This window comes from Gasterosteus aculeatus, chromosome 7 (genome assembly GCF_964276395.1).
Source record: "Gasterosteus aculeatus chromosome 7, fGasAcu3.hap1.1, whole genome shotgun sequence".
NCBI lineage: Eukaryota > Metazoa > Chordata > Actinopteri > Perciformes > Gasterosteidae > Gasterosteus > Gasterosteus aculeatus.
In genome coordinates this window covers 8697074-8914344 of record NC_135694.1, presented here as the reverse complement: position 1 = coordinate 8914344, position 217271 = coordinate 8697074, and the positions used below count along the sequence as shown (strand labels likewise).

General features: G+C 43.4%; 16 protein-coding genes and 11 non-coding genes across 88 annotated transcripts in view; 22 read left to right on the top strand and 5 right to left on the bottom strand.

Annotated features, from left to right (window-relative positions):
- The first annotated feature begins 4678 nt into the window (after positions 1-4678).
- trnal-aag (transfer RNA leucine (anticodon AAG)) lies at positions 4679-4760 on the top strand. Its single transcript has one exon. It is a non-coding gene; the product is annotated as a tRNA-Leu (tRNA).
- Positions 4761-5387: 627 nt separating this feature from the next.
- On the top strand, positions 5388-13075 carry naa40 (N-alpha-acetyltransferase 40, NatD catalytic subunit). The gene is made up of 8 exons (XM_040181804.2): positions 5388-5802; positions 7394-7489; positions 8479-8531; positions 8719-8814; positions 9205-9363; positions 9463-9546; positions 9851-9928; positions 10044-13075. The coding sequence occupies exons 1-8, from the start codon at positions 5797-5799 to the stop codon at positions 10189-10191; spliced, it is 720 nt and encodes a 239-aa protein (XP_040037738.2). The 5' UTR covers positions 5388-5796; the 3' UTR covers positions 10192-13075.
- A 389-nt stretch (positions 13076-13464) lies between these two features.
- b3gat3 (beta-1,3-glucuronyltransferase 3 (glucuronosyltransferase I)) lies at positions 13465-18012 on the top strand. Of its 2 annotated transcripts, none has more exons than XR_013468294.1 (8): positions 13465-13621; positions 13966-14073; positions 14691-14862; positions 14984-15167; positions 15279-15440; positions 15570-15656; positions 15787-16399; positions 16565-18012. XR_013468294.1 is itself a non-coding variant. In XM_040182671.2 (8 exons), exons 2-8 carry the CDS (start codon positions 13980-13982, stop codon positions 16661-16663), a joined length of 1002 nt encoding a protein of 333 aa, XP_040038605.1. In that variant the 5' UTR covers positions 13465-13621; positions 13966-13979; the 3' UTR covers positions 16664-18012. The 2 variants fall into 2 exon arrangements, 1 of the variants encoding a protein (XP_040038605.1); XM_040182671.2 differs by having other exon boundaries at positions 16196-16399.
- A 1846-nt stretch (positions 18013-19858) lies between these two features.
- LOC120821640 (uncharacterized) lies at positions 19859-24018 on the top strand. The gene is made up of 3 exons (XM_040180462.2): positions 19859-19996; positions 21052-21760; positions 22759-24018. Exons 2-3 carry the CDS (start codon positions 21110-21112, stop codon positions 22912-22914), a joined length of 807 nt encoding a protein of 268 aa, XP_040036396.2. The 5' UTR covers positions 19859-19996; positions 21052-21109; the 3' UTR covers positions 22915-24018.
- Positions 24019-24704: 686 nt separating this feature from the next.
- On the top strand, positions 24705-46999 carry LOC144410327 (uncharacterized). Of its 39 annotated transcripts, XR_013468315.1 has the most exons (26): positions 24705-24808; positions 25378-25412; positions 25623-25657; positions 25846-25895; positions 26070-26119; positions 26305-26353; positions 26550-26573; positions 26750-26794; positions 27102-27135; positions 27757-27830; positions 28062-28085; positions 28253-28295; positions 42642-42676; positions 43294-43367; positions 43599-43622; positions 43790-43835; positions 43951-43985; positions 44306-44353; positions 44584-44639; positions 44895-44944; positions 45125-45173; positions 45399-45439; positions 45611-45651; positions 46334-46389; positions 46526-46550; positions 46710-46999. XR_013468315.1 is itself a non-coding variant. In XM_078106466.1 (15 exons), exons 6-14 carry the CDS (start codon positions 26333-26335, stop codon positions 29107-29109), a joined length of 309 nt encoding a protein of 102 aa, XP_077962592.1. In that variant the 5' UTR covers positions 24705-24808; positions 25378-25412; positions 25623-25657; positions 25846-25895; positions 26070-26119; positions 26305-26332; the 3' UTR covers positions 29110-29156; positions 29646-29692. The 39 variants fall into 39 exon arrangements, 1 of the variants encoding a protein (XP_077962592.1); XR_013468314.1 differs by having other exon boundaries at positions 46526-46999; XR_013468303.1 differs by lacking the exons at positions 46526-46550; positions 46710-46999 and adding an exon at positions 42997-43049 and having other exon boundaries at positions 46334-46474.
- Positions 26833-26959, top strand: LOC120823176 (small nucleolar RNA SNORD22). The gene has a single exon (XR_005712814.1). It is a non-coding gene; the product is annotated as a small nucleolar RNA SNORD22 (small nucleolar RNA).
- LOC120823172 (small nucleolar RNA SNORD31) lies at positions 27623-27689 on the top strand. The gene has a single exon (XR_005712811.2). It is a non-coding gene; the product is annotated as a small nucleolar RNA SNORD31 (small nucleolar RNA).
- On the top strand, positions 27896-27959 carry LOC120823167 (small nucleolar RNA SNORD29). The gene has a single exon (XR_005712806.1). It is a non-coding gene; the product is annotated as a small nucleolar RNA SNORD29 (small nucleolar RNA).
- On the top strand, positions 28969-29035 carry LOC120823169 (small nucleolar RNA SNORD31). The gene has a single exon (XR_005712808.1). It is a non-coding gene; the product is annotated as a small nucleolar RNA SNORD31 (small nucleolar RNA).
- Positions 30215-30281, top strand: LOC120823170 (small nucleolar RNA SNORD31). The gene has a single exon (XR_005712809.1). It is a non-coding gene; the product is annotated as a small nucleolar RNA SNORD31 (small nucleolar RNA).
- LOC120823177 (small nucleolar RNA SNORD22) lies at positions 42368-42494 on the top strand. The gene has a single exon (XR_005712815.2). It is a non-coding gene; the product is annotated as a small nucleolar RNA SNORD22 (small nucleolar RNA).
- On the top strand, positions 43160-43226 carry LOC120823171 (small nucleolar RNA SNORD31). Its single transcript, XR_005712810.1, has one exon. It is a non-coding gene; the product is annotated as a small nucleolar RNA SNORD31 (small nucleolar RNA).
- LOC120823168 (small nucleolar RNA SNORD29) lies at positions 43433-43496 on the top strand. Its single transcript, XR_005712807.2, has one exon. It is a non-coding gene; the product is annotated as a small nucleolar RNA SNORD29 (small nucleolar RNA).
- On the top strand, positions 45239-45302 carry LOC120823166 (small nucleolar RNA SNORD29). Its single transcript, XR_005712805.1, has one exon. It is a non-coding gene; the product is annotated as a small nucleolar RNA SNORD29 (small nucleolar RNA).
- On the top strand, positions 46190-46261 carry LOC120823174 (small nucleolar RNA SNORD31). Its single transcript, XR_005712813.1, has one exon. It is a non-coding gene; the product is annotated as a small nucleolar RNA SNORD31 (small nucleolar RNA).
- A 2897-nt stretch (positions 47000-49896) lies between the features above and the next one.
- On the bottom strand, positions 49897-51691 carry arl2 (ADP-ribosylation factor-like 2). The gene is made up of 5 exons (XM_040180463.2): positions 51471-51691; positions 51091-51201; positions 50708-50870; positions 50450-50530; positions 49897-50345 (listed from the first exon to the last, which is right to left on the bottom strand). Exons 1-5 carry the CDS (start codon positions 51533-51535, stop codon positions 50211-50213), a joined length of 555 nt encoding a protein of 184 aa, XP_040036397.1. The 5' UTR covers positions 51536-51691; the 3' UTR covers positions 49897-50210.
- Positions 51692-52588: 897 nt separating this feature from the next.
- batf2 (basic leucine zipper ATF-like transcription factor 2) lies at positions 52589-58594 on the top strand. Its single transcript, XM_040182441.2, has 3 exons — positions 52589-53071; positions 54217-54336; positions 55990-58594. Exons 1-3 carry the CDS (start codon positions 52928-52930, stop codon positions 57055-57057), a joined length of 1332 nt encoding a protein of 443 aa, XP_040038375.2. The 5' UTR covers positions 52589-52927; the 3' UTR covers positions 57058-58594.
- A 2437-nt stretch (positions 58595-61031) lies between these two features.
- Positions 61032-88429, top strand: ppp2r5b (protein phosphatase 2, regulatory subunit B', beta). Its single transcript, XM_040179777.2, has 13 exons — positions 61032-62581; positions 75684-75880; positions 76986-77087; positions 77701-77793; positions 78271-78401; positions 79278-79337; positions 80847-80955; positions 83784-83837; positions 84730-84780; positions 84910-85029; positions 85269-85396; positions 85851-85952; positions 86683-88429. Exons 1-13 carry the CDS (start codon positions 62389-62391, stop codon positions 86918-86920), a joined length of 1578 nt encoding a protein of 525 aa, XP_040035711.1. The 5' UTR covers positions 61032-62388; the 3' UTR covers positions 86921-88429.
- Positions 88430-91451: 3022 nt separating this feature from the next.
- On the top strand, positions 91452-93587 carry LOC120821355 (glycoprotein hormone beta-5). The gene is made up of 3 exons (XM_040179796.2): positions 91452-91839; positions 92649-92856; positions 93289-93587. The coding sequence occupies exons 2-3, from the start codon at positions 92650-92652 to the stop codon at positions 93475-93477; spliced, it is 396 nt and encodes a 131-aa protein (XP_040035730.1). The 5' UTR covers positions 91452-91839; position 92649; the 3' UTR covers positions 93478-93587.
- A 1398-nt stretch (positions 93588-94985) lies between these two features.
- Positions 94986-95995, bottom strand: gpha2 (glycoprotein hormone subunit alpha 2). Its single transcript, XM_040182434.2, has 3 exons — positions 95746-95995; positions 95322-95506; positions 94986-95226 (listed from the first exon to the last, which is right to left on the bottom strand). The coding sequence occupies exons 1-3, from the start codon at positions 95864-95866 to the stop codon at positions 95122-95124; spliced, it is 411 nt and encodes a 136-aa protein (XP_040038368.2). The 5' UTR covers positions 95867-95995; the 3' UTR covers positions 94986-95121.
- Positions 95996-101231: 5236 nt separating this feature from the next.
- majin (membrane anchored junction protein) lies at positions 101232-106992 on the bottom strand. Of its 18 annotated transcripts, none has more exons than XM_040179789.2 (10): positions 106751-106992; positions 106456-106558; positions 105488-105530; positions 105319-105394; positions 105118-105222; positions 104711-104745; positions 104345-104484; positions 103351-103417; positions 102039-102394; positions 101232-101566 (listed from the first exon to the last, which is right to left on the bottom strand). In XM_040179789.2, the coding sequence occupies exons 2-10, from the start codon at positions 106554-106556 to the stop codon at positions 101527-101529; spliced, it is 963 nt and encodes a 320-aa protein (XP_040035723.2). In that variant the 5' UTR covers positions 106557-106558; positions 106751-106992; the 3' UTR covers positions 101232-101526. The 18 variants fall into 18 exon arrangements, with proteins under 18 accessions (XP_040035723.2, XP_077962540.1, XP_077962539.1 ...); XM_078106414.1 differs by having other exon boundaries at positions 104345-104481; positions 106670-106959; XM_078106413.1 differs by having other exon boundaries at positions 104345-104481; positions 106751-106930.
- Positions 106883-110208, top strand: LOC120821350 (glyoxal reductase-like). 2 transcript variants are annotated; one of them, XM_078106426.1, is made up of 6 exons: positions 106883-107077; positions 108616-108894; positions 109133-109278; positions 109418-109557; positions 109628-109786; positions 109854-110208. In XM_078106426.1, exons 2-6 carry the CDS (start codon positions 108644-108646, stop codon positions 110031-110033), a joined length of 876 nt encoding a protein of 291 aa, XP_077962552.1. In that variant the 5' UTR covers positions 106883-107077; positions 108616-108643; the 3' UTR covers positions 110034-110208. The 2 variants fall into 2 exon arrangements, with proteins under 2 accessions (XP_077962552.1, XP_077962550.1); XM_078106424.1 differs by lacking the exon at positions 106883-107077 and adding an exon at positions 107972-108150.
- A 2664-nt stretch (positions 110209-112872) lies between these two features.
- LOC120821351 (putative oxidoreductase YtbE) lies at positions 112873-115532 on the top strand. The gene is made up of 6 exons (XM_040179780.2): positions 112873-113097; positions 113344-113632; positions 113925-114070; positions 114323-114462; positions 114597-114755; positions 114840-115532. Exons 2-6 carry the CDS (start codon positions 113394-113396, stop codon positions 115017-115019), a joined length of 864 nt encoding a protein of 287 aa, XP_040035714.2. The 5' UTR covers positions 112873-113097; positions 113344-113393; the 3' UTR covers positions 115020-115532.
- A 301-nt stretch (positions 115533-115833) lies between these two features.
- Positions 115834-120262, top strand: LOC120821349 (glyoxal reductase). Its single transcript, XM_040179779.2, has 6 exons — positions 115834-116004; positions 116968-117246; positions 117364-117509; positions 117701-117840; positions 117922-118080; positions 118148-120262. Exons 2-6 carry the CDS (start codon positions 116996-116998, stop codon positions 118325-118327), a joined length of 876 nt encoding a protein of 291 aa, XP_040035713.2. The 5' UTR covers positions 115834-116004; positions 116968-116995; the 3' UTR covers positions 118328-120262.
- On the bottom strand, positions 119271-124547 carry badb (BCL2 associated agonist of cell death b). 2 transcript variants are annotated; one of them, XM_040179794.2, is made up of 4 exons: positions 124435-124547; positions 122644-122796; positions 121867-122078; positions 119271-121767 (listed from the first exon to the last, which is right to left on the bottom strand). In XM_040179794.2, the coding sequence occupies exons 2-4, from the start codon at positions 122786-122788 to the stop codon at positions 121630-121632; spliced, it is 495 nt and encodes a 164-aa protein (XP_040035728.2). In that variant the 5' UTR covers positions 122789-122796; positions 124435-124547; the 3' UTR covers positions 119271-121629. The 2 variants fall into 2 exon arrangements, with proteins under 2 accessions (XP_040035728.2, XP_040035726.2); XM_040179792.2 differs by lacking the exon at positions 124435-124547 and adding an exon at positions 123509-123697.
- A 10075-nt stretch (positions 124548-134622) lies between these two features.
- On the top strand, positions 134623-202819 carry LOC120822178 (sodium/calcium exchanger 1). 4 transcript variants are annotated; one of them, XM_078106409.1, is made up of 18 exons: positions 134623-134780; positions 154513-154557; positions 165824-166069; positions 167185-167324; positions 167757-167909; positions 167995-168222; positions 168324-168737; positions 170660-170770; positions 170858-171010; positions 172377-172473; positions 172696-172887; positions 173069-173261; positions 190928-191034; positions 192582-192706; positions 193279-193314; positions 193905-194004; positions 194597-194869; positions 197484-202819. In XM_078106409.1, the coding sequence occupies exons 3-18, from the start codon at positions 165901-165903 to the stop codon at positions 197861-197863; spliced, it is 2871 nt and encodes a 956-aa protein (XP_077962535.1). In that variant the 5' UTR covers positions 134623-134780; positions 154513-154557; positions 165824-165900; the 3' UTR covers positions 197864-202819. The 4 variants fall into 4 exon arrangements, with proteins under 4 accessions (XP_077962535.1, XP_077962534.1, XP_040037556.2 ...); XM_078106408.1 differs by lacking the exon at positions 154513-154557; XM_078106410.1 differs by lacking the exons at positions 134623-134780; positions 154513-154557 and adding an exon at positions 135073-135219.
- A 3197-nt stretch (positions 202820-206016) lies between these two features.
- The window catches only part of plcb3 (phospholipase C, beta 3 (phosphatidylinositol-specific)), a 38696-nt gene continuing 27441 nt past the window's right edge, over positions 206017-217271 (bottom strand). Inside the window, exons 12-34 of the mRNA XM_040181449.2 lie at positions 216810-216892; positions 216566-216650; positions 216230-216377; positions 215982-216083; positions 215820-215893; positions 215634-215730; positions 215338-215422; positions 214965-215089; positions 214622-214776; positions 214369-214530; positions 214159-214258; positions 213856-213960; positions 213555-213649; positions 213342-213471; positions 212547-212588; positions 212280-212389; positions 212003-212112; positions 211711-211870; positions 211183-211259; positions 210927-211016; positions 210754-210811; positions 210444-210530; positions 206017-210360 (exon numbers count right to left, since the gene is read on the bottom strand). Coding sequence (XP_040037383.2) covers positions 210031-210360; positions 210444-210530; positions 210754-210811; positions 210927-211016; positions 211183-211259; positions 211711-211870; positions 212003-212112; positions 212280-212389; positions 212547-212588; positions 213342-213471; positions 213555-213649; positions 213856-213960; positions 214159-214258; positions 214369-214530; positions 214622-214776; positions 214965-215089; positions 215338-215422; positions 215634-215730; positions 215820-215893; positions 215982-216083; positions 216230-216377; positions 216566-216650; positions 216810-216892 — 2610 coding nt within the window. The 3' untranslated portion in view covers positions 206017-210030. The remainder of the gene's footprint in view (positions 210361-210443; positions 210531-210753; positions 210812-210926; positions 211017-211182; positions 211260-211710; positions 211871-212002; positions 212113-212279; positions 212390-212546; positions 212589-213341; positions 213472-213554; positions 213650-213855; positions 213961-214158; positions 214259-214368; positions 214531-214621; positions 214777-214964; positions 215090-215337; positions 215423-215633; positions 215731-215819; positions 215894-215981; positions 216084-216229; positions 216378-216565; positions 216651-216809; positions 216893-217271) is intronic.

The window sequence follows — 217271 nt, the reverse complement described above, 5'->3', positions numbered from 1 at the left end:
TACTTTATCCCGCCTCCTCCCCTTTCAACCCTTCAAAATTAATATCTGCCCTAATTCTCCCCCTCCTTCCCTTCTGACTGCTGTGACCCCTGATTTTTTTGTTGTTGTTTTCTCTTTCTCCTCATATTTATTCTACCAGCCCGGCTCTCCTCCTCTCCTCAGTGTCTCTCGCCCTCCCTCCTCTGCTCCCCATACTTACTCTCTCTCTCTCTCTCTCTCCCGTGATGACTATATTTCCTTCCTGCCTCTCTCCTCTCATTCCTCCTCTTCATCTCCTTCCTCGCCCCTCCTCTTCCTCCCCTCTCTTGCTATCTCCCTCTCTAATGTCGCTTGCCGTTTCAACAGTGTGTGTGTATGTGTGTGCGTGTGTGTGTGTGTGCGTGTGCGTACGTGCAAATTCTTCCCCTCCCCCCATGGTGATACACTAGGCTAAAGCAGTTTCGCTTCGCTCACCTCCACCCCTCTACTCTTCCTCCCTGCAGAGTCCTATTTTCACCCCTGCCACCTCGTTCCCTGTCTCCTTCTTCCCTTCCTTCCTTCCTTCTTTCCTTCCTTCCTCTCCTCATTAGTCAGCGTCCATGAAACTCACCATTCCACTATCTCTCGTCTCTCGCTCAGTCCTCCAGTGCTGAACTCATCCTCACTAATGAACAACTGCGAGTTTTCTCCCCTCCCTCCCTGCACCTCTCAGCTCTCCTTTTCTCCTTCTCTCCTATTTCCTCCACACCTCACTTTCTCTCTCTCCTTTCCTTCCCTCCTCTCCCCGCTCGGTTTCTCTTCGATCTCTCGGAACTGTCCCACCCACTCTCCCTCTCCAGGTCACTCCAGCTTTCCAATCCCCTCCCCTCTCCCTCCCCCACTCCCCGTCGCCCACCTCCTCCCTTCGCTCTCCACCTGTCTCCATCCTCTTCCTCCTCCTCCTCCTCCCCATGTCTATCCGTTGGCTCTTCTCACTTTTCGTCGGAAGTGGTAGACGCAACTTGTCCTGCTGTGTTCGTCGAGTAGCTGCTGTCCTGGTGGACACACAACACACACACACACACACACACACACACATACAGTGAATGAGGCCTCTCTTACAAAGCCGACTCGTTATTGTGTGATTTTTTTTTTTGTGCCCCGGTTGCTAATGAATCACCGCCGATGTCGCCCACCATGACGCATCCAGCTGAGTCAACCTGTTATGACGTATGTAGATCGCAGGACGGCGATTGAAGCGAAATAACGTAGAACGCAAAGGTAACGCGCGTCTGCAGCCTGTGGCCGTGTGCAGGGCCTGAAGACACCCTGCAGCCATGGAGATTGTCCTTCCTGATGCTCCACCCATTCAGTTGGAGGCATGCTGAGGTGGAGGTGTCGGTTGGAGCTGCTCTGGCTGCAGCTGTGCAATAATGACTCTCGATTCCACGTGACCCGCTAAGTGGAGTCTACCAGTTGGCTTACAAGGTATTTAGTCATATGTTGTTTCAACAAGAGGAAGACGGGGACTTTTACGCAAGCTCACAATGTGAAATAATAATTTTAAATAATCCATGCCTGAAAACTGCATGATAATCCATCTTTTAAATCACTTCAAATGACTGCATCTGTTAGTAGCGCTAGTACTGTGTGCAAGGGGGAGATACCACGTGGTGACACTGTGCAACCATCTCTTCTCAATTGAATAAACACGCAGGATGAATGCCCAGTCTGTGTGCTGTAATTCAGTGCTGCTGGGCTCGCTGTGTGGAGAGAGGCCTCATCCTCATCCACCATCCTCTGGTCCTTTCCACGCCACATCTGTTGCTTCCCTCTCTCATCCTCCTCCCCCTTCCTATATCGCTTGTCTCTCTTCCCCATCCTCATGTCTATCCGTCTGTCTATCTTTGGTCTGGGAGAGAATACCACACACCGCATGGCTGAAGAAAAGAGAGGGATCTAAACTGGCATGTGTGTGTGTGTGTGCGTGTGTGTGTTGGGGGGTGGCCTTGAATGTTATTATACAGTCCTGCGAGCAAACACACACACACGCCAGATAGAGAATGTACAGAAAGTCTTTAAATCCTTGCAAAATGAGTTGATGTCCGTCAGTGTGTTTCATCTGTGTGCAAAAGCAGAGCGAGCATCAGGCCTTCATACGGAGCGTCCTCGCGCCTCCTACTGGCACATGAAATAAATAGTTTTAGAGAGACAGACTCCCTGAAGACAAAAGGCTGTAGGCGGGGTTTAGAGAGTGGACCATCTGCGTGCCGGGGAGGGCTGATGTCTGTGTGTGTGTGTGTGTGTGTGTGTGTGGGAGAAAGAAAGAACCCCCCACACAAGGCCTTTATTTGCATTATGAAGAAGTGGGTCTTGCGAGAGCATCTCATATCCTACCAAGCTCCAGTCAGCGATCATGGAACTATTTAGTTTGGGTTCAACAAACACCACTGTGTAATAATAGATACGAAATAAATCCTTTGCTTTTGACCTAATTACAGTGAAATCCAACACTTTTGAAATAATGCTTTTGTATGTCCCAACTGGGCTTAGCTTAGCGGTCGCATAAAGACGTGACGATAGAGGTAAATGGTTACACCATAACAACGCCCCATTTCGTGAAATATATTGCCTATCATGAAAGAATAATTATTTTGTTAGACAAAAGATGTTTCAAATTATTCATTGAAAAATCTAGGAGTATAAAAGTGATTTCAAAAAGTTAAGCATATCTTTCTAAACTATTGAAGAAGAGAGAAACTCCAGGTTATGTATAAGATAATTAACAACTAGTCCTAAAATAATCTGAAATATTTAAAACTATCCTAATCAGTAATGGAGGATATTAGAAATAAACTGACGACCCGGTTCATAAAATTAATAAAATGCATATAGTGAACACCAGAATACAGCCATGATTCTGAAACTGTGTAATCAATAAAGTAATGACAATATTGTAAAACCACTGTAATTCTGCAACTGTAATAGAATAACATCAATGTACAGTTATGATTGTATTTAATGTAATCAACTGGAATGCATGCATGTAATACTTGCACAACAACTGATATTGACTGAGGGTCATTCGAAATCCGAGTCACATTGAACTCACCAGAAGACCACTCCCAGAGGTGTGGACACTAACTTTCACACCTTTACGCATTCGTATAAATACCTGTAGGAACCATTGTTTTCGAGTTGGCTGGTGGAGACAACAGACGGGCACTAGGGATGGTCAAAGGACTGACCTGGGGCCTGTTGGTTGCAAAGACCAGCGGCTCCTCAGTTGAGATGTTCTTTTTACCACAACACCATCTCTTTTATTAAATACATTTGATCTAACCTTTTGATCTGCGATGACCTCTGTCCGTCCGGCGTTTCTTAATTTTTGAATACAACAGTAACTATTTCAATTTTGGGGGGAATTATCTGCTTTCTTTGTTGCGGATTTTTATATCTTTTTGGATTTGTGACAATTTGTCGGCCACATCAAGTAAACGTTTTCACTTTAGTTGCAACTCTAGAGCAGATAACATGTGTACATAGCAGCAAAGGAACGTTACTGGATGTGCATGGTAAAGATGTGGTGGTTGTGATGTTATCAACATCCTTCAGGCACATCACAACATGCCATAACGTTCCTTCAGGGTCAACAGCGTTTAGGCTGATTGTTCCTATTATGTTCGCTGAGGGGACTGATGGTTTGACTTAATATTCCATTCAATTCAAATTCCTTGTATTTTTGACATATTTTGGCAATAAATGTTTCCTGATTCCTGATTTTTACAGTTGTATTAATCAAAGTGTATTTTTATGTTTCACCAGACAATTGGAGTTTGTTTATTTTAAGGGTAAAATTGCCTTCAAAGAGAAAGCCGAGGCCGCGAAGGTTTTAATAAAGCTCTTTCGTTCCTAAAGCATAGGCTTGCTTCTTGCTTCTGTTGTCTGGAGCCATGTTTGGAAGAAGTAAAGGGCTTTTGCTCCCACGTGAATTGAGTGTTTCAGACTCTACGTTACCACCTAGTGGCCAATGTGACAAACTGCTTCTCTGATAACAAGATCATTGATTTTATTCAATTAATTGATTAATAGATTAAAAGTAATTTTCTTCAGACATTAATGAGGCAGACTCACCTACTTTTTAAATATGAATTTGGACATTTCTTTTTCTTCTTTCTTCCATGTTTTTTGTGAAATATTGTTTTATACATGAAAGGTTACGGAGAATCAAAAAGAAGTCAGGAATTGGGCATCTATGCAGCACGGTAAACTACATGCAAATTGTACTGTAGTTGCAGGGTCAATAGAGAGAATACACATTTTGTTTTGATATAAGAAAGCATAACATCTAAAATAAATTATTTTTAGGTTGATTATATAGATCATTGGATTATAGAATTAAGTCACCCTTTTCAAGCCAACTTGTTCTGTGTCAATATATAACACTCAACTGCTATAATTGCTATTAGTTATTATAATAAGGTCGTTTTCATTATATGGTTATAAATAATATTTTGGAATTGGCATATCATTTCGGAAAAGACAGTTATGGTCGAAGTGGAAATACACTTCAACCACTGGCAGCATGATATGTGCTTCTCGACTGGTCCACCCGCCTGTCGTCACTTTCTAAACAGGGGAACCGTATTCGCGCTAAAGTGATGCTGCTTTCAGGATCAGTGGGAAAATTGATAAACATCATGTTTCATGATGTTTGCACGGTAGCGTGGCCGAGCGGTCTAAGGCGCTGGATTAAGGCTCCAGTCTCTCAGGAGGCGTGGGTTCAAATCCCACCGCTGCCAGTAGTTTTCTAAAGTTCTACAATATCTAGAGTCAGGTAACATTACTGATTAGCTGGCTTTAAAGTTCTAACACTGAATACTGATGGTGAAAGTGGTAGCTGATCATTCTTAACTGGTGGAAATAAGTAATGTGCCATGAACTTTATAAAAAAACTCTCTATATCCAATGACGTTAGTTAACAGCCTAAATTATTAACTAAGTAACATTTTGAATACAGGACTTGTAATAGAATTAACTGGTACTTTGTAATATCACTAATTTCAGCAAAAACATATATACATTACCTGAATACCGCCTGAACCACCGCTTTAAGGCAACATTTATGAAACCCGTCTTAACCGTAACGTAAAAGTGTGAATTTCTCAATTTTGTGCACAATTTGTGCACTTTATTTGTAACTTTTATTTGTTTTCCTTCTTATCCTTTTTTAAATTGTCTGTTCTATTTCCCCCTAGCCCATAGCCTTCTATTTTATTCCGTAGAGTTAGATTGTAAATTTGAATCGGTCTTGTTGTCCATTGTCTTACTATCTGATGTTATGCACCCACCGCCATGTCAAATTCCTCGTATGTCTCACATATATTTGGGCAAAAACTTTTCCGGATTCCTGATTATTTCAAGTGTTCGATGGGGTCCGCTGTCGACTCGCCAAACACTCAGAAGTCGGACCTATCGAAGAGGCCGTGAACGTAGCACAGTTGGACGCGTCGGAGAGGAGAGGAAAGAAAGGGGCAGGGAAGGGACCTGCGATCAATTCAGCCTCGCACTCTTGGCGCCAATCCGATTGAAAGAGAAAAAAACATCGAACATTTCCTTTATGTTTTAACCAAATTTGCGCTTAACTGCTGGATTTGCCCCAGCCATCAGTCGGTGCTACAGCCACCTAGCCTCGTTAGCACACTCTCTATCATTGTCATATTAGTCTGGCCCCTCGTCTCTGCCCGCGGCGGCGATACTAATAACTCGATAACAGTAACGCACGAGGACAATAGGTGCGTTTCTCTCGCCGGGGGATCGACGAGGCACGGCTGCGAAATGGGGGTGAGTTTTTACGTGTTTCGCTTAAAGTCCCGATGCGAGGTGATACGACGAAAGGTGGGTGTTTTTAGCTCGTAACGCATGATGGTGAGAGGAAAGAAGAAGAAGAAGAAGGAGGGAGGAAGGGGACGGAAGAGAGAGAGACCATGGTGGATGTTTGCAGGCGAAGGTGTCGGTGGGCACCGGGCATGTTCGGCTGCCGTTAACGTCAGCTCGCTGCCGTTAGCTTGGTTAGCATCGCGGCGTTAGCTCTACATGTTCAGCACCATTACCGCCGTCATGCACAGTTAACTTCTCCCCGACGTGTGCTGTGCCATTGTTAGCCTGCTAGCTGCGTTAGCCACTTAGGAATGCCACATTAATGACGCGTGCTTCGCTAGTGGTTCCTGCGAGTCACTCCTGTGTATTATGGATTATTTTTCTTCTTTAAACCAACATGTCCGAACTCTCGCGCCTCAGCCTGCCTATTATTAATAATACTACATTTCAGATATGTTTGGTGGGGGATTGTGTACTTTGCACCACTCAGGCCTTATCTTGTGCTTTACAGCAGAGTTTAGTTTCCATAACGTGATCTAACGGCGGACTTTAGGTTCGTCCTCCACTTTCCCCCCCGGTAAACCGATCCACGTGTTCCCGCTGCTCAGTCTGCAGCCCCTCGGTTCTTGGTACGGAGTTAATGCTCTGAGCGATAGTTGGCAATGCAACGCATTCCTGACCTGATTGTCACCTCTTTTGTTCGGGTCTGGATCTAATGAACTAATTCCCACTTGTTGTGCTCCATCACCCGCCTTTTTGTTTTGGTCGTGGACCGTCGACCACGATGTGCAATTAAACGCGGGCTTCCCAGTGTGGGTGGCGAATTTTTAGACACAATATTCAGCTGTCAGTGTAGTAATGCAAGAGATGATAATTCTTCTCAATGGATCAATCAATAAATGTATGTAAAAATCGCGATTACGATGAGTCCATGTGCTGAGACCCCTTCTCCTGCCTGCCTGCCTGTCCAAAACCCATCTTTCAGTCTGCATTTCAGGTGCCAATATAAGCAAAGAGGCTTATGATTGGCATTTACGAAAGTGCACCAACCACAGACCCATTTTTATAGCAGCTTTGCGAGTGCTGTATGTGTGTTGTTGGCATCGATAATAATGTGTGTGAGTTACGGTTGCACCATTGCTGATACTAACATCAGACGTCCGGCCAACGCAGGCTGAAATGGAGTATCTCCATAGTGCAGCATCTTAACTTTACTTGCTACTATAATCTTTCTCTTTTAGACCTGTCTGTTTATTCTGCATGGGTGCCCATTGTTTTTTGGCTTATATTTACTTTTTGTTAATGCACGTGTTACAATTTCGCTGTAAATGAGGCATCCTCGAAACAACTCCGTGATCTAGGTCTCGCCGTGATCAGAAAGTGGTTAAATAAGCTTGTAATTTGTATAAAAAAAAGTTTCTGACTCGTGTTCTAATATAATTTTCCTTTTTAGTATCTTTCACCTCTCGTTCTCACCTTCTTCCATTTTTTCGTTCCCCTCCCTCTCTCCTTTTGTCCCGGCTTCTCTCCTTCGCTACGCGTTTCCTGTGTCCAGAGGAAGTCCAACCGAGCAAAGGAGAAGAAGGCCCGGCGTCTGGAAGAGAGGGCGGCCATGGATGCCGTCTGTGCCAAGGTGGAAGCAGCCAACAAGGTGATTGTCTTTGAGTTGCCGCATTATTCAATCCTAGCCATGTAGAAGACGACACAGCTGAAAGATACGGTAGCTTGGCAGTCGCCTCGAGGTGAACCTCATCGAAGCTCTCTTCGAGGTGCAGGTGGCTGCACTTAATACTTTTTTATGTGTCACTCTCTCCTGCCTCTTTCCACTGTTGATGATGTGCCAACGGAGAAGGAATGCAAGACATTCAAGTAACTTTTATGCTTGTTTGTGCTCTGGCAAACAGCAATGAATCGCTACTTCAAAGAAACAAATGTTGTATTCACTGCTTAGAGAACATTTTCTGGTAGATTTAGCTAGTTTCTCCTCGGGCCTTTTTTAAATGGAGAAGCGGTCTGGCTGGATTACTGAACACGCCCAGGGTGTCAGGGCTCCTAAAAAAGAGCTTCTGTTCTAATTCAATGGCGTAACATTTGAACGAGCCATTTGATCTTTCAAAGATTTTTCCCAGAACAAAACGGCATCGGTCACACGTCTGTGCCAGGGACTCAAATTTATCTTTCTTCTGTCAAAGGAGGTGTTTTCTTAATCTGATATTGAGTAGTCTCTCCGGTCCACGGAGTAGATGACTTTGTGGGTGCTCATAATGATTGAATAATGGGGGCTATAACCTTAGTAGCCCTGTGCTTGGCCTGTCTGTGTGGGCCCGAGGGATGCTGGGATGTCTTTTTCAGTCTATTGGGGGGAATTTAAAAACAATAATAATCTGCTTTTTAATTTTAATTTTAATTTATCAATTGTTTTGCCCACATAATGTCCTGGGGACGTCCTGAAATATCTTGATTTGTCCATCCAACAGACCCAAAGGCACTTAGGTCGCCAGTATTTAATACACACAAATGGCTAATAATTGGACTTGGAAGCAAAAAACCTCTGTCCTTTAAACTGAAACGCTTCAATGTTTTTGAAGCGCTGTGTTCTGTTCAGTGTGTTTCAGCTAATTTTGCCTCTTCTCGTCACAGCTTGATGACCCACTGGCTGCCTTCCCAGCCTTCAAAAAATACGACAGAAATGCGTAAGCAACGCTTTACAAAGGACCTATTGAGTATTTTGTGAAATACACACTTGTTTTATTTCGGTTCCTCTGCTTTTGGTCATTTTGTCTGTTGTTCTATTAGTCTTTATATTGCTCTTTTTTTTTTTTCAGCACAGACTCGCACCTGATGTAATTATTCCCCATGTTTTCTCGTCCTTCCGTCTAGGCTGAACCTGCAGATTGAGTGTAAGCGAGTGACCTCCCTCAACCCGCTGTCTGTGGAGTGGGCCTTCGAACTCACCAGAGCCAACATGCAAGCACTGTAAGACCTTTGGCCACAAAGTGACTCCTATTTAACAGGGATGAACAGGCTGCTGCAAATAGGTAGAGGAAGTAGTGCAGATAAGCCAGATGTTTTTTGTGTGTAAGAGGTTTGGAGCGTGACCTCAAACCTAGAAATGAGTATGAATGTAATCATCCTCATTGTGGCGCCAGTGGAAAGGTGAGCAGATTTCAGAGAAATTACAATCATTTAATGTCCTACTAAGCCAGAATTTGAATTGAATTGATTTAGCCATTGGCATCCAGTCAGCTGAAAACTGAATTGGTTTCCATTTAGAAAGATGTGTCATTCCGGGGAACGCCGGTGAAGAATGAGAGGGTAAAATTAGCATGCCCGGTTTGCGGTGACCCGTTTTCCTCCTCGCTGTAGGTATGAGCAGAGCGAGTGGGGGTGGAAGGAGAGGGAAAAGCGGGAGGAAATGAATGACGAGAGGGCCTGGTACCTGCTGGCCCGCGACGGCGACTCCGCCCCCGTGGCCTTCTCTCACTTCCGATTTGACGTGGAGTGCGGGGAGGAGGTTTTATATTGGTAAGTTTGAGGAGTTCCATTTGTGGCTTTCATTGCTGAAAGACGAACGTCTTTACCCTCGTTGATATGATCAACTGATGCGCTGGCTTGACTTTATAGCTATGAGGTCCAGTTAGAGAGCAGAGTGAGGAGGAAAGGACTCGGAAAGTTCCTCATCCAGATTCTACAGCTCATCGCCAACAGGTAAGACCAACGGCTGTCGTGGTGGTGATCGCCATGCGTACGTGAGTGACTGGATGAATTGTTTTATTCTGTGCCAGTAGCTGTAAAACAGTTGTATAGAAAATTCCAGATTTGTTTTGTGTGTTAATCTGTCGGATCTCAAGGATACTTAAAATGTATTTAGAATGGGGAAACGCTGAATGCACTCAACTTAATTTTGTTTCCAGGGAAAGTCTCCTGGGCACAGTTAAGGGAAGTACGCATCACATCGCCCAGCCATGTGAAACTAAGGTGCTTTTCTTTTTTTGTGTTCTCTTTTCTCCAGTACGCAGATGAAGAAAGTCATGTTGACAGTTTTCAAACACAACCACGGGGCTTACCAGTTCTTCAGAGAAGCTTTACAGTAAGTATGCCGGCATGAGAAGGTTTTTTTATATTTAGCACTAAAAGAAAGACATCTTGACCCTCAAGTAACCCCTTTTTCTCTCTCTCTCTCTCTCTCTCTATCCATCTATTAGGTTTGAGATCGATGAGACCTCGCCAAGCATGTCCGGTTGCTGCGGCGACGACTGCTCTTACGAGATCCTCAGCCGGCGGACCAAACACGGCGAGGCCTCAGCGGGACACACCCACGGGGGCGGGCACTGCGGGGGCTGCTGCCACTGATCCGCTTCGGTTTCCAACCTTTTTTTGTGATTTTGGTTAAAAGCCAGCAACTTTCATGGCTGTGTGTGAAAGCTTGAGCTGCCTGCAACCCCCGCAAGCGTTTTGAGTTTGCCCAGCTGTAGGGTGCCGTTAAAAGTGAATTCCATTGCGGAATACCTGGCTGCAGATGTTTGTGTTGCATTATGGATGGAGATTTATGTGGGTTATTTTTGTGTGTGTAGTCCTGCTCCGAAAGCAGTGTGCAGTGTGAGCTTTCACACATAGCTCCTGTTCATTCTTTGTTCCTTTTCATTGGTTTAACGTCCCAGCCTTCTTTCTTCCTTCTCTTGTCCCGGCTAACGATGACGATTAGTAGTTCCCCGCCGAGCATTGCTGACATTCTCCACCCCGGCAATGCACCTCATCTCTCAAGGTGCCACACTGTATTTAATCATTCTGCAGCGCTTCTTAAACAACGGCTCGGGACCCGGCCTGCGGCTGTATTATAGAAACTTACTACCTCAAGTCAAGGTGTCACAGTCCATTTTTCTAAATAAACATAAGTACATTCAGTCGGTTTCTGTATTACAGCCCCGGATTTCCTTGGGCCTTCACACCGAGACGACCGAGGCTCGTTTCACTGATCCAGGATTAGGCTTAAAGTAGTCCCAATTGTGTCCCAGGAAAACCGTCTGAGAAACCCTGCAGTGCAGTAATACCACCTGTTGTATCTAAATATGGCTTGTAAGTGGTTTTGTGACAGAGTGCCGCTAGCAGCAACTCCACACGGGGCCCCTTTATACTACAGTCCTCTATTAGCGCCTCATCTTCTCAGTTTGCCTAAATCTAGCAGGCATCTCCGCTGCGTTTTAATTTGAATAACTTGAGAAAATGTTCCCTTCTCTAGATAACACTTTGTGTTCTTCTCCAGTGAGTAAAAATCTGTTCCTGTCAAGCAGCGTTCAACTAGAACAAAATCCCAGTACGGCTCTTTGGCAGATTTACACGCTTTTTATTCCCACCATCTCTTTTCCACCCTCACAGATTGGAAGAGCCAAAATCCCATGATCCACATCTGTACAGTTGTAGCCTCCATGTCCTAGAGTACGATCGCCCCACTCCTGCTCGCCTCTTTGTTCTCTTTCGCTTCCAAGAGGTACTAATGATAAACAAGTTGATGTTGACGCTACCTTTTTAAGTTGTGTTTATGGAAAGAAAAAAAACTAAACCACCCCTTCCCTTATGTAGTTTGTTAGCATGAGCAAATCATATTGATTTAAGATGGATGAAGATCGGTTGAAGTCACCGCTTCACGTTGGCTGTCTGAAGCCGAGGTTGCGGAGAACCCCCGAGGAGGATGGACGGTAGAAGTGTTTTTACTCATCGTTATTCCTCTCCTCCTAATTAGCACCGGTTTGTCATCAGTTCACGTGACCACGTTTAGAAAACGCTGCAAAGTCCAACGCATGTTTGAACAAATCCCCCATAATTCACTGCATGTCAGAATTGCGGGACGACTGAGTGGATGCCGATTTGGCGTTCCCGCCGGCGGTTAAAGACTCGTTGCGTACACGTGACGCCCCTTCACATGGAGCAGGTCCTGAATACTTTGAATTAAAAATGCAACATTGCTGTTGATCTAGCGAGGCGTCGATCTGGTATCTGGGACCCGTCCCCATAACACCCTTTCATTCCAGGCCTGTAGTTGGTTTGTGCAGATTGTGGGCTGGAGGTTTGATTTTACTTTTATTCTGTGGATGTAAAGTTTCTTCTGTCTAGTGTGGCTGGAAAGGGCTTTAATTTGGTTTGTTTTTAAATGTGTCTCTTTTTTTTTTAAACGGTCATATCAAGGCTCAGCTTGAGATTTCTCAGATTCATGCCTGGCCAAAGTATGTGAAGCAGGGCAGACTGAAATGTGAATATAATGAAATAATGTTAGAAAATGTCAATTTTCTGTTTTACACCCCCCCACCCCCCCAAAAAAAAACAACCTTTTTGGATGACAGTCCAGATGCAGGGGTGACGTTTCGTTTTGCTTCTAGACTGGGTGGAGACTCTAAAATATTCAACACCTCAAGATCGCATATTGGTGTCTCATGCTTGTTTGATCAGAAACCATGAAACAACACCTTGCTTGTTTTAGTAGTAGACTACCTTCTGATAAGTACAGTAAGTCATTTTTGCACTGCATAAGCTACAATATCAAAGGGGATGTTGTACATAGTGGCAGTTAATCAACCGACTGACAGTCTCTCTCTCTCAGGTTAATCGAACATAATCAAACCTCATCTGTTTAATTTAACAGCCGGATTAGATTGGCCACAGCGCTGACCTAGAGTCAGTTTTTTTTTTTATGTGTCACGCTGTAGTATTTTGAAGATGTTACAGTGAAAGTAAAAGCTCCTCTATGCCTTGGAAATGTGAAGTTGCATGAACGTGATGATTACACAAAGTTGGAACTGCCTCTAGATCAGTGCTAAATTGTTTATATTCAATTCTGATTGGTTGGCGGTCTTTAAAGAAATAAATAAAAGGTTCACTAAAAGTAAAGATCAGTTTGAAAATATCCTATATTTGAAAATGAGCCTAAACCTAACTAGTTTATTTTAAGTCATTTTTATTTTGCAAAATGGTCACATACAGTCACAAAATCACCAAACCTCCTCTTGGTCTTTTCTCTGTGTATGCGTGTAAATATATATAAGCTGTTGTGGATCCATCTTCATTACTTGGCCTTTTACAGGTAAAACACTTATTAAACATGTTGAAAGTAAAACTCCATGTTTGAGAGTGAGTGTTATAGTCCCATTCACAAACGACAATGAAAGGGAAAACTAAGTCATTCTGCCTTGTCAGTGTTTTATTTGTATGTTACAAATAAAGGAAAGTTGTTTTGACTTTTCAAGAGATGTCTTTTGTCATTTGTGATCCTTTTCTCTTTCCAAGGTACTAAACTGTGTAACTATACAGAGGACCATTGCTGTCAGGAATGGGACCATTGATATCTAGTTATGAATTATTGAATCCTAATTTGACCTTAAAGCCCAATTTTGATTTACCCTAAGTTTCATTTTATATCATGCCAAACTAAAAAATAGAAGTAGAAGTGGTAGGAATGGACTTCCAATAATAACTCTTCAGTCTTTATAGTATGTTTACTAGCTGCTTTTCACCCTTTACACGGCGTGAATGATCCAGCAGTCCTCTTTTATTAAACTGACAACTTGGCGGTATCACGTGGAACTGTCTGGACTACGTGCTTGTGCGCGTTCCGAGGGGACTCCTTACTGTGTTGCACTGAAACCGGAAGTTGTTGGTACATGGCCGGAGCGAATGAATGGACGTTGTGATGCACTGAGGTGCCTTTGCTCGTTTTGGTCAAAGATGACGTGAACCTTTCAGCTGGTAAATCAGCCGCACCGCGTCTGTCTTCTACGGTTTCCCGCCTGTGGTGAGTGCATCATTATCACACTTTGAGCTATTTTCTGTTAAAACAAATAATGAAGCTAACGCAGCTTATTGTTAGCTAACGCTGATTTATCATCAAACGTGAGCACCAGCCGACCTTGTCGGGAACAGCGTAGGCGAACACATTCTCAGGTTCAATGTTTTACAGTAAGCCTCCAGTAAAGTAGAGCTAAAATTATATATAAATGCTATCTATCCCGCATAGCTAACGTTCGTTAGCTAAATGTGGAGTTGTGGCCCATTTAAAGTCAACATGGAGGGATGAAAAAACACACCAGCCTTTGTGAATAGTAACGTTTGTCCCGTATCGTCTTGTCCTCCTTTCAGCTGGTCCGGGTACCATGGCAACGAGGATGAAGCTGAAGCTGAAGACCGTGTTCGTGCTCTACTTCATGGTCTCCCTCATGGGCCTCATCTATGCACTGATGCAGCTCGGTGAGTGTTCACCGCACAATCACAACGGCCCTTTCTCCCAGTTTTACAATTTACTTCAAAGATGCCTCATTCCATCAATAAGTGCCCTACAGAGCTGTTGCAGTGAGCCAACGTGGACAATACCAGGGCCCTCACTAAGTGGAATGCAGCGTCATTAATGTTATTAAATACAAATCTGCTTATCCTTCTATTACGTGTCAAAATGTCTGCTTAGACAAAAACGTATATCAAGTCTTGATCCATCTGTATAGAAGTGTCCTTAGCTATTTCAGTATTTAACTCCCCCCTCATTTTTTTACTGATCAATACTCTGTCACAGTCCTTTTTTCCTTTTCTTGCCGTAAATATTCAAAAAATGTGTACAGTGAATTAAGTTGAAAAAAGCTTTCAAAATCCACAGCACTGAACGGCACCTTACAAGTAATTTACCAAAAGTGTAATAGCATGTGGACATGTCTCGTCCCATTTGTCCATTGATGTTAAACAACACTGTTATTTGCCTCGTTCTCACGGTTAACTCTAAGGTATAATTTATAATTTTATAAGGTTGATGAGAGATTTAGCTTTTGTACTTAAACGTAAACGTTCCTGTCTTGTGTCTCCTGAACACTTTGCAGGTCAGCGCTGCGACTGCACAGAGCACAACATGCCCAAAGACCGTACAATATCTCGGCTGCGGGGGGAACTGCATCGTTTTCAGGAGCAGTTAAGGAAATCCGAGGCTACAAAGCAACCACAGAAACAGCCAGCTAAGCCAACCATCTTTGTCATCACCCCAACATATGCAAGGTATGGAGGCTGGTTTCCTTACCTCCTTTCCTACTCATTGGCCTACTTCTCTATTACTGTCCTTTTTCTCCTACACACACAAACACACCGTTGCTCTGATTTCTTCCTCTCCTTTCTCCAGGCTGGTGCAGAAGGCCGAGTTGACTCGTCTGTCCCAGACCTTCCTCAACGTTCCTCAGCTCCACTGGATCGTCGTGGAAGACTCACCACACAAGACGCCGCTGGTAACTGACCTCCTGGTGAAGAGTGGCCTGACCCACACGCACCTACACATGCCCACTGCCAAGGACCGCAAACTACAGGAGGTGGGTAGTGACATGGCAGCCGTTTGGCACCAAATGCGGCCTCATTAAAGAATGTAGAAAAGAGCGGGGGTTTTTTAGACTTCTTGTCTGAATGCCGATGCTCTACCTCAGGGGGACCCCAGCTGGCTGAAGCCTCGCGGAGTTGAGCAGCGAAATGAGGGTCTCCGGTGGCTCAGAGAGGACCGAAGGGCTCAGCCGGGAGGAGACAACCAGCAGGGAGTAGTTTACTTCGCCGACGACGACAACACATACAGCCTGCAGATATTTGAGGAGGTGGGTGTTGGAGTGGGGACGAGTTTTTATTTTCATGATCCTCCACAGGGACAGGCTTAGTTTGTTACTGAAGTCCGCCAGTCTTCGGATGAATGTTTTAAATGCAACGTTGCCCGTGTCTTGCCTCAGATGAGGAGCACCGAGCGGGTGTCGGTGTGGCCGGTGGGGCTGGTCGGAGGGATGAAATACGAGAGGCCCGTGGTCGAAGGAGGAAAGGTATGTGCTTTTTCATATTGCAGTGGGACAACTGGGACTGGAAAAACAAGTGTAAGATGCATACGGCTGCAGAGTCTGTGTTTTAAGAACATCCATCCATCCATCGTCAAACCGCTTATCCTGCACACAGGGTCGCGGGGGGGGCTGGAGTCTATCCCAGCCAACTTCGGGCGAGAGACGGGGTACACCTTGGATTGGTCGCCAGCCAATCGCAGGGCTACACAGAGACATACAACCATTCACACACCTATGGGCAATTTAAAGTCCCCAATTAACCTGATCCCCAGAGCATGTCTTTGGACTGTGGGAGGAAGCCGGAGAACCCGGAGAGAACCCACGCAGACACAGGGAGAACATGCAGACTCCACACAGAAAGGCCACTGGGCGGAGTTGAACCCAGGACCTTCTTGCTGTGAGGCGACAGTGCTAACCACTACGCCACTGTGACGCTCTTGTTTTAAGAACAGTTGGGTCACACAAAAAAATGCTACTTTGCTAAGAGTTTTGCTGTGATTTTATTATTATCATTTTTCTCTCAGGTGGTTCGCTTCCATACCGGCTGGCGTCCCAGTCGCCCTTTCCCGATGGACATGGCCGGCTTTGCCGTCTCCCTCAAACTGATCCTTGCCAATCAGGAGGCCTGTTTCGACGGAGATGCGCCAATGGGCTTCCTGGAGAGCAGCTTGCTGCAGGGATTGGTCACCATGGACGAACTGGAGCCCAAAGCAGACAACTGCTCTAAAGTACGAGCTAGAACTTGAATTAAAGATGTCTTTCTGGTATCGGCGTCCTAGTTTAGATAATTCATTATTTCAAATGTAGCAGCAATAGAAATAAATCAATGTTTGCACTTCATTTGAAGACAACAGTTTGTGTTTTATTTCTGTGTCCGCTTTGTGTTTTTGTAGGTTCTGGTGTGGCACACACGGACAGAGAAACCCAAGATGAAGAGGGAGGAGGCTCTGCAGGCTCAGGGACTTGGCTCAGACCGTGCGGTTGAGGTCTAAAGAACACACAAACAAATACAAACACACACACACACACACACACACACACACAATGTAAAGCGTAGTCCAATGCTGCATATTTAACTCTCATGTTGTAAATACTGTAAAACAGATATATCTGTTGTACGTGTATATATATATATTGAGTGAGTGTTACAACGTGGTATGTTGTATGTATCCACTGTGTGTATGCAGGTTTTCTTTGGTTTTTAGTGAGTCCGGCGTCCGGCATTTGCCTGACGGGGGCGCCAGTTTTACATTTCGTATCGGCATGAGGTTACACCACCGATGCATCATTCCTTACAGCTTGAAGAACACTGTATCTTAGTTCATACTCCATTGTTGCATCATTCGTAGTGTTCCACATGCTTACTTGTGCTCAATTTAATTCCCGAAATTCATTCCTTTGATATTTTTCATGGCTGAGTCTGATAAGTGTCCGTAAACATCCATAGAGAAGCGTTTTGAGTCAAAGAAGGTCGCCATCATTGCATGATAATACGTTTTATACAACCTGTCTAATCAAAATGTGTGCATTCGCTTCCAACGTAATACTATTGTGGAGGAAAAGGTGCATTTTATTTCAGTAAACAGTATTCAACACACACAACAACATATAGGCTTACAAATCTCACAAATGAATTAAGAACAAAGCTTTGGGGTGGTCGCCTTGTATTTGTTATGCTCTTACACATCTGTGTTCCGGACGCAAGTGGTGCAATGTGGCGACACAACACAACAACAAATATTACAACGCAATGGTTCCACGCCCAGTGCAGCGTCAATGTGACAGCTCAAGGCTGGTTTTCTGTAGTTTCATAACGAGAAAGCGGATAAATATGTATATATTTTAGTGATGCTTTCTAAAAACGTAACGGCTTGTGAAATTAATTTAGACGCCCATAATAAGGGAACCACACTACTGAAGCCCACGTCATTTAATTATGCAATAAACACGCCCTGCCTATGACGCTGCCTATGATCCCTTTTAATGACAAGTAAAAGATCTGAATTATTCTCACTAGGACATCCCCGGGATTTACAGTAGTAGTCGTTCAATAGCACATTTCAGAAATAAGCTTAAAATTTTACCACTTGAGCTGTGCTTGATTATTTTCCATGACATCCTCAGACGTTGGATGAATAAAGAGCAAAATACCATTTAAAGCTCAGAAGTGTTGCCCGGCTACCGTTGTGTGATACTGTAAAAAACGCTAGTGTCTGCTTGAGTGTAATTAGTGCCTGTAAGTCATTCTCTACTGGTGTATTAAGTATTTATTACTGTAATATTGTCCTTGAAATTAAACAACATGATAATGTGTCTTCAAAATAAACCGAGATGATGAAAATAATTTGTCCTTGTATTTTGCCCTTCAGTCAATTTATGCCTTTTTAAAAATGTTCCTCTGGAATTGGTCTTAAGTCTTATATTTACTGTAGGTGCTAATGTGTGATGAGGGGGGATTTGCTGAGTCCTAATACAGCACGATTTTCACATTTTGTAAGAAAAAAGAAAAGCTGACTGAAGCCGAGTGTCTTATTAGTGACTTGAAGCTCAGCGAGCAGGACATCTGTTCTCTGGGCGAGTCGGGTGATGCTTGATTGAGTCATACTTCACCGACCTGCCACACCGTGTGCCTGAGGCCTTTCTGGGCCTCATAATGTGCCCACCAACATCTGTAATTCCTTTATATTTTAGCAGCGAAACCCTAACATGTCGCTGCTTGAAGGTGACCATGGCAACCCGCTTCCAGCTTCTCATGCTCTCAGAGAAGATTAGTCACGTGGGCGCGGATTCTCTGACCTCAGAGCTCAGGTTCTCTCAGCCCTGTGTGATTGACCGATGTATGGGGCCCTCCGTTCAGGGAAGTTGCCCGCTTGTGGCCCATGTACGGGGTGGTCTGTAGGCATGAGTCCACTTCAACACACACACACACACACGCACACACAGGGTACAGAAGAGGACGGTGAATTGGGGGGGGGGGGGTCTTCAGTCATCTGAAGTCACACACTGCTGAGCAGCTCCCACCCAGACATAGTGTTTATCATCCAAACATTACTTTCAGTGACCGAAGCCGCACGTACTTTCCATTCAGGGCAAATTTTCGGATTCCATTGGTATCCATTTTCAACTTGGGTCACACTTGTCTGAAACCAAAACAAATGTTTTAAGTCTCTCTCTCTCTCTCTCTCTCTCTCTCTCTCTCTGTCTCTCATATATATATATATATATATATATATATATATATATATTAAAAAGAAAAATAAATTGTATGAGGTGATGAACATTTCTCATACTATTTATGGCTGTTATAAACACTTCATGATGGATTTTTCATGATATAATTTCCATAAGTCCATAAAATTACCTGTGAATAGTTTGACAGATAAAAAGTACCAACTGCTTTAAAGGATTAGTTTCATATGGATGTAAACCGAGAAGAATGGATTAGTGTGGCAGGTATTGAGGACATATCTTCAGTTAGCTAAAATCAGTGTACATAATAGTTTATTTGACTTTACATCAAATAAAGTCTTAAAATGTACATTTTTAGCAACACATGTCGGAGCAATTTTTTAGCAAAACGGTAATTAGACATAAGCAGATGTTCTCCTTTATATGAATCCCTTCAGGGGGTTTGACATTGAACAAAGAGAAGCAAATCAATTCATGCTTCATACAGCTACTGGTGGAAAACTTCCTCACATATGGACACCAGGTACAGTCACAGTAGATATTATCACATTGATTTATTCATGTGTTACTGAGTGATGGTGCTGGATGGAACGTTGAAGGGGATCGAACTTAATATCTGTGCACTCTGCAGGTTTACCTTCAGCGTTAATGATTGATACCGGCTGGTATCAGAGTAGGATGTTTGCTTCTGGTGGTGGGAAGTTTCTTGTGTGCGTGTGCGCGCGTGTGTGTGTGTGTGTGTGTGTGTGTGTGTGTGTGTGTGTGTGTGTGTGTTTGTGTGTGTGTAGGTATACGCAAGTTCTGACTCTTCAGAACTTTATCTTCAACTCAATGATTTTCTTAAGCCGTATGGAGGAGTTGTGTGTCGTTCAATAGCTCGTCAGGGGAAGTGAGACAAAGAGTCCTTTAGAAGCAGAGTGCTCTGCTGTGCGTGTCATTTTTGCATGTGTGTATTTGCTTTACTTACGACAGAGGCGCAGGTTCGGGCAGAGTGGGTGTGTGACGCTGTGTGGGTGTGAGGGGAGGTTCCTCAGCTCCAAGCTCTCCGTCATTAATACACTCAGGAGGTCCAAACACACACACAAACGCACACAAACACACACCGGGGGAGAGAGGAGACAACGGCAAGAGATCAGGTAAGACGGCCACCTCTTTCCCATCCGATAGTCTCTGTGTTTTGCTCATTGCTACTCCAGTTGAGACTGAATACTATAAAGTAAAGTAAAGAAAGCTACTCAGAGCTGTTTTATTTCCTCTGACAATAAATGTTAAACTAATTATTATTATCAATCATATTTGCTGCTTTGGTTTCATTCTCAATATTGTGTCAAGTTGAACCTTTATTGTGATCTGGGCGACTGGTGGGAAATGTTACCTGACATATCTGTAGACGCTTGGCACACAATACCTAAAAGGGTCACTGCACAGAGCAGATTAACACCGCTCTCTGACAATAGAGTGGGAAATAAAGGAATGTAAGGCCACGCAATCATTTACAATGTGGGGTAAAAGATTAAAAGTGCACTTGGATAAGGGTGGAATTTGTGTGGACTTCTTCATGATGGACGGTGTAAATGATAATATTTTTTCAGGAAAACTACAGTTCTTTCTGTTGGTTTTTCACTTTTAAAATCTGTGATGTGACAGAAGGTACGGCTGGAAAGTAACCTGTATGACATCATCTGTTGGTTACGTGTCAGAGTCCGTCCATCTGATCCTTCCCCTTTTTTGGACATTACCGAGAACTGGAGACAGTCAACATGAAGCCATTGGCTGCTGGAAAAGTGATGTCAATTTGGTGTCAAAGTCTGAGCCCGTGTTATAAGAACATTATTTTTACTTTATCTTTGACATCCAGTTATCATCACGGCCATGAGAACACGGAGCCCACACGCACACACAGACACACACAGAGACACACACAGAGATACACACAGAGATAAGTCCACAACAGAACTAATGCAAAACCACAAAGTGTACTTTCTGTTATTTGGTTTCATAAACAAGGAGACAGATACTATGCTGTACAGAGCATTTTACACAGATAAAACATGCAGATGGTCACACATGTCGCCCGCGACACTGACGCTCTCTGCCATCTATGGTCTCCTTTCACGAGTGAGGGTTATGTAACAACGCTAATGCCTGATCCCTCTTGCCCCCCCACCCAACCCTCCTTTTTGTCCTCCAGCTGCTGAAGCACGAGGAGAAAAAGAGTGGGAGAAAAAGGAAAACGAGGAAGTGAAAAGATGACAATTGGCAAGAACTCCGGGAGAAGCTCCGTCCGGGCGCCAAAGTTCCTCGACAAATCCACCGGCTTCTACGGTCGCCTCGATGAGCCCGAGGCCGCCGGACAAGGAGAGGAGGCGAGGGGAGGAGAAGGCGTAGAGGAGGCGTGCAACAGGACGGGGGACAGCGGCCGGGACGGGAGTGTGGTGCACGTCTCCGGGGCAGGTGAGAGGGAGGAAGTCGAGGCATTTGACCTCGAGGAAGGGATGATGGAGGACGACGGGGAAACTCTCCTCCAGAGGAAGCCCAGCCGCCGCAGCAGCAGGTGGAGAAGGAGCTCCAGGAGGAAGCAGAAGGTGGGGAGAGGCGAGGAAGGCGAGAGCCCGGTCGACCCGGTCGACCCGCCCGCCCCGGAGGACACCAGGGGGATGGTCCCAGATGAGATGGGGGAAGTGAAGGAGACGGAGGAAGAGGAGGAGGAGAAGGCCGGCCGGGGGAAGGAGCCCGAGGTCGTTCACTTCCCGATTCGGGAGGATACCGATGACCAGGTCCTGATCCGAGACAAGAAGAGGGGGCGAGAAGAGGAAGGAGAGGAGGAGAGGAGGATGAAGAGGGAACAAGAGGAGGGAATGAGGGTGGTGAAGAGGAACTCTGTGAGGAATTACCGCAAGGTGAGAGAAAATCTACACGGAGCTTTCTGTTTTTTCTCTCAACGAGAGCTGTTGTTTTTATTCTGTCATTTCGCAAAACAAATTCCATCTTCAGCTCCACATCACAGAGTTGAACTTTAAGCGCTCAGCGTTACATAACCCCGAGTCCTCGGAGTTAGTGGAACAGAGGGGGCAAAGTTCTCCCTCAGCATCCACATACTGCACACTGGGCTATTAATCACCATGGAAACTATCAGCTAATGATAGACTGCCAACAGGGTCAAAGTACAGCCGCCACCGCTGCACGTTACCGACTCATTAGGTCACTTCCTCTCATGGGGCTTTTTCCTCGACGTCACATTCGGGCGGCGTGAACGCAACAAAATAATGGCGGAACGGAGGTTTAGCTAACTTAGCTAGAGTTAAGCCGTACCGGCCGGCGGGTACACGGCCGTGTCCCCTCCACTCAGTCATTTTCAGCTACAATGGAGACGCGGACATTCCTGGGCCTCTCGTATCATGTCCTTTGATCAGTGGTATAGCGCTGTTTACCCGCCTGCTAGGCCCACATCATAAAACGCATTCCACTGCTGCTAGCCAATCAGCTCCACCCTCGAGCCTCCCGGGGTGACCTCCGAGTCTCTGTCTGCTGAGCAAAAAGGAAAGTTAAATTCCCGTTTGTTCAATGTTGAAGAGTGTTGTTCTATAGCCAACACAGAAATAACCTTTGTGGTTCCCATCCAAAATAAATGATTGGCTTTTTGCTTATGATACTGGATCACTGACCTATATTCTCAGGTCATAGTGAGACTACTAATTAGTACTGACCCAGGTATTCGAAAAATAACTTTTGGAAATACGTTGGAAAAATACAGAACTATAAAATGCAATAAAGAGACCACGCAAACCCTAAAACTAAACTAGTAACACATAAACATGTGATAATGTAGCTGTCGTTTTTCCACCTTTTTCTGATCACGCGCACGGATCGCTAACCTCTACCTTCCCGTCTCCGCCAGGCCTTGGACCGAGCCTTCCGTCGGGGGTGGGAGGCCTTCATCGCCAACCTCTACAGCGTCACGCTCACACCTGTGACCTCATCATCACCTCCGTCTTCTTCGCCATCGCTGAAGAAGAAAGTGCAACACAACTCTGTGTTGGCTGAGTTTCAGTAGATCCAGCGACCTTCATGGACATAAAATGCACCCTTTCTTGATATTGAGTTTTTCGATGAGGATGCGCGTCACACGTTAGAGCTCAGAAACCTCAATTAGTTGTGTAAGTTACTTGTCATCATGACGTTTTACTGCCTTGTCTCATTGTGGTGCACATTAGTTTAAACTGCAGGGATTCACGGTTGCTTCTATGGTGAAGTTCTTTTTTTCGTGACTGAGTTCAGCTGCTTCTCGCTTCTCGTGTCCACCTTCGGATTAAGTCTTAACATCTGAGTTCCTCAAATTTTTTCCACTACCAAGAGTTTAGAGTGCAAATAATCTTTGCATCTTTGGTTTAGCGCTGTGAAACTTCAACGGTGTTGATGTGCAACCAAAAAGAACAAAAAGGTTTGACTGCATGAGCAATGGCTGATTAGTGGAGTTTAGTGAAGGAGATTTCTTGCTGCCTGACAGCTAATCAGTAACAAGAGTAGAAAAAACACCCCCATGTCATCTGCATTTTCTTATGGTAGAATTGTTGGAGAAAATCTGTTTAAATCTCTTAACGTTGGTAAAAAACATAAGTTTCCCAGGAACACACATGAGCATACAGTTGGCCAGTGTTTGACTTCTTCACTGTGTTCTGATGAAGGTTATTTAACCTGAAGGGACATTCCAGCAGAGTTTCTGCATGTACGTGTGTGTGTGTGTGTGTGCCAATGAGAAAGAGATATTGGATATTTCCGGGGTTTGTAAATCAGAGTGTGTTTCGATTGTTACCGTTGAAGATGCGCATCTTGCTTGTTAGAGAAGTTTTACTTGCCTAAAACATCAATACAATACATACAATTGTGCAAAGAAGACATTATATAAGTGATTTAATATATTAATTATTTTCCCTTGTTACCATGAACCTATAATGTTTACAAGAGTCCTGCTGTAATTACCTTTCATCCACTTTATACACCTTTTGCAAACCAGACTGAATATTGTGGTTGTATATAATGATTATTTAAAAATGTCCCTTTTTAATAAAAATCCCTTTCTTTCTTAATCAAAGCATCCTCTGTCATGAGACAGTCAAAGAAAGACTTTTATGAATGAATAAAGACTTAATTTATTGTACTGGTCGTATTTTCTGGTATGGCGTTTAATGCAGTATGAATGGATCTCTCTGTATTTTAATTTGCTGATGTCTGTTATTTGGATGAGTTAGAATAAATAAGATGTAAAAGACAGAACCACATCATCATGACGCCAAGCAGCTTGAACAGGTGAAACGTTGCTGTTTTTTGTGCATTTGGCCCATGATAATAGAGAAAAGATATGAGTACAGACTTATACATATGGGTCATAAAAGTACTTAAGGTGTATTCATTTGTGTTCATCTTATAAATATATAGGTATGTTTTGTCCATGCAATTTATTTTAAAAAGAAATATTCCAAAGAAAAAGCACAAAGATCTTCTGTTGAAAAAATAAAAATAAAACATACCTCCTATTCTCTATCATAACGTCAATAGCAAAAATAAACTTTTCGCTTTTTTGTCTTGGTATGAATTTACAGTGTATTGTGATATAAAATAGATGAATTACGAAGAAAATGTCGCTTTGCCGACACCATGTGGATGTAAACCAATATTTTTTCTTAACGGAAATGACGCAATAAAATAAACTGCTGTTTTTCTTCTGCGCATCAGCCGTAACTCCAAACAGTGGCCTTGAGTTAATCAAAAAAATAACACATTTTGTCTTTGTTTCGTTTCGTTTTATGTTCTTCCCCAATGCAAAGCCCGTGTAAAAGCCAGACGGAGGTTTCCCGGTAGAAGCTCCCCGGGTGGGAGGAGCCTTTCCCGGGGAGATAAAAGGTGGCGGACCGCTACGCTCGGTCACTTCCTTCTGGCTCCTGGTCGAGGTAAGACTGAAAACACTGGGGCTTAATGATGCTTCGGCTTAACTTGCACATTGCAATAGATACTTGATACTAGATACTTTGACTAACCGCGTCTTTACTCACTGGTGTTCCTCATTAATTACAACACGTATTGGTGTCTTCAAGCTGCTAGTGCGCAGGGCTTCAGTGACTCAACGCGTTCACCACAATCTGGAACCATCCGGCACTAAAACGTGTTAGTTTTACCGGAGGAGTTTCATGAGCATGAACGGCAACATGTTTAATTAGTATTGTTTTTAGTATTTAACGTCCAAACTCATTTTAACACACGTTGGTGCAAGCTACGTCCCCCGCAGGCTCGTTATGGCTGCTAGCGGTGTCTCTCAATGATGAAAATTACAGACCTGTACTGAATGACTGTGACTGTCACTTAATTATTCTGATGCGAGACACTGCTAACCAGCAACGTCGTTACACCGTAAGACCTCTACATGGTCACGACTGACACATGGCGGCCGCCACGTGCTTTGGGAGCTAGCTTCCCAGCTAGCGTCCCAGCATGCTAACGCTGTGTCTCCTTTGGTCAACAGATGGCAAACAAACCTCCCAGAGACTGTTTTCCCAGGTGAGGTTTCACAAGACTGGTTTCTTTTTCATGATTTAGGTTAACCGATGTGTTTTCCGCTGAACGTGCTACAGTGATGTGTTCTAGTTGAACTCTCTCACCTATATTCTTTGAGGATGATAAATCAAATTCTGAGTAGCATCAACTAGTTTTCTCGAGTGCTCTTGTGAAGTAATTTCAAAACTAATCATTTTTTTCTCAAATCCTCAGGCTTAACGACAATGTGCCTGAACTCTTTACATGGGGTAATTATAGAAATTATTTTTGCCCGTCCAGATCAATTGAAGCTTCAATGATTTTTTTGAATTCTCTCTTACTGAATCAGTCTTTGAAGAAAACACTTTACCAGATTATGAGAAGCATGAAGAATCACGTATTGAAGGCTTATTCCAAATCCAATGGACCCCCTCTAAACCAGATCTCTTCCCTGCAGATGTTCATGGCTGATCAAATGTGAGGATCCAGAATGAAAGACTACGGCAGGTGAGCTTAACTGACACTAGAATTAACTCCTTCACCAAGGGACACAACTGATGATTCAAGAAGACAAGCATATACCTGATATCAGTGATGCCAAGTTGTAATCTGATCAGTCCTTGGAAACCGTGGATCTCGGGTGTAGGTCTCAGTTTATGGCTAACTGGGATGTCTCTTCAGGTGGTCCTGCAATGTTCCCATAATGAACTCTTCCAATGAAGAACACAATGGTGAGTAAACCCTCGTTCATTCATTCACACACTGGTTTGGGGTTAAACATGATGAGTATACTTATTGACAAGCATATGCCTGATTTCTGTGATGTCAGCCTTCTATCTGATTGCCCTTATTTAAATAAATGGCTGTCATTTTTTATTAATGGGATTTATAGAACTGGATTTTCTTTTTCCTGTAGGTTGGTGTCAACCAGTGTTTGAAAAAGGATGTCACCAAGAAGCAATCCTGTAAGTCCAGATTGTGTTGACAGTGGATGCTTCCCATCACAACATGCCAGTTAAATGCTGCTTCAATGATGATACTTCTAGCTCACTTTGATACTGCACTGTAGTGTTTTCTAAACCGGGTTAATCAAACCACAATAAAAGTCATCCTAGGAAACTTTCTTTTGATGTGCAGTAAACTTATTTGTTTCTCCTACAGATGATGGATGTTGTCTGGGAAACGGTGAGTTACACTTTTAGAGGAATGCCTCCAATGGCGCTTTGTTTTGCTGAGAATGATGAAATATTTTGTCTCGTTCGTCTGAACTACTGTTGACAAACCAAATCGCTGACATCAATAAACATCAACCGACAATAGTGGAAGTCTTTGTGCTCGGATCTGACAGTTGTCTGTTGCAGGTACTGACTTTGAAAGATGATGCCAGCTTCTTAACCTTTGTCCAGGTGAGTGATCTAAAAGTCTTGAACCTCAGATTTAGTTTCCTTTGTGATGACATCCGCACACGTCTTACGCCTCTGTTTAACGCCAGAACCTGTAAAGGTGGACCCACTGGTGTTGCCTTGGCAATAAGGGGAAGGAAAGTTGGTGTCGCCAACAGTCTGAATGGAAACTTTAAACCCGCATGTGACTAAATCCAGTTGTGACTGTGCTGCTAGTAGATCTGAATGCATTGAACTTGGACCTTCTGATGCTGCTTGATTAACTCTGTAGTGGAAGTGACCAAACATTTCCTGTCTTTACTCTTTCTAGGATCGAGCTGCTGACAAGCAAAATATGGATCATGGTACGTTTGGATCTCAACCACCAGTGAGAATACTATTGCTTGTGGTGTGATGACCTCGAGTGCCTTTACAGTCATCCTCCCCCTCCCGGTAACACACTCTCTGCCTACCCATCAGACGCCCCGTTGGCCCGGTAAGACACTGAGAACCCTGAAACAAGCTTTCAGGTGTAAGGTGATCTCCGGCTCCCTGAAGGGCTCTGATGGTGGATAGTTTGTTACTTTGATGTAATGACTGAAAAAGTTTGCTGACTACATTCCTTAACAAAAGTTCTCTGCACAAAGATAATTGAAAGAGAATCATTTTTTTTATTTTCTTTTTCTAGATATCAATCTTTATGCTGAACTGAGTCAGAATTGCAGTGACTTGTAAGTTGTCTTGTGATTACTTGTTAATCTTGACTCGGCAAATAAACATGTGTTGCTTTAACTTCATAGCCAGTGAGCGTAGTTTGTTAATATAAGGAAACTAATTTCGTCACTATGCTCATTTTGATGTGATGAGTATTACCGCCCCAGTCTGATAATTCATGACTGATTGGTTACTCTGATCAAATTAGAAGTGTGACTTACTTGCACCACCTTCCATAGACTGTATTGTTTAAATCGTGTTTCTTGTTGCAGGAATGGTGATTGTTACTCTGCATAGTGGAGACACAAACGAGTCTTTAAAAAGGATGTCACCAAGAAGCAATCATGTAAGTCCAGATTGTGTTGACAGTGGATGCTTCCCATCACAACATACCAGTTAATTTAAATGCAGTTTCAATGATGATACTTCTAGCTCACTTTGATACAACGTGAAACGACATGAACTTCTGAGCGACTGCACTGTAATGTTTTCTAAACCCGGTTAAACAAACTACAATAAAAGTCCTCCTAGGAAACTTCCTTTTGATGTGCAGTAAACTTATTTGTTTCTCCTACAGATGATGGATGTTTTCTGGGAAACGGTGAGTTACACTTTTAGAGGAATGGCGCTTTGTTTTGCGGAGAATGATGAGATTTAATCTCGTTCGTCTGAACTACTGTTGACAATCCAAATCACTGACATCGATAAACGTCAACCGACAATAGTGGAAGTCTCTTTGTTCTCTGATCTGACTGTCTTCTGTTGCAGGTGACTGACTTTGAAAGATGCCAGCTTCTTAACCTTTGTCCAGGTGAGTGATCTAAAGTCTCGCGCCTCAGAATGAGTTCATTGAACTGGACTTTCTGATGCTCCTTGATGAACTCTGTAGTGAAAGTGACCAAACATTCCCTGTCTTTACTCTTTAGGATCGAGCTGCCTGACGAGCAAAATATGGATCATGGTACGTTTGGATCTCAACCACCAGTGAAAATACTATTGCTTGTGGTGTGATAGACCTCGGTGACACCAGTCATGCTCACCCTCCCGGTAACACACTATCTCCACCTACCCATCAGGCGCCCTGTTGGCCCGGTAAGACACTGAGAACCCTGAAACAAGCTTTCAGGTGTAAGGTGATCTCCGGCTCCCTGAAGGGCTCTGATGGTGGATAGTTTGTTACTTGGACGGAATAACTGAAAAAGTTTGCTGACCACAACAAGTACTACTTAGCAAAAGTTCTCTGCACAAAGGTTATTGAAAGAGGATGATTGAGGATGATTTTTTTCTTTTCTTTCTAGAGGTCAACTTTTATGCTGAACTGAGTTAGTCGTCAGGATTGCAGTGACTTGTAAGTTGTCTTGTGAATCTTAACTCTGCAAATAAACATGTGGCGTTTAACTTCATAGCCAGTGAGTAGTTTAATAAAAGGACACAAATTTCATCATAGTGCTTCTTCTTGGACACCCAACTTTACACTCTGCTCCTTTTGATGTGATGATTATTACCGCCCCAGTCTGATAATTCATGACTGATTGGTTACTCTGATCAAATTAGAAGTGTGACTTACTTGCACCACCTTCCATAAACAAGATTGTTAAAATCTTTTCTTGTTGCAGGGATGGTGATTGTTACTCTGCATAGTGGAGACACGAACAAGTCTCAATTGCTGCAGGTAAACGAGAACCTACAGAAACATTGACTCGCTTCAAACACTGTTTGACAGCAACCCAATTCATGAAAAACAAGTAAAGACTTTGTTTACACTACAATAAACAGTCATTAACCAAGGGGCAGAACTGATGATTCTAGAAGACAAGCATATGCCTGATTTCTGTGATGTCAGCCTTCTATCTGATTGCCCGTAGTTAAATAAATGGCTGTCTTTTTTGTTAATGGGATTTATAGAACTGGATTTTCTTGTAGGTCGTGTCAACCACTGTTTGAAAAAGGATATCACCAAGAAGCAGTCCAGATTGTGTTTAGTGGATGCTTTCCATCACACCAGTTAATTTAAATGCTGTTCCAATGATACTTCTAGCTCACTTTGATACAACGCGAAATGACATGAACTTCTGAGCAACTGTAGTGTTAATAAAACCACAAAAGTCATCCTAGGAAACGTTCTTTGGATGTGCAGTTAATGTGTTAGTTTCTCGTTCAGATGATGGACTCCTCACCATGATGGGTGTTGTCTGGGAAACGGTGAGTTATTCTTTTGGAGGAATGCCTCCAATGGTGCTTTGTTCTGCTGAGAATGATGAGATTTAATCTCGTTCGTCTGAACTACTGTTGACAATCCAAATCACTGACCTCAGTAAACATCAACTAACTTTAGTGGAAGTCTTTTTGTGCTTGGATCTGACTGTAGTCTGTTGCAGGTGACTAAAAGATAACTGTCAAGCTGATGACCTTTGTCCAGGTGAGTGATCTGAAGTCTTTCACCTCAGAATTAGCGAGTTTGCTAGTTTCCTTTGATATCCGCACACGTCTTACGCCTCTGGTCAACGGCAGAACCTGTAAAGGTGGATGCACTGGTGTTGCCTTGGCAATAAGGGGAAGGAAAGTTTGTGTCGCCAACAGTCTGAATGGCAACTTTATGCATGTGTCTGTGCTGCTAGTGAAATGTGGGGCTCTGAATGCATTGAACTAGGGAGTGTAGAGTTTGAAAAAAATGGAAACTAATTTCCTCATAGTGCTGCTTCTTGGACACCCAATTCTACACTCTGCTCCTTTTGATGTGATGATTATTACCGCCCCAGTCTGAAAATTCATGACTGATTGGTTACTCTGATCAAATTAGATGTGACTTACTTGCACCACCTTCCATAGACTGGATTGTTTAAATCGTGTTTCTTGTTGCAGGGATGGTGATTGTTACTCTGCATAGTGGAGATGGGAACAAGTCAATTGCTGCAGGTAAACAATAACCTCCAGAAACATTGACTTGCTTCCAAACACTGACGGCAACCCAATTCATGAAAAACAAGTAAAGACTTTGTTTACACTACAATAAACAGTCATTCACCAAGGGGCAGAACTGATGATTCTAGAAGACAAGCATATGCCTGATTTCTGTGATGTCAGCCTTCTATCTGATTGCCCGTAGTTAAATAAATGGCTGTCTTTTTTTTGTTAATGGGATTCATAGAACTGGATTTTCTTCTTGTAGGTTAGTGTCAACCAGTGTTTGACGGGTGTCACCTAGAAGCGATCATGCAAGTAAGGACGTTGTTTACACTAAAAAAAAAAACTCACATTCACGCCATGTTATCTGATCAGCCGTTAAATAGTAAGAGATGTAGGTCTCAGTTTATGGCTGACTGGGATATGTGTCTTCAGGTGGTCCTGCACTGTTGCCTTGCTGAACTCTTCCAATGGACACAATGGTGGGTTAACAGTCACTCAGTGGTTTGGGGTTTTGTTTCATGTTCATGCATCTAATTACTAAAATGTTTTTTGTTTTTTTGCAGGTGTGGTCAGATCTTGGACTGTTGTTGGTCATGATGCTGCTTGAAAAGTTTTTAAGTGAATATTTAATTTGTGTAGATTAAATATTTTGCAGAGGCTGCTGTGTTTGACTTGTGTGGTGTCTGTGACGAATGATTTCTTGACTTTCATTTATCAAGCACGCGTATGTTCTTTCTATAGCTATTCTAAAGATAGGAATAAGTTATAGTTGGAGCTGTTTTAATAAAAAAAATCTTGACTTGACAATTATAACTGTCATTGGGTAACCTCAATGCACATTTCAGACTTCCTAAATTCACTATAAGATTATAGTCAACTGAATAGAAGTAACAGTCCTTAACTGTTGACCATTATTTGCAATCACTAACTTTGCTGCACTATTAGGAAGTGACAATTAGATTGTTAAAGCATTTAGGAATTTGGCACATAGTCTATTTCTGGTCTTGCTACATTATGAGAAGCCTTTACATGCTAATTTGCTTTCTGTTGACCAGTTTTCAATACGATGTAATGACTCAACTGCTCCACTAAATTGTAGAGCAGGCAGTGAAAAGGTTACGCAGAATTGATCAGACCACTATGTGAACTTTGGAATAGGTATGGAAATGGAACAGTGTTAGGCATCATACTTGGTGTCAATTGCCTTTGTCGAAGTTACATTTCATAAATTCTGTTTTGGTCTGTCTTAATCAGGTGGAAATAGCAAGTTTTGTACAAATCAGGTTTAATACAGAGCATTCATGTTTGTCTTGAACACATTTGTGCTCATTGAATCAAATATTCAGTTTAAACCTGAGTGGAGAACATCTGTGGAGTCCTACATCCCAAAACCTCAATCCATGAATGCCTGGGTAAAAAGTGTTTAGGTACTTAGTGAGGTTTGAGTCACTTTGCTGTGAGGCATCTTTTTTATAACTGACTCAGAAATCATGTCTTGAATTGAAGGCCCATTCTCTAAGACTGCTATTCGACTTCAATATCAGGTGGGCCAAATATGAACATCACTGGGTGTTTGTGGGCCACACCAATTTTGGTGAATAATTGCTATAAATTTGTATGTTAATGATGTACTGTATTACACTACATGGAATAAACCAGTCATGCATCCTTTTGATCACTTTGATGTCATGCAGAAAAAAAATCAAAGTGCTTGTAGAACGTCCATATATTTTTAAATCAGTACAAAAGTATCCAGACGAGTAACTTTAAAGAGTACAATACAGTCTTTACATTTCACTAAACTGGCATCACGTGCCTAAAAGTGCATTTTAAACCTGCTCAGTCAGTGAGAAATTACTGACTTGATTTTGCCATTTCAACATCTTTCAAAAAAAATGACAGGCAAAGTGCTTATAGCAAGTCCATATTTTTAAAGGTGAAATCAGTACAACTGTCCAGACTAATGTTACTATAAAGCTGGCCTGTTTGAATCATAATACATACTGTATTTACATTTCACTAAACTTGCATTACATGCCTCAAACCATTGTGAACCTGCTGACTCAGAGAAATTTCAGACTTGATTTTTCTATTTCAACAAAGTTTGGCTCGTAAGTAGTCAGGGCAATCCTAAAACACTAGGAAAAATAACAAAAAATTAGAATGTTGTGCAAAAGCTCATTACTTTCAGTAATTCAACTTAAAAGGTGAAACTAATATATAGACTCATTACAAGCAAAGTAAGATATTTCAAGCCTTTATTTGATATAATTTTGGATGATTCTGGCATACAGCTTATGAAAACCCCAAATTCAAAATCTCAGAATATTAGAATATTACATGAAATCAATTAAAAAAAAAAGGATTTTAAATACAGAAATGTCAGCCCTCTGAAAAGTATAATCATGCATATGTACCCAGTACTTTTGGGCCCCTTTTGCATTAATTACTGCCTCAGTGCGGCGTGGCATGGATGCTATCTGCCTGTGGCACTGCTGAGGTGTTATGGAAGACCAAGATGCTTCAATAGCAGCCTTCAGCTCTTCTGCATTGTTTGGTCTCAAGTCGCTCATCTTTCTCTTGGCAATCCCCCATAGAGTTTGCTGGCCAATCAAGCACAGTAATACCATGGTCATTGAACCAGGTTTTGGTACTTTTGGCAGTGTGGGCAGGTGCCAAGTCCTGGAAAATGAAGTCAGCATCTCCATAAAGCTTGTCTGCTGAAGGAAGCATGAAGTGCTCTAAAATGTCCTGGTAGACGGCTGCGTTGACTCTGGACTTAATAAAGCACAGTGGACCAACACCAGCCGAGGACATGGCTCCCCAAACCAACACAGGCTGTGGAGACTTCACACTGGACTTCAAGAATCTTTGCGTGTCTCTCTTCCTCCAGACTCTGGGACCTTGGTTTCCAAATGAGACGCAACATTTGCTCTCATCAGAAAAGAGGACTTTGGACCACTGAGCAACAGACCAGTTATTTTTGTCTTTAGCCCAGGTAAGACGCTTCTGACGTTGTTTGTTGTTCCGGAGCGGCTTGACAAGAGGAATGCAACATTTGAAGCCGATGTCCAGGACCCGTCTGTGTGTGGTGGCTCTTGATGCAGTAACTCCAGACTCAGTCCACTCCTTGTGAAGCTCCCCCACACATTTGAATGGCCTTTTCCTGACAATCCTCTCCAGGCTACGGTCATCCCTGCTGCTTGTGCACCTTTTTCTTCCACACGTTTCCCTTCCACTTAACTTTCTATTAATGTGCTTTGATACAGCACTTTGAGAAGATCCAACTTCTTTTGCAATTACCTTTTGAGGCTTTCCCTCCTTGTGGAGGATGTCAATGATGGGTTTTCTGCACAACTGTCAGGTCAGCAGTCTTCCCCATGATTGTGAATTCAACTGAACCAGACTGAGAGACCATTTAAAGGCTCAGCAACCCTTTGCAGGTGTTTTGGATTAATTAGCTGATTAGAGTGTGACACTTTGAGCCTACAATACTGAACCTTTTCACAATATTCTCTTTTTCTGAGATTTTGAATCAAAAGCTCTAAGCCATAATCATCAAAATGATATCAAATAAAGGTTTGAAATATCTCACTTTGCATGTAATGAGCCTATATAATATATTTGTTTCACCCTTTAAGTTGAATTACTGAAATAAATGAACTTTTGCACAATATTCTAATTTTTCGAGTTTCACCTATAAGCTCCTAAAGATAAGAGGGCACTGGACCGGCAAGTGCCTTTTAGTTGAGGAGAAGTACCTTAAATTCTATTATTGATTTAACAGGGAGCCAGTGCAGAGATGCTAAAACAGGAGTAATATGATCCCTTTTCTTAGTTCTTGTTAGTACACAAGCTGCATCATTCTCTATCACAGTTGATGGCAGAAGTAGGACCCAATCGCAGACTTTACGAACAAAAAATAGTTTATTTAGGAGTACGACACATCTCACAAACAGCGACATAGAAAAGTCAATGAACCGACAAGAGACACACATGGTTCAACACAAAGGTGGGTCGTCGGGCCACACAGAGGGATAACCTAAACACACTATGGGGTGGGAGGGAGAGGACGGTCCGGGGGACCACAGTCGAGTGACCTCTGGAGGACGGTCTGGAAGACGGCTTGGAGGAGGGTCTGAAGGAGTGCCTGGAGGACGATCTGGAGGACGGCCTGGAGGAGGGTCTGAAGGACGGTCTGGAGGATGGTCTGGAGGAGGGTCTGGAGGACGGCCTGGAGGACGATCTGGAGGAGGGTCTGGAGGAGGGTCTGGAGGACGGCCTGGAGGACGATCTGGAGGACGGCCTGGAGGAGGGTCTGGAGGAGGGTCTGGAGGAGGGTCCGGCGGGACTGCCGGCGTTGAGAGACTGGTCCGTGGTCTCAGGAGTTCTGCCGACGGGAGACAAGGAGCAGGAATTGCTGCCTGCGGCGACAGGAAACATGAAGCTGGACTTGGGGCCAGGAGGCTGGTTGACGGACTCGGGGGTGCCGGCTGGACTCGGGCTGGACTCGGGCCGGAATCGGGCCGGAATCGGCAGTTACGGTGTCAGGCGTCGAGGGGCCCAGATCGGCGGTTCCGGGGTCAGAAGTCGAAGGGCCGGAATCCGGGGTCAGGACTCGAGAGATGTACCTACAATGTATCTACTTTTCCCTTTTTCTCGTGTAATAAAATCTATTTTATACTTATAACTCTTTAGTAATAATCAATTACAGTTAGTTACAGGTCAGATACGCTGCCGGTTTAAACAACAAGAGTTTGGTGTGAGTGTCTTACAACAGCATCCTACATCGGACACACAAGAAGCCTGAAGCAGAGGCAGACTCTGAGGCAGACTGGCACGCAGACTTCCTGTCTCCTTGTAGCATTGAAGACTGACCGATCATCTTTGCACGATGCTTACAGCAGCCACTCAAGCTCCAGAGGAAACAGTTCTCCAGAGGGGAAAAAAGGAAAAGCAGTAAATAAGAGAAACGGGGGATGGGTTGTAGGGCCTGAGCTCAGTGAACTGGCAATGAGCTGCTCACCATGGATAGGTGAATGGCCAGTGCTCAGTAACTTCTCTGTTTTCTCCTCCGCCGGTCCCCCCCATCCCTCACCCCATTGGTCTAGTTTCCCTCTCCCCCTTTATCCACAGGCTTCTGCTTGTGGAAAATAAAGAAAAGACATTCAGGACTGTTGCAGGCTGCCTCCTCCGACCCCCAAGCCTCAGATTTCTTCCTGGTCATTGCAAATCAGGATTTTCCGGTAAAACCATAAAAGGGAGATCGACATGGCTTACCATAGCTTTGGAAAGTTAAAACTAGTAAAACAGGAAGATGAGGACCCCAAAGGAAGAAAGAGCAACAAAACTGACACTCTTTGAGGACATATGTTATCTCCACACACCTCAAGTTCTATATTTAAAAAAATCTGAAAAAAGGTGTCAAACTGAGAAAAGAGGGCAGAAAACACAGATGCATAAAACATGTGCTTGCTCAAACGTTTAGTTTAAAAAATGATGACTTCAATGTAGTGGCAGCTGGTGGAAAATGTTTCAGGGCAATTAAATTCATTTCAGCAAACATCCCAGATTAATTTAATGCAAATCAATAAAAGCAGCAAATAACACTTTTTGTATTTTTGACAAGACAATTGTATTTTTGTCATCCTAACAGGCAATTCATTATTATATAATATATATATATTATTTTAAATAATGTTCAGTATGATATAATCTACACTGATATATAATCAGTCGTCTCAAACAACCATGTTGCCCCTTGGCTCAGTCTATATCAGGACGCTGATTGGCTAAATTGAATGTCACACATTTGTTTGTTTAATCAGCAATTGGCTAAAGTGCTTCTTAGACCTGCCTTCTGTGGGCATTATTGAGATGGAGGATGTGCGTTTGACAGGCAGGGACGTGCAGGAAAAGCATATAGTTTGTGCAGCCTTTTCTATTTTTTGGGGGGGGTCAAGGAGGCTCGCTCCATTGACCTCTATTTGCCAGCCGCCACTGTGACATGGGGCCCATACAAACACTGTTATCGCAGTGGCAGTAACACCCATAAAGATATCATGCCAACGGATATACACCGCCTTCAGAAATGCACCTGAGCCAGTCAATGGACAAATAAGACCGACGAATAAGTACAGGTAACACAGAAAACACCCGGGAAATTGTTGACAGCCAAGTCTACCCACACACTGACACAATGCCACATCTTGTGGAGCGCAGCCACAAAAACACACACAGTCACAGTAGTTAACCATCAACTGGTGAATCCTGGGCACACAAGTACACACTACTCTCTGTTCTTCCATCGCTGTGTGGTTTGGATTGGCCACCAAACAAGACCACAGACTACAACGGAATCATCAGGTCCGCAGAGAGAATGATTGCCACAAGACTCCCCATCCTGGACTTGTACATCTGAAGGGCGAGGAAACAGGCAGGAAAGATTACTGCAGATCCTACGGACTAGGGAGAATACTTGTTAAATACAAGGTCAAATAAATGTATTATTTTTAATATATATTTTATATTGCATAGTTGTTAAATCATTATTTCAAATTAAATTTTATTTTAATTAAAATATTTTATATATTCCTGTTTATTGAATGAACTGTGTGTTTTGAGACCTGACATGTAAATTTGTACATATACGCATTCATAAAAAACTGATTCTGTTCTTATTTCTGAGTGACACAGTTATTCCAACAATGCCCCCTCCATGCAGGAAAGGGACACTGTGACTGAAGACCCCATCAAATGTGATGTATCAGTCTAATTTAGAACCTGCATTTTCATGAGGTCAAAAGGGGGAATACACTGATATGGATCCTAGTTGGTGGAAAATTGTTGAGGATTGAATCAGACTGACCTAACGTTCATGAGTGGTAGATGCAATCACAGAGATTGACAGGCCGTGCACATGACCAGAACAGACTGAGGTCGTTCATTACATTAGCTGACACTTTTATCCAAAGCAACTAAGGTTACAATAAGTGCATTTCAAACATAAGGATACACACTCAACAGAAAAAGTGCAATTTCATCATGGGAAGGTGGCGACGGTTCATGTGACCTTGCGATCACAGCGTAGGACGGTGGCAATAATCAAAGAGGCATGCCAACGCTAAAACAATAAAGGGACATATGTATCGACCGCGCACGCTAAATAACCCATTTCTAGTGGTCGAGTGAACGGTTTGGCCGGGGTGCGGAGGGGGGTGCTGTCAGTCCACTGGTGCTCTCTCCCCACTGGCTGCGGTCGGTTAACAAAACATTGCCCAAATGACCCTTTTCAGACTTTATGAATGAATACAGACTCACTTTGTGTTCATTTCTAAAGCATAGCATTAGGATACACATCACTTTAGTATTTAAGACGCTGCGCAACTTGCAGGTCGCTGTGTTGTGCCTGATTCTCAATAAAGTTAGAAACAATGATTTACGGCGAACCCGTGGCCGTGAAGATACTCATTAACATGTAATTTGCATGAGGAGGAGGAGGCGGGTCCATGTCTCCACTGAAAAAGGATCCTTCCAACGACCACCGGAAGAACCGACCACCGACCAATGCAACCTGCCGCTCCGAAAAGGGAACCTGCCACCGACCAATGCAACCTGCCGCTCCGAAAAGGGAACCTGCCACCGACCACCGGAACCTGCCGCTCCGAAAGGGGAACCTGCCACCGACCACCGGAACCTACTGTCCGGACAAAGGAACCTTCCACCGACCACTTTTCGCACTCGGCCCTACTGCTAAAACCTTTCCTTTCCTGAGCCATCGGACATCGTTATGGACGAGTAAGTTGGTGTGTTCAGCAAACGTGTCAGCAAGCAGCTGACGGAAAAGGCATTTTTGCAGGCTGGAGGTTGAGCGGATGAAATTTAAAATGTTCATGACAGTGCCCGTGGTGCTCTTTAGCTCGCCACTGAGCTTTGCGCACAACACGGACTGATGAATTATACCGTGTAAAAACTGCATCTGTGGAGCAACAGCTGACAGTCTTGCCACCAGCCCTTGCACTCTACCGATCATGGCTGGAGCGCCATCAGTAACCAACAGGCAAACTTTTTGTGAATCCAGTTCATGCACGTTAAAAAAAGCAGCAATCTTTTGAAATATCACTTCACCTGTGGTATGTCCCTCTAATGGAAGAAGCCCCAGAAGCTCCTCTCGAAAACGCTCTCCATCAAAAAACCTGATGTAAATACATAACTGGGCCACGTCGGTACAATCTGTTGATTCGTCCACAGCTATACCCATAACATCTGCATCCCGAAGATTTTCCAAAAGCTTTCTTGAAACATCCCTTGCAAGTACTTCCACTTTACGAAGAGTTGATGTGTCCAATAGAGGCACCTTTTTAATGGAAGAAGTGACGCTTTGCTTAACTTTTGCGTTAGTAACCATTTCATCAATGACCTCAAGCATGCAATTTTTAACGCTTTCTGCCTCGGTAAAAGGGCGCTTATGTCTGACCAGCGTCCAAGCTACATGGCTCTCTTGTTCCGTACAAAGGCGAGCGAGGACCACTTGACCCCTTTGAAAAGATGCTAGCAATCCTTGCGCTTTTCTTCTCCGTTCCTCCGAGCCCTCAGGAAAATTGTTGGACGTTGCATAATAAACACACGGGTGAAACGTTATTGCTTTTTGCGGCTGGCAAAGTGAATAAATTCTTATCGGTCCATTTGCTCTGGAACTGGCGATTTTCACCATTTTTTTGGCTTGGAGAGAGACATATTGAGGCTTGTTATTTGCTTGTTAACTAGCAGAAGTTTCGCTGTGGCCCCCCAACAGGACAATAAAGCTAATGTGTGATTGGCAGCCAATCACAGCAATATGTCTTAAAAAGGACGAATCACAGAGTATGCCTGAGTCAGATCAAAGATCCAATATATTTTATGGGATGTTTTTTGTTTTTGTTTTTTGGTGTGAGGGACTGTTTTCCCCATATCATACACATCTCTCGTGGGCCACTAAAACTTTCAGGAGGGCCTTATCCGGCCCACGGGCCGCTAGTTGAATAGGCCCGGTCTAAGACAAGTACAACACACAACAAATATGTTCAAGCCAAATGTGTCTTTTCCCAGCAGGCATCTTGACAATGGCTCTCTTCAGGTGTCCAATAGAAGTGATCATTCATTAGCTGAACGTCATTGAAATGTGACCATGATGAAGACCTGCGAAAAGTGTTGATGAAATAAAGAGCCATTCCAATCTCCACCCTGACCCCTGACCCCTGGAGGACTCAAGTGCCGTCAGTGGTTGGGTGTGGCAGTCAGAGCTTTTAATGATGTATATATGAATGGGACAGCACTTTGCTGCCACATGTCATGTCACCGTGACAACGTCAAACAATTTGATTTGCAATTGAGGGTATTTATGTCATGCTCTAAACTGATTTGAACTGCTTTCAGGATTTTTCATTAGACGAGAGGTCATTTTAGATGTTTTAGTTTTTTGTCAAAATTGCTTCAATAACAAAGTTGAATATTAATAAATTGATACATTTCATCTAATTTCATGTGTATTTTTCTCTAATACTCAACATTTTCGATACAAAATTTGGAGAGAGGAAACAGTAATATCAAAGGTTATATTTGGGCACACTATCCTTAACAGTATCCTAAAAAATAGGTAAACATGAAACAGTAATATGTGATTAGTGTGACCAACAGGAGCCAATTGAACATGTCATTTTCCAATATCAGAAATATGAGCAGGAAAGAGGGCGGCTGATTAGACCTCGGCAAGATGACGGTTGGACATAGTAGAGATTATGCAAAATAAATTTAAAAAGTGACTGTTAGCGATTATAATTTCAATATCATGGATTCATTAATATTATCAAGACAATTTGATTCTGTGTTCTTTTGTTTTTATTGGTAATTGGCATGTACAAACTACGCGATCCACCCTCCATACCCGTTGGTGGCGGTAATGCGCAAAGTGAGGGTTTGCCAAACACCAATAAAAGCCTATAAAAAAAAGAGGGCAAAGAGGAAGAAGAAGAAGAAGAAGAAGAAGAAGAAGAAGAAGAAGAAGCAGCAGCAGCAGCAGCAGCAGCAGAAGAAGAAGAAGCGGCTGCAGCAGCCGAAGCCGCCGCCGCCCCGCGTTGGGGAGATGGTGCTGACGTCTTCTCCGTTGAACTGCAGCAGGATGGCCGTCTTCCGGACGTCTGTACGACTCAGGTTAAATAAGAAACACGAGCGCACGCACGCGCCTCATAAATGTCCTGATTAATTTGATCAAGCATTTACTGCTGCAAATTCACTCGGATTCCGTTAGCCACCAGGGGGTTGAGCGCTAGCGGCGCAGCGTTAGCATGAAGCAGCACGCGGTGTGGAAAACAACTCGCGTGCACCGAACCGTCGTCATCAAACCCACGCGCCGACGTGACTTGCGGCTCTCGTGCTATTGAGACATATGAAGTTAAAATACGCTTCCAGTTAGCGGGAAGCTGGTAAACTTACAAACCGGATCCAACATCCGCAATTCTCTCCCGCTCGTTCTGCGTCATCTTCTTTAAAATGATCACACTGATAGTGACCGTGTTGTGCTCAACATACATTTTACGTTCGAGCTTATATATTTAATAATATATCTTCCTGACCTCGTGCTAAAGTCTAAAAGGTGCGGCCACGTGTTTTTGGAATTAGCCTCCAGCTAACGTTTGACCATGCTAACGCTGCGTCTTCTTCCGTCAACCGGTAACTAACAAACATCCGGAAACGTGTTTTTCTTTACCACGTGTCTCTAAAAATTTATAAAGACAGACTTATTGGGAGCTTTGTGCTGCTATGATGTGTTCTTGTTGTACTCTCTCACTGATCATCTTTGAGGATAATTAATCAATTTCTGAGTAGCATCGACCCATTTCCATGTGAAGTCATTGACACTAATGAGATTTCATTCTCCTTGGCGTAAAGACAATGCGACATAACTCTGCAAAATCAATCAACTCTCCTCTAAACCCGATCTCTTCCCTGCAGATGTTCATGGCTGATCAAATGTGAGGATCCAGAATGAAAGACTACGGCAGGTGAGCTTAACTGACACTAGAATTAACTCCTTCACCAAGGGACACAACTGATGATTCAAGAAGACAAGCATATACCTGATATCAGTGATGCCAAGTTGTAATCTGATCAGTCCTTGGAAACCCGTCAATCTCGGGTGTAGGTCTCAGTTTATGGCTAACTGGGACGTGTCTCTTCAGGTGGTCCTGCAATGTTCCCATAATGAACTCTTCCAATGAAGAACACAATGGTGGGTAAACCCTCGTTCATTCATTCACACTGGTTTGGGGTTAAACATGATGAGTATACTTATTGACAAGCATATGCCTGATTTCTGTGATGTCAGCCTTCTATCTGATTGCCCGTAGTTAAATAAATGGCTGTCATTTTTATTAATGGGATTTATAGAACTGGATTTTCTTTTTCCTGTAGGTTGGTGTCAACCAGTGTTTGAAAAAGGATGTCACCAAGAAGCAATCCTGTAAGTCCAGATTGTGTTGACAGTGGATGCTTCCCATCACAACATGCCAGTTAAATGCTGCTTCAATGATACTTCTAGCTCACTTTGATACTGCACTGTAGTGTTTTCTAAACCGGGTTAATCAAACCACAATAAAAGTCATCCTAGGAAACTTTCTTTTGATGTGCAGTAAACTTATTTGTTTCTCCTACAGATGATGGATGTTGTCTGGGAAACGGTGAGTTACACTTTTAGAGGAATGCCTCCAATGGCGCTTTGTTTTGCTGAGAATGATGAAATATTTTGTCTCGTTCGTCTGAACTACTGTTGACAAACCAAATCACTGACATCAGTAAACATCAACCAACAATAGTGGAAGTCTCTTTGTGCTCGGATCTGACAGTTGTCTGTTGCAGGTGACTGACTTTAAAAGATGATGCCAGCTTCTTAACGTTTGTCCAGGTGAGTGATCTAAAAGTCTTGCGCCTCAGATTTAGTTTCCTTTGTGATGACATCCGCACAAGTCTTACGCCTCTGTTTAACGCCAGAACCTGTAAAGGTGGACCCACTGGTGTTGCCTTGGCAATAAGGGGAAGGAAAGTTGGTGTCGCCAACAGTCTGAATGGAAACTTTAAACCCGCATGTAACTCAATCCAATTGTAACTGTGCTGCTAGTAGATATGGGGATCTGAATGCATTGAACTGGACCTTCTGATGCTGCTTGATGAACTCTGTAGTGAAAGTGACCAAACATTCCCTGTCTTTACTCTTTAGGATCGAGCTGCCTGACGAGCAAAATATGGATCATGGTATGTTTGGATCTCAACCACCAGTGAAAATACTATTGCTTGTGGTGTGATGACCTCGAGTGCCTTTACAGTCATCCTCCCCCTCCCGGTAACACACTATCTCCGCCTACCCATCAGGCGCCCTGTTGGCCCGGTAAGACGGAGAACCCTGAAACAAGCTTTCAGGTGTAAGGTGATCTCCGGCTCCCTGAAGGGCTCTGATGGTGGATAGTTTGTTACTTGGATGGAATGACTGAAAAAGTTTGCTGACTACATTCCTTAACAAAAGTTCCCTGCACAAAGATAATTGAAAGAGAATCATTTTTTTCTTCTTTTTCTAGATATCAATCTTTATGCTGAACTGAGTTAGAAGTCATCAGGATTGCAGTGACTTGTGATTTACTTGATAATCTTGACTCGGCAAATAAACATGTGTTGCTTTAACTTCATAGCCAGTGAGCGTAGTTTGTTAATATAAGGAAACTAATTTCGTCACTGTGCTCATTTTGATGTGATGAGTATTACCGCCCCAGTCTGAGAATTCATGACTGATTGGTTACTCTGATCAAATTAGATGTATGACTTACTTGCACCACCTTCCATAGACTGTATTGTTTAAATCGTGTTTCTTGTTGCAGGAATGGTGATTGTTAGTCTGCATAGTGGAGACACAAACAAGTCTTTAAAAAGGATGTCACCAAGAAGCAATCATGTAAGTCCAGATTGTGTTGACAGTGGATGCTTCCCATCACAACATACCAGTTAATTTAAATGCAGTTTCAATGATGATACTTCTAGCTCACTTTGATACAACGTGAAACGACATGAACTTCTGAGCGACTGCACTGTAATGTTTTCTAAACCCGGTTAAACAAACCACAATAAAAGTCCTCCTAGGAAACTTCCTTTTGATGTGCAGTAAACTTATTTGTTTCTCCTACAGATGATGGATGTTTTCTGGGAAACGGTGAGTTACACTTTTAGAGGAATGGCGCTTTGTTTTGCTGAGAATGATGAGATTTAATCTCGTTCGTCTGAACTACTGTTGACAATCCAAATCACTGACATCAGTAAATATCAACCGACAATAGTGGAAGTCTCTTTGTTCTCTGATCTGACTGTCTTCTGTTGCAGGTGACTGACTTTGAAAGATGATGCCAGCTTCTTAACCTTTGTCCAGGTGAGTGATCTAAAGTCTTGCGCCTCAGAATGAGTTCATTGAACTGGACTTTCTGATGCTCCTTGATGAACTCTGTAGTGAAAGTGACCAAACATTCCCTGTCTTTACTCTTTAGGATCGAGCTGCCTGACGAGCAAAATATGGATCATGGTACGTTTGGATCTCAACCACCAGTGAAAATACTATTGCTTGTGGTGTGATGGACCTCGGTGACACCAGTCAGCCTCCCCCTCCCGGTAACACACTCTCTGCCTACCCATCAGGCGCCCTGTTGGCCCGGTAAGACACTGAGAACCCTGAAACAAGCTTTCAGGTGTAAGGTGATCTCCGGCTCCCTGAAGGGCTCTGATGGTGGATAGTTTGTTACTTGGACGGAATGACTGAAAAAGTTTGCTGACCACAACAAGTACTACTTAGCAAAAGTTCTCAGCACAAAGGTTGTTGAAAGAAGATTTTTTTTTTCTTTCTAGATGTCAACCTTTTATGCTGAACTGAGTTCATCAGGATTGCAGTGACTTGTAAGTTGTCTTGTGAATCTTAACTCTGCAAATAAACATGTGGCGTTTAACTTCATAGCCAGTGAGCGTAGTTTATAATAAAAGGAAACTAATTTCCTCACATTGTGCTTCCTCTTGGACACCCAACTTTACACTCTGCTCCTTTTTGATGTAATCTGATCAAACTAGAAGTGACCTGCTTGCACCACCTTCCATAGACTGTATTGTTTAAATCTTGTTTCTTTTTGCAGGGATGGTGATTGTTACTCTGCATAGTGGAGACACAAACGAGTGGTAATTGCTGCAGGTAAATGAGAACATTGACTTGTTTTTTCATGAATTTGGTTGCTGTCAACTAGTGTTTGAAGCAATCATGCAAGTAAAGACTTTGTTTACACTACAATAAACTGTCACATTCACCAAGGGACAGAACTGATGATTCAAGAAGACAAGCATATACCTGATATCAGTGATGCCAAGTTGTAATCTGATCAGTCCTTGGAAACCCGTCAATCTCGGGTGTAGGTCTCAGTTTATGGCTAACTGGGATGTGTCTCTTCAGGTGGTCCTGCAATGTTCCCATAATGAACTCTTCCAATGAAGAACACAATGGTGAGTAAACCCTCGTTTATTCATTCACACACTGGTTTGGGGTTAAACATGATGAGTATACTTATTGACAAGCATATGCCTGATTTCTGTGATGTCAGCCTTCTGATTGCCCGTAGTTAAATAAATGGCTGTCATTTTTATTAATGGGATTTATAGAACTGGATTTTCTTTTTCCTGTAGGTTGGTGTCAACCAGTGTTTGAAAAAGGATGTCACCAAGAAGCAATCCTGTAAGTCCAGATTGTGTTGACAGTGGATGCTTCCCATCACAACATGCCAGTTAATTTAAATGCAGTTTCAATGATGATACTTCTAGCTCACTTTGATACAACGTGAAACGACATGAACTTCTGAGCGACTGCACTGTAGTCTGTTTTCTAAACCGGGTTAATCAAACAAGTCATCCTAGGAAACGTTCTTTGGATGTGCAGTAAATGTGTTTGTTTCTCGTACAGATGATGGACTCATCACCATGATGGATGTTGTCTGGGAAACGGTGAGTTACACTTTTAGAGGAATGCCTCCAATGGCGCTTTGTTCTGCTGCGAATGATGACATTTTGTCTCGTTCGTCTGAACTACTGTTGACAAACCAATCACTGACTTCGGTAAACATCAACCGACAATAGTGGAAGTCTTTGCTCGGATCTGACAGTTGTCTGTTGCAGGTGACTAAAAGATAACGGTTAAGCTGATGGCCTTTGTCCAGGTGAGTGATCTAAATCTTTCACTGGAGCATTAGTTTCCTTTGTGATGACATGAGAACCTGTAAAGGTGGACTCACTGGTGTTGCCCTGGCAATAAGGGGAAGGAAAGTTGGTGTCGCCAACAGTCTGAATGGAAACTTCAAACATGCATGTGACTAAATCCAGTTGTGACTGTGCTGCTAGTAGATGTGGGGATCTGACTCCATGATGTAGACATTCAGTCGTGTCGACGGGCACCGCGTTGTCCTCCAGTCAGCCTCCCATACTATTGACTCTGTCACCGAGAACCCTGACAACCTCCTTCAGGTCACGGAATATACAACTATTACAGATGTTTGTATAGCTTGATGTTAATACTTACATAGAACTGTGTATAGCTAGATAGATGCATGTATAGTAAGATTATGAGTATTTAAATGTTTTAGGTAGACGGATAGATGTGTATTCCTTGTGTTGGGTGTAAAGTGACCGAGTCCCATGGAGGTGGAGCGCTGACCGTGAAGGCAAGACTGAGAAACCGAATCCTGCATTGTAGTACAGTTCTCAAGTGATGAGTTATTTATTACCGCCCCAGTCTGAGAATTCATGACTGATTGGTTCACTCTGATTGAGCTGGTTAACTCTGATTGAGCTATGTGTTTTAACCGCCTTGTCATAAACTGGATTGTTTAAATCTTGTTGCAGGGATGGGGATTCTTACTCTGGATGGTGGAGACAGGAACAAGTCTCAATTGCTGCAGGTAAACGAGAGACATTGAATTAAATGTTTCTTCATGAATTTGAGTTTCTTGTGATTACCAATAAAACGATGGCACGCAAACTAAACTGGCTTTTATTTGTGTTCATTTTTCTGACTCTTGTGTTTCAACTTTTCAGAGGTTGATCTGTTTTGGGGTTGAAGGTAAACGTTTACCACTTAATGTATGGAAGTATTTCCATCAGAAGTGATTAATTGCCCCCCCAGTCTGAGATTTCATGACTGATTGGTACCTCTCTGATCAAAACGATGGCTTAAGATTTGATTATGCTCATACTTCGTTTCTAAAATGTTGTTTTGCAGCGTGGCTCAAACCGTGGACTTTGTCAGCAGTTGTGATGCTGCTGAAAGATTTTTAAAATCTCAATGGATTTTTCAGAAGTTTATACATGGAATATTAACTATTATGCAGAGGCTTTTGTGTTTGACTTCATATAAACTTTCAATCTATTCTCGACGTCTGTTGCCTAAAAATCTTGAAATGTCTTTGGTTACTTTGTGTGGCACTACAAAGTGATTAAACCTGAATGTGAACTTAAATTTCACTAATTGGGTAGACAGTGGTCTCAATAAAACCAAATAACCCTTATAAATGCTTATTTTGTATGTGATAGATGTGTCATGTCTTGATATCACTAAAAAGGCTCAAATAAGTTTGACCATATCCCCTTTTTAACTAAACTATGTTAAATGGGCTCAACATGCTTTTGACAGATGGCTGTGTTGACTCCAATCTCCCCACTTGTGTTTTTGGGGTGTTAATGACAATTGAACAATCCAGTTATTCAAATGTAGCTCTAGCAAACTGGTGAACAATACCCAAACTGCAGGATGATGTAAAGTTCTAGCTCCCGATTTCAAAAATACTTGACACTTAAGCTGCTTTGTAATGTAATTTCTTAAACAGTACATAACATTTTCTGAAATGTTTCACATAATAAATTGGGCAACAATTAACAGCGGTGCATATTATGTATCTGCTTAAACTTTAAAAACGTTTCAGTGGTCAGTAAAACCTTAACCCATGTTATGTTTAGGGTCAATTTGACCCATTTCAATTTTTGTGTTGACCAAAGTGCAGGTTATCCTTACTTTTTTTCCACGAAATTTTCTGACTTTTCCTCATCTAGGGTCATGAACTGCTGTGTAAAATCTGGACACTTTGATGTGTCGTGGAGTGTCTGCACACAGTTTGTATACAAAGATGATGTTGCGGGTCATTTAGACCCAGACACAAAGTGGCTGTTCAAATCCCAAATAAACATGTCTCTTTGATGTACTTTATTATGATTGCCTCTGAATAGCCAATCAGAACCAGGTGTTTATGGAAGAGAGACTTTCTCTCCCCTGTCCTTCTCACTGTTTCAATGCCCTTTCTCTGAGAAATACACCAAAAATGAGCTCCAGACGATTTTCAGCTGAAGTATCGCAGCTTATGAACTGGGATAGTGATGAAGAGGAAGAGATTTCAGAGACAGAGGATCCTTCAGAGCCAGAGGACAATGCTATTGATGATCCAGATTATCAATTTTCCCACGATGAGGATTCAGAGGACGAGTCTGCCAGTGTCCCTTCATCAGATGAAAAACGAGAAACGTCATCCACAGAGGGGACATGGACATCTAAAGATGGTAACGTAAAATGGTCAACATCATCACACCAAAGCCGAGGCAGATTGTCATCATCAAATGTCATCAAAATGACTCCTGGTCCGACAAGATTTGCTGTCACAAGAGTTGATGATATTGAATCAGCATTTCAGCTCTTCATATCCCCACCCATAGAAAAGATAATCCTCAACATGACCAACTTGGAGGGGAGGCGTGTCTTTCAAGAAAAATGGAAGCCACTAGATCCAACTGACTTGCATGCTTACATTGGAATTCTGGTGTTAGCTGGAGTATACAGGTCAAAGGGTGAAGCAACTGCAAGTTTATGGGATGAAGAGAATGGAAGGCCAATCTTCCGAGCAACAATGTCTTTGGAGACATTTCACATGATCTCTCGTGTGATCCGATTTGACAACCGTGACACCAGACCTGGTCGACGCGAGAGAGACAAACTTGCAGCGATCAGAGATGTCTGGGATAAATGGGTCGAAATCCTGCCTTTACTGTATAATCCTGGCCCCCATGTTACTGTCAATGAGCGCCTTGTTCCATTCAGAGGACGCTGTCCTTTCCGACAGTATATGCCAAGCAAGCCTGCGAAATATGGCATCAAAATATGGGCAGCCTGTGATGCAAAATCCAGTTATGCGTGGAACCTGCAGGTATATACTGGAAAGCCACCTGGAGGAGCACCTGAGAAGAATCAGGGAATGCGTGTGGTATTGGAGATGACTGAAGGGCTGCAAGGTCACAACATCACATGTGACAACTTCTTTACATCCTACCGTCTTGGAGATGAACTTCAGGAGAGAAAGCTGACTATGTTGGGAACAGTCAGAAAAAATAAACCAGAACTTCCCAGTGAGATTTTGAAGATGCAAGGAAGACCTCTGCATTCCTCAAAATTTGCTTTCACGGAGAAAACAACACTTGTTTCTTACTGCCCAAAGAGAAACAAGAATGTTCTTGTGATGAGCACAATGCACAAAGATGCTTCTCTGAGCACAAGAGAGGACATGAAGCCACAAATGATCCTGGATTACAACGCCACCAAAGGAGGAGTTGACAATCTTGACAAAGTCACAGCCACATATAGCTGCCAGCGCAAGACTGCCCGTTGGCCCTTGGTGGTTTTCTACAACATTGTGGATGTGTCTGCTTACAATGCCTATGTGCTGTGGATTGAGATCAACCAGCAGTGGAATGCCAGCAAACTGTACCGACGTCGACTTTTCCTGGAAGAACTAGGCAAAGCACTTGTCACTCCCAAGATCCAGAACCGGGCCAGGCCAGCTCGAACCCCAGCAGCTGCAGCTGTCATCACAAAGGTCCAGGGCAGGGCATCTGACCAACCCACAATGGATCCTTCGGATACAGGTGCAAAGAAACGCAAAAGATGCCAAGTCTGTCCCTCCCGAGATGACAGTAAAACAAGTACCTGTTGTGTGAGGTGCAAGAAGTACATCTGCAGAAAGCACACCGTCACATTCTGTCCATCATGTGGGGAACACTGAAAATGTTGAACATTGAAAACCCCAGGAGAATGGGGCAAGTTAAATGAAAGTGTTAAATTAAGTGTTTGTGACGAAGAAAAACATGATATCAGGAGTTCTTTAATATAGTGTTTGAATTGTATATCTCTTCTTCTCATCTCTTCTTAATGTTTGTTTAATCTAAAATAAAGTTATTATTGGTTTAACTTCATTTTTGACTGTTTTGTGTGCTTTTAGACAATACGGGTCAAAATGACCCGCAACATAATAAACGTATTTTTTTCTCAACATAATACAAGGGTTAAGAGATGGCTCAATTAGGCTAAGACAAGGTCAATACGATAGTGGCTCAAATTCCAGAAAAGTCAAAGAATTTGACAAGACTAGTTTGCTAATGCAAAAATCATATGGGATATTAAATTCCCATGGGTTCCATAATGACAGTGATCTTTATTGAAATGTAGAACATGGTGGCAGAGATCACACATTTAGCCTCAATTAGGCCTCTTACATTTTGCAAATAATCTCCACTCTGTTGAGCATCCTAAGTGGCAATATTAAACGAAAGAAAAAAATGGTATAAACCCGGTTTAATACACACAGCTCATTCATGTTTGACTTTGACCAGCTGATTGAATAAATACATTTGCGCTCTGGATCAGAACAGTCCGCTGAGCCGGGAGTCGTGTCTGCTCAAACATTCAGTCAGTGGTGAAGATCCTTGCAGCGATATCATCCAACAGCCAGTCCACTCCAGCTAACAAATTCTCTCCTGTGACAGCGCTGCAACCAATGATGCACCAGTGATGACTTTTGATCCCATCCAGGTCCAGTGCCTACAAGGAACCCAACGACAACACTGTCATGTGCAGCTTCTGCATGATTCAAGAAGGACAGGACTGTATCGCAGCAATGAAGAAAATAACGTGTTAAACCTTACCTCTCGTATAGCCTCTTTCGACAGGGCTCCTGGTAAATCCTGTTTGTTGGCAAATACCAGCAGTGTCGCGCCGGCTAACCTCTGCATGGAGGAGAGGACACTCAACTTTAGAGATTTATGTAGCCTAAAGATCAAACCACACAGCATCATAGATACCTGCTTCAAACAATGTAGGATGATTCATCAGTGATGGCTAGCAGAGTCTTTGACTGACTACACCCAACATGTGCCTCTGTGTGTGTGTGTGCGCGCATGTACCTCCTCCAGCAGCAGTGCACTGAGCTCCCGTCTGCAGTCCTCCACCCGGAGTCTGTCTGCGCTGTCCACCACCCACACCAGCCCGTCTGTGCTCTCAAAGTAGTTCCTCCAGTAGGAGCGCAGTGACTTCTGACCCCCAACGTCCCAGATATTCAACTTAAACCTTGAAAAACAAGAGTGGAGAACATCAGTGTGGAGGAAGCCTGGGGGAACTACATCCTGGAACATTAGAAGAATACACGAATGCCTCAATGTGGGGGGGTGGTGCTTAATAGCAGAAAGCCACACTCTTCTCTTCCGGCTGACCGTCATGATTGAAATTTGACCATGAAGAAATGAAGGGTTGTGCACGTTGCGTCACAGCAGCGCGTCCCCGCACTCACCCCTTGTGCTCCAGCGTTTTGATGTTGAAGCCCAGCGTCGGGGAGATGGTGCTCACGTCTTCTCCGTTGAACTTCTTCAGGATGGTCGTCTTCCCCGCATTGTCCAGACCTCTGCACGTCTCGGGTTAAAGAAGATACAGACACACACACACTCCTCACTTTTAAATGTCCTGATCTGACTCGGACTTTACTAATGTACCCAGATTCAGTTTACCACCAACCATCTCTGTCGTTATCGAACCCCGCGCGCTGACGGCGATTGCGACGTGCATCTCTCACGTTATGGACGCGGGTGAAAGTTAAAATAACGTTGGTAGATGAACGCTAACGTGCATTTGTTTCCAGCTAGCATTAAGCTAGTAAAATTACAAGCAGGATACAACATCAGCAGCCTCATCTCCCGCTCCTTCTGCTTCATCTTCTTTAAAATTGTCAGCAAACCCATTGTCACAGTATGGCTTTCAACTGCGGCTATAATAGAGAAGTTCTTTTTACGGATTTGTAGTGTTGTTATGAATGATGTTTAGCATCCATGAAGAGCATGTCGTATCCGGAAGAGGTTGCAATGCTAATCCCGCCCCACGCAGCCAACCATTGGACTTCATGTCGAGGAGCGAACGCTGATTGGTTGTTGGAGACGTTCGAAGCTGTTTCATTGGTCGTTGTGCAATCCATAGTGTGACGCGCTGTTCGTTTGGGTTTAGTGCCCCCGTGTGTCTGTTGTGGGAATTACATGTGTTTGATGTAAGTAATCTTGGTATTTCCTCCCGCAACCACATGGATACGCAACCACATGCGTATCCAAACACATATGAGCTGGAACTATATTTAACAGTCCCCCAACTTCCTAAAATCCTATGCCTTTTACATGTTTTTCTGGATCTTAATTGTATGTCTAATCAAGTCAATCATATTCCTGAGCTATGCTACTTATAGTGTAAGCACTGGCACACAATACCATATTAACATAATTGTGTAGTACATTTATATAGATTTTTTAAGGATATATATGATGTACCTGGTGTTATCAAGTTTCTAGTTTGAATACACAAATACTCACAACTTTTAGAGTGGTCGAAAAGAGAGCCATGTGTGATGAACTTTGAGTCACATCACATCCTGCAAAGAAGCGGACCTGTAGACCGCTGCCTGAGGGCTTGACCATTCACTTCCTGGCAAAAGCGTTTGAAAAATCCCCTGCACGTGAATGGGGCCCAACATTCTTCGTGTGCCAACTTTTCATTTTCATTTGTCATGATGCCTTCATGTGCTATCGGAAATATTACTATTCTGAACTCAGATACTAGTTTAAAATTGGGACCCACTTATATGTGGATATTTGACACAGTATCCAAGTTATTAAATCCAAACCAACATTAGACGGAACAATACAAACAATTACCTTCAAGTGCAATGCGCTTATATTTGGCTTATATAATATTGATTATTCTTGCTTTATGTTCTATTCTTCTTGAGAAAACCAAACAGGAGATCAGTCATCCACCTCGTTTAGGCGCCTCCTTTACCAGTAAAGATGTCGACACCGGAACTAACACACTACCCGTGAAGGCAGCACTGCCCCCCCACCTCCCGCAGTCCTTTGCCTTGCAACAGGTCAGTTTAAAATAAAGAGAAACTGAAAGCAGTCGCAGCATCATGTTGCATCATTGGCTGTCTGATACCAAAGGGCTCATAGGAGTAATCCCACCGTCCGGATGTCCACGCGCCCACGGAAGCGTCTCTGCGCGTTTAACCCCGAGCTGCAGAGGAGCGCTTGTTATGCGTCACCTTCAACCGGTCTCGCGTCACCGGTCTCGCATGTGATCGCGCAGCACGGATGACCCGATCTCGCAGTAGGTGCATCCTGTCGGTCGACTCTCAGTCAGAAAGGGGGCAAGAGATGCCCCCGTTATTCATGGAGTCCGGGTTGGACCTCAACAGCCCCGGCTCGGTGTCAGGTGCCAGCAACACCGCTGGATCGGTGAGTAAACTCCTCGTTCCCCTTGTTGGTCAATACCAGACAATAATCACTTTATTTGTTATAGAAAGTATATTGCCCTCATAGCTGTAGCTCCGTTTTAAGTATGGCTTGTTGTGTGTTATGTGTAGCAAATCATTTGAAATTGGGCTACAAATAAATTCACGTTATTACAATCAGAACACACCTTTAGATAAACATAAAATCTCTATTAGTAATATTAGAGAATTTCTTTTCTATTTCTTGTGGCTCAAGAGGACTGTCGTATGCTGCGTCTGCCAAAAGCCCAGTTTAACTCTGAATAATTGTATTTATGTCATCTAATAAAGGCACGAAAGGTCCAACAATACTTAAAATATCAAACTCCTAAAAACGGTCTAAAAAAGCATAAAATGCATTGTATCTCAGAGTTCCCAACATTACCATTCTGTTCTAATACATGGGGCGTTTGAATAGTTAGAATAGTTAACAGTTATTATACTGTGCTGATAACGATTGTCGCTTCAGCTAGAACACTAAAAGACTATTTCTGTATGCACAGAAGTCTCTGCGCTAACAGTAGAGATAAAGCTTTCCTTGGATTTTTATTACTTAAGTCATTATTTATTTTAATTCAATGAATACGGTTTTAGTTGTTTAGCTGAGAGGGGCGCACCTCCATTTGACACAGCTCCTGTTGAGTTTGCATGCAGTCACTGTGCATCGCTCCGAACTCGTGTGAAAATACCAAATAGATGCAAAGTGATACCGTTTTCAGCACAGGCGACGGGGAATTTTGGATAAACATTTCATTTAGACCGTCCTTTGGAGTCACACACGTGCAATAACTAGTTGGATGCCACCTGAAGAGCTTGGTAAGCTTAATGCCGCTTCACTTTTATTTTAACATCCATATACTGCAACGCAACAACTTTCCGCTTTAATTAAGAGATCACATGCAATTTCATGTGATCGGTTTATCTCATGACCTTATGGACTATGGGCCCTCTAAAAAACATCATGCAATATGAAAACATTAAACAAGTTTCCACTGTGAAAAGAGATTCCTTAAAAGGCAGTAGGGGATGCCACCAGACAAGTGGGCACAAAATCCCATACAGACTAATAAATCCCAGATGCGTCTGTGTCTCCTGCATTCCTCCCTAAAGGAGAGAGAAAAGGGGGGACGACGGGCGGGTGGAAGAGGGAGAATAAGACAAGAGAACAACAAGACCGCTGCGAGGAAGAGCCGCAGGAAGCAAACGGAGAGAGCCGACGAACTTCACGAGGTCAGAGAAAGTCCCTCCTTCCGGGCCCCCCTCGCCTCACCCTCCTTTTCTCACACCATCACCCGCTTACTCAGTTTTCCGTTTCAACCCCCCCCCCCTGAAAGGCGACGGGACCAGTAGTGCGTGTATCTTGTGTAATCTGCCAATGCGCCCGCAGGCGTTTCTTGTAAACACTCTGCTTTAGGAGAAGCGCTTCCACTCCCTCTGGTATGCCTCCCTCCCATTCACCCTCCCTTCCTAGTCAGAAAACACACACACACACACACTCACACACACACTCACACAACTGGGTCTGTTTTTTATTTGCGCCAGGGACAACTTTTACTGTCCTGATTTTAAAATGTATTTATTGCTTAATAATTCCATCCTATATAAATTCAGTCATTCCTCTGAATGGCGTTTTGTACCAATGTGGTGTTTGATAATAGTTAGTACTTTTGGGGTGATATGAAGGTTTGTGTTAACATTTGTTTCGCTGTTGTTGATGATATTCACCACAAAAATGACACTATAGCTGGGGTTATTAATGTTGACAATCCAACAAGTTGTATGTTAGATTAAAAAGTAAATGAATTCAACATGACTATTGTTAACACTAAAATTTGAACAATTGCCAAATGAAATTACTTTTGCAGACTAATAAAACCCTGGCTTCAAAGGATTAGTTTAACATTTAGCAGACTGCTCTTATTTGCTGTCTTGCTGAGCGTTGGAAGCGACAATTGTTTCTCCTCCATAGCCATGAGTGGGTGCGTGTCCTCTCAGTTGGAAGGATTCCAGACTTTCGCTTTCTCTCTCTCTCTCTCTCTCTCTCTCTCTCTTCTCTTTCAGTTCTGCTCCTTCGGGTTCATTCTGAAGGAGCGGCGTGGCCGTGTATCACTGAAAAACGGAGTCAGCGGTTCACGGTTTAAAGCAGGGGTGTCAAACATACGGCCTGCGGGCCAGATCCCGCCCGCCGTGGGGGGGGGGGGGGGGGTTCCAGCTCGGCGACAAAAGACATAAATTGCATTGACAACCCGGGTTTAAAGGGTCAGTGCGCGTTACTCACAGCTCCGTAGTGCCGCGTCTTTGGCTGTGACCTCTCTGACCTTGGGGGAATTTTGCAGAAATGTAATCTCTCAGAAGGGAGACGGCGTTCTTCTGAGCGTTGTTCAAGCCCGGGCCTGCAGTCGCTGGGGCTCGATGGAGATGAACAGCCGAGCGTAACAAAGCCATAAAAGTGAGACTTTATATTGATAAACCAGGAGAAACTCATTCTAGAAACTCTGAAGAGGAACGGTTTCATCAATTTGATTGTACGAATAGAAGTTTTTAACTCCCTCCACCACCTGCTCTCCCCTGTTGTGCTGAACTTGCAGTACCGTCACATTAGCGCAATATTTCAGTTCTCCCTTGAGGTTCCGACTTTGGCCGCGCAGATTCAACTCCCTGGTTGTTCTTTCTATTACAGAAGCGTCCTAAAGTCGTCATGAGTATTGCTTGGCTGTAGTGTGTGCGGGAGGTCTTCTGATGTATGTCTGTTATCATTTTTTATGGCTTAGATGTTCTGGTCTTTGTGATAATAAAGATAGACATTGCACAGCTAACAGTTTTTCTCCCTCCTTTTCTTGTGTTGCCCTTTATCCCTGTTCCCCGCCGCCCTCTTGTCATTAGGAGCTCCAGTGCATGGAGCGAGCCAATTCGGCCATCAAAAAGGAGATAGCGGCCTTGAAGAAAGACCTCCACCTCTACACCACAGCTCTGGAGCGCCACAAGCCTTTCTGCTGCCTCAGAGACTCGGCGTCAAACCCGACAGGCCGCCCCGCGGTCTCCCCCTCCAGCCCCCCCAGGGGCCCTTCCGGGGCCCCGCGCTCCGCGGTCACCCCTGCCCCCTCACTCTCTCACTCCTTGACCTCCCGCCTGGGTGTCCAAACCCGTGACTGCGTTGAAAGCACACAGCTCCCCTTTGTAAATCCCCCTCCGCCAACCAGCGCAGCTCTGGACTTGCGTCACGGCGCGTCCGCCGAACCCTTCACCTCCGCCGAACCCTTCACCTCCTCCGAACCCTTCACCTCCGCCGAACCCTTCACCTCCTCCGAACCCTTCACCTCCTCCGGCTCTGTGGCGGCTTCCAGCTCCGCCCCTTTCTCTGAAGGTTCTCTGTTTAGCAGCGATCCCCCTCCCATCGTCTCATCCAGGCCGACGAACGGTTCGCCCTCGAGGTCCGGCGGCGTCCACGCGAGCTCTTTCACGCCGGCGAATGCTCACTTCAGCCCCCTTCACCCCGGGGCGCTGGACGAATTTCTATCGACTCAAGCATCTTTCCTTTATGCTCCCTCTCCTGGAGTTCCCCTCGACCCGCACTATCCGCCGGTTGCGTCCCAGCTTTGTCCCGGTCCGTTCAGCAAAGTCTCGCGGACTTCCGGCGTGTCGTGTTCTCTTTTACCGCCAACTCTTCAAGATCCTTCTCCTCAGTCTCGCTCAGGGACGCCCCCCCTCTCTTTTTTGGCCTCGGAGCCAAGTTATGGACAACAAGCCACGCTGAGTTGTGGCCCTCTGCTTTCCATGCTCACTGTTCCGAGCGCCCTTTACATGTCTCAGACTACCTCCAGCAGCTTTGATGAACCAGTCCCGCAGAACCCCCCCTCACTGCCACCGTTGGGGGACACCTCGAGAGATCTCTCCCTTTCTGAGCTCCTGGAGGTCAATGATTGGATACTGAGTGGGTCCATTCACCAGTAGCACTACATGTCGACGAGACAAAGGAAGACCAGTTTCCTTGAGCCCAAATAGTTTTTAATTTGTATATTTCTACATCTAATTAATCAAACTTAAAGAACAAAAAAAGCCACTGAAAGATTCAACCTGATGGATTCATGCCTCTGTTGGGATGTATGTGAGCCGTGGGTGGGCTTTAACCAAGTTAAGGAGCAAATGGTCACAGCTCAGGCAGAAATATCTCAACGTTTAGGGGTCAGGTTCCAATAACCCTGGATTCCCACAATGCAACATATGACCTCTTTAAATCAGATGCTTGTAAGAGGCCGTGGCCTTCAAGCTCCTCCAAGTCTGTAACGTAGGTTTCCTCTTCTAAATTTGACACCTCACGTTTCCCTTTAGACAGGGAGGCTCCAACACATTCTGTACAGTGAGCATTTAATGAATCCCTTGAACTATGCTATAAAATCCATCGTCATGCAGTCTTTCAGTTTGAGATCACTCAGCACTATTCGTTCCTTAATCTGTAAACCAAACACAATTTCAAGTTATGCGTACGTTTTTAGAGCGGATGGAGTGCTCACTTCCTTGCAACTTCAAGGAAATGCCATAAGGCGAAATTTGCCAAATGTCACCAGAACTGCACAATGTAATATATGTACAGTATGTGTGAACACGTAAATGTGAAGTAAGTAAAAGATTATCGATTCAAGGCCAGGAAATTTTCTATTATTTTCACATTCTATTTAACATACTTTGCTGCTACTGACATTTGATGCAAGTCAATTTTCTGATTGCTGTTTTTGTGAAGCTACAATTATTCATTTGTCTATAAATCTGATTCATTATTATCATGATTATTAAATGGTTTAGGTATTTTAAAAGCCCCCAGCTGGAATGAGTTTCCTGAGGTTTGTGGATTCAATGAATTTCAAACAGTTTGGCTATCTATGTTATTTATGTGTCTACATCAAAGTCAATTTTCACAAACATTTGAGTACTAAACCGTGTTAAAAAGTGCTCATGGCTCATTTTTCTTCGCTGGTGACCCGATAATGGTTGATCCACAAATAAAGGGAGAATATATGTGACACCTTGTGGCCCACACACCCATAAACATCCCTCCCCTCGGTGGTTCTGAACCATGTAATTAATAATTCCCTTATTGTGTTAAGTTAGAGTGAGGCAAGTGAGAGAAATAACGTCATTTCTCTCTGTAACTGAGAATGCAGAACATTGGGCGGCTCAACTCTTTTGTACGCAGGAAGTATGCAGCTGTAGAGAAATGAATCGTGGATTGTATCTCATTTCTAAATATAATTTATATCGGGACTTTTGCACTGTAATTATATTCACACAAAGACCTTGATGTTTTTTGTGCCTTATTTTGCTTTATTTACACTCTGAGTGTGTACTCCACACAGAAGTTTTTTTTCCCCATGTGATGCTGTGTGAGTGTGTGAGTTTTGGGACTGTTTGGTATCATAAGCATTTAATTATTATATTTATGATATACTATTGTTTTCAATAGAAATTACAAATAAAACACATTCTGAAACACTCTATTGATGCTATTTTTATTTTGCTGTCGTAGGCCATTTTAATCTTCTAATGTACCATATTTAACTAATATTGTGAAGCTTTGGTAACATTTCAAAGAACAAAAAACACATGGCTATTCTTACTAAAAAAGGGTTGAACTAATTAGCAGTAGAACACACTTTTCATCAATGGTGCTACTGGTTTCTTACGTGTGCAAACACCGGATTTGCAGCCATCACGGATGTGTTCTATTCCGATTGGAATGTCCCACCGCCCTTTGGTTTCATGGTCTCCAGAAGACGTGCGTTGTGACGTAGGTGGTCCCCTGATCTATCAGCGCCACCGCCAGGTTGGGGAGGGCTTTGCACTGAAATGCAACGTCGATTACCGAGACATTTGATGCAAACACCCATGCCACCCCCCCCCCCCCCCGGAAGGAAGCCTAATAACTTTATTGATGCTCCAGAAGAAGTTGCTAGGAAGTAGTCTACAACAGAATAGCGGATGGCTGTTAACCAGAGTGAGTCTAAATGTCGGAGTGCAGCATTAACAGCCTCTGGTGGCGATGTGACGAGCAGACCAGAAGCGCTCCCAGACACTTACCGGAGCGCCGGTCCCCCGGGTGTCTTTTTCCCCAAGAGGCAATTCCAGCTGAGCTCATCTGCGACACAGCGCGCAGGAGGAGGAGGAGGAGGAGGAGGAGGAGGAGGAGGAGGAGGAGGAGGAGGAGGATGGAGATGTGGCGCAGGCGCGCGGTATTACGCACGCCCTTGTGCTGAATATAAAATGATAAGCCCGGGATGGGATGTGGTTGTTCTGAGAACCCCAAATAGGAAGCGAGGGAAATGGGTGAAAGGGAGAGGGAGGAATGGGGTGTCGGAGACAGAAAGGCTGGTGAGCGACGCGCTGCCGGGGAGAAGAAGGGTGATATTTCATAATCGGATGAGACCGAAGCCAGAGGTTACGCGTTGGAGGCTTTTGATGATGCATATTCATATTGCACTGGGTTTAACATGCTTCAGGCCACTTGGATAAAGGCGAACAAATAAATAAATAAATCCATCCTATAGCGTCATCCGCATTAAGGAGCCTCATTCCTCTCCCTCCTTGCACCACCGTTTGGGCTGAGGAACCAGCGGCAAGGCTGTCGCAGTAGGAGCAGTTGGCATCCGGTCACCGCTTTCAAAATAAAACATGGAGGTGCTTCAAAGACATTTCTGCACCGACACAAGGATGGCACAGCTGATATTTATTCCGATGTGATGGGGATTGAAGATGGTGTATTCTATTCCCTGAACAAGTTCTTGGAAGGGTACTCTGATGTGATTATATCAGCTGTGTGGAGGAAATAACTATAATTCAGGACTGTATGAAAATACGTTTTTGTTTTCTTAAACAAAGATTTTTTGCATAATACCAGGGAAATTCCGATCAAAAGACAAGTATCTGTCAAATATAAACAATAGCTTCTCTGACATAGGTAAAGCGAACATTTTGATAGCAAAAACGGAAATCAACTTGATCCAGCGTTTCAATTTTTTTTAACTCACTTTTTGTTTTGTTTTCAACAACATGACAACGTATTTTTACAGTTACTTTCTTTGTCCATTTTCAGATCAACGGTTTTAACAGATGATCTCGACTCCTTCTCTTTTATTACTGAGGGGCGCAAGTCTTACCTTCTATAACTCTCTAAAATAACTGCATAACATTTCTCTTACTTGACTTTTCAAATATATACTTACACAGCCTATTGAAGGATTGATAGAGAGATACTTTATTGATCCCTCAAGAGAGAAATTTTGTTATCGCAGCATGTACAGAGAATTAAGAGTAGAATAAAAAGATACACATTATATACAAATAATAAGCTAAAAAATATTACATTAAATTAAGTAAACTAAACTGAAACAAAAGAATAACCTTCAAAATAGACAATAATAATTTGTAAAAGGAGAAGAGGAGGAGGAAGAGCAGCAACATCACAGCAGTACAGGGTTGTTATTGTCATTATTTAGCCAGAGATGATTTATTGTAAAGTGTTATTGCACTGCATTGAATACAATTATGAGAATGCCCAGACCAACTTATACAATTTGAATTCTCTGTTGGTGGAAAGAAGGTAACAACTGAGTTTTTTTTAACTGTTCGTGTTTTTTAATAAACCCATTCAATGCAGGATTAGCAGCAATGCAGGCGACAGTGGTAAATGTATTACTCCTCCTTTGACGGGGCCCTTCGATTAACTGCCACGATTAAAGCCATCGCATCCATTTTGAGGTGAAAGGACCAGAACACCTTTTACGAACAATGCTTGATTTGTGCACACGCTTGATTCTACTGTACGAGCACCGACACCCCCCCTCTTTTTTCTATCACTTGTTTTATTTTGAAGGCAGCGATGCTTAACTTCCTGTCTGTCCGTGACTCACCTCGCGCACCTTTACGTGGCTCGCTCAGGCGCTGTAGGACAACCGGATAACGGGCACCGAGAAGGGGGAAGAGGAGCAAAACGCGTCAGTCCGACAGACGTTGACGGGGTGCTATTGTATAACGCGGCCCTGCAGTCTTTCTGAAAAAAAACAAAACCAAAAATAATAATAATCTACCCAGCTTCTGGTGTCTGTCTCGCCGCGGAGGTGGAGACGCAGCGCGGCTCGGCGCGGCTCGGCGCGGCGGAGGACCCGCACATGTCTGCGCGGTGAGGGAGCGTTTGTTTCCCTCCGCCCTGACGCGGACTCGGAGGAGGAGGGTTTGTCTTGGAGGGGTTCACAGCGCGGAGAAAAATAAACAACGTTTTCTACCTCTGAGGGAGTAGAAGAAGAAGAAGAAGAAGAAGAAGAAGAAGAAGAAGAAGAAGAAGAAGAAGAAGAAGAAGAAAGAAGCAGGTGCGGTCGAGAGACGCGTCCGTTTAAAAAAAATAAAAAATAAAAGAAGCGAGAAGGACAACAGTGATGCGGCAGCCGAGGTGGGCCCAGATTGATGATTTTATGATATCATCATCCACCGCCAGGACCGATCACTGATCGCATTGATAAGGAGCATTTGGGAGAAGAAATACGCTATAAACTGACCTGGGTGCCGTTTTTTTTTTTTTGTTGAGCGTGGATAAACAAGAGGAGGTTAATCTGTGTTTGATCGCGGTGCTTTTTTTGCCGGAGGAGCACAATTTCTAGCAGCACATCTCCAAATATAGGCCGATGACTTAGTCCGTGTACAGCAGCAGACGCCAATACAGCAGCAGCAGCAGCAGAGAGGCGCGCGCGCGCGCGTGTGTGTGTGTGAGAGCGAAAGAGGGGGAGACGCGCCTGTCTGAGCATCCCCTGGTAGCTGCACGGGCTACTCCTCCACGGGGATGATACGCACGCGATTTTTTTGTCTGTGCGTGAAATAAACAGAAGAGTCGGGGATGATGATGATGATGCTGATGCTGATGCTGCCATTTCCTGTCCGGCTCTGATAGAGACAGCGAGGCGCACAGCACGGGACTGGACATCTCGAAAATCCCTCTCCTCCGCCTCTGCACCTTCTACCCCCTCCGCACCTTCCCTCCCTCGCCCCTTTACCCCCCCCCCCCTCCCCCATCCTCCTCACCCCCCCTGCCCCTCCTCCGCCTCCTGCTCTTCCTCCACAACTCCGGAGTTTTGGTTCATTCTGATAAATTGATAATCCGCCTGTGATTCAGAAAAAAACCCACCCACTCCTTCACCCGTTCCGGCGTCCTCTCATCCATTTGCCCATATATCCTCTCAAGCACCCCCCTCTGCGCACGCACGCACAGGCACCGCATCACCACCACCACCTCCAGCCATCATGGAGACGACCAAGCTGCCTCCGACCAGCCCGTCCTCGCCGACGACCAGCTTCTCGGTGCCGTCCGCGGAGAAGGTGGACGGCTTCCCGAGGAGGTCGATGCGCCGAGCCCGGCAGAGGAGGTCCCACAGCTCGTCCCAGTTCCGCTACCAGAGCTCCCAGGTGGAGCTCACTCCGCTGCCCCTGCTCAAAGGTGAGAGACTGTAGCCTGTGGGTCACTACATCACGGGGGGGGGGGGGGGGGGGGGGGAGTGTCCCAGAAGGCTGCCATCAAGTCACTGTGCTCACCGGACGTGGTAGGCGTCCAGCTGTTGTCCTCATCCTTTCTAAGTGACCGAGGTGATAGCGATGGCTTTGATTTAAGGCCTGATTGGAGCAGATTTTTTAAAAGGTTAATTGTTGGAATAATCTTTTTTAGGGTTGCAAAATTCACTTTCATGAATGATTAACCATTTCTCAATAGAATGACAGAAAAGTGGAAAAGAAGTATATTTCCAAGTCTCCAAATGTCCAAGGGGACTTTATCTGTCTTTTTGATTTGTCCGACCAACAGGCCTAAAACAAATTTAAAACAGAGAAATCAAATAATAGTTTCACATAGACCTACATTTTCTTTCACTCAACCACTCTGTTAATCAAATAATATTATGTACCCGCGAACATTTAGATAATATTGAGATTTGATTTCTGCGGAAGCGGATGAAGATCATAAGAAATCAATCAAAAATATGATTATTTGTGGGTTGACAAAGTTAGAGCGTTTTTCGAATAAAATATTTTAATATTTATTCTGGTGTATATTCTCATTCAGTAGGAAAAGTCACTGTTTAACGTGGACCAAAAATCAGCTCGTCTCCGAGTAGCATCTCACCATGACGAGGCCATTTGCTTGTCTAAATTGCCTCATTAGATCGAACTAAGTCGCACAGAGGACACACTGATCGGTGGATGTCTGGATCTTGACGTCCCTCACGAAGGCGGTGGAAGGTGCACTATTTGAAGGCCTGTTGTTGCCGTAGCTCTGATCCCGGAGCTGCTGTTACCGCACAGAGACCCCTTTGATCTATGTGGGCTCGTTCAATAACCTCTCACAATGACGGCATGAGGCCGCAAAGACGTGGAGCCCATTTGCTTTCAAATAAACCACAGCGGTGTCTCCTCCATGAAATGGTGCGCATTGCAGACAGAGTTACCTAAATATTCATACATTAAAAATACATTATTTGATTTCTGAATGGAGAAATAACACATAATTCCTCTCAAAAATCCAAAGTTAAATTCTTGTGAACTACACCCGTACTTGGTTGAATACACCCGGAGGTTGGTCTGGTGTGACCGGAAGCTTCTAGAGGATAAACATTAGCAAACCTCATGTTGTTGTGTGTCCAACAGGTCTTCTGTTTGTGTCCCTCTCCCTTCCATTTTTTACTGCACAGGTGCTTTAGCCTTTGAACGATACTTGTATCAGACAAATGCAATCCATATTTTTGCACCTTTTCTCGTGGTTCACACCAAAACGTATCCCCTCACACGACTCTGTGTCTATTGTAAGTCTTCACGCATGCCTCCGACCACTCTTTATAAGGTCACCTCCCCTTTCGTACAGCCTGCAATCACTTCCCGTTAGCCCTCCACAAAGAGAAAGACCTCTCTGCTTTTAGAAGGCCGTGCCTGTTATGTTTTAACACCTTATTTCACCATCTGCGACTTCCTCCCCGGGTTCCCGTGAGCTGGTGGGTGTGCGCAGCATGGTGATGGAGGCTTTCTGTCTCGCTCTTACAAACCCCCCCCCCCGGGTCCAGGCCTCCGCCTTGCGTTCGCGCTGTGGCCTTTCGTAGGCCGGAGCCCCAGTTATCACGCGGCTGCGGCATTTGTTTTCTGGATCCCCAGAGGGGAACCGAAAGTAAGACCCTGCAGCACCGGTGCAGGATAAGGAAAGCCGGGTGTGGGGAAGTCTGTGACGGACGCTATATAGGCAGACTTGTGTGAGTTTTGCCCTCAAGGGAATCACATTCCCATTGTTAATTTGAACTTCTCCTGCTTTAACATAGACATAGAAAGACATAGAAAGACGCCCTCTTTTCTAAACCTGAAAAGTCTCATTGGAAAAGCAGGGTGTTACGTACGTGACATCATTTAATAATTGCATTATAGTTAATCTAGCTGGTGCCTGATGTAACAGATTCAGTCGCCTCAATTGAGCAGAGTGCGATGCACTCGCGGCTTGCATCTTCTCAGTCCTGTTGCCCGTAGATCAGCAAGCGAGACAAGGCTCAGTCGACATTTTGGTAGGACGAGCACATGAGTCAGTTTTGTCGAAAGTTTTGAACACCAGTCGATTTATCGGTCAGATTTCCCAGCTCAATGCAGTTGGACCACTGAAGCAACCGATAAAAGAGCAGCATGGTCACGGCAGCCATCAGATCCTCAGACGATGGAGGAAGGAAGCCGGGTCGCTCCACAGGCCTGCAGAATATATACTCGTTTCAAACGTGGTGGGTTTTGATGTGGGTTTTAATAAAGCACAGCACCCTTCCGGTAAAAGCCAACCCGTTGCCTCCTCGTCTTTCAGTAGGCACTTCTGTTGTTTGTTCTCAAGAGATTGATCACTTCCGCTTTACCGCTACCAGCAGTCGCTCTGTTTGAATTATTTTACCCGCTGTCTAAATGGAGCTTTAATGTAAGTACTGCTGAACATTTTCAGACAGGGTCCCACATGAGACGATGATTGAGTCACACAGAGGCAGCAGTACTTGGGACACTTAGTGTTTCTCTGGGAAAATTAAAATATGTAATATCTGCTATCACACACATCTTTCCCATCCCCTGATACCAAGTGTCGCATTAAAGTGAAGAAAAAATGACGAATTCACTTTTAACAACTCTCAATATATGGAAATATGTATTTGAAATGAATTTCGGTGTTTAAAAAAAAATCAAAATCCTTCTCTCCTTAAAACAAAATAGGACCCGAGCTTTCCAAAAGTAGTACCAACCAATTTCAACCAATCATTTTGTGTCTTTAGTCTTGAGCTCCACTGCAGTCCTGTCGTCTAACAGGCTGTTCGCCCGCGGCTGCTCCCCAACTGCGATGCGTTTCCCCCGGGACCACAAACGCCGTCACAGTCAGGCCTCCCGGTCACGGATGTCGTGCCGTTGCTGGCAGGCCCACCAAGACAAAGGTCGCTGCTACCCAACATCGACTCGGCAGATGAACCAACTCGTGATTGAGATGTACGAGTACACCAGAGACAATTTGCACAAACGCGTCGATGCCATTTTAAAAAGAGAATAATCCAGCGTTCCTCCTCCCAACCGTAGCAGAGGATCCCGGAGGCGGCGAGTTATCGCTGCGCTCTCTGCTTTTGACCTTGAGTTACTGCACGCTTGGTTCTCAAATCCTAGTCAATTTGTAGACTTTTCCACCTCTCCGTCTGACGCCCTCTCCACACCCCGTGGGTCGAAATGACCAACAGCATATGAGTCCTATCATCTGTGTGATGAATAAACACAAGTTGCATATGCACCATAACCAGAACGTGATCTAGGCTCGACCACTGGGGTTGCATTTTGATTTGACTTACACAATGAGTCATCCGGGTAAAAATACACTCTGCGCAGTGTGAATGTATCTGTGAAAAAAGTATTCAATAGAGAACATCAGCAAGGACAGAGGCGTCATCATTTGTGGCAGAAACATGTTGACAGGTATTGTAGAAGCATCATAACTGTATAGAAATATTACGTAGAAACGTATGTCACTGCAGATAGAGACGTCAGCACTGGGAATAAAAACGCCGGAGGTCGAAAGATAACAGATGTGCACATAAATGTCACTTTAGAATCACAGAAATAGGATTTGCACAGCATATAGCCCTGATTACGGATGCAGGTCAGTGAGGAAACGGTTTAGCATTCGTGTTTGCAGCAGGTCAGGGTTTCTAATCTGACCCGCGTCAGGGTGAAATCTCACAAAGTATTTGTTAAGGCCCGATTGTGTGACAAAGCTTGCGTGTACGCAGGCCGATCATGGGACGCTTTCTGCTGGCGTTGCTGCCAGCCGCGATGCCTCAGCAGGGGCTCGGAGAGAAAACACAACACAGACTTTCTGCTCATCTCGGCCGGCTGTGCCAGCCGTCGCTACCGAACACTTTTTACTCAGCTCACATTGCGTTGGTGAACGGCGAAGGCCGAAACGGACATAACAAAAAAAAAGAAAAACCCGTCACGCCTGCTCTATTCCCAAAAATAAGAGCGATGTGGTTTGAAGTCACAAGATAATCATACTAAAGCTATGAACTGTCACGAGAGGCTCTAGTTTCTTTTCTACCTACCCAGGCAATATCTTCTGATCTTGCAACCAGTAGAAGACCCCCCCCCCCCCCCCCGCACCCTCAACGGTCCAATATTTTACCATTTTACCACAACCTATTCTTGCAGTCAGTAGTTAGATTTCTTCTCGTCAAAAATGTAAATCTAGCTGTTTGTTATTATCTCCCAGGCCCATGTGAAAGCAGGGGAGCCGCGGGCCGAATCGATGAACATGCGTTCATCTGGGTGCTGAACCCTCAAAAAACGCTCTGCAGAAGAAAAAAAATCATTAATAGGAAAGCACTCACATCAAGTAGTTGATACATAGATGGATGTTTCGTGCGGACACCCTTCAACGTGCAAACCAACAGCAGCATTTCTAATTGATATTTCAACCGTGCGAAAGAAGCATCCATGAAGGAGAACAGCCACGCGTGATGGTTTCTGTCCTTGAGGTTCCCATTAGCGGCAACGGGCAGAATTGGCTTTTCAGGCGGCCGCTGAGTGGCTTCAAATAACCATGTGAGGCCTTAAGGGATGTTATGTGAGCTTACAAAGTGTTAAATCTGCCATACCTGCAGAAAAACCCACCCCGTTGGTTGGTGCATTAAAGCCGCACGGCACCCTGCAGATACGAGGCGAGCGCCACAGACAATGTGATTGATTGAATCAGGCTTTGTTGTAACGAGTAACAGATGGTGAGTTGAACCAGAGTGAGATAACAAGATAACAGATAACACAAGATTTAAATGTTCTTCTCGTGACATTTTGAAGTTATGTTCTAATGTGAAGCAGCAGGTTTTGTGCTCATACACCCTGTTAGAAGCAGAAAGATTGATCACTATCGACGACCAGTCAATCTTTGGATGAGGCTATCGGCCCACTTGATGCTGTTTCGCGAGCATTCGGCTTCTATGGAATGAGGGAAATGCATTTGAAATGCTCCCACTAATGTCTGCGGCAAAGAAAATAGATAAACTGCAGTTTGTGTTTCATAATCTACTCAAAAACGAGCCATTTTCACCGCTAACAATGAAGGGATTAGAAGGAAAACGTCACAGATGCCGTTATAAAATCTTCAAGAACAAGAACATCTCGTGAAATACAGCAGGGAAGAGTATTGTTTTAAAGATTGATGGAGGAATTTACATTTCAAAAAGGAGACTATACTAATAAAGCTTGCACGTCATTTCCAAAACAGTTGTTTAATTGAATGATAATTTATATAAATTTGAAAATAAATTCCGTTACATTTCCTCTGTGCTGAATTTTTCGAATACACCTCTTCTATAAACTGTGTTGCCATGTTGTCCTTAGTAACACATCACTAGGCTTTAGCTAGCTAATTAGCTCAGCGCTATTGTGTCCGCTGCCAGATTTTCCCCACCTGTTTTCCGCGCAGATTACATAACAGGTTAAGATACTGTAAACAAAAATTCAAACAGTACATGCATAAACTATTTACACATGTATTTTCAATAAGTATATTATCAAGATTTTATGATGTTTCAGCTGAATAATGCATTGCATTAAGTACAGTAAATTCAAATGATACAGAGCGTTCACGTAGCACAGGGAGGTGAACGAGGCAAAAGGGAATTGCAAGCAGAAACAACAAGGCAAGCAGGTTAGTTGTGTGCCTACAAAGTGCAATACTTTGTGAAAGAACCTTTTGGGGAATATTACTTGCGCTGGCATATTAAAATATTTGTTACTTTGCAAAAATAACAATAGACCTGGCATGCTGTTGGACTGGGCAGCGTATGTGGTTGGGCACAGGCATAGTTTGGGCTCCGGTTTTGACCCGGCAGCGCTGGACTAAATTTTTTTTAGCGGTTAGCATCGGCTAGCAGTCCACCGACTGACCGTGCCAGTGGTCACGTCCCCAAGCCTGTAGACCACACACATTTCGCGAGGTGCCAGGAAGAAATAATTCTACTGTAGGACCAGTATTTAGTTTTAGAAAAAACAAAGAAAACTGGTAGTGTACCGTATGCTACAACCGAATTATACTACAGGCATAATGAGTCACAGAAGGGCCACTGGTAGCTGCCTCTGATAAGTAGCCCAGCCTCTTTCTTTGGATATTTCCCTCCTTAGACGTCGTTGCGGTTGTTTCTTCAGGCCATAATGTGATACAGTACTTGTCAAAAATAACATATTGCCCATGCAACATGCCACCTAACCTCACATGATTTTGGTCAAATGTAAATGATATGTCAATGTGAGCTTTCCTTTTTTCTTTGACCGGCACGTGTATTTGTCCACATCTTAATAATGACTGTACGGCAGGTTCTGTTATACGTGTGCTATTTACTGTAAAACGGTCACCTTCTAACACAGGCTGCTTGTGGGAGATTGAATGTGTGTGTGTGTGTGTGTGTGTTAGGCAGAGGCCAGCTGGATGGGCCTCGTATTGGGTTACAGAAGGCATGGAGTAGTTTTCGCTCTGTGATGGTCTGAGATCAATTAAGAGGGAGAGTGAGGGAGAAAGTGAGGGTGGCGGGGGGGAGATGATAGAAGTGGAGGGGATGAGCAAAGAGGAAATGACTGAACATTAAGTTGACAGGTGGAGAAGGAGTAGTGGGAGGAGAAGAGACGGTCAGATCAAAAATAAAAGAAAGGCGGAGGATATTGCGGGGGGGGTGTACGGATGTAATGAAGCGGCTAGCGATGCAATAACCACAACAGCTGAAGAATAAGTCAATGATGCCGGGGCAAATAGGCGCTTTGGCCGTTCACTATTAAATATGCTGTTGTGGTTTGAAGCCACGTCAACAAAGAAAATAAATCCGCATTAAAGGAAATGATTGTGTAGGATTAGCAATTAATCCCAGGCAGCTTTAAAGAAGTCACACTCAGATTTGTTCGAGGACGAGATAATGTGAGATTTATTTTTTCATCGCCGCAGTGTGAAAAGCACTGTTCCTTATGTGTATGCTGAAAACCAACACATTATTATTCAACACGTGAAGGTTGCAAAGCGACTAATCAAATGTTGAAGAAGTCTCCTGCTGGGATAACCGGCTCCCATATTTGTCTCTAACTGTCTCCTATTTGTGTTTACATTTTGCACAGAAAATATTACTTTCAATATCTCAGATCCCCCAATCAAGGACATTTTGGTTAAACTAGGTTAAGCATTAGCATAACATTTGCTGTAGGTAATGCAATGAAATATTTCAATTAATGGAGGTTCAGGTATTCATGTGAAGAGTCAGCGACGACAACTCCGTTGTGAGCGCACACACATGAGCCACAGCACGTGACACACAGCGGCTCTCACTTCGTTACGCTGTGTGGTGCAAACTCGTATTTTTAGTTGGATTATTTAAAGATGGGTTTAGCGCACCCATCAATCTTTTGACATGACTTGATGTCTCTCAGTGGCTTTTGTTAAAGAGAGAATGGGACTTTTCTGTTCATGTGCTCTATATAAAGAACATATTTTGGAATCCACACCGTTGAAATGATTCGCTTTGGCTAAGCAAACCGGGAGCAAAAGTTTCCTGTTAATCAGCAATGAGTTTTACATCTTTTTCGCAAGGTAATTTGGAATGAAACTCAATTTGTGAAGCTACTCACAGGAAGGATCAAAAAGCCTGGAGGCTGTCATCATGCTTATGGCTTACTTTATATTTTAAAAACTGTAAAGTATAGAAAAAAACAACAACACAAAACCTCCATCATCAGGACATCATTATCGTAATTTGAGCTAAAATCTATTTTGACCTTCCAAGCTTCTAAAAGCTTTCAGAAATCCGCCTTCCTCTTGTCAATGCAAGTAAAAACGTTCCTCTGCGTTCGACCACATCCTACCGTTTTATTAGCTAATTGGAGTCAGTTCAGCTCATAGTTTGATCAGTCCAAGTATATACTAACTTCGACTGACTAAGACAGTGAGACACTGTTGACGGTATTAAAAAATTTGCTGCGACCTCAGACAGGCTAAGGAGAGGAAGATAAAAATCTGCTGCAAAGACCACAAACACCTCAAGAAATGTGCCCATCCTTTCCTATTTCTGTCCCCGGTTCCGGCTTGCAGATGTACAACTTTATTTACACCTTATATGCTAATGCCCAGCCAGTCTCATTACCCATTCCCAGTACCATCACCTGGTGACAACTTCCTCCTACTCTCATTTAAAGCAGCAGGGTGATTTTCCCCGTTCTTTCTGGCCAGTCAAATTGTTGTTGTGCTCTTCAGTGTTCTTGAAAATAAATGAAGCGGTGCGACGGCGTAGTGGGGGTGCAGTCAATCAAACGTGATAACATCCCGCCTCACTTTTCTTTTTCTAATCAGGCTTTTCATAAGCAGAATGGTGAGCGCTACGTGCTGCCCAGACACTTTGTGATGAAGTGGCCGTGTTATTAGGAGGATTAGATCTTTAGCGAGGGACTTTAAGCGTCACTTAAACCCCTTAAGGTGATATTTATACTGCCCTGACTTCTACATATAGCTGCTGTAGCTCCCATATACCATCCCTGTGTCTCTCTCCCTCTGGCTCTTTATCCGCCTCTGTCCTCTTCTATTGCTTTCTCCCCCTTCCCTTTCCATCCTCTCTGCGTCACTGTGTCTGTGCGTTGAGAAGGAGTGTGTCTGTGTGTGTCAAAGCTAAATGACAGCGGTGCAGAGGCGGCTTGGATAGTGGCTAAAACAGAAGCTGTCCTCTTTTTCCCTGTCTGACACACACACACACACACACACGCACACACGCACACACGCTCAGGCTCAGCCCCAAACAGAATAACTGTTATTTAAAGACTAGAGCTGTACTTGCTCATTTGAGAAAAAAAGAGAAATGAAGCCACGGGGAGATTGATGGGTGGAGCAGACGAAGGGGAAAGATGGTGGAAGTAAAGAGAGGAAAAGATGGGAGGCACCCTGGTGATGGAAAGATGAGAGAGGCAGGAGGAGGACGAGGGGGATGATGTCATCTTTTAACCCTGTACAGCTCCCTTCTCCTCCCTCCTGTTTCCTCCCCAGATTCTTCCTGCTCCTCTCTCTCTCTCTGTCTCTCTCTCTCCAGCAGGACTATATTTAGATTGGTGCTGCTGTGAATGTGTGTGTTTTCTGATGCGGTTGCAGGGGGCTCGGCACTGCTCATTCTTACATACGTGCTCCCCCCTCCTTGCTCCCACCATCTTTTGAGCCATCTTTTGTCTTCTCGCTTAAATCTTTATCAGCATCTTCCTCCTCTGTTTATTTAAAGGATACGTCTGGAGACATGGCTTCGTTTCCTTCTTGTTATCGGGCTCCACGAAAAGACCAAAAAGCAGCAACTAATTAATGCCGCAAACAAGTATCGCCCGTGCGGCCAAAGATCTGTCTTCCCCCCCCCGAAACCGTTGCAGATGCTTGTGCACCAAAAGTGTATTCATCCGCCACTGAAAATAGTTCCAAGAAATGCGCTCGTTTCCTACCAACCTACAGTGCCACTGGCTATTTTGGGATATTAATTACACCTTACAAAAACACTTTATGTCTTCAGGGGCTTACGGGTCTTTGAAGTATATTTCATCCGAGATAGTTTATTTTGTGCAGTGAAGCTAAGATTCACAGGCACGTGGGGAGGTGGGAACGTGGCTGAAAGGTAGGGCAGAGAGGCAGAATGGGCAAAAATAACTCATGTAGATGTTTCGAAAAGTGGGGAGCATTTCTCATTAGACCACTGAATGTTGTGCAATTTAAGGTTTTATTAGCTTGTGCTACAATACAGCCGACTACATGTCTCACTTTGGATGGCTACTGCTGTAGGACTTTGTGCTTTGTCGGATGTAGTATGTGTGAATTGGACTGTTACAGTGTCTGTACTTTCTTATTGTCACAACAATCATTTTTTTATTTTTTAGCAGCTTTTATGCAGCCGCAGCCATCTGTGGAGAGAGAGAGTCTCACGTTGAGTTTCCTCTCCAGAGGTTTGGCACTTCCTCATGCACCTAATAATTCTTTTCATTTTTTTCAAATATAATTAATTATTCTTTGTGCATGAGGACTATGAAAAGGGGCTTTTTTATCAATAATAACAGAGGAATAAAAGAAGAGTCGATGCACTTTGTGCACTGAAAGCATACTCTAGAAGGAAAAGGAGAATGACAGTGTAATTGCTTTTTTTACTGTTTTAATATGCTTTTATAATTAGGGAAATTTAACTCTAATGTTAATAGTGGTGTGTCATGTTGATAATATGGGTTTTAATCCTCAAGGCTTTTTGAGTTCACAAATCAAATTGAACTTCATGCATTTGATTTTTTGAATTGTCTCTGCAAAGCCTGTTACCCATAGAAAAAAAACCTTTGGATTGTCACAAGCATGAATGTAGTTCAATGACTCACTTGCTGCGATTAAGATCTTATAGTGAGACCTCTAATCACTGCCCTGACATCATATTAAAAGCTGCCTTGAATGAATGGGTGAGCAGCTTGTGTTGACCGAATAACAGCCCAGCAAAGTGCTCAACTAAAATCCACCTCACTCAGTATTACCCCAGTTCAGTTTCTGCGCTGCCTCATCGTTTCTACCAAACACGATAACAGACATCGTGGTGAGAGTTCAGAAAACTAGTAGTGGTAGTAGTATTTGGTTCGCCTTGCCTTAAAATACGCTCTACTTTGTCAGTCCCTGTTTGTTTTTTTATATCTTTCGTTTTATTCCTCTCTCTTCCACAAATCCCCTTTATTTTCTCTATTTTTCTCTCTATTTTTCACACCTCACATCTCACTGTCTGTGTCCCAAACCCACATTCATGCTTTTCTCTTTCTCTCCATCTTCTCACTTCGCTCTCTGTACCAGGCAGGCGCATCTTCATACAATTACTCCCCATAAAAAATGGATTTTGATTTCACCTTCACAGTCTGTCTGAAGGGAGAGAACGGGGAGGGAGTGGACGGCGTAGATGTGGGACGCGATGAAGGATGAAGGCATATAGAACGGTTGGGAAGGGGCACATTTGGGAAGCTAAAAAGAAAAAAACGAGCAGTGGAGAAACCGAGGGAGGTGGAGGAGAGACGCAGGAGGAGAAAAATCTGATGAAGCAGCCACCTCAATCCAGGCAAGAGATACAGAGGTGGTCGTATTGTAGATTAACACTGATTTGTTTGTTCTCCAAGCACAGTCAGAATAAAAAGCTCTTCCTCTTAAGCTTTTCACACTTCTCTGTTTCGTGCCCGATAGTCAGAACATTGTGTAAAGTTGTCTGTCACACGTTGGCCCAGTCACTGAGAAATGGCTGTAAATCAAGAACAAGTCCATCAGTGCAGCTCAATGAGCAGTCTAACACTCAATGTAAGACGGGCAAAAAGAAATTGTGAAAGAAAGTCACAAAGAAACCACGTCATGAATTTTTAGTGGACAAAAAAGTCTTTATCACAAACAACACACATCGTCTACATATATAACAATGACAAATATGTAAATACAGACATAGACATATATGACAAAGAAAATTTCAGAGAACTTGCCTGAAGGACAATCTTGTACATTTAAATGTAATTCAACCTTAAGTTGCAAGTCAGAAAGTCTGATTCCCCAACAATAACTTAGTAGGTTTGTTAAGTATTCAACTTAAAATAAGTCCTGTTGAAGTGCAGCTACTCTGTCCCATCACCATCTAAATTATGGAAGGCATATTCGGTCCTAATTTATAGAACAAAGACCCCTTTCAATGGTCTCCAAAGAGTGCGTGTCCTGTGCCTGGACGCATCAAGCCGAGGGCAGGTCTCGTCTATCGCTGTGCAGCTTTGTGCCAAAGGGAGCAGATGGCCTTGGTGTACCCACAAGTGGTCAGGGGGTCCGGGGCTGGAAAAGCTCCAGTATGCCCCCCTTACCCTGACTGTGAGTTTCCCTTGTGGGGGTTAAGAAGGGTTAAATCTAATCTGCTCCTGCTGTGTGTGTGTGTGTGTGTGTGTGTGTGTGTGTGTGTGTGTGCGCACGTGTGTGTGTGTGTGTGTGAGTTTTGGATCATCCTCAGATAGTCTAGACTGCTTCCCAGTCATCTTAATGCTTAATTCTGTTCCTATGACAGCGGGATTATTTGTTGAGGATTGTAAGTACACTGAGTAACCAGCACATTCAATACACCAGTTGAGTTTCTAATGTTGTCAGAAATGACAACCAGGAATAAGTTTAATATTTTTAATATTATGTACATGTATATATATTATGTTTCTAAAATATTATTTATGTTACGTATATACTCAATCTCTTATTGTTCCTACTAAACTTCACTACAATCACTATGTAGGAATCTCCACTGCCTCCCATTGTTTGCTGTCGTCAATCACCATCATCAGTGACAAAAAGAACCAAGCATTCCCATTTGGTCGCTGACAAAGCCAGCAACGCTCTACATTGCTTCTTTTTATTTTTACTTTTAGCATGATGCTTTTCAGGCTGAGCTACTAAGTTCTCATACCCCCCCCAGGCCCAACGAATCAATTTAAAACTCCCTGCGTGTGCGCAGTAATCCGTGGGTATCAGACACTTTCTCCACATCTGAGAAAAGTGGTGTTTCTTTTTTTCTTTTTTGGGAGGGCGAGCTTTTAATCCGGCGGCCGGCGGCAGGTTGTTTCATTGTGATGAACAGGTCTGGAGAACACATCTGACAGGTAATAGGGACTGAGATGCAACACGGCCCTCTGGAGGAACGTGTGCGTGGACATGAATGTGTGTCTGTGTGTGTGTGTGTGTGTGGGGGGTACAGACACAAGGTACAAATGTGTTTGTAGAGTAATAGCCTGTTTCCCCCCCTCATTACGTTGGAGAGAAGATCTAGCCTGCAGAATATATCTCTGTGTACTCAAACTCTCAGTCAAATGATTCTTTCCCGTACCCAAAGCGAGGTCCAGTAACGCCGTTGGACACCCGTCGGGTGAGCCGCGGCAGCCATTTAAAAAAAAAAAAGCATTATTGCCGTTGAACTCATTTGTCCAACATGTCTCCTTTTCTCTGTCTCTTTGCCCCTTCCTACCTGTCAATCATCCAGATGCCCCGGTGGCAGAGTTGCACGACCTGTTCTGCAAGAAGCTGCAGCAGTGCTGCGTTCTGTTCGATTTCCTGGACTGCGTGGCTGACCTGAAGGGGAAGGAGATCAAACGCGCCGCCCTCAACGAGCTGGTGGAGAGCGTGGCCACGAGCAGAGGGGTCCTCATAGAGCCGCTGTACCCAGAGGCCATAAAGATGGTAGGTTTGGTTTAGAATGAAAGAATAGAAATAAAATCAATTGGGCACAGACAGTGACAAACAATCATCAATGCAGCCGTGCAAATTAAACAGGTCACCAGAGCCTTTTAACAACGGAAGCGAGGGAAGTATTAAGGAATTGAGAGGCACACAGTTAATGGGAGGAAAGGAAAGGAGAGATAAGTAGCAATTGGCTGCACAGAAGGAGAGCAAGTGATGGATGGAGAGTAAAGAGTGTGGAATCCAACACACGGATCCAGGGGTCCCCGATGATGTAAAAAGGAAGAAAGGTCAAGGGGATTGGGAGAGATGCTAAAGTTACAGATTCACTGAACCCAGAAGATATGAAAATGCAAGACAGGAGGTAATTTGAGGAATGTGGGCAAAGGTTTAAAAAAAAAAAAAGCTTAAATATTTCCGGCAAAGTTTCTTTTAGTGAATGAGTTACAGTCAGAGTGCAATGAGTGAATACATGTAATACAGGAGTAGGGTACCAGATGACCCAAATTATGTTTCCCAAAACAAATTGTTATCAAAGTTTAGTCTAATTCTAAATACAAGTTTAAGTCTGAGGTTTACATGGTCATGTGGAATGGGCCTACATCCTCCTGCATTAAGGAGCACTGCAAACAGTAGTGCGCAGAGAGGAAGAACGAAAAGAGGATACAGCATAATTTGGGAGTTGGGGTTTACCACATTTGCTTTTTACAGTGCAGTTAATTCACTTAATGGGGTGTGGAAATGCTTGTGTTGAATAAATCATGACTGTGCGAGCAGCGAGGTTGCATATCTTACCAGTGGAAAGCATCAAACATGTTGTGTTCTAACACTGGCAATTTAATAGGTATATCCATCAAGGTTACATTTGATCTATTACAACATTAATGTACTGTAATTGGTCTCTTTCTAATTTTTCTCTCAACCTCTCTTTTCGCTTCCCTTTCCCCTCTGATCTGCTCTTCTGGCCTCTCCCATTATCCCCATCCTCCTTACCTCTCGTCATAATCTCTTTTTCATCTTTTCCTCTTGCCACTTCCTTTCCCACATTCTTCCACTGGTCCCCGTTACTTTCCTTCACCACTGCTCCTCCTTCGCGGTTCTCCAGATCTCGGTAAATATCTTCCGTACTCTCCCACCGAGCGAGAATCCAGAGTTTGACCCTGAGGAAGATGAGCCAACACTCGAAGCCTCCTGGCCGCATCTGCAGGTACATAATTACATGCATTTTACCCGTCTCTCGCAATGGATATTCAGCAAAATATTTGGACTTTGGCCCTTTTCTTGCTTTAAACAGTTCTGGAATTGTTGCAAAGCTATTGCTTTGTTCTTACAGTTAAATCGAAACACAATACATGTGTCCCAGCTACGTATTATATGCTATCTTTATGAGGGTGGACAATGTCATGATGCACATGACTCCCTCCAGGTGTTGCTTTTAATGCAACGTTCAGCATTTATCTGCATATATCACATCTTCATCATTAGACTAGTGGTGTTTGTCCAGTATTAAAGAAAATTACTATGCTGTGTCACACAGAGCTGCTTTATTAAAGAAATTATGAAAAAAAAACACTCCCTGCAGCCTTTTAGCTTAGCATTAAGAATCGGAACAGTGCAAAATGCTAACTTGATTTGGTCTTAAGGGTTAAAAAAAACGTTATTTTATCACTTAGCTAACTGCTGCTGGCATTAGCGCACAAAGAGTACATGTTTTATCTCCAAACTCTTGCCAATTCGGAAATCCCAAAATATTCATTGCTTTCCAAAAAAACCCACGGCCACTAGTCTGCTACTCATCGCTTGCTCTGTGCCTCCATCAGCTGGTGTACGAGTTCTTTCTGCGTTTCCTGGAGAGCCCGGACTTCCAGCCCTCCATGGCCAAACGCTACGTTGACCAGAAGTTTGTCCTGCAGGTAATCCTCTCCTCTCCTCTCCTCGCGTTTTGTAAAATGAAAAGCTTTTAAGATGGTCATAAAATCATGATAAATGGAAAGCTATAAATAAACGAATCCCTTCCTTGAAGCAGTGCTGGTCTTTCAGTGTATGATCTAAGTTGGGGCACGTATAAAACAAAATTGACTAAAAGACAGTTCTTGTTGCACAACTTTTATGTTTAATATTCTGCTATATTTTTAAGGAGTTTTATAAATATCAGAATGTTTTTTCACAGAAATATGAAAAACGCTGTAGAGATTGATGGTCCTTGTTTCCGGGTGTACTGAAAAATCAGAGATTCGTTTTGTATTGAAGAATACATCTTTTGACATTGAGGTTTGGGTTTAGGTGCAGAAGCGAGGAGAACAGAGAATGAATGCACTTGGAAAATGTCCCCAGAAGAGCCATGAAATGCACCTTCTGTATGTGTGTCTGTAACTGTCTTATGTGTGCAGCTCCTGGAGCTGTTTGACAGCGAGGACCCCAGAGAGAGGGAGTACCTGAAGACCATCCTGCACCGTGTCTATGGAAAACTACTGGGCCTCCGGGCCTACATCCGCAAACAGATCAACAACATCTTCCTCAGGTACGGGCTCCCCCCCACCAGTCCGTTGCGACGGATTTAACAGTGCTCGCTATTTATAGCATTTGGACATTAATGAATCAAACATCCGCCCACAAAGACCATCAGCGGGGAGAAAAGCTGTGTTTATCACCTCTGTGATGCAACGCTTCCGCTTGGTGCGTCATGATTTTAAAGCATTTTTTTACCGAGTTACCATGATTAGAAGAGTGTAAAAGCCTTGTATATTGTGAGGTCGCCCCTTTTTCACATTGATAAAAAGGTTACAAAGAAATTTAAGAGCGTAGACTAGTGTTCTACCACAGACGCACACAAAGGCTGACGGCATGACTGTGCACATCTGCACGCGCTGGCTGGTCGATGCAGCCTCATCCTGCAGTGATCTTGAGAGTTAAATCCTTGCGTGGTGACTCCTCAAATAACTTGCTTGCTGTGATGTACAATCATGTCTCATCGTTGCCCTTCGCCAAGCGGAGCTGTATTGTTGTGTTTGCAATGAAGTTCGAACACAGAAGCGCGGTGATGCTGCGACGCTCTCTATTTCTGTCTCCGTTAACTGCTTTCAGCATCATCGTTTGTACATTTCGACAGCGAAAAGGTGCAGAACAAGCCTGAACGTGGTTCACTGATATTGTAATTACAAAGGCATCCGAGTTGTATTACATAAATCATGTTAATTATACATTTACTTCATGAAATTTCAGGAATGGGAATTACATTAACTTGTAATTAATGTGAACAGATTATTTCTTTTACTATTTAAAGAATTGCCGTCCTCCTTTTAGTCCCTTTCACTTTAGTTTAACTAGAATGGCTGCTCATTTTGCTGAGGCGTCATTACACGTCACTCTATGTGTGTATGTTGTGTCTGATCTTCAGGTTCATATACGAAACTGAGCACTTCAACGGCGTAGCGGAGCTTCTGGAAATCCTTGGCAGGTTCGTGTCCAATCACACAGACACACTTAAAGGAAAACTGTGGCCCTCTGGAGGGAAGGATGCTTTGTTCTATGTCACGTCTTAATGGATGCATTTGGAGACGGACACACACAGATACTGTACTTGTGCCAGCTGCTCCTATTCACAAGACAGCTGGTAACCAAGCGATTTAAGGGACTGCGGGGAATGGTGACACAAAAACAATTTATTAGGCATTTTATTTTAGATGTACTGTCGTTCCATCGTTCCCTATCAGGCAAACAACTGTGTGTGCAAAGAATGAAGCGGTAAGAAGTAAAGCTGGGCGATGGCAGGAAGCAACAGCGAGTATAAATACATAAATGACAAATGAGTCAGGGGTTTGTATGGCTGCTTGCTTAGTCTCTGAGGCCAGTAAGAGGCATGTGAGGAAGTAGGAATGGGAGAGCAAAGGGAGCAAGCCGACCCGATGAACAAACATGTCTTGCTCTCTACTCAAATAGATAAATTGTATAAAGGATGGAGAGATAACGCTAATAAAGACAAATACAGGGAGAGTGAGAATGGTGGATGGACATAAACATCTGTTATATCTATCATATCTATTCTGCTCTTGGTCTCCCTCCCTCCTAATGCAGAATGATGTTAAAGGATATTTATATATATATATATATATATATATATATATATATATATATATATATATATATATATCAGTATATGTAAACAAAGTTAGGCAGGTAGCATTGGGCCCTGTTAAACTAAATACATGATAGGTTACTGGATCTTTGCATGTTTTTTCTAATCTCTATCATTTAACACTCTTAAATATTTCTTATTGAAGTCATGCAACAGATTAACGAGATTTAAATAGAGAAATCAGTTAGCAAACAAACAAATGGACTGAATCTATCTATGGCTTGTGCCTTTGATCCTTGTTTTTTATTATTAGATACTAATAAGAACAAAATGTTTTTTGAAATTTTGATTTATTTAAAGACCTAGAATTTTTAGCAAAAATAACTTTAGGATAACATTACTTCCATCCCATGACTACCCGATTGAACAAGTGAATTATAAGACTGTCGGTGACGTTTGAGGAGGTAATGAAGAGAAGGTAGAGAGAGTAGAGAGATAATTTGAGGTGAGGAAAGATAATAGGGTGAGGGATGGAGAGCGGATGAGTGAGTGAACCATGAGTCAGAAGAGGAGGAAGAAGCAGCGAGAATAGCAGAAGAGAGAGAGGTTTGTATTCATGTTGGTGGTAACAGAGGTATTTATAGCTCCTCCCACACATAGCGAGAATGAGAGAATGAGAGAGAGAGAGAGAGAGAGAGAGAGAGAGACATGGGCGAGAGAGGATTCCTTGTACAGGGAGGGAGAGGGGGGAAAAATGAAGAAGAATTGAAGAAATGTCCCATTTAACCAAGAGGCTGCAAGGCAGCAATCTCACAGGTAGACTGACTGATACAGAGACACTGAGACAGTATGTGGATGCAGAGTTTTACCGCAACTGTCCTTTTTCCGCAGCATCATAAACGGCTTCGCCCTGCCGCTGAAGGCTGAACACAAGCAGTTCCTGGTCCGGGTCCTCATCCCGTTACACACGGCAAAGTCCCTTTCCATCTTCCACGCACAGGTCAGCGACACCGCCTCCGCACAGTCGTTGTTTTTTAGTCGTTTTGTTGTTCAAAACCTTTGATGCTCCATGTGACACCACCAATTCCGTTGACAATACTGTACTTGAATGTTTGTTTCCCATGTTGACGTCCACGTGCAGAGAAAGATGTTAATCCGCCTGCTGCACAGTGTTTTTCCATCTGTGTTCACATGTAAATGTTTGCTTGTATTTCGTGCCAGATATCATCTTCACCATTGACCAGCAACAAAAAAAAGGAAACGTAACTGAATAATTTAGAATATGTGGTGGTTTTGCATTTCTTCTCCTTGACTGAGGCATCCTTTATCGTGGATTTGGAGACTCTTCTCCTCTGACCATCATAATATAAATCAGGCCTGTAGCTAAGCTTCTGGCTTCTCTACTACGAGGAGATCCACCTCTCTTCCTCACCCTCGACAAATCAGTGACAAGTGAATGTCTCTCAAATAGTTATGGTTATTCCTGCAATGTGTGAAATGTACCACTGAGAGGCAGAGTTGGGCCACAGATAATAACCGCAGAGGATGCGCTCACTGTTGAAATACACTGTGTGTGTGTGTGTGATGGTAATATTTAACGACACAGATGGCGGCCGGTCTATTGTGTGTGTGTGTGTGTGTGTGTGTGTGTGTGTGTGTGCATTTGGTCTGTGCCACACGTTATTTAGATATGCAGCAGGTGCAGAGAGGTATGTGTGTGTGAGTGTGTGTGTGTATTCCAGGTTTCATCATCACCGTGCCCTACATTTCTCCTCCCTGTCATCCTCCCTGCGGTTCGCACGCATACATTATTCAACACTCAAACACACACACACACACACTCGGGTTGACAGGGTCACAGGGGACACATGCGAGCAGACAGAAGTTTTGTTCTCAGTAGGTGTGGCTGCGTAAAAGTGAGTGACCCAGATTTGGATCTAAATATCAAATTATGAAATTACGGCAGCATTTAATCATCTTAAATGTTTTTCTCCGCACATTGAAATACATTTCAGTTATCCGTACGGTATCTTATGAAGGGATTGTTGCTTATGAACATTTTCACGCGATATGTTTAAGCAGAAAGTAAAGGCAACGTTTTCCCTTTTTAAGCTCAAATCACACTTCATGTACACACTTTAAATGAAAACTTGCTTTAGCTAAGAAACCAGTATACTAATTGTTTGTTTTGTGTTATGTACCTATTTGGTCTCTACCTTTACTGTAGTTATTTGTAAAAATTTGCCCAGTGTAAATATCTTTTTTGCAACCGGATGAATGAAATATCAGAAGTCCACAGAAACACTGGTGGATAAACAGCTGTGGTCCGTCATTGTCAGACACGGCTTCACTTCTGCTACTTGCTCCACTTGCTCCACAGTCAACTAAAGGACTAAGTGAATGAATCGACATGATTCATGTGTCAAGCTGGTTTCTGTTCATGTTTCACATGGTAATTTAAAGCAGTAAACAGGGCACCACTTGATGTACAAGTTTGAACAAATTTGCAGGCAAAAAAACCCAACAATAGTTCTTTCTAGTGACTTCATCCCCAAAACTAGACCCAAACTTGAACTGTAACCTTGACAGATCAACATTAGTATAGTCTCAGCCTAAAAAGACAACAATCTCAATAATCTTTAGCCTAACAACGGCCTCCATTCCCCACTTATCCTGGCCTATCATCATATTTACCCCGAGCAGCAACTCTAATGTCTCACTAATACTTTAAATACTTTCCCCGACCAGCACCTTCATTTTAATCCTCTTTTTCCTGCTTTTTTTCTAAATTTCAAACTTGACATCCCTGCTTTCACCAGCCCCCTATTCTTATGCGCCACTCCCTCTTTCTGCTTCACTACATGCTGCAGTGCGAGGGTGAGGGAGAGGAAAGTTAGGGATGGAGGCAAACAAGGAAGGTGCACAGTAAGAAGGAAAAGGGATTAGAGGATGAAGGATGTGGATGATGTGAAAGCCAAACAGGCAGAGAGATACACAATGGAGCTACTGGACAGAAACTACAATAAAAAGAAGAAATAAACGAGAGTAAATGTGATTGTTCTACAGAAATATTGAGAACAACCATCATAATTCGAGAGTACACCACGTTTACTGTCTGTAAGTGTAACAATACACGCACTAAATGTTGTGTATACTTTCACATCGATGCCTCTTGAACTTCCTTATCTAAAAGTAATAAAAAAAAGACCAGTACAGTAATCTATTGAACAGAGCAGAGGTATAAATAGAACAGAAGAGGACAGACGGAGGCAGAGACAAGAGGTCTAAACTCTATCTCACGTTGCCCTTAAGGGACTTTGCGTGTGTGACATCACTCCTTCCGAAGTAAACACACGCACACACAGTCTCCGTCGCCACGGTGCCCACTCGCCACGGCAACCGGCCCGGGGTGGAGGGGGCAACCACAAAACACAATCATGCACGTACACACACACACACACACACACACACACACACACACACACACACACACACACACACACACACACACACTTATTCACACCCACTGAATAATAGGAAATGATTGCAGATCATATAGTAGGAGACAAGAGGTGATGTAGGGTAGACAGACACACACACACACACACACACACACACACACACACACACACACACACACACACACACACACTTGTGACACATCTCCCCTTGGAAAACTTGTCTTTCCGATCTTTTGCAGAGTGTAATCCTGTGGGATAAGTGCTAAGATCCCCCTTGTCTCCTTGACAGCTTCAGGGAACGTGTGTGTGTGTGTGTGTGTGAGTGTGTTTTGCGTGTGTTCTAACCACGTCTCCTCTGTCCTTACAGCTGGCCTACTGTGTGGTGCAATTTATGGAGAAAGATGCTACAGTGACTGAATATGTAAGACCGCGTTTCATTACATCGTTGTACTTACACCAACACACTTGCTAATTAATTTCATTTCAAGGATAACGGGATTCCGAGACTATGACTTTAGACCGTGGTGACATCGCTCGAAACACGTCAGATGCTGAAAGAAAGAAATAGAACATAGTATGTAATTTAGCTAAACTAAACAGCCAGATGTGGTGGAGACGAAAGCAGAGCTAAAAGTACTAAGTACCCTGAACGTGACTCCTAATGGAGAGAAACGCGTTTCTCTGTGTCTGCAGCGGTCTGCTGGCGTGTTTGCTGGAGGACAGTTGGTCAATGTGTTTGTTTCTTGTGTTGCCTCCAAGTGACAAACAGATCTACGGTCCGTGCTTTTAATGAACATAAGGAACATACAGGTCAGCCAGCGTTGTTTTGAAAGGAAACCACATGGAAAAGAAAGGTCCAACAGCACAATTCTTTCCCCAACTGTCTGTCAGTTAATTGACTCACCCCCTAATTCAACCTTTCCTCTGCGTTAATGGGTTTTCTAACACTTAACATTTAGTTTTCAGCATTTACGTGCTGCGATGTTATCATAACTGATAAAACAACAAAATAATGCTCAAAATAATGCTCACTGTTAGCAATCATATGACCATCAAACATTAACTTCAAGATTCAAGATATTTATTGTCATGTGTACAAATGAATTTTGATGATCTGGTTGAACCAGATCATTTAATCAAACCTACTTCTGCATTCACCAACAAGACAAAGTAAACAACCTATTTTGAATGCATAGTACAGTATGAATATAAGTCAAAGGAGACGGCACAGATTGGTTGTTCTTCAGCTTACCCTGCTGAGCTGATGCCTGCAGTGTTTATTCATATCAATGTGTCTCACCCTTTCTCTGCAGATCATCAGAGGGCTGCTCAAGTACTGGCCAAAGACCTGCACGCAGAAAGAGGTGAGACAACATTAGCTGCTGTTTCTTGTATGTATCGACAGGTATTCCTTGAGTCGCACGTTAATTCCCACCTGGAAATGTCGGGTCTTTGCCTTTAAACGTGTTGGTTCGGGGTGTCTGCGTATTCAGGTGATGTTCCTGGGGGAGATCGAGGAGATCCTGGATGTGATCGAGCCGTCTCAGTTCATCCGGGTGCAGGAGCCGCTCTTCAAGCAGATCGCAGCCTGCATCTCCAGCCCTCACTTCCAGGTAGCCGCAGCCGCTCATTTAGACCGTGCTGGAAGTCTTTTGTTGAAACAGTTTTGAGTAATAAGGCTTATAGCGGTTCCTTAATTGCCTGCAGATTTATTACGTGACTACAGCAAAACAAACCTCTGAACGTCAGCCCTCATGACAACTTCTAAAACACTGCAAACAGCAGTCTGATGAAACAAATCCCGCTGCAACTTTGATGAATAAAAGTCGACGCCTCTGTCCCTGTGTTTCAGGTAGCGGAGCGGGCTCTTTACTTCTGGAACAACGAATACATCCTCAGCCTGATTGAGGAGAACTGTCAGGTCATCCTGCCGCTGGTGTTCGCCACCCTCTACAGAGTCTCCAAAGAGCACTGGAACCAGTCAGTGGCCCACACAGACACACACAAATTAATTCAACTTTTGATTATATACGGGAGTCAATGCGGATGAAACCTTCAGCTCTGCCAGCTGCTGTTTTTTTGGTGGTCAAAGTGAAGAATACCATCATGCAAAAATAATGCAATTTAGGCACAAGTTTAGAAATATTGAATAAATGTTGTGGGATTATAAAATAAAAATCAACAATCACCATTTCCTTCTGATGATAAACAGTTCTAAATTTGCATTTAGAAAAGGTTCCACCACGACATAAGAAGATCCCAACTCTGAACGAAATGTACTAGCTCAAAAGTTAGCATCAAAGCTATTGATCTACCAGAGACACATGAATGACTCGCATGCCGTGACCCAGGCAACACATACGGTTGAGTGTGTTCATATCTCCCCAAAACCAAAGTTCTTAACCCTCTAACCCAGGTTCATTATCCTCCACAGGACCATCGTGTCTCTGATCTACAACGTGCTGAAGACCTTCATGGAGATGAACAGCAAGTTGTTTGATGACCTCACTGCCTCCTACAAAGTGGAGAAACAGAAGTGAGCATGACTCACTCTCTTTGTGCGCGTACAAGCGTTTGTGTGTGTGTGTGGATTTGTGTCACTGGACCACGAGAGGAAGAACAAGACGTCTCTTAACTCATGTTTGAGTCGCTATGTGTTTCATTATCCATCACATCATATTTCACGCTGTACTGTAAGTATGTGTCGCTTCAGTCATCTTTTCTACACGGGTCATGATTACACTCGGTGTAATGCCTTTTTTAAAACCCGATACTTTTGGGAAAAAAAACATTTCGGCTTTCTTTCCAAAATGAAAGGATCATGATCATCAGATCATCATCTCGAGAGTTCGGGAGTTGGAGTCAGGGAAGGTTCATTTTAGCCAGGCAGGAGACGCAGCTCGCTGGGCTCGACTCATTGTTAATAATTAGCAGAAAAAATAAGTAAAAATACACAACCTATAAAGGACGACAGATTTACACCTTCCTTTAACCTGTTAAATGACGTTAAGTACGTCATTTTCTTTGGAGTTGGTGGTTTATACTGTACAATTCCAACAAAAGGACATTAAACACGTCCACAGGGATTTCACTTTGTTCACACTGAACACCTTACTGTTAACAATTGCCCTAGTTGGCCTAGTTTTTCTCCCCGAGTCCCGTTGGTACCTCGGCTTGTCTAAATTGTTTTTCCAAATGCTCATTTCTCCTCCTTTGCTTCTCTCTTTGCATCCCTGTCTTTTTTTTTTCCTCTCCCCCCCCTTCAGGGAGCTGAAGCGAGACAGGGAGCGTGCAGACCTCTGGCGAGGCCTGGAGGAGCACCAGGACCGCCGGATGCAGATGCTCACCGAGGCGGCCAGGAACCAGCGCAACCTGCAGGAGCGAGGCGAGAGAGGGGACCCGCCGACCCCTTCGTCCCCGCAGACCTCCATCTCCGACCACAACGAGCCCAAGCCCAGCGGGGCCTCCTCTTCCTCCTCCGGAGGCGGGGAGGGCACCACCTAGGTGCTGCAGGGCAAAGATTGGATAGCACAGGGGGGGGGTGTTAGGGGACAGGGAGAAGGCATGAGGTAGATGGTGAAAGCGTTGGGAGAGAAAAGGTACAAAACAAATCCACTGTTCTTTTTTATCCTGGATCATTGAGAGCGCGTTGCTTTTTTGTGGAAAAGCGCACAAACTCGGTGATCCGAGGTAAACACTGCGCCTTTTTATTTCTGACCGACTTGTGTGAAACTGGTTCCCTCTTTGCTGTGCACGCATTACGTTGCAGATGAGAAGATGAATATTGTCCTGAGAGTGCAGACAGTAGTCACAATAAGCGGCTGGTTTACCAAACTGCAGGTCAGTATCCAAAATTTGTAGCTGGCCTGCTTCAAATCAGCCTTAAAATGAGAGAGGAAATTCCTCTTTTGGTGCAACAGCAACCAAGTTGAACACGGGTCGAACTTGATATTCAACCGACCGGGTCAGAGTCTGTACTGTGGCCACGTATTTATCTTTTGGTCAGAGATGCTTATTTCATGCGTGGATAGCACAATGCATTAATAAACAAAAGAAACAATTTCACACAAATGTCCTCCCAAACTATTGTTGAACAGACCAGACAGAAACAAAACCTCACACAGAAACACAAACACACACACACACAGCGGCAGGTACATATTCACTGTAAATATGAGAAGACAGAGTTAAGGGAGAAAGTGTATCCAGGTCAAACAAGTACACGCACAGGCACACACACACACACACACACACACACACACACACAGAGCTGGTTCTGGCGCTAACTTCTCTCCCATTCTGATGGGGTCCCACCAAAGGACGAGTCTAAAGTCTCTCGAGGTTAAAAAAACACTGATGAAGATGATGATAATGATATAAAGTACAATACTGTTCCTTCTTCTTACTTGTTACTCTACTACTACTCTACTCTAAGTACTAGGATGATGATGATGATGATGATGATGATGATGATGATGATGTTTTTATATATATATATATATATATACATATGTCTCTGGATATTTCTGTAGTGTATTATGGGAGAAACACTAGTGTAGCAGATACCATAAAGGGGAAGGCCGGCTTGAATTTTGAATTCACATCACATGTTACCTGTGTGAGGCCATATTGTGAGTACTGAAATTCAGCAGAATTCCCCTTTAACAGACCTTAAAGAGGGGAGGAATGAACTGGATTGGCGGTGGCTGTTTTTCTTTTCTTTTTCACTTTGGGATGTTTGTGGTGCGATAGGTGTATTTTAAAGGGGTATTTCGTAACAAAATCCCAAAACATTCCATGTTCGAAGAATATGTTTCATATTTATTTTGTTTAAAGGTGCCCTGTGGAGCTTTCTTGTAAACAAACAAAGTAATGTTTGCATTCAGTGTTACTCACCAAAACGCACTGTGTGTACCTTTGAGGCTTGAAATCAAATTGAATCGAATGCATTTCCTTCGTGGTGAAACATCTATGAAGTTGACGTAAAATAAAACCCAGACATATTCTAACTCATGCATTGTTTACATACGTGTTTACCTGCTAGCAAGCTCCCTCTTCCCTGTCTTCGTTTGGCATATTGCTGAGTTTCGTTGCACATTTCTGCCACGAACTGCCGATAGATTGCAAACATAATAGCTCATTAAAATATTACTCTGTAGTGCTACTAGATGTCAAAATCTCCACAGGTTACCTTTTATTTAACACGCTGAGATGATTTTTGGGTTAAAAGATTTACAAATGTACTCATTTGCCTAGGTTACGTTTGTCAAAAGTTCACTTCAGAACTCCCTGAATTTGTAACCAAAAATGTAACCATGCCGACTAGTAAACCCCGCCTATCTCAGAGGTTACTGGAGGACAAATAAAGCGCACCACAAGTGTTTCAGACCAAAAGAAAAACACAGTGATCCAGTTGGATTTCTGTTCCTTTAGGATCAGCAGACCTGCTCGATGGCGACCACGACGGCGATAACTTTTTTTTTTGTGTGAACCAAGAAAAATGTGTTTATTCTCGTCTGATCATTTGGCAGAGTGATGGGATGAAGAGAGGAGGGGGGAAAAACGAAAAAAAAATATTTTAGCAATATTTTCATTCTTTCAGGATAATATGTGTGTTCTTAGGGGGTTAAACAGGAAGTGGGTGTTACGCTCAAAAGTTTACCCCCCACTCTTGTTTTGACTCCTGTCGCATCCTTGATATTCACATTGTCTTAAGGTACTTTTTGTGAAAATTGATTTGATGAAAAATAACTTTGCTTTGTAATTATGTTGTTTTTTCTTCTTGGTTTTTGTATGATCTTGTTCATTTGTGGAAAACTGATACTGATGCTATTTATTTTCTATTCGATGATGATGGTCAGGTTGTGTGAGTGTGTGTGTGTGTGTTTGCGTGCGCGCTGGTGTGTATCCGGTGAGTGAATCAGTGAGCAGGAGATGTGCGTAGACAGAGTGATGGAGAATGAGAGAGAAAACCGTTCTCTCTTTCTTTCTTTTTCCCCTCTCTCTCCTTCTCTTTGAATCAGAATGTATCGTAAATCGAATGGATTGATTGTTCTTTTTTTCACACTGGAGACGCAAAGCTACCTGCCGGCTGCTTCACGAGCAAACATTCAAAAACCCTTCGGACCAGCCGTTCCAATCACGCCTGAGTCAACAATGTCCTGAAATCCATTTGACCGACAGTTCTCTGATTGGCATTCGAAGCTTATTTGAGTTGATTTAGCATTTCAACCAATTTCATGCACCTAGCCCACTTTTCACACTTTTTTCTTGGTGCTGTCGTACAATCTGCACTAATCCGTTACTCCAAACACAACTCTGACAAGTTATGAAATATGATATGCAGATTACACCACAAAATGTGCGCTTGTAACGTTTCCCAGGAGAGCGAGGAGTATCATTTATCTCAGACAAACCTCGCCAAATCCACAGCAAAAAAAACAACCGCCGATCATCCAGCATATGTAACATAAATGCCCCTTTGACGTTTTGAACGAAACCACGAAATGAATCCACAAGCGATTTCAGGTTAAAGGGGGCCGGGGTTTTCTGGCTGCCCACTGGCATCGGGCTCATACCCGCCCCTACAAACAAACAACTCGTCGGTACTGTGGACAGAGGGGAAAAAAATGCACATTTAGTTGGATTACAAACATCATTTCGACTCAGGCAAATAACCCTCCAACAACACAAACCGTAACGAGACAAAAATTGACCTTGCTTTCATTCACACTCAGCTTACCTTATGATTTTGGGTTTCTGGTGGCTTACTCACAAACCCTCGTGATTGTAACTGTCAGCCGGTCAGCTGACTGGGGAAACGGATCCCACTGTTCCAAGATTCTCACCTAATGATCAATAGCACTATTCTTCTTCCTAGAATCACGTGGCTTGATTCTAGGCCTGCTCTAGAAGACGAGGCGTGAGAGGAGAGAGTGTCCGTTGAAAGCTCGGCTATCGCCATCAGGCTGTCGCATGTCCTCTCTGTGGCCGTCTCCATGCGGCCAAAAACCGGGAAACAAGCGCTTTGAAATCAGAGGGGCGATGTTGTGAAAGCGGTTAAAGGTTCACAAACAGAGGAGGAGAAAGACAGAGGAAATAAAAAGTCGTAGAGTTAGACACGATAGAATGGCAATAAGTCAGAGCAACAGTAACAGAGTGAGAATATAATGTTACCGAAACCTACAACTGCATTACGTAGCAATTTCACTGAATTTCTAGATTTGCACTGTCTGCCCAATGGTCTGTGTTTGTTGTGTTGAAGAAAAAACTTAGAGATGAGGATTGAGTTGAAGCAGGGGAAGAAGAAGATGTATATTTTGGGGACCAACACAGCGGCGGGGAGGGGGGGTTGGGCGGGAGGGGGGTGGGGGGGGGGTGAATGTAGAGAAGCTTACTACTGTACGTAACATGACAGAGGGGTGTAGAATGGAGGAAAAAAAACTATGTGCTAAAAATGAAACTTCACTTTGAGAAAACACTCTGTTGAGTCTGCTGTTTTTGTGTCACCTCTTTTCAATCAATCAATTACACTCACTTTTGACGATTCTTTTAACAACGGGCACAATGCATGCTTCTTAAATCTTCCATTTCATATTCCCATATAGATAATGTGTTATAGCATACAGACCCACGCAAATATAAACCCAGTGTGCACTGCTGGCCAGGCATCAAACCGCAAAACCAGAGTAACATTTGTCTTATTGGGTGATGCTGTCAATGTTTTTTTGCAAAAAATGTTTTACCTCCAAACATTTTTTACCCTCTTGCTGAGCATTTTCAAATGCTATACAGTTTTGATTTATTTTCCAACTGTTTCAGAAGAACGTTGATTTACGTTAATTTCCATATTGTGGTCAAATAAATTGGAATTCAAACATTAACTTTCAAAACTCGCTTGAGATGAGTAATTCAGCCTAATTAACAAACAATCATTGCATTATATGTTCCAATGAACGGCTATGGAACTCCAAAGAGTTTTAAAGTTCCGTCCTCTGTTTTTATCTCACCAATATCGTCAGTACCGACAATCCTCACATCGTTGAGTGGAGACAAAAGTTGGATAAAGAACTGCACACACGCACACACACACACACACGTGCGCTCATGGCTCAAGCACTCATGCACTCACACAGAGAGATACAGGCTGAGGTTAAGAAAACATAGACAAGCATCAGTTTTTTCCAGGGAGTCTCCATTATTTCTGGCTTAGGGTCTCTAATGGTATTTCATTGTAATTGCTATGATGTCAGAGTGTCCGTTCGCCCTAATGGCCTTCTAAAAACAACAACAAGGACAGATTGGTTCCATTCACCGGTTGTTGTCCGGGCAGAGAGAGACACAGGAGTCCAGCTGCTCAAATCCCCGCAAGATCTTCAGCCGAAAAGGTGTTTTTTTTCTGACATCCATTAAGTATTGGGCAGGTATGTAACATTCATTTTGACTAATACTCATTTTAAATGTACTTTTTACTGCTTTGGGACATTATATATACATAATTATCTTAGCAGGCTGCTTTACCCCACAGTGTAGTTCCATAGCTTATTGGAAGTTACTGCACTCACTGTGTACGAGTGAGTGAATCTCTTCGTCTCTTCATGCAGAAAGTATTTTTATGTCCGTGTTTTATTTCTTAATAAGCATTCTACAGTCTGGCTGAATTGAGGTGATTCCAGTTGTTTAAGTGCAATTAAAGTGGTTTGCTTGAAGATTAATTAAGCAGATGTCTCCAGTAACATTAAATAAATGATTTTGATTCAAACAAGAAATGAAAACTGACATTTTATGCGAGTTGGTGAAATTACTGAACTGTCGCATTTACTTTAAAAGAGAATTTAGAGGTTTTTGTTGTTGTCTTTTGTTAATTGGAAACCTTTATTTTAACTTAAGTAGCAGTTACACATTGAAATAATTACTTATTTGGTTGTTGCAGTGAATAGATTACTTTATTGGCTGCAGTTGCCATAATAAACACTAGAGGAAGCTGCGAGTCACAATACTGCTCTGAAAGTTTTTTTCTTTTTTGGATCATCTTCCCTGTATATTTGAAGTATGTACCTTTAGCGAGTAGATGGTATTCAAAGTAAACATAACAAAAAAATGAAATGATTTATTTTGAAGGTGAAGGGTTTTCCATCCAGGTGGAGAAGGTCACTTGTTGCCAAAGTACATGAGGTATAATGGATGTATTTCCTCAATCAAAGACACTTACTTAGTATTTTTCCGGTACCAGCATGCATCTCCAACCCCTGTCCACCTCCTTCCTGCTCCTCCTCCTCCTGGTTGCCGTGGCAGCGGAGGTACGCCACGGCTTGACGACCACACTTCACGGCTTCCGAGGCTGCGCCGTGCGAGAGTTCTCCTTCGTGGCCCAGAAGCCGGGCTGCAAGGGACTGCGCATCAGCACGGAGGCTTGCTGGGGGCGCTGTCACACCTGGGAGGTAACATTTGTAAAATAAACTAAAAAAAAAGACTCAAAGAGGGCCAGTGACCACTTATCAGCTCAGACTCATATGTTATTGTCGTTGGATGTGCGATGACATTTCAAGCATCGAGAAGAGACAAATCTCTGAATCCGCAAGAAAAGAGCTGCCTCAAGCGCAAAGTCATTATTAGAGTTTAAAGTCCACTTACTATCCTTTTCCAAGGCTTTCAACAGCCCCCCATGGTCCTCCTGCAGCTGGAGGTTGCTTATTGTTGATACAAATCTAAACTGATGCTCATGCGTAAGTGGACGTTAAACAGCATCTTCACCTTTCCCTCCAAAAAAATTAGATGATTGAAAAGCTCAGGGAAGAACTAGGAAATCGACCTTTGTCAAGCTTCAAATTCCAAGCTGTGTGTCTGTGTTTGTGTGTGTGTGAACCTTGCAGAAGCCTGTGCCGGATCCCCCTTACATCCATCGACACCATCGCGTGTGTACCTACAGTCGTATCCGCCACATGACTGCCCGCCTGCCGGGCTGCCAGCCCCACGTCTCCCCTCTCTACCACTATCCCATGGCTCTGCACTGCCACTGTGCCGGCTGCTCCACGCAGGACACAGAGTGTGAGACCTTCTGATGGGCGGGACACTGCCGGCCAACAACAGCTCTGCTGATATGAGGAGCCCTGAATAAAATGATGAAACCAAGGCGTTGGAGCAAGTGTGCTACTTGACATGTGGTGACCTAGAAACACTGAAGATATGTGTGTATTATACATATGCATGTAAGAAAGGAGGTGTAACCAATATACTTAAATCTTGAGGTGGAAAAACGTTTCACAATAATAACTTCTCAATATTCTCTTGGTTGAAGTTTATTATTTAATTGAAGGTGACATGATACATACACATTGTACAGAGACCAATGACAAACTTGTTTCCTACACGTCATATTTAGATGGATGAGATTAGTCATAGACCGCCAAAGTATAATAAGTAACTTTTTTCTTATCACTCCTGTAAGACGATTTTTACTTTATTACATACTTCATTCCATTACTTGGACTGGTATCCAGGGTTTCCAGGGTGCATCATAGCTGATGCTATTTTCCAACTGTGAGACCAGTGACTGGCTGAGAGAATGTTAAAAAAATCACTCACCCACAAATACTGAGGGTGCTCTTGCACCCTGCATGGTAGAACCGGGCTGCTCGAAGTGCAGATGTGCAGTGATGTGTTTTCATTGTTGTCCCCTATCATTCAATTAGAGTGTTGGGGGGACGTGTTGTATGAGCCATATTACAATTAATTAGATGTTTTCTGTGATTCAGTATTTAGTTTTGTGCCAAGTTGAGCACAGAATAAGTCGTGTAACTATATATATATTTTTAAGTAAACATTTAAAATGGAGTTACTGCCTCTGAAGACTCTTTTCGTGTCAGGCTACTTGTCAAATACCCAGACTGGGACAGTAGTGGTAATGATTCCCGCTGCACATGTAGTGGTCACGTTTAAGGTTACGGTAAGTCAGTATACTGTCCCCTCAATGAAGAAAAGTGAGAAGAAAAAAAGACTTCACAGTTGCAGAATAGAAAGTTTATTGAAATTCATCACAAACTATACAGTGCATTCTGTCTCTTTCCATTTCCAACATTATTTGGTTTCATCAATAGATACTATTTACAAAATGTCCTTTAGTTCAAATTCATAAATATAAATAAAAGGTGTACATTCTTTGGTCTCTTGTATGTGTAGTGGTTATTGCAAAGAATGAGCCTGCTTGAATTGACGTTGATTTCAGAGGTTGGCTGTATATTTACTGTTTCGTTGTTGAATTGGGTCAGTGCGAAGTAATGCTTCCATTCATTTTGCCATAATAAACCTCCCTTAGATCACATTTTACAAAAACACACCCACAGAATCTTAACAAACAAAGTGAAGTGAAGTGAATTTCCCATTTTGATCTTATTTGCGAGTCACTGGCTGACCGAACCTGAGCAGACGTCACTCTGCCTGAATGAATTTCACTTGATGTTAGCAGAGCATTTCAGAGTCATGTGCTTAATCTGCAGAGATTATTCCATCACTTATGGACATAAATGGAGGAAACACTTTTTTGGACATTTTCAGTTCAATAAATGGATTTTCTTCAACATTCAAAACAAGTCTAAATAGACAGCAGAAGGGTTGTATTTCAACTATTTACCAGAGTTTGTAGCGTCTAACTGAATTGGGTTCTTATCCTGGGACACACTAGGCATGCATTACGCTCTCCTGCTGGGTCAGTAGCGGGACTTGCGGCACATGTCACAGCGGCACACCTTCGCTGACAGGATCTCTATTTCGTCATGGTGACGACCTCGAGGGCAGTCCAGGCGGACTTTGACCTGCGGGAAGTCGAGCAAACAAGACATGAACAACCGGTAAAAATGCTCATCCCCTGAACACTGCAGTTCGACCCCTTCTTAACGTTTCCTCTCACCTTGACATCCTTGCTGATGGTGCAGCAGCGGGAAGCCGAGGTGATGTTGTGGGTGAAGTTGGAGGCCACCAGCACCGAGTACCTGGACGGGAAGGCGCTGGACTCGCAGTAGCCCACGCAGGCGTAGACCAGGTGGGTGCCTTTACATGTGCCGCGGCGGTCACTGCGGATGGTCACGTTGAAGGCTGGAGCGGGGAGAGAGGGCGGGAGGGATGAGCGAGGGGAAACGGAATCAAGCCTTCTACGCGTGAGAGCGTTTTGGGATTTTGCACTTAAAGAAAGGAGGACAACGTTGCCAAATCTATTGTGAGCCGAAATAAACTGCTGAAACTCGAGACGTATAATCAAGTTAGAAGGAAGTCTTAGACGCTGTTGTTCAACACACTAGAGACACATTTAAAGAACACCGTGTTCTGTTCCTCACGGTGAAGGTAGCACCCTGGGGTGAGGCTGTCGTAGCTCCGACCAATAGGAGAGAAGAGCAGGATGAGTGACATCACCGGTAGGACCAGCAGGCAGAATTGTGAGGTCATGCACAGCAACATCTGGATGGCAGCCTGGAGGAACCAAACAGAGTATTTAGGACGTTGCTGTGACTAAAAACCAGAGGAAAACTGTCTTTTTGACAGCTTTTATGCAGAAATAAATTAAACTCTGACTTCTTTTTGGGCTTTCCTTCAATCTTTGCTTTTGTTCCAGTGAGAAAGTACAAATTAGAACCTTGGTAGACATTTGAAAAAAATCTTCTAGTGTGAGGCTGTGAGGAAGCATTGTTTGGTCATAAAAGGATCTAGGCTACTTAAAATATTTCATCTGAACATGATGTCGGGGCTGAAGAAACTGAAGGGCCGCTTCAAAAAAAGTTTCTATCAACTTTTTTGTGCCCCCCCCCCCTTTCTGAGCTCTTGAATCAAACCATAAATGAAAGCGCCGCCCAGATCCCCCCTCACTCATCTTCCGAGGGGATTCCCCACCCTGCGCGTCTGCCTGGTTGCTGCTTGCTTGAGTGACAGCTAATGTGAATAAAAACAATGCAGTCTTTATTATTTCAACACGCCTCATTGACCAGCTACCCACTGACACATGCGTACACATCTCCCACACGCCGACTCTGTCAGACATCCCATAGCTGCACAGCAACATCGTCCCACACCAGTCACAAATAAATTCTTTAAGAGACAAAAAAAGCCGAGGGATCCTTTGTGACTTTGTTCTCCCCCCACACGCGTTAATGCATAGAGTGCACGTATGTGCATGCGTGCTCTTGAGTCAATGTCCATGCATGCATGTGGTCATTACCCCCCGCCCAGACACACACACACACATACACACACACACACACACACACACACACACGCACAGACAACCACCACGTGTGTAAACAGTAAAGTCATGTTTTCCTGGTAATTTGGGGATCCCGACCTTTGCCCTCTAAATTGGCGGCTCTTTCCAGCTCGGCTTCCCCTGTGACTGGAGCTTTGGGAATTAAGCCTATGTGGTGATGGTGAAACGGCCCCCGGGGACGCCATTAACGCTGCTGGTACGCACAAACCAACGGGTCAGGACTGCGTATGTGTGTTTGTGTGTGTGAGGCAATTAACCCCCCCCCCCCCCCCCCCCGTGTCAGCTGGTGGGGCAGGGGGAAATGCTCAGCATTTAAATACCTCTTATGTGGGGTTTCCACGCCTGAAGGTTTTGGGTTGTCTTTGAGGAAAGTGGGTTGTGATACATTGCACCCCGCTAGAGGGAGGGCCGGTGTTCGAGACCGCCAGAATAGCTGAAGCAATATCTTCCTCAGAAAAGCCACGTAATGTTCTTGTAAAGGTATTCCAAACTATACGCTAAACAATTACAATTTATCTTCAAAACAACCCTCAGAACTGAAGAATCTGATTACTGCCAAAAGGAACTAGATCTGAACATAATTTGAAATTGTGAGGTAGAATTTCAAGGATGTAATTAGTGTATATTTGCAAATAACCTGAAACTTCTTTTTTGTGTTATTCAATACTGCTCAACATAAACTGGAATGTAATAATACATTTTTTCAAAGTAGTATCAAAGGTTTTTGTGCATTATCTTGGTAAGGTAAGTTAGAAATATCAAGAAAAACGACGGACCCAAAAGAGACAAATTGTTTCTCATCTGTCACTGTCTGGTGTTTAAAAAAAAGAAAAAACATTAGTGCTATGTATTAAAAATGTATTATTGTCTTAGTTGTATTATTATAAAGTAAAGTAAGGTTTCAAAATAAAAGCCCCCAAACAGGATAACATGTGTGCATAACAAGAAGTAAAAATGCTTAATATGGACCATTAATACTTATTATTTGCTAAATGGAGTAATACAATTATTGATAAAAATACACATGGTATAAGTCTGAAATACAGAAATCGAATGTAAATAAACATAAAGACAAATAAAAGGGTTAAAGGTGAATTTTCCCAACAGGAACATAGTTCTGCTAAAAAAAACACAACTAAACTCTATAAGAAATGAAGACCACAAGAACAAGCATTTAAAGGTGTATTCCACCAACCAATAGACTATTGCAGCGGACTTCATGGTTGCAGGTGTAAAGAGCAGCAGAGTCTTACCTGAAGACGTGAAGCGGAGAGTGCAGCTTCTGGATTGCAGGGCACGTGTGGCGACCGGCAGGTGTGTGTGAGTGAGTGTGTCTGCTCTGAGCCTCATGCAGGGATGTAAGTAACACAGGTAATACTTATAGCTCTGGACACACCCATAATTAGAGAGCTGAGAGTGTGTGAATCTTTTTTCTTTTTCTCCTTTTCAACAGATCCCTCTGCACGAAAAAAAAAAAAAAGGTGGAATCAACTAAATAATTATGACCAAAATAGCCTCACTTCCCTCTTTCACGTCTTCGTCCCTGCAGTGTGTTACCGTCTCCCCGTCCCCTCCACCCTCCCCTTCCCCGCTCTCTGTTTTTCAACCTTTGGGGGGACCGCTGCTGTGACACAGAGGAAAACTAGATAGGTTTTCCATCAGCGCACCGCCACAATAGTAAGAACTCACAAAGCTTTCACCGAGCACGCATGCATGAAGACTCACGCGTGGGATCCGCACAAAGAAGGGTCCTTGCATGTACGCATGCTAAATCACTACGAAGAAAATCAAAATCTGGGCCTCAGTTGCCAGTTGATACAGGAAACTAATAGATACACTGAATGGGAGACCTCACACACACACACAGTGCGCCTGGGTTTTCCATTTGTGGGCGCAGGAGGAAGGACAGGGTCGGGTCAGAAGATATTGCTGGTTTGGGTCAACCCTGTATGTGTGTGTGTGTGTGTGTGTGTGTGTGCGTGGCACACGATGGGTATATTGTGGGGAATGCCTGGCTCTGCTTGATGTCTTGCACCGAGGAAGCCAGCTTAGCAACCGCCCTGTTCCAACTACAGCGGGTAAAGTCATCCTTTTAATAGACCCTCACGTGATTTGTTGGACATTTGCAGCCATGTCTGGACACTTTGGTGACATGTCACAAAGGTCGCAAACACCACAGGCAACTTTCACAGGGTTGCCAAAGACACGAAATGGATGTCTTTTGTTCTCTTGTGATGAGTTTTCACAATGGAAGTGGGTTTCAGGGTCACAGGAAGAAATGTCCTCCTTAGTAGAACTGCAACAATTAGAATCATTTGAGACTATTTTGATGTTTTTGTTTTTTTCAATGAGTTTTGCCTTGTGTCCATAGAGAATTTGGGTTTTTCTATAGAGCCCAATGAGACACTATAACGTTGTGATATTGGGCCATAAAAATATAGAACTTGATTTTCAAAAACTATCCTTGTTTCAACGAGCTGGATAAACCTTCAGGATAACGGATTCAAAAATTCAAAGAGATTATTATATTATAAAATCACTTGCACAACAGTAGTGGGAGGTGAACATGCGCATATATTTGTAAGTTACTGTGCTTTGATTGGATCCCAGCGGTAATTATCACTGTTTTATTGAATGTCTCCAGCTTCAGTAGCAGCCCCACATCTGCATTTGATCCCGAATCAGTTTCAGAAAGTCATCAGAGCTGGAGGTTATTCCTCCAGAAAATACAAACTGCAGATGCTCGTTATGACTTTCGATTAACTGAAATGACAAAAGCTGAACCCACCAAACATTTCCCGCAAGAAAAGCAATGTTATGAGTAATTCATCCAGGAAACGATAGCTTTTGATGCCTTTAAAATGATTTCTCCACTCCAACAGAAAAGTATAGTCCTTAAATCTAATATTCTTCAAAGAGATAAAAAAGAAAAGGAAAAAAAAAACTTTATTTCTAGAAATGAGTGAGAATAATGAGAATAAGGTATGTCACCGCAGTAGAAATCAACTTAATTTAAATGGATTTGCTGTGCCAGAAAAATATTTCAATATTGTTTTAAGAAAACCAACCCCAAAAAGAAACTCAAGACTTAAAAGACAATTACAGACAAACCCCAGTAAAATAACATACAATACATTTCTCCCATTTAATTATTTTGCCAGTTTTGCCAGAACCTAAATTCACATGGTATTCCTGTACCATCCTGCACTATTATTGCCAAAAAAGCATTAAAAACCATTTTGAAATGACTTTAAGCTGCTTGTTAGAAGCCGGACGGATGTTTCATGACACATTTGAATTTGGAGAATAAAATATTTCAATCTCTTAATACCATTATAGAAAAAAACAGGTTGCAGTGCTCATTTGATTACTGAGTCGGGAGAGATGCCGCGACTTTCCCATTCTCACTCTCACACACTCACACAAACACACCTTCTAAGGAAAACACAATCATCATCTTATGGCCCCTCTACCCCAAACACTCGCAATCTAGTTATGTCAATGGAAAGCGGAACGTGTGACATCATCACCTAAACCCCCTCACCTACACACAAAACTATTAGTGTGTTGACTGTAAGTTGCAGTCTGTTTCTTCTGATTCCATGCCAACCAGAGAGAGAGAGAGAGAGAGAGAGAGAGAGAGACTATACATCTGATTGGCAGACAGCACCTCATCAGGAGAGCATGAGATGAGGAATGAAGTTTGTTACAGGAACAGGAGACCCTCCTGTAGTCAACTTGGACACACACACACAGACAGACACACACACACACTGCTCGAGTGTGACTCAGTGGGGTGACCGATGTTTGTATCGCTCTGTGCCCGTCGCCCTCGGCTGCCGTGGAAACCGTGGCGTCTTGAATAACTATAATATCATTAATGTGTCCGCTTCCACTTCTGCCCTGTTATTTTAATCTGTGTGTGTGTGTGTATGTGTGTGAATGAAAGTACATGATGTATGTGTGTGTGTGTCTGTTATTTCAAGTGCTCCATGTGTGCACATGATTATGTCTGACAGGATATTGTGTGTGTGGTCAGAGTGCGTAAGTAGATGTGAGTTTAAGATGATGTGTGTGTGTTATTTGGGCTCTATGACAATGTAAGGAGATGATTAGGCAAAGTTTTCCTGTTTCTAAGACAATGTTTCTGTCCAGTTGACCCATTTACCCCCACATATAAACACACGCATGGACACGTGCACGCAGGAACACACACACACACACACACACACACACACACACACACACACACACACACAAAGATAGAACACTTTTCTATTTAAGATTGACAGGAGGAAAGTGGAGTTTCCACAAGGTGATACTCGCTGACGAATAAATCAAATGAAAGTAAAGTTAAATGTAGCAGAGTTTAAGACGGAAAGTCAAGAAAATAGGGGGAGAAAACGCTCATGAAAGTAGATCAAGAAGAAATCATTTCCACTGTGAGGTCACTGATTTAGTGGTAAGAAGAGAACTATACACAAAAGAAGAGAAGTCATTCATAGCAGCTAATAGCAAGGTCTCCATACATCTACACCCATGAATGAACAGACAACAACCAATGGAAACAAAGAGTTAACTGTATTTATTGCTTATGGTATCAATAAAGAGCTACAACAAAAAGCTGATGTAAAACAGAACTTCCAGAGATAAGTGAATAAACAGATGAAATCTCAGCCCAAAAAATGAATAAATAAATAATGACACAAGTATAAGAGATGATCAACAAAGGATGAAGGAGAAGAAAAAACATTAGTATCGACGCAAACAAACTTATTTGTTGCTGAACTTTATCCGAACAAACCCCGGTGCGTTTCCACTGCTGCGACCAGTAACATCTGCAGTCCCTCTACCACTGGCCTCAGGGTTCTCTGAAGAGCAAGGAGAAGGGGAAGATACCTCTGCAAAGAGAAAAGGAGAGAGGGAGAAAGAAAGAGTCAGTATTCAAACCAAAATTACCCTTGTGATTAATGCAACTGTGGGCTCATGCCATCAGCCTGCTGCTGCATATCATTATTACCATAAAGAGACCACATTTGTAAGATTGCTTGGCGTGCCTGTCAGTGCGGAAACACTCTTGTCAGTCTTTTATGCGCCTCCGGCGTTTCGGCTTGTCTCAACAGACATTTCACAGGGATATTGTAATTTCCGTGCTTTTAATAGCTGGATTTCCCCAATCCACTTGAATCTTTGTCAACTTTATTCTTTCAGATGAACAGTACCATTTAGTGCCCGGTTCTCCCGCGGGTGCAAAAATCAAACCAACAGCGACCGTCCAACGATATCAACAGATATGACCTGCTGCGGGGTAAATCTATTAGCTTTTGCTTGTAGCATGATAGCGGCTCAGGCTTAATGTGACTGGATACCGACCTGACCAGTCGACTCAACATCCCCGGCCTCACGGGCTCCTGGTCGAGCTCCTGGTCGAGTTCCTGGTCGAGCTCCTGGTCGAGCTCCTGGTCGAGCTCCTGGTCGAGCTCCTGGTCGAGTTCCTGGTCGAGTTCCTGGTCGAGCTCCTGGTCGAGCTCCTGGTCGAGCTCCTGGTCGAGTTCCTGGTCGAGCTCCTGGTCGAGCTCCTGGTCGAGGTCCTGGTCGAGGTCCTGGTCGAGGTCCTCGCCCCCCATGTGCTGCATTGACCCAGAGGGCACTTCATCTGGAGGCCTTCTTCCTCTGATTGTGTTCTCACCGGGTTTCTGCCGGTGTTCATCAAACACCGTGAAAGCCTTCTGTGGTAGAAGGTTAGAATGAATTAAAAGGATTTGTGTTTTTCACAGAACTGGATTCGCTGCCACCTCTCACTGAATTACGGCTTCGCAAGTGTAACTACTGAGGATTTATCCATGTGTTGACGTGGTTTGCATGGGGCTGTAGTAAGAGCAATAACCCATATAAAAAGAGTGTCTTGAGCACTTGAGTATTGGGGAAAACGATGTTCATCTGCTGTAATTTAAGCCGCTAACATTAGCATTCCCTAAGTTAACTCTCTACGCTTTCCGTGGGATATTTCTTTTCTGTATTATTATGAGGCAGGGAGTTAGCCTGATTATTATGTATGTCGTCATCCAAACGATAAACTAAGACTCATTTGCAAGTTGTTATGTTACATTCATATGAATTAACAAAATCATTTAAAAACGTAACGGATTTGTGATAATGTTAAGTTTGTTCGCTGGCTTGTAAATGTTTTAATTTGCCTCAGATTTAAAGGTTCAGTTGAAGGGAATGAATATATCAAAATGCACAGTTAATAACCCACTATATGTCTTGGTCTTTTCTCTAGAATATGTTTGTGCAATCAGAACTTGGTAATCATTCATTTTTCGCACTCAATCGTTTTAAAAGCTCGTAGACCTGTATTGGCACTTCATTTCTCAGAAAACAACTAAGTCACGTACACTGTGGCTGATGTAATGTTATTAATAACCTTAATCGCACTTGTTATCCTACCTGTCTGCGCTAACGTTAGCCTGGGGCGGCGGCACAGACAGAGATGCTACCAGTGAGTGTGTTTATATAGGCGGTAGATAGGAAACGAAAGGGTATTATGGGACTGAAGTTGGAAGAATAGTTGGAATCACTTCTTTCTAAACTGTGGGATGAAATTACTTTCTTATTCATTTGTGACAAATCACTTGAGCAGCTAAATGTGATGGGTAAAAGACTGAAGTAAGTAATAAATCACCTTGTCAGCATGTCCTGGATCCTCTGCGACATGTTTCTGTGCACGTGGGCAATGCAGAGAAAGCCTGCTAAAAGTTGGACACAACCTAGTTTATTCTTACATTATCAGAACAATGACTGTCAATTACATGTTGGTTGGGTTTTGCAGCCCGAATCTACAATGTCCGTTAGATGACCCCTGTGTGAGTGCTCATCAACCTATTGAGAATATTTTCTCTTTTCTGTTCCCATTTCAAGCTGGTTTAACACAAAAACAAACCACCTGTCACTACAGGCATCATAAAGAGACACACACACACACCAATGAATGCCGTCAGTGATGAAGCAGCATTTCGGAAATCTTTGACAACTGAAATGTGTCCTCTACTCGTTTTGCACCTTTCTGTGGACATGTAAGTGTTATGGCCAATGTGCTGAATATAATTCAATAATTCAATGAGAATGATTTAATGGAAGTTGATTTCCTGTGGACTGATGCTCGAGGCCCCAGTGCTTGCAGGATGTTTACACAGTTTGTGCATCGGAGAGCGTGATCCTCTACTTCAAAACGATGACACAATTCTGTTTACATTAGTTGGTGTGTGAGCATTTTAAATCATAATTTCCGCCCCACTGATTTGACAGTCAGTGAGATTGAGGTGGCGCCTGTCAGCCTCCTGTCTGTTTCGTAACTGCAAGAATCACTGGAGTGTGTGTGTGTGTGTGTGTGTGTGTGTGTGTGTCAGCGCAAACAGGGCAGAAGTCAGGATGGATATGTCAGTGAATTCATTTCATAAATGCATTGTATTGTCGCACACTCATTCAAATCCAAAACGTTCAAAAAACTATAGCGCAAATTCAAATGTGACCGTTTTTTGTGGCCACAGCGTAGGTTTCTAGTCACTACGCGCCTTTATTCCCACAGATCTTCCCAACATTTACTTGTGGTTCCTTGAAAGGTTAAAAGTGTTAAAAATGTTCCAGATAAGCTGTACAGTGGTAAAGAGAGCACTCACCCGAGCACAGACACGCTGCTCTGAGCCTCCATGTCGCCGTGTAACTCCTTTAGAATGGCCTCCTCTAGTGGTGAATCCCTCCTACGGCGCTTTGCCGGGGGCTCGGACGCGGAGAGGAAAGGCTTCACGACATCTTTCTGCTGGGAAACAAGCAGTGGTGCGCTGGTCACGGTGAGTGACTGGGGTCGGACTCTAGATAATGTCATTTAAAACAATCCAATTTAGCAGGCCTGTTCCTCAGAGAGGTTTGGTGATGTTCAGCTCTTACTGTGACAGTGTCCATTTAACTACAATGTAATGTCTGGGCTCTTATTAACATGTCATATAAAACTAGATTTTTATTAAAATACTTGAATTCACACTCACTGGGCTTAAATTCTCTGCCCCTGGCTTCGCTCCCTCTGCAAGACATTTGAGAGATTGGCATGTGTGATTAGCATCTTGGTCATCTGTTTTTGTGCAAACAACAAATTGAAAATCTGCATGTAGACGCTCAGCTAACCAGGATGAGCTCATTCTTGTCTACGGACACTGGCCCCAGATATGAGGTGAAGGCTAAACCTTTGTGGACCCCTTCCTGGATTTGTGCCTGTTCGATTTTGGTGCTATTTATTAACCTGTCCTTGTGCTTGAGCACGTCCGGTACCTCTATAGCCATGCAGCCAATAAAGCTCCGAGCATTTGTAATGATCGCATGTAATGTCCTGCGAATGTGTTGTGCCAATACAACAGAGGAAGCTGTAAGCTGTTCGCCCACATGCGTCCATCCTTACCATTCTGTGTGTTTTTCTCCAGGTAGAGGACAAGACTAAACGGGTAAGCTCGCAGCCTCCCCTCACCGCACGTCACCTTCGACGCTCCCTCCCACGGCTTCTTATCTGGTCGGCGCAGTTCAGAAAATACAGTAAACTGCTAGTGAACGAGCATCTTAATGGGGGCGCAAGTGAAGGATCAGCAGCTGTGTTCGAGGATACAAGGGAAGACATTGAAGTGGGCACTAGAGAAAGGTTGGAGGCTGTCCAAGTTGCCAACAATGGTCCTGATGATTTCCTGACAACCCGAGGAGAGAAAGTGAGAGAAAAAGTTCAATGCAATGATTGTGAATGCCGACTAAGCACACGAAGCAACAGTATTCATAATTACCTCCAGTTCCTCATAGAGGTTTTCTCCCACACCCTCCTCTCCTCTGATGAAACACACGATGCATACATTACAGTAGCTTATCAACACACAGTGTATATTGTGTTATACAATCTTAACAGTTCCAGTTTCTGTAACTTTAAAGCTGATAACTGTATAAGGCCTTTCATGCATCAGGGAATGCATTTTGCTGATGCAGCACACGCATTAAGGCTCTGACTGTTGTGCACAAATCCTTGAGTGTCAATAATAATAATAATTTAAAAGAAAATCGTCTCCTTGGGCTTTAACAAATTCCTAGATCGGTTAGGTGTCTTATTATTCAATGTTAGCCATGAATAAAGGCAAAGGGTGTAACAGAAGTGGAGCAAAAACATCAATGCCTTCTCTCTCGCCTCGAGCGCAGTCATCGCCAGCTTTACAGATTAAAGCACTTTGTGCAATACTACTGCAGAATTTAATCTTGAGGAGAAAAGGAAGAGCGAAACACGGCAGTTGCCAGGAGTGGGTTTAACATTGATCAATAGGTAAATGTGTGATTTATGGATTCTGGGCTTGTGTTGTTTTGCTCTGCTGTCAGGAAGAAAACTACTCAGGTCTGTGGTTGTTCTAATCCAGCAAATTGTTAAGGCTTAGGTCTCAAAAGCATTTTATCAAGCTATTTTAGCTCCGGAAGTAATTGCACTTGAGCTCGGCCAAAACTGAATTATTTCATTTCTGGTTCTAAACTAATTTCCAGTGATGCGCTTAATGCTCATCTCAGTTTGGGGACAAATGACTAATGTGCAACTAGAGCTGCCTTAGTGTAAGAACTCAGATACTTCCATTACTTAATCAGTTAATTGCTGTTTTGGGGATTTGTCAGCGGTCTAGTTCTTGCTCTGGTACTATTATTCTGGCTCTCACCAAAGGAATACACAGACATTAAGTATAAAAATAATAATGTGAGGATGTTAAGAACAAGGTCTTGCCTGAAGCTGCTGCCTCCGCTGATCTTGAACTTGTAGATCAAACTATCAGCTTTGAAGAATCGAGTTTCAGGCAAAGGAAAGGAGAAGGGCCGCAGGGGCATGACTGACCTCATATTGTTTGGGCAACACAATAAAACACAATATATTCATTAATGGAGGGCAACCAAAACACAGACTACACATAACAATTACTACAAATGTTGACTTTGTTTACCTAGTTAGCTAACACCAGTGTGCTATAACGGTCTTAATCAGTGTAAAGCTCAGAAATGCTCTGTCGCACTCTTAAAATTACCGTAATATCAAGGTTCAATGGCGAGCATGGATTTGGTGGGTATCCAGCGAGCTAACTTACGAGCCTACAACGGGACATTAACGGTTAACTCCGTGACCGTCAATCAAACTCATGCCTCGCCCTGCGATTGGCTGGACACTCGCCGCTTCCCGCCTTTCAGTTGCTTCTCCTTCAATGATTAGCTGGATCTTCTTCCAATCAACGGCGTCAAAGCAGGTGTCACTGTGGTGACGGAGAAACCCGCTCAAAATATCACATGACTGTCAGCTGACCAGGTGTTGCCGGAAATAGGAGTTGTAACTAGCAACTGGCAACTTGGCCCAAAAGGTGAGATAAAAATGTTTTTTTTTGTGATTTTTTGATTATTTATTTCATTCCATTATATTTCATTATATATACCATGTTACTCCGTAACATGGTATATATAACTGTGACATCATACAACGTGTGTAGCCTGTCACACACCCTGTCCTCCTAAACACAGGGGTTCAGATGCCCATCCTGGGTTTAGGGACCTACAAGTTGGTGGGTTGTGAAGAGGTGTACCAGGCTGTGGACGCAGCGCTGGTTGCTGGTTATCGGTCCTTTGACACCGCAGAAGCTGACCTGAGCCGAGCCTTGAAGGAGCTCTTGCCTAAATATGGCTTAACCAGAGAAGATGAGGGGGTTGTGACAATGGCTAAACTGAAAAAGGCTTGCCTCTGGCTTTGGTATCACACACATATTTATTAATGTGATTAGTATATTTATCGTCACGCAACAGTCACCTAGCCCAAGTCCCTGTATGTGTAACACACGAGTTAATAGACAGATCAGATTATTTCCTACTCAGAGACCACGCAGCGGCAGTTCAGCTCAGTCAAGTTTGAGCCAAAAAAGGTTGGGTATAGATATATATATATATATATATATATATATATATATATATATATATATATGTATGTATATGTGTGTCTATATATGTACAGTATGTCTGTATATATATTTTACTGTGCTACAGAGTGTTTCTATCTGACACATATTTGCACCAAACAGACTCCAAAGGCGTTTATGTTTAATTTTTATACAAACTTTATATCAAATGAAACGATAGCTACGTGTTCGCTTCGTACTTCCAACAGGTGTTGTAACTATGACAACAGACGGTTTTGCTGAAAGTTCCCAGTTAACACGGACACCTGTTAAACAGTAACACGTGGCCTCAGATCCTGTGGTGAGGCCGCTTTTTGCCGTTCCAAAGTACAGACTGAAAAACTATAGCGGGGCGTGCTTTTGCTATCAGGACCCCTCAGTTTTGGAACACTGTCTGAGGAGATAAGGGTCCTAGAAGCAGTGGTCACCTTCATATCAGCTCTGAGGACCCATTTAAAGTTGTCGGTTTACTGCTCTATTTTTATTTGGTGAGTAATTTAGTCGACGAATGTTATTAAATTGTATTTGTTTCTTAGTTTACTTTTATTGTAACAATTTGCTTTATTGGTTTATCTTATGTACTTTTATTTCAAACAGGGTTTAACTCTTCTCTGTTGAACCTTCCGTTTTTATTGTATTGCTGTTGTTGTAATTTTGTAGGGATTCATACAGTATTCATTCTCACATACTGCCGCATCGGGACAGCTACGCCGCAGCACCTTAACACTACAGTTAAGTTAGTCTATTCTAACAATGCAACACTGTAGGGTCATTGGTACTCACTGAATTAAAACACCATGCTTATTCTTTAACAAACCTGGTAGTTCATGGAAATACAGTAGAATTCTGTGTAAACTACACCCCCCAGTATAGTACCAGTCCTGAAACAACCACGTTGATGTTTACTCCCCTTTTATTTCCCTCCCTCAACTCTCTCTCTTTCTCTTCTGCAGTGTCCGCTGGGTCAAACAACAAATTGAGATGTCTTCCCTCGTCTCCAGCATCCCTTCTGTCCTCCTAAACACAGGGGTTCGGATGCCCATACTGGGTTTAGGGACCTACGAGTTGGTGGGCCGTGAAGAGGTGTACCAGGCCGTGGACGCGGCGCTGCTCTTTGGTTATCGGGCCTTTGACAGTGCCGCCATGTACCAGAATGAAGCCGCCTTTGGCCGAGCCTTGAGGGAGCTCCTGCCCAAACATGGCTTAACCAGAGAGGATGTATTCATAACCAGGTGATGTGCATATGCTCGTAGTCCTTCCTAAAGAGCATTTCAGCGTTTTTTAAGTGACCTTTTTATAAATTATAATACATTAGGCTTTTGTTCCACTAGTTTTGTGGATAAGCCTGTCATCTTGATTATTAACTATGTATTGACCCTGAGCAAAATGAGGAACTCATATGGAGGAACTGAAGCTCTGGGAAGTTTTACTCAGAGGTAAAGTAATAAAAAGGCCTCTATTTCCGTGCAGTAAGCTGGACTCCAAGGATCAGGGCGAAAAAGCCATGGAAGGAGCCCTGTACAGCCTGTCTCAGCTGGACCTGGGTTACATTGACCTCTACCTGATCCACTGGCCTGGCACAGATGACCTGGATGAGACTGACCAACGCAACTCAGGTAAACTGTTGAGAATTACTGGAAACATAAAAATGGTGCACATGCAACGAATGAATATCATATTTTTGAGAAACATTTTTCAAACAAATGTTTGATGAATAATTGTTCCATTTTCTTAGATATTAATATTTGATTCCAGACAACCGAGCTCAGAGTTGGGCCACGCTGGAGGAGCTGCATGCTCAGGGGAAGCTGAAGGCCATTGGAGTGTCAAACTACACACCAGCACACATGAGAGAACTGATGCAGAGCTGCAAAGTCCCTCCTGCAGTGCTGCAGGTAGAATACCTTGGAGGGAAAGGAGAATGGTTAATATCATTATGTACATCTGTTATATATATTTCTTTAGGATGAGTTTCACCCCAAGCATATCCAGACGGAGGTGAGGAAAGTGTGCAAGGAGTATGGAGTGTGTTTCCAGGCGTACTCCTCCTTGGGGAAAGGAAATCTGATCACTGACCCCGTGGTCTTGGAGGTGGCAAAGAACTGCGAACGCACCCCTGGACAGGTAAACACAAACATCTGGATTTGTTTTGGGCCAGCCTATAACAATTTCCTTCTTGGTTCCCCGTCAGGTCCTCTTGCGCTGGGCTGTGCAGCAGGGCGTCCCAGTGATCCCAAAGTCGTCAAATCCAGAGCGAATAAAGGACAACGGCAGGATTTTTGACTTCACGCTGAGCGACGCGGACATGGACAAACTGTCAGCTTTGGACTGTGGGCGCAAATACTGTCTGGATGCAGCACTGGTGGTTTGAGAGACGTCCAGGGCTGTAGTGGAGGGTAAACGCACGTAAATGCCGTTTACGCACCTCTGGAATTTTGGAAATAGCGTTTATGCACCTCTAAGTGGCATTTACGCACCTCAAAGGTCCCTGTGCCTTGTATTCTTCCGTTGGAATAATCCGAAATAAACTTGGTGTAATTTTAAAACAGCTAAGACTATGTTTCCTATTGTTGAACATAGAAACGCCGTAGTCTGAATCCTTTTCATCTGCGCTGTAATTCAGTCTGTGAGCATCCAATCAGTGCCTTGCGGCTGCAGCAGCGACCAATCAGGATCCAGGAGGTGTGTAAACACATACACGTTGTGGATCAGCCTGCCTGCCGACCTTTTCTGAATGTGTAATATTTGTGTGCGTGCACTGACATTTAATTGTCTAAGTACGACACGTACCAGTGAGTTTCTTTTAGTCGGCGCTGTATGCGTCCATCTTTATTAGTGCATATTTACTTCTACGCATAAACGCGCACCTTGATGACCTCATCACAACATGACAGACATTTGAACCGGAGGTATCCAAGATACTACAGAATGGATTACCGCCGGTAATTAGCAATGGATATCAGGCGATATTTGTAGAGACCATCGAGTGCTCCCACTCCCACAGATGCCTGCAAAAGGCCTCAAGTACAAAGTAAGACTAAAGAAGATCAATTCACGTTTTTAAACGTTGTTTTGGTTCGCACAACATCGCATTGAGACAGGGACAAACGCTATCAATAACGTGCTTTCAAATACGATGATGCAGGTACACAGCCAGCCTTCCCGGTCCCATCTAAATAGGCCTAATAAAATGAGTAATTATCCTCACTCATATTGCTGCAGATTAGGCTAATTCATTGAAAAATTGTCAACAGATTATGTGCAAACCAGTTAGACATAGCTATGGGGAAATGATAAGTGAAATGTTTTAGTTTAGCTATAGAATCTTCAAATTTCGCGGTCAAAGTCAAATATATATATAATATAATATATGTCATCATGTCCTGCTCTCGCATTGAAAACGTGAGCGGGGAGCAAAGCTGTTGCTTCACTGAATAGGCCTATATGCTTAATCAATTATTTGAAGTCATGAAAGTTGTAGAGTAGCCTGTAAGTGAAATACCCTGTAAACATAGATTATTTGAAAACAAGTCAGTTCTCACTGTGAAAAAAACATGCTGTATAGGCTATTTATGATGACATAGGTAGTACATGAGTGTTCCTTTAACTTATGTTGTCAGTGTAATTGACAGGCTGCTTAACTGGTGTTCTCAGCCCCACAACTCTTAAATTCAACATATTTTTTCAGGCAGTGATAGGACAGGCAATGATGCAGAGAGCACAGGGAGAGGAGAAACACCAGGTCGAAAAGAGAGAGGAGAACAGCTGATGAGAGAACAAAATCATGACAGTGGAGAACCAAAGAGTGGAGAAGAGGAAAGGGGAGGAAATGAAAGAAGACCAACAGAGAATGAAGAAACAGAGAAAGGGGAGACAGAGAAAGATGAAATAGAGGGAGGAGATGAAGAAACAGGTAGTAAGAGAAGAAACAGGGGCAGGAGAGATGGAGAGTTGAGAATCTGAATTAGAATCTGAAGTAGAGGGAGATACAGAGGAAGAAGAATCTGAGACTGAAGACACAGTGAGAGGAGAAATAGAGAGCAGATGCCACCCACATATCTGGACAGAAAACATAATGCAATATAGCCAGGACAGCCTTACAGAGTTGCGACGCTTCGCATCGCGTTGCATCGCATCGCGTTGCATCGCATCGAGGTCTGTATGATCACAAAATTCTGAGTTTACCCACCTCTAATTTTACCACTACAGCACTGGAGACGTCCCAAGGAAATAATGACAAACTTTATTGTGTAGCACCTTTCGTACAAGAGATGTGGGACAAAGTGCTTTGCAGTAAAGGGAGATGGACATAGATCAACATAGAAAACTGTGCAAATAACATTGAAAATAAAGCACACTGTCCTGCCCTAATGCCTCTACCAGGGCTCCCACGCATTATCCCTAGTGATTTTTTTGAAAACTATTCACAATCTTTCCACTTATTTCCAAGGCTTAATCTGCAATAGGTCATAGGCCAAGTTTCATAGAAAGCGCAGTAGGTGGATGGATGTTTTGGGGGTTCAGCAGACTCTGTGTACTGAGATATGTAAAGGTTTGAGTAGATTTCTTTAGACAACATTTACCAGTAACTTAGTTTTTATCCCTATGCCATGAAACCTTGATCCTTTTCAGACAGTAGATGCGTTGCTTACTGAACTCTCTTTTCCATCTCCATTTGTTTCCTGTCAAAGCTGTCAGTGTACCATCTTATTAGGATGGATCCCTTATTTAAAGAAATACTATGACTATCAATTTTCGGTTTCCTCTTGAATTGTCCATTCATTTCTACCAATTTGCAATACTTACTGATCATTTCCAAATAATTAAACAAGAGACTCATTTTAAAAATGATTTATTCAAGACAGTATATACCAGAGGTTTCAAGGCTGTCGATACAATTTAGAAAAGGTCATTGAAAAATGTGAAGGAATCGCCAAAAAGCAAAAAAGTTTACCTAGTTAACTAACACTCAAAAATGTTCTGCCGAACTCTTAAAATTACCGTAATATCAAGGTTCAATGGCGAGCCGGGATTTGGTGGGTATCCAGCGAGCTAATTTACGAGCCTACAACGGGACATTAATGGTTAACTCCGAGACCGTCAATCAAACTCACGCCTCGCCCTGTGATTGGCTAGATACAGGCCGCTTCCCGCCTTTCAGTTGCTTCTCCTTCAATGATTAGCTGGATCTTCTTCCAATCAACGGCGTCAGAGCAGGTGTCGCTATGGTGACGGAGAAACCCGCTCAAAATATCACATGACTGTCAGCTGACCAGCTGTTGCCGGAAATAGGAGTAGTAAATATTCAGCGAGAGAGCGAGGTTAGATGTTTTTTACCTTTTCAAACTCGAGACTTTCTTGATTAATTCTTTGTGAATACGCAACACGTCGTCACTTGTTTTTGTATTGCTCCCTCAGCCAAGAAGGCCCAAAAGGTGAGATAAAAATATGATTATTCATTTCATTCCATTATATTTCATTAAGGAGTTCCTACTCCCCAACATGGCATTTTAAGTTGGATCAAATGTGACATCACACAACGTGTGCAGCCTACTCGCTGTCACACACTTTGTGAGGTCTCTATGTCTTCATTGTGTTCTAACATTTACTGACACCAGAATGAATTTGCCACATCATGATGCTATGCCCTTCTAACGAAAATAATCTCATTTATTTCTCAGTTCACTTTCTCTCAGTCTTTAGGAGTGTTGAGCGGTGCTTCTCAGATCAGATGTCCTCTACACACCCTGTCCTCCTAAACACAGGGGTTCAGATGCCCATCCTGGGTTTAGGGACCTACAAGTTGGTGGGTTGTGAAGAGGTGTACCAGGCTGTGGACGCAGCGCTGGTTGCTGGTTATCGGTCCTTTGACACCGCAGCCGTCTACCGGAATGAAGCTGACCTGAGCCGAGCCTTGAAGGAGCTCTTGCCCAAATATGGCTTAACCAGAGAGGATGTGTTCATAACCAGGTGGTGTATAGGGGTTGTGACAAGGGCTAAACTGAAAAAGGCATGCCTCTGGCTTCGGTATCACACACATGTTCATTACTATGATTAGTATATTTATTGTCACGCAACAATCACCCAGCCCAAGTCCTTGTATGTGTAACACACTTGTTAATAGATCGCTTTCTTTCCTGTACACAGATCAGATTATTTCCTACTCAGTGACCATACAGAGGCAGTGAAGCTCAGTCAAGTTTGTGCCTAAAAAGGTGAGGTCCAAAATTCTGAACAGCCCGCTCTCTTTTTGCCTCCACAGTAAGCTGGGCCCAAAGGATCAGGGCAAGAAAGCCATGGAAGGAGCCCTGTGCAGCCTGTCTCAGCTGGATTTGGGTTACATTGACCTCTACCTGATCCACTGGCCTGGCACGCAGGGTCTGGATGTGGCTGACAAACGCAACCCAGGTAAACAGGCAATGTCTTCCTTTAGGTAGCAAAATGTCACTGGAACATTTTTTTATATACAATTATGTAAACAAATAATGTTAAATTATTTAGAGCATCTATTTGCTTTGGCCAAGAGTATCACAAATGTTTTATGAAGACATGCTCCACTTAAATACACAATTTGAGCTGTCTTCTCACCTTCCCCCTTCTGCAACTTGGTTGTACTTGAGTAACGCTGATGATGAGCTCCTGTTTAACATCTGATTCCAGGGAACCGAGCTCAGAGTTGGGCCACGCTGGAGGAGCTGCATGCTCAGGGGAAGCTGAAGGCCATTGGAGTGTCAAACTACACACCAGCACACATGAGAGAACTGATGCAGAGCTGCAAAGTCCCTCCTGCAGTGCTGCAGGTAGACTACGTTGGAGGGAAAGGAGAATGGTTAATATCATAATACATCATTGAAAACACAAGCTAAATAAAATGTTTTAGGACCTTTGTTTTTGAAAGAGCCAATGCAGACGGTGTTTTGTGTTGTTTCCTCAGGTAGAGTTTCACCCCAAGCTACTCCAGACAGAGCTGAGGAAAGTGTGCGAGGAGTATGGAGTGTGTTTCCAGGCGTACTCCTCCTTAGGAAAAGGAGAGCTGGTAACTGACCCCGTGGTCTTAGAGATCGCAAAGAACTGTGAACGCACCCCTGGACAGGTAAACCCCCAACACATGAGCCAGCCTACAATGACCTTATTTGTGTTCAAAGCACCTTAACAACAGTCTTTTGTTCCCCTTCAGGTCCTCTTGCGCTGGGCTGTGCAGCAGGACGTCCCAGTGCTTCCAAAGTCGTCAAATCCAGAGCGAATAAAGGACAACGGCAGGATTTTTGACTTCACGCTGAGTGACACGGACATGGTCAAGCTGTCAGCTTTGGACTGTGGGCAAAAGTATTGCTGGGATTCATCACAAGTTGCTTGATAGACGTTAATTTGAACACATGTTGCCTTCCAGGATGCTTCTTAAATGGTGCGGTTCTTAAGCTCCGCTGCCAGTAATGCAGTGGTGGGGAATCATCAGCAGAATGATTGGGAAACTAGAGTTGTACCGGTACTCAGTTCCTTAAATACAGTGGGAGAATGCATTGATTTAGATAGATTTAGATTGATGTATAACACATATACAATATCAAGTATTATTTTAAAAAACATTAACAAGTAGATTTTCCTGTTTGTTGTGACCCATTTGCCATAAAACCCCGACCCTTTCCAGACAGTAGATTTATACTAACCTAAGTATTTATTGTGCCAGCATTTCAAGACTACTTCCAGACTACGCTGTTCTTTACTCTTAAGAACAATAATGTGCCTTTCGTGTTTCAGTTGTTCCCATTTGAGTTGTCACTGTATTACAACGTGTTGGAGATTATAAAATAAAGTGTCCTTTTTACCGGAGGGTTAAAAAAGAATCACACAATTAAAAGACTTTAAAATCCCTCTCATCAATTATTGAGGATGTCATGGTAGATGTTTTACAGCTGTAGAGAAAATATATCTTAACCTTACCTAAGAGCTTTGCTGGATGGAGTTCATTGAAAGGGGGGGAAAGGCCTGCAGAAACATGGCTTACTTAAGGTTTGGGCAACAGAATCTCAAAATAGATTAATTTATATACCTATTATATTGACTTATTCAGGACAAATTCCCGACCTCATAACAGTTGAGAAAATTAGCATTTACATGTTTAAAATTGTCGGAAATAACCCTCTGTCTCCGACTCGCAGCTGTTGCTGTCACATGACACTAAGTTTACCACGTGTTACCGGAAAGGGGACGTCTAGTCGTAAACACCCCCCGTTTATCTTGTAGTCTTAGGAGCACGGTCACATTTTCATTCATTCACAGTGTATTCTCACTCAGTTTACGCGCCTCTTCATCAAAGCACTTGAGCCGAAAGTGCACACAAGGTGAGATGCAAATACAAAATAACATTCTAGCAACGTTGACATCAGAATGCTAACACAATAGCTTTGCAAGGTTCAATTCGGCTTGAGCAGCACTGTTGGTTAAATGTAACGGTGGCCTCCTGGTCGTTTTAGAAATGAATTTAAGAATGTACCTTTCACTTTTAAAGGACGCTTTGGGTCTGGCCCCGAAATAAAGGAATCAGCGGTGTTACGGTTTAAAAGGCGACCCTGTTAATTTGCGACCTTGAGCCGAAGGCGTCTGTTGTCTTAGTTACGGCAGCTGTTGAAAACAGAAAGAGAATACGTGGCTGTCCTCGTGAATGCCTTTATTGTTGAAGGTGTTCAATATCATTTCTAATGGGCTAAGAAATATAAGGTTCATACGTTGCAGAGTAGCTTGATTTTTACGACCGTAACATAGAGCGACTGCTGCGAATATTCGACCGTCGTAACGTTACCACGCAATTATGTTCGATTCCAACATATTACATTTCTTCACACAAACGTACATGCAAATATGTATGTATCTATTTGTGTGTGTGTGTGTGTGTGTGTGTGTGTAATATATATTTTACTGTGATAAAGAATTCTTCTATGTGACACATGTTTGCACAAAACCTTTGCTGAAAGTCCCCAGTTAACACGGTTACCTGTTAAAGTGTAACACCTGGCCTCAGACCCTGTGGTGAGGCTCCTTGTCGCCGTTCCAAAGTCTAGACTCAATATAAAAGCGGACCGTGCCTTTGCTATCTGGACCCCTGTTTTTTTTTTTAACAAAATAATGTCTGAGGAGATAAGGCTCCCAGAAGCAGTGGCCACCTTTTATATCACTTCTTAGGACCCATTTAAAGTTGTTGCTTTTGCTTTGCATTTTTAATCAATGAATATTATTAAATTGTATTTCTTTCTTAGTTTATTTGTATCGTATTAATGTGCTTTATTCTTCCCTCCACTCTTCTGCAGTGTCCGCTGGGCCAAACAACGAATTCAGATGTCTTCCCTCGCCTCCAGCATCCCATCCGTCCTCCTGAACACGGGGGTTCGTATGCCCATCCTGGGTTTAGGGACCTACAAGTCGGTGGTTCCTGAAGACGTGCACAGGGCCGTGGACGCGGCGCTGCTCGCTGGTTATCGGGCCTTTGACAGTGCCGCCATATACCAGAATGAAGCCGCCTTTGGCCGAGCCTTGAGGGAGCTCCTGCCCAAACATGGCTTAACCAGAGAGGATGTATTCATAACCAGGTGATGTGCATATGCTCGTAGTCCTTCCTAAAGAGCATTTCAGCAGCAAAATGAAGAACTCGTATGGAGGAACTAAAGCTCTGGTAAAGTAATAAAAAGGCCTCTATTTCCGTGCAGTAAGCTGGACTCCAAGGATCAGGGTGAGAAAGCCATGGAAGGAGCCATGTGCAGCCTGTCTCAGCTGGACCTGGGTTACATTGACCTCTACCTGATCCACTGGCCTGGCACAGATGGCCTGGATGTGTCTGACCAACGCAACTCAGGTAAAATGTTGTGAATTACTGGAAACATAAAAATGGTGCATATTCATATTTGGAGCAACATTTTTCAAACAAATGTTTGATAAATAATTTTACTTCGAGATTAGATGCTGTCTTCTCACCTTCCTCCTTCTGCAACTTGGTTGTACTTGAGTAATGCTGATGATGAGCTCCTAATTAATATTTGATTCCAGACAACCGAGCTCAGAGTTGGGCCACGCTGGAGGAGCTGCATGCTCAGGGGAAGCTGAAGGCCATTGGAGTGTCAAACTACACACCAGCACACATGAGAGAACTGATGCAGAGCTGCAAAGTCCCTCCTGCAGTGCTGCAGGTAGAATACGTTGGAGGGAAAGGAGAAGGGTTAATATCATTATGTACATCTGTTATATATTTGTTATATATATTTCCCCAGGTAGAATTCCACCCCAAGTATATCCAGACTGAGCTGAGGAAAGTGTGCAAGGAGTATGGAGTGTGTTTCCAGGCGTACTCCTCCTTGGGGAAAGGAAATCTGATCACTGACCCCGTGGTCTTGGAGGTGGCAAAGAACTGTGAACGCACCCCTGGACAGGTAAACACAAACATCTGGATTTGTTTTGGGCCAGCCTATGACGATTTCCTTCTTGGTTCCCCGTCAGGTCCTCTTGCGCTGGGCTGTGCAGCAGGGCGTCCCAGTGATCCCAAAGTCGTCAAATCCAGAGCGAATAAAGGACAACGGCAGGATTTTTGACTTCACGCTGAGCGACGCGGACATGGACAAACTGTCAGCTTTGGACTGTGGGCGCAAATACTGTCGGGATGCAGCACTGGTGGTTTAAGAGACGTCCCAAGAAAATAATAATGACAAACTTTATTGTGTAGCACCTTTCGTACAAGAGATGTGGGACAAAGTGCTTTGCAGTAAAGGGAGATGGACATAGATCAACATAGAAAACTGTGTAAATAACATTGAAGATAAAGCACACTGTCCTGCCATAATGCCTCTACCAGGGCTCCCACGCATTATTCCTAGGGATTTTTTAGAAAACTATCCACAATCTTTCCACTTATTTCCAAGGCTTAATCTGCAATAGGTCATAGGCCAAGTTTCATAGAAAGCGCAGTAGGTGGATGGATGTTTTGGGGGTTCAGCAGACTCTGTGTACTGAGAGATTTAAAGGTTTGGTGGTTTAAGAGACCCAAGGAAATAATAATGACAAACTTTATTGTGTAGCACCTTTCGTACAAGAAATATGGGACAAAGTGCTTTGCAGTAAAGGATGATGGACATAGATCAACATAAAAAACTGTGCAAATGACATTAACTCATATTCACATGTGGGACCTGTGGTTTTTTGCAAACTTTTCACAATATTTCCCCTTATTTCTAAGGCGTAATCTGCAACAGGTGAGTTTATACAGGGATCATAGGCCAAGTTTCATAGAAAGCGCAGTAGGTGGATGGATGTTTTGGGGGTTCAGCAGACTCTGTGTACTGAGAGATGTAAAGGTTTGAGTAGATTTCTTTAGACAACATTTACCAGTAACTTTTTATCCCTATGCCATGAAACCTTGATCCTTTTCAGACAGAAGATGCGTTGCTTACTGAACTCACCCCTTTCTCCCATTTGTTTCCGGTCAAAGCTGTCAGTGTGCCATCTTTTTAGGATGGATCCCTTGTTTAAAGAAATACTATAACTATCAATTTTAGGTTTCCTCTTGAATTGTCTATTAATTTCTACCAATTTTCACTACTTACAAATAATTACACAAGAGACTCACTTTAAAATCACTCTTAAAATGATTTATTCAGAACAGTATATACCAGAAGTTTCAAAGCTGTAGATAAAATTTACAAAAGGTCATTAAAAAAAATGTGAAGAAATCCCCCCAAAAAGTAAGAAACATTGTAATGCAAATTTCTCCTCACACATCTGTAGATTCAAGTAATACCAAGGATGGTTGCAAGACTCCAGGTGCTCGGGCAAGTTTTCCCCGCGGGGTGTGTTCACCGCCATGTTTTCAATGCCCAAATTACAACATGACTTCTTCTGAAACTCTGCCTTCCCAGCACTCACTATCATAATATGTTTCTCACAGTTGTGACAGCAAACACACATTACTGTGCCCTCTTTTTTTTTTTTTTTGTCGAGCGCAATATTTGACAGCGAGCTGTAAAAGTTTAAGGCGGTAATTTGGGAAACGGACAAGGCCGGTTATGCGGCTTCACATCACAAGTTACAGCATGTTCAAGGCAGTTCAACACAATATTAAACTCTTATTCGTATTCGACACCGCGCACGTGCTCTCGCCCAGCGGATTAAACTGCACTGCTTGTGTCACAGCGCAGACACAGATCTTAGTAACAGCGCAGTCTAAATTGACCAGATACTCATAAAAATGTCGTTAGACTCGGGTGAAAGAAGGGAGTTGACATTTGGATTGTCTGGAATTCTGATAAAAATGAAAAATGTTGCTTTTCAAAGCGAAGGAAAGTCTTTCAAAAAAAAAGGTGGGGAAAGGTTCTTAAGACAAATCAAATGCAGCGCCCTTAACCTGCCCACCCGAGCACTACACAACTCAAGTGAGTAAGACACCTATTACCATGTTCAATAATCACACATCGAGAAACAAGTCACAAATAGCCTCATCGTATTTACCAAGCCGGTTGGAGGTGCTGATCGCTGTTTATAATCATTAATAGGAATAACAACACCGACAAATGTCATATTGTTTGTAGTATGTGCTGTGTAGTCCTTAAAAGCCTGAATATAATACATTAAAATCAAATGTTACCTGAGATCGGCACTCCGCTTAGATGGTGATCCTCACTTTGTTCTCATCCCAGTGCAGATCAGATGCAGCAACTTGTATTCAATCATTTCATAAACCAGACCGGCAACTGATTCATCAAGTTGACACCCCCCCCCCCCCCCCCCCCCCGCCTGCGCTTAAATGTGGCGTCCACTCTCTAAATCCCTCCTCTATATGCACTGGGTACTGAATAAATTGGACCAAAGGCCGGCGTGTTGGCTAGTGGTCAAGCAGTTAACTCTTCCCCACCCACAAGGTAAAATACGCACATAACATTGATCATCACAGCCATGGATTGTACACTGCCTATTGCTAGGTTCACCAAACTTATTAAACGTCCCACGTCTGTTTTTTAGGCTCATCCGAGGCCTTACAAAGATAGATTCATATTGGTTTGTGCTTTTATATTTATGCTTAATGTCATTTTATCTAGATATAATCTAGCCCTGAAGTTATACAAAAGATAGTATTTCTGCATCAACGGAGATTGTCCTCGTACGAGATTGTTCTTCTATAAATTTGAGATATAAAGCAGTTAATGATAGTCAAGTACAGTTTGCGTAAATGGTACTGGCTTGCAGGTAGTAGAACAGGAAGCGGGATAATGGCCCCCAAAGTTGTATACTTTAAAAAATCCTTCCCTTTTATACTCTTCCCTCTGTCGTCTGCAGGGGAAGTGGCCTCAGTTGTATTTAAGCACTAACAAAGGGAGCGAAGCCTAACAAGCATCGCTATCACTCTGTCATTGCTGGTTTCCTCGAGACAACAGGGAAGGAAATTCCAACAGCATCCTGGGGGGGGGGGGGTGGGGCTCTAAAAGTAGGGGGTTCTGATTTCAGTGCATGTATCCCCCCCATCTACAGTATATTGCATAGTGCTGATGGGAGAGATAACTGAAGTGGTGAGTGCTCAAATCCACTTATGTCTTTCTCCGTGTTCAAGAGATCATCTCTGGTCTCTCAACGCATCCATCCTACGGGGTGTCAGATTGCCGCTGACCGTTAACATTTCGCAGTGCACGTCACATCACAACCAACACAAATACAAAAAAAAAGAAAGAAAAAAAAGTCTATTTCGATGCCGGTACCAATGCCGTAATAAAGTGACATGACCAGGACGGGACACTTAGCCATGCCTCTGTGTTTGGGGATTTTCCTCCTTCTAACCAACCTTTCATCCATCGTCTCCCAGAGCAGGTCTTTTTGTTCTCATCATCACAATTGTTCTCTTGCCCCCCACATCCCACCCCTCCCCTCTGCTGCTTTCCTCTCCCTGCCATCGATTCCTCGAACCCACCCGTCGCCACTCTCAATTCCTCCCCCGGTGCCTATTCAGTGCGGTGAGTGTGGCTTTCATGGTGGTTGTTCTCTCCCTCTATCTCCTGGTGACTAAAGAGGGAACTCCACCAGCTCTTGGAGTGCTGCATCTGTTTGGTCGTCCCGGCGCTCTTTACCCTCCTCATTTCCTGCGTCAAACAGAGACACGGATTTTAAGTCATAAACAAACTAATTGGCTTCAGGAAGAACCCCCCCCCCCCTTCGTCCCCTGACGCCGTCGTTCTCACCCCTTTGTCCAGCAGGCTGTCGAACTCGTCGCTCATCCTTCGGAGCTGCCGTCCGTATTTCTTGGCTGCCCACAGAGCCGGGGGAGCCGACTTGGAACGTACCCGGAACGGAGCCCCCTCAGTGGGCGTCCCGGTCTCGTCTAGCCACAGCTCCTCTTCTCTGGAGGCAGTGGAAGCTTGGGACTCGGAGTTCCCCCTGTTTCGACCGGGCACTACGGGAGGCAAAGGTGAGGAGGGGTTTGTATTGACCCACAGGAGTGAGACCAGATCCACACACATGGTAGCGCTAAGAAAATATAATAGGAGTGAAGTATTAATCCCTAGTTACAATTTTTCTTACGTGACAACTAGCGATGCATCTGAAACCGTAAAACCAATTTGAGAAATAGCAGATTTAATCTCTTCCAAATCAGGCCTGGGAGACAAGCCAATAAATGGCAGAAGAAAGCAGGACACACACTAAATTTGGACATTAGGAAGAATGTTTTATTGCAATGATATCAAATGTGTCCCCCCCCCCCCTTCTTTGTGTGAGCAGCAGCTGTACACAAAACTATATTGGAACAGAAAACTTTGTTGCCTTCTTTTCCTGCAATAAGTGGAAGTATAACTGATCAATGGAGCCGCCCCGGGTTTAGTTTTCAACTGTACATTACTGGCCTGGTTTTCAGCATATGCGTGTGACTTGCTCACATGTCGTAAAGCAACACGCTGTAACTTTGCACCTGTCACCCTTTTCATTTTCCCACTTTTCCACAATTCTTTAAGATTTCCTACCTGACAATCTGAGCTCAGGTAAGGTGAGGGTGTGACGTTGAAGACGCTGCTGCTCTTGCCCCGATGATAACTGGCCATCTTCTCTTTCCTCTACCCCATCCGAGGGCTCTGACTCGCTGTCGGAAATGGTGAAATGTGCAGCCATCGTGACATCTGGCGAAGGAAGATGCAGGAGGAATTAAAAACAGGGATAAGAGAGACACGTGCTGTACACGAGGGTACGACAACACATCAACTAATCTGTGTTATTTCTATTTATTTCGACCTCATGCTGAATGATTTATATACAAGAATACGTCAAACATTTTAATACAACCACAGCTAGATAAGAGTTGCCTTCGACTTCACCTGTTGGAAAGAACTGGAAACAGATCAGTGTGATTGCCCATTCAAACAAAACGACCAAAGCAACATCCGTCCTTATCTCTATTATTAAGACTGCAAAGAGCGAGGTGGACGACGTCCAACAGGACAACTGTAAATACCATTTTTTTCCCTGTCGGGCAGCACGTTGGCTAATTATCTAAGAGCCATAAAACGGCATCATCCATCGTGTGTTCGTCCCCGGTGTTTGCCGGTCCAAAGGTGTTCATTCACCGCGCGGATAACCGGCCGGCTCGTGACGACCACAAGAGAAGCATATTCGACCCCCTATTCCACTCGTTATTACACCTTTACTAAAAAAAAATTAAAAAAACAAGCCGTTTACGCCTCGTCCTCCGATCAACGCGGAGTCGCTTGTTTTGTTGTTGTTGACCGAAGAGGACAAAAGAAAACTTCCCACAGGGGCGGAAGCTGCCGCGGGCGCTACGATGGCTGCCGTTAACAGCAGCATACAATGAAAAGTACGAATGCGTGTCCTTACCGAAGTCTTTATAGCTTGAGCCCCGACGGTGCGCGTGTGTTTTTAGTCGGCCTCATGTGGCCGCAGCTGTTGTTTTTTGTTGTTGTCGGCGTCTTTTTTGGGGGGTGTAATGTGCGGTTTAGCTCTCGGCTCGCCCAATCGCCGCACGTTGAAGCGTCGCCGCTGCGCGCTGACGTCACTGTTGCAAGCGAGGACTGGGCAGGAGCTTTGTTTGTTTGTTCCGGTTTACCGTAGCGCGCAGTGTAGAGGCGCAGCAGGGTTTTATGTATATTTATTTATATATATATATATATATATTTTTTTTTTTGTTAAGGAACAAGTGTGAACATTTCTATCCACCCGTTTTCCTATCGGACGGTGTTAGGATTCTGCTCCTACAATTAAATCAAATCAGTAATACCTACGTTTTATAATATGCTGCTATAGTAGGTTAAATGAATTACTTAGGCTGATTACGTAACATAATGGCCGCTTTAAGAAATATGCTATGGTACTCTTAAGATTATTATTTCTGTTGTATTAATGTGTAAAGTACATTTTGATGTTGCAGTTGGAGCTAATATTACCTACTTAGTATACGCGTTTTGGTGGTTTAATAGATGATAATGAATCCTATGTTATAAAGGTTATAGAGGTGTATATTGTTCGTCTCTAAAGTTGTCTACCTCTAACTATCTAAAGTCAACATTGCCTCATAAATGCAGTTGATTAGAAGTTGAAATAAGCATGGAAAGAATCAAATGGAGTAATCGTACTGTAGTTGTGCTGTATTGTCTTACATAGTCTTCCTCAGCAGATTAGCACAAAAACGTGTTTGTGCCACGTTGCTTTCCCCTTCCTTGCTCTCTTTCTGACACGTGACATAAAAAATAGAAGAAGGAAGCCAAGGCAGGACCCATATTACACAACAGCTATGAGACACTTACTTTTGTCCTCTGATGAGGCTGATAAGGAGCAGGTAAGGCAAGAGCCAGTACGTGCACGTGTAAACGCACAGAACACACCCCAGTGAACGTGACGAAAACAACCGTCCTCTGAAGTCACTGTTATTTTACAGTTACTTTACAGTCACGGTAAAACACGTCAGGCATCCACGAAACTAAAGCAAAGAACTGGAGGGGAGGCGAGGACCGAACCGGATCACCTGGTTGTCGTTCCTTGGCAGAGCAGCAGGTGGCGCTGAAAGCCCGCAAACGTCTCTGCGCGCGCACGCCGCTTAATCTCCTGTGTCACACACACACACACACACACACACACACACACACACACACACACACACACACACACACACACACACATCTTAACGAAATAAACGAAATAAAAACAACATTTCCGCACACAATATTGGCGTAAAAGCATATTCTGCAGTGTGGGGAAATATCAGATGATGTCATGATCGGGACCCCCCGCGGCGATTTTCGTTATGTTTCGCACGTCACTGGGAAAATCACTTGTGTTTCTCGTTTCCTGAAAAGCTGGCACAGCAGAAGTGATGCTTTCGACGGCGCTGCTTATGGGAAACACGTCTTATTTCTTACCAAACCATTTGCAATGTGCACTGTTGTAAACATGGCGAGGGGCACCGCGCATCCTCCACCCTCTAATTTGCCCTCTTGCACTTCCTCACATCAGAGTCAACCATGCAATCATCCACCATTCATATCTGCATTTGTCCATTCCTCCTCTCCTCCTCTTCATCGCCCTCCTCCCTCCCCTTCCTTGCATGAAAGAGCCTCTTGTGAGATTAGAAACAAAAAGCCTATTTTGCAAATTCATCAAGTGACACTTGAGTAGGAGCAGCAAACGATGGGATGCATCTTCTTCTCATTCATTGCATCCAAATAGAACTAATGTGAGTTTCTGGGCTCAGTCCGAACAGGCGAGGATGGAGCATCTAGAAAATGACTGTTGAGACTCGCCTCTTGAACTCTATTTTTGGAGGGATTATAGAAATAATACATGGGAGTTCTCTTTGGCTGGGGGAGAAGGGGGGGGGGGGGGGGGGTGCATTTGAGAACCATATCATTATTATCCATTTGAATCTGTGTGTATGCGTGCGTGCCGTGCACACAGAGCCATGTTCATTTTAACGCCATAAAGCCGCTACCCATAAGAGTGTGTGATTGAGAAGGGATGATCTCACACACACTGCCAGAGAGAGTGTGTGTTTGTATTTAAATCTGCTGGATTTCAGTGTAATCTGGAGGAGCCATACAATTAGCATCCATTTATATCTTCCTGTACCAACCTCGCCCTGCCTCCCTGCCCCTCATCTGGTGGTTATTTTGAGAAACGGAGGCGTATGCACTCCCACACAGTCTCTAAACCACCACTCAGTGTGTGTGTGTGTGTGTGTGTGTGTGTGTATATGTGAGAGAGCCTGTGTGTATGTGTGTGTGTGTGGCAGTTTGAGAGCAAATGCAGCACTTTCAAGCGACTCCCAAAATGTGCCTTCACATTTAATGCGAGGACACCGCGGCTGCTTCAATCACTGTCCTTTCAAGCCTTTTCCCCTCTCTGCAGACCACAGTTCAGTCTATCTGAGCAAGATGTAGAGCATGTTTTGAATTATTTGAAGTGGGAGAGCTTGGAGAGGGAAAAAAAAAAAAGGAAAGGTGGCGGGAAAAAAGTGGGTTTCCCAATCCCCCAAAAAGATGAGAAGCAGAGCCAAAATACAGACAGCGTGTGCCAGACATGGAGGCAGGAAAGTAACTGAAAGAGCAACATAATCAAAAGCAAAGACAGACCAAGGCCTTATAGAAGTGCCTGACTGGGCAGAGAGGGAATTAAGGTAATAGAGAAGCAGAAGAGGTGGCAGGTAATGCAAGAGTTTCGGGAGACTGCTAGAATAAAGAAGTCTCAGAGACACGAATGAAAGGAATGGCACCGGTGTAAGAGACAGGAACAAGGGGAAGAGCCATTTTTAACCCGCATCAGAGGGAGCGCTCTCCTCCGGCCCACTCATTCAGCTGGAGCGCTTGTAGTCCATTCTCTCAGAACCTGCTCATTATCTACGGCCGCTCCCTCGCCGTATAAAGTCAAGTCACTCTGTGATCACAAGACTGACACATGGCCGCTTTCTAATTCCGTCCATCTCCGCCCTCGTGCAGCTTGCCGACTTGTAACCCAGCTCTTCTTAAACTGAGGTTTGGGAAAAACATGGGTTTCTGACTCTGTCGTCGGTGGATAAAAAAGAACGAAATACTCTGAACAAGTCACTTCATCTGGGTACATAGTGTTGTTGAAACCGTGCTCTCCTCGTGACAACTGAAAACCCGTCACAGGGTCGAGGAAACTTTCCGCTCCGGAGTGCAAATAAATTTGTGTTAAGAATCCCTGAACTTTAAAGGAACGGTTTGACATTTTGAGAAATGTGCTTGCTCTCTAATGTCACTCCGTCTCCCTGTCTGGATGCTAAATAAGGAGCTACTGTAGGCAGCGGTTAGCCTAGCTTAGCGCGGCAAAGGCAAATGGCCTGGCTCGGTCCGAGCCATTACAGGGAAGCCACAGACAAAACCACCTGTAAAACCACCCTTTTGTGATTTTTCATTTTGTTTTTTTGTATAAACAAACACACAAGTGGTATCAATCTTCTCAAACATCTACATCAACAACAAGGAGGGAACGCATATTTCCTTCACCGTCCGGCTTCACAAACTAATGTAACATTACAAAGTTGAAACTAGACCTTTTCCGACAGGCACCAACCGTCGGCCTTTATTGGAAGTAGTCTGTCCTCCAAGTCCAGGATCGGCTAAAGGTCGAAGCTGTAATTAACATCTGCCTTGACATTAGCGCACACAAACACACACTACCAACGCCAGTTCTCTATCCTGTCAATTTACAAACCACACACACACACACACACACACACACACACACACACACACTCACACACACACACACACACACACACACACACACACACACACACACACACACACACACACACACACACACACACACACACACACACACACACTTGTCCAGCCCCCCTCCTTCAACCTTCTAATATCATCAATTATGCTCGGGCTGTTTTCATGTGGTCAGAGGGGAACGCAGCGCTTAGTGCTGCTGTAGACGTGTATACGTGCTGGCCTGGAACATATGTACTCCATATGTGAACTTTGAGGTGCACCCACGGCACATGTCTGTCATTACGCAGTCTAATGATAGTTGAGGTCTTTGACTGGCTCGGGCTGTGGAAACAAGATTGCGATGTGGATGTGACGCCCTGTTCCAATTCAACGCATGCTGGAAAAATCCAGGTTTTTCATAATCGTCTGTTTGCGGCAATTAAATAATAGATCATTAGGTGAGCATGTTCACTGCGGTGCTTTAATTGTCTGCAGCTAATCTATCTTTTGTTGGCTAATCAGTTGATACTATACCACTTAAAGCTCCGCCTGCGGCAAATCATATTGTTGTGCTTCACTTAATCATCATGGAGCCTCCATACACTGCAGCGCCATACAGTGATTTAGTGAATCACCAAAATCCTCCTTCACTATCATACAATGCAAATAGTGAGGTGAAAATTGACGGACAAAATACACGGTCATCGATTAACCTTTTAGATTAAATGAAATATACATTTTAAAATTAGTTTAACGTTTATTGTTGGGTAAGTGGAACAGCCGAGATTGTTTGATTGCATTTTGAATACAATGTAGCAGATTCATCATCTGAACATTCATTCTGTGAACTATAGCATAGTTTAACAAAAATGTATTTTCAGAATGAGTATAGATGTTCACGTCAAATTGCTACCCTGTGCGTCGTAGGGTATATGTTACGTAACCTACAAAAAAAAGCCAACGTCAGGCCACTTCTGCCTTTTTCTTCAGCTGGCAGAAAAAAAGATTGCATTTCGAAAGCAAAGGTTATTTCTGCTTTCTTCTTGCATATTATTTGGACCTTATATGATCAGGCTGCCTTTCTATCAACCTGCTAATCACAGGCGTTGTGTCAAATCCATTGCTAGGTCAGGTGACACTTCCAGGCTGTGCTCCAAGCCTCCTTTTTCCTCTCCACGCTTCACAAGGAGAGCAGGTAATCCATCCTCATTAAAGGTCTGATTTGTTTTGCTATGACAGTGTTGAGAGGAAGGAAATTGGATGGAGAGGGTGCAACATGGTACAAAACAAGAAGCATTGTCAGCCCCGGATGAGAATACATGGTATCTGCATTAGTAGATCTGTCTCCCTCATTGCCTTCCTCTCCCCCTTCTTCCTCATTACAACCCGGCGCTCAGCATTTTCCCTTTTCATTCATTGCGTTTCCTCCACTTCTCTGCCCATCGCTCGTTCACCGTCGCTGCCTTTATGTGGTTTACCTCCTCTTTCCCTCAAATGTCCCTCATGCTGCGTCTCTTTGCACCCCCCCTCCTCCTTGCATCTTCACTGCCTCACCTCCCCTTTGTCCCCCCCCCCCAATCATTTCCTCACCCCTTGTGTAACTGGGTTGCGGACTGAACTAGTTCATGTCGAGCTTGCTGGCGGATGGCGTCATTGCCCCTGTTTAATTTATGCGTTTTGATAGAGAAAAGCTGCTTGTTGGACTCGGTCAGGTGCTACAGCTTCACATCGCGTGAGGGGTTGAGACATGAAAATAGTTTGATTCACTCTTTCCACTTTTCTTTGATAGTGTGAAAACAACGATAACGAGAACCTACTCTGGTCTGCGGCGAGTCACAGTCTGCAAAACCGGATTAAGTAACTGTAAAATTAGCATAACAATACATATCGGAATTGAAATAATGGAATGAATGCGGTGATGGATGGCCATCATGACAAGTAAAGGAATTGGAACACATTTGCTAGCAATCCAAGGTATATTTCATCCCTCTTCTGCTCTTTAAAGGCCATTATATTACTCAACCATATCTTTGTGCTGCAGGCTCTGGGACATTTCCATAATCTCAAAATGTATGCAAGTAGAGGCACAGCTCAGCTTCACTAAAGCTTAAAGTGCAGACCCCCAAATTACGCCGTTAATAAAAGAGGTTATATATATATATATATAAAAAGCGCTTGTTTGTGTGTGTATCTGTGCGCTTGCGTGTGTGCGTGTGTGTGTTGGTGTGTGTGAGCTCGCTCGTGTAGAGTCCTATGAATCATTGGCAAAGGTCAGTATTGCTTGAGGGGGGAAGAAGCAGAGAAGACAGAAGTGATGAATTGCACTTTGGGACCACTTTCCTTGCAACAGCCCAGGTTATACTGAACTGCGAGAATGTGTCTGTTACACACACACACACACACACACACACACACACACACACAGACAGAAAGAGCCCAGGTGCGTGTGTATTTTTGCATGGGAATAAGATATTTAACACCTGTGTGCATTTTCTTACTTAAAGGGGAAGACGACTCTATTTTTCTTAATCAGTGCAGTCCGGCATTTTTCAGGAGGGGGGACATTAAGCGATAGGTGCTAAAAAAAAAAGTGAAACATATTGAGACAGAAAGTATGCAATGCCTTTTTTTAACATGGGAGAATGCCTCACACATTAGTGGAAACCCAAAGTACACAAATATCAGCCTGCCTTGCTGCATTTTATGTCCCCTCCAGTACTTGTCTGGTTTGGTCATCCACAGAGAGGACAGCAGGCTTCATGCTGTGCATCAGCATTTCTGAAAACCACATGTGAGCTCATTATTTAGAATGAGTATAGACCAGTATGTGCCAATTACTAACAATTTTTTTAAATTTGGTCTCAGAGCGGCAAAAAAGGCTTTTCAAGGTCACATTCTCACATTCGCAGTGGTAGCTGTTTCCTTATTCCTATGACTTGTTTCACTTCACGCAACTTCTCCTTTGTAAATTTTACAACAGAACCGAAAGGCAGAAAACCCATGTACATATTTTCATCATGGCTGTGGTCACAATGAGCATCATGGAAGTGTGACTGATTTTAAATACTTCAATTTTACTATCGGTTTCCATCAGACGTCCTCTGGGCTTCATGGTTAAATCTTTCACAATTTTCAATGAGATCACGCAGGGATTCTGTATCGCTGATTGGTTTCGGTCTCCTCATTGATCAATAACTCAGCAGGCAGGCGGAGCTGGTCCTCATCTCATCATCTCACCAGGCCAGTTGGAATGTCCATGCATCTGCTAATATATAACGGTTTGTTTCAGCAGATGGACGCAGCTTCAGTACACCAAGTGTGTGAGGCTTTTTGCATGTAACAATCGACCCCGCAACCGTACAAGCACTTAGCAACTGACTTTTTTTTGTGATTGACGGCAGGACGCTTACAGAGAACACGCGCTATGCGTGACCGTTAGCGCTGGAACGACCTGGCGTGCACAGAAAGCAATGAAGCAGTGTGTGTTGGGAGCATATGTGTTTCATTGAGCCTCAATCCACAATTGCGATTGCATGCGTTCGGACATGACTGTGAGTGTAGGTGAGAGCAGGGAAGAATGTGTTATCCTGGATACAGTGTAGCGTGGCCGCGGCATGAAAAAGATCAAGGCTCATTTGATGGCCATCCTGCTCATCGTCATTTAGCTAGTGTTTCAGAGGTCCCCTATGGAAGATGCTCAGCATGACATACAATTGCTTCAGTGGCCCGACGCAATGAGTGTGAGGCGGCCCGTGAATAATCAGGAGCCAACAAGGCTTTAAAAGATGAGCGATTTAGCAGAATGGCTTGATTAGCTGGCTGCTGTGTGATAATGAGCTGTTGTCAGGCGTTCGTGAGAGGATTCTCAAATGGGGAGTTTGGCCTCTATTAGCCTTTATTTACTGAAGGTAGTTTCTCTAACCACGCTTATCACCTTTTGCTGGTATTAGCTGTTGAGTTGCATTATTTGAAACTCTTAGAAAATAAGCTATTCCAAGAAGTGAAAGTGATGGGATTGCAGTAAATAAATGTTCCACTTGTTGTGAAATAGGTGCATGCTGTGATATGGAAAACAAGTTAAAAAAGATAAAAGAGACATTGTTTACCGTGGCTTTTTTTTTTGAAAGAAGAACTTTTGGAAATATTCTTTCTATGCGAGAATTGGATGAGAAGATGTGTACCTCTCCAGCTGGTGAGCGCAGCCCCGGGCCGAGAAATATTCAGACAGGAATACGTTCAGGCTTTTTTTTCTTTTTATATAAATTAAACAAAAACTATAATGTGTTGATTAGTAAGCTGAGGAGGTGCTTGTTGGGGGAGTTTGATACCTTTGGATCGGCCAGGTGTAACTTCTTGTTTAGGGAGCGTACCTGCTAAGCCAGCAGTAGCCTCTGTTTAGCGTATACACATAACAATATCTAATATCTAACAAATTATAGTTACACAGAACAGCCATAACTTTCTATTTTGTTCATTTTTTTCTTTCAATTTACACATTTGTGAAAGCAACCCAGTAGCAAGTGTAATGAATTGGTGCTTATGGAATCAGTCCAAAGGCAGCTGAAGTGTTTCTACGGGAGCACAACCTGTAGCTTCAGTACCACAAGAAAACCTTAATTTCCCCCATTTTATTCCCCTATCCTTCCATCTACCCGCGGGGGCTGAGGGAACTTACGTAATAATTTGGATTTGAGTGTGTATTTGTCTGTATGGACATTTGGAAGACTGCTCACAGTTTTCCACCAACCAGTAGTGATCACCTTAAAATGAGTGTGACCGAAGCAAATTTAAAATATAGTGTTTTTGAGAAACATGAGAAAATTCTTATAGTTTCTAGTGGAAAATAGGAATTGATCAAGACAGCTTAACGTCATGATAACATGTTTGTTAGTAACCAATTGGCTAATGTATGTACAGTATGTTATGTAACCCACCATCAGGTCGTGTTTGCATGCAAAGCTGAGCAGGAACATCAAGCAGCCATAAAGGGCAAAAGTGTTAGTGTCACATCGTTCACGTTGAATGCATCTCTAACTGGAGCTAGCTTGCTGGCATAGCACGACAAAGTTGGTAATAAAATATGGTCTCTAGGAAGTTAGAAATTCCGTAAATAGTATGTGGGTGTTTGCAGAACAATCTCATGGACTAATCTCACACTAATAAACCCCAATGAGATTACATGGAACCTAAACTCGAAACCTTCTGTGATATGACAGATGGGTCTCGATTTTCATGAGTTTCAAGCTCAAGAACCAACTTAATATTTCATGGAACACAGCAATTATCCTCCAGGCAGAAATATTCTCACTGCTGCTTTCCAACACTCTGGTATAGTCGTCCTTTTCAGATATATTGCAGCAGAAACACAGAAGACTTTGCTTATGCTCTCATTGCCATAGAAACTGAGTAAAAATGTTGCCTTCTCTGATATTATTGTGGTTTGTTTGGCGGTGTAGTGGTGAGGCAGGCAGATGCACGCTACGAGGCAGTGGGGGAGGATTTAGAGGCTGTGAATCGGCAATGATATGATGCTCTGGTAAGAGGATACAACACGGCCGTGTGAGGATGGTGGAGAGTGTTTGTGATTTAGTTATTCTATCAATTTTATTTTGAAGGTATTTGGATTATGTTGATTTATTTTGGATGCTTGTTTTTAAAGATGTATCTTTACTATAAATTGAGACTCGCCCTGCAGAATAAAGACAATTAGCATCTCAGTTTGGTGAAATAAATTGTCTTGATGTTTAATTTTAGAGCAGTCCTTTAATGACGCGTAGTATTGAATGTTTAAAGGAAATATTGGCCCCTCACAATACTATGTTTTCCTTTTATTTGTTTTGTCTTCGGCAAAAGGGGCTGTTCAGACCTGTGCAACTTAATTCTGTATCTAATTGTTGTTTGAGAGCAACCTTTCCTGGAGGCTTCTTTCTGAGCGCTACCATTCTGTTCAATAGACATACAAGGACAAACCACTCTATGAGCCATGCTTCTGCACTTGGCTACACTTCTTTGGGGCATAGAAAGTCTCAAATTGTTGAGACAGGTGTTATTTTGTCTGTACAACAATAAGAAATGTAATAGAAAATGAAGATGAAAAGAAAATGCATCCTTGCCTTTCCACCCATTCGGATGTTTCTGTGCTTTAATAAAAACTCTGTGTGTGGGTGCATTGGTTGTGTTGGCATCTGCATGTCTGCAAGTGTGCGTCTGTGTACTGTTCTTTCATGCATATTGTGTACTTGCTGGAATGCGTTTGGACGTGGATGGTTGTGCGTGCGTTGTGTGTCCTGGAATTGCTCAGTGTATGTGTGTGTGTGTGTGTGTGTGTGTGTGTGTGTGAGAGTAATATGTCCTTGAGGGGTGTGAATTAGCTTGCGGTGTAAAGTGCATGCTCCACATCAGCTGTGTTGAAAAGACAAATAATGCGTACTCTTCTTCCCTCTGTCATTATTTTACATGGTCCCCGCGGCCCTCCTCCCCATCTTACCGTCTTCTCCCGTCCCTCCCACCCTCTACCGCCTCCTTCGCTTTCTCGCCCTCCAGTCTCGCCGCTCCCATTCTTCTTGTGCTCTCCGGCCATCAATCCTTTATTTTTCTTTCCTCCTCTTTAGTCCGTCCTTTTCAACTTTCGAAATGGTCTAATTGCTCTTGGTCATTCTCATCCATCTCTGTCCTTCTCACCCCCTCCCGTCGCATCTCATCGCATGCCATCCTTCTTTGCAACCTCCTCTGGTGTGGATCAGCACTTCATGACATCCAATCCGGAAACAAGATACCACTCGGCCTTAGGTGAAAGTGGTTCCCAATCCAAGAACTATCCATTATATAATAACTAAAATGATACTTGAAATGCAATTTGAGTCCTTAATACATTTATTCTTAGCTGTTTTAATTTGCAATCACAACTATATACAGACAGCTGTACTGTCATGTTCTGCATGTCAACTTATTGATTATATTCTGTGGATGCAGTCCTGCAGGTTAGGGTTGGTCAGTGAAGGGGTGATTCTTCTAAGACCGCATGCTCCTTTTTGTTCACACACTCACCAAAACACACACACACACACACACACACACACACACACACACACACACACACACACACACACACACACACACACACACACACACACACACACACACACAGAAATAGCTGTCAGCCTTATCCCCTCTGTTCACATCAGCACACCCTCAGAGAGAGACAGAGAGAGAGAGAGAGAGAGAGAGAGAGAGAGAGAGAGAGAGAGAGAGAGAGAGAGAGCGCGCTTGCTCCCTCTGTCGCTGCTGCTTGAGGAGAGAAGGCGCTTATTCCGCTGCTGGATGAGGGACCGAGCGGAGGGAACAATGATCAGATACAGGGATGAGTGAATGAATGAACGCATCCCGACCCGGGCATCTTCCACAGTAGAGAATCGGTGAGAAGAAACAGACAACGGGTGTATTGTTGTTGCTTTTCCAAATCCATTTATTGACGTGTCCTCTTATTGGTGTGTGTGTGATCCGTGCGTAAGAGGGAAAGGGCACCGGCGGATCGCGTGAGTAGTACGTGCGCACGTGAAGCGCGGGGTACAGTCACTTTGACAGTCCAGGTAATTGCAGCGGATCGGTGCCCGGGGGAGCACGGAAGCTGTCGGCGGGAGATCGGGTGGCGGGTGATCGCGCAGGTCCCGGGGAGAGGTCGCGGAGGAATCGACCGGACCGCTCCGATCGGGCATCTACCGCGCGCACAGTCTCCGTCGGAGAGCCTCGCTGGAGAACGGGGGCTGTCGTTATCCCCCAAAGCTGCAGGGGCATTACCCTCACGAGCGGGGTTGGGGACCGAGCACGCGGTGATAGCCGGGGAGGCAGATTAAGGTCAGGCATAGTGAACGCATCCGAGAATGGAGGAGCTGCGGTTTGGGTCAGGGTGCACGAGAGGAATGGGTAGGGACCACATGTATTATGAGATTAACGATGGTGATGAAATTGACTACATTGAAATGCACAATTGCAGTTATTTTTCTTTAAATTCCATACAGATCAGGGCTACAATAGAGGGATCATTATGTTTACATGTTTTTTAATAAATACATTTTTACTGGTGATGGCGATGCTTGTTCTGCTGGTGGTGGTGCTGATGATGATGATGATAAGGTTTGTGGGACTGTTGCTGATGGTGGTAGTGCTATTTGTTGATGTCTATTTTAATGGTTTCAATATCACTACATTTCCATACACTACATTTCTAAATCTGTAAAGCGCTCTGAACGTATAGAGTTTTACAAATGAAGTTGTGCTGATTGATTGTTCGTGCTGGTGGTGAGGACACTGGTGAAGATGATGAAAATGGCTGTGACGGAGGTTTGATGATCATGATGACTACATATATCAATGATGAAGAGGAGGAGCAGCACAATGATGATGATGATAATGCTGGTGATGATAATTTAAATGGGTGTGATGGGAGTTCTGATGATGATGATGATGGCTGAGATGAGGGCACCATAATGACGACGATGAAGACGGTGCCAGTAACAATTCACAATGGTGTTATATGGGGGAAGCTTTGATGAAGATGATAGTGGTAGTTTTACTTATGGCAACACGATGATCGTGATGAAGACTTCCTCCACCACGGATGAATAATTAACATTAAGATATGTCGCCCTCTCAATAATTCAAAACACCCAAGCTGTCAAAGGAGATGTTTGCGTATCCCAAAACCCTTTATAGCTTCCATCAGCGACAGTAAGTCTTTGTGTTAAGCAGCTTCGATGCCGTCTAGCTGTCGGCTGCTACCTATAGCGGCCTTTTCTTCACTGCAAAAGCCGGTGTGGATCTGCAGGGTGGTGATAGAACACTTTGGACGATGCAGGCAGGCGTAGTTGTATGGTGCCAGCCAACAGTAAAGAATTTATTTCAGCAAAACCGTGTGATTTCATGATTAAAGGTCAGTTTCTTGAGTTAAGTCTTCTCGAGACAAGATGAAGCTGTCTCAGATTCTGAGTGCATTTCCAGTACCAGCAGAGTTGGAAGGGCTCTCAACTAACTGAGACACAGCGGCATTATATGTGTTGGGTGTTTCTTGTTGATTTTGTTCTAACCGTCCAGTTGTTTATCTTGGGAGAGCTGTGTCTGTGAATGACTGCAGGTCCAGACAAACCAGGTGTTTGGACATGAAAACCACATGCATTTATTCATTATTTTGTCAGAGGCCTAATCCTAGCAATGTCAACATTGATTTGGTCAGGATGTCACACTTGTGGTTTACATGTGGTACGTGTGTATGTGCTTCGCTACCTCCGTACCTGCTACGTCCGTGTATTTATGCTGGTGGACATAAATATCCCGGATTTACTCTGTTTATATCTGTCACTTCCTTCTTCATGTGTCTGCATCCTCAACTAATCCATTAATGACTTGTCAACACTTTGACTTGGCCGCTGGAGAAGGTGGCAACCAACATCTTGGCCTCTATTCTTGTGCTCGCTAATCTGCTTATGCGTATCGCTGGCACTGCTCTCCGGTCACTTGGGTTGTTACCAACACTGACCCCTGGGAGCCTAGGACTGGCAGCCTCGCGTGTCTTCCTGGGAGGGGACAGGAAAGTCCCCACGGTCATAATCCTCTTTGCTCCTGTGTGTTACGCTGTTAGTGATGCCGGCGGAGAGGTTGAGATGGATTTCTTTTTTTCTGAATAGTGTCAGGAGGAAGATGATGTTGACTGTACAGTTGAAAAAGTGGAAATAAAGAAGAGGAACGAGTCATGTAGCCGTGTTACCAGAGGGGAAATAACACACTTTTCTTTTCTCATACAGATGATTTTGAGATGCATTTTATTCTCACTGCAACCTGATTAATTAAGTGGCTGTAAGATATGAATGTGGGGACAGTCTTCTTTGGCTGTGGCACAAAGTCGTTGGCCTTTCTTTTTTTTTGTTTTATTCAGTGGTTGACATTCATGAATGGCGCCCAATATGCCGCTGGCTCTGCCCAAATGCCACGTCACATATTGACACCTCAACGGTTGCTGGACTGCAGTCGGCTCTGAATGAATGAAAGAGTTGTGCTCATCCTCTCAAACTAGTCGGTGAAGTGAAGTCTGTCCAGGCCTTTGTAACATCCGGCAATAAAATCGCTAACGTCTGATAGTATTGGGGAACACTCGCTATAAGAGAAGAGTTGAAATTTGTTTAACACAATTTGAAGTTGGGTCTGAAAAAAAAAAATCAATAATTATTCTTCTAGAGGGCAGGAACAATATGAGCTTCAGATTTATTCTGAATAACACCCAGTGAGTTAAAAAAAAGCACATCTAATAAAAAAAATTGGGTGGTGCCAATCCAATATCACCCTGATTTGTCTCGTGGGGCCAAACAGGATGGCCGGGGCCTCCCACATCATTCATTCCACTCAGTTTCCAATCACTCCTAGGGCATCACTTCAGCGGTTCATTTGACAGGTTTATTGCCAGATGGTGTCATTTCCAAGCTGAGTGGCAGTTCCTGATGTACCCACTGTGATCCCACTTGCATGGTGAAGTCATTTGCCACTCACACTTGTGTACCTCATTTAGTCCTTCAGAAGTAAAACTGCAAATGATGAAATGGGTCGTTTTTTGGTTGAAGCACGGATTGCTGCATGCACTATTTTTGCTCAGTGGTCGTATTGACCAAACCAGTGCGAATCTTACTGAATTACTCTCCTTTCTGTATTTTTTTTTTCTCCACTTAGAAGTGGTGAATTATTTGTTTGAACTCACTCCATTTACTACGCTCATCCTCCAAGGCTCTTTGAAAGTACATTGATACTAAGCAGTGGGGGAAATTGTTTTCTCTGTACATCCCCAGATGTAAAGCCTATTTGTTCCTACTAGCTCCTTGGATTCATTGGATTAATTATAACGCTGCAGATCTTGTGTAAATATGTTTAACAATGAGAGGGCAGAGATGAATGTGGTTGATGAGAGAGCCGCTACAAAGGAGAGATACACTTAAATATCTTCAGTGCAGAAGCATCCCTCCGCATTCTACTTATCCAATCTCAAGTGGCAAATGTAGATAACGTTGTTTTCAGATGCATCGGTTTCTCTCAGTATTCCTCAATCAGACAAGAAACAATCCATCACAGTCAGAGATAGCAGGTCCTCCGTGTACAGTCTCCCCAATAGATAAAGATGCAATTCCGTAACAAGGCCTGTATGGATTTAAAGGGACTTTTTGAAGCAGTCATCCCTCACTGAGGTACATGGTGTAGGTGCAAAAAAGCTAAGTGCACCAATAGAAAAGTCTCGCGGAAATTTCTTTGGCAAGCAAACTGCTTTGTGTGTGATAGAAAGCAGAAAAGAAGCAAAGTACCAGAGAGTCTGCTCTTACGGATATGGATTATTTAGCCTAAATGGAAGATTCTGACGCTTCAATTACAGGAAATGGTGGAGGTTTAAAATATAATTTATTCAGCAATATATCCAAAGTTTGCTTACATTAGCTCCATTAGGCTATTTGTTGTATCAGATCAAATAGGGCTGTAGCAGCCAATCCCTTAATGTTATGAGCTGAGCCGTGGTGTGTTTCTTGTACATTATAAAATCTCATTTTAGTCTCAATCCTAATTCCTAATTTGCATAAAAGTAAGCAATAATCTTATAAACAGGGTTGAATTAAACTGTTTTGGCCCAAAAGTTATCCTGATAGGATGAAACATGATATCCAGTTCTACCTGACTGGTTTAAAATTTGTTCTTGCAGAATCCGTCACCTCATTTATCTTCAACGATTAGCAACAATCCCACGTGTCTGCCGCTGCACTTAGTCCCGTCGTTGTCCTCCAGTCCCTGAGTCAACATGTAGTTACAAAGACAGAGATCCTCCAAGGTCCTCCAACTTAGCCCAAAAGTTTACACAGAGCACCCGAAAACTGACAGGCGTGCATTTCCAAACACGAACGCACCCGAGGGGGCCGTCACCTCTTGCCACCCCACCAGATGATGCTCACAGGTGAGCTGGGCATTGATATGCAGAGCTGCTGTCCCCGGTGCTGCGGAGAATGGAAAGCTCCGAGGTGGAGGGGAGCCGTTGTTTTCATGAATAACCTTGGTTGGTGTACGCAGGTGAATCCGCCTTTCGTTCTGTGTCTGTAGCTGTCCGTGTGGTTTTCTGTCGTCATTGTTATCACATTTGAATTTTCTGTCACTGAGGCTGCACCAGGTGGGGAGAAATTACTCTGTGGTTTTGATTTTCAAAAGATCGAGAAAGAAAAAACAAACAAACATAGCTTTTGTCCTTTTTTCCGGTCACTGTCGGAGGTCAGATTGAGTGCAATCTGCTCTTTTCAATTCATCACTGGGTTGCCTGGTGTGAAATAGACACAGGCGTATCCAATTAACTGTGAAAATGGCCACTGATGAAGAATACATCGACCTTTCAGGCTTTTCTGAATGTACGGGCTTGAAGAGGTAAAAGGCGAAAGTGAAAACAAAGTGAGTTGTTTTCCTCAGGCGGTAGGTATTCAACCTGAATTGATGACTTTGGGCCTCTTTCAAGTGACTACTTGTGGTGTCGCAATACAATAAATGTAGTATTTGATTAAATCTTCTATATCCACAACTTTATTACCGCTTGAATGCTCGCCTTTCGCTGCAAATATCCCCCAGTTTCTAATCCGTACAAAATCTGTAGAAGATTACATTTGTACCTGATATTGTTAAATTTTACCTTGGCACAAAACAACATTTTTTACTTTAAATCATCATGACGTAAATCAATAGAACCTCTGTAGCTTTGAGCTGCGTTATTTAGTCAAGCAGGACTGTGCTGCCCACTGGCCAAAGTTTTCATGTTTTGTCGTTGACCCGGTACCCAAGTTTCGGCCCTCGTGACGTCCCTGGTGGCTACTGGTTGTCCAACAGACGAAGCATTTGTTTCTGACACGTAGATGGGTTTCTTCTCTCTGTTCGCCACTCCTTCTGCTTCTTTCCATCCTTTCTCTGCCCTGTTATTTGACCTCCTATTCCCCTCTCCACCCTGTTGTTACAGCTCTTACTCTTTAATTTTCTCCATCTCTCGTGTCTCCATGTCGGTCTCGCTCCATGTCCTCCCTCCTGTCTCTCTCTCTTTTACTCTTTCTATTTCCGTGTATACTGGCATTAAAATCAACATTCTCAAGGCAGTTTACCGTCTATATCTGCACTCTACTGTGTTGTACCCTATGCGTGTTTTACATGCATATATAACATCCTCTTCATGACGTAATGTCCTTTTCATAATTTACTGTGGTGAAATATCTATTAGACTAAATTGAGTGGAAAGTCTGTGAATTAATCTTAATCAGACATGCAGGGCGTCCGTCGGCACATTGGAAGGCAGAGCAGCATTAAAAGGGTGGAGCATCGAGCACATACACACACCCAACATTACAACTTAACATTCAACAGCTATTCCCCTGTTCCCCTAAATACCAAAGCCAGCTGAAATGTCTCTATGTTGTGTACTTGTTTCTGGCTCACTGCAGGCTGTATTAAGCTCACAACAACTTGTCTATACTTAAACTGGTACGAGGAGATGCTTGAAAAAAAAAAAGGATGATCTGATGATTCAGTTTCGTTGGCCACTGAGGCAGCGGAACAAGCTGTAAACACAATATTATCAGTTTAATGCGGGTGGCCTATTTACACACCCAGCACACACTGAACTCGATAAGCATGTATTCGGAGCAGTGCTTTTGGCTCTTTTGCCTTTACATGTGTTCACCTGCCTGTTTATCGCAGCTCCAGGAGCGTACACTGGTTTCTCTGAAAGTTCAAGACGAGATTCAATAAGCTGAGAGTAAAGCATGGTAACATTAAAAAAAACATTGATTTTTCCAGCTTCAAAATCAAACTTCATATATGGCTGTGGTGGAAAAAATTCCCCATCACTGGTCTGTGATTTATTGTGACCTTGCAGCAGTAATAGTTATATGTTTTCTTGTATTTCCTGTTTTATTGTCACTTTCCCTTCCTTCCACCTCATTCCTCTTTGCTCTTTGGTTCCCTTCCTAAGGTCCCACTACCACGTCTTTTCTCAGATTACCTCCATTCTTGTCTTTTTGCTTATTAGGTTCACTATTTTCCGTCTCTCTCTGTCTCTTTCTCTTTCTGACCTCTCAAATCCCCAAATCTTCCTCTCTGTCTTGCTTCCTCTTCTCTCTCTCGTTACTCTTTATATCCTCATCACCTGCATGGTAATTCCTCCCCAGGGTAGTTTACCACGTTTAGCCCACAGCTTTCACTCCTCTTCTGTCTTCTGTCCATCACTAAATGACCTCACATCCTCTTTAATTCTTTATAATCTTTCAATTGTTAAAAAGTCAAACCGGTACACTTATGTTTCCTAATACACTTATTTGTTGTGTTGTAGTTGTTTCTGTCCTGGCTGTTTCTATCCTCCACCTTCCCATTAATCTTTTACAGCAGCATAAATCCAAACCTAGTTTATATAATCTGATAGAGTCCACACACGCACACACACACACACACACACACACACACACAAGCTGCCCAGCCACGCTGCATGCATGGCTGCAGGTCTTTTTAGCATGCAATGTGTGTGAGTGAGAGAGACATGGTGTTCATTTGTGCATGCGTGTGCGATTGTGAAACGTAGCATGTGTCGGCTTCATTGGAGCAGGTTCTGCATATTTAAAATTGTGTGCGTGGCGGAAGTATTGTCGTGCCTGGTGGTTTCCTAATGGGCTTAAATAAGGGATGAGGATTAGATGCGACAGAGACATGAATGGGAAAACAATAGAAAATATAATGACGCAGGAGTGGACGTCAGGTGCTCCTAAATAACCATAATCCCCTCGGTTGTCATGCTACTGCTTCGCTATTTTTCTCTACACACCACTGCTGTGCAAATACAGCGCAGCATCTCTTTAAACTTGCTCTCCCAGTTCCCAGTTTTCATTGTATTTGTGAAAGTTGTGTGTCCCTCTGTCTTCAATGGGACCCGTCTCAAAAGGGCGCTGTTGTCAGCATGACATAATAATAATAATAATAATAATACAAATGGTAATGCCCTTTAAAAGAAAATCTACTGCTCCTATGAATGAAATAAATAAATCTTTGTGCTTATGAAATACTCGTTCCATTAAGCTACATTAGTTTTACCAGTGCTCCATATTTCTCATTTCCTGATCACGAACACACTTGTGGGATCCATCTGCTCCGATATCGCACTGTACTGCTTTTTGGCAAACTCACACCCCCCCCCCCCCCCCCCCCCACCACACACACACACAAACTCTGACACACCTCTTTTTGGCATTCATTTGAATATGTAGTGATGTCTCATCACTACGGGGCTATTTACTTTTTAAATGAAAGAATAGTAGGAAGTGTAGGAGTAGGAATAGAGCTGGCGAGTGCCACCTCCTTATGAATTCTGGCTGGAGGAGACGGGTTGGGTGGAGGTGTGTGAGCCAGCCTGATCTCCAAAACCTGTTCCTAAAAATGTATACGAAAATCTTGAAGATACAAATTGGTAGTGTTACATACTGAATAAATACGGACTGGCAACTGATGACGTCACCCTATTCAAAGCGAATGGGGACCTGCAAACCGTAAACACACTTCGTGAAGTCTAATGATGTAAAATAAACGTGTTATGATTGCATTTTTAACGAGAAATCAATGTTAAAAATACTAACCCTAACCCCCTCAAAAAATCCAACATGGCGGAGAGACGTTCACTCAAGGGGCGTGGTTAACCACCGCCAGTTAGTATGTATTGTTACGAATTTCTATGTCAAATATTTCGTATACATTTTTACGAACAGGTTTTGGAGATCACGTTGGTGTGAGCATATAGTGCTTCTATGTATAGGTCTCTGCGTTGCAAAGTGTGTTTCATACAGTGCAACGACTTTTAGTTGCGTACTCAATGTGAGTGCATGTGTCACCAGGGCCCAGCAGCAGAAAAAGAACAGCCTGCAAACACCAAGTCACTGTAGCAAAAGGAAATCCATATGAAGGAACAGCAGGGCCTGCATGGAAGCCTGGTGCGCTGTTGTGAATGTTTTGAGTTTAAATGTTCATTCTCACATTCTTTCATTTATGCATGATAACCGCGCGTGTGTGTGTGTGTGTGTGTGTGTACTTTAGCTGGCTCGTTTCCTCAGGCTTTCTACTATCTCCTGTGTGTGTGTGTGACATTTGCACGGGATGGAAGCCTGAGCACCGTGCTGCCACTACCTCTCAACATCATACAGTACACACACACACACACACACACACACGCACAAAAAAGCAAAAACAAACAAACAGAGACGGGCAGATTCTGGATATGAACATATGACTTGCGCTCGGGGAGAGCAGAGTGCGTGTGTGTCCTCCTGAGCGGCAACAAAACACGTCCACGACTGCCTATCCATAGAAAGCTGCGGGAAGGTTATGCTAATTGTGTGTTGCATAATACCTATGTATAATATGCATTATGAGATTGCACACATTACATTATGGGGCTTATCTGAAAGCCACATTTCGATTCCTGTCAAATGGCAGCGGCAGTTACAGGCATGATTACATTAAGTGTCACGGCATGAATTCCACGGGACACGCAGGCTATTAAACACTTTTGATATTTTTAAAGCTCGATAGGAATCACAAAACACCTGAACACTGATTTACATTAGACCACATGAATAAATGGACAGCGCACGACATCACGTGACGTTCGTCAATTATTAAACACAGCATTTATTAGGACAAGTAATTAAACGTCCTGCTAGAATTCATTATGTTTTTATGTAATTTTTTATTCACATCATCCATTCTGTCATGGAATGACTCGCATTCAATGGAGGATATTGTTAAAAAATAGATCTGATAAAGACTGGGGGAAGGTGTCAACACCAAAGCTCAGCCAGATCATGAAGAATTTTATATTAAAGCGTTAATACATTACACCACCCTAAGCAGCATTTGGCCTTTGAACTGCCGTAGACAGTCTGGCCTAAAGCTTGAAAACATCCATGTAGCGTCATGTAGGATAAAGTTTTCAATATTAAATGGTGTTTTTGGTGCATTGTCAACTTGTTTCAAACAATGTTTCAAAGAGCTCTCTATATATAACTGAGTGAATGTATGTCCATATCCCATATTTTATTTTTCTTTGATAATGCGTTTCAGTGCGTGATTGCTTTTATTCAAAGATTATTTTAATGGAAATTGAATGTGTTGCACCAACTGCGATACTGCATATTCTTGGGTCCTCTGCACTGCGCCTGCCATGTGATACATTGATCAGATTAATGCAAAGCACACCGTCACGCACTGTACATACTTTACATATAGTACACACAGGGACGATCATTGATATTGATCTTCAACTAGCTGGGTCCATTCACGTATTTCCCCCCTCTGTCTGATCATGTCTTTATAAATCCAGGACAGTTATTAACCCCCAACCCCAGGGCCATGTTCATTTAATTAATTCTCTAACATATTCCCTGATCGAGTGTAGAATAAAACATTCATTCCCATTTCACCATTAATCTGTCTCCTGATACTCCAACAAATCCAGGGCCCCACGGACGCTCATTTCCTCTGTTTTCCTATTACACTTTCCTCTTATCGTCTGCTCCTTCATCTCTCCTAACATCCTCCTCTCCCTTTGCATGGCTCTGCTTCTCTCCTCTTTCATTACCAGCTTGTCAATCGGTTGCTTACTTGAATTTCAACTGCGTCTCCGTACGCAGATATCAAGCTGCTATACACACAGGCAGGCAGGCAAACACACACACACACACACACACACACACACACACACACACACACACACGCACACAAGCCGCCATCACGTGCATGCATCTTCACATGCTCACAATGAGCGTGTGGCCGATTGTTGGCTTCAAAGACTACCAGCCAGGACTGTGTGTTATCTCTACATGCACACCCGTTCATGCCCAATGGCCCACATACACAACGAGTATGCACAGCCAGCATGCATGGTCCTGTGCATAAAATATGCAGGAGAGAGAAAGTAGGAACAGTAATGACAAACCTGTGTGGAGTTTTTTTTGTGTGTAGAAGAACATTCATGGGGGTGTGTGCAGTTTAGTGTGTGATTGGGTCCGTAATACATGTCCGTTGTTCTCAGATGTGCTGGTTAAAAAGGATGCCGGCGAGCGCTGAATGCTTCAAAAGCTCTTTCATGCCGGCCTCGGTTAGGTCTCATCGACCGCTGGATCTGCAGATCGATGGAACAGCCTTAATTTGACTCGTTCTTCGAAGCCACAAATTCCTAATTGAACCTTAGAATGCGCACACACACACACACACACACACACACACACACACACACACACACACACACACACACACACACACACACACACACACACACGTGTTAGGGTTGGGAGAAATTGCGTTGGACAGCAATCATTTTACCAAGGCCATCGTCAATGAGATCCATACTTTTTATTCTTTTGGTCCATTACTCTGGTTGAACAATTACGCTCTTTATTTCTTGAAAATGATCACACTGTTGTTCATTCAAGCACAGAGTTTTCTAGTAACTTTGAAATTATTATGAAATGCTGGAGTTTTGGTATTTTCTATTGTGGAATGTCTTTGTATCAACCAATCGCAATGTATTTTTTTGAGCTCATTAAAGCTGCATTAATCTTTTTGGCTACGGGGGCCAGGAACAAGCTTAGACTAAGTTGTTTTGGCAAACTAACAGTAACATTAGCATTTATACGTACATAAGACTTTTATCTCCGTTTTGGTCTCAACAAACTAATATTTTGGTCTTTAACGGCTACTAGATTTACCAAATAAATGATGACTTTGTCCATCTGCCATTTCATTTTTTGCTGTCTGGAACAGCTGCCTGCTGCTGCAGCCTGAAACTTGACGATGACGATGAATATGAAGCAGTAGGTGATAATATAATTACCGACAATAATTTAGAAAGTAAACATTTCAACATCTTTATGTTTTCCTATTTGTTGCTGCAAATGCAGTTGCTTATTGGTGTGTGAGATTGCCACACTTTTCAGCTTCCTCGTTTAACTTGTATGGAATATTTCTGGAAAATGCCCTGGATCGCGCCCAAAGGATGATTTCTACAAATAAAGAAAAAAGGTTATTAAACATTCCCCGACGGAAAACCTATCTGTCTTTGAGCAATCTTTTATTGCTTGTACTAATTATTGTAAAACAATGGATGCCTGTGAGATAGAAACTGAATGTATAATTTGTCATCATGACACAGATGTTCACTGGGGTCGCCGTTATGATTGTTTCTCACGTTTCTCACGAGTAAAACCGCCGTCCTCTAGTGTATTAGATTGCTTCCGCAAAAGGCGTCATAATTCCTCGTCACAATTTAGCAAGGCGGTCATTTGATTTAAATTGGCAACTTCTCATTCAAAAGCCCACACACACCTCCGAATATGTGTTAGCGCCGCTGCCTTCGTCCCCCGGTGAACTCTGTGCTGCCCTGAGCCGTTGGACAGAAGCAGCACTTTACTCCATATCACATCAAACAGAAACGACAGTGATTTCACTCAGCTTTACTCTTCTGTGTACATGGGGGGGTGGAGGGGTGTATGCATCAACTTCCTCCACCCTCCCTGTCCAACGCCGTCAAACGCCGTCCCGAATGGACTCGAGAAAACATTATCGATCCGAAGATAGCAAAGCAGGCGGACTAAACTGAGGATGTCTCTTTTCTGTTGAATCTTTCTCTCTCACTCTGGTTATCTCTGTCTCACTCTACACACACACACACCTCTCTCACCGATAATGATAACGTTAAAGACTTTTGTATCTCATTAATAACCATGGCAACAGCATTGGACCTACTTTCTACTCGGGCTGTCTCTTGCTTTAACTCCCATGCATGTAGACGCACTCTGGGAGATTACGTTTCCATTCTCTTCCACTATACAGCCATTTGTATTGTATTGGGACACTATTGGATTGGACTGCACACTCACTGCTGCTTGCATTTTGAATATTGAAAGTTGTTGTCGGCGCGTTTGTCTGCGGTTTTGTGTGTGATTGTGTGTGCGTCTGACACACAGTGAGTGTTTGAGTGAGAGGCGGCGGTAACCCCCTAATGGCAGAGTTGCATTGTTCACAGAGTGGTGCTACGTCTTTGTGCGTGCGCCGGGAGGGGGGGGGGGGGATCCACATTACTAGGTAATATAGATTGACTATGTAGGTTAAACAAATGCATATCTCAAACGTGTTTGTCTGTGTGTGTGTGTGTGTCTTTCTGTCCTGTAGAGCAGGTGAGAACAGCTCAAGATGCCTTTAAGTGTGAGCAGATGGGAACTCAAATGTTATTGGAGCGTGCTCGTCATGATTCATTTACGGCGCGTGTGTGTCCCTGCGGCTCATTGTGTCCGGATGTGCGGTTGTCACCCGGAGGGGGGTTATATAAACACAATTTGATACCAGCCAAAGCGCAACTCAGGGAGGGAGGTGAGGTGTACAACGCCACATTGCTTTTTGAAGAATTACTCTGATCCTATGTAATGACAGGTGGGAGGGCAGTCGGGCCAATGGGTGGCTTTGTTTCCATCCCTTAAGCTGACCTCAAAGCTGCATTAAATATGAGTTTGTACAAAAACGCCACCTGCTAGTTTAAGTTGTAGACGGTAGATTCAGGCGGATGCAATTGTGGTGTCGATTATAAACAATTCTTGGCCCGTAGGCACTGATGATCTTAAACTCATGGTAGAAGATGTTACGTCTGCTCCAATCACACAATTAACATTTGTGAATCCCCTCAAAGACTCATTACAGTTTGACCACTAACTTCACTTCGCCCTTCGGGTTTCCTTATTTATGTCAATGTTGCATCTAAAAAGCAAAAAAGTCCAAGCCCATCTATGTCTTAAATATGTATTTCCTTTCCCATTTCAATTCAGACTAAATCAGCTTTTAAAAGCCTTTACATGTTCATGCTCGTTGAACCAATGATTAATCAAATTATTTAATGTTTTCAAATGTTTTGTTGCAGCACATTTTTTTATTGCATAACAGTAATGAGGGTAGTTGTCGTCAACTCAAATAATCTTCACATCACCTGGTTCACTGAACTGTTTCTACCACAGCTGTGTGTGTGTTTGTGTGTGTGTGTTGGTGTGTTTGTGTGTTTATGTTTGTGTAGTTGGAGGAGCACTTCCCAACAAAGAGATCCGAGAAGTGCAAATTACAATAAAACATCAAACAGCGCTAAAATAAAGCAACAGCGATGTCGGATCTTATCAATACGGTTTTAGTGATTCAGCATAGTGCTTCTATAATGCTTAAATTAAAGAGTTTAAATGTTTATTTCTAGGCTAAAAATGTCACATTGGTCTTAGTTCTGGTGATGACAACAGTTCAATTATTAAAACAGTTTTAAATATCATATTCCGTTAATGGCAACTAATCTCCCCAAATGTATTACAAACTATTCCTTTGAAGCAAAACCTTCACCTGTCATTCGCCGGCCCGCCGGCTACTGATATCGATGGCTGAGTGGCCAAATAATAGAAGGGGCTGCTGAATGGTTCTAGTTTTTCATTTTCCTTATTAATATTAATATTTTGAACTTGATATAAGATTAAAAAGTGGAAGAATTGTGGAACCATTCTTCTGGTCTCAGTTATGGTTAAGACAATAAATAAGCATCAACTTCAAACAACACCACTGAGCTCTTTTCTACGACGTTCTCTTCTTTTCTCACTCGACCATTTTGAAAGTTTTTTGAATCTGCAGGCCGTCCTCGACCAGCTCAAAGTAAGGCGTTCTCCTCCAGAGAGCACACAGACATTGCAAAGTCAAACTCTGAGTTATGAACCGTCCGGAGACAGGCATGAGTCACCTCCTCGGCCGACTGCTACACCCTTGAAAACATTTGAAACACGTCCAGTCATTCAGTGCGTGTATGTGCGTGTGGCTTTGTGAGCGTGCGCAGGTTATTGACCGTGTTTTGTGTGTCTGTTGGCAACACAGAGAGCCGAGTAAGCAGTCAGCTGCAGCATTGAGTCACTCAGCCGCCCTCACCACAACACAGCGGCATTTAGTGAAGACTCAGAGGTGTGAGTGTGCGCACTTGTCCTGCACATGTTTGTGTGTTTTTTATTTGTGTTTGCCGTGCTGGTGTGGCATAAGCTATGTATGTCTGTGTTGTCAACAGTACATTGCCTGTGTGTGTGTGTGTGTGTGCTCTGGCGTGTGACAATTTGAAAGTGAACTGTTCCTGTTTGTCCTTTTGAATCGTCTTGGTCCGGTGGGCCCGGCTGCTTTAATCTAGAGCCACAAACACACACCGTTCATTTGCGTGCTTACGTGTGTGCACTGTGTAGACCCTGAGAGGGAGACAGAGGGAGAAATAACATTAATGTTTAATTTCAGAGTCAAACTTGTGCGGTTTCTATATTGTCCATGCATGATTTAATAGCAAGGTCATGATCTGTATTTAGCAAGAGAGTCAAAGGGACAAAGATACAGAGAGACATTTGCAGGAACAGATAGACTAGCAGAGACGGAGATGTCTGTCTAGGAGGCCGAGTCATTGTTCGCAAGTCAAAGGTCATGTAAACACTCCCGGCTTTAATTAAATAACCCTTTAACGGTTTTCTAATAGCATTTGAATGGGTGTAGTGTTTTTTTTTACAAGCGGGTTCTTGCTTCGTTCATATGGATCTTGGCAAGGATCATTATCTGAATCCTTTCTTTTCTTTACCACCGGATCAATAATGAATACGTGAGTAATTTAAACGTATTCCCTCAGGGACAAGAGGTGTGTGGAATTCTAATGGAGTCCGACTGGGTTAGAATAATTAAAACAGTTATTGCATTAGCTACTAAGCCCTGTTTCCGTCTATCGATCTTTAATTTGGCGTTTCGCCTCTTAAATTATTTGTCTTTTGGGCCCATTCTGTGGTTCCTTTCGAAGGATCTCCTCTTGGTAGTTTATTCTTCAGTTTGCAGATTCCTTGATTCTTTATTTTTTGATCTTGGATGAGAATGATCCATTACAGTCTGTAAATACATGATATATTTAATCAGCAATAACTTATTTTGTTCTAAATCATTTTGCCCGGCAACAATTTTCACCCACAGTCTAATTTATGGCCGTGTTTCAGAGATGCTGAAGTGTGCAGATGGGTTTATGGCATTGGTGGGTGTGTAAATCAATAGAGCCCGAAAGAGGGAAATTAGAGACGATGACAGAGAGAGAAACAATAAAAAGAAAGACAGGAGGGCAGTTGAAAATGACGGAGAGGATTCAAGGCGACATCGCCATTACCAAAAGAGACAGAAAACGGAAACATATGGCGGGTGGACGTGACTGAGAGATGAAAGGGCGAATGGCGAAAAGACACGGATGCAACGGGGACACCAAGGTGGAGAAAATAAAGGAAGGGTAGGATGAGGTGAGGCGAGGAAAACGTTGCAAGATGAGGCTGACTGACTGCAGGCGGATGTGACTGAGAGAGTGTAAAAAGAAAAATGTAGATGAAGATTGAGCTGAAGAGCTGGAGGGAGAAGTAAAACAGGTGCACAGAGCAGTGGAGATTAGCAGAGAGGAGAAAATCACACGCAGTGGAGTAAGCTGCAGGAGGTGGGGAACGGATGGATGATTGCTATGGAGATGGAGTGTGGGACGAGATTAAACCTAATTAGAACATTATAATGACTTTGCAAGGTGATGGAAACCATTACGTTGGTGATAAAGCATTGAGCCGTGCAACTCTTTTATGAGGAATAATACTAACCACGGTGCTGAGCACCTGAAAATCATAAACTTGGTCAGGTGATGCTTGAACACGCAAACAAATGCACAAAGAATAGAACAGAGAGAAATAGCGATCAAAGCAACTTCAAACAAATTATGCTGACTGAGAGAGATGAACTGGCCAAGATGTTCGCTGGACCAAATTCTGAAAATCTTTAAGTCTCGTTCAGCCGGCGCATCTTTTCTGTTCTTGCCCTTAGAATGCTTTGACCTCTGCTCATCAGCCCCATGTGGAAGTCGAAGACATTCTCCCTCATCTAATGTGACACTTGTAGACAAGATCTACGTTGAGGGCTGCAACACAGACCGCTCAATCAACCTTGGTTTATGAAGGTTGACGCAACAATATTCTATGTGTACGTGCATTTTGTTGCTCTCTGGGGATTGATGTGGTGCAAAAGAGAGCAAAGCAATGTACAGTCTTGAAGCTTTTTACATCCACGGCTTCACTTCAGAACTTCGGGAGAGCGGCACACAGCCAGACCCGACGTGAGCCTGTTTCTTAGGTCACCATAGCAACGCGCAGGGAGTCGGTTACAGCCAAAAATAAAGGCTAATTTTGCTGAGAACTATTTGCTGGTTGTCAGTGAGATTCAGCAGTTGGTCCGTGCATACTGTAATCCTCACACAAACAAGCGGGTGGGATGCCAGCTTTCTGCTGGGACTGAGCAAGCAAAAATGCCGTTCAAAGATATAATACTTTGTTTTCCAAGATCACTACAGAGCTGTCTCACCATCAATCACATTTGATTTTAATTTATTGTAAGGCTGTGAGTAGCTCAACTGCTTCCTTTATACATTTCCGTCTGGGACAAAAGTTTACATCAATGTCACATTCAGAACCAAAACAGATTTTGTCTGCCTGCATTGGGGACACAGATTTGGTTTGTCTTAGGAACCAGGCGGTTAGCAAGAGGAATTACAGCATGGATAGAGGCTAATATTTAAAACGCACTTTATGTTAACAGATGTCAATTTATGTTAAACCAATAAAGAAAATGAAATGTTATGCAACTCAACACACTCAATGAAATGAAATCAACATATGTTAACAGGATGAAAATACATAGATTTTTATAGTTATTTATAGTTATTTATGTTGTTGTTTTTACTTAACCTTCAGTCAGACATGAAATCTGACATACAGTCTCATCGTTTAAACCCTTTACAAAACTCCAGTGCTGGAGGTGAAATAGTGTAAACTACTGAGAGATTTTTGGAAATGCACCGCAAATGGAGCGCAACTCTCTCGCCACAGCCCAACATTTGGACGTCAGCGCTGCCTTAAATGCCTCTATTTAATATTTCAGTGGTCGTAAGTTAACGCAGGGCTTGGCCGAGAGCTCCAGAGACTCATATATTTAACTCTTGGGCGCGAGGAGATTTGATCGGGGGCTCTGTGAGAGCAATCCGCATCTTAATTGATTTCAGGCGGTATATTTTTAGATTTGTGGGAACAGATATGAATTATTCGTACGTAGGAATATGTGTTTATATTAGTAGTTGCTGCACATGGTTTTATATTGTAAGATATTTTGTATGATCCAACGTTGTCAGCGGGTTTACTCCTTTCTTAACTTTAATAGTGTCAATAATATGATCTGTGTATAATTTCCTACAGCGAAGCGCGTGTTTGTGAGTGTGTATATGCTGGGGGGGTTTAAGGTGACTCACAGACTCACCTGTTTGTTCGAATTGTTATCCAACTTGGTCTCCCTCCCTTCACTGTTTCTCTGCCTTTGTCTCTCTGCTGTGGAGCGCGGCCTGGTTTCACTCATGGCTGCACACACTCGTCGGCAGTCCTCAGCAAAACGAACGAACACACACATGCGCACACATGCGCCCACATGCACCCGTGCAGTAATTAACAGCTAACTGCTAGAAGCTGTTATCATTACAGGAATGAGGTGGGATCAGACACTCACACCTACTTAATGGACAATTTAAATCAGCATCGTCACGTGTCCAGCAGAAAAGCATCAGTTCTCTTCAGGAATAGAGGAACCATCGACTACTTCTGCATTGACGTTTTTTTCGGTTATACTGCAGCGTTTTCTCATGCTGGAGACAACAATGGGTATTCGTCACTAGGATCATAGTTAGAATTTATAGTATTAAATAGATTTTGCTCATGTGTTTCTCTTTTTCTCCCAAATGCATGTGGCATTACACACAATATTATCGACGGTCTGGCTGGGTCGTGAATAGTATTTCTTTCTATACAACTATTACAATAAGCTGATTGTGAATAACAACAACAATAATATGCATTGCATATGTGTATATAATCGTCTCGTCTGCTTGAATGGCGATAGAGTCTTGGGTGATAGAGTGCATTTTAAAACAATACATTCCGGAGCGAGTCTGCTATTCAGAGACGAATGCATTAGTGGCCAGACAAATTGGACGATTGTCCCCCCAACTACTCCTGTCTGGGCTAATGGAGCCCCTGAGAAGGCCCTGGACCAAAACCGCCCTGCATGGCTGCTGCTTGATCCCGGCCACTTCAAAGATTATACTCGCTGCAAAACATTCTGTCCTGCTTCTCTTTTTGTAGCCAAGAGCTCTTTCACCTCCATAAAAGATACTTCAAACAATAGCAGGGAACCTGCTGAACAATTGGAGTGTAATGTGATGTATTACGTGCTGTGTTTCTCACTCCACCAATGATTGGAGGGTTTTAAGGGTTTTGTGCAGGATGTAGCATCTCAACAGAGACTTATATATGACTCACACTTGAGAGTGAGACGGTCCGTTTGTGTGTGCATTTTTATTTCTCCTCAAGGTTAAGATGGAAATCCACACCGTCCATATCACTCAGGCTATTTATCTCTTTTACTTCCTGACTTCTCGTCCCTCTTCATTTCCTCTGCTCTGTTTGATGCTCTCTGCTTCCTTTTGTTGCTACATAGGACTCTTCCCTCCTCCCCTCGGCTCTCCTCTCCCCTTTCAGCCTCGTGCTCTATCGATTGTTACTCCTTTTAATTAAGTGAATTTATTTCTAGTAAGCTTAACGCTGAAAAGCTGGTTCCAGTTGTAGAAACAACGTCTCCCAATGTTACAGACACACTATCAAACACAAGGTTAAACTAATCAGAGTGCGCCTTGACCCGCAGCGCCTCGGCAACACGGCTGATTTAAGCTAAATTGTGGCTCCAGCTTTTAGCCCAGAGAGATTCTGTGAGGAAAATGACCGGTTCTGCTGATAGTTTTGACCTCTGTTGGTCCCTGTGATTGTGTTTCATAAATGTATTTCAGAGATGGGTTTTTAAAAGGAGAGGGGACGCGTGTGTTGTCATCTAGTGATGCAACAGTCCGCTGGTTCAGACCTCATCGCATAGAGTGGAGCTCTATCTTATCTCTCCCTTTCCTTTTGTCCTCTGCAGGGGGATTAGTTCCTGCAAGACCACACGTGGGCTCTGGGACAAATTGTAAGCAAGGCTGAGCGATGAGCTGCTTCCGCTTCTCATTACACATCCATGCATGCAGTTAGTGTTTCTGAATTTCATGAAGGAGACCGGCAAATTTGTGATTTTTTTTCCCAATTCCCCAAAATTACTCCTAGAAACCAAATTATCCTTATATCTGTGTTGTTTATGGGTACAGTGTGGGCCATTCTTTAGTTACCTGGGTCAACACGCTGAAAAAGAAGAAATCGTTTCATTGCTGGTTAACGGAAATTAAGCTCAGCCACAAGAGGAATCCTGAAAACCTGTTTTTCTTCTTCGTTTTTTCTGCACAATCTTGGAACTTGCCATTGTGTTCTTGCAATACATTCCCTGCATATGTGTATCAAGCGCAAAATGAATGCAATCAGATTTACGATTAAGCTAATGCATGTATGTAACCCAATGACCTAATTTCAGTCAAATCGAGATACACAATCTGCCAGCTAATCCTTCCACTGAGCTCCACTGTGCACAGTATACAACTCAAACTGGTGACACAAAAGAGGATACTACCCATGTGAGGTTGCTGACATTGTTTACAAGAGTACCATTCAAGGAATAATCTGAATAGAGTGAATTCCTGGGAAATGGCGTTGTGTCTACCATCTTTCGCACCATTGTCTAGCTTCATTCCTGTGTGGGTGAGTAGGTGTGTGACCTTGAGGTAGCAAGGTCTATTTAACTGTTGATCAACAGGCCTCTTTGGTGTCGCTGCTGGTAATGCCGTAAATTGATTTGCTGCCAAGTCACGACAATTTCCGCCTCCTAATCTAAATCCATCTTCCTCTTTTTTTTTTCTTCTCTCTTCTCTCTTTCTTTCTTTTCTCCTCCTCCCATCATCTTTGTCCCTTTCGTTCTGGCCTTGCCGTCTGTCCTACAACTGGATTAAACTGGCAACCTTGCTCCTCTCTGGTTAAGCCTGTGCCGCACTGAAAGTGCGTGTGTGTGTGTGTGTGTGTGTGTGTGTGTGTGTGTGTGTGTGCGCGTAGCCGGTCTAATCGTACCTGTTTAACATTTCGCCAACCCCATTACTGAACTGTCATTGTTATTGCACCACAGACAGTAAAGGGCTGTCCACATTAATCTGCATTTAATAGTCATTGTTTGAGCCTGTGCATGTGAAGAGGATAAAAACTGATGTGTGTGTGTGTGTGTTACAGCCCAATTCAGCCTGGCAGGAACTGTGACTGCTCTCTTCCTCACAATGGCAGTAAAAGTTAATTCCGACCACCTCACACAGTGTACAACGTCTGTGTGTGTGTGTGTGTGTGTGTGTGTGTGTGTGTGTTTAGTTGTTGAGCGCCCCCATCCTCTTTACTCTGACATCCCGCACCTCATGTGCCTACACAATCACACACCCACACACCTTCTCACAGACATAAATAGAGCTTTAGCCCCACAGTCACAACTACAGCAGCAATGCTCTTACTGGTTTTATCAGCAGGTCCAGGCAGATTGCGAGCACATGTCTTTTTTGGGGATCTTTGTACTTAAAACTTTTTTTGGGGGGGGACGTAGAGAAGGGGAGAACCCCCGATAATTACCTTTTCAATAACTTGAACCACTAATCTTTACACCACAGTCAAATTTAAGATGTGAAGTGTTCTTCACAAAGCCCTTTTGGCCTTTCATGCTACCAAAAATGATTGAAATCCAGTCTGTGTATCTCTGTATTCTTCTGCTTGTTATTTGAAACTCAACTGAACAGTCTAATTTGTGAGGAAATCCCGCTTATCTGATGGATTTAGCTAATGAATAATCCCCATCAATAATTCGCTAACATCACTTTCTGATTTCTCCCATCTGGCCGACACACACACACACACACACACACACACACACACACACACACACACACACACACACACACACACACACACACACACACACACGCGCGCGCGCGCACACACTGAGTACATCACCCACTCATTTCATACTAATGATAATGATAACTTTCCCGTTCCATTAATCATTGTGAAAGCATCACAGGCACTTCAGTCTCTGCTCCCTTTTCTCATCTTGTGATCCCTTTTTTCCATTTGAATACAACACTGACAGAGTTGCTTCTTTCACATTGCCCTCAAGATGAGTGCTGTCCAACTCATTGTTCAGCATTAGTGCCACAATATTGTAGATCACGGTGTCACGCTGAGGCCGAAAATCTATTTCATTAGTAGAAGTTAGTTTAATACATCCAACATCTTTAAATGTATTGACTATCAGAGTAGTTGAAGTTTAATTTACCATCAATCAAATCATTTGCATTTTGTTTCATCTAATTTGTTATGAAAGTAAATTCTTCTTCAAATATATGTAAACTAGGGCGGGGCGGTATACCGGTTCAAACAGTATACCGGTATATGATTTCCTTTATTGTTTCATATATTCATATATTCTTGATTTTAAATATTCTCCTTGTTGTCCTTTTTCTCTCTTTGTATAAACCAAGGTCATTTGTGTCCTTTAGTCTCTTTGCGATTGTTCTCTGTTACTTCACGTATCTTTATTTTATTTTTCTATTTTTATCTCATAGATTTGTACCTTTTAGTGGTTGTCTTGTATCTCTTCATAATTGCTCTGCATCCGTGTTCATTTTGCATCTCTTTGTGGTGTTTTTTTCTTTACGTGTTGGTTTTGTGTCTGTGACGTTTTGCAGGTGAGGCCTAAGGGGCCCCCTACCACCTGGGTTGCTATGCCTGCAGAGCCAATTCAGTAATCCACCAATGGGTGACAGAGACAGGAACAATAGACAGACAAAGAGAAGAAAAGACTGTCAGAGAAAACAGATACAGCCAATTTACAGAAATTGAAAAGGTGGCAACAAGAAGCAGGAGTGTGGAAAATGGTGGATTGGCCCAATGCTGTTACCACGGCGACTAATGGGATGACAAAGTTCTCATCATTGTATAGCATGATCAGCATGGGCGACGCTGTGAGTGTGTGAAAAGATAAAGATGAGAGGCTGTGCTTAAAGGACACAAAGTATTTTTGCATTCAGGGAAACTGTAAAGGTTTGTGAGCGAGCGGGACATGAAGTTAAGTATGTGTATAGACAGGTACACTGTGTGTGTGCGTGTTTACTCCAGGATGTAAGAGATATCCGCAGGGTTTTATGCCGCTTCCAATTATTATTAGTATTATTTTTTTATTCCTCCATTCACCTCCTTCCATGCTTGAGCAAACAACATCCGTCCCTTTCTCCCCATCTCTCTTTTCCTCTAAGCTCTCAGTATCAAGGGGATTTCTTTGCATTTTTATCAATATTGCTATTATGTGTCACACAAGACAGAGGGCAAGATGGAGGGAGGGAGGAAGAGGTGGATCGGATAAAAGAGAACAGAGAAAAGGGGAAGGGAAAAGGTTTAGACATGGAGACGTTTGAGTTATAGGACACCGTGGAATGAGGGATTTTGTGTAGAAAACAAACAAGGATTGAGGGAAAGGAAACCAGCGAGAGGCGAGGCGAAGGAGCAAAAGAAAAAGGGGACAAATGGGTGAGGACGAGCGGAAAGAAAGGGGAAGGCAAGCAAGAGAAACTTGCATCATCCATGTAAAAAAAAGCCCGGGGGATGAGCGGGATGCGATGTGATAATAAACTCTTCAACCGCACAGACTCACAAATGATTTCATGTCATCAGTTGTAACTTGAGTCCTGCTACAGTTTTGTCACTGGCCATCTCGACACCTGTGACCTGCAAGCTTTAGTAGAAATATATCCATGTTTCTCGCTGCTAATGGACAGGCTGAGTTGTATTGTTGAGGGTTTTTTTGCCGACTTTGTTTATAAGTTAAGTAACTACAGGGACGTCCTTCACATGCAGCCTTAGCAGATACAATTAAAAGGAACCCTGTGTAAGTTGCGTCCACTAGTACGTTGCTACGGACCAATGTCTTTATGAATGGGTCGGTCCATGTCGGGTCCGTTCAGTAGTTATCAAGGCTGACATGGATGTAAACAATGCACAATTCTTTTATTAATTTTTAATCATATGTACTGATGTGCATTTCAGTCAAAACACTGTATGTTTTTATGCTGCTTAAGTAGCTACACCCATTTCCTCACACACATATGCAGTACCAGTCAAAAGTTTGGATACACTTTCCCATTGAATTGAATGAGAAAATGTGTCCAAGCCTTTGACTGGTACTGCGTGTATGCATGCCCAACACTGCTGCTGGCTAAAATTAAGCCTCTTCACATTTTCTTCCTTGGATAAGTACTCAAATAATTAATTTCCACCTCCAGATTTCTCTGATTTTCCTGCCCCTGACTCCTTAAAAAAGTGCCTTTGCATACATTCACATAACAAGCTCAAATCACACATAGGCCGCCTCATCATATCATGTTTCATCTTCTCTTGTTTTTATGTCAAAGCCCATTAAAAGCCTTTAAACCTCATTTGGCTGATGTCCTCGCCCACGCACATTTTCGCATGTTCATCCAGCATGCCGACGAAGTAGACTGAGGGAGAGAAAAGTGAGAACTTTGGCTGCAGGCATAGCCTCATACAGTAAGGTTTAGATTTCCTATTAGAATATTTAAAAAAACATTAAAGCAGCTGAGAAGTTGTGTCTCGCTTGAGGCAGGAAAACATTGTACCAGACCGACTTAGTATCCTGTGGTGACATTTGTTTGTTAAAAATAAAAGGGTCAGTCTTCTGGAGGAAAAGAACAGCAAGCATCTCTACGCTTGAACTTCACCTTCTTCTTTTCTTTAAATTATTCGAAGAAGAAGAGGTTTGTCTTCTCTGCAGCCACATGATAGAAACAAGAAGGGTTTTCAGAGGTGGTTATTGATGAAGAGAGCAAAAAAAGGAAGGGTCGGAATAAAATTGTTATCAAAAGCGGTGGGATTATACATTTATAGCCTCTTTGTGAGGACGCAAACCACCCTAAAGTATCCCATATGCAGAGTGACATTAAACCGAGCCAGAATTGAACCAACATTTTGAGTATTAATTATATGAGTGCTTTACCTGGTTCGATTCATTAGAGTCCTGGCTACACTGGGCCACAACCCACATGAAAATACTCCAAGCACAACTTTAGCCATTGTAATATTGGTAAAATAAATGTACTATGCAAATTAGTCAAACAATGGTGCATATGGTGGTGTCAGTCTTTCAATGCTAAATGCTACCATGGCAAAAATACATGAAAAAGATATATGATATCCTAATGATATAGTTGATATTTCTCTCAGGCAAACCAAAACCCACCAAGCCATCGCAGCAAAAAAAAATGTGCGCGTCACTTCTGTCGTATTCAGTGAGATTAGACGATTCAGTGAGTGGTGGAATGAGAGGAGGGGTACTTTTCTAGAACTACATTTTCTTTGTGGATTTTGTTAAAAGGCATGATTGTGTATCTCTGTTATTGCATTCTGCCAATATTGATGGTATTGTGTCTGGCCAGCGCCTTGTGGCACTGTGTGAGGGAGTGTGTTTGTCCTGATAGATGAACCCGGCGGCAGATCGATGTCAAACTTCAGTATTGTAGAGAGACACACTGATTGACCACCAGACCCCACACAGACACACACACACACGCACACACAAACTACCAACTTTTTTTGTTTCAACAAACTGCTTATAATTTGCATTTGTAATATTAACAACATATGTGATGTTAAATACTACTCCCACAAATTATTAGCCAAAATATTGCAACCAATCATCAGGTATTATTCCCAGAATCAAAGCTGAACAGGTGCATCAGTGGCTGTTCCTCGCAGGATGCGTTTGCAAGCACTATAAATCTCTGCTGTTTTCATGACGTGCAACATTTTAAAGCAGCTCCAGGTTGGAAAGTCTGGACTCCGCAGGGTGCATTTGGATTCCTATGTGTGTAACATATATCATAAAATGTAAAGATCCATCAAATGTAGTGGCCAGCTGTCATTTGCAGATGGAATTCGCAATCCACTTCAGACCGCTGCCCACTTGCACACTCTTCACAAACTGGAAGCTTACTGGTGCGTGTGACACGTTCGTACACGTTTGGAGGGGACAGGCAGGCTGCATCCCTGATGTCTTTCTTTTCGTTCCACTGGGTTTCATTTGCCATCGCCTTAAATCTGCACTGTGCTCGGGCGGTATGGGCAGCACTTTGCAGCACCCTCTAACGTGCTTGGACAGCTGTATCCACGGCCCAGTGGGGCGCGTGCGCTATCGCCCCTTAAATCTGTCTAATTACGCATCTCATCAGCTCTTTAACTACTCCGTAGCTGTAATACCAGAGCCACACACGCTCATGCACTGCCTCTCATTCTCCACCTATATCTCTATCTCCTCCCTTGCTTTTTGGTTTTACCTCAGTGCTTTTATTTCTTTTTCTACCTTTTCTCTTCTCCCCACCCCCGCCCCCCGTTGCATCCTCCTCCTCTTCTCATCTTTCCTGTATTCTTGTTCGAACCAAGTGACCAAGCTCTTTGAGCACTGCTGCCCCCCCCCTGGGTTTGCCTCGCCGCCTCATTGCCTCCCCTCTCCAATTCCCCTTCCACCACAACCCCCGCCCCCCCTCCGCCCTCTCCAGCCTTGAGCTTCCACAGCTATAGCCAACGACAAGTCACGCATGCACATTCACACACACACCCACACACATGAGTGTGCACATGCTCACACCCAGAAAATTGGCACACACAGCTCAACACCAGCAAAGTTGCAGGGAACAGTCTGCACACACACACACACACACACACACACACACACACACACACACACACGCGCACAGTGAAGATATGACCAAGATCAGTCACGGTGGCTAAATCTTGTTCCCCTTCTCTCTCTGTGGAGGAGACATAATAACTTTGTTAGAGATGGAGGGAAAGAAGGACGGAGAGATGGATGGTAGGAGTCTGAAGTTAGGGATGAAGAGAAGGAGGGACGTGTGGGGACGGGGAAGATGGAGAAGAGGTTGGGAAAAAGAGGGAACGAGTGAATGCAATGTTCTGGATATTTCCTTAATTAAAAGATAAATAGAAAGTTGGCCTGTGTCCTCCTGCAGGTCTTTGCTGCCGTGACTGCAAAGTGGTCTGGTCTGGTCTGGTCTTACTCACAAACACCTACTAGGTTCTCAAGAGTATTGAGAAACAATTGCACAACAACTTCCATTTGGATAAAATACATTTTGTCATGTCTTCCATTTGTGCTTTCAAGGCGATCATTTTAATGCACCCTAGCACCCATTCATTGTGCAGGGAACCTCCAAATGGCAGCTTTCCATGATTCAAAGCTCATAAGTCCCCCAGTGGAGCAACTGAGAAATCAGACGGAGCGATCAGTACCTTCGAAAGAGTACAAGGCACCCAACAGTGCCATAAAACCAAGACATGGAAAACATAGAGGACATAAATCCAGGTTCATCTGCTTATTTGTTGTTTTTACATCCAGTGTTTCCAGCAAAGGGGCAAAGAGATATTACAGAAAACATAACATTGCCTACGCCTGTGTAGCTCACACTTTACTCAGGGAGTCACAGGTGATGCGCACTGTTTTTTTCAGTTTCAGTTGTTCTCAATATGAGGTGATAAGACCTTTTATGGCAGTGTTAGCAGTGTGAAAGGATGGCTGGATGGAAAAAAAGACACCAAAGAACGGCAGCCGAGAAAACGCAGAGAAATTAGCCTTCTCCACAGTGTGTGTCTGTGTGTGTGTGTGTGTGTTTGTATGGGAGGGAGAGATCGAATGAAAGGAGGACGGACGCAGAGACAGGGAGACAGGGAGACAGAGAGACAGAGAGAGTGGTGATTCATGGTGCCAAAGGAGGTGGAGCAGCAAAGCTGATGTGATATGAATCAACAACCATGGTCAATGCTCTTACTGCTTTCAATAAACGGGTCGAGGCAAAGCTTGCGTGTGCGTGTGTGTGTGTGTGCATGTGTGTGTGTCTGTGTGTGAGCAATGTGCTTTATAGTGGGTGGGAATATGTGCGTTGTCTTCCTTCATTTTATTGTTCAAGGCCCTCTGGCACATACTATACTTAACATTTTCCAAATCCACTTTTGATACGGCTATTGTCGTTCTGGTTCATTTTGTGCTTCTCCTTTCCTTCGGCAGTGCAGTGTATTGTTCTGTTGTGCTTTCTTTTTTATTGGTTTTATGATAAGATGTTTTCATTTTCTCTGATTGCTATCCTATGTCCAGGGCTGTACAGTTCTGATCCTTAACATTTCCGCCCTGGCTTGAGTTGGCCAAACCTTTGCTTACGGAAGCTAAGAGCTACTTTGTCCAACTGAAGAACGTAAGAAAGAGGATGAATTTACCAAACTGCCCGCTATCAAAAACTTCTTCAGAAAATGTTGGATTTGCATGAGCAGTAACTTGTAGCCCCCCTGGCGTCAGGAGAGTTTATTCACAGAAATTTGAATAAAGCTGCCAATGTGGAGAGGTCAGTTACAGAACAATAATGCATTGAAAGCTACTGCTGAAAAGTCACTGGCCATAAATAATAAATGATATTATCAAAACATTATTGCATTCTGCTCAAACAGTAAAAGTATTTTCCCTTCGTCTTGCTCACTTGCATCTCCTTACGTTACATCATTGTCTCTGTCGCTTGTACTAAACATCAATGTTTGCAACTTGCTAAGATTGCATGGATTAGTTTTTTAAACTTTAAAAGGTTCCACATCTTTCCAATTTATAGTAGAAAGAAAGGATGATAGCGCAAATGCATCTATGGAAATTATCAAAGCATTACACAAGACACTTTAAATCACTTTTAATAAGATTACTTTTTTTGTCACCAACCAGGTGAAATTATATAAATAAGAGAATAAGTGCACACCTCCCTTCACATTAGCTACCCTTGATATTTTTTCCATTCCAAATGTACATTTTTTGGACTAAAAATAGAACCGATTTGTTTACGGATGAGGACGACCTGGAATACACGATGAGGTGTGACAGAGAGGAGGTGTGGAAGAGAGAGTGAGCAGTAGCTTGTGATATGGAGAGGTGCTTGAGACGTGAAGTGGTGACTGTGTGTGTAGGCGGAGACGAGAGAGACGCAGGACATGAACTTACGCAGATACACAGAAAGGAGTTGAGGGAGCCTGATGGAGGAGGGAGGCTGAGAGGCAGGTGGAGATGGGAAAGATGGGGCAGAGTGAGGGGGAAGAAAATAGGAGATTCAATGAAGCATGGAAAATACAAAGAGAGGACGGCAAGAAGGCTGAGTGGCTGACTGATGAATAATGTCTGGAGTCATTTCGGGGGCGTTTTGAGCATCATCAATGTCCCAGAGTTGAGTTTAGAGAGTGGAATGATGTTGGACTTCAACTAAACTTATGGCAGTTTTATTCCGTGAAATGTACGTGCAAGATTTTTTTGTATCGTTTTTTCACGAAGAAGAATGCGTGGAATGCTACAGACAATATTGCTGTTTTAGCTGCATCAATTTAGACTTCTTTCTTTTGGAGTTTATCGAGGCAAACAGCGTTATAGGAGCGCAATGCTCAAACCGCCATCTGCAAGATTACCCGATCATTCCTCAAGCTAAACTCCATCTGTGATTAAGGAGTGAAGTCAAATTTCTGCTGAAGAAAGACAAATGGCAAGACCGGGGGGGGACGAGGGAGTGGTGGGGGGAAGGGGGGGGGGGGGGGGAGGGGGGAGAAGCAGTACCCGGGATGGATGGCGGAGGAGAGAAGCGAGTCAAGTATTGAAGTGACGGGTTGTTGTCAGAGCCGAGAGACCCTGGGAGATAAATGAAGACAGGGTCAGCAATTCCCTTCTAATGTCACCAAAGATGACTAACTATGGTTGGGAGCGTGTTGGTATGTATGTGTGTGTGTGTGTGTGTGTGTGTGTGTGTGTGTGTTTGTGATGGGGTCAGCTATTTTTCACCCAGGGCTGACTATCCATGAGTGTGGAGTGTGAATGTGTGTGTAAAAGAGAAAGTATAGGAGCACAAGGTCACCAACCTTAGCACCGCATGACTGACAGTGTCTGGCTTTGTATGTTCCAGCTCCTCTGTTTCTCTCTGTATGTGTGTTTTCCCTGACGTGACCCAACAGTTCAATTTTTTTCTCATCCTTTTTTGGGGGGTTATCTGTTTTTACTCACAGCATAACAACGTTGGCCCGACAAAACAACATTCTACAAAGCTCTCGTATGTCTGCTGCCCACTGCTTGTTCTCGGCTCCGCTAATGCTCACTGCCAAACACTGTGTTGCTGCATAGAATCTGCACTGCATTCAAAGCCCACGCTCGCGACCCTCTGCCAGGAGGACTTGTGTGTAATGATTTCCATGCATGAGAGACTTGGCTCCAGGCCACTATTTCTAGGGGAAATTGAGTTTGTTCACCAACGTATGCGGTGCAAAATAATATCTTCATACTGTTTACCTGCGAGAATCTTTGAGTAGAGTCATCAAAGTTTGATCACTTTTTTCCGTTCACCATCCATCCTTAAGATTTATCCACTTTACGGCAGCACTTTTCCATTGCTGAAAGATTGTTCCCAAATTGAATGGATTTTCTCGGTCGCTTCCAACTTGCTATAAAATGTAAAATTATTCTTACTATACACTACCACAGCATTACATCACGGCAACGTGGACTACATAGTAAGATTGTTTTAATATAGTGTACTATATAGTGTGTAGCGGGTGATTTTGGAGACCCTCTGTCTGCTCTTGGTTGATGTTAAAATGTATTGGGTGATGTCGGGCCGGGAGCCTCTTTTTGAAATACGAAACCAAAAACATTCCACATTTCCAATATAGTACCGTGTGTCCCTGTCTGATCTGGTAAAGCTAAAAAGAGGTTACCATCGACTGCTCTGCAGTCCAGATTAAAAACAAGAGGTGTCTGATTTTCTTCTTCATCTTAGCTCCTGAGAAGCTCAAGCCTTCCGTTTTTTACAGACTTTATTACTCTCACTTTATTACTAATGTTTGCTAAGTCATTCAAATACTTTTAAACACAGTGTTTTTTATTATCCCAGTTTTTATGCACCGTAATAGCCTCTAATCATTGCTTTTCTTGCTTCTTTATTTTATTGGACCAGTTTGTAATCCCCATGAAAGCTTTTTGCAAACACTTCCTAATAAGTTCAATTCAAAATAAACAATGTTGTTATTTTAAATCACATTAAATATTGGGTTTGAAAAGCACTTGATGTAAAAACAGAAAAAGGTGTTTTTATTGTTAGTTCAATGAAAAATGAACCAGATAGTTTACTGAGCAGTGTAACTGAGCGGTTGAATGACGGCTCCTGTCTCTCTTCTCTGCCTACCTCAAGGATCTGGACGTTGCTCCGAGCTGCCTCGACATTAGAAGTCTGTAGAATCCATCAAAGGCCCGACCGCCTCAGCTGAAATGGCTCCGGCAGCCATGCCTGTGCATCCATCCTCTCTTCCTTCCCGCCTCTCTTCGCACCTCCTCCTCTTCCTCCTATCGGCCTTCCTCCTCCTGTCATGTCCTGGATCGGCGCACGCAGGTTCATCGGAGAGTAACTGCTCAGCGAGTGGAGACCCCTGTCAGGAAGGTGGGTTGGTCTCATCTGTTAGAATACTGCAGTGTAAAGCAGGCCTGTTCCATTCCCTCCGTGGTACAAAACAATAATAAAGCATCTAATTCATAATCAATTGCCCATAACGGAGGCAGTAGATGCATTACATCGTATGGTTTGTCTCGAGTAATGCATTTATAATTAGGTGTTCAATTAGGAATCCAGCAGATTTACATTACATTACATTACAGGTCATTTAGCTAACGCTTTTATCCAAAGCGACTTACATTACATTTTTAACCCATGGCTTTTACATTTTGCCCCGGGGAGCAATGAGGGGTTAGGTGTCCGGCTCAGGGACACTTCGACATGGGGCAGCCAGGACTTGAACCACTAACCTTGTGGTTCCCAGCGCACCCTCCCTTCGCCACGACCATTTCTTGGCCAGGTCTCTGTTGTCCTGGTTGTGCTTTGCGTCCACATATTTTGCTAATACGCTCTGCAAGAAAGTGTTCCTGTGGTGAATTCCTTTTACATTTAGAAATGTACATTTTGTTTGTCTTTATAATTGCCTACGTGTTTTGAAGTCTCGTCACAGCCTCTTCAAAGTTTATTGCATAATTGTGGTACATTGGTTGGGAGAATCCTTAATTTCTAAAATATAAATAATCTCCTAGCATTTATTGGATTATATTTTTCCAGCTCATTTTGTACAACCTCTCCAGAGGCTCTGCAAATGACATGTGTTTATTTACCAGGTGTTAATGCATATTCAAAATAAACAATATCAACAGAATATTCATAAAGAGACCACACCAGGAACGCCTCACCATACAAAGATGTTTGATTGCCCCTCTGAGCACTTGGTCCGTTATCAGTTCATTCTGCCATTTTACTGCCTTAAACTAGAGCTTTGTTCCATTTTGATCAAGACGAATGGGACCATATGAAAAATCTCCCACTAATTATCATCCTTAATCAGGTTGTTCTGGTTCCGATCTATTTACAAAAATTCCCGCAGCCTCCGGCTCTAAATTATGAAGGAGGGAGAGAATATTAAGGTTAGCACCCAACATTGTTATAACCACGTGTCTCTCGTGATCCTTTGCTGCAAAAATCCTCCAAAACCATTTTTTCCTTTCCCATTTCAGGTGTGGTGCTGCCGGTGTGGAACCCTCAGAACCCCTCTGTGGGCGACAAAGTGGCGCGGGCCATAGTTTACTTCGTAGCACTAATCTACATGTTCCTTGGCATGAGCATAATAGCCGACCGATTCATGTCTTCTATAGAGGTAGGCAACAGATGGATTTCCGCAAACCTACCTTACAGTTGAGATGTTGCATGAATTCTCCTCATGACGTCATAGTGGATTGATGCAGTTCTATATTATGTCAGTTATCACCTCACATCCTTTGAGAAATACAACTGATATAATTAAATAGGACTTGCGTTTGACAGCTCTGTGGCATCTTGATTGAATACTAAAAAACTTCAATTGTTTATTCCTTTCCCTGCTTTTCCTCATCTCTTTTCTCTATTTTCCTTTGGGTACATCCCTGACCCTTATTCCTTTCGTTTTTCCTTCAATCCTTCTTTCCTTTTGCCTTTACTTACTTTCCATTCTGTGCCACATTTACTTTCCTTGCCGACGCTCCCCCTCTCGCCTTGTCTCGTCTTCTCCGCTCCTCTTGTCTCCTCTTGTCTCCTCTCGTCTCCGCTCCAGGTCATTACCTCCCAGGAGAAGGAAATCACGATAAAGAGGCCGAATGGCGAGACCACCACCGCCACGGTCAGGATCTGGAATGAGACCGTTTCTAATCTCACTTTAATGGCCTTGGGCTCGAGCGCCCCTGAGATCCTGCTGTCAGTTATTGAGGTGAGCTCAAAATGTTACACATTGGATTTACTAATAAAGAATGTAATGGGAACACAGTAATCTAATTTACTCCCCCAACCCGCAGGTGTGCGGCCACGGTTTTGAGTCTGGCTCTCTGGGTCCCAGCACCATCGTGGGCAGCGCTGCCTTCAACATGTTCGTCATCATCGCCCTGTGTGTTTACGTGGTTCCTGATGGAGAGACGCGCAAGATCAAACACCTTCGGGTGTTCTTCGTCACAGCGGCCTGGAGTATTTTTGCCTACATCTGGCTTTATCTGATCCTGAGTGTCTTCTCCCCTGGGGAGGTGGAGGTGAGGACGGACGGAAACGAAGGCTGTAACGGGGAGGAATATTCTGGGAGAATTGTTTTGGGGCGAAAGGAGCCGTTGACCATTTCTCTTCTCCCTTGTAGGTCTGGGAGGCCGTGCTGACGTTCCTCTTCTTCCCGCTCTGCGTGGTCCAGGCCTGGGTGGCCGACCGTCGCCTCCTCTTCTACAAATACGTACGCAAGCGCTACCGCGCCGACAAACGCCGCAACATCATCATTGAAACCGAGGGAGGGGCGGACGGAGAAATGGCCGTCGCTGTGGGGGGAGGAGGAGGAGCACTGGGCCCAGGGGGGTTCACCAAGATGGACATGCTGGAGCTGGATGGACAAATGGCGTTGAACAGTCACAGCGGGATGGACGGAGGGATTTTCGAGGAGGGAGGAGCGAAAGACGAGGAGGACGAAGCCAGGAGGGACATGGCGAGGACGCTGAAGGACCTCAAGCAAAGGCACCCAGACAAAGACATGGAGCAGCTGATCGAGATGGCAAATTATCAGGTCAGGATGAGTGCATTTCTGTGTGCACATCAATTTCGTGGCATCGATTCCACTCGCTTCCTGTTTTTCTGCTTCCTTGCTCAAGATCCACAAGATCTCTCAACCTTTTTATGCTGCAAAATGTCAAGCAACTGAGACGTACACGTGCATTGCATTTTAGTCATGAATTTGATGAAGCATCATCAGCATCACATGTGAAACTCCACTGAGGGGGGCTTAGCGTGATGACGCTGTAACACATTTAGTTGTGATCAAAATGTTTAGGTGGTAGCAGGTAGGACAGCACACAATTGTTACGCACAGAACATTTCAAAATGTTCCAAAGCGACTTCTGAGCTGATGCAACAGATGTAAGACAACTGCCTCAGTTTGTAACAATGTGACACATTACTATAAGTACACACCAAATGTAACATAGAGGATAGAATACGCCCCTCATGTAATGTCGTGTGCTGATGAAACCACTAGTGGGCAGAGAGGAAGGTGCCGGTTGGCTTGATTGACTGCACTATAACGTGCAACCCCTCTGACATCCCCGTGATGTTTCTCCCGGTAAGTTACATGAACATTAGACATGTTAGCGTGGTGGTTCACTCATGGACTTCATGGAAAAAAATTGTAACACAAGGTCCACTTGTCCACTGCTTTCTTTCTGAGGCTTCACGCAAATGAGGTTGAGAGTTGTGATTAAAGGTTAAGAAAGAAAAGAAACAACTTGCCAAGCTGACCTTGCGTTAAGATTTTTGGAGGAGTTTAGACGTGTCCCATAGAGATGAATCGACTAGTCGGTTAATTTGTTCTCATCCCTTTCAAAGAGAAATCAGTCGCTAAAAGATGAGTGTTCTTCTCTCAGTTGCTTCAAAAAATCCTTTTGAATACTAATCATCATACCGTCACAATAGTGGTCCCTGTGTTCTCGTCTGGTTTCATCCTTTTCAAGCTGAGCTGTAGAAGCTGTCCAGGTCTCTGCTGCGCTTCCTTTCTCTGCTTACCTCTTTCCTCTTCCCTCCTGGTTTCTTCGCTAAGTAATTTCATGATTTTGCCATTTTTCGTTGTTTTGTAGGAAGGAGGTTTGCCAGACACTGGGAAAACTCACTCCAGATGTTTGTTTGCATACAACCCCCCCCCCAAACACACACACACCCACACACTCCCTGCAGCTACTCTCTCAGCCTTGTGCTGTAAATAGAAATGGCAGCTGTCTTGGAGATGTATCTCAATCCAAATAGATAGAATATTTCGTGGTAAAATAGAATAAAACACCAGTCCACCTGGTTATGACTTTAATAAGTGAGGCCAGCTCCTTCAACAAAACCACATCACATTTTTGACTTAACTAACAACTATGAAGATTCTGAAGTAAAACTGCAGGCCTGATTCTGTTCTTTTCCTATTTCTTGGATTGTTAGAAAGCTACATTGCTATTCAGAAATACACTTAGAAAACCAGACTCATTAGATCAGCAACCTGCAATAGCAGTCTCATTTCAGAGGTTCAGAGGTTAATAATTGAGTGAACTGGAACGTTACAATGTTACATTGTTCCTCGTCAGCGTGATTCCACTCATCCACCTATTTATTTTGACTGACCTGGCAATATCTTTTTGTTCAACAAAGCAATGATAGTTATGACATTTTGAACCATGGTGGAAGCTCCAAAATCACAAACCCCAGAGAAATAGCAGGCATACTTTAAAGTGCAGGATCAGGGAACATTGTCATTAATTCAGTGAGTTGTTATACGACCTTTGACCCTGAGAAAATTTCCCAGGAGAGATTCACCGCTTAAAAATGCAGTTGTCAGTTAAACAGTAGAAGCTTTTGTAGAAGAAACACTAATCTGGAAAAAACAATCACATTATAGATTATCCCATGATGACTGTAATAGATCCCCGCTGTTAATTGATTGGATTTGTTGACCAGGTCCTGATGCAGCAGCAGAAGAGCAGAGCGTTCTACCGTATCCAGGCAACCAGGATGATGATCGGAGCCGGCAACATCCTCAAAAAGCATGCCGCCGACCAGGCTCGCAAAGTGAGTCACGGCTGGTCCCCGCTCATCCTCCTTATTCAAAATGAAAGAAAACTTGGACCTGACTTTTTTCACCGACTGTCTTTCCAGGTGGTCAGCAGCAATGAGACGCAGGCACCGGAGAACGACCCTCACACCATCAGGATGGAGTTCGAACCCTCTTTGTACCAGTGCTTTGAAAACTGTGGCTCCCTGAAACTGACCGTTGCCAGACGCGGAGGAGACCCTGGAGTCTCTGTCATGGTGCGTGAAGCACAATAGGAATCATAGCATGCTAACTATTTTGTGTTGTGTGTGTGTGTGTGTGTGTGAGGGAGAATAGCCAAAAGCCTCCCAGACAAAAGCAAACATCACAGAAATCACATGAAATCTACTCCGAGCTGATTTCACTCACATCTTTGGCACTTTTCCTGATCGATCTGATCTTTATCAAAACATGGTGTCACCTCTGGAGAGCTTCGTAGTTCTGCTCTCTGGTCAGATGCCGGCACAGCTATGGGAGTGGTTGATAAAGGAGAGCACTGGAGACGGAATACATAACACAATTCTACAGATTTTACCATTCAAGCTCAAAAACATATCCTCTGGCAAAGGGTCATTGATTTTGGGCTTAACGCTGGCCTCATACTCTGATTAAGAGATTTTCTTTCCGGTCCCACAGGGAGTCTGTGTCAGTGAAATGATACTTGATCTGCTCACTACTAATACGGGGGCTTTGCTCGGCTACATCTCCCCTGATCTTCTCCCTGTATACGATTAGACTATGATGTAACACGAGTGCTGTCTATAGCGGAAGTCTCATGGCGCGGCCTTCGTCCGCCGCCCACTGAGGGCTGAGGTCTTTAAGTGAAGTGGCCTATTTTTCCCACGCACATTATTATCTTTACCAAAGGGTTTCTCAATGAGGCTACTTGTGGTTGATGGCGCGTTTGTTGAAATGGTCGAAGGTTCCACGAATCTATTCTTAATCACACACTACGATTAGAGTCTCGTTGAATGTGCTAGAGAAGTTTAACGTACTTTACCCTCTTAAGGTTTGACAAAAAGTAGCCTGTCGTTTTTTTGCGTTGTTTTTTTTTTTAATATCAAATGACCTAAATTACAAACTAGCTGCCTTAATTTATTTTTGTTGCATTTCCTGGGAGCCATGGAAACAATCTGTAAACACTGAAATCACCATTCATGCTACTGCATTTTATCTATTGTAAATGTATGGAATGATATGGAGAATCATTAACGTTTAGTTTGGAGTGATGATACGCTTTAGGTTTACTAAAATAGCACCACCAACAGGGCCAGCAAATCATTCTATGCCATTCAGACACCAAAGGATTGTAAACGGCGAGGGCAAACGTCTTAGTATAGGATGGAGAGGGTCAATAAACAGGGCAAATGGAGAGAACGGGGCGATTGGAGAAGATACAGAGAAAGTTTAGTTGTACTATCTTCAAAGTCGTCATTATCATGCGCCATCTGACCAGAGGGCCCAGTTTAATGAAGCGCTACATCTTGTTTTCTCACCCCCCCCCCCCCTCTCTTCCCCTCTCGCATCTTCCCTCTCTCTTTGTCGGCTCTCTTCGATCTCTCTCTGTGTTCATTTCTCCCCCAGGTGGATTATCGCACAGAGGACGGTACGGCAAACGCAGGTTCAGATTATGAGTTTGCGGAGGGAACACTGCTGTTTAAACCAGGAGAGACCCTCAAAGGTAAAAATGACGGAGATTTCAATACGTTATGGCATATTTAAAACAAAATACATTCCCGAGACTGAGACTCAAACAGCAGAGGTCGTCTGCGGAACCTTTTCCACTGTCTGTGACAAAGATATGATCTATGAGTTCATCATTGGAATAAAGCGGCATAAAATGGAGCACCATGAACAATTCAGCACCAGAATCCACCTCCTAAAACGATAATCCCTTTACCAGAGATCACGGTGGGAGTGATTGACGACGACATCTTCGAGGAGGACGAGTACTTCTACGTTCATCTCAGTAACCCTCGAGTGATTGGTTACCCCGAGATTGGCGCCGCCCCGCTGGATGCCAGTGCCACCCCCAAAGCCGTGATGGGCGACAACCACACAGCAACGGTGACCATCTACGATGACGACCACGCAGGTGCTGTTGACGCCACAATAATCAAACAGGAGTTGTCTAAGTGGACGCAACTATGGAGACACAATACTTTGTCTTACTCACCTCAGCAAGACATTGGAGAGCAAGCTGGGGAGCGAGGGAGTCCCGCGTCTTCTCCGCGTGTCTCCCGCGTCAAATAACGGGCCCTCTTTGTTTTTCGCAGGCATCTTCACCTTTGAGAACGGCAGTCAGAAGGTGAATGAGAGCGTGGGGGTGATGGAGTTGAAAGTGCTCCGGACCTCGGGGGCCCGAGGCCTGGTGGCCGTTCCCTACCACACCGTGGACGGCACGGCCAGAGCCGGGGACGACTACGAGCTGTCCGCTGGCAAGCTGGAGTTCCAGAATGACGAGACCATGTAAGTGGAGATGCTATGTAGAATATCTGTGATTTAATCAAAGAATAGGGGACTGACATAACGACACGCTGCTCTTCCTCGGTTTGCTTTCTGTGTGATGGACTCTGGTTCACAAAGGCCTGTTCAAATTACTTGAGTGTTAAAAATGCATTCAAATAAAAATAGCTCAATAAGGCAGATAACAGTGTTATTATGCCACTCTTCAAGGTAGGCTACTCTGCATTGAAATACTTCCTCATATATTCAAGGATGCACGCACAGACATACACACACAAAATCCCTCTTTTGTCCTTGGGCACATGCATTTTTAATATGCTGACGTTAGTGCTGTTAAATTGACCAATACATAAAGCAGTTGGGAATTCAGTTTCCTTTGTGCCTCCTGGGGCCTGTGAGGCAAGTACTTTTATTTGTGTGTAGTGGGGGTGTGTTGGTGATGTGTGTGTGTGTGTGTGTGTGTGTGTGTGTGTGTGTGTGTGTGTGTGTGTGTACGTGTGTGGTTTTGTTCTTGTATCCGTACAAGGACCCGTTTAAAAACTATTTTAGTTTCCAACTTTAGAGTAAGATTATGAGTTTTTTATATATATATATATATATATATATATATATAATTTTGTCGGGGCGTTTTTTGTATCTTCATAAGTGCAGATAGAGAAAAACGTGATAATGGGGAGATAACGGGAGGGAATCCCACTCAGCAGAGGACCGGAGTGCCTGTGCAGAAACTGGAGAGAAGGCTGATGCCGATGGAGTCACAGATACAGTCAGTGCATTTGCCGCTTGGGGATGAGAGACCAAGTGTTTCTTATTTATTGTTTTCCCCCTAATAGTTTGTAACTTTGATGGTCAAAAGTAAGCGATACACAACAACAATCTTCTTGCGTGGATGCTGATTAACTGAGCAAGGCTTATATTTACATGCGTCCGACAATCATACTAAAAGTCATATAGGTCAAAGTCTTATTTTTTAATTCGGACGAATCCACTTTAGCTTGCAGTATTAATCCAAGCTGCAAAGTATGTTTCTAATCATTAGTTTCTCTCGTTACAAAATGGATTAAAAGTTCTTCTTCTTTAAAGGCTTTTTGAGAAAATGTAGAAAACTGGAACAAAAAACCCCAAAAGCACAGTAAAAAAAACTGTCCCTGTTAAGACAGGCTGCCCTTACTCATGTAGTATTTTCTCACTCTTGTCTGTGCTTTTTCTCTCCTCTTTGTCACAAATATCCCACTAATGCAAACCTGCGTTTGTCCCCTTCACTCATTTTTGGTCTTTCCTCCCTCGATCTGCCCTTTTCTCTCTTTAATGTCCAAGCCTCAGAAAATGTCACGTCTTTCTTTCCTTTTCCTTGTTCCCCTCTCCATCCAACCTCCTTTAATGTCTTCCTCTCACATTCTGTCTGCTCTATGCTTTGATTTTGTACTAGATGGGTTTTATCATCCACCTTCTATCTCCTTCTTTCTCCGTACTTCACCTTCACACCTCGTCTTGTCTTCTCATGTCTCCCCTCCCTCCCCCATCCTGTTCATCCCCGATTCCTCTTCATTTGCATCTTCCTTCCGTCGCCCTCTCACCTTTAGTATTTACGCTGTCAGACTTTTCCTGCAAAAGGTCCGCCACTGTCTCTTTCTCAGCTCGTCTCCCCTCCCGACTCCCTTATTTCCATTTGAGAATTTGAGAAAATAGTAAATTGGTGAAATGCCTCCGATAAACCATTTTGGATTGTACATCCGATCAGTACATCCTGCCCTACACAACTGTGGCTTAGCACTCCTCTTCACACTATTTTGTTAGTGGCGTCAAAGAATGACGTGGTACAAGAGGTTTAATGTCAGACTTTTCTCTCACTTGAGTGGCATTTATTTGGTGTTAATCAGTCGGTAAACACAAAACACACATATATAAAATACAGGAAATCAAAATGTGTTCACAAGATGAACTCAGATTAAGCAAATGCGGGAATTAATGTATTCTCTCTCTTCAGCTAAGCTTCTTTCATTCATCCCTCTCTTGTTCACCAATAATCCCTCCTATTTGTTTCCCAGTCTCCTTCTGACTCCAGCTCTCTCTGCCTGCTTGGTCTATGTCTTGTTCTTTTCGTGAAGAGGGCATGCGTCTAAGGAGTCGAAGGCAAAGTTAACTGCTTGTGTGTGTGTGTGTGTGTGTTTGTGAGCGATGTGCTCAGCAGGGCCGGTTTATTCTTAGCCTTCCTGCGAGCTGCAACTGAGCACCGAGTCGCAGCCAAGACTCAGGCAGTCTGTGTGTGTGTGTGTGTGTGTGTGTGTGTGTGTGTGTGTGTGTGTGAGACTGTGTGTGGGGTCGTCTCCTCTGGCTGCTCATTATAAATATCAAACAGGTGTCGCCACCACACTGTGCCGACGCCTGTTCAATTACTGCTTTGCCCTGTGCGTGTACCCATGCACCCACTTTGCACAGCAAACCACCTCCGACATTTCTGAGTCCTAAAACTTTGCAACATGTCACCTCGCAGATGACGCTGGATTAAAACATCGCTCTCTAAATCTTCCTAAAATTGCACTTCAAGGAATGTCTTTCATACTTTCACACACTGCGTGTCAGCAATTGGTCCTTGCGTGCCGCTCTCTTTGGTGTGTCCTGCTGTGAATGGGGATCTGAAATGAAAAATAATCAAGAATCTTTCCCATATTGAATAAAGAGCAGGAGGGAGCCGCAAACGTTCGCTCAAACTAAACATTCGCCTAAATTAAAAGTTAGCCTAAGCATAAGCATAAGGGCTGCTTAAACTCTTGATGGCATACTGTATGTCGGGAAATAGGGTTGGAATGGAACAGGGTGAAAGAAAAATATCCCCTTGACTTAAATTTGTGTTTGACACCCGTCAGTTTGCGTCTTCATGCCACCGTCTTCCATTGGATTCAAGGTGTTGCTCTTTTAAGAGACCCACCGCTACGGCGTGGAGAAATCAAACGCATCACACACCATCCGTGCCTGTGTATGCAATTCCGCGGCAGGTTTTCAGCAGACGGGCAATTTGGAACAGTCTGATCACGCTTCTCAGACGACAACTCAAGTTTAAACGCCATCCTTCTAATCAATTGAAGGAGACAGAATGTGTTATTCATGTTTTTCAATGGGATCCTCGAGCCCCCCTGGAGTGCACCATCAGAATTGCCACTTAACAATATTGAGTCTTACAGTAATCCCAGCATCTTGCCATCTCGAGTTACGTGTTAATGAAACCCAAACACAACTTCGTATTGTTTTCGACAAAGCTGTCGGAAGAGCTTTAAGCTCCTGCTGAAGGAGAAGTCAGCTTGTACATTTTGAACAACACATTCTCCCTTTGGCGAGATACTTCTTGGAATTAAGAGAAGTACAAGGGAAGTGAGAGCGTGAGCTTGTGTCTGTGTTTGTGCGTGCGAGTGAGTGTGGGTGGGTGGGAGGGTGTTTGCTTGTGTCACAGCGCTTGTAGTGTGTTTCTTACATGCAACCTGTTTCTCCGTCTGTCACCGAAGCAGGGTGACTAACCCAAAGCCGTTCCCAAAATAAAACATCCTTTGAACTCCAAATCCCCAAGAGCATGTGCACTGTAAATGTGCATCTGCGCATTGAAGTGTGTGTCCTTTTTGCCCAAAATAATAAGGATGTGTGTGTGTGTGCATGTGAGTAGCCATTTTCCTGTGTTTCCTCACAGATATGTTTGTTGCTCAGCGAGGTCATATCATCCCCGTCTCTTACCCCTGCACACGCGCTTGGATACACACACACATACACACAGACACACACACACAGACACACACAAATCACTCTTCAGACGATCAGCATGTCTGCCCTTCCTGCTTATCATCCGAGTACTAAATAAACTGGTTATCACCATAAGGAGATTAAAGTGGTTTCAGATTTTCTTTTTCAATGTCATGTGTCACAAAGTCAAGCATTTGTGTCTTTGCCCGATGTAACGGAGCAGTTCACAAGATTAAAACTGTTCAAGTGCTGCGCCTCGTGGTTACAATTAACCTATCGTATGACGCCAGAAAATGTTGGAATAAGATGGTGTGCGTGCGGTTTTTGCAGACTCCCACACCCCACTTTGGAGCTGTCAAACACAGCAGGCATGTTGGTTGGTGTGTGTGCATACTGCTTTGTGCTGGGAATATTTATGCAGCAAGATTTGTGAAAATATGCATTCAAAACCCATTTAACATGGTTAAAAACAGCCACTGGTAATGAATCTCACCATTATTTTGTTAATAAAGATAACTGGAGCAATACGATTATGTGAATTAAGCACTGTTGGTGAGTCGCTCCACCAATTTTTCTATTATCTATAGTATATATTATAGAATCTTTCTATTAGGACAAAAAGTGGTGGACTGACTCAGATAGATGGTCATTATATGTTGTACAGACATTAATGGTCTGCAGAGGATGAATCCAATTGTCAGTGGACATTTCCTTGATAGTGACTATTGTTTGTGTGTGGAAGGTTGAAAGATGTAAATATAAAAAGTATGATAACATTTTGGACTTTGAGAGTATTTCTTGTCATCCTTTTGACACCCGGACCTGTAATACATTAAGCGTATTGTTTAGATTAGATTCAGGGTCCCAAACTGTTTCTGTTTTTGTTAAATAGATGGAACATTCCTTCATGAAATGTATATTTAGAACTACAACAGTCCACACTGGAGCACAGCGAGTACAGTACAGGAGGATTTATGTGTGCATCGCTAGGCACGTATCTGTATTCATAGTGCTCCCAGGACAGTTTTCACTTCCCGGCAGTTGCATTGCATTATCTCATGTCTTCTCTTCCCTTTTGTTCACCCAAACGTCCCTCCAGGTTCAAAGAGCAAACAGCTACAGGGCGGATAAATATGCTCCACACTCGCCCTCTGATTCACTCCATTTCCCTCCATTTTATCACAGAATGCCAGAAATCCTCCATCTGTATAAGTGTGACAGGCTTCTCCTTTGTTTTCTCTGTGTTTGTTGCCGTAGCAACTTATGATCCCTTCCATTGTAAGCACAACAAAGGGGAAAAGATGGAACGTGACAGAATTATAAAAGAGAAATAGAGAAGGGAGCTCAGTTGTTTTTTGATTAGTTTTTCTGCTTTCAGAGAGTTTAAATATGAAGAAGCATGTGATTGCTCACCCCCATTATTTCTCCCTTCCATTTTCCTCGTCGTTGATTTAATCTCTGACATTTGTGTTCAGGTTCCCATGAAATTGCCCCTTTGAGTGTGTGTGCATTCTAGTGGGGGAAACACATAGATTGTTTGTTCTTTAATTCAAGGTAACATTCTTTGGCCAGATGGATAATGAAGACCGGGGAGCTTAATCACATTTTGGCAAAAGCGTTGCCTGCCTGACGGAGAGAAAGACTGAAGAGATAACATTCAGACCGAAGGGCTAAATAAAAGTAGAAAAACAGAGGGGTGCTTTCATCCTCCCTACCCTCTTCTTTGCTTTCCTGTTTCTCCTCCCTCTCCGTGCTTCTTGACTCTCTCATTTCCACCCTCTGCCCTCCCTCCTCCATCCCCTCTCTTTCTCCTCAGCCCCTCTAATGTCAGAGCAGTCACACTTAAGTAGCTTAAGTCAACATCTTTAACAACCTCAGAAGCTTTTCTCTGTGTGTGCGCATCCGTTCCTCCTCATGTGTGCATCGTGTTCCAGCTGCGCCTTGAAATCGATGTGTGCAACAGTCTGTGGTTTTGCCCTCTGATGGGTTTTTTTCTTTCGCTGTACTACACTAATTCAGCTGATGGTGCCTCACGCACCCAACCACAGAGCACCTTTGGCCTTAACAAATATGCAACCCGTCTATAATCCCACCTCTAGCTCCCTTCTCTTGTGTTTAACCGGGCGATAAGTCTATTGATTCGTGGGTCAGAAGCTTCTGACCGGAGTTCACAGGTATGTCGTGGAATGTTGCAACGCTGGAATACAAAGCACCTGTCCGCCGAGGCAGCTCTGACATCGCAATGCTAAACCTGCAGCTCTCTGTCTGCGTCTGGCTGTTGGCTCTGTTGTGGTTGTCCCCCCCCTCCTCCTTGCCTCTGTCTCTTTGTTATACAATTCTGCCATTTAGCATCCCTGTCACTCCGTGTTTCTGTTGCCCTCTCAGTCCCTCTGTCTCCCGTTTGGTACTTCTTGGCCCAACATCTTCCCTTGAGGTTGTTCTTTTAAGTATAGCAGTCTCAACAATTTTATCTGCCAAGCATACAAACACCCTATGGTCAGAGTCCGGTGCCCACACACACACACACGCACACTAACACTAACTGCCAGCACGTCCCTGTGATCAACCCCCCTGTGCCCCCCCCCCCCCCCCCACACACACACACACACACGCATACACACACACATACACCCTGCAATCACGGCTCAGAGACCGACCGTGAGCCGCGGCTACGGGCTGCACCCTGCGCCGCTGTAACCACATCCAAGGCCTCCGTGTTGGGTTCACTGACCAGCTGGCCTCCCAGTTAGGCCTTCCAGGGGGGTTCAGATGGAGATGCCACTTATCCATTTGTGTAGTTTAACTGCAAATTATCTCACAGTTTTCTAAGCGCACTGCCTGAAAGTTACTGGGATGGCCTTGGCGCATGGCATGCCTCCTGAAGATAATGTATGAAATTAATTATAAAAAGGAAAGATTATTTAAATGAGTCCCCTTCTTCAGAAACCGGTAGCATATGTTTCCAACCGCTGCATTTGAAGGATTGCATCTGTATTTGCATTTATATTTGTCTTCCACAGATGAATCGGGTAAATATGGAAACTGTTTTTTTTTCTTAATTAGTCCTCACCCACCATCTGCCATTGAAAGTGGCTGAAAGGTTACGTTCTGTGCTGGAAGAAGAGTGCCCCCTTTCTTCTCTGTGCCTCAAAGCAACCGGCACACGATGTGATGTGAGATGTGTCAGAGGCTAATCAGCTTATAAACTACTGATTATTTAACTGCGGGGTGCGCAACCCTTAATTATTATCATTCAGTCCGATGGACTCGTCGATTCATTGACAAGTTTAGTCAAGTTTGAATTTTATAATTGGATTGCTGGTGATCATCTCCGTTTGTTCCGGACTTCCAATCAATCTGTCCATTCACATTGTTGAGAAATTGTTTTCCCTCTTTTACCTCCTTTTTTTGCGTTTATTATCCTTGCTTATTTACTTTCTGCATGAAACAACAATTAGCACCACAACCCCTTAGATTGGTTAGAGGGCTTTGTTGAATTGAATTAGAGCACTGAACTCTATGAACTCTGTGCGTGATTTGATAAAACTCTGACGGCAGTATCATACTGAATAGTCAAACAAGAATGGACACTGTGTAGGATTGGCAGAGATAATGAATTTGCAAATTTTGCTGTTGATAATACAAATCCCCATTTAATATTTATTGGTGAAAGAAAATAGCTCTAAACAGCTGCTAAACATGGAGGCCAAATGGAAATTAGTGATCAAATATTACAAAAACATTTTGCAGGTTTGGGTGGACAGCAGAGGAGAGCCGACCAGAACTCTGCTTGATCATCTGGTGCAATAACCACAACCTCCGGCTAATATCCTTGTAAACTATTTTCTGCCAACTAGACCATAATAACATTTACACAATCCATCAGCCAACGTGAAAACGTCACTGGGTGTACATGAAAGATGGAGTTTAATGTAATTTGCTTATAAATCAGCGACTGACTTTTAGACTGGAATTATTCTGTATTTTTCCTTCTCAGTTTTAAAGTCTCACTGATGTGTTAACACTATATAACCTTCTGTCGTAATAGGTGAGTTATTTAAATTCCCATTCTTGAGAAAGACATAAATCTGTAACTCCATCCCTCCGGTAGAGACCCGCCAGTGACAAACTGTGACCTGTTTTGGGTCTCGGCCCATAGGTTGAGAAACCCGACTCCGACATAATGAATTCATGCTGCTGTGGAAGAGTGATGAGCCAGTTCCTGACTGCACTAGCTCAGGGTAATCTGGCATGATACGTAGACACACACACACACACACACACACACACACACACACACACAGATCAGACACACACACAACCACACACTCAGTGATGTCAGAGTGATTAAATCACTAATGGCTTGCGGAGGAGACGATGTGACTCACACAAGATCTCCATCGCAACTCCCGTCCCTCCCTCTCAGAACTCTTTCCAATACAGTTCTTCTTTTCTGCATCTGACTTCATTTAACTCATTGTCCGTTTTGCCTTATTCTTTCCCTCTATTGTCTCTCTTTCTTCCTTCAACTCTTCATGCTGTCGTATATTCTGCCCTCTGCCTCTTTTCTCAACCTCCATCCATCTTTCACTCATCCTTCCTTTCCCTATTTAATCTCTCTTTGCCCTCCGTAGTAGCTGCATCCATCTTTCCGCCCTGTCGTCTCCTAGCTTTTATTTTTCTCTCTGCAGGTATCGCTTCTATCTCCCTCTTCATTTTACGCGATGATATATTATCCCAGCCCTTCTTATCGTTCACCCATCCCTTCCTACTCACCTCTTTTGCTGCACTGCTTCTTCTTGGTGCTTCACCGTATGTCCTCTATCTTTATCACTGTTCACTTCATCATTGTCTTCCTCCTTTCCTTTAAATTCTTTTTTTTCCCTGTTGATTGTGCGTGAGTGTGTAGCGTTAATAGCAAGTTTGAATATTGTATATTTATAGAGGAAAAAACAGGGCTTACCCTATCAAAAGGTCAGCATAGGCCAGATTTTAAACTAACAAACACACTCACACACACACTTCATTGCTTTTATTATCAAGCAGTTATCAGTGCACTCCATGCATCCCATCATGGATTCCTCTAGAATGCCATAAATGCGTTGCCAATTATGCATAGAGATTACTTTGGGTTTTAATGGTCAGTAAATATAAACACAGGAGAAAATAGAAGGTGAAGAGTCCCCTGGAGATATAATCATATGGACAATTAAAAATGTCTTGTGTTATGCTCTAGAAAGCGAACAATAAATAGACAGACACAAGTCAGGTGATGAGGAAGAGGAAGGAAAAGCCATTTGTGTTTGAGGTTTGAATAATTAGCACCAACACCAACATTTTGTGATAAATTTGTATTGCCACTGCTAGCAGCCGGCACTGTGGACAAGCACCCGGTACTGTGCTATTGGGTCACTTTAAGCAACCATGGTGAGCTGTTATATAGCTATATAGCTCCTAAAATCACACATTTTTCCTTTTTTTGCACTTCCTTAATTATAAACGATAAAAGTACAGAATGCTGCTGGGAAATCAAATAAAAAATAGACCATTTATAGGTCACCTTCATTTGATGCCCAGTAATATTTGTTATCCCTTATTCACATTACTGTATTTCCTCTGATGGTCAATGATAAAACCCTCAAAAGGCACTGTTGTGTGTGCAAGGCAATTTATTTAGACAAATATAGGGGACACAGGAGGATAGTGAATATGTCAGAGATAAGATAAATAGGCTAAGGGGTGGGCAGTAGATGAGAACACAAGAGAGACGAAAGACAGATGGACCAAGGAGGTGGGTGAGACAAACAGAGAGACGGACAGAAAAAGAGTTGGTGGGGCACATTTACTCAAGGATTGCTTAAGGAAAACAACAGAAGGGAGGAGAAAGCGCAGGTGGAGGTGAGAAGAGACTGAATGAGGGCAAATTATGGCTCAAAGGGGGAAAGCAGAACAAATAAGACCGAAGGAAGAGAGTGAAGAACGATGGATGAGGAGAACTATTGGCACCTGGAGAAGTAGGCAGACAGGGGGAATGAGGGAAGGGGGTGAGGGGAGTGAAGGAGAAAAGTGGTCATTTTTTACTCTGTCAGGGGCAGAGAGAGAATTAGAATTGGGTTGAGTGGGTCTGTGTGAGTTAAAGCCTTTGGCAAGCAGCCACGTGTGAACCTGGCAGCAGTTGGCATGGTGATTTATACCCCAGGGCCCAAAGGCCCTCACCTTGAGATGGCGATGCCAGTCCATCAAATCATTCACTTTACATTCACTTTACAGATATACAACATGTTCAATACATATGACAGAAATGATTCAAATATTGGTGGTTGTAGTAAGCCAAATGATGATTAAGAATTACTAATAATAATACCACCTGTAGTTGATGTAGTAGAATAATCATGATGACAAAGTGGTGTTATAAATAGTAATGTAACTACTGATAATGGTGACAGTGGCAGTGGATGTCAGGCAGGAAAAACAACCATTCAGATAAAACCACCATCCACAGAAATCTGAGGGGCGAGAAAGACTGAAAGACTTCAGGAAAGAAGACAAGTCAGTAAGTTGACAGTAGTAGTAATATGACTAATAATGATAATGATACTAGGAGTGGTTCTAAATAGAGCCATCATAGGCGGAACAACCAGATTCTAGATATAACCATGATCCATGCCTATGAGACATGAAAGCACAAAGACCCCGGGGGGAGGAGCAGAATTTGTGATGTGCATTAATGGTACATGACTGCATATAAGGGGAGAGAGAAGAGGAGCTCAGTGTATCTCATAGGAAGTCCCCCGGCAGTTTAGGCTTATAGCAGCTTATCTAAGGGCTGGTCCATACTGACTTGAGCCAGCCCTGACTATAAACCTAAGCCAGCCATAACTCTAAACTTGAGCCAGCCCTGACTATACACCTGAGCCGGCCTTGACTATAAACCTGGGCCAGTCATGACTATAAACCTGAGCCAGCCATGACTATAAACCTGAGCCAGCCATGACTATAAACCTGAGCCAGCCCTGACTATACACCTGAGCCGGCCATAACTCTAAACTTGAGCCAGCCCTGACTATAAACCTGGGCCAGCCATGACTATAAACCTGAGCCAGCCCTGACTATAAACCTGAGCCAGCCCTGAATATAAACCTGAGCCAGCCCTGACTATAAACCTGAGCCAGCCCTCACTATAAACCTGAGCCAGCCCTAACTATACACCTGAGCCGGCGTGACTATAAACCTGAGCCAGCCCTGACTATAAACCTGAGCCAGCCCTCACTATAAACCTGAGCCAGCCCTGAATATAAACCTGAGCCAGCCCTGACTATACACCTGAGCCGGCCCTGACTATACACTTGGGCCAGCCATGACCCTAAACCTGAGCCAGCCATATAAGAGTCCTAAACCTACTCTTAAATGAGATGACTGTGTCTCCTACACCAACCTTTTTCCCTCAAACATGATATAGTGGCTGATAAAGAGTATATATGTAACAGGGGCAAACTATGGAATAAGATGATGAATGGAATAACCTTTTTCACTTTAAACTAAACCTAATCTCTGTTCAATCTCTGTTCTTGATGGAAGTGTTCAAAGATACATGAGAACAGACGAGTTGAGAAAGAAGGAGCGAGGGGAGGTGAATGAAAAAATAAGGGATTACAGGAAACGAGGAGGAAGGACGATGGCCCATTGCTCATTCACCTCTCTTTGTGTACTTGTCGTCATCATTTCCCCTCCCTTGATAAAGATGGAGAATGGATAAGGGAAAGTTAAGATTAAGTGGTGTCTGTCTGGCATTTATCTGTGTGTTTTTGTCCGTTTCTCATTTTTATTTATTTCCCTCTCTTTCTACTCTCTTCGACCCGTTTTTTCTCTGAAAATTTTCCTTTCATTCGGCTTGCTCTTTGTCTTTGGGTTGAATCTATCCATCTGTATGTCCCTCCAGACCAATTCATCCTTGTAATTGGCTTATCTCTCTATTTTGTATTTTTCCTTTTCAATTTCTCTTTTTTTCCTTTTCTTGCAAACCCTTCTGTTTCAACTCATCTACCCGTCTCTCCCAGCATCTCTTCGCTGTAAAACTGATGCATAATTAAAACCTGCTAAAAGGGTTTGCTGACTGGAAAGGCGGAAACAGCAGCTGTAACGTTTAAACAGCTTCTTGTGATACACAACAACAACATCTGGAAAGCACGGTTGCACGTGTACTTTGGTCATTCCTTGGCAACCGCCTAAAAACAGGTTCAAACACTTTCTAGCTCAAGAGATTAATGTTTCATACTGAATGCTGCGGTTTTACTTTTATATGTTAATGAAAGGCCAATCAAAAAGGAGATTAATAATTCATCAAAAAGTACAATTTCTCTGTAAAATATACTTTTTTGTTTTTTTTATGAAAGATGGTGGTAAATTTAATGCGCTGCAGCTGCAAAGCCAATTAGTGTTTGATTTTACAAACACAGGAAAGGTGAGAGTATGTGTGAAAGAAGTGCCTTCATTTGTAGCTCCCGTTAGCTCACAAATTAACAGCTGTTATTATGCCTATCGATTAAAGTTATTAAAAGTTTATTTTAACAAGCTAGTTTTCCAGGTCAAGATTCAACATTCATAACATTGTTCTGGAAAGCTATGCAGTGCTTTCTTGGAAAGATGCAAAGTGGCCGACAACACAAGTTGTTACATAAAACATTATATAAAGTCACAGTGAGAAAATTTCTCACCCATGAGCCAAATCAAAAATCAGTCAGCTGACTCACAGATTCATTCCTTCTCATGAAGTCAGGCATTTCCCTTCGGAGGCAAACTGTGATTCCTCGTTTCCCCAAATCCTTTGATATTGCTGGATCCGGATCCAGCTATCCTCCTTACCTCATTGAATGCACAGAAATGGCACAAGGAGGGCAAAGTGCCATGTAAAATCAGCTGAGGGAGTCTGGGTTGATGCCACCATGGCTGTCATGGCTGTCAGTCGTCTCATAAAATCGAAGTCATAAGCCTCAAATCTTCAGCTTAGCCTTCAATCGAAACCCTCCATGCTGTCAGTGTTGATTCACACATACGTACACGAACGCAGAAGCTATTGTAAAAATACAAATTTGCATGTTTCCTTTAGTTTTGATTGCGCAAACGTAATGCTAGTGGTTCTAACATGCTTTCTCGACTAACTTTCAGTGGGCAACAAGATCAGACCTCCTTAGCCTGTCTTTCTTTTTTCTCGTTCCTCCTATATCTTTTTTCTTTCATTTTTTTCTATTTCATTCTCAATTTGAATTTAATATATTCTTCTCTGCTATTGTATCGTGTATATATTGTGCATTTTTAATTACTGCTACACACAAATTCCCCCCTGGGGATTAATAAAGTATATATATTATTTATCTATATCCCATCCTCTGACCCACATTTCTATTTTGTTATTCATTCTCTCTTCCTTCTTTTACACCTGCCTGTTTTTCTCATCCTCTTCCTCCCCCCGTCAGTACAGTAGATTACAGAACATCAAATCATTTGTGTGTGTGGTTGTTACGTTCTGACTCCCCAGGAGGGGAGTTGTATGATGTGATTTCTGCCATTGCTTAATCCTACACAACGTGATGCAGATGGGAAGGAATTAGCGTGCACGCATGTGTGTCCGATGCGGGACCTCTACAATATTTAAATTGTATAAGCGACTGCTGCATTTGGTGTTATTCCACTTTCTGTTTTTATGCCAACCATAAATCCTCCGTAGATTATGTGTTTCAGATTCTAACTGAATTTCTTGCTCCTATCTCTCTCTTCTAACCCGTCTAGCTCTGCTTCCTGGATGCCTGTAGAGGCTGTTTACAGATTCGGCTAATTCAATAGAAGCTCTCTCTTCCCTTTATTCTTGGGTTTGAGGGCTGATATCCACTATGGGGTGGATTAAAGCTGGATTTTCTATTTCTATTTCAAGGGTGCTTTGGCTTTTCCACAATACTTGCAATGACCCTTATGTATCAATTTGATTTATAAATTAAGTTTAGTGGCTTTACGCGTCAGCGGCATGATGTGTCATTCGTAACCGGGTCGTGTTGTGAATTCAGGGCCTTTAGCAGAAAGATCACAAAACAAATCGAAAAAGCAAACCAGAAAGATATTTAAAAGATGACACCATTATTGTACACAGTCTTTTGAAATAAATATAAGGAAATTACCATGAGGCCACGTCTACCCTGCACAGCGCACGGTCTGCAAAGAACCACCACTTTTGTCGTAATAGACAGTGGTTTGGAAAAAAACTGGCTAAATATGGGGTTTGTTGGCACTTTAAAACACAGCCGTCAAATGGTGGAGAGTTGGGATTACAGCAAACTGCACAACCAGGTAGAGTCGATAGTTCAACATTTTCCACCCGTTGGAATTCTGCCTTGGAGATCATCAAAATGTAAGAAAATACAATTAAACAAAACTGTGTAAAATACACGCTTTCTAAAGTGATTGCTCGTTAATTAATACGATAAAATTGAAGAAAATAGAAGAAAACCTTTTTCTCCTAATCACGATTAATGAATTTAAAAGTGAGATTAATTAGTTTTTTAAAGATATTTTGGCAGCCCTTGTTTTTTGGTAACTTGTCGCATGTGAGCGCCAGCAGGAACCCGTCTGTCTCTTCATAGTTTTTCTCTTTTTTTTCTCTCCCGTCTTCTCTCGTCTCACATCCCTGCTCCTCTGAGGCTTTCCATCTTATTGCCCTCACCTTCTCTCTATCACAGTCCACACCTCCCTCTGCCGTTCTCAGACCTCAAATCATCTCATGCACCGATCCATCTCTGTCATCCCACACACACCAGAGATGCATTTTTATTACCCACCACAGCTGGAGACCACTTAGCCTCAGTGTTTATGCGGGATGTGTTTGTTTTGTGTTGTTCCTCATTAAATATTCCATAATATAATTAAAAGTAATAATATCTCCCTTCAGACTTGTTTTCTTTTTTCCCCTTACTGACTTTTTTTTGGTGTTGCTACCATTCAGATAAGAGGAAAAAAGATTTTCTCTGGGCGCCCGATCCACATAGAAGGGCCGGTGCAGAAGTTAAGAAGCTTGTGAACTGTCTTGTGAATTGCATGTTTTTTAAGCGTTGCACGTGCAACTACAACATTTTCATGATCTAAATTTGACTGTGCAGCGGGAATACTCTCACCACTCTGAGTTGGACGTTTTGCCGTAAGCAGCAACAGTAAAACTGGAGTGTTTATAAATCATTGTCATTCGAGAAAATTTGTTTGCTGCTGTGGTTCTATAAAATGCTCGAGCCCACCGCACCTGAAAGCGTGGGAGGCTTTAAATGCCTAAAAAACACACACACACAAACACCTGCGCGCAGACACCAGTTGCTGTAAATCAAAAGTAGAGCTGGAGCCAGAAGAAATCTCCGAGATGGAGACAGAGATATGAAGACAGTCTGTGTCCATTAAGTAATGCGATGACGTCTCAGCTAATCAAATCAAACTGCCGCTCAATCATTCAGTTCCGTGAGAACTTTAGGGCCACATGCAAACAAACACACACATTCACACGCACGCACACACACACGCAACGTGAAACTTATCCCACAAACTGATTTATAGGCGACTTGATTCTGTTTAGGGCTTTTCAATCAACGGCCCCTTTCGTTGAGCCTCTTCCATCCCGTCGCTGTGGCTTTTATCAGTCTCTATTTATGGAAGTGCAGGTTCTGGGCGAACGTGGAGTGTGTGTCTGTCTCTGTTGACCGACCACCCGGGGCTGTGAGGCTGTCTGTCAGAGGAACTTTCTGGGAGCAGGTGTCAAAAAGTAACACGGTATGGAGAAAAGGCGAGACAGAGACAGAGGGGGAGGAATGTAATAAGATGGGTAATGTATCGTTTTATGCAGGAGTGCATGTCCACTTTTTGTGTTTAATTGCAGACCTCTTTGTATCATGAGTAATGATGAATTTGTTAAGAAACGGTTAAAATTTGTAATGAAATTGTACAATATTTATCAGAAGAGACTTCACCTCAACGCTCAAAACAAAAGCACTCTTCCCTTAGAAGTAAATCATGGTTTTGTCAATAGTTTTGTATAAAGTTCTGAAAATTTGAAATACAGTTCATTCTGAAGGGGGCAATGAACATCTAACAATTTTCAACTTCAAACAGTTGTTCAAACACTCAATGGTAGTGCAAAGGGGGAATAGGTCTGTGACTGTCTGAACCAAATTGAATTGATACCAAGTGTGACGTTGAACTACATTGACATCTCTGGAGCCAAACTACAACTGAGGATGAAAGGAATTAGACTTCTAATACCTAATATTAATTACGGCTACGTTCACATGTATCATTTCAGACCAATGCCGGGATAGACAAGTGACCATAAGCAGAATACGTTGTGAGGCGCATGGTAATGGAACATCACCGTGCATTCCAGATGGTTTTATAGAATGAAGATGAGGGGAAGAGAAGGCCAAAAGAGAAGGAATTACTATGCTGAGATAGAAGATGGCGAGCGGAGGCAGCAGATGGAAGAGCTGCGACAGACGGCCCCTAACTATGAATAATGAAAGCGCATGATGTGGAGCACGAGTGCACGTATCCACTGTGCGCATGTTCCTGTCCGTTGGAAGCCTATGATTAGTCTGTGTGGGTGTGTGTGCGCGCTCTTGTTCCCTCGGCGTGTTTTAAGTCGTAACCCTTCACATCTCAAAGGAGTCCGTGCATTACTCACACTCCCCTTTCATCTCTTTTAGGCCCCATTCTCTCACTCCCGTCCTGCCTCTTCCAACTCACTGTCACTTGACCACATGTTCTGTGCTCTGCCCCCCTGTAGTTACTGTTGCTGCACCTGTCAATCTCTCCACTAGCAATTATAACGGGCAGGTGACATGGGAATGGTGGAAGAAAAGAAAACGGCAATGTGACAGATATTTCATTTTCGCCTTTCCCCCTTCTCAATGGCTTTGCATGTTTTTCCCTTCTTTCATCTTATGTTTCACATCTGACGAAACATCCTTCTTATCTTCTCTACCATTCCTGAGACTTGGCTTCTCAATCCGACGCGGTGTTGGAAACAGCACATGCAGCCGTATCTCACCGATGAAAACGATGCGGCCAACGTGGCCGATGACACGACCAGGTGGAAATCAACACTGGCTTGATGAGATGGAGATTATCTACTCGAGTCCAAACTGATGTGAATTCCACATAGAAGGACCAAAACCTACACATGCCAAAAACATTTTGTTGCAGCGGGCATTTTGAAATAAGCTGTTGGTAGTGTTGTATATTTAGTGTGTAGAGCTTTGGTTTTTGGGGTCACAGTAAGTTAAAAACGTTCCAATCAAACGCCCTATTAAAAGATTCTCTGCCTGTAAATGCACAAACGGAAACAACCACAACGTCATCTAATCTTTTTGTCTCAGTCTGCTGAAACACGCACTGCTATTTAAAAAAGAAAAATCCCTCCAGCCTTATTTAAATGTACTTGTTACGGTCGCGGTACGCATCGCCTGGTGCTTTAGGAGCTTTCCCCTGGGAGCTCCTAAAACCTGGAAATGTCTTGAGTGTGGCACATTGCATCATCGTCAACAGGAAGCAAACCTAATGAGGGCCAGTGAGGGGAAGAAAGCAGCCACACAGTGTCCCACTGGGCAGCATGAACTTCAGCCGGCTTCAGCCTTTTCAAGGGGCGGTTCATCATCTTGCAAGAGAGAAAATTAAGAACTGACAACATAATTGTGGTCCTTTTTTGTGGTTATATATTACTTAGTAGGTTGTGATGGTAAGGAGATTAGGCAGCAGCAGCAGAAATGTTATCCTGTCTGCATGTATTCTGATGAGTGAGACGTTCCCCGTTTTAATGAACTGCTCCACGAAAACGCTCGTCATGAGCGCAAAGCTAAAAAGTTTAATTATCTGGGATTCGCTCACCGAGCCTCGTCCTTCTCTCTGCTTTTTAACAGGAAGATCATCGAGGTGAAGATAATTGACGATGAGGAGTATGAGAAGAACAAGATGTTCACCATCGAGCTGGGAGAGCCTGTGCTGTTGGAGATAGGACAGAAACACGGTGGGTGTCTGTGTGTGTCTGTGTGTGTGTGTGTGTGTGTGTGTGTGTGTGTCTAGAAGCCAGCGGGGGAAAACACTAACAGAAAGGATGGAGTCTTTGGTCAAGTCCAAGGCCTACGGCCACAAGTTTTATAAGTAGTGTGAAAAACACTGATAATAAATAATAGCATCCCACGGATATCAGGAATACAGGACATAAAGCATGTTTTCACCCAATAAAATACACCAAATTCAATCATTTGTATTTCCTGCTTAATGGGCCGTTCTGTTCTGTCATTTCTCACTTTCTTCGCCCTTCACATGTCAGCCTTTCTACTTTTTACGAATGTAGAAAGCTTCAGTTGAAGTTTTAAAAGGCTCATTACAGCAGGCAGACAGCGAGTCGTTGGCAGGTGACTCAAGGCTAAAGAGAACCAGCGCCGAGTCAATAAGTGATTCCTGCAGCTCGTCCTGCTGTGACATTCCTGTTTTATTTCCACGGGCCGAAAATGAGCAAGATGACAGAAAGGAAAAAAAGGAATCTGGAGTACCTTTTGTTGAGTCCTTTCACTTGACAAAGAGATTGTCTTTGTTCACCCTGTCCTTTCTTCCTCACTAATTTACTCTTTCCTTCAGCCCTGTGTAATTTACACAATCATTAATAATATATCATTAATATACGTCTGACCATTACTGGTTCTGAAACTGGGGTTTGGAGCCCACACAAGCAGTTACAGGCAGAAACATCTATATATCTTTCTTACTCATACTTACTTAAATTACACAATACATATATATATATATATGATGACTGGAGGAAGTTTCTGAATCAGAGGGTGTCAAAAGACAGTATGTCTTACATACTGTCTGTAATGTAGAATTGTCCAGTGGTCCAGCACGCGCCACAGGACTCCAGAAGCTCTACTCACAGAATTCCATCAAAAGTGAATAACTGATATTTCAAATAAGTTCAGGCTGTTTGTTTTTTCATCAGTTGCAATATCGGTTTTGATGGTACAAGGTTTATCAATACTGTACCTGAACGCTCACTTTGTCAACAGAAACGCTGCTGCTCTGCTAACGTGCTTTTAATGCTGTGCCTCCTCTGGAGAAAGAGTGTCAGAGCTGCGAGGCGTAAAGGTCGGCACTCTGAATGTCAGTCATGAAGAGACTAAAGCTTGTGCTTTGTTTCCTTACGGAGGAAATATAATTGTCACATTCCCACGGAGGCTTGGATTGCCTATTTGGCCCATCAATGTTTGAACAATGGCATTTACATTGTAGACTTTAACAACCGCTTGCACAAAGTGTTCATATAATGCCCCAGCAAAATCATAACGCTGATTCTGCTGCTTTAGCAAAACCAGATAAATGAAAAAGAGTTCTATATATACAATTTTCAGTATAAATGGCAGGCAAAATCTGAATGAATGAATGCTAATTCTCAGTCGATTACATGGGAAGTATTGTCTCTCTCTACAGCATTTAAGAGGTAATTTTGCCAATTACCCGGAGCAAAAACATTGCAGGAGAGTTCAATCATATGTCGTATCTCCTCCCTTCGTGCAGGGGACTCCAATGAGAACAAGCCATTGGTGGGAGCCGAGGACGAGGAAGTGGCCAAGATGGGCTGTCCAAGCTTGGGCGAACACACCCAAGTGGAAGTGATCATAGAGGAGTCCTACGAGTTCAAGGTAAGCGTGTTGGTTTTGCACGTGTTATATTAACATTTGCATAATCCATTTGTGTGCATGTAAGTGTTTCCCTTCAACCGTTATATCAGAAGCTCTGCAGAATGCATCACCAGCTAATCACGTTTAAATAACAATAACCGCCAGTTTGGTCGCCTTCAAGTCAGCCGCATTGAATATCAACCTAAAACATGAATGACTTAAATTACCAATTGGAGCTAAACAGTTTGAAGTGAAGTGTCCCGGTGCAAAGGGTGAAGGATTCATTAGAACCACATTGGCTTGGTCGTGTAACACATATTGTATATTAGACGAATCTTGTAATTTAGCCACGGATCATTAGAGACAACTTGACCTTTCATACAGCATAAACCAAAGGCTTCTGTCTCGGCTGTCCTTACAGTGTGCATTGTCATGTCATTTGTGTTGCTTTTTTCATGATTCTTTTAATTCAAAACGATTTTGTCTCTTGTGTGTTGTCTCAAAAATGTAACCAATCATGTTCTTGTTGCACATTTCATTTGCTCATTTGTCCATCTGTGTCATTTTGTATGTGTGCGCGTGTGCCTGAGCAGAGAGCAGTAAATACGCTTCTTAGGCAGGCTGAAAAGGTTAAAAAGGCTCTGTCACTCTTTAGTTTGCTTGTGCATGCAATGCTAGTTCTTCCATCTGCTACTATGCAATAGTGGATTTTCCCTATGCAGTATATGTCTATATATATATATTATTACATTTACATTACATGTCATTTAGCAGACGCTTTTATCCAAAGCGACTTACATTACACTTTAAACCCATGGCTTTTTTCACATTTTTGCCCAGGGAGCAATTAGGGGTTAGGTGTCTTGCTCAGGGACACTTCGACATGGAACATGGGGCGGCCTTGAATCGAACCAACAACCTTGTGCTTCCCAGCACACCTTCTCTAACCCCTTCGCCACATATATAGATATATAAATCCTTGATTGTGACCAAACACTGGTATTGATTTGAAAAAACTTGAAAACTACATAGATAATAATCCAAGCACCTGACACTATTATAATGCTAGTTGAAAGGTTTCCCTCTTCTATGTGGCTACGAGTGAATTAACAACTTGAGGATTGTGTCTTTCTTGTTCTGCCTCGTCTGTCTGCACTTGCATATTTGCTATGTGTGTGTGTGTGTGTGTGTGTGTGTGTGTGTGTGCGTGTGTATCTAGAGCACAGTAGATAAACTGATCAAGAAGACCAACCTGGCCTTGGTGGTGGGAAGCAGCAGCTGGAGGGAACAGTTTGTCAATGCTGTAACTGTCAGTGCAGGTAAAACACACACACACACACACACTCTTAAGCATCTTTAGCATTCTTCAGACGATCAGCACGTCTGCACATTGTGCCCTTTACTGTTCATCATCTCAGTATTAAATAAACTTGTTATCACTATATCCAGACAGCGGCTGGACAAAGTCTAAGCATGCTTTGTTTGCCAGACAAAACCGAACAGATGCAAACGCTGTGCATCCTTAACCAATTACATGATGACAGAAACAGGAAATTGCACCGCAAATTAGAACCGTCAAACACATTATGTGGTCAGTCAGTGTGCACCATGCTTATTGCTGAGAATAAGGTATGCAATGGCATTTTAATTTGAACCTTTTGCTGCATTTATATCTGTGTATCTATCTATTCGAGGTCTACTAGATTCATCGCTTATCCTACATAACCCATACAGGCAATTCCTTCTCTGTTAACACTAAGCACCATAGTGCCCTTTAGCCCCAATTGTGGTTTAACTCACTGTAAAACCATAATTAGTATTAATCAACTTTAAACCTCGTGTCCATTTCCTGTCCATTCACTCCCCTCCTCTATTCCTCTCTCTCCTCCTCGACGTTTGCGTGCACAAAAGGAGATGACGACGAGGAGGAAAGCGGCGAGGAGCGGCTGCCGTCCTGCTTCGACTACATCATGCACTTCCTCACCGTCTTCTGGAAGGTCCTGTTCGCCTTCGTCCCGCCCACGGAGTACTGGAACGGCTGGGCCTGCTTCATAGTCTCCATATCGCTCATCGGCGTGCTGACGGCGGTCACCGGCGATCTGGCGTCGCACTTCGGCTGCACGATAGGGCTGAAGGACTCGGTGACGGCCGTGGTGTTCGTGGCGCTGGGGACATCGGTGCCAGGTGAGTGGGGGGCGGTTTCATGAACGCGTGAAGTTCACGTTTTGTTCACAGCACATGATTCCTGACTGACATGAGATGACATTCGAGCCCAAAACTCCCCCCACCAAGGCAGTGGGGAAGTGTGATTCATATTTCTTATCCCAAATTTCCAATGTGCCAGACGTGCAAACAATAACAGATGAGTTATCGCCTCTCTTCCATCTGATTTCAATAGCAGCCGCCCTCAGTGGGCTCGCTGGCAATAAAAATTGAATTGTAAAAACGTCGTCTCCATCACCAAGGCTTCAGCCTGGACTCGCCTCCTCCTGCAGGGGATGCGTTGTTTCGGGGCTTTAATTCAATTCCCCTCCTTCTTCCCCTCGTCAACCTTTTTATCCCCCCCCCTCATATGATTTATAGAAAATGCTCTTTGCTACTCCTCCACGCTCCTTGAAGGCTTTAAGCGAGGTTTGAATCAATTCCTCCACCAACCCGATATACCCGTGTGCGACAGATTACACATCCGTTATTAGTGTGTTGGTCCACAACTCACATGTCCATGATATTTTTTGGGGCTTGTCTTGTTTTTTTCTCCCCTGTTCTGATGTTGTTTTCACTTTTCTTTATTTGATCTTTTCCCACACTGTTGTGTCTCCCTCCTCGCTCTCTCACATTCTCGTTCCCCATCCCGGTCAATTTATTACTAACTAACTCTAGCTGGCTAACTCGCTCGCTCCCTTCCTTTTATTGGATGTTGGGTTTTCACTGTTCCATCCATCATTGTGACCCGTGTGCTGAGTTACGCAAGTGGATTTGGGTGAAAATGGGTCCCTTAGTACATTGAGATCTCCTTTCAGCTTATTAGAAACATACCTCTCCTCTCTCCTGCACCCTTCCCTCCTTAGGCATGACACTTTTCTGCATTATTAATAAGAAGGCACCAAAGGATTATCCAGCCAATTTAGACCAGATTTGCAGATTGAGGCAATTAAGAGGACAAACGCTGATCACAAATCCTGTGGAGGTCACAGATTGTCTTCATTCTGGCGCAGTATGCATTTTTTCTTGGACATGATTATTAAAGGGTCACTCACCCCAGATTTAAAAAAGTATTGTGGCCCAGCACTACCTACGCAGGTGATGTGATCATACTGTACAGTAAGGACTAGTGCACAGAATTATTATTTGAAATTGAGAATTTGAATTACAGGTAGTAACCTGGGTCCAGGTACACACGGTTTATGAAAGTACCACGTATTCTTTAATAATCGGGATCTTTAGGAAAGTAATTCACAACAGCTTGTGAATATACATCACTTCAAACTTGCTGAATATTAAATATATGATGCAAAAGTTTTCTTGTAATGTTCAGTTTTATGACTCCGATGGGTCTATTAAGATTCATCACCCCCCAAGAAAGTTTGAGGATTTTTCTCAAATGTTGGGGCTGGAATTTGAAATAATCTTGCTGAGATTCACATGAGAATTGACCCTTATTTCACTCTATGTCTCTGTCTATGAATAGAAATAAGCCGAGACGGGCATGCGATTACTGGCAGCTGTTCCCCTGGTGTTCCCTGCCAACCCAGTTCGAGAGTCTCTGCTTTTTACCCAATAGCTGCAGGAAATGCTTCACTCACGTACGCATATACGTATGCAACTAAAGCAATTTGCAGCATATATTAAATCCACATTTGTTCCATCTGAGGCTGATGATGATGTACAACTACGGATTACGGAAAAGGAACAATGAGTGAAGTAATCCTGGTTAAATTGATGTTTCATTTTCAGTATATAGTTGGAAAATGACGTATATAACTGACTAAATTGATGGGTTTTGACTGTGGCTGGCTATCATTTTGGACAATCATTCAAGAGCTTTTCATTCACTTTAAACGGAATATTCTTCATTTCAAATGCTTGTCAAAATAATCAAAATAAACGTGGCTAGTTTTGCTAACTGTCTAGGAATACTTACAGGGCAAACAGCTGGTAAACCAACCAGCAAACATAACAGTCAGCAATCACCAACTCAATAGCTCATTTCTGTGTTTACTTTCAACTCGGAGCCAAGCATTTCAAATGATTAATGCAAAGTCTTATTTCATTTTGAATGATGGCTCACTGCTTGTTTCAATACAGATTATTTTGCGGCGTTGTGTTTTACGACAGAGTGTGTGACTCCGAACTAAGAAAGACCCACAGTCTAATTTTAAGAATAAGAAAAAATATATAATGTCCTTTTATGATGGTCAAAAAGATTCATCACCTAAGATTGTTGACTCATTACAACATGATAAATATCCAATAAATATGTAATTATTTCTATGAATACCAACAGCTGTTCATGCTAACTGGTTCTAAGTGGCCTTGTGTGATACCCAATACCATCATGTATGAGGTTGAGATATATATATATATATATACCAATTAAACAACCGTGTCAAATGGAAGGCAAACGTATGGACCTACATTTGTATTGTTTAATACTCCATTTTAGGTTGGGGTTCCTTCCTCGGGGCCTGTTATAAAAGATCATTAAAAATAATTTCCATGACACTTATTTCCATCCATGTTGAATAGTAATGCTATATAATCCCTGTTTACATTTCATAACTTTTCCTCTCTAATCCAGACACGTTCGCCAGCAAGGTTGCCGCCATCCAGGACCAGTACGCTGACGCCTCCATCGGCAACGTCACCGGCTCCAACGCCGTCAACGTCTTCCTCGGCATCGGCGTGGCGTGGACCATGGCGGCCGTCTTCTGGCGCTCCAAGGGCGAGGTGTTCAGGGTGGACCCGGGAAACCTGGCCTTCTCCGTCACCCTCTTCACCATCATGGCGGGGCTGTGTGTGTGCACGCTGCTGTACCGGCGGCGGGCGTCAGTGGCCGGCGGCGAGCTGGGCGGACCGCGGACATGCAAGATGATAACGTCGCTGCTGTTTGTCTCCATGTGGCTGATTTACATCCTGCTGGCGTCGCTGGATGCGTACTGCCATATACCAGGGTTATAAGTGGAGAGGGGAGAGAGAGAACTGCTGCCAATGGGAAGAGAGAGAGAGAGTGTAGATGGGAACGATGAGTCATAGAGGTGGATCCGTATGGGCAGAGTTTTCAGTGTAGAGTTCTATTCTTTGTATTTATTAATTTCCTGAAAAGATGAGTATCATCACAAAACACTAAAAGTGTCAAACTATATCCAAACGTGCGTCGGCATTAGCAGCTTTTGAAAGAAAAGCCGTCTTACATCCACTGATGGGAAACTTCTAGAATAATAAATCCCTTTTAACAGAAAGAATGAATGAGAAAATTGCAGGTTTTTATGTTGTCACCTTAATCATCCGTGATGATTGGTGCACAGCGCTGTTTGATAGTATATAAAAGGCTGATATGTCCCAGTATAGTGCCAAACCAGCGGGAGAGCAGGAGAGATAGACACCAAGGAGAGCTGTTGGCCGGCTTCTGAAGAAGAAGGAAAAGAGATAATTGCCCAAAAGTGAGAGAGCAGGCTCGAGGCAACTAAAGTCTGGATAAAGTCCATGACGAGATCAGAGAAATACTAAAATAAGAACAGATGGGAAAAGCATTCTACATCCCCTTCTCACTCTCTCTCGGTTATTCCGCCTCTACTTTGTCGTCCTCGCGAGTTTGGTGGATCCTCCTGTGTACCCACTGAACTCCATCTTATACTAGCAGTGAGTTATTACTTTAAAGTCCTCTTCCCCCAAATGCACACCCAAACACACACACACACACACACACACACACCTCGGGGCCCTCAGGTGAATCTCCTGTGGAAGACCATTCACTAACTTGTGGGCGAAAAGGCAAGATGAAAACAGACAATTGATGTTTTTTTCCTTCTCTTCTTGAATACACTGTGCAAAATAGTTGTTCCCCCCAACCGCACAAACACACACACGCACTGTATTCATTTCCTCCATCCCCCTCTTGCCTTACTCTTATCTCCCCTGTAGGAATTGTCTTAAAGTTGTGATAATGAAATACTGTAGTCACTACCAACCAACCTTCTTTTTGATTAAGCCAATCCCAAGCCCTGCTCCTTTTATGCCAATAAAAAGCCTAATTTGTCTGACAAAAACACCCCTTTTTTTTCCCCCCCAAACTTCGATGGCGTCACGTGTTGATGTTGTTACCGTGCAATTGTAAAAATACAAAAGACATGACTGTAGATTGGAGAGCTGGAGATAAAAAACCTTCAAGGTGTTTGTAGGATAGAATGTAACATGGAGGATCAAGATGTTGGATCAGCTCCTGGATGAAGTTGGGATGAAGAAGCAAAATGACTGTGTGATAAGCACGGGGGGGGGGGGGGTAAAAAGTCCCCCTAGTGATCGTTGTCTTTTGTGCGATGAAGAAACGTTGTGCACTACACTCCGTGATGTGCACCGTTTACACGTGAAACAAACGTGCACAACTGAAACTGGAACTTGGTAGTAAATGATGTAACGCCAAGAGACATCAACTAACAAGACCAAAATGGGACCATTCAGAATGAAGGATTACGCCGGTTGTGACCTTGACAACCACAAAGAAGTAGATGGCGACTGCAGTGTTGAAAAATGAGAACTATGACCGTATACAGTGTTTCTAATTGTTCATGATAATATAAGAAACTTTTATTGATGTGTGTGAGAAAAACATTGGCATTTAATTTATGTGAAGCCCCCCCCCCCCCCCCCCCACACCCTCTTTGTAAGTGGATGAAAAGATAATCCTTTTACCTCTGCAAAACCATGCAAGAATACATTTAAATAAAATCCCTCACAAGGGAAAAGGCTGTAAGATGGTGCACATGAAAGCAGAGTTTCAGAGACGGAGAGAAGACTCGGATGGCAGCTTTGAAATGTTGCAGGACTGCAGCAGCTGTAATGTTGGGACGGTGCTTTGTACTCAAGAAAAAAAAAAAAAAACCTGTGCTATCCAAAGATCTATTAGAAGAACACTGTCACAGACCACCAATCATTTTCATGGTGCAGTTTGACCTCGCAGGCACTGAACGAGTCCCACAAGCTGCTAGATGTAAAAGTACAACTTCAATATCTAAATTTATCAAGGTGTTCACACTACGGATAAATGTGCTTACGCAGTGGTATTTTCAATGGATATGAGCCTGTGTCAAAAGCTGTGCAGATGTTTTGTGTTTTCGTGAAAAAGTTTGTTGATTCAGCCATTGGGTGTGTGAGTGTGAAAGTGTGATGTCAGAATAGCTTCACGAGAACATTCCGCCGCGGATTATTTGAGATCTACCATGCTTTTATTTTTTGTATAAACTCCATATTCACATTATGTGGATAGCCCGACAGCACGGGGGCCAGACTGGATCTGGACAGGACGGATGGCACATGGTTAGTCAGCGCAGATCATTATCACATGTAATCCTTTTATTAACAACATCGTGGAAGGAAAATCCTGAGGTAAAACAATAATTTAGCTATTTGTTATACCCCTGTTGACTAAGGGAAAATGGCACTGAAAACAACAATTTACCTGCCTTGTAAACTATGGAGAAATTACCCACCACTTTCAGCTCAACGTAAATGCAGGCTTTACAAAACCAGCTCAGTCGTGACCCGGGCTCGACGCCACACGAGCTCGGCCTTGTTAACATTAGTGCTTGCGTTCATGCAAGACAAGTGGGGAATTGGAGCGGAGGCCCGTCGATCTGACGGGCGAAAATGACTGTATATGCATAACCCTTTGGTCAAATGTGACATTTTCAATGCAACGCCAGTTCCTTGCACTCGATCGAGCGATGAAGGGAATGAGAAATTTAAATTTAGTTCTAGAAAATCCACAAAAAGCAGAAAAATTGTTTCCTGGCTTGGAGCCGTTGCATCACCTGTTAAGATCCTCTTGCTCTACTTAAAGAAATATAATAGTTTTAACGTTGCTGTCTAGAGATTGGAGACACGTTTGCAGACCACATAGGAGCTTCCCTGGATCTTGTAGACTCACTTCAGTACCAAATTTCATTCAAAGATTTGTCTAGACCTTTCACTCAAACCCGGTCATGGTGGACAACTCAAAGTCATCGTCCTGGCAACATGTTATGAAATTTCCTGGCAATCTGTTAAAGAGCTGCAGAGATATTTCAGTGTGATCCAAAGATGGAGACTGGCCAAGCGACGTTGTGATATATGACAATGACAGAGCGAACGTCCGCACTGGAATCTTTCTACATAAATCCAAAGTTTCCTGACTAAATCCAAAACAACCTGCACTTCCACCGGCTGTCTGACTAACCATCGAGATCCTTCCGTTGTCTTAGCTACTACAGTCCTCTCGCACACCGGTTTTGACATGACTGGCTTGTCGTCGTGGCTCCTGGGACTCCGAGGAGCCAAACTGTGCTTCTCAGTGGCTTCCGTAACCGTTTCCAGTTTGAGAATGAGTGGGCGGGTCAACGTGGCTGCTGACGCCACGGTAACGCAAGAATCCTGGGACTGATTTAGAATGATGGGCTTTTTAAAGGTTGATCAGCCTCGCTGGAAGACAAAAGAGAGCGAGCGGTTGTGCATCTGTGTGCACATGCTTTTTAAGTGAGTGAAGAAACGCAAGCGTATTTCTAGTCTCTCGACTGTTGCTTAGCGACCATCTATCTGCAAGCCATTGTCTTCTTGACTGTTACTGGTGTGTGTGAGACGTGTGTGTGTGTGTGTGTGTTATTCTCTTTTGATGTTTCTCATTTTATCCGCTTGCCCTTTTTCTAGTGAACGTGACAATTCTCATTCATTTTCCTCCTCTCTCTGCGGGCACGTTTCAACACACATTACGTGTACGTTCACGGTGTTCATGAAATGCGTTTCCTTCCTCCTTTTCTTTGTGTTACATGTGCCTCTCCTTTTGTTTGTATCACTATCCGTTGTATTTCATTCTACATCCCAGTCATTTTACACTACACACTGTCATTGTTAAGTCTAAGTGCTCTGCTCTGCATATGTGTATTAACAGACATCTGAGTTTGGGATGTGGAGATTATTAATAAAAAAAAGATTTATATTGTATGTTAGATTTATAGGTATTTTATTGACCTAGTAGCCACATACAGAAAGTCATCACATTTTAACATATCAAGTCCAATACGTACCATGAGTATGGTTTCAATCGTTGAATGTCTCCCCTCCCAATTTGCTTAAACCCCATTTAGATAAAGAATACAGAGGGCACGACCTCCGTGTCCTCAGTGTCGGTCACGACCCTGCCAAATGATGATGGAGTTCCTCTCTCAATGCTGTTGTATGCTTTGTGAAACTTTAACTTGAGATTAAGATATCGTGTAAAGGATTTGGTTTTTGAATGCAAAAATAACCAGCTTGTAAAGAGCCAGTATTTTCAAAAACATTATTTGTGCTTTGCTGCATTTCACATTTTGAAACGTCACTAGTGTGTGTGTGTGAGAGAGCGAGAGTTTATTAATCAGGCACTATTTATCTGTACGTATATATTTATTTTTTACCTGTCTTTTCTCTCTCTCAATAATTATCCACTATTCATTTCATTATTCAATGCAGCCCTATTTTTGAGGTCACAAAGTGCTTTTGATATAATTATGTGGTATTTAAATTTCTTCTTTTATTTTATAATTGCTTTGTCAACTTGTCACAATCATTTTGTGTTGTTTTGGTGATGTTTGGTTTTGTTTAAAAAAAATGCCCTCAGAGAGTAAAACATCAACAATTAACAATCTACAAAGGCTGTTTGCTTGTATCCCTCTTTGTGTGTGTGTGTGTTCATCTTCATATCAATCTGACCATGAGTGTGTCGATGCATGAATTAACCCCATTCTGAATACAGTGTTGATGTTGGAAATGTCGTAGTAAAGAGTAAAGTATTTTTAAACGCTGACAATGAAATGACATGAAAAAGATATCAATGTTTTCGAAGACCAAACTTTTCCTTTTCTCTTTTTTTTTTTCCAAAGATGAAATAAAACTGACAAATGCTCAGCAGAGCGTCTGTATCTTTTCTAGATGTTGTAACTTAATTACAGCCGAGGATATTCCTAAAAATGAAGATGCTAATTTCCGTTATTGCTCAGCAATCAACAGATACACTACGGTAATTATATTTGGATTGAACCGATGAGTGGTAAATTAGCCAGGGCCTTGCTTTACATTTGCACTTGAACATTTTCCTTAGAATCTTGCATGCATTAAATATGTGCCTGGGTGGCCAGAACAGATTTGCTAAAGCATACACTCGCAATTTGTTATGTTTTCAGGGTCAGTGATACTGCATGACATGTAAATGTCTCATTATGGTTTTACATTTGGCTATTATGAAAATAATCAATCATTCCACACAATAAAAGAGGTCGCCAAGAGCGCAAGGGTTTTTCTTTGTCCTGAGTTTGTGTTGGCATGTCAGCCATAGTCACTGCCAATAATTAGAAATCATAAATTGAAATTGGAATTAAAGTCAGTCATCATCCTCATTTCAGCCATCAGTCTGAAGTTGATGTAACAGAACATGTTTACTTCCCTGTCGAAATGAGTTGAAAAGGACTTTTGGGAGTGACAGATTGCTGAAATGTACACTCAGAACTCACTATGAGTGTTTATTTACAAAGGCTGAGATAGACCTCCTCCAACTTTTTGATCCATTTCCGCCTGTCGGAAATGAACAAACCAAATCGATATGTCATTCATTATCAGGCGCATTAAAAATTTGTCGGCTATCAAAACTGGCCATTAGACCAGATTTCTAATCGTCTTCCTTCCGGTGAAACAGCAACGGGAAGGCAAATCACCATCCCAAAGGGTAACGAAACGTTGGGCCTGTCTACATCCTGCAAAGGATGCAGCAATCACAGGGGCTGGTTGTTGTCGGAATGGATCCGACCCGACCAATCACAACAGAACAGGTTCACGCCTGCACGGTGGCCGACATCACGCAAAGCTACTCTCTCTGCATGCATCTGCTTCCATTCAGACCTGCTGTTTGCGGAGTTCGGTTGGACAAAACGGTTTGTATGAAATGTTGTGCTGTAGAGCTAACCTCCATGCCATGTGGATGCGAGGGGTCAGCCTCCATCGAGTGCTTTTTGAAGGTCAACCCACAAACCGCCCTTGTTCATGCATCGCTTTCTAAATTCATTTCACTTAACAGCCTCGCAGCTTTTTTAGCTGTTATGCAACCTGACAACACAAAAAGGTTCACAATCATATTTATAGCGCTGGCCAGAGGGGAGTGGTTGCTGGAGATGAAACACTCACGCACAACACACACCTGGGACCTGACCAGGACCCCTGGGCCAATAAACAGCTCCACTGGTTCCCCGATTTGTCCTGAGGCACTTTGGGCCTCATTTGTCCTGAGGCCCAAAGTGCCGTGTGCACGTGTTTCTAAACTGTTTCTAAGACTCATGAGTAAAAAGAAATCCAAACTTTGAGGTTTGAAACTGTTTATGAAAATCTGCTCTGTTGCAGTTTTTTTTCCCTTTTCTCGTTCTTCTCTGTCAGTTTAGGAAACAACAAAGTGGCAGATGTTATTCCCAAAGCGACCCCGCGGTAACCACGGCAGCAAGACAAGTCTCCGTCCTCCGTTGGAGGAGAACAAGACGAAGAGACAAAGAGTAAAAACAACAGTCCTGAGGGAGAGGAGGAACATCACGACGGGGAAAGAAGATGGACAGCAAAAAAAGTGTGTGAGGAAGAAGAGAGGAAGAAAGGCAGACGGATCGGTATGAGTGTGACCAGAACAGACATTGAGAGAAAGCAATAAACAGATTGAACGTGACAGAGTCGATGCTCACACAGATTTATCCTGTGGGATGAAGAAACAGACAGAAAGCAACATGCTACGTCGATCGTCTCCCTCTCCGGGGTCCAAACGTTTGCCTTCATGCATTAACACATTTTGACAGTTGTTTAATTGGATATATATATATATATATATATATATATATATATATACACACATATATAGTGAGTGAGAGATGGATGAGTTTTTCTTGGCGGGATTAAGCCTAAAACAATGATTTTGTGAAATAGAAAAGTGAATTTAAATGGTGGCACGACAATTCATCTACGATGTTCTCAAACATAATAAATGTGAACACATCTGAATGCATTTAGCATAAACAAAATGTTGATAACATCTCAACCCAATTCCCTCCTCTGAAGTAATAGTAACAGTAATAATAGGGGAGAAAAACAAACTTGAGGTGAGAGTATGAAGATAAAGCTGACGTCTTGAGGCTGACAGTCGGATGCAATGTGTCACCTTTCTTTGTGAGCAAGGCGCTGCGGTTACGTAAAGCATGAAAAGCATCACAAAAAGGGTCACTTCTCCAGAATGTGCGCACTAATCCCCCGAATGTGCCGTGAAATGCATGCATTTTTATTTGAATCGTCCACGGCCCATTTCAGTGCTTCCACTGTAGCTTAGATTTAATGCTACAAATCTGCACCCATAACAAGTGTTTGTCAGGTTATTAATCACAGCTTGCTTGTTGCCTAAAAACATTCAGTATTGTGTGTCGTGAATATAGAAATCATGCAATGTAGAAGAATCCAAACAAACAAATATGTATGTATGTATGTTGAAGGAAGTTGTTAAACAATAATGCTACAGAATGTCAACAAAATCCCCCCAAAAACAGTTTAAGAAATCCTGAAAAGGGCGTATAATCCATGTTGAAACAACTAATCTGCAAAAAGCTTGTAATATGTGATGTTTTTCCTTTATTTTGTACTTACATATGTTCTCTGCTGTCGGTCTGAACCAGCAATATGCTCAACACAGTTCTTGCCTCTCCTCTCTGGTTCCATCCCAGCTTGTTGAGCCCAGTATTTCTAGTGTGCCCTCCCCAGATATATTCGGATATTTCCATGACAGTTTCTGGTCTCTCTACTTTCTGCAAACACTGACGCATCTAAATGAGTTTGAAGGAAAAGCTGCGGCTCAAAACTGAGTGTGTCATATGAAATAAAGTCAAAGCAAACGACATGACAAAAAGTATTAAATAATTTAGACGTTTTATTACAAATGGATTGCAGCTAAGTGCAAGAAAGCCTGAAATACGGGGACGGGCTTAAACAACCACATTCACCACGAGCTGTAAATGTTGCAGCAACAGTCAGTCCCGTCTATGATTGTGCACGAACAGTGTCTTCATCACACAAGAAAGCAAAGGCTCAGCTCTGTAACAGGAAGAATCAAGTTTATTTCTCATTTACACAATGAATGAAATATTACACGTGGATCATTGAATAGCATTCCCTTACACGTCCCTACATATACACATGCACAGAGTAAAAATAACTTATCCTGCCCGAATGTAAACCACATGCTCTCTTTGCTATCTGACAAGCACAAACATGGCTTATTTTAAATCAATCTAACTAGTGTAGTCCAAACGTAAAGATGCTCTCATTATGGATACACACTAAAGAAAAGGAAGTGGAACAGTGGGGTAGAGAGGGGAGGAAAATGAGGGAGAGAAGACATGACAGCCAGAGGCCTCGGGGAGAGCCTGAGGGAAACTTATTGGACACCATATGTCCAATGAGAGCAGAGTCAAGGAGGGTTTGTGTTAGTAATGCTGCAGTGCGCATAACACACACGTATGCTCGCAACATAAAGTTCATGTTGCGAGGTCAAAAGTGCGTACGGACGTCCCGCTCCTCTCCGTCTCTCTTTTCATGTGTGCAAAAGCAGCACGGGCCAAATAGTCAAAAGTGCGTACGGACGTCCCGCTCCTCTCCGTCTCTCTTTTCATGTGTGCAAAAGCAGCACGGGCCAAATAGAAGCATGGAGTGAAGAAGCACAAGGTTTACACGTGAAGTCAATCTAGACCATCGTTCAAAGGCCGATATCCAAATGTCTTTCATCCTCTATCTTATGTTTAGTGATCCTAGTTTTACCTGTATTGCAAAAAGCCTGCCAGGAGTATTGACTCCAGGCTCAACCCTGGGATTGGCAGGTAGTACTATGTGTACTATGTGTACTGTGCAAATTCTAATGATTTAGCATGTCGTTTGTGAAGTAATGCACTTTGTACTTTGGCTGTTTGGATTTGGCTTTCTTAACTTTTATTGTTCTGGGTCTGAACCCTCTTGGTTGGTGCACTTATTGTAAGTCGCTTTGGATAAAAGCGTCAGCTAAATGAAAAATGTGAACATAAAATGTAACGGCAGACATGAGGATGAGATACATACAGCTCGAGTCAAAGGTTTGGACACATTCTCTCATTTAATGGATAAAAATGTGTATGCGTGTGACCCTTTCACATGATCAATTGGTCCAACGTTAAAATAAAAATAGGAATTAGTGCAGCTTTAACTCTGAATGACCAGCTGTAAAATGAAATGAGGCGTTTTGAATAATTTCAGGTTGTTCGGGGCATTTAACCACTCACTTATCATCATTAGACGATCGTAGTATTCAAACTAAAACTGTTCAGTTTGAAAGCACCTCGTGTCCAGTCTCAGAGCTAGCAGTCAATCAATAGGTCATAGTATGTACTCAGTGAACCTGAAATCAACTGATTGAATTTAGAAAAGACATCATCACCTCATCATTATTATCACCTAGCAAAACATAATGATTGTACATTTAGTTTATGCATTAAATTAACAAAGAGGGTTGTATTGATGACTATGCCACAGGAAGCGAAGATAGATTTTAAATGGAACAAAACAAAACACACAGAATAGTAACAGTGCATTTAAAATGAAAATAATCTCAGCTAAAATGAGATTTAAAATAATCAGTGTAATTAGCAATAATGTACAAATATATCCAAATACTTGCCACTGGATTTGGAAATGGGTTGGACCACCTCGACACTAAAAGCAGACAACATGTGAGCAATGCATCGCCGTACTAAATAAACCATTGGATTTGGGGAGATGGCTGACTGTTTTACCAGTATCCTTACATCATAAAGCAAATCAAATCCCACAAACTAGCTGCTCCAAAGCATTAGACATAATTCATGCAACGTAGCACACTGCATGCAGGCGGGCAAACTTTGACTTAAATTGTGAGCAATCACAAGGTGAAGGTGCTCGTTCCAGTGCCGGCCCCACAAGGTGTGTTTGATATTAAGTCCTGGAAATGAGCTATAAGACAAACCAAATATCTCATAGCTGCGTTTTCCCGCCAAGTTACATTCTTTATGGCGGTCGACCTGAAAAAGCGGAGCTCAATGATGAGTTTTAAATGACCTGGAAAGATATTACGTACTATCTCTGCAACGTAGACTTGATACGTTGGAGAAACTACAAACGTCAAATTGTTCAACTGACTGAGTTATTATTTCATGCATCTATGAAAACTCAAATAACGACAAAAGAAAAACATTGTCAAAGCTCCATTTAAATAGATGATAGTTTACAATGACGTTTGGTTTACAGGAGGGTCGGGGGGGTCAGACAGACAGGCAGCCAGTGCTCATTGAAGGAGGGAGGTGGAAGAGGACAGGGCAGAAATGTCGTCTAAAAATCTCTCCTCTAAAAAAAAAAAAAAAGTAGTTTCTTTGCTCTCCCTTCATTGCCCTCTGTCCCTCTTCAGCACTAGTCAGTAGTACAATTCACACAAAAAACAACCATTTACACAGAATTCGTGCCGTCATTTTACCACTCGAGGTGGAAAACACAAGGAAGAAAAAAACAACAACATTGCATTTTAAAAGTCTCCAGTAAAACAAAAAGTTGATAGAGAAAAAGACAGAATCCTAACATAAAGGTACCATTTGTGCATGAAAATTCCACATTCAGTATTTGGCTTGAACACTGAGGGAACCATGTGGAATGTAGCCGTTCCTGTGTCCTCCGACACGTCTGGGAACAACAGAACTGGACGTTTTCATGCCCACAATTGCTGGACCCTAATGGCAATAAGAAGTAAAACATTTCAGTGAAATAAAGCATCAAGCTGTCAACAGAGATGTGATGGTTCTTTCCAGCTAATCTTTTTTTCGTTGTTGTATATATTAAAATGTCAAAGTGCAGCCTAAGCATGTTGTCTCTCTCTAGGCTGCAAAAGGGGAAAAGTAATTACATGCACAAAGATGGAAAGACACACATTCACGCACAAACTGCAGACTTTTTCCATCGAGTAAGAACATTCAGATTTCTCATCCAGAGATTAACTTCTTCACAAACATACTGCCACTTAAACTGTGGATAAAATGCTCATAGAAGCCTCAGTAAAACACAGTGTCAGGCAGGTGTGTGCGAAAGAGGGTGTTACATCACTAAAACCCTTACTTCAACACACACACACTTACACACCTGCCTCCACCTCATTCATGCAACTGTCGCTGGATTTTGAGTTGGGGTTTAAAAGGTCAGAGAACATATTCTGATCAGTGACGCTGCAAATCCCGCTGAGACGGGCGAGTGTGTCGGGGGAACAAGTATAATAGGATAATCAGGATGGATGAATGGAAGGATCAAACCTCCCGTTTAAAAACAACAGCTAAGCCTTCAGCACCGCCTGCTGGTTCGCTTCTGCAATTGCAGCTAAAAAAAAAAAGAAAAGAAAAGTTTCTGGCTACTATCGTTCCAACCGCAAAGACTTGACTTGCAAAAGGGGAGAAGATTTTGTTTTTTGCCACGCAGACCGCTCCATAGGCGGACGGTCAAAATAGTTAATGTTTTTGTTGGACATGAGGCATTATGAAGCAATCACATCTGATCTAAAGTTGCAGGTTTCAATCCTAAAAGATGAGCTGTAATCGCCTGGGCCAGCCACAGGTAACCTACAATGTGCAATGGCAGCAATTTTCTAACGCGGCTCCTATCCCAACAATTTAAAGATTTTAAAAAGTGTCAATGAAGAGGTTAAAGCAAGCTGAAAGCCACAGCTGAAGTGGAGTGAACAAGAAGCTCGAGATGTGGCAAACCCACAGCAAAGCTTACTGACCATAGAAAAAGGCAATAATGAAAGAATATGACATTAAAAGCAAGACGGACAGACAATGAATGTAAAAAATCCAAAAGTTTGGACACACATCTTCCAACAAAAGTCACGATGTGTATCTGACAAACAGCTAAATAAAAAATAATATAACTCTGTAGACAGGAACTAAACAGTCTGTAGTAAAAGAAGGAATAAAATTAGATTATTAACATCATTACATCCCACATTATATTAATTATGGACCCTACTTGAAAGAACTGTATTTTCCTTTTAACAAGTAAGAATTCTAGCTGAACGACATCTCGGCCTCTGAAAGGACGGGAGTGGTGGACGAGGAGGTGGAATCGGCCAACGACGCCGTGCTATTGTCCATGCTGCGGGTCCAGGAGATCCGATCGGGCGTCGACGGGTAAGACGGCGTGGAGCAGTTGGAGGGCGGGCCGGAGCCGGGGCCGGGGCCGGGGCCGGGGCTCGGGCTGCTGCGGTGGCAATGGGACGAGAACAGGGCGTCTTTCCGGAGACCTTTGCTTTTGAGCTCCAACTGGAGGTGCTGGCAGATCTCCTCCGGCAGCCTCTGATACTCCTGCTCTAGTTCCCGCTCCAACTTGGACTGCATCTGCGCGAGAGACGCACCGGGGGAACTATGAAGCAAGCTGCATTCAGGCGCAGTGTGTGCGAGTGGATGTGATTTGATCTCACCAGTGGAAGTTCCTCGTCTATTTGCTGCAGCACCTCCCGCTGACGCAGCATCAGCTTATCCTGCCTCCGGGTCTGAGCCTCCTCCAGCTGGAGAAAAATGAGGGGTTGCAGGGGAAGTGGGAAAATACGGAACGCAAACATGGCATGAAAAGAGGTAGGTAAGAAAGCAAGATAATGTGTGACAAGAGTCTGAGTAAAGTGGATGACAGGGTTTTCTTTCCTGCCACCGTCATCAAGTTTTCCCCACTTTGCTTTACTTTGTGTGCTGTAAAGTAGCTGGAGATAAGCATGCGTGTGCTTGTGCACTTACCCCGCGGATTAACGAGACAGAGTCTTGAATGTGTTTTCTGTTGATCTCATTCAGTTCCCTTCGGGGAGAGAGATAGCGTGGAAAATACATGTTAAAAAGAAGGATTAAAAGACATAAGTGTGAAACTGCCAAAATATCCAACAAACGTCTGGAATTTCAGACGAGCCCATTACGTTTCCGCCTTGTCTTTGTCGCGGGTCTTGGCTTCGCAGATGCTGTTTTGTCGCTTCCTGTCCAGGATTTTCTGCAGTTCTTTCTTCTCCCTGCAAACGCAATTACATCACAACACCTGAACACGTTTCAAATATTGCACATGTTGCGCAGACTTAATAATACTGAACTACGAAAAGAAGAAGTTCACTGTGGCGGTGACCTCTGGGTTCCGTCCTTTCCTATCTGGCCGTGCAAAGGGGAAACGACTGCACTTACTTTTCACACGTCTCCTTGAGCTTCTTCAGCTGAGCTGCTTGGCATTCAACGGTCGTCTCCTTTAACTTCTGCAAGGCCTAACAAGACACAGCAGCAGACGACCACCTGTCAGCAAATCGCTGTGCAGATGTGCCACGTTCCTACGAGGTCAGCTGGTAATGAACTCTGGTAATGACGTTTTTGTGTATTTAAGAATTCCTGCGAGTGACAGTGTGTCACCTTGAGGATGCAGAAGTGTGTTCAGTTTGCAGGAGAGAATTCACACTTTTCAAACATGGATGCGTGCAGGTGTTTTTCTAGTTTGGTTTCGTAAATGTTTAGTGTTTCACATATATTTACAACAGGGAGCATGTGCTACAAAAATATATCAATCTGAAAAAGGAGAAGAGCTGCCATGTACTGGATTTAGCAACAGGCTAATGTCCATCAGCAGGCCTGCACGGGCAAATCAAGTAACACAACTCCGCGTGAATCCTTGCATAGCCACAACAAAGGGGACCAAAGAAAGCAGGCTGTGCACAGTCGTACCTCCTGCAGGTGTGTTTGATGCTTCTCTCTCTCCAGTGAGTGAAGCTGTTGTCGGAGCTTCAGCAGTTCTTGCATCTGCCATTCCCTCAGCTGGACCGTCTGCTTCTCCAGCTCCTGATCCAACGCGGTCAGGTCACGCTGCACCGGGTCATGAGGCTCGCTGCACACACAGTCGTCAGGATCATTAGATTAGGACACACAGTTTAGTTCCATTTGTCGTCACATCACCAATCGATTGATGGACACACTTTATCGTACGGTTCCCACACATCCATCCATCCTCTCTCCCTACTTTTTCTTGATGCTACGTTTGAGGTGCTTCTCCATCTGACTGCGTCTCCTCTGGGTGTCGGACTGAAGCTGGCAATTGCGACTCTTCTGCTCTTTACTCAGGTTCCACACCTACAACAACAACAACAACACGCACAAGCTAAATGTAGATAAGCTGTTTTGTGTTGCATTAACAAAGGGAAGCAATTTTTGCCAACATAGTGGCCTTTTCATCTCCAGTTTCTATGCATATCTATGGATGAAAATATGAATTGAAAGTTTCAACTCTGTGAGTGTACCTTCTTCAGGTGTTTCTTACGCATCTCTTTGATTTCTTTTCCCTGTTTCTTTAGCACCTTCAGGTAGTTCTTCTGCTGTTTCAACTCCTCTATGGACTGAGCCTGGACCTCTGAGGAGCAAGCAGAATGATACGATCATGGCCAATCATCACATCATTGGGTGGAATTCACCAACCAGCTCCTGGCTTGTCCATCTTAAGCTCTACGTGAAGGACAGGTTGTTTAACGGGTTTCTGTGTGAGAAGGAACGTGCTGAAGTGACCTCACCTGCTAGAACAGTGGCAATGAGGTCTTCCTTTGGACTTTGAGCTACACACACACACACACACACACACACACACACACACACACACACACACACACACACACACACACACACACACACACACACACACACACACACGAGTGCGCGACCACAAACACAAAAGAAACACAGGAGGAGAAGCACAGAGACAGCATGTGTGAAATGGATGATGGGAAGTCAATCAGACAAACAATATTTCTCATAAAAAAGAAATTTCTAAAAATAATTTTAAATAAACATTGCGTGAAATGCACAGTTTGCATGGATAGTGCAAGTATTTCCCCCAGAGTTGAGTAAAAACACGGTGGGGGGGGGTAATCTCATGCACACACTAACTTCTCTCATTAACTTCTAATGTTTTCTCTTTACACCAGGGGCTTGGTCAGACTTTCTTGCACCCCACAGGAGCAGGAAACTCTGTCCCTTTTCAGCTAAATTGAGTCATTGAACTCCCGTCTGTGCTTACGGCTCGCGTTTGACTATTTCTGTATTCTTTAAGATACTTTTGATTTCTCACAAGGATACAATCCGCTAATTTACAGCACAAAGTACGGCTTGGTTCAGCCTATGCGGCCGTTGGAGGAGCCAGACCAGCTCCTCATGGGGACGCAACCCACGAATTGAGACGTAGACGAACAGTCAGAGCAGACAAAGCCCTCCCTGTGTGTGTGTGTGTGTGTGTGTGTGTGGGTGGGTGTGTGTGTTTACATGCGTAGACATTGAGAAAACATGTGGACGTGATTGAGAGAGGTCTCTACCCGGTGCAGGTAACTTGATGATGTCGGGGGCATTTTCCAGTACTGGAACGGGGAGTTGGGGTCGACTTTGTGAAATGTCTTCCCACTCCATCTTTGTCTTCTCTCCGTCTTTGGGCTGGTTGGGGACATGCTGGAGGAAAACAACAGGAAGATGAGCTGAACGGGGCGGGTGGAGGGCGGACGTGCTTTTCGGGTTGGTTGTAAGTGTCTTACCTCGCTATTGTCCTCTATGAGAGCAGCCAGCTGCGTCTCTCTCTTATGCAACTGACTGATGTGTTTGATGGGGTTGGTCAGAGCCTCTGCGTACTCTGAAAATACACACATGCACACACAAATAAGACAAACAGTGCCTTTAGTTCACGGATAGCCGTGCGATTGCATATTCTAGACCATAGGGTGCTTTGTCATATTTATCACGTAAGTCCTAGTCAAGTCACGTGTCTCTGTGCAAATGGAAAGTGCTGGATTTGACCTTCTGATCTCTACATCCATTTGCTTTCCAGCGAGTTCTCACCCTGGTGTTCATTGGGGATGTAGTCCTGAGCTTCGGCGTAAACCAGCAGCGAGGGCAGGAGCAGAGGCTGGTTCAGCTCGTTCTTCAGGTTGATGTAGTGGTACCCTAAACAGGAAGGAGAGGGACAAATAGACACACACAAATGACGAGGGGGACACTGGAGAAATAAGCATCCACAGCGGACAACCAGACCACCCTCTCCAGCACCGTGCCCACTGAGGTCAGACGTACTGAACCGGGCTCAACTCTTAACCCTCGACAGCGCCCGGATGTGTTTACGGGTGTTTGGGAACGTGTACTCACCCGGTCTAATGGCCGACACGGGGAGGATCCGGTGTCCAATAAACTTGCCGTTTTCTTCAAACACCGCTATCCTCAGAGAGGCCAGCGTGGGAAGGACCACCTGGAGAGACACAGGGTTGTTTATTCCACCGGAGAGGTTTAGAGAACATTTACGAGTTTGCTAAGTGACCAACATTGAAGGGCGAGAGAAAGAAATCCTGGAAACAGCACCTTATTAAACACAAACATTTCATCGTCCCACACGGGGTCCAGCGAGTTCCCGTTGGATGTTTTGGTTCTGTACTTCCTCTTCGTATCAGCAGGAAGTCCAAATATGTCCACTTCCACGTACACGCCCACCTTTTTATCGATGAGAAACTGGCCCGAGAGCACCTGGTGGGTGTTAAATGACGTATGTTCACAGTAAAAACTCACAAAGAACTTGAATACAAAAAAAAGAAAAGTCACTTTTTTTCCACTTTACCTTGATTTTGACCGTATTTGCGACGATACCGTCCACGATGTTTTCTGTGAAAGGGTCAAAGTGCTTGTCCGTCCTCCTCATGAACTCGGGTTTCAGCAGGTAGCCGCTGTGGCCGTTGTACTCAAACACACCCATGTTCAGCTGCATAGGAAGGTCTAGCAGAGCGTAATGGAGAGGCGAGAAATGGAAATGAGGGGAATGAGGCAGTAAAAGTTATATTTCAGAAGATAGGTTACATTATATGCTTTGACTTGGATGTCCCGGACATTGCAATTATTTAAAAGGGGACACAATATCCTATTTGTGTTTATTCCTCCCGTGGATGCATCTGAAACAAACTCACCGAGTGTTTGGAAGTTTAGCGCCACCATCTGGCAGCCCACATTCCAGAAGAGCTGAGGCATGTAATTGGAGCTGTCCACCCGGGTTCCTTTGGGGTAGATTCGGCTCAGCTGATTCTTATTGTACCTGGAGGAGTGTTGTTAAGAGCCAAACGCCGTGTATGTGGCCCACGTGGGCACTGACCGCTGGTTAAATGTAATTGAACGTGGCAGATAAAAAGGCAAACGTGATTATGTGCGTGTTTTAAAGTCAAAGCTTTGAAGACTTGAGCTTAAACACAAAATAAGCACTTTAACACACACAAACGTTTATGCACGTACACATTAGCACATCTCTCAAAGCGGGTTTTCCGTGAAGGAACGGGGGGGGGATACTCGACAAACTCGATGGGGGAGCTCTTCAGGGTGTCCATGCCTTTAGTTTCCACCAACGAAGACATTTCAAAGAACTTCCTCCTCTCTGGAGGACAGATGGAGAGCGAAATAAGCGAAAGAACTCACCACTACGGAAATTGATTTAGAAAATCTGTGAGACCAATCATTGACCACAAATGAGTACACACAGCGGACCGGTCCGCCTAATGAGCTACTCCAGAGAGGTAGTTAAAAGCAGTGAGGCTTGTCAACGCCCCCTCAAATTCAAACACACACACACACACACACACACTTACTGTTTGCCACCTCGAAGCTCTTGAATTTGACAGGCTCGATGTAGTTGACAAGAGTTGACATCTCCTCGGTGGCGTTCACCTCGCTGCTGGCGGTACCCTGCGGGAGGCAGATAGCCGTCAGAGATCCGCCAATCGGCCCCTCGTCCCGTCCAACCAGCCGCCGGCCCCGTTCCCGCCGGCTCTTACCTCGTCCGAGTTTGGCTTCTTCAGCTCCGCCGTCGGCTCGTCGTCCTCGTCCTCCTCGCTTTCCCCCTCGCCTCCTGAGCAGAGTTTTGATTGCACATTATGCCACAACGTCTAACTTTAGAATCCAATCCGCCCGCCCTCGACGTTCCCCCTGCAACTCACCCAGGGATTTGCGAGGCTCAAAGTCTTTGACCATCCTCTCAGCCAGCTTTTCCTCCCCGTTGGAGAGCAGCTGGCCTCCCTCGCTGTCCGTCAGTGGGCAGTCTACGCAAAAGCAGAGGGTGAGCATCTATGTGCAGTTCGTGTCAATGGCAAAAAACACTGGTGACGTGCGTGAGAGGGATCCAAACCCGCAGAGCATCGGACCTCCGTGCCACACAAAAGGGATGCAGGAGGTCGCCTGAACTCACCGTTGTTGGGCGACGACTGTTCCTCCAGCTCTCTGCGTCTTATGCTTCCGCTACTCGAGGGTCGGTGGTGCTGGTGCTTCTTCTTGTTTTTGATGAGAATCTTACCCAGCAACTCCTGTGGAGAAGGGAGGGCCTGACCGGGGACCAGCTAACGACATTTCAGAGGCACACTGTTAGAATCACCCATAACGTCACATCGGGAAAAAGAAGGTCTACTCGTCAAAGATCTAAATATTGGGAGCAGGATGATGTTGTGTGTGTGTGTAAGTTATGTGTAGATTTGAAGTTAAGTTAAGACATAAATGGGGCGTGTGTGTGTCTGAAGATCAGTCTCACCGGATACTTCTCCAGTGGTTCAATGAGCAGGGCGTCTCCAAAGATGGTCCTGCAGTACTCTGCCATTTTGGCCTGCTGCTTGGCCCTGACAGATCAAGAGGCACACACAGGTAAGTTGTCTGGGTACCTCAACCCGCCACACCGGAAGCGGGCCCTTGAGGGCCGTCGTGGAGGATTCAGTAGGATTCACAGAATGAACCCTTTACATGTGGAACGGTTGTAACAAACAGGGCCCAAGACTTACGAGTCTACGTGGTTTTCAAAGGACAGGATGAGGGGGTACGGCGATGTCTTGAAAGCACTTTCTGCGATCGCCTCAATCACCTCCTACAGTCGGGGTCACAACGAGAACGTTAGGATGACACTCAAACAATTCGTCGGATTGTGTCGCAACGCAGAGTTGTTCTTTTTTAAATGACATCAGAGCTTTGCCTTCGTCACACAGTAGTGAGGCAAAGACATAAAAGGTCAAAGGGTCCACACAACAAGATCCCTTTTATAATTTCTATATTTTCAACAACCAAACAGCATCTGGGCCTGTCAGGGATTTATGGACATGGACATAAAAGTCAATACAGCATAAAGTAAATTGACATTGTGGCCCTCTGACATCTTAATGTTTTGCCCCGTGTATAACCTATGTGAGCAATAACACAAGCAAGGTGACACAAATACCAAACCACACGAATGCCACGAAGCAATGAAC

Bases quoted from the DNA above. Each gene is read 5' to 3' on its own strand.
- badb (XM_040179794.2), bottom strand. From the start codon at position 122,788: ATGGCTGCACATTTCACCATTTCCGACAGCGAGTCAGAGCCCTCGGAT. The intron at 122,079-122,643 runs GTAGGAAATCTT...TGCCTCCCGTAG, and splicing joins ACCTGAGCTCAGATTGTCAG to TGCCCGGTCGAAACAGGGGG. The intron at 121,768-121,866 runs GTGAGAACGACG...TGTTTGACGCAG, and splicing joins ACAGCCTGCTGGACAAAGGG to GAAATGAGGAGGGTAAAGAG.
- majin (XM_040179782.2), bottom strand. From the start codon at position 106,568: ATGAGGTCAGTCATGCCCCTGCGGCCCTTCTCCTTTCCTTTGCCTGAA. The intron at 105,531-106,455 runs GCAAGACCTTGT...GTGTTTCATCAG, and splicing joins AGCGGAGGCAGCAGCTTCAG to AGGAGAGGAGGGTGTGGGAG. The intron at 102,395-103,350 runs GTGATTTATTAC...CTTCTACCACAG, and splicing joins ATCCAGGACATGCTGACAAG to AAGGCTTTCACGGTGTTTGA.
- LOC120821351 (XM_040179780.2), top strand. From the start codon at position 113,394: ATGTCCTCTACACACCCTGTCCTCCTAAACACAGGGGTTCAGATGCCC. The intron at 113,633-113,924 runs GTGGTGTATAGG...TTGCCTCCACAG, and splicing joins GAGGATGTGTTCATAACCAG to TAAGCTGGGCCCAAAGGATC. The intron at 114,071-114,322 runs GTAAACAGGCAA...ATCTGATTCCAG, and splicing joins GGCTGACAAACGCAACCCAG to GGAACCGAGCTCAGAGTTGG.
- LOC120821350 (XM_078106426.1), top strand. From the start codon at position 108,644: ATGTCTTCCCTCGTCTCCAGCATCCCTTCTGTCCTCCTAAACACAGGG. The intron at 109,279-109,417 runs GTAAACTGTTGA...ATTTGATTCCAG, and splicing joins GACTGACCAACGCAACTCAG to ACAACCGAGCTCAGAGTTGG. The intron at 109,787-109,853 runs GTAAACACAAAC...GTTCCCCGTCAG, and splicing joins GCGAACGCACCCCTGGACAG to GTCCTCTTGCGCTGGGCTGT.
- gpha2 (XM_040182434.2), bottom strand. From the start codon at position 95,866: ATGTTGCTGTGCATGACCTCACAATTCTGCCTGCTGGTCCTACCGGTG. The intron at 95,507-95,745 runs GTGAGGAACAGA...TCCCCGCTCCAG, and splicing joins CCCAGGGTGCTACCTTCACC to CCTTCAACGTGACCATCCGC. The intron at 95,227-95,321 runs GTGAGAGGAAAC...GACTTCCCGCAG, and splicing joins CCATCAGCAAGGATGTCAAG to GTCAAAGTCCGCCTGGACTG.
- LOC120822178 (XM_078106408.1), top strand. From the start codon at position 165,901: ATGGCTCCGGCAGCCATGCCTGTGCATCCATCCTCTCTTCCTTCCCGC. The intron at 168,738-170,659 runs GTCAGGATGAGT...TTTGTTGACCAG, and splicing joins TCGAGATGGCAAATTATCAG to GTCCTGATGCAGCAGCAGAA. The intron at 171,011-172,376 runs GTGCGTGAAGCA...TTTCTCCCCCAG, and splicing joins ACCCTGGAGTCTCTGTCATG to GTGGATTATCGCACAGAGGA.
- LOC120821349 (XM_040179779.2), top strand. From the start codon at position 116,996: ATGTCTTCCCTCGCCTCCAGCATCCCATCCGTCCTCCTGAACACGGGG. The intron at 117,510-117,700 runs GTAAAATGTTGT...ATTTGATTCCAG, and splicing joins GTCTGACCAACGCAACTCAG to ACAACCGAGCTCAGAGTTGG. The intron at 117,841-117,921 runs GTAGAATACGTT...ATATTTCCCCAG, and splicing joins TCCCTCCTGCAGTGCTGCAG to GTAGAATTCCACCCCAAGTA.
- arl2 (XM_040180463.2), bottom strand. From the start codon at position 51,535: ATGGGTTTGCTGACAATTTTAAAGAAGATGAAGCAGAAGGAGCGGGAG. The intron at 50,531-50,707 runs GTACATGCGCGC...TCCTCCATGCAG, and splicing joins GTGCACTGCTGCTGGAGGAG to AGGTTAGCCGGCGCGACACT. The intron at 50,346-50,449 runs GTAAGGTTTAAC...GGTTCCTTGTAG, and splicing joins CGAAAGAGGCTATACGAGAG to GCACTGGACCTGGATGGGAT.
- b3gat3 (XM_040182671.2), top strand. From the start codon at position 13,980: ATGGCAACGAGGATGAAGCTGAAGCTGAAGACCGTGTTCGTGCTCTAC. The intron at 15,441-15,569 runs GTGGGTGTTGGA...GTCTTGCCTCAG, and splicing joins GCCTGCAGATATTTGAGGAG to ATGAGGAGCACCGAGCGGGT. The intron at 15,657-16,195 runs GTATGTGCTTTT...TTTTTCTCTCAG, and splicing joins CCGTGGTCGAAGGAGGAAAG to GTGGTTCGCTTCCATACCGG.
- LOC144410327 (XM_078106466.1), top strand. From the start codon at position 26,333: ATGTCACCAAGAAGCAATCCT. The intron at 26,795-27,101 runs GTGAGTGATCTA...TACTCTTTCTAG, and splicing joins GCTTCTTAACCTTTGTCCAG to GATCGAGCTGCTGACAAGCA. The intron at 28,086-28,252 runs GTGAGTTACACT...CTTCTGTTGCAG, and splicing joins TGGATGTTTTCTGGGAAACG to GTGACTGACTTTGAAAGATG.
- LOC120821640 (XM_040180462.2), top strand. From the start codon at position 21,110: ATGACAATTGGCAAGAACTCCGGGAGAAGCTCCGTCCGGGCGCCAAAG. The intron at 21,761-22,758 runs GTGAGAGAAAAT...CGTCTCCGCCAG, and splicing joins CTGTGAGGAATTACCGCAAG to GCCTTGGACCGAGCCTTCCG.
- ppp2r5b (XM_040179777.2), top strand. From the start codon at position 62,389: ATGGAGACGACCAAGCTGCCTCCGACCAGCCCGTCCTCGCCGACGACC. The intron at 80,956-83,783 runs GTCAGCGACACC...CTGTCCTTACAG, and splicing joins TTTCCATCTTCCACGCACAG to CTGGCCTACTGTGTGGTGCA. The intron at 85,397-85,850 runs GTCAGTGGCCCA...TATCCTCCACAG, and splicing joins TCCAAAGAGCACTGGAACCA to GACCATCGTGTCTCTGATCT.
- batf2 (XM_040182441.2), top strand. From the start codon at position 52,928: ATGACCCGATCTCGCAGTAGGTGCATCCTGTCGGTCGACTCTCAGTCA. The intron at 53,072-54,216 runs GTGAGTAAACTC...TCCTCCCTAAAG, and splicing joins CCAGCAACACCGCTGGATCG to GAGAGAGAAAAGGGGGGACG. The intron at 54,337-55,989 runs GTCAGAGAAAGT...TCTTGTCATTAG, and splicing joins GAGCCGACGAACTTCACGAG to GAGCTCCAGTGCATGGAGCG.
- naa40 (XM_040181804.2), top strand. The intron at 8,815-9,204 runs GTAAGACCTTTG...TCCTCGCTGTAG, and splicing joins AGAGCCAACATGCAAGCACT to GTATGAGCAGAGCGAGTGGG. The intron at 9,547-9,850 runs GTAAGACCAACG...TCTTTTCTCCAG, and splicing joins CTACAGCTCATCGCCAACAG to TACGCAGATGAAGAAAGTCA.
- LOC120821355 (XM_040179796.2), top strand. From the start codon at position 92,650: ATGCATCTCCAACCCCTGTCCACCTCCTTCCTGCTCCTCCTCCTCCTG. The intron at 92,857-93,288 runs GTAACATTTGTA...TGAACCTTGCAG, and splicing joins GGCGCTGTCACACCTGGGAG to AAGCCTGTGCCGGATCCCCC.